At 45.0% G+C, this 272820-nt stretch overlaps 1 protein-coding gene and 2 long non-coding RNA genes across 5 annotated transcripts in view; 1 reads left to right on the forward strand and 2 right to left on the reverse strand.

The window, feature by feature from the left end:
* LOC132249366 (uncharacterized) overlaps positions 1-6557 on the forward strand; it is a 16143-nt gene extending 9586 nt beyond the window's left edge. Inside the window, exon 5 of the long non-coding RNA XR_009460835.1 lies at positions 4779-6557. This is a non-coding gene — a long non-coding RNA (uncharacterized LOC132249366). The remainder of the gene's footprint in view (positions 1-4778) is intronic.
* Positions 6558-48517: 41960 nt separating this feature from the next.
* PXDC1 (PX domain containing 1) lies at positions 48518-201718 on the reverse strand. Of its 3 annotated transcripts, none has more exons than XM_019490567.2 (5): positions 93695-94231; positions 71625-71716; positions 70050-70167; positions 63026-63137; positions 48518-49122 (listed from the first exon to the last, which is right to left on the reverse strand). In XM_019490567.2, the coding sequence occupies exons 1-5, from the start codon at positions 93948-93950 to the stop codon at positions 49095-49097; spliced, it is 606 nt and encodes a 201-aa protein (XP_019346112.1). In that variant the 5' UTR covers positions 93951-94231; the 3' UTR covers positions 48518-49094. The 3 variants fall into 3 exon arrangements, with proteins under 3 accessions (XP_019346112.1, XP_059580330.1, XP_006271936.1); XM_059724347.1 differs by lacking the exons at positions 48518-49122; positions 93695-94231 and adding exons at positions 56418-58087; positions 201565-201718; XM_006271874.4 differs by lacking the exon at positions 48518-49122 and adding an exon at positions 56418-58087 and having other exon boundaries at positions 93695-94222.
* Positions 201719-210320: 8602 nt separating this feature from the next.
* LOC109283844 (uncharacterized) lies at positions 210321-232731 on the reverse strand. Its single transcript, XR_002091112.2, has 3 exons — positions 232679-232731; positions 230244-230316; positions 210321-211169 (listed from the first exon to the last, which is right to left on the reverse strand). It is a non-coding gene; the product is annotated as an uncharacterized LOC109283844 (long non-coding RNA).
* Between the last annotated feature and the right edge of the window lie 40089 nt (positions 232732-272820).

A 272820-nucleotide genomic window follows, 5' to 3' on the forward strand; every position in this document is an offset into this window, starting at 1 on the left:
AACTCTCCTCACACTGGGTCATAGTTTTCCCACAAGCTCTAAGTCCCCCTTAGCTCTTTCCTTGCAGCTTTCTGGGGCAGCTTGGGTGTTGGTCAAGCCACCTCCTGTAGCCATCTTACTCAGGGGGCAGGTCTACACATTCATTAATGCCTTAGGTACTGTGCATTTAGTTTAGTACTTGCTTAATAAAGTACCTGTAGTGCCAGTGCATAGTTTTTTCCATGATGCTTACTGCACATTAACCTAATAACACTGAACAGTAGGCTATAAACGCATTTAACTGCCACACTACTGCAGTGTTATTAGGCTAATGTGCATTAGGCATCTCTTGTAGATGTGCCCAGGAGCTCCTCTCTCTACAGGGCCAGACTGACTACCTGGTCTCAGATACTGGTTTTATCTGCCTCCAAAGCCCCACCCCTTCCTCTCAGGTGGTTCTCCAGCCCCTGATGGGGGTTTCCATTCTGGGCCTGATGACCAGCCTGTCTTTCTCTGCTGAAGCTTAGCCCAGCTTTTTGTGGCTGTTTGCTTCCAGGCTGCCTAGATGTCTGCTTTGGTGCAGCTTACTGCTCTGCACCTAGCTCCTGGGATAGTTACTCCCCAGAGGTAGCTCCTATCTCCATGGGTTTTGGCCTTCTAGCTTCCCAGAAGTTAGCCTTTGTCCAGCTGCCAGTCTTACCCCCTAAATACAACCTGCTAAAGTAACAGAAGCTTCTGGCTCCACGTTACAGTAATGTATGGGTCCTTCTAATGTACTATCAACAGAGTGCAAACGCTTAAAATCCCTGCAGATGGCACTGGTTATAAAGGACTCTCTTCCCACCTTTGACCTTGCCCTAGCCTTCACATGTTCCCTATGCCAGTGCTTATAGGGGGTCATCTGAACACAGCTTGCAATTCTTTCCTACAGTTCTTGTACCAGGACATTTCTCCCCTACCCAGACCTGCATATAGTGTCTCCTTTAATATAGTGTGTGCAGAGGTCAGAGCGGTGATGAAAATGTCACACCTAGTCTGGACCAGTAAATTAACTAAGGATGGGCAAGCAGGGCACCAGCCCCAGGCACCAACTTAGAGGAAGCACAAGAGATTGGCAGCCATTGCCACTGCTGCCCTGATACTGTCCTGGGCACAAAAACAGCTCATTCCTCCTTTGGTCTGGACAAAGCATGAATGCCAAACTGCATTTGTTTATCTCATGGTCTAATATAGTGGTTTTTAACCTGTGGTCTGTGGACCCCTGGGGGTCTGCAGGTTGTCTGCAAAAGATGACTATGATCAATCAAAAGTTTGTGAATACTCACACTTACCATTCAAAGGGGTCCGCACCTCCATTCAAAATTTCCAAAAGGGTCCACAAAAAAAAAAAGGTTGAAAACCACTGTGCTAATAGGATGTAATTTTTCATTGCAGATGAGGCTTTATAGGACCTGATGTGCACTTCAGCCCATGAAAAATTATGCTATATATGTCTACTTTGATTAGTGTATAAGGTGCAGATCTACTCTCCTTTCTACTTGCCTTTAAGACACACTGGATTGGAAGAGCTGAGCATTTCAATATGCACCAGGATTCCTGTGGTTGACACATTTTATTGGACTGACTACACAGTTGGGATAGATTTTAATCTGCACTTTTAGCTTTCTCAGTATGAGCCATTTGTGGACACTTCAGATATGAGCATCCTGAGGGTATGTTGGCAGTGGGGGTCTCAGTCACATCAGTGAGGAAATAAGCCCTACCAGCCACCTTCCACTCTGTATGCAATGCATCAAGCCTGGAAATGACATGGTATGGGTGCCTTAAAGGTGTCCCAAGCCATCCTTTCTCCCCTATTTCTGGGGTTGACATGGGTGGAGCATAAGTGAGTGGTGCTTATTTCCTTGAAGCAAGACTGAGCATCCTGTATCTATAATGCAGACCTCCCTTAAGCATCTACACATGGCCTTTGACCAAAATAACCAAGAGTGGAAATTTAAGGAATCAGCTACTTTGGTTCCACTATGTGTTTGAACTTCATCTTTCACTACACTGCCACAGTTCGCTGATAGTTCACTCAGATGGTTGGCTCTTATGATTTGTGTCCACACACAGTGTGGTTAGGCAGCATCAAAACTACAACAGCAGAGAAGCTGCAGGGCAGATACAAAAAAAAACCAAATTCATTATATAACTGGTTAAGGTGACAGAATCTCAAAAAAGCTGCCTCTCCACTCTCCTACCACTACAGCTAGAGTGGTTGCAGTAACAGCAGGAAAGCTTGTGGAGTCTGGCTGCTGGAGACAGTTCTGATAATTCAGCAAATGGTGCATGGCAATAGCTGTTGACATGATCAATTGGAAATTTAATTTCAGCAGATTTGTTTAAAAAAACCCTCCTGGAAAAAAATCCATAGAGATTCACCTATCTTTTTTTCTATTGTTAACCTGCCAGCTATTGGAAAGCTCTGAATGCTTGCAGATAAAGAGGAGGAGACAGCTGTGAAAGAGGATTTAGAAAAAAGAAGAACTAGAATTCAGGAAGTGACTGTTTAGCTGTTTACTTGCAACATGGTTTAGCACAAAATAGAGGGATTGAAAAAAAGTTTCTGAAAAGCTAGGAAAAATGTCAAAAAGGTGTCTCTAGGGAATATACAATTTGTAAGCAGTAGCATACTAGTGTCATACTAGGGACCCTGTCTGGAATTGGCTATGCTTAAAAGAGTCTGTTACATTATTAATAATAATCAGAATCATCTTGGCTCGCATGGTGATAAAGTCACAGTCAAACCACCAGTCAAAGATGCACCTGAGCAGGGAACTAGAATGATTAAGACATCTACACAAGCAATTTATTCACCTGAATAAACTCCAGCATAGTTTGTGCTAGAGTTTAATGCTCCTGGGTGCTGTGTCTGCATGTGCCAGCCTGGAGCTGCTCCAACCCAGTTCAATGCGCTGTGGAGGGGCTGGCTGGAGCACAAGGGTGCTTCAGTGTGGGGCTCGCTGGCAGGCAGCCCCCACAGTGAAGCACCCTCATGCCTCAGCCAGACCTGTCAGTATCTACATACACAGTACAGTAAATAACACCGCTGCAGGATAGTACTTGGGTTTACAAGTACAATTCTATGGTGGCATTTATTAGTTTACTCTGGCCGAATAGGGTTGCATGTGTAGACACAGACTTTACTGAGGAGCCAGTTAGTCAGCTCTGCAGTAAATGTCTCATGTACATATGCCCAGTGGCTCCTAAGGAATGATACAGCTAACCTCACACATAGGTGCTTGTCTCCTGAGTACCTCTGTACAGCTGGGAGAAAACTTCTGGTCTGAGCCCAAAAGGAACCTTCTGTGCTGTGGACTGGTTAAATCCTTTCAGATGAGCAGCACCTATTCAGCATTAAAAGCATCAAATCAAGCTTAGAAGGCACCAGCCAGTCTATACCCATATGGACCTACGTTCATTTAGAGCCATATCAAAAGGGGAATGTAATAAGTGGGAACTACAGATTGGGAGCACGCAGCTGCTATGTTCCAACAGTTCCATATGGACAAGCCAGGAATGACACAAATGTAGTATCACTGCTCTAAATATAACCCTGATGAAGCAGTGTTAAAGCTGGAGCAATTTTGCTCCTGGCTTTTCATACCTTTAACTGTAAGCAGGTGCTCTTGCCTACATTAGATTTATGAGTATAAGAAGATTGAGAACTACTAGTATAGAGACACTAGGACAGATTGTGGCACTTAAAGGGCAAACTTAGAGGCAGTGTAGCACTTCCTGGTGCACAGGGGAAACGCACATTTGACTAGCTGACTGATGCACCTCTCCAGCTAGTAGAATCATAACAACAGCTCTTTCACCCTTTTCAGCATAGATTTTAACTCGCAGAACAAAGAAAGCATTCGTGAGCTTCTCCAGTGGCAGCTAACCCTTCCACATGGAGAAAGGGTACTTCCTCTCTTGGTACCTTCGCAGCAGTCTAGGACAACCTGGCTATGAGAGCGCCGTCTGTTTTAATCATAGAGATGATGGAAAGTTAGAGTCTTCAGTAACACAGCTGTATTTTACACCAAATCCTTAATAAAATTAAGGCCATGAATTCCAGGTACTGGAAGGTTATGGACAAATGTCAAAAACAGTGAGTTAAAGGTGTGGGGACTTACTGCACATCCACTACTCTGCCCATGTGAACACTTTAATAAATAGAAAATACAATCTAGATCAGGATTCCTTAGAGTAGCATAGGTTTCCTTTACCACAGGAAAAGAGCAGCCAACAAGCAGCACATCCCCCACCACTTTAAGCCATTTAATTTCTTGTTTTGTCCATATCCTAAGCATTCAATAGTGATGTTATGCTTTGTGGAGTTGACTTGAGAGTGGCAGGTATCTGAGGTATATTTAAAGTCATAGATAACAAACACAGGAACTTGAACTGCTGCAGGGATGAACTCTGGTTGATTAATCCTCAGAAGATATGGATCCTTTCCTAGTGAGATCATGGGCTGAACACTGAAGTGTATGAGACAGAAACAGTTGGAATAAGTCAATTGATTTCTATTAGTTCTTTCATATTAGGAATGCTATGAAATCTAAGCCAAGGTTTTTATTCCCTCCCCTTCCCTTTGCTTTCATAGTCAGATCTGTATAGCTGAGAAATGTTGTACAAAACTCATAATGAGCAAGAAATGCATTCTAGCAGGTATCAAAGGATATGGTATAATAGAAGGATGAGTCTTGAACTGGAACTGGAGATCTACCAGGATGATTCATTATCTTCGTTTTTAAATGCAACAGAGACTTTGAAGAGTAAACAGATGGAAGAGAAGGCAATCTTGCTCTTGAAGTAATGAGACTGACTCACCACTTTGTCACATCAGCATAACCAACCCATCCTGCCCCTCCCCCAGCATTTGGAAGAACAGTCATCATCGGTGCCACGTTACAGTGAACTCAGTCACTCCACTGGAAGCCAATGCAGTTAGACCAGCCTGAAACTATTGTAGTGAACTAGGCATGAATCAGACCCCGAATTTTGGTTTTGGATGATGAATTGAAATATGGGTTTCTCTGCATCCTCTGCTACCTTTGACCATTTATTGGCAAACAAAAGTAGAAGCTACAAAGTTCAAGGAAAAGTCAGTCAGTGTTTTTGGAAGGATTCACAGAAGCAAGTGGTAGTAACATATTTCAAACCAAAAACTGAGCTGAAACCATTTCTTTCATCATCAGGAAAGGCTGTCAGCCACATCGCTTTCAGCTCCGCTGTGTAACCCCACAGTGCATGCTGTCTTAGTGCAACATCATGATATCAGTAGTACATCATGGATCCGCAGGAGCAGAATGCAAGGGTGCAAATATCACCACTAGGAATGAATGTGTAGAATTCCTTAAAACCACAGGCTTGATTATCTCTTGCCTTGTACTTTGTATATCTACTTACAGTGGTACAAAGCAGGTGCAAAGAACAAGACAGACTGGCACAGTTTTGCACATGTTTTGTACCTTTATAAATGAAAACACAACACACAAAGCAGTGAGGAGGCAGAGCTACCAGACTGGATCTTCAGTGTAAAATGGCATAGCACCATTGGATTTCAGACTTGGCTCAGTATATAGAAACCACAGGGCTCCATTCCCATATTCTTCATCTAGAACATAGCTCCATACAAGAGATGGAAATACTGGGAAAGAGAAAAAACCTCTGAAGCAACTTGCCTCCCTTCTCCACCTCATCAATGCTGAAAAATTCCAGTCCTGGTATGGAAGTGTGCCCTGTATTAGTTGGCAAGAACAGCCCAGGGAAATCTTTATGATCTGATCGACTGCAGTTATTCTGATGCAATGCAATTAAAGGAGAATAGGTAATTTAATATTAATATTGACTGTAGGAGAGTGCATCTCAGACTAAACACAAGACTACAACTTTGATTTGGCCTCAGTCTACCTTCTCTGTGTGCTGCAGTATTTCTATTCCTCAAGCACAGTGATTATTGTACAACATATGAGCTAGAAAGCAATTCAGTACTGAGAAAGTCATTGATCAAAGCAGGGAAAAAAGATACATGATAGCTGGGTTGAAAAGCAGAATGCAGAGTTCAGCATGTCTTATTCTGCACTTGCATACAAGATACCACAGTTCAGTTTCCTATTGTGGCATCTCAGAAGGGTGAAGAAGCACACAGAATCAAGGTGGGAATACAGTCCCTGACCACACAGCAGCAAAATATGTTGTTCTGGACTAGCCAAGAGGGAAGAAAGAAAAATAAAATGGCAAATGTGGTGAGAAATATAAGGGTCATAAAGCAACCAAAAGGGTATGCAAGTATTGGAAGAATTCTGGCTGAGCATAACTGAAGGTTTACTTTGCTAGTAACTTTCTCCTTTCCTAAATGAAAATATCCTCTCCCAGTTTATTATTTATCTATTCACAAGGTTAATTACAGCACAAATGCTCCAAAAGGAATGTACATCTTTAAAAAAAATCTGCTAAGTGCCAATCCACTATGACTCAATTTATTTTAATTAATAAGTGATCAACCAAAAAAAAAAATAAATAAAAATCCTGAGACCTTGCTCTCCATCTGTATATTTGCAACCCCATCTTTCAAGCATGATTACTACTTTGACTACCCCCTCCATACAGTCAAAGATTAAGTGTCTGAGGAATAATTAGTGAGATTATTTTAAAGAATACAAATACCTTTTATCATGAAAGTTAAAAGGATACAACAATTCTATGCTATTAGGGTGAAGTGAGCAATGCCAGCATCCAAGTCAAGGCAGAATCCAGACTTAGGCCTATTTGTGATCAGCAAATGGTCCACCACAAACAAGTATAACCTTCCCTTTAGAAAGGGAGGCCACTGAGAACAGACTTAGGAACCAGAGGCTTTGAAGTAAGACTCAAGCTGGAAAACTTGCAGCATTGTCATTTTTTGGATACCAGGAACCAGGGGATCTAAGATACTTGGGGGAGGAACAGAAGCCAGATGCTGGCAATAGCTAGAGATGAAACAGGTTCCTAGCCTTGCTTAGAGATGAGGTGCACTGGGCAGCTATTTGGCCCATTTTCAAATGTGGGGCTGTAGCAAACCAAGGAAGCCAGCTAAACAAGCAGTCTGCTCATCCCCAGCTGGGGCTAACCAGCTCATTAGGATGCTTGGCCTTGCCCTGATTAGTCTCCACACCAGCTTGGGAAACCCTTACACTATGGCGTTTATACACATGCTCTGGGAGGTGGGGGGGGAAGGGGGTGCTTTTAATTACAGTGGGTCCAAGAGCTGCTCTAATTAAAATGCCCGGAGCATTATGTGTATTAGCGTCCCCATGCTGAAAAATGGCAGCAGGGGCGCTTTACCTAAAGCTTGAACAAGCTGTAATTACAGCACGTCATAGCAGCCTTGATACAGGTGTACAGGCACTGTACTTGTCTACTGTAGACAAGAGTCTCTCTTTGCTTTCAAATACTGGTCAGTTTAGATCATCAAGTGTTTCTGTACAAGAAGGCAGTCTACAGATTTATAGAAAGAGGGGATCCATTTTGAAGAGCTTTGTTAGAATCTAGGACACAAGGATAGCATCAAGTACATCACAGGGAAGGGAAAAGAGAGTTTAGGACCCAGGGAAATTGCATAACAGTCAGGACAAGGGGAAAGGAAATGAAGTTGGGTATGGATATATTAAAACAGGAAGCAATGGCTATAAAATAAACTCAGGTGTCCATAATAGGGTGATAAGCAGACAATTAATTTCAGTGCTCTGTTGACTTGGAGTTTTGAGACTGGGTGCATGCAGTTTATGGAATGCCGACTATCGCAACAGCATCCCAAATCTAGACTCCGATTTTTCCATCTGGGGTTCCCAAAAGGTCAGCAGTCTAACAGTTAACAAAAGCAATACTGAATTCCTTCTGTGATGTAGCCACATCAGGTAAGAAGCCCTCCACAGAAGAAATTGAGGTAATCTGAGGTCATCATTTCCATTTGCTGGATTTTAATAAAGAACGTTGTTGAAGGCGAATGAGGCCTGTACAGGTGCTGGCATGAATAGCTATATCTAACCAGGAGCTGGATTGCTTGTCAACTGGTGTTGCTTATTGTGTTCCCTCATCTAGTCTTTCTGGTTAAAGAAAAGAAAAGAAAAGAAAAGAAAAGAAAAGAAAAAGTGAGTTGCAGTAAAAAACCCCCCCAAAACAAACAAAAAAACTGAACAACGAAAACCTTAAACTTTAGCTGTGACCTACTTTCTAGGTAATATAAGTCAGTTTATAGTAATAGATCAAATCACATCAAACCCAGACATTGCATTTAAAAGGAAATGAGCTCCCTTTTCACACTAATACTTAACATAAAAGATGGGATGCTATTGTAGTGAATGGCTTAATTTAATTTAAGCATCAGTCATCCTTATTTTATTACGGAAAAAACCTGCTGGATAACGGCAATAGGGGCTCATTAACAATTTATTCTTTGGAAAAAAAGGATGAAATACCATTATAAGCAGCTCAGGTACTACTCTTACATAGCCAGGAACAGGATTAAAGGATTGATTACACTGCCTCTAACCATTGATACCTCAAGTCCCCTCTACAACTGCTGTGCCTGATGCGGATGCTTCTGCAAGTAAATACACAAACATAAACACCCCAGACTGTACCAGCTTCATTTTACAACACTGTACACATTAAGAAAAATACTCTCTTCGTTTCTTCAGTGACCAGTTCATGCTTTGACACCTGAGACCTAGCCAATTCTTCTTAAGTATTTCATCATTTGTCCTAAAAGTGTCCATCACTTAAATATCTAAACGGAGGATTTACACCATAGCGGATTGTAGCAGTCTTAGACAACATATGCAATGCATGAAGATGCATATTCTTTGTGCATCTCAAAATGACCCACTGTTAATTTAGTCAAGTAACTCACAGCAATAGATACTTTCCAGCTCTTCTTCATATGGTTTGTTCTTGATTAATTGCACCTGATTTACTCTATGCATGAACACTCTTATTCTAGAATGCTGTATTCCTGTTTAGCTCATGTGACAGAAGAAGGGCTTCCATTTTGAAAAAGTGACCCAGTAGGCTTAATTTTCCCAGTTGCCTTTTGTCCATAAATCAGGAAACCATGTTTACATTGGTAGTGCCAGTGTTCATATACTTTAGTGAGCAGGCTTAGTTTCACTGGTACCTACTGCTCCTTTTAGTGGTCCCATCATCACAGGTTCCATAGGAAATTGTGCCCTTATGAATTCCAATGTGCATGGGACTCTGACCTTTTAAATATACCAGGTTCTTCTGTTAGCATTTTGAAAATAGCTCATTTGTCTCCCTCTCCCCCTAGCCCCCAACCTTCCAAAATGTTTTAACAACCCCTGAAATGCAGGCTTTTTTTTTTTTTTTAAGGAAGGTATTCACTACATACATTGAAAGGACAGGGTATTCATGGCCAAGGACACTAGGGCTAATTCAACTATTACAAAAATTTCCACAAGATCTTTAATGTCCTTCACCAAAGACCACATCCAAAGCCCTTTTAAAAGTTAAGTGGAGCCTTCCCATTGATTTTGCTGAACTTCAGATCAACTTTAAGATCTTGGTTTTCATCCAAGAAACCCTAGCACTGCAAACTGCATTCAGTGCAATTTATCTACCCCACCCTGACATATGGCTGAACTGAACCTGCTAAGAAATACAGCACAGCTTCCATGTTAAACTTGGTGTATTGACCAAAACAGGAGTAATCATGAACTTCAGAGAGAGGATAGAAAGAAAACATCTTTGAAGCTTTACAGATTATTCCATACCAAAAGCAATGACATTCCAATTTTTTATATTACAGCCACCTGAACATTTGTGGGTTTTTTTTACTGACATTTTTGAAAACAAAAACTACCGCTTAGCCCCTCTCCCAGCCCCCAAATATTGATGCCTTTTCTGATTCTGACACCTTTCAATATCCTTTTCTTTTTTTTTTTTTAAATAGATTTTTTTAGTACAGAAAGCTTTCTAGGTAGTATCAGAACAAAAAAGCAAAACAAACAATCCCCTCTAACCCTACTAAGATTCTTTTCTTTTTTGTGAAATGAAGTCACTTTTTTATCATTCTATTTGCTAGAGATGCCAGTCCTTTAAAGCAATACACTGTCTGCTTCCCACATAAGATCTCTTCCTTTGTTCATTTCCATACAGCCATGTTAATCCTTCAAAAAGATTCAGCTTCAGTGAGTGGAGAGACAAGGATTTGAATTTGATTGGCAACTGAAAAGATCTCTCTTCCCCCCACTCCCAAATGGGACAAGTGGGCAGAAAACAACAGGATGCAGTTCAACAAGGAGAAATGCAAAGTGCTGCACCTAGGGAGGAAAAATGTCCAGCACACCTACAGCCTAGGGAATGACCTGCTGGGTGGCACGGAGGTGGAAAGGGATCTTGGAGTCCTAGTGGACTCCAAGTTGAACATGAGCCGGCAGTGTGACGAAGCCATCAGAAAAGCCAATGGCACTTTATCGTGCATCAGCAGATGCATGACAAATAGGTCCAGGGAGGTGATACTTCCCCTCTATAGGGCGTTGGTCAGACCGCAGTTGGAATACTGAGTGCAATTCTGGGCGCCACACTTCAAGAAGGATGCGGATAACCTGGAGAGGGTACAGCGAAGGGCAACTCGTATGGTCAAGGGCCTGCAGACCAAGCCCTACGAGGAGAGACTAGAGAAACTGGACCTTTTCAGCCTCCGCAAGAGAAGGTTGAGAGGCGACCTTGTGGCTGCCTATAAGTTCATCACAGGGGCACAGAAGGGAATTGGTGAGGATTTATTCACCAAGGCGCCCCCGGGGGTTACAAGAAACAATGGCCACAAGCTAGCAGAGAGCAGATTTAGACTGGACATTAGGAAGAACTTCTTCACAGTTCGAGTGGCCAAGGTCTGGAACGGGCTCCCAAGGGAGGTGGTGCTCTCCCCTACCCTGGGGGTCTTCAAGAGGAGGTTAGACGAGTATCTAGCTGGGGTCATTTAGACCCAGCACTCTTTCCTGCTTATGCAGGGGTTCGGACTTGATGATCTATTGAGGTCCCTTCCGACCCTAACATCTATGAATCTATGAAATGCTTCCCCCCAGGTTCCTTTCTATATTAGCTCATGACAGACTGACCCACTGGGAATGCTTATTGACACATGCAGCTCTCCAAGGCATCAACCGCACTGCACTTTTTTGTAGAAGGCAGGATTGTATTCACATTTGTAAATAAGAGGAAAATAAGCTCTCTGGTTTCACCGACATTCTCTTCCAACAAGACAGCAATATTATGCTTTGAAACATAGCTGTAAACACTTTAGTATAGGGGTGGGCAAAATATGGCCCACAGGCTGGATTCAGCCCACCAGGCTATTTTATCGGGCCCATGGGGCCCCTAAAAATTTAGAAAATATTTATCTGCTCCTGGCTGCCTGTCAAAGATGACAGGAGTCAGGGGCAGTAGGACCCAGGGGGAGCTGGCAGCAAGACACAGCAACTTAGCCCCACCCCACCCCAAGCTCTGTGTGTGTGTGTGTGTGTGTCCCCCACACACACTGTTTTAGATGTTCACTTTTTAGAATATAATTTGGTATTTTTCTGGTTCTGAGATGGCAAGACCCCTTGCTGAAAGAAGTACTTCCGGGGGCAAAAGTCAGGGGTTAGGGGGTGGGACTTCCAGTCACAAGATGGTGACCAGGGGGCGTGGCACCTGTCAAAGGGTGGGGCTACCCATGTGGCCCTTGACAGCTTGCTAAAACTCAGTAAGTGGCCCTCCGCCCAAAAATAATTGCCTGTCCCTGCTTTAGTACCTATTTTAAGGAGTCTTCTGCTTTCCATATTACACCCTGCAGTCACTAATTAGTTTTTTAAAAGTTGCTCTTAAAACACTAATGTTTATTGAGGTGATGTGTCCCAGAGCATTAGCATTTGGCCATAAAGAGTCACACATGTAACAAAAGAAACTACAGTGGATGATATTCTACTTGCATTTAATTCATTGATAAAATAAAACTCCGCTCTAGAAGTATATTCCAAAATAAAGAATAAAATTAGAAGCAGGGGCTGAAGGAAGCAGCAGTTTATTAAAACTGGAATTCTGGATTATTTCCTCCAAGGTAAAAAAACACTAATATCCTGGGGGTAGAAGGATGGAAGAATATTCTGCTTAGAGGGTAGAAATCCAATTTCCCATTATATTTAAGAGTTAATTATGGTTTGAATTGACAGGGAATTGCAGTGTTTTTAATTGATTGTATCATCATTTGTTTTACTATCACTTGTTTATTATCACATCTTTATTCCTTTGGTAAGAATAACTTAAATCAGCTGCATACAATTCTACTGTATACTAGGATCATATTCATCCCCTGGTACATTTTTCCTGGCTCCAATTCCGATCTCGCATACCTTAATGTTGATCAGTGGGCACATCTACACATGCCCCTCACAAAGCAGTTGTTAGTACTTGCTTTAGGAAGTACTAAATGACGGTGCAATAACAGCCATTACTGCGGATGGCTGTTACTGCACTGGACGGCCATTACTGTGCTGTCCCAGTGGTGCATGGTTATTTTTAGCAGCTGTCGCTGTAGTGACGTGCTAATCACAAGGTAGCTCATTGCTACAGTGAGTGTCAGCATCATAGTTTGTGCTGCCACATCACCATAGCATGTCACTACAACAACAGTGTCACATGAAGATGTGCCCAGTGTCTCTCAACCACGCTTCTATGAGATTCTTTTAAGGGTGCCATACAATATCAGCAATATACTAATCCTCTTACCTGGACTAGCTTTTATAACCCTGATGTCCCTCAGCGGGCTCCCCTTTTTGTTTTTTCCCCCCTTTTGATCTCTTCAACAAGTTTTCACTTCTCTTAGCAGTGCCCTCTCCCCCCATCCCTTCCTGTCCTTTGTATTTAAATTACTTTATTCCTTTCTATTAAGTAGCCTGCTCTCTACAAGGTCCATACATAGTATCTAATCAAGTAGTCTGTCACCTGCAAAAGCTTATGTCTTTCTGACTGAGGTGCCACCCTACTCCGTCTTCTGCCGATGTTAGCATTATAAGGTGTGCAAATATCTACACCTGATTCACAAGATAAACCCAGAAGTTTGAAATAGGAATCCATAATATCAAAAATATTCCAACATGTTGTGGTATTTCTGAGTTCTCTGTAACAGAAGAATTACTTTATTGTTCTTTTGTAGTAAAAAAACAAAAAACAAATAAAAGCTAAAAGTTGGCATTTCCCAAGGAGTGCCTAGAGTCTAAAGAGGTTGAGAACCACTGATGTCGGTAAATTATTACTCCAGGATGCCCATGAGAGTCAGATCAGAATTAGACACTCATGATGAATTTGGTTTGCTCAAGTTTAACAGGACTAAAGTTTGTTACAGTGCAATGAAGTTCAATTGTCTTTGTCCCCTGTGAGAGCCACAACCTGTATGGAGACCAAGAGAAAACATACTGATCTTCCACCAGTTAAAACAATCTATTTTTTTTCTTGTTGTAATAGAAGTGCCTGATTTTGCAGAACTATCAGCTGAAATCAGTGGGGGTTCCTAATCTTCAACTCTTTGGAAAGAACCCCCCCCCCCCCCCCCCCAAATCAAACCTTCTCATTTTGTCAGAGGAACAATTAAACCGTTATGAAAGCTTTGTGCATGAGGCAAAATACATATGATTCTTTTCCTTTATGCAATGTTAATGCTAAGGATATTTGTCTTTCTGCAAACTCTTTTCAATTTTTTTAGTCATCTCAAAACAAACCCAGCTGAACTAGCAACTCTCAGAAGTAAGAAACCAATTAGATGACCAACTTTGTGTTTGTTTTGGTGAACTAAAGCCTGAGTTTTTAAACATATCCTTTACCATCTGTTTTTCTGCTAAAAGTATTACGTTAGGCATAAAAAAATTGATTATCCTCTTTTTTGACTGCTTCAAATCAATGATAGTCCTCTCCGTCTGCAGGCCCAGGGCTTGCTTATAGTTTTTCTAAATAACAATCCATCATTTTTGCTGTGGTGCCTTCAAAAGCTCCCTCAGTCAATACACGAAATAGATGTTCCAGTTAGATAGTGGAGGCCATTTTTCTGGTATGTCAGAAATAAATTTAAAGTGTCTGCATAATGACATGCAGTACATATTGGCTTGAGCCTGTGAAGAGATTAAGCAGGACTAAGCTTCCCTTCAGTCTTTGTGCTCTACTTCTTTTTAGACCTGACGTATAACTACATAGTTGTTTGGGGGGGGGGAAAGGGGTTGACAGATTTTTGAGTTCTAAATTGGAAACACTTGTAAAGTTTAAAGACACATGGGTACTTTAGGAATCTCCCTTGGTCTTGTTCTGATCGGCAGAGTTTGACTTTTACATTTGAGGGCAGTAGTTAGCACTCAGTCCCACCAGAGCTAGGGACCAACATTCAAAAAGCCTGAGCCTGAATTGATTAAATCTTTGCAGGTTAATCTAATCTGGCTAGGCGGAACTGGTTTGTAACTGCAAAGACATCCCCTCTGGACTGAAGAAATGCAGGCGCATACCTGCAGTGGATCAGGCTAGAAGCCAGAGGACACTAGAGCAGCCCTCCCTTCCCTTCTATAGGGCTGAGCTGAGGGGGAGAGGGGCCATAGCCAGGCCTGGGCAGATGGCGCCGATTAGGGAGGGCTTCCCCTTCCCTCCTCACTGTTCCTGACCAGCAAGGGAGTTACACAGCAGAGAGTTACACAGGGAGTAACAGAGCATTTAGCACCCCAAACAAAAGCCTCTCTCATTAGTTCAAGCTCTTCTGAAACAACTTTTCCCAAGGGAGGAACAGAGGGACATTATCAGCTGACCTGTTGATCACCTCCACAAAGCCCTAAGTGGACACTATCCTGTCTGCCTTTTTCCTGTCTACCTTATACAGACACCCCTCAGCCTTAGCTAGCATACCACAGGCTGGCTACATTCCATGCTGTGGGAGAGGGGGAATCCCTGGTTGAGCAGGGAATGGCGGTGGGGGAGGTAGGGGGAGGCAGCCAGACCCTGCTGTGCCTGCTGGAGCTCCAGCCAGGAAGAGGGGTGGGGCCAGCTCTGCTCTGGGACAGAAAGCAGAGCCTCACCCAGAGCTGCAAAGCATCTGGGATGCTGGGGGACTCTGGTTTAAGTTAAACCAGGAAGTGATGTAGGACAGACATTGTATAAACCAGTTTGACCCAAATCAGTTAAGCCTGATACTACATTCAACTAGGTTTATCTCAAACTGGTTTCAGCCATTTTCAAACTCATTTATGTGCACTGAACATCTGTTCCATTACAGGTTTAAACCAGTTTCTAATCACTTAAACTGGCGTATGTGTAATGTCTGTCCCTAGCCCAGAGGGATAGTGTGCCAGACGTCATTAAGTCAATGGCTGCTGGGTGAACGTTGTGGAAGCAGGGAAGCTGGAGCAAAAAAACCTTCAAGCCATCCCCTGCAATCACCGCTTGCCTACCCAGGAAAATTGATTGGCACAGTTATTCAGGAATCAATAACTTCTAACAAAATTTATTCCAGGATAAAAGTGAATTTACCTCACTTTGAAGGCAGAGCAATAATTCTAGAATACAGCTCTATGAAGGGAACTGTGCCATAATAGCCAAATCATACCAGACTGGCTGTGCTGATCAGTTTACCCTTTTGCAGACAAAGTCTAAATCCAATTTTCCAAAGCCTTGAACACCTGAAAAATTTGGATTTATTAGGTCTCTGGATGTTGGACACTGTAGGAAGAGATTGACTGGGGATGGATCAGGCTGGATAGACCCTGCTAATATATTCTCTCGCTTAGCATCCACTCTCTGCAACTGTGAGGAGATAGGGTACCAGGTCAGATGGACCTGTGGGCTGACCCACTATGGCAGCAGTGGCCAACCTGAACAAGAGGCCTGTGTGTGGTACATGTCAGATGGCAGAGGAGACAGGCAGAACAGAGACAGATAGGGCAGAGAACAGAAGCAGAGCAGCAGCATGGGCAGGGGAAGGGGAGTGGTACTTGGGGATGGTACAGGGCTAATTTGTGGCATGCCTGCCAAAAATGATTGCCCTCTACTGTCATATGGCATCTCTAGTACTCTTATGTTCACCTCAGAGATCCTATTGCTTTGATTTTCAGTGAGATATGAGCTCACTGGCATCTAAGTCACTTTCGAAAGAGGACTTAAGTGCCTATGGCCCTTGAAAATCTCTCTCCTTGCATTCATCAAGGGAAAGATACACCCATTCACGTTGAAGCAAGTAGGGAGCTGGCACATTGTAAATATAAAACAATACGGCTCTAGCACAGTTCCCAACCCTTTTTTTCCCCCCTGTGTCCTGCTGCTGAGAGCTGAGTGCGGTGGCAGAGGCACACAGCATGGCTCATCTTTTCTGTGCAGCGCCGCTGACATCGCCCCCACAACCCTCATTTGGGTTGTGACCTGGGGTTGGGAATTGCTGATCTAGCAGGTCAGTCACCTTGTTTAATGCACAGGCAGAAGGTGCCTGGATCATACAGAGCCCAGCACTGTAGAAGAACCTGAATGAAGTAAAACAGAACAACACAGCAGAATAGAGAAAAGCAAAGGAGCTAAGAGGTTTGACTTGGACTGTACCACTGGCTTCTAGCCCTTACAGATGTGTTGCTGGCAACTGACACATTTGCCTTTTCATCACTATGAGTGTACATACATGAGCTGGAAGGCTGCTTTGACTTGCTGTAATTGCAACATGCTGGAGCAGAGTTGATTAATCGAGTCTAGGGGAGCGTGGTAATTACCAAGCTTTAGCCGGCCTATCAGCATCCCATGCTTCAAAATGGCAGCAGGGGCGCTTTAACTAAAGCTTGTTCCATGAGCTTTAGATAGAGCAGCCTCCCTCCGCATCATTTTGAAATGCAGGGACGCTATGGATGACACTCCCCTCCGCCTCCCCGCTATGTGTAAAATGCCATATAGTTCTACTTTTACTCTTGTGATGCAATTCAGTAGTTTTTGCTGGGGTTCCATGCTGGATGCAGAACTGCTGAAACCATGCATTTCTCTAATAAAATAGAAAAATGTCTGAGAGGATGTTTTCTGTCATTTGAAAGAAAAAAAAATCTTGGCTCAATTCTGCAAAAAGATACACATACAAGACACCCAAAGTCAGAGTGACTCTGGGCTAACTCCTGCCCCTGCAATCTCTCCTTCTGTTGAAGCACTGGCAAAAATCTGCTTTCATTGAAGGCATAGATCCTACAGTCCAATCCTTCTGGGCATCCACCTGTATGTGCACAGGGCCCCATTAATAGCCTCGCACCCTAATGCAGTTGAATTGCAAAGCAGTGCCATGTTGGAGATACAGGATGCAGACTCTTTCAGGCAATTAATAAATGTTTGTGAACTGCTCTTTTTATCAAGTGAATGCCATCTCAGAAGATGAGCCTTCATGATTGGCAGGTGTCTATTACAGCTGCAGATCAGCTGTAGCAAACCATGTTTAGTAGGTTGTGCCACTAAAAGCTATTCATTAAAGCAATTATCCTCATAGTTGCTGAATTCTCAAGCCTAGGTATCACAATATTAAATATTAATATTGCATGATTTTGGAGTGGTATAGGGTATAAGTCACATTTTATTCCTTTTGATAGTATAAAATGTGTTGAGAAGTTAGTATCTATGCCATTCTTGGCATTTTACTGCCCCAAAAGATCCACAAGTGACAGCTACAACTTACACAGGAGAATCAGCTTATTGTAATCCATTACCATACACCACAGTTGTAGAGCATTCTAACAAAGTTGTCTACAATCAAAGTGCTCAAGGAGAAGGAGGGGGAAAAAGGGGTATAAACCTAGTAAAAGAGTTTTTCTTCTTTAGCCCAAGAGGCTCATTTTTAGAGTGTGAATGAAAGAAGAATTAATAGCAGCAAGTATATAACTATGTGAAGAACATGAACTGGGTCCTTGGATAGTCCTAGTTGTGGCAAAAAGTGGGCTCTCTGACTAGCCACAGCGCTAGTTTCCCCACTTGCCTTTGGGCATACCACCCACCTGACTCACCTGCCATGCCTTGTTCTTAATTAATTATGATGTTAATTAAGGCGGGAGGCTGCCCATTCTTGCCCAGATGCCAAGGGGTGCTATCTGCAGCTCCGATCCTCCCCTATACCACAGGGTAAGCCTCACAGATGGCATCCACAGATGTTACCCTCACCAGCCCCACACTGGGCCCCAGAATCCTCCAGTCAGGACCCCTCCATGATCCCTCCATTCAGGCGGCCTACCTCACCCTCATTCAGGGTTGCCTAGCTCCTTGAAATTACTTCCCCTCTTGGTCGTGGTCCCCCCAGGGCCTTCAGCCACACAGGCCCTGGCCTCACCTCCAAGGCCAGTCGGAACCCCAGGCCCTCAGCTCTGGGTGTCCCTCGCGGTGGCCCCTGGCCCTTTTAACCATTCTGGTCCTGGCCCCAGCATTGACCAGTCGAGGGTACTCTCAGTCAGGCCTCTGAGCCTCTTGCCCCACTCTCGCTCCTGGATCTGCCTTCTGCCCTGCTAACAGGTGACCCACCTGGTTGTGGGAGCTGGGGTAACTCACACCATGACTGGTGTTCCAGGGTCTCACGGGGACTCTCACTCCCCTCCTGGAGCAGCAGGTCATTGTGCTCTAATCTAGCTCTTCTTCTCAACCCACACGTGGCTTCCCAGCGATGGAGGACTTATCGGGGTCAGGACTTGCCCCCATCTCTCGGACGGAGCCCCCTTTACTTGGCCTCTGGCCCAAATTACAGCCTCAGGCATCTGAGGACCTACCTTGGCCTGCTCCCTCCACATGGAGCCACCCCCTCACTTGGGGCTTCCCTCCACGGTGGGCTCAGGTGGCCGCAGCCATGCCTGGCCCCACTACCTCCGATGCTACCTGATCCACCCAAAGGTGAGGGCTAGGGTTAAGGCGCCCCGACCCACCTTTCACCAGGGTGATAACTGGCCTGGCATTTCCTGGGGGCTCCCGTGCCACTGAGAGCCCCACCAGGCCACCCACTCCCGGCAGAATGCAGTTTTTAGGTCATGCCCAGGACCAAGAGCCTCCTTACCATCCCCTACACCTCCTCCCTTACCTCCAGGATGATACATGAAGCCTTGCAGCCAGGCAACGATGCTGCCTGGCCTGCGAGAAGTGAACTGCCCTGTTTATAGATCTCTGGCCGCCTATAAAATGGCCGCCACAATCAAGCACCTGCTGGCTGCTTGGCTCCACTCTTAAAGTGGCAGGCACCAACAGTGCCCTGCCACACACCTTCCCCCTTAAAATAGTTCCTGGGGGAGGTTTCCCCTGCTGCTTCTCCAAAGCAGGCTCCCCTCAGAGCCTACGAGAGCCCCCAAGTGGTGAGCTACCCAAAGGTGCTCCACCACACTAGCGTATTAGCTTGTCTCCTAAGTGCATTTATAAGCACACATGAAATTCAGCTGCACTTGCACTGAGAGTTTGCCAATTCAGTTAGGATAACCACAACTGCCAGTGGCACCTAAGAATGCTAAACCTTGACAAGGTCCCAGTTAACCTTCTCAAATCTGTTGCCAAGCTCAGCTGCTAATGTAGGAGGCTTCTTCCTTGAATTGCTCTTTTCCTTTTCCCTCTTGAGCCTTCATGACAGACCTCAGTTTGTCTGGGCCCTCAGAGGATTGTTTTACCCCAGGTTAATTGACTGCCAATCAACTCCTGATAGATAACATCTTCGTAAAGGTAGATCTGCATATTCCCCAACTACTAATTCCAGGCTACCCATATTTGAGTAGCAAAGCTACCTAGTCAAATGCCAATTAACTCAGCACCTTTACCAAGATCATTTCCTGTATTTCTTTGGCATAGAGCAACTGGCTGGGGAGGAACGTTCAGACAGGGCTTTAAAGGGAACGATGAGACCCATATTTACCTCGGGGAACTTGGGGTTTACCTCAACCAGCTAACACATGTGGAAACTAATCTTGTCCACACAATGATTTTAATATTTGGTTGCCAAAACATTAAAATGGACCTTTTTGTCCAAAGATGCATGTGGCCAATAAGTGTTCTTTGTCTCAAGGTAAATGAAAAGATAAGAGACTGAGATAGCCCAGCTGTCCCAAAGAAGCTTCAAAGCAGGTGGGAGCTTCCAGTAGACCCAGTGTTTCCTTTGTAGAATACCTGCACCTTGTATTCTAGTTTCTCCTATTTTTGTTCCTTTCTTCCATTGGCTTTGGAGGAGAAGGCTGGCCTCACAATTTTGTGGCAAGATATTGATTCATTTTCCACAACTCATTCCTGCAGCATATTTTGCCTCACAGCTCTTTCCATATCTATTTACTACAAAAGGAGACCACTGGAATCAGTGCTTTCAGCAATCCTAAAAGGACCTCAGATGGAAGAGAGGGTTATATTTAAACATAAAACAGGGGGATTAAGAGCCATATCCATTTGCTATTTCATTTGCACTTTTAAGAAGCTGGATCATCCATTATTGATGCAATGCACAGTTTTTTCCCCCCATCCAAATCATACATTCCTGGATGTGCTACTTTTGTTTATTTGCTCTCTGCAGATTTTTCATTACTAGAACAGCCAGGTCCTGGTTTCTATGGTAACTGCTCAGTGGTAAATCCCGTCAAAGCACAAAAAGCAGAGAGGTTGAGGGGATCGAACATTTTAAGAAGACGGAATACAAAGAGCAAGAGAGCATTCCGTCTTCATAAAAATGTACAAGATGTCTTGGGGAGTACACTAGGAGAGGCAAAAAAAACTTCTCAGTTTTATAACGTGCAGCTCCTACTTAACTGGACAATGACATTAAGAGTTTCTCTTAAGGGTGCTCATTACCTTCTCTTTCCACACTCTTCAAGGACTCACAACTACCCCTTACAAAAGCTTTCCTGTATGTATTGCTGAATCAAGGATACTCAAGGTCAGATCTTTGTCTCAATGTGTCTACATCATTGTAAATGCACGTGTAGATGCACTGCACAGCATGAAGAGTGATCCAGGCCTCGTCTTCACCAGAAGGGAAAAAAAAAAAGAAAAAGAAAAAAAGAAGCTGTGTTCTTAGCATATGTTAGCTAACATTTGGTAAGATCCTACTGAGGTCAAGGTGGTTATATCTTTCATCAGAGAAAGTAGGTTAAGGTAAACCCAAGGTCCCCCAGAGTTTGCCTTAGCATTTGAAAATCTATTAGCTGCATATTCTTCATGAGGTTTTCCCTAATGTGCAAACTGACGTGGTAAAAAAACTACTGTAGCTGCACCCTCGTACTGGGGAAAGCTTACCCTGGTCTACAATAAGGGTATGCTGCAAGTCATTTTTTACACTAGAGCCTCATGTCTGCAATTAGGATTGACATATATTCACCTACCTCAGGACTGTCCACCTTAAAGAGTGGCTGGGGGCTGCATGCCACACAGGCCACACCAGCAGGGACCACACAATCTGGGGGCCCCCACACTGGATGCCATGCACACACATGGGTAGGCACTCTCATCACACGATCCCTCTGCAGAGCATGTGTGGGAGCAGGCATTCACACCCAACACCCTCATGCGACATAGCTCCCTGCCTCACCTGAGCTCTCTGAGATGCAAGTCATGTGGCACCATGGGCTGTGCTACCCTGCCCTGGCCCTGGGGCTGGGTCAGGCAGTGGAAGCCAGGGCAGGGAGGAAAAGCCCCAAGACTCCAACTGCTGCTGCAGCCAGAGCAAGGGACAGTGGTGCACATGTGGGAGCCCAGGGGTCACGTTACCCCTCGTGATCCATATGCAGCCTGCAGGTCACCATCTGGACATCCCTGACATGCATCAACAATTCCATCAGTACAAAAATCTCTAATCTGGGCAAGCTTAGAGATGCAACCTATTTACACCTGTCCCGGCAGTGCTATGCAAGTGGTGACCTACCACTTATGTTTTGGGGAACTGAAGTGGGGGAAAATATATCCTTTTATAACTGTAAAAAAACCCCAAACAAACAAAAAAAACCCCAAGGACCACCTAAAAGGAAAGGAAGGAATGGATAGAGAGAGAAAGGATAGTCTTTCTGTATATTCAGGTTGTGAATTGGGAGTCAGGAGAGCCACGTATTTTTAGCTCTACTAAAGATTTCCTGTGCAATTTTGAGTTAGCCTCTTAACTTTGGCACCCCAGTTTCCCCATGTATGAAATGAGGATGACACTTCCCAGTGGGAATGATGAAGTGGTACATCATGCCTTGCTGTAAACAGCAACAGTCCTCATTCACATGAAGTCACTGGAAACTTTGCCACTAACATCAGTGAGACTGGGATTAAACTCCATATTCAGACCAAAACAAGAAGAAACACCTCTGTAATAGGCCACTAGGCCTGGTTCTCTACCACTTCACATCACATATAGTGCAAAAATCTGTATGACAATGGTGTGAAATGTTACTGTGAGGAACTGAAGACCTGCATTCAGGTACCAGTAAAAAATATGCAAGGGAAACAGAAAGAATATTGTCATGGCAGCTAAAGAAGACGTATTTTTAATCTTCCAGGAAAGGGTAGGCAGCATTCTAATTTATACATAGGGATAGACAAGGTGACTTGATGTCTTAAATGAACTGAAGTAGCCTATGATCTCAATGAACAGATTTGTGTTCACTCGGAGACCTGAATATCAGGAAAACCAGACATCTTAATTTTTCAGATTAAGACAAGACAGAAAGAGAAAACAAGGTCCAGGCTCCCTGTACCAAGGCTCTGAGAACTCAAACCTTGCCTCCCTGCTCAGCCCAGGATCACTGGTGAGAAATAAGCTCCATCCCCTCATTTCTGCTCCCACCCTGGCACTTTAGTCAAAATAGATGGCTTTGAGGAGACCAGAGCTTGCACCCTCCTCCCCTCCCCCTAAATCCTTCCCTATTTTTCCATTTTCCCAATTGGAAAAAAAGGGAAAAATTGGGGAAGGAGAGAAACACAATGTGAAAAAAAAACCCCAATAACTCAAAATACTCGAAGCTGAGCACAGGATAAAAATGTTTGTGACAGAAAATGGCAAGGAATTGTCCCTTTAGAAAAATCAGAGTTTCATAATCCCCTATTCTCATAACACTCTAAAAGCATGCCATTGAATGGTTTTGCTAGCTAAGAACTGCATGACTTGCCCAGGGAGCTCTTTTATATTCTATTAAGCCTTTGGCTCAGGCTAGGAAAAAAGGTGCATTATTAATAATTAATTGTGATCACTACAGAGGAGGCATACACTCTGTGCTGCTGTAGGCTGAAGGCATACAGCAGGGGATCCTTATATCCTTTGATAAGCCCCTGCGGGTCATCCTCTCATCTCCTTCTATTGCAGGGGCTCTCTGCTACCCGAATTGCCAAACCCTCCCTCATGTTAGGGGTCTGTGCATTTCCCATCCCCATTGCCATTTGTCATCAGAAATTCCTTGATTCAAGGACGATCTCTACCACAGCTTATTGACGGGTCTTGAAGTGACTTAGGAGTCCAGTCCTTCAGCCACAGATCTAGTTGCAGAAATTATCTAGTTGGGGATGGAATGATCTAATTGGCAAGGGCCTTGCTTTGAGCAAGGGGCTGGGCTAGATGACTTTGAGGTCCCTTCCAACCCTAATTGTCTATGATTTTAAGTTGCAGGTCTTTCTGCAGGGGAGAGTAGGCTGCAGGCTGGGATTCCTCTCCTTTCCCTTCCTCTGCTCTCTCTTCTCCATTTCAAGGGCAAGACACTTTACCTCGAAATGGGCTGCTGCTTAGCTGAGGTTGTGGTGCCATTAGAGGCAGTTGGCACCACCTTCTCCCAGCTCTTGATGTCAACATCCATTTTCCTGACATACAGGTCTTCAGTGTTTCCTTGTAGCATTTCCTCTGGCCACCGTGAGATCTCAGGCTATTATTAAACTGGGAGTAGAGCACTTGTTTTGGAAATCGAGAATCAAGCATCTGCATACAATGTTCAGTCTGGCAAATTTTTGCTTGAGGATCACTGACTCAATGCTGTTAATATTAGCTTCAGCGAGGATGTTGACATTTGTGTGTCAATCTTCCCATGTGATATGGAGAATTTTCTGGAGGCGTCAGTGGTGATACCACCATTACTCTCCATGTGAAGGACTCTCCCATTTCCCCCTTCTCCATCATGCCAGTTCCCCCTTCCCCTACACCCATTTCCCTCCCTCATTATGCTTTTCTTTCTGTCTGGAAGTTAAATCATTCAGACAGTTAATCAATTAAACTCTGCTGAGAGGCTGGGCAGAGAGGAGATGGGGTATTCTTATGCTGGAAGGTGCTAATCAGAGCTATCATGCTGTTATTGCCTCTACAAACAATAGAAGAGGGGCCTGAAACTTACTGTGCTAATTAGATTGCTAGAGTTCCTTGGGTCCTGCATTTTTCTGTCTTCCTGATTTTCCCCACCCTCAATAAGTTTCTGTTAGCTGAGGTCTTGAGCATTCCTTGCAGTGTTGGAACTGATCGGATGATTCATTCAAACACCATCACTTGATATTGCAAAAAATGCAAGGAGAGAATTGGCATCAAGTAGAGGATAAAGCCTGGTTAGTTATTTGTATTTATGTAGCACAAAAGAACCCCAGTCATTGTCCATGACCCCATTGTGCTAGGGGCTGTATAAACACAGAACAAAAAAGAGGACCCCCTACCCCAAAGTCTTATAAAAGATAACCCAATGGTGCTATAGCTTCCAGGCCAGATCCAGTCCTCAAAGTGACTGAATCCAGTCAGTGGCACAAGGGATAAGTGGCAAGCAACTTGGCCTAGCACATCTCCTTCCCTGCCCTGCGTCATGCTGCTGATACCCTACATAGGCTGGAGGTAAATTCTCTTCCACCACTCCCTTTAACATTGGCAGTCACCTCCCTACCCACACACATCCTCCCCACCTCTGCCTTCAGTATTCCAAATCATTACCCACTCCAATGACCCCTTGAGCACTGAAGTCCTGCCATGCACCATTTGAACAAGAATATGCCCACACCAGACTTGATATGTAACCTTACTGGTTCACATTATTCAGTATTCATTCATTTAAATCCAAATTGTGATTCCAGGTCAAAACTGCTCCCAGGAATGGCTGGATTTTTACCAGCGAGTGAAAACAAAACACGACAGCTGACCTTTTTAAAAGGAAAATACGCTGCATCTTGGTCTCCTTTGCCTACCTTTTTCACAACATACAGGCACGGCAACTGACACAATTATCAGAACAACTGGAGTAGGAGCAGCCTTGCTTTGTGTACTAATGAACCTCAGTACTGTTCAGCAGCAGCCAGATTTTGCCTTTACTGCAAGTCCTAATGGCATCCCTATTGTACTGAGACACAGAGAGAGAGAGAGAGGGTAGCTGTGGGGTTCAATTGGGGCATGTCCAAACAGAGGTATAACTGACTGCCTGAGCACCCTGGGCACAGCCATGCACAGAGCAGTGCTACTGGCTGTGCTCCCAGCAATGTGAATGCAACAGGGCTTGCAGTACAGCTGCTTCTATTTTTTGTGGTCATCCTCTCCTCCCCCCTTGTTATGCTACTTCAAAACAGTGCTGTGAAACAAGGCAAATTAGCCCATGCAGAGCCCCATACTGCTGTAACTAGACTGCTTCCAATACCTGCCTGAGGACATTCAGTGACAGGTTGGGTAATTCTACGCTACACTGAAGGCTGCATTGTAGACATACATTCAAAGTATCTTGAGCCATTGGACAGAGCTGTGATCAAATGTAAACCCTTTTAATGTTTGGTAACAATTGCCAGCAGAGCTGTGGGGACAGCAATTTCTGCAAGCAGGCAAAATAAATTATTCTAGTGATCCAGAAATCTCACCTGCTGTGCGCTGCCTGGTTTTGTCTTAAAAAAAGACAAACAAAAAACCCAAAAACCCCTGGACTTATGCGCCTTATCTATATACATTTCTTAGCTGTTACTGAAGTAACTAGCTGCTTCTTTGTTACAGCTATTATTAGTATGAATGGTGGTATCACAAATAAATTATTGTATCAAAGCCTGCCACACACATTAAAACAATAATTGCTTCGCATCATAGAAGGAAGCTTTCCCTCATCAGACTGAGTACTGATATTTAACATATTTATTAAATGGAGATACCCGACCAGCAGTCTTCAACTGAATATAAAATTCAGATCATATCCATCCCTTTGAAGCCATTAAAGGATCACCATTTTGATGCCAAAGACAGCTGCAGTTGCATTTTTCATTGTCTCACCTTTCCCTCATTAGCCTACAGTTATATACCGGTGGAAAAGTCCATTCTGCCAGGAGATGGAATAGTTTCTGATACACATGGATCAGTTTAAAAATCCTGATTCTGGCTCTCCAATCTCAGACCTGTCAAAAGTAATAACCCCATCTCTTCTATTTATCACCACCACAGAAACTGCTTTACAATTCCCTCTAGACTTACTGAGCTATATATTTATCTGCCTGCTTGCTTGGTTCATAAAAATTCTGTCTGCCTCTACAGCTCTATGGAAAATAAAGTCTGTTTTCCAAGTTAGCATTTCAGACAGCTTAAGCCAAGGCATGGTGAGTTCGTTATGTGCTGCCATAGTACCTGTTACTCTGTCTCTCAATGGTAGTTCATGTACTTCTTTCCCCGACATCTGTTTACATTCATTAGCAGCCGGCCTTTTTCTCTCTTTAGTTGAATAACTAATGGCCCATCCTCTGCACACAGCCTTTATCCTTCATCATTTTGCAGACTGTTGAACACAAAGGAGTCCAATCTCATTATGTTTACTATTTCTAGCGTTTTCATAGCATTGGAGAGACTAGTTCAGGGTCTGTAGGTGTGGTTTGGTTAAGTATCCATATTTCCTCCTTGGCTCGATTAGTGGGAAGTTCAGCTACCTTAAACTTGCACCTGGTGTGGGTCTTACAAATATTTTTCACCTTCATTTTAATGATGATTTAAATAGTAAATTGTTCACTCTGAAAATGGAATTATTTCTGCACCAAATAAGTCTACTACAGGCAACAAAGGTGCAACATCATGTCCCAAGCATGATACATATCACCACCATGACATGTAAGAATTATGCCTCTCTCTGCCCTTTTTCATGTAATTACCCAGTTAGCCTTCACAGGTGACATTGCTAATAGAAATTCCATTTTGGACCCACTGTCTTGAGTTTGGCTACCAACTCTGGATATCTGACCTCTAGATAATGATCTGAAACTATCAGCCCAGCAACTTAGGCCTATGAAAAGTCAGCCTATGGTAATAGGTGCTTATGGACCTAAACTGGGTTCATGTTTGAGGCAGAAGCAAGACACACTGGAAATAATTGCTGGTCTCAAGATCTCTAGGCTATTTATAGCAGTATAATTGTATCCATTTCATCTTTTCATTCTGAAACTCAAAATCACATTAACTCTTTATCATGCCAAAATTCTTTCTTCTGAGAATCACTAAAGCAAACAAATAAACCACAATTAACCCCCTGCTAATTATGTTAATTATATTATACTTCTGAAATATTACCAAGTATGCTCTCTATTTAGACCTGTCTGCCTAAGGCAGCTTCCCATATTGTATTAGACTTCATATTTCCCACTGCAGGCAAATTGTCGATCAGATTAGGTAGCAGGACAAACAAAACCTGCACACAATAAGAACTGCCAGAAAAACAGGATAAAAATGACAAGAGACCAAGCCCCAGGAATGTGTCAGAAAAGCTCATTATAAGAAAAATGGGTATGGGCATCATAGACTAACATGTTTGTAAATTGTCACAGTGTTCATCTATTATGTCTATTACTGCCACACCTAGATCTGTTTATCTAGTTAGTTAGACTATCAGTCCTCTGGGTAAAGACTCTGTGAAAGTGTATAGTAGGCAGCATATAGGAAACCTTATCATGACTCAGGCCCCTCGCTTCTACTGGAATACAAACACTAAGTAATGTATCATTTTCTGTAAGCAACATTTTTTTATTCTCATATGAAGTCCCTTAATGTTGCCCAAGAAGTTGAAGAGGTAAACAAGAATCAGTGCCTCAGTGTTAAAACAAGTCATGGATATTTGAAAAAAACAGACACCAAAAAAAAGGAGTCTCACAGAATCAGGAATTATGTGATGAACACCGCCTCCCCAAATATAGCCTTCAGCATTCTTCGTCCAACAAATACTGAGAAAAGTCTAAATGAATGCTGTAGGTATGCGTCAAACAGAAGTATGAGCAATGTTATATTGAACACCCTAAACCAATGTACTTGATAGTTGTCTCGGCCGGCCGGAGCCAACTCGAGGTGATTTAGAAATTGCTCGTTCATCAGGGCGGGCTGGTGAATGGAGAGGCAGACGAGGTTTAATGGTTGTAAAAACTTTACTTACATCACGGGTGGTGGCGATGGAAACGGTCCGGTCGTCTGAACAACAGTGTAAGTTGTTCCAGCTGGCGAGGCCAAAGCCAGCAAATCTGTCCGTAACTTAAGCCGGCGGGAAAAGGGTACGTCTGGGATTGCGCTCAGTGATGGGAAGAAGGATCGATAGGTGATCAGTCTATCGACCAGCTAGCCGCAAGTCAGATCTCTTTAGAGGCACTCTGCAGCGTGCTCAAAGCTCTTCGACTTGGGCGGAAGTCGCACAAATTTTTAAACGGCCAGCAAGCCAATTACCAGCCGCCACGTGTGAATAATTTAGCACTAGCCAATAGCGGGACACAAATTTGCATTTGAATAGCGGGAGCTCTTTGCACCGTGCACTTCTGTGCTGCAAAGAGAAAATGCACCCTGCAAAGACAGCTGCAAATTGGCGGGAACTCTCTCCTGCACGTGGGTTCTTTATGCAGCAAAAACCCTCGCTGTGCAAGAGGCTCTCATGTGACAAGAAAATTTCATCGTGCCGAGGCACCAAACTCACTGGGTTATGACATGCCCCCTTGCCAACAGCACAACTGGAACTTTAGACACATGAGCACATCATACGGCATCTTTGCTAGAGGATTCACTGACTTGGCAAAGCCTTTACAACCAGTATCTATAAATACATAAGCAAATAACTTGACAGACCGGTCTTTTTGACAAATTACAACATACAATAACTTTAAACACATAACAACAACTGTTGATCATCGTCTGATTGGAGAACATTCCGCTTCGGTCCGTCTTCTCCTATAACAGACAATGTCAGTAAACACTTAACAAAATGAGAAATAGTGTTATAACAAGTCCTGAGCAAATGGGCGTTCGCAGTCTCAGTGCCTCCCTCACAACCATCACTCTTTGGCTTTGAATGGACTGTAGTCTGGTCTCATAATCAGGTGGTTGTAGATTACTGCTTTTGCTGGGGTTAAACCTGTGAAAAAACAGAATAACAAGACAAAACAAAACAGAAAAGAATCATGATTGGTTTCACTGTAAGGATACTGAGTGAACATCGGAACGGCGAGTCATCCAGTTGTGATAAACAATAATGGAAGGACGATCGGGCTTCTCTTCCAATTGGACAGAATAGGTATTGGGATATTGTCCCGACCGCTGAACGGTTCCTTTGTGAACTTGTGGATGAGACTGATGAGGGTGAGGTATTGAGATCCATACTAACTCCTCTGGCAGGAACTTGGGTTTCCAAGGCGGGGGTTTCTGGACATTAGCTTCATCCCATAACGGTTTAGCAGTGTTTAGTGAAATTAGGACATCGTGGTTAAATTTATTTCAATTTTTAAACGTCCCTCCTCCTCCAAGGCGAAGTTGCTCTTTGTACAGACCTATGTGTCTTTCCACAACACCGTTGGACTGTGGGTGGTACGGCAAATGAAGATGCCATGCTACATTGTGAAGACGAGCAAATTTATCCAGAGCATTAGAGTTAAACGGAGGTCCTCCATCAGACTGAATTTCATGAGGAGGTTGCCAGGCGGCAAATACAGCAGTCAAAGCAGAAATGACTGCAGCAGCATTACTCTTCCGTAGGGGGACAACCTGCAACTGCCTGGTCCCCAAATCAACCACAACTAGTCCTTTATTTGGTGGTTTAGACCCTGGGAGGGGTCCTAGCAGATCCACCTGCCAAACTTTTCCTGCCTGAAACTGTGAAGAATCAAAAGCTCCGATCTGATGTTTGGTTTTATGATACTTCTCTTTAGCACATATCCCACAAGCCTGAGCTACCTTTTCCCAATCACGCCGAGCTCCATATGAGGCTGGCTCTGTAATGGTTCAGCACCAACGTTGATGACAAGCCCGTGGTCCTGGGTGACCCCAATTTTCATGAAGCCACGCGAGGAACAGATTTACTTCAGGACCGGAAGCATATGTGATAGGCAAAACCACGTCAGTCCGGAGTGGATCTTCCAAAAGCTTATCAATAACCTCATGTACTGGATCAGTATCCGGACGGTGGGACTTAGTGTGCCTAACTAATGGAAGGCGTACAAATCTAGTTAACGTCCTCCAGATGTCTTGCCAATCATCCAAGTGTTCGGTGGGAAAAGCTATGCCAGTAAGAATTTTATAGATATACTGCGAATCAATGGCGATAATTGGAACGGGGAGTGTATCATCATGATGTGTCAGACAATGCTCTAGTACCTTTAGGAATCCTAATAATTCACATTTTTGGGACGAATTATCATCTGGGTCGGCTTGGAATATTTCATTATCGTGACAAGCTTTACAGTAGTATCCATAGCCTCCTTCATGTCGGGAGGTTCCATCTGAGGCCATCCACGCTGGGGCTGAAGTTCCATACAGTGTAGGAACCTTTTCCTCATCTTCTGGGCTTGGATCAGGTACCGTGTCTTCCAACCTCCAACAGTGCCAATTATAGTGGTGGGTAAGTACTAGCGTATTCCAGGTCTTAGACTCCCCTTGAAAATGTGGGTTGATTCTTCCCGCGTCCAGCAAGGGTAACAATGTGGCACCAGGACCGTGTAACGTCCCATGCCCCCTTGCTAACGGCTCCACCAATTGTTCGGCTAGGAGAATCTTTCCTATAGCTCCATATTGATGTTGTGCCGCTTGAAGCGTCTTATGGGCCATGTATACTAGCTCATCGCAGGGGTTGTGCACGACAGCCCACATGTGGTTGGTGGTGAATCCAAGGGTTACGGTTAGTGACTCACCCAGATCGATGGCATGGAGTTGTGTACCTTTAACCGTGGTTAGCAGGCGAAGTAGATTCTGCTGATCCTTTTCCGTCCAAGGCGTGGACTTTTGGGACTTGTCACGAATCTGTCGCTGTAATTTAGTGAGGAGTGCCAAATCGCTGGGTTCAACATAATGTCGATACCAATTTAAATGACCCAAAAGCTGTTGAAAATGCCTCTTAGCGACGGGGTGGAATGTTTTTAGCGGATTGATGTTAGGACCCTCATGCGAGACTCCGTGGCGGATGGAACCGGTGTATCGAGTGCCAAGGAATGCAATGTCATCTACAGGATGTAGGCTTGACTTTTCCTCATTGATTGTCCATCCCTCACTTTGAAGGTGAGCAACTAGTTGGTTTACTACACTGGCAACTACGGAACTATCGCGACCCATGATGGCAATATCATCAACATAACTCCAAATTTTTAATTCTTTTTCTGGGGGAAGAGAGTGCAAGGCTCGAAAATTCTTCAGGGTGTTATTCATGGCACCAGTGGCTAATGATGGAGCGTTGCGATATCCTTGCGGACAAACTGTCCACCTGTACATGATGCCATCAATACACATATTTAGTATTCCTTCTGGGTCAGTTATAGAGATGGAAAAGAACATATTTTTCAGATCCAATGTGACTCCGACCCACTGACTTTGCTGGAACTGTGCCATCTCAAACATACACTGTGGCAGAGTAGACAGATTAGGTTGTTGAAGCACCTGACACCTTTTGTTGACTTCTCTATAGTCCACAACCAACCGGGCTTCATTAGGCTTCCCAGGTTTCGCAACTCCCCATCCTGATGATAGGTAGGTGCTGGCTGTTATGGTCTTAATACAGCCTCGTCACTCAAGTCACTGCAGAAGGTCAGTAAGGGACTGTTTTAGAGAATCCTTAGTTGGGATTGGCCGATATCGCCAGGTGGAAGTGTTACAAAGCGTTGGTTGATGCCAGCCCTGTTCTGGGATAATAATGGGTAACGCCCATAGCACTTGTTCTTTAAGGTCAAGCGCTTTTATTCCCGGGATTCCTAAAATGTTGATGCCCCCTAGAACAGCCTCTAGGGGATATCGGTGATCCTGAACCCAAAACTTGACCTTCGTTGTGACGGCGATAGCGTTAAGCCCTTGTACCTTGATCGTCTTGGTGGTCTTTTGATGAGGTAATCACATTGGTCTGAGCTCCAGTATCGAGAAGGAAAAACACCCGTTGTTGGTCATCCGGATCGGTAGGGTTGTAAACAGCAAGTTCAGTGTATGGACGAGAATCAGTAGGATTGGGTTTGAATTGGTGAAGGCCGCCGGCAGAGCTGACGGCTGTTACTCGTTTTTTGGCGAGTCCTCGAAATTAAATCCCAATGCTTCAGCCATACTGGCCTGGGCCTTGTCTCCCAGAAGTCTCAAATGAGCCTTTGTTAGTCCGGAGTAAGTGAGAAGAAATCCGAACATAGTTCTTTCCTTCAGAGTTCTTTCCTTTGGGGTTCTTTCTTTTGGGGTCCTTGGAGGTGACCCCCATGGCTCTCGCCGAGGGGTATACCCTTGATGCCTAGGCCTCAATGTTGCAGCTAGGTACACTGAAGGTCGATCCCTTGTGTCATTAGAAGCTTCCTCACCTTGCTTCATGAGTGCCTGCAATCGTGGGAGATGGCCTAAAAGATTTCCCACTGGTTGACCTGCCATCGGGTTCAAGAAGAGTCGGAGTGTAACAGCATTCGCTCCTCCGTATACCTCCACGCAGGCATCTATAGCTTCCAAGGGTGTTGGAATTGCCCGGGGTCCGATAGGCGACGATGAGCCCATCTCTCTTTACACTGGACTGCTGTCAGTCCCATTGGATTTGTTCTTGGGCTCCATGAGAGATACGACACTCCAACTATAGCCAGGAGAAGTTGTTCTGCAGTAGCCTTCTGTGGGCAACCCTCGTGCCAGGTGTGAAATTTGTGGGTTACCTGTCCTACCACAAGCGCCGGGAGTGGGATGGGTCAGTGGGCACTGTCCGTGACCACATTCAAATCAGTAGCACGCCCTCCACTCCACGCTGCTTGTCGTGTCAGGGCACTTCGCTTCTTCCTTATCCAGAGTGTCAGATCCAAATTCCACTATCAGTCTTCCTAACCACATGGCCAAGGTTTCTCCCAGCCTTATTTTAGATTCTTTGCAAAGCTCTTGAATCTCTGGTCTGGTGCGTGTGCGAGAGATAACAGTGGTATGCGTGGTACCTTCTTCATCCTCAACATGCTTCGTCACAGCTATCGGGTGAGCTGCGGCAGAGAGAGGGTTAAATTCTGCATCTGGGAGTGTTGGGTATATCCCTCCTCCCATTGCCCCCTCCCCATGGTAAGGAGGCGTGGCCGTTGGGAACAACGTCACCTCAGGGGGTAGAGTCACTAGGGGGATCCCCGCCAGGTCTTCCGAAACTCCACCCCTCTTTTCCGGGTTCCCCGGGTGGCTCGCGCTTCTTTCGGCACCATTTTCTGCTAACAGCATCATGCGGCTGGCACTGTTAATAAACGCTGCTCCGGAGCCCTTTGCTGTCCGCTCCAGCGACTCCTTACCCACAGTATGCATCTGAGCCTCCAAATTCGCATATTCCCTTAGTAGGCCCGTTACTGCACGGAACAGCACATTTATCATCTTTCCCTTTTTCCATTTAATTAGACCCCACTTTGGCTTGTGACGGCCCTTAGTTTCCAAATCCTCCCATAACTGAACGAGGAGCTCATGGCCCCGCGACTCAGGCACCAAATCAGAACAGTTGAACCAGTCCGCGGGGGTGGGTTCCCCCCCCTCCTTTAAGTATCGGGTGCATTGGGCAAACTCCTGAGCGGGGGTCAGCTTTTCTGCTTCCCACACCTTCACCCCGCCTAGGGATATGGTTGATGTTTCCTCCGGGGGCTGATAATAAACCCAGTCGCTCCCCATTATGCATCCAAACTCCCCAAGGGATAGCTTTGTTCTCCATTCTTTCACTACAGCTTCTTCTCTTTTTACGGAGAAGTAGCCATCAATATTTCTTTCATCCCCTTCTACCGCCTGATGGTAAGCGATATGCGCCCATAGATCGTTAGCATTCTCTATGTGGCGGTTCCCGGTGCGCCAGGAGCAGCACCTAATTAGGTTCTTCTCCATCACTGTGCCCTTTGATCCCATCCTCGTCGCCATGTCTCAGCCGGCCAGCGCCGACTTGAGGTGATTTAGAAATTGCTCGTTCGTCAGGGCGGGCTGGTGAATGGAGAGGCAGATGAGGTTTAATGGTTGTAAAAACTTTACTTACGTCGCGGGTGGTGGCGACGGAAACGGTCCGGTCGTCTGAACAACAATGTAAATTGTTCCAGCTGGCGAGGCCAAAGCCAGCAAATCCGTCCTTAACTTAAGCCAGCGGGAAAAGGGTACGTCTGGGATTGCGCTTGGCGTTGGGAAGAAGGATCGATAGGTGATCAGTCTATCGACCAGCTAGCCGCAAGTCAGATCTCTTTAGAGGCACTCTGCAGCGTGCTCAAAGCTCTTCGACTTGGGTGGAAGTCGCGCGAATTTTTAAACGGCCAGCAAGCCAATTACCAGCCGCCACGTGTGAATAATTTAGCACTAGCCAATAGCGGGACACAAATTTGCATTCGAATAGCGGGAACTCTTTGCACCGTGCACTTCTGTGCTGCAAAGGGAAAATGCACCCTGCAAAGACAGCTGCAAATTGGCGGGAACTCTCTCCTGCACGCGGGTTCTTTACGCAGCAAAAACCCTCGCTGTGCAAGAGGCTCTCATGTGACAAGAAAGTTCCATCGTGCCGAGGCACCAAAATCACTGGGTTGTGACAATAGTCTGGAATAACTTATTTATCTCTCAACTCTTCATGTTTTGAGGTTTACAACCTTCATTTAAATCATCTTTACCAACCACCCAGAAACAAAAACATCTCCTACAAGAACCTGATCACACCAACCTTTCAGGGACAACGGCTTAGGAACAGTCTGACCCAACACTTGGACAGTGCCAGAGTGAAGGAATACAAACACACCTTCAAAGTGACAAAGATGAAACATTGCACACCATAGAAAACATCCTCTCAACTCTCTTATATACATACTCACAGTCTACCTCTTTTTCGCACCTAACTGTGCGGCTTTTTAACTAAACTATGCAGCATGTAAAATTAGACAGGCTCTATATTTATTAAAGTTCACTAGTATACCCAAAGAACTATATGTGATGCATGTAATGAAGCCATGATAAGATTTACATTTTAGCCAAAAAGAGTCTTGAAACAGCTGATATCTACAGCAATACCTTTTAGATGGAAGATGAATCCTCTGTCACCATATAAGCTCTATCTAAACAAGTATGGACAGATGAAACTGATATGCTGAATTAAAAAAAAAGAGGGGGAATTTATTACCCGTGAATGCATATCAGCTGATCTGTTGGGTGTAGCTGCTGTCTCCTGAAGTAAGTGGAAGCAACAACATGGTGAATTTCCCTTTGAATGAAACAGCTGCTAAATTCCACTTTATGCAGAAAAGAGCAGACACATGAAACAGGTACAATGAATCAGCTCAATACACTACTCATTTTAAACCAGTAGGATTTTTTTCATCTAAGGATAGCCAAAAGATATTAAGAGCCTGCATCTATGTTGAGATAAACCTCTATCTCACAGTACTGTCTGTCAGCAACATCCATCCGCAGGACCCATTATAAAACAGATTGCACAAAGCTAGGGCTTTTTTTTTTTTTTACTTAATTTAGTATTTGTAATGAGTGTTGAATCTGACTACTTCTGAAACTGAAGCCTTCTGTTTGTCCTCACAAATGCAGCACACCCAATATGAGCAACAGCTCACTGTCTACATCAATCCACTGCTGTTAGATATTACCCTTAGCATGAGTTAAACACAATTAAAATCTGAGCATTTGCATGTTAAAGCACAAGAAATTGTGCTTAGTGCACTCCGATCACCTTTAAGTTACACCTCTTCTGGCAAGGAATCTCTCAGGCTGCTGTTAAGCACCTTGTGTTGTGCTAATATCAGTCTTCTTGACAGGGCCAATAGAAACAAATTGCAGTCCTCCAGCATCCCAGGATACACCGTTCACAGCACCGCCATCCCAACACATGTGGAAGATCTATTCTCCTGAACTCCATTTTCTGGAAAGATGGAAAGCCAAAGAGTCAGACAGCAGCAGGAGAGCCAGTGAGCTGAGCAGCCACTGCAGAGCCACAGGAGATCCCCAACAAGCCAGCAGCCACCAGATGGCTACAGGAGAGTCAGGCAGCCACAGGAGAGCAAGAGAGCACCAGCAAGCCACTGGGCAGACTTGGCAGATCTTAGCAAAGGCCCTACTCATCTGCAAGCCGGACCTGTGCGTGCAAGAGACAGTGGGTACGTCTACATGTGCGTTTGAAATGGGACCAGTTTACTCACAGGTAAATTACTTGCAACTAAATGGTTCTGGTCAGGAGTCTACATGTGCATACATCGTTCATGGTGTCATCGTTCAGGCTGGGGGCTGACTGGCTGGGCAGCTGCTCTGCAGAAAAGGACCTGGGGGTTACAGTGCCCTTAATACCGTTTCCTCAGGCCCCTTTGATATGAGCCTGTACAGTACCATTTCTTGTGTTAAGGACTGGCTTATTTTTGTGACACTCAAATGACGCACCTGCACACAACCTTTGCATATATACAGTCCTCATATACATGTCCCACCATTTTTTATCTCTGCATATTTCCCTTGGACACTCTGCTCTTCTTGCCAAGCTCTATCTATGTCTCACCTATCTCACCAGCATGATATTTCATATGATCAGGCATCCTAGATTAGCATGCTCCCCTTTCTGTTGTGCGTCAGCCACCTCCCCCACACCTTTTTCACTTATCCATTTCTAAGGTCCTTCACTGATGCCATCCTTTCTCTTATAATTTTTGTTAGCCTCTTGTTACCTTTCAGGACCTCCAGCCCCATCACTCCTGTTTTGTACATCCTTATAAAACTTTCCATTCTTATGTAATGAGTGGAAAGCTGCCATGGCTTCTTCCACAAGCCCCCTCATATATTCCCCATTTTTTCATGATCATACCTGTCAAAAATTGACTAAAGCATGCCATTTTACCTACTCCCTCTGTAGCTGCTTTACACATTACACTTATATAGTTTGTGTAAATGAACAACCTTATGTCCAGCATTCTCTATCTCTTTCTTTATACAGTTCTGTTCTGGCTAGTTTCTCTTTTCACTTTCCAAAAGAACATGCGTATTTCCCTTTGTACTTTTGCCAACTGCTGCCATGATGATAGAAACACATTTGCAATAGCACTGACTTAACTACTGCCACTTTTACAGCAAAGGACAGCGTCCTTCCTGTCCACAAACATAATACTTGTCATTCCCTCACTGTCACCTTTTCCTGACTGCTTTATAGATCAATGTGCGTTTCTGTTCTCCATTTGTAAAATTAGGTTAAATCCTCACTGATGAAGTGCGTCTTGCATTCAAAAGCATGTCAAACTTTATTCCAACCATGCAGCTGGTCCAACAAAAGACATCATCCAGAAAAATCCTTGCCTCTCTCACAGTTCCTGACCATCAAGGCTACAACATCACTCCAAGACTGTTAAATCAAAGGATTAGTGTGAGGATAAACACATTAAAGGACTCTAAGGAGCACAGATATAATGATAACAGGGCCATGAGTTCCCTCTAGCAAATAGGTAGCTGGGAAGCCATTTTATTTCCTCAGAAAAAATTAACTCACATAATTACATTGTAAATACATCCATCTGTTTCCCAAATCCTCAGCATTGCCATAATTTTTTTTTAGATGAATGCAATTTTCATTACTGTTAAGCACTGATAGCCTGTGTAATATTATCTTGGCATTTTTTTCTCTTTGCATAAACCATAAAATGTATGCTTTAAATGAAGGTGAAATCTAACAAGAATCACTATAGAGCAAGAGATAATTATTCTACAGTACTGAAGAGCCAAATACTTAATGTGCAGTGAAACTTTGGAACAATGCACCTGGGTGTGAATATTTCCATAAGTAGACAATTAAAATGATGAAACATCCATGAGGTTGACCATTAACAATATCCAGGTAATTTATGCAAGCATGTATAAGGTTATTAAAAAAGATGCTGTAGATTTACAAATTATTTTAGTTATATGGTAACCTTACATGCAAGGCTGAAGCTGGAACCATAGGGAAATGAGAAATTTAAAACTGACTCTTCATAAAAAGGGTCATGGAAACAATGTCATGAAGCATGATGTTTTTCTTTGTCTGCATATCCTCAAGATTTGTTAATATTCAAATGCCAGCGTGTTTCAGAACTTAAAAAAAGCCAAACATACACACACACACACACACACACGCGCGCGCGCGCGTATATACATCATCACTCTATTATAATAAAAGACTTAGTTTGTCCATAACACTTTTGACCAACAGCGCATGTGCCGCTGAGGGCGGGCAGCAACTGGCTGCATGGGCCTGGGCTGCACCAGCTCAACTTTGTGCTGCTGCCATAGTGGTGAACACGCCCCAGCCACCCAAGCAGCAGGGCTCCCCCCAGCCTCCCTGCCTGAGGGTAAAGGGGTGGGTGGGGGTCTTGGTGGTGGCTGTTGTTGGGGCTGGGCAGCAGGGAAGGAAGGAAGGGAGGGAAGTGGGGTCACGGTGGCAGCAACCCCCCCCTGTGGCCCAGCCCCGACAACAGCCTGCAGGGAGGGGGAAGGGAAGGGGAGGCGGGGGGTGGGGGGGAAGCCCTGCTGGTCTGGGGGAGGAGGCAGAGGTGGGTGGGGGGGGAAGAGCTGCTGCATCGGAGGCTGGAGGAAGAGGCAGTGGCAGCAGAAGGACTGCTTACATGGCTGACCCCGAAGGGTGAGCGAGGGGCACGGGGGCATGTAAACACTCCCTGAAACACTCCATTATGCATGATGGGCAATTGGCTAGTACACACACACACACACACACACACACACACACACACACGTATATGCATGTATGTATTGCTTCACCTACCATCCCTAGAGATATTTGTCCTCTGGTCCTGCACTAGCATACATTCTGGTTTATTCTGACCATGACATTAATAGTTTAGCACAGCCTTCTCATGGAGCGTTCTGCAGTAATAGGCACAAGGGAACAGAACAGAAACCCTGCCCTTCTGTCAGATTTAGGAAATATAGGGCGCATCTACATGTGAATATTAATGCGTGGCAATGAACTATAGTGCATATCGCACTGAAGTTTATAGCTCATGGGGGCTGTGTTTACACGTGTGCCCAGAACTGCAGCACATTGAGCTGGGTCAGAGCAGCCCTGGCTAACTGGGAGCCCCAGGAGTCAGCTCAGGGCTATTCCAGTCTGCCAGCTCAGGACTCTTTCAATCAAGTTCAACATGCTGTGGAAGGGCTGGCTGATGTAGCAGAGGGAAGCCCCAGGGGCGGCTGTGAAGCTTCCTGGTGGCCATGTGACTCCTGCCTGGCTCAGTCTCTATTACAGCCCTCCCTTATTTGCTCACCCACCATGCCTTGTTCTCAGGGGTTGCATCAGGGGAGGCTGCCCATGGGCCATAGAGTGAGTCCACCTGCAATATCACAGGGTCTCTCCTGGACCCCAACCACTTTGATTTGGCCCTTAAATTCAAAGAACCCCTTTGGTTGCCCTTTGCTTCTCCAGTGCTCCTGTAGCTTGAAGGGTTACAATGCATATCTGTGCCCTTCCAGGGAACTCGCAGCCTTAAAGACTCAATGCATGGCTCTGTTTCCTCCCCTACACCAAGCCCCAGGCCTCACAGTTGTTACAGTAAATGTTGTTCCCTTGGTTGGGACCTTGGCCTCTACCCCTTTAATTTCACTAGGCCATCTAGTCCAGGCCCACTGTATCAGACCTGGCTTTTCATAGTTGTTAGGGGCTGGAATGGACTTTACAGATCATCAGGTCCTGCACTTTGCCAGGAAAGACTGCTGGGATCAGATGATGACCCCAGCAAGATGGGCGTCAAGATGTTTTTTGAAGATCACCAGGGTGGGTAACTGTACCACCTCTGGGGGGAGCCTGTTTCAAACCCTCAGTACTTAACTTGTAAAGCAGTTTTTTTCTTATGTCTAGCCTGAAGTGACCCTCAATCAGCTTGTGCCCATTATTTCTTGTTCTCCCCCAGGGGGCCCTGGTGAACAGATGCTTCCCCAGGCCCTGATCTATGCCCTTGATATAGAACCATAGAAAATTAGGGTTGGAAGGGACCTCAGGAGGTCATCTAGTCCAACCCCCTCTAGCCCCAACTAGATTAGCCCAGCCAAGGCTTTGTGTAGCCAGGTCTTAAAAACCTCCGAGGATGGATATTCCACAACCTCTCTGGGTAGCCTGTTCCAGTGTTTTACTACCCTCCTAAGTAGGTGAAACTGTTTTGCAGTGAGGAAAAACTGAATCTTGAATTCCAGGCTAAACAGTCTCTGAGGCCTTGCAGAGATCATTCATGTTATTCCAACTACTTTGTACATTTTAACAGCTGCCCATTTGCTGACGATGCTGCAGCTAAAACTGCTTCGTTTAAGCTAGATGCAAAAGTCCACTGCTGTGTAGTAAGATAGATCACAGAAGGAAAAGAGGTGAAATAGGTCTCTTACCACAAGGTGAGAGAACATACACAGCCTGAGCAGAGCAGCTGACATGGTGAATCCTGATATCCTCTTGCCTCATGGTAAATAGTTTGTCTGCCCATACCATAGGGGATTTGAGAAGAGAAGCCTCCTTGTATAGTCTAGTCTAAGGTACAACAGCTTGTTCTGTAGCGTAGACCTGGCCCCCAAATCAATGTACCTGCAGAGCCACTGTCAGCATCCTTACAAACATTTGAAGATCCCACTCACTATCTTAGGGTGATCTAAAGCAGCAACAATGGATTCAGGTTTCTTTTGGCTGAAGTAGTTTGTTGTTCTGAACGTTGCAGTTCCCCTTCACCAATGGTAGGAAAGATGCCCGTTGCAGGTACTCAAATATTTTTGGGTACTGTAAGTTGGATTGTATCCTTTGCAACAAATGAACACAGAAAAAGCAAATATTGTTTTGGCTCCTTGAGACTTCCAGCCATCTCAGGGGGGGAAATGGAAAGCTCATTTGCACATAGAATAAGCAAGCTGCTATTTGCTTTGTTTTCAGGACTCCATTCCAGTGTCTACGTCACTTCTTGGAGACCCATCGGACACCACTTCAAATTCTCTTGCTCAGCGATTAGGTATGCAGCATCATTGATGGCTTTCCATGACATCAGTGCTTTTGAACTCTTCTACTCTTGGCAGTCAGCTGTCACCTTGAAGAGTAAAGCATGCATGCTGTCACCATTACACGCATTGCATGACTCTTTAATAGGAGTATGTTTCCATCATGGGCAGACCATTCATTTGATCCTGTCTAGCTTGAGCCTGAATCTTAGCTAAAGTTTTCAAAGTGTTAAAATGGAGTATTAACATAACTGAAGAACTTTATTTGGTATGGAGTCCTCCTTCAGCAAAATATATGACCTCTTATGTAACCTGATGCACATGAGCAGACCCAGTGAAATACTTTAAGGCTGCCACCAAATCCCCTCTGAGTCTTCTTTTCTCAAGGCTGAACAGTCCCAAGTCTTTCAGCCTCTCCTCGTATGACCTGGTCTCCAATCGTGTGTGGCTCTCCTTTGGACTCTCTTGAGCTTCTCCATGTTCTTTCTGAAGTCTGGCACCCAGAACTGGATGCAGAACTCCAGCCATGGTCTCACCAAGACCAAGCAGAGAAGGAGGATGACATTCTTAGCCTTGTTCGAGATGCCTCAGTAGATGCATGCCTGTGTATGATTAACTCTGCCAGCTATGGCATTACATTGGTGGCTCATGTTCAATTTGTTGTCTGTCATGACACCCAGGTCTCATTCAGATGAGCTAGCAAGTGCAGGACTGTCAAGCCTGTAAGTGCGTTGTGGATTATTTCTCCCCAGATGGCTTTGAGGCACTACCTTCAATCTATCACCTCAGTCACCGGACCCCCAGCCCACGTGCGGCTGCGCCCCTCTGGTGCTGGGCCCCCAGCCCCTGTGTTTGTTCTGTTCCTGCACTCCGCCCCTCTCTGGGCTCAACAAAAGCTCAGGCCTTGAGCCTGCCCCTGGCACAGCTCAAGGCAGTTACGTGCCTCTTGGGCACTAATGGGACCTCCATAACCACCTTTTATACTCCGTACCCAAACTACAGGTATTAACAGTAACATAAACCATAAGCCCCTGGGCTATAAAAGAAACACAAACAGCAGCAAAAGCATCCCTCTGTGCTTTTAAGAGGGCAAACTTTCATCATCTCCCAATGGGCATACCTTTCAGCCCGGGTCTATACCCCTAACCTATACACTCAGCCTCCCTTGGGCTCCTGGACCCTCTGGTCCTGCATACTCTTCCCTGGGCATATGGGCTCTCTGCTAGGCACCTCAAACCCTCTAGGGGTTAACATAAAAAAAGGCCACTTGCCTGTAAAACTGGTCTTTATCTGCCCAGAGAACTTGCCTTTGTTCCTGGCCTGCAGAGTTGTAGGTCCAAAAACTCCTCACTTTGTAATTACTGAGAAGAGACTACCTGACCAGTTCAGGCTGTGGGCTTATATAGCTCAAGCCTGAGCCCTCTTCTGGTCAGATGAGTCCCTCATTAGTTCCCCCATCACACCTGCAAGCAGCTTCTCAGCCTGCTTATTCCCTTAAAGAAGCAGGCACAGCCCAGTGCCCTGCTAGAGCTGGGGCATGAGGGTACTTGGGTTTGGAGTTTGCCAGCAGTCAGCGCCTACACTGAAGCACACTTGTGCCCCAGCCAGCTGGGTCAGTGTCTAGCCATACATTGCTATGCATGAAAAAAATCACTAGCAGGATAGTACTTGTATTTACAAGTACTAATCTGCTGGGAAGCGTATTAGTTTCCTGTGGCTTAATAGGGCCACATGTGTAGACACTGAGATGTTTACTGAGGAGCTAATTAGGCAACTCCTCAGTAAACGTCTCGTGTAGATGTGCCCATATTGTAATTATGCACTAGGTGATAGGATGTTTTATCACAGGGCTGTTCAGCTGGTGGCCCACCAGCTTCTTGAGACCCACAAGGGTTTACATTGGAGCCCTGGTCTCCAGCCTGACGTCCACTCCCCACATTGCTCCAGCTGCAACAACAGCCAGACTCTCCAGGTTCCCCCTTCCTACTCCAATTGCTGCTACCCACCCCAGGGGGTAAGGAAATGTTGCACAGTGCATGGGGAGCTGAGGGTGAGGCTGAAGCCACATGGAGTGGGGTGAAGCAGTTTCGCTGGGGGCATTGCCTGCATAGTTATGAGGTGCAGCAGGCAGGGGAGCATCTGCGTGGCAGGGGAGAGAGAAAGACGGAGACAGTGAAAATGCCAATGTTGTCAGGGTGGAGTGTAAAAAGACACAGATATGGTAATGGAGGAAAAAAGGTAGGTATGCCAGGTTGGTACACCAGATACTAGCATTGGGAGGCCTAGGAGTAAATTCACCAAGAATGAACAAGATGTGTAGAAGGTTTCATGTACTGGAAATAGCAAGATAGGTGCATGTGGAAGTTTGTGGCTAGATCTGATCAGTTTCTGAAATTCAGAATTAGATGAGGTAGTGAGAGATTCAGGGAAAAAAGAAAGAGGCAGAAGAGATGGATTCTTTGTTAGTGCAAGCTGATTTTCTGGCACCAGGCAGCATGGGACAGCTGGCATCTCCTTCACTAACCCAGGTGTATTCTGATCAGAATCTTAGAACTGGAAATTACTGTGTGGGTGTGATCAATGAGTATTGAAATGCTGCTAGGTGTTGTGAGCAGCAGCTGCCCAGAGCCTGGGATGGCTACAAACAGCTGTGCCAGGCTCATCACCTCTGTGCCGGGAACGGAGGAGAGATGGGGGCTACGCTGCCTCAGGCCCTGCCCCCACTGCCCGCTCTGAGGCGTGGCTGCACGCGTGGGTGCGGAGCTGGTGCCGGAGCCCAGCACAGGTGTTTGGGGCCTCCCGGCTGCAGCCATCCAGGCTCTGGGGAGCTGCTGCCAGCCGGGATCCCGGGCTGCTCCCAGCAGTTAGCTGGGATGCTGCAAGCCCTGCGGGGAGCAACCCGGGCGCCGCAGCTAGCACCAGCTACACAGAGCCGGGGCTGGCTGCAGCGTGCCAAGCAAAATGGCCTCACGTACTACGCTCAGCATGCGTGCCAGGGGTTGCTGATCCCTGAGCTAGTCCCTGTTCCCAGTCAGGTAATTAGCCTGATTGGGGAGAATAGCCAGCTGCAAACTGCTTTGTTGCTGCCTACACCCCTAGGAGTAACAGAGCACACCCTGTGCTCTGTTACAAGACATATTCCATAATCTTTCCAGATATTGAGGTCAGACTGACTAGTCTGTACAGGTTTCCCTCACTTTCTGCAGTATATGCATTCCTGGAAAATGGCACATACCTCGAATTGTCATAAAGGGAACCCATTTTACAATGTAACAAATAGGGATACCTTCCAAGGCCTAGACTGTACTGGCCCCCAGATCCATGTCTACCATTTTTACAAGACAATTTTGGTACTCACCAACAGCAGACATACACACAAGCACATGGTGGTAGTGAATATTTAGTTGGTGTGAAGAGGGTGGTGAAGGGTCTCCAATGTCAGGCTCCACATCACTGGTAAGAGGTACAGGCAGGGTAACATTCATAGGAGAATCAACAACTACAGAAACCCGTATCGCAGATTATGAATGAAGAGCACAAATCCACACATGAGACTATATTTTGGTGTGCACCACTCCCACAATGCACTGCACAAAGCAGCTGACTGCGGGCTTCCACCACACCAATCGCATAAGAGTGAATTTACATCACATATAACAAATTTTTGGTATAAAAAGGGTCACCACATAAGAGCAAATTCACACGTAGAGAACCTGCATAGCGCAAGGGAAATCTGAAATTCCTCAACTCCTCTTTTGTAAAGAGGGGGACTATACTTGTCCTTTCCCAGTCATTCAGGAGTTTACCCAGCCTCCAGGAATTCTCAAAGATGATAGCCAATGGCTCTGAAATTACTTCAATTGATTTCTTCAGTACTCTAATGTGCACCTGTCTAGCCCTGCTGGCGTGAAAACATCCAGCTTCTCTAAGAAATCCCTAACCTGTTCTTCTACTACTCTAAGTTGCTTATCTCTCCTCTATCCCTGTTGCCAACTGCACTTGTCATCTGGTGGTCAACCATATTTGGAGTTATCATCAGATTCTCCAAATACAGGCATACAATGAGTGAGAAGAGTTTAACAACACGTTTTATTGTGGAGCAGCAGGCAAACCTCTGCCTCCTTTAGTCTCTCTAACCGCTACTACCTGAGAGACCATCTCCCAATTCACAGCTCTTTTAAATTAGGGAACATCTTTAAATTATAACTCTTATTACAATATTCCTGAAGGCTGAAGTGGAACAGACATTAAATACTTCAACCTTCACCACATCATTTCTTACTAAATTACCTTCTGCATTCAGTAGGGGACCTATGCTTTCCTTAGTCTTCCTCTTCTGACACACTTTCATAGCCTTTCTTATTACCATATTTACTTGAATAGAAGATAACCCTCATTAGAAGATGACTGTAACAGATATCATGGGGCTCTCTGTTCCTTTAAGACAGAAACAGCCCAGCCAGGGAGCTCTGTATAGTCAGGCAGGGAGCAACAACTGCAGGTTGCCATAGCTACAGGGTAATAAGGCCAATCAACAGGCACCTGCAGGCAGCCCAGGCAGGAAGGGGGCTGACTGGAAGGGGGCAGGGTCCTGGGAGGATATAAGCCTGGGGCTAAAGTGGGGAAGCTAGTCTAGCCCTGCCAGTTGCAGAGTTAGGAGCTCCAGTCCAGGAGAGCTACTCAGGGTTGCATGACTATCTGCTTTGCTGTCTGCAGGAACACTGAGGCTTGGGGAACCTCACAAGGAGCCCACACAAGGAGAAATGCTAGCACAAGGGGTGAGGGAAGGTTTTTTCCTCTTAAAAGACAGGTGGCTTCTTCCCCTTTACATTTATGTTATAGCCCAGGGGCTCATTGTTTGTCGCAGTTTATACCGGTGGTTTGGGTTGGAACTGTAGGGGCAGTATGTGAAGGTCCCATTAGTGTCCATGGGACGCATGGTCACCTTGAGCCTTGCCGGGGCAGGCTCAAGCAACTGTTGAACCTTGTGTGAGCAGAGTGCAAGGCCACAAGGCTAGACAGGAGCCTGGTGCTTGAGAGGGACATGAGCAGGTAGGGACCAGGAGCTTGGTGCCTGAAAGGGCCAAACCAGAGCTAGTGCCTCAAAGCCAGGTCTGATACAGTGGGCCCAGGCTAGAAGGCCTACTGAGAGTAAAGAGATGGAGGCCAAAGCCCCAACAGGAGAACATCATTACAATAACACCGATGAGTTTTGGGGCATGGTGTAGGAAAAGATGGGAGCCACACAGTTAACCCCTAAGGCTCTGGGTCCCCTGCAGGACACAGTTGGCCAGAGAGGCCCAGTGAGCAGCCTATGACCAGAAGAGACTACTGGGGTACTGGGGAACCCCAGTAGGGATCCAGTTGTGTTAGGGCCACATGAAGGCCCATGGGCAGCCTTCCTATTAACCTTGTTATTATTCCATCAAGGTGTGGTGGGTGAGAAGGGAATGAACCCCAGGGGCAGAGCAGAGCATGGTTGCAGAGCCACCAGGGGGCATCATGGCCATCCCTGGGATCCTGATGTGCTACAACAGCCTCACAATAATTAGATTCTATATATGGAAAATATGTACATTTATTATAATCTTCCAGGTATAGAATCTAATTATTGGAAATTTGGCTTGAATTTGTTCCCTTCCCACTGCTACAGCAGGGAAAATAATTCTGGGGGAGGGGGGGTCAGGTAACCCCTTTCCTCTTTGCTTCCCCCTAACATTTTTCCCTGGCAGCCCCTTCCTTCTCTCCTTACTGTCAGACCCTGCTGTCTCTGAGCACATGGAAGCAAGGACCAAATTTGAAAAGTGACCTTTAAATTAAAACATGGCTGTAGCAATTTGCATATAGTACCCATATACTTAGTTTACCCAGCATTGATGCATGTTACCTTTTTTTTTTTTGTGAAGCTGCTGCAAGTTTTTACTTTTCAATTCAAATTTTAAAATATCCCCTAAGCTTTCAGCTTGCAGTGTGATGCACAGTATTTTACTAACAATTTATGGTTTTCTTGTAGAATTAAAGGAAAGCAGAATGTAAAGCAGCTTGGCAAAGGACAGTTAGTACTTTGACACCTCCATGAGAGATGATTTTAGATTATCAGGGGGAGGTTGAACATAATCACTCCCTGGATGTTTCAGTTAAAAATGATTAGAAGTTAACTAACTGGTGGTGCTGCAAAGCACATGTTGATCATTAGGTTTCAGAATGAATATCCAACTAATAGGAATAGCAGTGGTTTACTACCCCGGATTTATTGTTCCACGCTTTCTGTAGAACTAGGCAGATAACACACCAGGTATATTTAATTCACACTGTAAATAGTTTTTACAAAAAAATTAAATGACAAATAATGTGGTTTTTTTTTTTCTTTTAAGTAAGGCATGCGTAGGGTGACCATATGTCCCAGTCTGGCTGGGATAGTCCTAGATTTCATAGGCTGTCCCAGAATCCATGCTGGTTGCTGAAAAATGAAGCAAAAGTCCTGGATTGGTGCCACCCTACCCACACATGTCCAGCCTGGCTCCTCCTGAGCAGCAGCTGGAGACTGGGGAGGTAGGATGGGCTGAGTTCTGCACCTCTTGCCTGGGGTGGGGATTGGCTGGGGCAGGGTGGGACGGGGGGAGGGGCTGGGGCTTGGGCACCTGTTTAGGGGCAAGCCAAGATGGCCATCCAGTACCAGCAGCCTTGTGTCCTGCTGCTGCAATCACTCCCAAGGTCCAAGCTGCACTGCCAGCAGTGTGGGGGGGAGGTGCCATGTGGCCATGCAGCATGGGCTGGTAGAACCCAGGGCAAAGCATAGGGGGCTGCTCCCAGCCAGGTCCAGCCTCTGGGAGCAGGGGATGGAGCCCAGCTGCGGGCCTCTGTGCTGCCCCACCCCATGCAGCCATCGGGGCTCCTGGGAGCCACAGGGTCAAGGCTGGCTGAGTTTAGGTCCCTTGTGTGTGAATGAGCTGGATGGGAGCCTGGCTGCTGCCTTCTGTGGGTGTGCACATGTGTGCATGTACTTGGGGACAGAGAGGGGTGCAGAAGCGTATGTGTGTGTGCGTGCGCGCGCGTGCATGTGCACACACCCCCACCCTCACCCTGTCCCAGATTTTCTTACCCATGTCCTGGATTTCCTTTAAAACAATAGTGCTCTAGTCATGGATTCTGTAGTACAATGATGCAATAAAGAGGAAATTTTGCAGCAGATACCAGCAGAATGGAATATGCAGGCCCTATTTATTGGTTTGCTGTTTTGGAGAAAGGTCATATGCTTTTCAAAAATGCAGGAGAAAAATGCTTGTCTCCTACTTACTCCAGGAACTTGAACTCGAAATGCAGGAATAGATGAGCAATAACAGGCTTAAATAATCAAAGGGGAAAAACTGTTACTATGACATGTTAAGCACTTAAGCAAAGTATTTCAGGGAATGTTTTTACAAATTGATTTAAAAATTGCTTTCCTGGCAACAGTTGCAAAGCCTTTTAAAACAAACTCCACGTGTTACATACGAAGGCTAACTCAAGGTACAGAACCTGGCATTAGTTCAAAATCTGTATTCCTTTTCCCACACCCCAGCTTCTCTTAATACAGAAAAAACATTCTTAGTGCAGTTGCAGTTGAATTGCATCTGTATGAAGTAGCAAGTAAGTCCCAGATGTCCTGCATTTCCACTCATTATGAAGCTTCACTGCATTGTAATAGGGTTAGAAAGTATTTCTCTCTTTCAATTGTTTTATTTAGCACTTTCGACATAGGTGTTAAGTCTTCTATTTCAAAGCCTTGTGTTTGCTAGGTAAAATACCTCTTTTTCTTCCCCCTAAAGAAGAGAAGACAAGTTGTAGTTTTGTCACATATTAGCAGGTCAAAGTAACTCCAGTGAGGTTTACTTTGTCATTTCAGACCTTGCCTATTCCTCTATCTTTCTGAATCAAGTTGCAACAATGGAGGTTTAGGTTGGATATTAGGAACAACTTTCTCACTAAGAGGGTGGCGAAGCACTGGAACAGGTTACCTAGAGAGGTAGTGTAATCTCCATCCTTGCAGGCTTTTTAAGGTCTGGCTTGACAAAGCCCTGGCTGGAATGATCTAGCTGGGGATGGTCCTGCTTTGAGCAGGGGGTTGGACTAGATGACCTCCTGAGGTCCCTTCCAGCCCTAATTTTCTATGATTCTATGATGTATATCTGAGAAATCACCAGGACCTTTGACATGCCTACTTAGGCAGGAGTATGGAGGAGTGGAAGCTGTCCAGATCTTTTCTCCCCCCTGTAGACAGAATCCTAAAGCCAGATGAAATCCAGATGTTCAGTGCCTCGGTGGCTGTAGTTATAGGCACATCTGGAAATTGAAACAGGGTCTCTTATGTAACAGGGTCTCTTATGTAACAGGCAAGGTGTCTACCACTGAAACAACAGCAGATCTAGATAATATAAAGCTAAACCAATAGCAAATACTCCAAGGGCTGATTTCTACAGACTTCTGCCAACATGGCTATGTTGGTCACCAATATGAAGACACGTGATCATTGATTGATATGTAGTACTACCAACCAAACCATACTTTTCTGTCTAGCTTGTGGGGCAAGGTTTTACTAAGGCAGTACAATTCATCCTGTTGCCAGTAGAGATGGATCTGTACAAGAAGCATATTGCCAGTGTACTATCCCAGTCTTTCTGTACAGATAAAATATTGTTAGCATAGATGTAGCTTATTTTGATACAAGAGAGACCTTTTCAGCTTAGTTGAACAAACTCCAGAACAAACTGGAAGGGATTGAAACAACTGAGGTTTATACTTGGATAAGAGGGCATATCTACATGGGGATGTGAGAGTGAGCTAAAATAGATTAAGTTAAGGTGTTAATTTAAACTGTATTAGTGAAAGCCCATTAAACCCCTTTGGGGATACTCTCAGTCAAAAATAAAAAGTGGCCTTAGTTCACTTCAGCTTAATCCCTTTTGAAGAGAACAAAGGCCCCCTTCTCAATGACAGCATCCACACAGAAGTTTAACATGCTCTAACTAATACACTTTATAAATTCACACCTTCTGTAATCTGCTTTAACTTTCTTAAGTGGCCTCCTCTGTTGACAAGCTCTGGGTTTCTACAGAGGGGATATTCCTATATAATTATAGCTATATAATAAGCAAAACATTCCTGTGTAGACAAGCCCAACATGTTACCTGACCACAGCCATGTCTATATACCAGGATTTCAATATCAGCTAACAGCATATCATTTTTCCTTCTTGGAGACATAGCTCAAGTGAATTATGACTTCACCACTAGCTCCAGCAGAGGAGATGGAAAATTAGGGTAAGGAAGCTTCCCTCTATTCCATGGACTAAATCCAGACCAGTGAGCAGTCAACAGTGCAATGCCTAGTGTGGATGAGGACAGTCACAGTTTACACTGATGAAACTTACTCTGATTTCAAGAAGTAGTAAACTCAGTCATACAGGCTCTGCATCTGGGTTGCCTCACTGAATCTCCACTGTTAGTTTGGATCTAACCATGACAAACTTCCCAAAGCTGAAAATGTTTGAGGAAGGATCATATTGCCACATTATTGCAGTTGCTTTGGGGTGGGAATGAAGGAAAACAGAGAAGCTTCTGGAAGACTAACAATTGGAGGGGGTGAAAGGAGACCCTGGGCACATCTAAACATACAATTAGTGCTCAGAGTGCTTACTGCACAGTTAAATACTGTGGAGTAAGCTTTCCTCAGCAGGGCGTCTACACATGCTCCAGAGGGGAGCAGTTCAGTGCAGAGCTGTTCCAGCCCTGCTATGCCCACCTACAGCAGTCCAGGCTTCCCCAGCCGTGAGCTCTGGGCTGGCAGGGGGCACCAGTCAGGCCCTGGTGTCCGGGGAGGTGGAAGCTGTCTCACCTCTGGGGCAGCTTTCTCCCAGCCCTGTGCCTGATCTGCAAAGTGGGGCATGGGAATGGGGAAAAGTCCCCTCCTTGGCAGCTTTTTCCCAGCCCTGATCAGATTCCCCACCTAGCCAGGGGCTTGCTGCAAGCTGCCCCTCTGGTGGGACAGCTTCTGGCTGCCCTTGGCTGCATGGGGATACCCTGCCCAGCTGGGGGCTCACTGCTAGCTGGCCCACCTGTGGGACAGGTCCTGACTGCACTTGGCTGAGCAGGGAAGGAAGAGCTGCCAAGTGCAGCTCAATTCCCCACTCCTGTGGGAAGCCAGGAGCCCTGCAGCACCAAGATAGGAAGTGGCAGAGAGGGACACTGTCCCCACACCAGTCAGTTCCCAGTTCCTCGGGGGAGCCAGGAGCTGAGCAGCGCAAGGACTGGCCCCCTGCTGGTATGGCCAACTGGGAGCAAATATGCTTCTGGTCAGCATCTACAGGAGCCCTACTGCACAGTATCTACCACACAGTTTAGTACCTGTATTTACAGATACTTGCCAACTGTGCAGTGAACTTATTTACTGTGTAGTAGCTTATGAGCATGATTACTTGGTGGTTTTACTGTACAGTAATTAGTCTACTGTGCAGTAAAGCATCTTGTGTAGACTTCATAGAATCATAGAAATAGGGTCAGAAGGGACCTTGTAGATCTTCAAGTCTGACCCCCTGCCTGGGCAGGAGGAAAACTGGGCTCAAATGACCCCAGCCAGGTAGGCACCAAGCCTCTTCTTAAAGACCCCAGGGTAGGAGCCAGCACCACTTCCCTTGGAAGTTGGCTCCAGATCCTAGCCACTCTGACTGTGAAGTAGTTCTTACGGATGTCTAATCTAAACCTACTCTCCAACAACTTGTGGCTGTTATTCTTTGTTATCCTGGGGGGCGCTAGGGGAAACAAGGTCTCCCCCAAACCCTTCTGGTCCCCCCTAGTGAGTTTATAGATGGTCACCAGGTCCCCCCTCAGACTTCTCTTCTGAAGGCTGAACAGGTTCAGGTCCTGTAGCCTCTCATTGTAGGGCCTGCCCTGCTGTCCCCGGATCATGTGGGTGGCCCTCCTCTGGACCCTCTCAATGTTGTCCACATCCCTCTTGACGTGGGGTGCCCAGAACTGGACACAGTACTCCAGCCGTGGCCTGACCAGTGTCGCGTAGAGGGGGGGATCACCTTGGCCCTACTCGAGATGCACTTGTGGATGCACAATAAGGTCCGGTTAGCCTTGCCGACCGTGACCTCGCATTGTCAGCCCATGTTCATCTTGGAGTCAATGATGACTCCAAGATTCCTTTCTGCCTCCGTGCTCTCAAGAAGGGAGTTTCCCATCTTACAAGTGTGCTGCTGGTTACTACTCCCCAAATGCAGCACCCTGCACTTGTCAGTATTGAAACGCATCCTGTTTTTGTTAGCCCACCCCTGCAACCTATCCAGGTCTTGCTGCAGTCTTTCCCTCCCTACTAGCGTGCCCACCTCACCCCAAACTTTGATATCATCAGCAAATTTGAACAGATTGCTTTTCACCCCATTGTCCAAATCGCTGATAAAGAAATTTAACAGTGTGGGCCTCAGGACCGAGCCCTGGGGGAGTCCGCTGCCCACTTCCCACTAGGTCGAGTATGACCCGTCTGCCACCACCCTCTGAGTACGACCCTTCAGCCAATTTGCTATCCATCTGACCGTGTAGGCATCAATGCCACAGTCGCCTAGTTTTTTAATGAGGATGGGGTGGTCGAAACCCATTAGCTTTTGTAAGCCCAGATGGATAGGGATTATTTCTTCAGGTATGGCTTTCTCCTGCTTAATGAAACAGTTTGACTTTATAACCAGGGATCCTCATGAGATTTAAAAGCCACAAACTTGAAATAGTCCTTTCACATATGTCCTGGGCCATCACAGCTACTACGTCACTCCACCCAGGCTTAAAATAAGTAATTTGCTGAGGTTCAGGAACATGCCTGGCACATCATGTGCTTGTATTTCCTAAAGGTAAGAGTCTAGAACAATGAAGAGGCTCAGACACTAATGGTCAAAATTACTGAAGCCAAGGCATCCCTCTGCTCTTTCTTTGCATGTTCTTCAAGGGAAATGACTAGCTCCAAAGGAAGAAATGAATCTAGCCCTGTCCAAGCACTGAGAAAACATACCTATCAAACCTACATTGATTGATCAAATTTGGTCCTAAGTATTTATTATTTCATGAGTAAAGTTCTCCTTACATTTATAGTGGTGTCACTCCTTTGATGACTCCTTGGTTCTTCCAGTATAGCTGGCACAAACCCTTAGCTGCAGCCCACCAACCCTTTCCACAATGCCTTTCTGAGCTCAAATGGGAAGCACATCTTCATTTGTCTGAGCCACGCCTGGAAAGGAGGCGGTGAGGCTGCCCTGAGGGCATGCCCAAGACAGATTTCTTAGCAGCTAGGGAAGCTCTACTGCCTTATTTTCTGAGTGTGACCCAAGGAAGTGGGAATGGATGAGGGTAAGTGGGCCCCTCAGCAGGGATTTCAGGAGAACTAGATATGCATAGAGTGGAATTTATGTGTATGCACAAAGATGGCTTTTGTGCTATCCCTGGTCCTGGGCCACCTTTATGCCAGTCTCATTCCCAGTATAAGTTAGAGTAGCATTAAGGTGACTCAAAAGTCAAGTCTATACTACAAGTTCTGCTAACATGGCTACATAAAAAAAATACATCACACCCTATAACCTATGCAGCATTGCCAGCAAAACTGCTGGCATGGACATGGCTCTGCCAATTGAAGTGGGCAACTGTGCCCATTCTGCCAGCACATGCTACAACTTGACTAAAGTGTAGAATGAACAGTGGAGCCTCCATACGTACTGCTGGCTGCCAATAGTCCAGTGATTCTCAATCAGGATGCCAAAGAATCCCAGGGTACACTGAGATCCTTTCAAGGGTGCTGTTAAGTGCCACATAATGTTATTGCTGTTAGGTTAGGTGCACAAACATGAATCACAAGAGAAGCCCAGAAATTTCAAAGAAGCATCCATAGTGTCCAAAACATTCTGAGCTGTTTTGGTTTTTCTGAGTTCTTTGCAACAAAAGAATTGCAATTAAGAATTATTGGCCAGCTTTAAGATATTGTCAGTTCTGGGAGGTGTTAATGAAAGAAAAAACAAAAGCTATACATTTTTTTTTTTACCCAAGCAATATTGTTGTGAACAAATATAGATAGCATCCACCCACAATTCATGCTCAATGATATGAGTCAGGGCAACTGTACAACTACTTAAATGAGTACATTTTGTTCACTTGAGGTCCCAAGTATTAGCTTTAAAAAAAGTCTTATATATAAATGGGTAATGAAGAGCAGAGTGACCCTCCAACATCTAATTATAGGCAAAGCCTATTAAGTTTGGCCAGCCCTTCCCTATTATAAGAACCTGTTTCCATCTGCTTACCACTTTGCCCAGTGTTTTTTTTTTTCTGAGGGGTGCAGGGTGGGGGGAAAAGTGTTGATGTCTTCCTGCTGAATGTCTGCCTCAGATTAAATTTTTTAAAATTCAACCGAATGATTCTGCTGTTTGAGAAGCCAGAACAGTAATCAATTTTGCTTGTCTTAAAAAGTTCTTATGGATTTCTGAAAACATTAGCAAGGGCTACAGTTTGGCAAGAATAAGTCTTTCTGACAGAAGTGAGCCTTTTGTTCTCCCCATGAAAATCAGCCCAAACTTCATCAAGTCATTGAAGAGTCCCATGTAATTTATGGTTGGGGACATCCTAGATTATAGCAGCTATATGCACAAAGTATACTTCAGGGATGAGCATGACTTTCTTTGTGATAACCTCTCCCTCTGGGATACACATCAATTGAGGTGAAACAACTACTCACCTGAGCAGACTCTCCCTTGCTCTCACAATGATAGTCCCTGCTGATTCCAGGTACCCTGGAAGAGGAAGCTGTCTGATTTGAAGAGTGGGGCCTGCGAGGGCAGGAGGAGCTCATTGCGACAAAGAGCTTCAGGTGAGACTGTGACTATACAGGGGCAGTGAAAAAGGAGGAAACTGATCAGAACGTGAGATGAGGAAAGCCAGTAGATGCAGAAGAGACTAATTCAGACTTCCACCAGCAGACTCAGCAAAGAGACAGGGAATAAGAAAGCAAAGGACTGCTGCTGCAGAATAGCTAAGTGAGATCTGGACTGAAAGATGCAACCATGCAAGAGGAAGGGGCAGGACTAGAACAGGGAAAGACTGGAGGGGGTGGAAAGGTGTAGTTCTGGTTTGAGGAAGAACCTATGCCCCCTACATCCCGCTTTCACATACCACCTGGAATGAAAATTTAGGGTTCAGGGTTAATCCCTACAACAGGTCCATTCTTTACATTGAATGCAACAGGGCTTCTATAGGGGGAAAGATAGTATATAATTTAAGGCCAGGTTTTGCTACATGGTTTTGTTGGCAAAGGCATATGGACAAGGAGCACGGGGGAGAAAACTCCTTCTGTTGGCATAAGCTACTTCTAACATTGTGATGATGTCATAGCTACAGAGGCTATTCTAGTAGGAACAAATACAAGGACTACCTGTTATGTATCACACAAGAAGATTGTGCAGGCAACCATGATTCTGCCATTTCCTAACTTGCAAGTGCTTGACCTTGACAATGCCTTCATAGTGCCCTTTTAATATGGTTGGTGTATGTGCATGTAGCAAAAAGAGAGACTTGACCCCCTTTTTTGAATCTGGTTAACTAAACTGGTTTTAAAAAACTGACTGAAGTGAACCTAGTGCCATTTCTGTTTGTAAGGTAGGTCTTCATTATAGATTTAACCAGTTCACAAAAACTACCCTCATTCACGTATGTAGCTGACTGCTTTCCCACGATGAAGAAAATTGCTCACATTTAAACTTGGTCACAAATTTGCACTTTAGCACAACTCTTTTTATCTATAAATAGCACAACTCTTTTTATCTATAAATCTTAAGGTGCCTTACCAAGAGCAGGTCTGTCTGACTGAGTAACATTTACAAGAGTGCTCCAACAACTCAGATATTAACATTGCAGCAACATAGGGACATCTGAAACTTTAACCCCTTGTTTCTATTTTATAAATGCATAAAACTGAGAGACCAAGAGAGCTGCTGAAGGTCATGCGGCAGGTTAATAGCAGTGGCAGACAGAAAACATGTCTCCTGATTCCTGTTTCCTTTCCAAAAAAAATAAATGGAGGCCATCAGTTTAAATTGCAAATAGCATACTTCAGGTGAGTAACATTTTATTTTTTAAAATATATTTTAAAAACATATTGTGTAAAAGAATTAGGATTCTCAATAATTTATTATTTACAATAGCAAATTCTGTTTTACTGTTATTATACATTTAGTCCTAGAGAGTCTGCAAAAGGAGAGGGGCTGTACCAAGTTCTTCAGGATCAAGTTGATGTCACTGTAGAGATAACTAGCTCAAAATGCATTCTTCGCAGTTCATATCCCTTTAAATTCATGCTGGTAATTATGTGCCCAAATGTCTGATGAGAGGTCAATGCCCCTTCATGCAGGTTGTGGAGTCCTCTTGGCTCAGTTTGAGATTTCTGAGTATGCAACAAGATGAAACCCTAAGAGAAGTTCACACTGCACTACTTGGCAGTTAAGGGGCTATAGAGTCTGATTCTGCTAACTCTTACACTGGTGTAAATCCATTGGTTTCAATGGGATAGCACCAGTATGAAGCCAGCTTAAAGCAAGATTAGAATCTTACTTAGTAGGTGAGTGTCAGTGGGCTATATAAACTCTTTGAGCTTATAGGTGGTTTGTTTTTCCTGTCTTCATTTTTCCTATCTTCTTTGCTTATCTTTAATTCTCAGGTCAAACAGACCTTCAAATATCAACATATCATTTGTCTCCTCCCATCCTATGAAAAGTAATACCCGAAGGTCATGATCTCTCTGGCATACACAACTGTAAGCACTGTTCACATTTCCTGGTTCAAGAGAAAAATCATATCCAAAAGTCTAGCATGCATATCAACCATTTGTAGGATGATAGCTTAGCTTTCCAAAACTCTGAAGTCATTCAGGGTACCAAATTACTGTGTACTTTCCATTCCAATGCCACCAACCCATCTGCTACATTATTTCCAGAATGAAAAGTCAGCTCTCCGGTGATAAGACAAAACCCAAGGATTAAAGTAATCAGACTGTGTGTATTTCCTGTAGGCACTCAATGGTATATGTAACATTATACTAAAGGCACCAGTTATCCTATAATTGAACAAATAGCAACCTATGAGACCTGGTTTAAGTGACCACCCCTAGAATCTGGCTGGTTTGGGAGTTGGTCTGTCTTCTCATAAATACTGGGTAGAGGTGCACTGAGAACATGTGCAAACAACTTCTGGTGGTGCCTTATAATAGAAAGCAGCTAATAAAGATAGATGTTACCACAAGTTGCATGGTATCAGTGATCCCTGGTGTCAAACTAGAGCAAGATGTCTAATGGTTCTGTCTGAGGTTGCCCTGGGCACTGACACAAAGATTTTCTTGAATCCAGGTAGTTCTATGAACTATTCCTTTCACAGAAAAGGAGTTTATCATTAGCAGTGAAGCAGTTAGCTCCTTATGAGATACCTTCTTGAGTCACTGCGGAAGAGCATGAGTCTCATAGGATATTCACAGCCATTCCTCTACTGGTAATTTGAATCACAAGGCTCTGTTCATGGAAGTGCAATGGGGACATCAGAGCCTAGGACAGAAGTTGGCTGCATGTTAGCTGACTGGGTGTCTGGACTGCCTCAGTCCAAAATATCTGTCTCAAATGGAACCAGATGATAGTATGTCAAATTGGTGACATAGGCTGCTGGGTCATCACTGTCTTCCAGCTCTGAAGTAAACTCGCTGACGTTTTCAAACCTAAAATAAAGGGGGGGGGGGGTAAAAAGAGAAAAAGCATGAAATCATTTGAGTACAGTTATATAACATTGGTCAGGAATAAAAAGTGAGGGGATAAACAATCACAGACAGTGGAAAAAGAGGCAAGAATAGCTGAAGACTGATTCTAGGGAACACTGAGGGAATCATTAGGGAGGAAAAATATCTACAGACAAGAATGTCTTCTCCATTTGCACCTCAGGCTAATGCTCCTTGCCCACCCTTCAGGCTATGTTCTGAATAAACATGACAAAGTAGACTTATTTCACATCAGGGCCGGGTAACAGCAGAAATATTTCTAATGGTTGCGGGAGCTTCCTCCTTGTGCTAGTCACCTGGAAGGAGAGAGATCTTTCTACGGAGCCAACTCTTCTTCCAAAACCTCAGTGAGTCATTCTGTTGGATCACTGCTTGTACCTCTAGACCACCTAAGAGGCCCACAATCACAAAGGCAGTTTGTGAAGCCCGGATACATTGCAATTAGGTTTACTTAATACATCAGCCAGAAGAGTCCAGTGCCATTTTCAAAACTGTGGAATGTTACGGGAGGTAGCACATCAGAGAGAGGAAAATTAAAAGAAGCAGTTATGTTCCCCATCCCACAATAACAGTAAGTCTGTGTCTTGCTAAACCACAGAAATGAACAGGAGGAGGATGAGTTACTTTTTTTTTTAATTTTCCATATACCAAGTCAAATTAGCCAAATGAAATTCCAAATCCAAGATTCAGTCCAGCACCATAAGTGACCCCACTACTGGCAAACATCCTCCACCCTCATCTGGGGTTTCAGATGTTTCCAAAACCCTTGGTGGGCATCCTGATTGCAGGCCCAAGGAGGCTTGGGGTTCAGATGCCCCAGAGTTTCACTTGCCCTTATCCATAAGGCCCCAGGAGCAAGCTAAGGAGGAGTCTCCTATTTCCATAAAGTGGGCATAAAGCCAAGGTTAACTGCATTACTTATGTGGGTACTATGTCATGCCAGCAGAGAGGTCTTCCCCAGGTGCGACTAGGAAGTCACCGTGGTGATCATGGTATTTCCCCTGCCAGGCAAGCATAGGACTATGCTTGATCTGAGCCGACAAGAGGCTGAGAGGAGGATGGGTTGCTTGCATGCTTGCTCTGAATAAAACTAGTAAGATCTAACCCTCATGGTACAGTGTGGTGCTCAGATGGAAGCAGTACATTTTCCACTGCCTGTTAGCTCAAATATTTACCTAAAAGCATTTCTATGAAGCTTTTTCATCACTGAATGCTGCTTATCACCTATGACTCTTTCTAACAGCACCATTTCTCATGAAGCTCAGGTAAAGTGCATCACATTGAAGCTGGCCCAGATCAAAAGCATTCAAGCCATTTTCTCAAACATTCTTTTTCTCTTCCCTCCAGAAAGGCTGTGTCCCCAGGAAATCTTTCCCATCAGGCAATTTCAGAGACCACTGAGAAGATCTAGTGAATGTTCACTTGCCAAGAGTGGCTCAAACCATTGTACGTCAACAACTGTACACGAAGCACTTAAGAAGAATCTCTAGTCTCAATGTCTCAACAATTCACCAGTCGCTTTCACACAGGAGTAAAGTGACTCACCCTCACTTTCTTTAGCAGCTGCTGGTACTGAGGGAAGGAAGCTAGCAAGTGAGCCCTGGAAAAATGAGTCATGTAATCAAGGCCCAGATCCTCTCATTTCATTCTCACAGCATTTGGCAGCTACTCCGAATGCCTCTGTTCCTAACACACAGAGGACAGAGCCTGCATGGGATTTGTTTTTCTTTTGGTTTTGAACACGGAGCTATAATCCTTTCAGTGCAGAGATAATCCTCTCCATTTGGCTTTTGCAGTACACCACAATGTTTAATTAATACTAGGGAAACTGAAAAACTACCGTTTCCACCTGGGTCTTTCTATCCCTTCTCCACTTCCTATATAGTTTTATTGCCATCCTCTATGCACATATTTTAGATTTTAGAAATCAAGAAGTGTCCTCCTTCTCAGTGGGTATGTCCACACCAGATGTTTACTGTGGAGCTGCCTAATTAGCTCTGCAGTAAACCTTTCCATGTCTACACAAGCGCCTCTATTATGGTACATGAAACTAATAAACTCCGCAGCAGGCTAGTACTTGCAAATACAAGTACCAGCCTGCTGCAGAGTTTTTTTATGCACAGCAGCGCACATGTAGATGCTGCCCAGCTGGCATGACAATGTTTCAATGCGGAGGCTGTCTGCTGGCTGGCCCTGCCCTGAAGCACCCTCAAGTCCCAGGTAGCCCCTCCACAGCATATCAAGCTGCTCCAACCGAGCTCAATGTGCTGTGCATGAATAAACTCCAGAGCAATATACTCCAGAGTTTTTTGCTCCAGGGTACCCATTCAAACAGCATGCCCAGAAGCAAAAAACTCTGGAGCAATAAGCTCCAGAGTTTATTTATGCACATTAATTGCACATGTAGATGTGCCCAGTTTCTCCTTGTTTGGTGCCTTCTGCACTCTCTACATACCCTGGCATTAGACAACAGGAATTCTCTGAGATCAGAATTTTTGGGGGATCAGAAAATGTTAATTTGTTAAAACCAAAGTTTTCTATGCAATATACATTCCAGCTCTGACCAGGATAGAACTTTTGGGAAAGAGAGACTGCATGTACCAGTGAGCGTTACCTTACTGCCCTATGATTAGGAAACTCATTTGGGCTACAAGATAACACTCTTGCAGTCCATTCTATCCCAATCAGGCCAGGGACTTAAATGTCAGGCTCCACTTTAACCAGTGATATACTGACTTTTCTGTGGTAGGCAAGGCTCTTACTCTCCATGTCCTGATTTCTGATAAAAAACAGGAAATGTTTTTGAATTGCAAACACTCTTGCAGGCTGGGAAAACAATTTCCTGCCCAGATCTAATTACAGGACCTGCCTTCCAAGGGATGTTTTTTAACAGCTCATATTTTATAACATCTCTTTAGACAGATATCATTTAATTCACTGAAGAGAGATTAAATAGGTGGAACCTGAAATGCTTCAGTATAAAGTGGATCATCACATCCTTCTGGTTTAATTACACTTCTATAACTGAATAGCACAACTGCAGTCATCCCAACAACCTCATCACAGATGACCTAAGTGAAGTGATTTCAGAGGTGACACCAAAGACCCAGGGCAAAGAAGCAGCAGTGGCAAGTTTTCACATTCAATTTCTTTTCCTTCTAGAAATATCACAAGTCACTTGCAGGAAAGCTCTAGACCTTCCACTGCACTCTGAAACACGGTTTCTCTTGTCTAATATACGATATGAAACACCAAAGTGTGTGTGTTTGGGGGGGGGCAATTATTTTAATATTCTACTTAAAAATAAGTATAAGACTTTTATTTAAAGTGAAAGACAGTAGATTTTCACAGTTCTTCAAAAAGTGTTCCTATGGAACTGAACCCAGCTTAAAGAGACTGTAGCAGACAGCACAGCAATAGAAGTGAGATATTTCATGTGCCTCTGTGCCATTGTGAACAGGTATTTTCTGAAACAAAGCTTTTTGAGACAATAGTTCTTCAAACTGTTAGTTACATGCAGAAAACTTAATTATCATATTCCTATTCTATCCTCACTAATTATTCCTAAATCCCTCAACAGATATATTACCTTACAAAGGACATACTTTTCTTCCCACTCTAGGCACGTGTACACATTTATTAATGTGCTGTAGATACACGTACTACCTTACTGCTAGTGAAAAAAGTATAAACAAGTTCTCGTGAACACAAATATAAATCCAAAATGATGCCATTTAAGACCCTGGAGTTACACTGGTGTAAGGTCATGGTGAGAAGAGTTAGGTCCTATCTATTACATCTAAGTAGAGCCTCTGCTCTCTATGGGTAGATGTTAATGGGAGAAGTTTACATTTCAGGCAACATTCCAGTAGTCTTGACATTATCTCAGCATCTCTCCCTAACGTATTTCCATATGCAAAAATTTCTGACACAGGGCTTGGGAGGCAAGAGACATTTAGAAAGCAGCACAACCAACTCCACAAATGTCATTTCCGATTGTTGGACCAGAGAAGTCTAAATAATCACAGAGGAGGATCAGGTCTACACCAAAACCAAATCACAATACATAATTTACATTTATTTAGCACCTTTCTACTCCACTGGGCAAGTTTCTGTCCATTTTACCCACAACATTTTTACTGACTTCTTTTCTTTCATTTTCACTGTCTTGACTAATGTGCAGTTCAATGTTTTTCGTTACAAATATTTAAAATTCTTAAATATACAGTTTCCTGTAGCTAATTGATACTGTTAAAGTGAAACGTCAATCAGTTGGTATGACAGAACTTTGCAGGAGCAAATTTCCATTAAAAAAAGTCTGTTGATATTCTCATCTACCCAAACTCTATTTGAAAGCTTTATTGTTTGCAGTGTCTAACCCCCAAATTCCTACAACAAGCAGAAAATGGAGTCAAAATTACAAAAAAGATTTTCTTTACCAAGAAATACATTATTTGCCACCTTGGAGCATTATGCATCTGTATATAAGAACATTTCATTTTGCCACAATTTAGCTCACTTTAGCTCTAATGAGTTAAGGAGATTTGCCCCTTAGCACCTATCACCCTACAACAGGTTGTGGTACCCTTCGGTGCTGTGGCACCCCAGTTAAGATCCCCTACCCTAGAGGACCAGCTCTAGTCTTTCTATCAAAAGATGACTGGTCCCCTCTACAAACAATGATTTCCGTGGGGAATATTTTAATATTGGATCCTTGGAGCCCAGAAAAACCTCAACTGGATTGACAGCTCTACCAACCCAGGTCTTATATACGACGGCTGGTGCATTTACCTGGATATTAAAATTGTGTCAAGAAGAGAATATGAGAAAGTTAACAATGGACACTATTCAGGAATAATATACAACATACTATACACTTACAAGTGTTCTGCTGCATCGGTATCCAGGTGCTTGTCTTTCCCATTCGGTATACTGTGGTCAATAACAATTGTTTCAGTATTAGCTAAACAAAAGCCGTTAGATCGCATTATTTCTGTTGGGGGAAAGAAAGAAAGAAAGAGATAAAATGTTGGAGGTGAGAGATGGTTCCTGAAATAAGGTGGCAGAGTGCACATGCATCTGACACAACTGATGTTACGGGACATTTGGACACATGGAAGTGGCACTAAATACCCATGCAAGCCAATTAATTGAAAGTATTTATTTTAATTTAACAAAGACCTGGGCCCTCATACTGGCTTCATAGCCATTTACCACCTATTCCCACCAATGCTTAAGCAGTTTTACTCATGTGAAGTCCTATCAAAGTAACATGCAATACTTTAGATAAGACCCTGAGTGCTAGGGTATTTAGGAAATCTTGGCTGCTTACAGACATTATCCCCCCACCCCACAAAAAAACCCAGTGCTTTACTTTAAACTCGGTGCACTCCCGTGCCAATTCCAGCACATGCCCAGAAGAGGCAGCACATTATTTGGACCTGGCTCACCCAACATCTTTATAGATTGGGTGCTTTTTTTTTTGGCACTTTTATCAAATAGTTGACTGAATCAGCTTTAGATAAAAGGTCCAAAAAGCTCTGCTGAAGTGCCTGATCTATACAGATGCTGCAGGGCTGGGTAAAACTAATATGCTGTTTTTTCCAATAAAGCACGTTTCTTTTTCTTTTTTTTTAACATATGTAAGGAGCTCTTGCAATCCGGGTTAGGGCCCAATTCTTCTCTCATCAAAGCCAGTGGCAAAATTCCCTTTGACTTCAATGAAGCAGCATCCCTAGAGGTGGTAAATGTTGTGTTTTGTATAAGTTTGCTTTGTCCCTAATAGGTAGAATAGAATCTGATCCCTACTGATTTTGCTGGGCAATAAAGTCCAGCTCCTTAGGAACACAACTGCATTGTAAGAAGGATTGGAATGACCCTTCAAAGTCAAGGCACCAAATGTAAAAACTTGTGCTTAACTTTACTCATACAAGTGGTTCCAGTGATTCTATCGGGGTTTGCAGAATCATAGACAAATTACCATTATGTAGTAGAACTATTCTTCAGGACACAGAGTGACCCATTAAAACTTCAACATAACACAAATAGAAGGCTTATTTTATTGTCTGTACTAACTCTGACCTGAATTTGTTTTCCTTGCAAAGTGGTGAACTTTGTAAACATGTTGCAAGCACAACACAGGGAGCTTATGAGGGAGTCTCAATTTCATTAAAGTCAGTGAGAGCAATCATCATGGGCCCATCATTTATAACTCAAATAGGTGGCTCTAAATTAACAGTCCAAAATTTAATCTTAACTTAAATTAGTTTCAAAGTTAAAGCTCTTAGGCTGGGAGAAAAGAAATAAACCTGTAGTTAACTCTTCAGAAATTCTGCAGGAAATTACTGTCCAGCTGTTGAATGCGGGTTTCACACCATCAAATTGCCTGTAGTATTGTTCATTTATGTCACTGGAGAATTTATCCCTATGGTCATTGGAACACATTATTGGCCTTGAGAGCTCATCTGCTGGCTACCTGATCATTTCTCTGTTTTTATTTACAGATGGTTTTACACATGCCCTTGTTCCATCTGTTGCTTAGCTCTTCTGTGTCTGCTTCTTTCCTAGAGACTTGAGGAAGGTTCCTGTGGTATCTGAAAGCTTTTCTGTGTCCCTCCCAACTATACCATTGGTACAATATAAGACATCACCACAAAAACCTTCAATGCAGAAGAAATTGTTTTACAACATATACGTTGGTTCAATTGGGAATTAATTCAAGCCTGTGTAAAGTGGGAAGTCAGACTAGTAACTTCTTCTTGTTTTATGATCAATGAATTACCCTAGGGCTGAGAAAACCTGGATTCTTCTCTCACTTGCACTCACTTTTAACCTGAACAGACTGTGATTTACCCGAAGTCAGGGGAGAATCAAACCCTTAACGAAATTTAAATGACATTTAAACTGCAAGTGTTCAGATATACAAGCCAATTTAGAACAGTGTAAACCTCCTAGAACATTTCAAAAGTATACCTTGAAAAATGGTATTATTTTGAACCAGTTCTTCATGAACCAGATTAGTGTTAAATGTGGACACCAAGCTTTCTGTGACTAGTGTCTGGTTAGTCCTCCAGGCATCCTATGCTACACCACTCCTCAGTCCCCACAACCTCCAGCCCTCATATGGCAACTGGCTGATCTGGTGATGCTCACTACTGAGATGGGTGGGGAAGGTGCCCCTGTTTCTGGGGAGGGAACAATCAGCAATTCATGGGCTAATGGAACTGAAAGCTATTTTGTGGTATTAAGTGCCCATTGTGCATTGGCTCATTTTTCCCACATCCAGCAATTGATGGGTGTTTACCACTGAAAGCACACCCACCCACCAATCTGACAGTGAAAGGCAGAGAGGACTGAAATGAAATTAAGTGGCTCTCTAGGAAAAGTCTTTTTAAAGTTGCAGCCTGAGTCAGAGACCTTGGGCAGCCCCTGAAATACCAACTCCAACTCCCTAGGAACACCAAAGCAGGGGTTCCAGGTAGCCCCCTGCCCCATCCAGACAATCAGGGTCTTTCTCTCCTGCTGGAAAACCTCAGTCATGCCTCTCATGTGGGATTGCGCATTAGATCCAATCACACCATACTGTCAGTATAGGGGAAGCCCAATCCTGGACTTCCCCTGCATCAGCAAGAAGCAGGCAGCCACAGCTGGGATCCCCCTTTGCTCAAGGGGCTCCCAGCTACAGGGCCTAGGTACAGCCAGAATGGAGAGACCCAGCAACTGATGGGGCTCTGGATCCCAGCTGCACCTTGCCTGTAGCCAGGAACCAGACTCCTGTGTGGGCCCTGGGGGGTTTCATACACCCCTGGGCCTTTGGGGATCACAGCTGCCATGATCTCCTCCATGGTGCACCCTTGAGACTAGGAGCCCTGTCAGCTGATGGGGCTTCCAGCTGCAGGGAAGACCCTGTTACACATACAAATTAAAGCTGGATAGCAACCAGCTATAAAGTTAGTACACATTTTTAAGGTCTAACTTTATAGCCGGTTGGAGCTTTTTAATGTGTGATACTTTGTATGTATAGCTAGTCTCAAGGTAATCATACAATTAACCAGTTAATTGAATGATACCTATAATGTGTAGAGGGGGCTTTAATTACACAGGAAGGCCTAAGGAATGGTACTGTGACCCTTGTCACACATTACACTTAAGACATGTTTTATTTAGATTGTGGTAAGCATTGCTACAAGTTTGAAGGCTTTCTGAGCAGTCACACAGTAATGCTTACTGCAATCTAAAAAAACCCACATTCTAAGCACTGGAGTCTTCGAAGAGTCTGGTATGCCATGGTGTGCTGCAGGAGGTGACATCAACAAACAGCTGTTTGTTGGTCCCAACCCCGCCAATGTATAGAAAGTTCCTAACAGTATTACTTCTGTGGAGCAGTCAGAGGCTAATTCAACACGTGGTAGGTAATCCAATCTGCAGATACTCCTCCCTGGAAAACTCCTAAATTTACTATGCTACAATGGCACTTAGCATATATTTTACTGCTCAAACAATTGAATGCAAATGTTTTAAGTGCAGTTAGCATGTCCTAAGTGTAATGTGCAACACAATGCTGTGATATTTGAAAGCTTGCCTATGTCTATCCCAGCCCTACAGTCAGTTGAATAAAAGATATCAGCCACAAGAATTCTTACCTCTTGCATATTTCCTGGACCATCACAGCTACAACGTCACCTCAGCATTAATTTAATTAATGCATTAAAAATATATTTAGATAAAGATGCATTTTGGCATTCAGGTTAACGCTTATGAGCTTCCAGATTGTTGTTAAAGAAATGAATCTCTGAGTCTATTTTTGATTGCATCCAAGTTCTATAGAATCTATGTGTGGGTGGTTTTATACTGCATCCCTCCAGAATCACACTTCAGCCATGACTCATCTTCTAGCAAACACTGTATGATAGATTGAGATGTGAACTCAAAACTCAAATTCAGATATCATCTGATGAATTCCACCCCAACCCCATTTGATTTGAACTGCATTTGGGTATAGCTTGTTTTCTTTTTTAGTGAATAGAAAATATTTTTGCAGCTTATTCTGATACTACAAGCTGCCTAGAAAGTGTATCAAATCCAATGTGAAGTAAGCCTGGAATGCCACAGCATTCTTTTCTTCCTCATGTCCTTGATGTGACCTAAGAATATTACAGCATTTGTCTGCAGCACAAACCATTTCCAATGTTAACATGTAGTGCCATCTAGTGGCACCCTGGACTAAAAAGGGAAATAATTTCATTGTGCAAAATTTAGAATAGCCTATTGTCAATTAAAAGCTTGTTTTTAAATTCTATCTAACCTGCCAACAAATAAAGGTGATTGACAGAGAATTTTGTTGGCTAATCAGACATATAGGACTTCCACTTATTAGTAACAACGACTTTAGTCCTTATTGTCTTGCATTGTTTTATGCTAGTTAGTGTAACTACTGACAACTGGGGTTTCACCTGACTTACCCAATACAAGAGAGAGGAGTAGTGAGCTTGGAGAATACTGCCTGGTCAACACAGATTCCTGCTGGGGCTTCACATAAGCAGTGATCTCTGAGCTCACCAGCTGACTGGGGTAGGGTCTGATCATAGTCCCTGCTTTCATGTGGCAATGGAGCTAAGGGTGTGAAGGCTGCTACCATTTGCTCTTCCTCTCCCTTCCCTTCTTGCTCAATTTAGCAGCAGGGAAAAGGATGGAACTAGATAGTGGCAGTGGCAGTGGCACCAGCAGTGCTTACCCCCTGGGTTCCAGAGCTGCATAAAAGCAGGAGCTCTGGGCAGATTCGACCCCATTCTGGAACACACATGCAACAGCCAAATGGGCATGCAACTGCACCATCACACCCCCTCTGGATCCACACCTGCACACAGGGCAGGTCTATACTGCAATCACCACTGTGGCTATAGCTTGCGTAGAGATACCTAAAATCTTCGCTAACTTTAAACTTGCTACAACTGATATTAGTAGCTGCCTGGCTGCAGTCACACTGAGTGAGCTTCATGCTGGCTGCAAACCCCATCTGAGATGCTGGGTAAATGCTCAGAAATTAAGCCCATGCAGATCTAGACTGCTACAGTACTGGAGACAACTAGTCTAAAGCTAGTTAGGGTACATCTATGCTATGCTGAGGTCCCAGCAGTGACAACAGTATAGGCATGCCCTTATTGCTGCAAACTACTGCTGCTCCACCTACCACATAATGGGCATATTCCATCTGTTTTCTGTTCCCACCATGCCATGTGCTTACAGGCACACACTGAGCAAGAGATTGTTAAGTTAAACTATTATTTCCTTCTCACAGCAAAATAAACCCCAAGTTCTACAAAAACAATGATTCATCAGCTGTCAGCCAACACAGTTTCAAGGAAGTCATACTTGGCTTAGACCCACGTAAGCATCGGATGCAGTACATTAATTTCAAGCAGACTTCCCTTTACAGTACAGTGTTTGAGAACTTACTCCACAAGAGGCCTGACTGAATATGCACTTTCAGAGATCAAACAGAATTTAGAAGTAAAGAAAGATGACAGACAGTGTAGCATGTCAGGCACTGAAATGGGTGACCAATGTAAAACTATGCACAGAACATTATGTATAGTTCCTAATTAACTTGCAGAGAAATTATGTATAAACGTATATCCTTGCCATTAGATCAGGCTTAGATATACTTATGAGTATGAATTTTCCAAGTGGAAAAAATTCCTTTAAAAAATCCTACCAGTTCTACTTAATTGCAGTTTAGTCTGTATGTCCATAAAGTAGGTAAATATCTTTTGACTGTACAAGCTGTATCATATAAAGAACTAATGACTAATTCCCTGCATTTGCATTCATACTTCCTGGCTACATCCATCTACAACTCTTATCGAAATAGGTACATAGAGGTTCTCATCATAAGGACTTTCTGTAGTTATATTAATTAAGGTACCCATCACTTCTTGACACATACCCTGGGTAAGGTGGATTAGGACTATTAGTCATACTCTCCTCACATGATACTTTATGAGATAAGTGGAGATGCAGCACACATGCTGATGAAAAAATTGGTGCACCTGCACTGCAGTCCATGCTGTGGCAGCAGCTCACTCTGGCATACACAAGGTAGTTTTAAACTAGCTATTTTGGGTACTGCAGGTAATGTTATTCCAGGAATAAGGAGCTCTGTGCAGGGTAACAACTTGAATATTTAACCAGCTTCTGTGGCAGATTTTTCTCAGCTGCCACAGCCACATTCCCAGTCCCAATATTACAGGAGCTAGGTAGTTAAAAGCTATCTCCAACATACTACCTGAACTGCAGAGACAGAAGTGTAGACCTTCCCCCTGCTGTGTATATACTTAGCATTATTTAAGCAGGTGGCTTTGCTGTTAAATGCATCAATCCTGCTTTTCTTGAATGGTATCTTGATAAATAGTTTTATAAAGGATTCATATACTGTATGATAACTGATCAATTAACAAGTGACTTCACCATTTATAATCATTTTCACAAATCTACCAATGACATTAAAATTAACTGTAAGACATACTGCTCAGGTGTTTATCATAGTTACTATTAATTTATTAATCTTTTCTCAAATATTTATAAATATGCCCTTAGTATAAAATGTAACCAATTTATTTTTAATAACTTTGTACATCTTACAGAAGTAATATATTATTATGTTTCTCATACCAAAGATCTTCTAGGATGATGCAACTGTATGTGCACCACAAGGGTAAAGACTTCTCAAGGAATGGCTAAAGAATGCCAAGCAGCTAATGAAGTAAAATTCCCAAAAGGCCTAAAAGAGATATTTTGCCCGTGTCCACACGTCTACCATATGTACTATGTTCTGCCCTCCACCAAGATATTCTATACACTGCAAAGCAAGGATACAAAACTATTTTATTCAACCGTTCTTTCTTACCTGATATTCTAACTGGACTTTGAAAGCCTGTCTGAATTTTATGGACACTGTCATTTTTCAACACTTGATCTAAAGGAGATCTTTCGAAGAAGGTAAGGACGACTTCTGATCTAGAATACTGAAAAAGAGGAAAAAAAGAATCTATCAAAGGGTAAAAATTATGTTTAAAAAGTGAATTCCCAGGCTACTCATTTCTTTTATTTATCTTGTTCCTGCTGCCATCAGTTACTGAACCATGTCTTGAGAAAAGCTGAGTAGATGGAACTCGCAGGGACTACAGTGGGAATGCCACTTACTCTCAGGTTTAGTTTAATAAGTTATTACTTATTGCTTATTGTTTTGGTACTTGCCCATCAGCAACTTTCTATGTGTTTTATATAAAATTCAATAAAACAATCAGAAAACCTGGGTTTTCTTTCTGGACCTGCCACTGGTCTGCTGGATAACCCTAGATAAGTCACTTCATCTTGCCAAATGTTGGTGCAATTTGAAACGCCTTTTACATTGCTCAAAAATTAGTACAACTCCACTGAGTTCAAAAGAGCTCATCTTGATATATACAAGCAGCAAGGCAAGCCCATGATCTATGGATGTGAAATCCATTCGAAGTGGCTGATCGTCTCAATAGTCACCAATTGGTCACGTGCTTTTTCTTTCAAGTGGGAGTTTGTTTATTTTCATGCAACCAGCCTTCATATAAGTGAGCTTTCTTGGTAAGTACTCTGTCATGACATAAGGAAGTGACTACACACTTTATTTCAGCATCCCAGACCTTTATATAGCAATACAATTGACAAGCAGAATTACTGTAACTGGCATATAGTCAGACTTTGTCTAGCCCTTGATGAATTGCCTGGCCCTTGATTCATTGCGCTAAAAGTATTACGTCAATAAAAGATACTTTGGCATTTCTATGGGGTGGGGGAAGGGAGAGCTGAAAACACACATGGGGACATTTGTGCCCACACTAAGCTCCACTAAAGTAATTTAGGATCTTCTCATGTGAACGTAAAGGCAAAGTCAGACCCTCAATTCAACAAACTGCACAGGTCAGACCAAATTCTAGAGCTCAGAGAGGCCTTGTGGATCATCTAGTTCAACCCCCTTCATGAATGCAAGATGTGTTATTCGTATACCATCTCAGACACATGCTTATTCAGCCTGCTTATTCATATGTATACCATCCCAGACATATTAAACATATGTGTAAGTGTACAGAAAGACAGGGAGAAAAAGAACATTCCTTAAGTGAATTAGTTGTGTCAGGCTTCAAAGAAGAAATTGTGAGGAGTCGTCTAATCAAATGGATTGAGGGTGGCAGTTTGGTACCCAAGGCAAAGGATGGAGATGTGCGAAGAGATGAATAAGAGAGGGACACTAAAGGGCTGTGTGATAGTAGAGGCAGAAATAATGCAGTAGGAAAAGCAAGAGACAGTGAAGGAGGTAGAGATGACACTGTGCAGGGCCTTGACCAGCTCCTGCTTCTGCTACTGCTCCAAAAGCCACCCAGCTTTCAATCTATGTGAAGAAATCAGGATCTAAAGCTCATGAGAGTACGGCACTTGGCATACTTACTTTCCATGGCATATTTATAATAGTCTTCAGAAGCTTCTCCACTTCATTAAGCCTGGCTTCTATCTCATGGGACTCTTTTATTGTGATGAGTCCTAGAAAAAAGATCAACAAGTTACAACTAAGGATGAAAATATAAATCACAGATCTGAACATCTACCTAGAGCTGACAAGTTTAGTTCACTCAAAAGTGCATGTTAGGACATCAGTTATAATGTGCAGTTGATACATGGCTTTTAACCCAACTTGATTGTGAACCATAATCTGAAAGTAGCTGCTCTAACTTCAATACAGGAAATTCCTATCTTGGGACAAAGGGAAGGATGTTGATCAAGTGCTTGTTTTTCTTCTGAGAAGGATAAATCAGCTCCATCCTCCTTTGATTTTTAATTAAAAGAGTATGGGAGGGAAAACCTACAGAAGAGAAAAGAATCAAGCAGAAGCTACACAAACTGCTTCAAAAGTAGTCTCTCATTGCTCTGAACATAAAGTCCATGGTAGAAGATGGCCCTCTCAAAGGAAGATGTTTCAATATCACATTCTTAAAAAAGTCAGGCTGCAAGACAGGGCTCTTGCCACATGAATCATCATAATCATCCATCATTACTGTTATCATACTGCCATGAAGGTTATTGTTGCAGAAAAAAGGCTTTCCCCACATCCAGTAGAGCACATTGCAGTGCTTTGTCTCTAGCTGAGTTGCTCAAAATACAGGGTCCACCATAGTACTTGAGACATTATCCAAGAGTCTAATAGACTTGGAAGGAGTCCTAAAGCAGAGGTAGACAAAATATGGCTTGTGGGCTAGATCCAGCCTATGAACTAATTGGATCTGGCCCATGTGCAGCACCCAACAATGACTGTATGTGCATGGGGCCAAGCTCTTCCTGCTCCTGCACAGCACAGCCCACACTGAGCTCCTGACCAGGCTGTGCTCCTGCCTGTGCCCACCAAAAACCCTGGCCAGTGCTTACAAGTTCCCAGCAGGGCTGCTCTTGTTGAGGCTGAAGCCACCCAGGTAGTGCTTGACTCCCCCTGCCTCCAATGGCTCCTCCTCCTCCTGCTGCACTACCCTGGGCAGCAGATAGCTTGGGGATGTGAAGGCAGCCATGGGGACACGTGTTGGGCAGCAGATGCCTGGCCAGGATGGGGAGAAGCTGCAGTTGGGAAGCTCCTGCCCCAGCATGCGGGACTCCGGCTCCTAGTTGCCTTCCACCCACTCGGGCACCCACACGTGGCTGCTCATCACACAGTGGGGCCAAGTGGGTAGAAGGCAACTGGGAGCTGAAGCTGGAGCCCTGCACACTGGGGCAGGAGCCACCCAGCTGTAGCTTCCCCCCTGCCTGGTTGGTCAACTGGTGTCTGGCACGTGTCCTCGCGGCTTCTCCATGTAATTTGCTGCCTGGAGTGGCACAGCAGGGGCAGGGAGCAGAGGAGGAGGAGCTGCTGGAGGCAGGGGGAGCCGAGCAAGCATTAACCAGGTTGCTGTGGTAGCAGCCCCACTGGGAGCTGTGTGCACTAGCCAGGGCTAGGGCAGTGCTGTCTGGGAGGCCCAGAGTGGGTGTGAGCAGAAGCATGATATGGGCTACCCCGGGTGGGAGCAGGCAGGGCTTGGCTCCAGGTGGAGCACTGCGGGGATAGCCACGGAGCCATGGCAGAGGAGGGGGAGCTGACCACAGCTGCACCACACTGCCCAGGTGAGCTCTGCTGCACACACCCCCTGCCTCCCCCTCCCTTCCTCCTCCTCCCCACCCCCAGCTGGCTCCTGGGGCCTAGCACATGGGAAGCCCCCACACCCACCCTCCACACACTCCCATATCCATCCCACCCCCCTTCACACACACAGTATATAAAAGTAAGAGTTCATTTTGAGCTGTTGTGCAATAACCTTTCCATATACTACTCAAAAAAACAAATCAGGAATATTAAAAAAATAAATAAATATTATAATAGATGTTTTATTTTTAGTATACAATTTTTTTATCTATAATTTGTTAAAATGACATCTTCTTAAATATTTTATGTGTGCAGCCCTTGACAGCTCACCAAAACTTATTAAGTGGCCCGCCAGCTGAAATAATTGCCCACCCTGGCCTAAAGGCTGCTTCAGAGAAAGCATCCAGCAGGCTGACACTCTTTGAATGTTTAAAATAAAACACTTTTTTCTAGTGTAAAAATAGTTGAGGTAAAACCCTGCTCTTGAGCACTCCAACAAGGTTGGTGACTGTGTAATCAAATTTTCCTTGATCTCCTTATGGCTACGTGAAGAACCACACACAAGACTATATATAAACCCAAAAAGGGCTTTGGATTGTGCCATACCAACAAACTGAAAAGGCAGTTTAAAGAAATATTTTTCCTCATTCTCTGTCACTCATTCTTATTTATCTGAAGGTGTAATTTGTAACTCTTGTACACACAAAGTTCCCAGGCAAGGGTGTGACTTTTTAAAGCTGTCAACATTCCTTCAAGTATAGCTTTAGTAAAACTAAATATAGATTGTCTCAACAGCAGTTAGATTAACATGATAAACAGCCAGACAGACAGATATGGCCTCATTGGCTAGGTCTTTATATTTGCCTAGTGGCCCACTATTTTGCCTTATTTTTCATCCCCTATCTGCCCCACCCCCCCTGTCTCCTAAGGACAGCTCCACCCACAGGGTCTGAAAAGAGACTAGTGGTTCTAGCTGTCTGCCTGCACACATTCTTTATTTGGTTGTCACTAGAATAAAATAGGGTTATAGAGAAACTGTATACACGTTCTTGGACTCCAGTGGAACCACTTGCATGAATGTGGATTTTTCTGTAAAAGGTCTGCAAGATTGAGCCTACATGCTGAAGATTCAAGACACTGAAAATCCTTCACAATCTTCTTAAATGGAAGGCTGGCAGGGAGAACTGGCTGGGGAATGGTTTTTCCCACCACAACTTCCCCATTCCACATTGGGATGACAGCAAGACACTGCTGGAGTAAAGAAACAACAGACAATACACACATGAGCATGCCAGTAACTGAGTGGTTAAGGGACTCAGTTGGGAGGTAAAACAGAATCATCTGCTCTCCTGTATCCCCATCCAAAGCCAGTGCCCTAACCACCAGGCTACTAGCTATTTGGGGGTGAGACTCCCTCAGTCTCTCTTTTTGAACCTGTTCCACTTTGTATAAATACTCAAATCCTCTTTGGAGCAAAGACTTGAACCTAAGTGTCTCTCTCTGCCCAGAAATTCCATTCAAGATCCAAAAAATGTTTCCCAAAGAAAGGTTGCATGTCTGTATATACACATACACGTATACATACACACATATAGCACAAGCTCTCATGAGTTGTAGCTCCCTTCATCAGATACCATGAAAGGACCTGCCGAAAGCAGAGTAGAAGGAGAGAGAAATCAGAATACAAAAGACAAAGGAGGGAGGGGAAAGAGCAAGAGAGATCAGGGGGAGAAGAGGGAGGGGGGAAGTTTGGTTAGTCTATAAAGTGCAAATCTACCTTGTCCTCTGCTTTTCTGGTTAGTTACGCTGAATTCAATTCAATTCAAAGTGATAAAGACCAAGGCAGACTGCGAGTAACTATAGAAGGATGTTGCACAGCTATGTGAATGGGCAACTAAATGGCAGATGAAATTCAATGTAGATAAGAGTCAAGTGATGCATATAGGTAAAAATAACCCAAGCTATACATATACTATGATGGGCTCAACATTAGTTGGCACTGTACAAGAAAGAGATCTGGGAGTCCTACTGAACAGCTTGCTAAAAACATCAGCTCAGTGCTCAGCAGCCATCAAAAAGGCAAACAAAATGTTAGGGATTAATAATTTGAGACTGTTGCTCCTTGTTCTGTCATCTGTCACCACTACTGAGAACAGCCTAGCCCCACCCTCTTTCAAACCCCCTTCAGATAGTTAAAGGCTGCTATTAAATCCCCTCTCAGTCTTCTCTTCTGTAGACTAAATAAGCCCAGTTCCCTCAGCCTCTCCTCATAAGTCATGTGCCCCAGCCCCCTCACTGTTTTCATTGCTCTCCGCTGGACAATTTATCTGCATCCTTTCTGTAGTGGACTCGCTGAAGGTGTACTCTATGCCATCTTCCAGGTTGTTGATTAATATATTGAACAAAACCAGCCCCAGGACCTACCCCTGGGACACTCTACCTGATACCAGCTGCCAATTAGACATCGAGCCATTGATTACTACCCTCTGTGCCTGATGAGCCAGCCAGTTTTCTATCTACTTTACAGCCCATTCATCCAGCCTGTACTTCCTTAGCTTGCCTGTGAAAATGTTGTGAGAGATCGTATCAAAAGCCTTGCTAAAATCAAGGTACGTCACATCCACTGCTCTCCTCATATCCACAGAGCCAGTCATCTCATAGAAGGCAATCAGGTTGGTCAGGCATGACTTGCCCTTAGTGAATCTATATTGACTGTTCCTAATCACCTTCTCCTGCATGTGCTTAGAAATTAATTCCTTGAGGAATTCCATGATTTTTCCATGGACTGAGGTGAAGCTGACTGGTCTGTAGTTCCCTGGATCCTTCTTTTTCCCTTTCTTAAATATGGGCACTGTGTTTGCCCTTCTGCAATCATCCAGGCCATCTCCTGATAGCCATGAATTTTCGAAGATAATGGCCAGTGGCTCTGCAATTACATCAGCCAACTCCCTCAGCACCCATCTGGCCCTGTGGACTTGGATGTGTCCAGTTTTTCTAAATACTTCCTAGCCTGTCTTTCACCACTGTTAGCTACTCACCTCCTCCACAAACTGTGCTGCCAGGTGCAGCAGTCTGGGAGCTGACTTTGCCTGTGAACAGAGGTGGAAAAGGCATTGAGCTGAGTACTTCAGCTTTTTCTGCATCTTCTGGCACTAGGCTGCCTCCCCCATTCAGTAAGGGACCCACACTTTCCCTGATCTTCCCCATGTTACTGACATACTTGTAGAAACCCTTCTTGTTACCCTTCAAGTCCCTTGCTAGATACAACTCCAATTGTGCTTTTGGCCTTCCTGGATTCATCCCTGCATGCCCAAGCAATACTCATACTCATCCCTAGTTGTTTATCCAAGTTTCCACTTATAAGCTTCCTTTTTAGGATTCAGTTTACTGAAGAGTTCCCTGCTAAGCCAAGCTGGTCTTCTGCCATACTTGTTAGCTTTCCTGCACATCAGGATGATTTGTTCCTGCACTCTCAGTAAGGCTTCTTTAAAGTATAGCCACCTCTCCTGGACTCATTTCCCTACCAGACTGGCTTCCCAGGGGATTCTGCCCATGAGCTCCCTAAGTGAGCTTGAAGCCTGCTTTTCTGAAGTCCAGAGTCCTTACTCTGCTGCTCTCCATCCTTCCTTTCTTCAGCATCCTGAACCGAATCATCTCATGGTCACTGCTGCCCAAAGTTGCCATCTACAAGTACATTCCCCACTAATCCTTCCCTGTTTGTGAGCAGCAGATCAGGAAGAGCATGGCCCCTATTTGGCTGCTCCAGCACTTGCACCAGGAAGTTGTCCCCAACACTCTCCCAAAACTTCTTGGATTGCCTGCACACTGCTATATTGCCCTCCCAGCAGATGTCAGGGTGATTGAAGTTCCCCATGAGAACCAGGACCTGTGATCAGGAAACTTCATCTACCTGTTTGAAGAAAGCCTCATCCACCACTTCCTCCTGGTCTGGTGGTCTATAGCAGACCCCCACCACAACATCACCCTTGTTGCTCTCCCCTCTGACCCTAACCTAGAGACTCTCAACAGGCCTTTCTCCAGTTTCATACAGGAGCTCTGAGCAATCTTATGGCTCTTTTCCATAAAGTGTAACTTCTCCTCCTCTTCTCCCCTGCCTGTACTTCATGAACAGTTTGTACCAATCCATGACAGTGCTCCAGTCATGCGAGATATCCCACCAAGTCTCTGTTATTCCAATCACGCCATAGTTCCATGACTGTGAAGAACTTCCAATTCTTCCTGCTTGTTTCCCAGGCTCTGTACAGGCACCTAAGATAACTAGAGGATTGCCCTGATTTCTCAGGAAGAATGAAAACACCTTCCCTGTTGCCCCTCATGCTTGCTCTTCCTCCAGGTCACCCACTTCCTCACTTACCTCTGGGCTTTGGTCTCCATTCCTTGGCGAACCTAGTTGAAAGCCCTCCTCACTAGGTTAGTGAGCCTGTCTGTGGAGATGCTCTTCCCTCTCTTTGTCAGGTGGGTGCCATCTCTTCCCAGCAATCCTTTTTCTTGGAACATCATCCTATGGTCAAAGAAGCCAAACACCTGCTGGCAACACCACCTGTGCAGTCAGGCATTGATCTTCAGGATGCACTCGCTCCTGCCCAGGCCCGTCCATTGACCAGAAGGCTTAAAGAGAACACCACCTAAGCCCCTGTCCCCTTCACCCTTGCACCCAGAGCCCTGTAGTCACTTTTGATCTGCTCAGGGACTCCCCTGGCAGTATCACTGGTGCCCACATGGATAAGCAGTATGGGGTAGTAGTCAGAGGGCCAGATGAGTCTCGTTAATCCCTCCACAACATCTTGTAGCTAGGCTCCGGGCAAGCAGCAGGCTTCCTGAGACAACAGGTCAGGTTGGCAGATGGATCCCTCCGTCCCCTGCAGAAGGGTATCTCCAACCACCACTACCTGTCGCTTCTTCTTGGTGGTGGTTGTCTCGATCCTTCCCACCTTGGGGAGGTCTGGCCTGTCCTCCTCCACCAGTGGAACGTGCTCCTCATCCTCTGTTGCTAGGGCTCCATATCTAGTCTCCAGATGAACTGTTGCAGGTGGAGATGAAGATTTCTGCCTGATGCCAGAGGTCACAAGCTTCTAGCTTCCACCTTCCTGGGAGTCCATGTCCTCTCCTTTCTCTAGTGCTGCCTCTGGCAGTTCTTACTCCACAGTCCCAGAGGTCTCCTCCAGTATCAAATTGATGAACTCCTCATGGTGGAGGATGCTTTGGAGAAGGTACAGAAAAGGGCAACAAGGATGATTAACAGTATGGAAGGGCTTCCATATGAGGAGAGACTAAAGAGGCAAGGCCTACTCAGTTCAGAAAGGAGACACTTGAGGGGGGACATGATAAAGGTTTACAATATACTAAATGCCAAAGAGAAAGTAAATAGGGATTCATTATTTACTCTCTCACAATGCAAGAACTAGGGCTCACAAAATGAAACTAGTATGTAGTAAGTTTCAAACTAACAAAAGGAAGTTTTTTTCACACAGTGTGTCATTAAAGTGTGGAACTTATGGCCACCAGATGTTTTGGAAGCTGACAGTTTAGCCTGATTCAGAAAAAGGGTAACATGCCAGTTTTGACAGAAAAGTTTAAGTTTCAATGAATTGGCATTGTCAGACAAAAAAAATTGATTCAATCTTCATGGGTTAATCTAAGCTGCGTAGATTGAACAGATAAGCAAGTGAACAGACATTCATTTTTAAATCCAGAAATACAGCCACATGCCTGCAGTGGCTCAGGCCAGAAGCTGGAGTGTGCTACAGCACACTTCCCTGCTCGGCTGGAGCAGTTTGGGTCAAGGTTAGACCACCCACCCTGCAAAGCATCCTGGGATACTGGGGGACTATGAGTTTACTTGAATCTGGAGGGGATCTGAGACAGAAGTTCAATAAATCGATTTAACCTAAATAAGCTAAGTGTGATACTACATTCATCCAGGTTTATCTTAAACTGTTTTTGACCTTTCTGAAAATGGTTTATGTGCACTAAACTTCTGTTGTGTTTCTGATCACTGATACCGGTTTATGCATAATTTCTGTCCCTAGCCTATATCTACCAGTACTCAACTTTCTTCAGTAAAAAGGAAGTCAGGCAACATAACCACACTGACACCCACACCCATACACTCTGGTTAGTCTATAATGTTCTTATATTCTATAAGGTGCAAATCGACCCTGCCTTATACTTTCCTCATTAGTCACACCGAATTCAGTTAGAATAGGTACAGGTCTCTCCCCTTTACATTTCCACACTCTAAATACATGGTAAATAATATAAATACCTTATATACAAACTGAAAACAATGCATTTTCTTTTTAAATATTTGCATTCTGAAGCTTCTTATGAGGTTTATATTTTTAGGAATTAACAGATATACTTTCATGCATAGTTTCAATTAACTGTAGGTGTAATCCTGAAGCTCCTCTGTACATTTGATCCTAGAAGAGTTTGCAGGTTCTGTGCTCCCAGTAAAGTTATATTTCAGCACCTGGCAGGACTGATCTCTTTGACACTTACTAGCAGGGGATAATCACAGTCCTTAACTGATCACTCACCTAAGAATTCAAAAGACAAGCCTTGGGAGATACAAGGACCATTCTGCAATTCTTATGGTTTGGTCTACAGTGAAAAAATGGTGAAAAGATCACATCCTCTTGCCAATGCATGTATGGTAGCATAGCCTCTGGTGTGGATGCAGTCCAATGGAAAAATGTTTGGTTGGGTTAGTGCAGGGGTGGGCAAAATACAGCCCACAGGCCACATTCGGCCCTCAAGGCCATTCTATTCAGCCCATGGGGCCCCTAAAAAAATGTAGAAAATCAATATTTCTCTGCTTTTGGTTCCTGTCAAAAATGTCAGGAACCAAGGGCAGTAGGACCTAGGGGAAGCCCTGGTGGGCTCCAACAACAGCGGGGCCTGGCCGGCCCTGCCCCCCAGCCGGAAGCCCCAGCTCCAGCTGCCCCGCGCAGGAAGCTCAGGTAAGTGGTGGGGGGGGGGGGGGGCCCGGGCAAAGAAGGAGCGCGGGGGGAGGGAAGCGGCCCCTCCCCATCCACGCCCAGTGCCCCACGCTGCAGCTGCTTGCAGCCTGTGTGGGGCTGTCTGTGTCCGCTCCGGACAGCCCCATGCGGGCTGCGAGCACTTGCAGTGTGGGGCACCGGGCGTGGGGTGGGGGAGGGGCCGCTTCCCCTCCGCACACAGCTTTTCCCTGGGCTCCTTTCCTGCACAGAGAAAAGTGGCCCCTCGCCCTCCCCATGCCCGGCGCCCTGCACTGCAGGTGCTCACAGCCCACGTGGGGCTGCCCCAGGGAGGCTGTGAGCGGCTGCAGTGTGGGGCACCAGGTATGGGGCGAGGAAGGGCTGCTTTCTCCGCCCCCACCACACTCAGCACCACCTTGTAACCCAGCCCCACTGCCAGGCTGGCTGTGGGGTGGCTTACAAGCTGGTGCTGAGAGTGGGGAAAAGTGGTCCCTCGCCCGCCCCATGGCCAGCGCTCTGCACTGCAGCTGCTCACAGCCTGCCTGGGGCTGCCTGTGCCTGCTCCGGACAGCCCCGCGCGGGCTGCGAGTGCCTGCAGTGCCATGGGGCAGGCGAGGGGCCACTTTTCCCCATGCTCAGCACCAGCTTCTTCCCTGCTGGCGAGCAAGTGATTGGGGCTGTGCGCTGCCCCCCACCTGTGCTGCGGGGTTGGGGGGCACTGGGTGTGAGTGGGCGGGGAGCCAATGGGAGCACAGGGCCCGCACCGGTGCCCTGGGACCAGTGCTGGTGGGGCCCAGAGCAGGGTGACAGGAGCACAGGGTCCCAGCCGGCAGGGGCTCTGTGGAGCCGGGCCAGCTCCCCCCTCCCTGCTGGTGCAGCCCAGCCTAGCTCCACAGACCCCTGCCAGCCTGTGCCCTGCTCTGGGCCCCACCGGTGCTGGCTCTGGGACATTGGTCCCAAGACATCAGGACGTTGGTCCCAAGATGGTGACCAGGGGGCGGGGCACCTATCAAGGGGTGGGCACCTGTCAAGGGGTGGGCACCTACCCATGCGGCCCTCGACAGCCTGCCAAAACTTGGTAAGCGGCCCTCCGCCCAAAATAATTGCCCACCCCTGGGTTAGTGTATGACTTTAGAGAGGTGGTAAAGTTGAAATGGCAGCAAAAAACCCTTCTGCCCTCTTATTCTGAGTCTTCATAAAGGGATCTGCTGACATAGGCATACTAGCACAAGGGCAAGCATCCAGTTCTACCAACTTCACTGGGAGTTAACCGTGTGAGAAAGGATTGCAAAACTACAGCCAAAACCTCCATTTGCATGCCTAGCACACACTTTGTACACTTGTTCATACAGAAGTCCCAAAATAAAAATACATTAAAAAGACGTCTTGTGGTTTGGAAGTCAGTGCTGCTGTTTTTCACTTGTTCAGTCATGCATGCATAGTTTAGCTCAGAGCTGGGAACGATCCTACTGATGTCATGGCAAAATACTGCTCACCCTCCATTTCTTCTGTGCTTACTACTGTCTGAATGCTAATTGAAAGCATGTGCTAACTCTTCCTAGGAAAACTTTGCTATGCTATCTTATTGTATTACATTACTTGGGCATTACCTATCATTTCAAGTAATTTACGTGCTATAAACTCTCATCAGCATGGTTTGAATGCTAACCTGGAACTCCAGTGCCTTCTTATTCCTACACAAACCCTTAATTTTATATCAGTGTGAACAATCATAACTGTTCGTGTCTATGAACCTATTGAGCCTAAATATAACATATATAAAACTTAAAAGATGTCATTTACTTGTTTTTAGCCTGTAAGCGGCTTGGCAGAGGAGTGTCATTTACCGCTGCACAGCTCATTATGGTATAATACATGGTATTAATGGGGAGTAACCCTGGTATATCAATTGTTTTAAAAAAATCTAATGACTTATAAGGAAAAATGACTGCATGCATTAGACTGATAAATCTCCTCCCTGGATGATGAATAAGACCTTCCTTTTCCAATAATGTTTAAGGTGCCAAGATTTTAAGCAGTGGGCCAAATTCTGCTCATTTTGTGAATAAGACCAGCCCACTGGACTCCAAAGCAAGTATCACCTGAATAAGGAAAGGAGGAACTGACATAGAGACCCCTCCTTACTGCCCTTGGATTTAACTCATGAACCACAGAACCCTGCTGCTGCATGGAAGTCAAAGCAAGTCTGCACTTTGTGTAAAAGTGTGCAAGATGTTATGCCACTAGTGATGACACTCCACACAATTAGATATCTAATTACATGTCTCACAGATTTACCTTCCTTTATCTAGACCCAGACTGCTACCACCACCCACTGGAAAACCCACTGGAGAGGCTAAGGTGAAAAGAGAGGTGGACAATTCCATGAAGCACACCCCTCAGGAGTCTCCTAAATCCATGTGGCAAGGAGGACAACAAAAAGAGAGGGTGAGCTGCTTCCCAATTGCATAGAAGGCCATCAGGGTTTACAAATCTCTGGAGGTCTTTCACACACACACAGGAGCAGTTTATTCTCTAGCCACAAAGGCATATTCAATAGGGCTGTGCGAAACACCATTGTTTTGTTTCAACATCCTTTTCACTGCTTTGAAGGGACAGTGTTTCATTTCGTTGTTTCATTTCGAAGCACTATCCCATTTTGTTTAGTCAAAAATGTTTCGCTGTTTCAACTCGTTTCAACGTTTCACCCATAGGCTATAATGGGGAATTATGAAAATACCTAAAATTGTCATTTTTTGCCTGATTTGGATGCAGGGATGGTAGCCCCTTCTGAGGGCATGAATCCTGTCAAGTTTCAAGGAGATAGGTGCTGAGGTTTCTTGGAAACTGAACCTCAAAGTTTTGAAAGCAAAATTTGCTGGCAGCGGCAGCCTCCTGTCATCCAGCATGTAGATCCGGGGGCTCGTATTGCCAGGAGGGCTGCAGGGCTGTGCCAGACTCTTCCCGGGGGTGTGGGCCCCTGAATCCGTGCCAGATGACAGGAGGCTGTTGCTGCCACCTGGGACCAGCAGTGGTGCAGTCCGGACTCATTGCCAGGGAAGACTGCCACAGGCAGCAGTGGCAGTCTCCTGTTGTCTGGGTTCAGATCCAGGGGCCCGCATCCCCAGGGGCTGCAGGGCTGTGCCGGACTCCTCTCAGGGGTACAGGCCCCCAGATCTGTGCCCTGGATGAGAGGAGGCTTCCCTGTAACCTGGGACTGGTGTTGGGCATAGGCTGCACCAGACAAAATTGCTGCTGCCACCTGTCCCAGGCAGCAGCAGAAGCCTTCCCTCCTCCGGCGCACAGATCTGGGGGCTTGCACCCCTGGGAGGAGTCTGGCACAGCCCGACAGCCCTCCTGGGGGTGCAAGCTCCTGGATCTGTGCACCAATTGGCTCTGCCAGCCCTATGGAGCTCAGCCCAGTGGCAGGAGGCGGAGTGCAGCGCTGGCTCTGTCTGCCTCCCATTGCCGGGCTGCGCTCCATGGGGCTGGCAGAGCCAATTGGAGTGCAGTGCCAGCTCTGCCCGCCTCCCTCCGCCAGCCCCACAGAGTGCAGCCCAGCGGTGTGAGGTGGGCAGAGCTGGCACTTCCCTCTGATCGGCTCCGTCAGCCCCGTGGAGTGCAGCCCAGTGGCAGGAGGCGGGGAGCCAGGGCTGTGCTCTCTGCCGGGCTGAGCTACATGGGGCTCCGGAGCTGCTCGGAGTGCAGCCCTTGCTCCCCCCTGCCTCCCACCATCAGGCTGCTTTGAAACTCAAAACGTTTTGAAACTTTCACAACATTTCAAGTGCCCTCATTTCGTTTTGAAGCTGTTTTGATGCTTTTTGTTTCATTTTGATTTCGCTGTTTCGAGCTTGAGACATGTTGAAACAGCTTCAAAATGAAACACTTGGTAAAATTTCGCACAGCCCTAATATTCAATGACTGTAAAATTGGGAAATTCAAACTGAATAGTAATACTTTTTTTCACACAGTCTATTAGCTCTACAAATCATTGTCCCTGGAAGGCTCTGAGGCCAAAAACTCAGCAGGATTCATAAAGGGATTGGAGACTTATATGGATATCAAGTATATTAAGAACAACAAATAGGAATTTGGGAAGGGATATTAAACCTTATGCATCAGCATTTCAGCCAGTGTCAAGCAAGGAGCATTCTGCAACTATTTTTTCCATTTTTTTATGCAGCACCCTATCACAATGGATCCTTGGCTGATGTTCCTTCATTACTGTCAAAAATATTGGAGCAACTGTGTTTAATAAGCATGTGAAAGGCCATAGTGGGAATATCCACCATCTGTCTCTAAAGTTGAGAATACCAGTCTAGAAGGGCTGTCCATTTGATCTTAGAAGGCAATATCCATATTCCTGTATTCCAAGAAGGGTAACGCCTTCCCTGTGACACCTTCCTAATTCAATGCCACTCTTCTCTCCTTCTATGGGAATGGAGAAATTCATGCATGAAGGGTCTAATTCACACAGAAGTTCTGGAGAGAATATTTTAAGCCTCAGTGGGTACATCTACATAAGACGTTTACTGTGGAGCTGCCCAATTAGTTCCACAGTAAAGTCTCTACATCTACATGTATGGCCCTATTAGGCCAGGGCTTCTCTGACCTGGCTCAGTGTGTTGCAGTCCCCGGTGCACGTGCAAACACAGTGCTTGGGAGCAATGAACTCTGGTGCAATATGTACTGGAGTTTACTGCTCCATGTTAATAGCACATGTAGATGCACCCAATGATCACCTTCATGCTCTAACAGTTTAATTTTCACAAACACTGCCCACTGGGTGGTGTTTCAGAGGCATCTGGCACATTTTACACAAGATGAGATTAACTAGCTATTATCACATCTTGAGTAGTTACCATGTTAATGCTGTTAATGCTATGATAAAACAAGGAATAAGCCACAAAGTTATTACACAAAATATGTATAAAAAATGTGTATACTAACTCTGTGTCTGGTTCCACACCATTAACTTGAAGTGTGGCCAGGCTGGAGCTCCCTGCCCCGGGTCATGTATTCCCAAGGCTGGGAGGTACATTAACTGACCCATGCTTCTAATTGTGGGGGCACCCCCAAGGCCACGAGCCCCTGAGATTGAGCCCACGACTAAGCCTAGGTCAGCTGATGGCTCCCAGCCACAGGGGTACATAGTGATTCCCTACGGCCGGGAGCTTGGATCAGCTGATGGCTCCTGGGATCAGGATTCTGGGCTCACCCTCTACTGACAATATGATGTAATGAAATCTGGTGCTCAGTCCCACAATCATACCTCCTACTATTCACTTGTGGCATGGTAGGAAGCACAACTGTGGGGATCACACATCAGATCCCATTGTGTCTTGAACTGCACATCTGCCAGGGGCCTGTTAGAAGCTGAAATTAAAAAAGCATGTTTGAAATCTGTTACATGCTGAATCTGTTCAGGTTGGTTACTCAGGACTAGAATTTCAGAAGGTACTTACACCCACACAATAGGAATTAGATGTCTACACACTTTGAAAATCCAGCTAGCTACATGCCTGTGCCTTTGGTCACTGTAATACTTGAAATACTTTTAGACCCTGAAATATGCCTTTAGCACACAAACATATCCTCAAGAAAACAGGTAGAGTTTACTCAGCAGAGGTAAATGATGGCACCTAACAGTGTCCTTTAAAACAACAGTGTAATTTCAATCTCAATATAAAATAAAAGCTTATTGTTTCATTAGGTGTTTAAAGTAACTCTTTGTGCTTATGTATCTTTTCACTTGCATAGATTTGCAAAGCACAGCAGCAAGTTAAAGACAGAGAAGTCCAGTTTCAAAGCTGCCTGGTTTTTCATACATTTATTAAACAAAGTTACACCAATATTACTATTAGGGACCATTGCAAAAACACTGCAAGGATAAGTAGAAAGAATACCCTTGGTCCCAGAAATCTCACAATTTTAGTATCAGAAAGTTCACAAGAGAAAACAAAAATGTAAGGAAGAGGGAAGAGAAGAAGGAAAGAAAACAGTAGTTTAATGCAAAACAGAAATCTTTACTATTACCTCTAGCACTATATTTATATGACCTTAAAGAAATATATATCCTCTTACCCCTACTCTCCCCCACAAAAAACTCTCTGACATGCTTCACTAATCTTTTATGAAGCCAAGGCATGTGGATGGCTTTATAATGAAACCAGCAGTTTTTATTCATCCTATAACATTATAGCTGGACTATGAAACTTGGCAAATAAAAAACTTAATTTTGGTTAGACTGCATTGCTAGAAGGTTGATAATGAAGAGCTGTGCCCTTTGTCTACCAGACAGAAGCTGTGAGTAAGCTCTCTTAATGAACTGTTGACAATGTCAACAAAGAAATGGGGCACAATAGATGTAGTGTATTTATTTGTGTTATCACAGCTGCTGTCTTTAGAAAGTGCTACATTGCCTCTGTAGAGCTCCCTATACTCATAAATTAAACTCCCAGATGGTTTTGTAAAAACAAAAAAGAAATGTATGTAACACAGCATGTATAAATCTGTAAGTGGTGGATATGGGCATACAGTAAGCATAGCACAATGTTTAGGCAAATAAACATTGCCAGACTTGTTATGGGCATAATCCAGACCACTGCAGCTTTTGGAAGGGATGCAAAGTATGCATCTTTCCCAGTGCACCACAACTCTGACACAGCACCAGCTGATCCAGTCCCAGCATGAAACAGAATTTGCTGGGTGTTTTGCATCAGAAGACAGTGTGGAAGATGAAGGAAAAGTTCTGATGAACTGTGAAGTCATCACTGACACTAATGCTCCAGTAAGAAAAGAGCTTCTAACAGCCTAGGAAAGCATGACAAAGAAAGCGAGATATCAGACATGGAAGAGGAGCAGCATGGATAGAGAACTACAGCAGAATTGCCCTGCAAGACAAAAAAAATCTCATAATGGTGGGACACCAGACAGTATGTGTATAAACAGTGTGTGTGCGCAGAGAAGCCAGAAGCCAGAATTTCAAGGAGCACAATTTGGCCCTACAACAATAGCACTGAAGTGCTTCATTCCATCAGGATTGCTAGAAAAAGATAAAATGTATCACTGACTTCAATAGCTAATGCTAGTGGTTAAGTTTGGGCTTTATTAAATTAGGGTTAAGGAGTCAAAGGTGGATGAACACAAAGCCACGTTGCTTCCTTGGGAGCCATCAGCTGTACAAACTGACATGCTTTAACCATGACAGCCCAGGTAGGCCTTTTCCTTTGACTAAAGCCCTGATTCTGTATCCACTGAACTCATTGGAAGGGGCTCTGACTTACCAACTGTCAGCCCATGTTCTAAGAAAAGTCTTGATACAGAACTTCTCAAAAGGCAGTGTTTTGGAGGCAGTTGCTACTGCTTGTTAGTTCACATCTCATGTTCTATATTTGACTTCATTCATATGGTCTATCAAAATTACTTCTAGTTTTCTCTACAGCTCATCACAGGTCAACTCTGCCACCCTTTAAGGATGCCTTCTCCACCAGCTGTTACTTGTGTACAGAGGCAGTAATTAATTCTGCACAGGTACAGACAACACACAAATTGATGATGACTGAAATGAATTCCAGACCTGTGACTTAATTACTGAACCTTTTAATATCATTTCCGCATATGCCTACGGCAAGGGATAGGCACATTTCAGAAAGAAAGAAAATGCTGTGAAGTGTCTCGTGACATCATGAGTCATGAGAATCAAGATGATAATCTTCATAAAAGAAGGAATCTGATTTAGATCAATGTAATGATAATGGCCCTGCAGGTTCTGACATAACAACACAGAACCAAACTTGTGAGACAGCGTATTAAGATGCAAGAAAACTACTTTATAAAAGTGTCACTATAGCAAAGACTCTGATTATTCTATATAAAATTAATCACTCTTCCTGTGGTTGAATGTACTTGGCCTTTAGCCTCCTAGGGCATTTCAGACATCCAAGTATCAGGTACGCTTTGCCATATGCTGTTATTGCATACACTGGTTGTAGCACTTGGCAAAAGGGCCAGATTGTATGCTGCTGATATCCTCTGCACATGGACTATCCCATTCCCTACACAGAAAGGGGAAGATGGTTAGCCATCTCCAGGGCTACATCTCAACAACTACCCCTTCCCCTAGAGCTGTGGAGTCCTGCACACTTCCAAGAGAATGAATTGGGGCCAAGGTGAGGGAAAGACAACCTGAGAGCAAAGCAGCTCTTCTACCAGGCCATGGTCAGCTGTCAAGAAATATAATAAAGCTAGCAACCTTCCTCCCCATGTGAGCTCTTTCCTGAGCCAGGGAGACACTGGCAAAACAATTCCACTGAAACATGTTGAAATGCCTATGTCCTCCTGGGTCTTGGGATAACTAAAAGTCCCTCCCCAGAAACAGATCCTGGAGATCTTTTGTAGCTGGAAGGAGACCTTCCCTTCTCTACTTCTTTGCCTTCAAAAAGAAGAACACAGAGGAAACGGCATAAATTCTCTGCCCCAAGGGGAGGAGATCTATCATGAGAAAACAGTAATTTCAGACGTGTAATCACAACACTCTCTAGAGAAATCTTGCAACAAAAGCAAGCCTTGTTGCTGTGCAGTATAAAAACATATGTCTATATCAGATGAGGTCATTTGCAGACATTCAACGATCCATCTAAATCCATTTCAGTCAGAAGAAGTAAACTTTACAAAGCAACACATTATAGAACTGTCTTTCTAAAAAAGCATAATCAACTTTCAGTCCCTTCTTAGAAATGTAATATATATTTCTCCTATATACATATTTTTTGGTATTCCTACTGCCATTATGGCTCCATTTTTTCCCTATTACTTTATTTTTGTATTAGCATCACTGGTACTGTACAATTCTGGAAATAGAACATTTTTCCCTAGGTTGCTGATGCTCTGGAAGGAAGAACATTTTAGTATGTAACATTAGTTTTGTGCTGAACCCACAGATAAACATATCCCACAAAAGGAGACCACTATCTGACAGAGAAATTGGATTTTTTAAAGGTCCATACAAGGTTAATAACCACCTTTAAGATCAAGGTATTTTAGACCTATTTTTGGTGTTCATTACTTTAAAATATCCCTTGAATGTCATGCACTGTAGTTTGACAAAGTGAGTGCCTAAGTAGCAGGATAACCTGGTTCTTCTAAAGTTACTTAAGCAAATCTTCAGTAGCCTGAAATATTTCTGACTCCTGTGATGCAATGCAGTTTGGCTTACATTGTTCTCATTGCTGCCGTGAATATTAAAGACAGAAATTATGCTCTGACATTTTGGAGAACAGCTAAAATGTATAAGATCTCTCACTCCATACAACTGTCACACTTTTACAATTTAGGTTAAATATACTGAAATTTATGGGAGGGAAACATACCCATTTCTTAGAACACTCCATGCAAAAACCGTACCTATCCAAAAAGTTTAACTAAAGTTAGGTCACGCTCACCATGGAAGTCAAATGCACTAATCTCTTGCTTACAAAAAACTTCATTTAGATTAATTCAAATTCATGTCTTTCATTGGGTTAAACAAGGAATTGTTCTATACACAGCATGACATGATGCAAGTGTATGCCAGGCACACACAGACTTGGTGTGTCTGAGCAAAGCCTTTATAGCAAAGTACAGGCTGTGCAGAGAAATATGGTGTTACCTCTGCATTGCAGTCTTCTTCTCCCTCACAGAAAAACTTCTAAACAAAAGATGATTATAATTAAAATTACTAGTTGCATGCTCTAAGTAGTTGGAAAAAATTCAGTACTTTTATTCAATCTTATTAATATGTTGCACTGAAAATAGGTTCAATGATTAGCCAAGGAAGATGCAGGTGAGATTTAAATTGTTAGACCCAAGAAATCACTGAACTGTGGGCACCAAAAAGGTATGCAATTCTCTCTTCGTTACTGCCAATATCATGGTTCAGCTTTTCAAACCTTACTTGTGTGTACCATTCATTCACTCCAGTAGCCTCCCAAAGGGAGTGTTATTCTATTAAGAAGATACGGGAGGGTTGAATGATCAGGACTTTAAACAGAAATTAAATAGATTTTACTAAAGATGTCTAGTCCTCCCTGATTACTCATTTACTTACAATCTAAGAGGTACCTCTGACCCTCCAGTTAGAGCACCAGCATTCCAGTGTGAACAGAGAAGTACCCACATAACACCATCTACACAAATAAGGTCTCTGAAACTTGTAATTAAGGCCTAATATTTTTTAAAATGCATAATCTGTAATGGGGGTGGGGGGGGGGCGGAGAAGGAATAGGCTCTTACTTCAGACACTTAAGACCTGATTTCTAAAACTGCTGAACAGCCACAGCTGGAATTGCAATCAATAGGGCCATAGGGCCAACATGTGCCCAGCAGGGCTAAAAATCAGACCCAAGGTGTCTGATGTAAGACACTCAAAATTGTGAAATTTTTGCCCCTCAGCCTCCAATGAATCAGCAGGGAAGCATTTTCAGTTTCTATGCAGCAATGTTCTTTAGCTGTCTGAAGAGGGCACTCAGTGCCTAGGAGTCTAGTGTCCTTCCTCCAGATACCAGGAAATCTGCAAATTCTGCTAAATACTGTCTGTGTCACAAGGACCCAAAAAAGGAAGGAAGCGTCAAAAAAGATGCGTGAGAAAAGATGCCACCTCCAAAGGGAAACAAAATGAACCAAGAAGAGCTGCTATGTATTTCCATAAACAGAGAGGGAAATGACCCCGCAGACTTAATATACGCAGTTGAGGGGAGGGAGAGAGGAATTGGAGAGGAGCAAGAAGAAATCGAATGTATTCCAGATACTTTTTTAACAAGACAAAAATGACACTACAACCAAATGGAGACCTGACAGGAGACGAGAGAGGCAATTTAGTTTCAGTGACTGACACAACCTACAAGCCACATTTCAGTTTAATCTAGACAAATGCTTATGAGCAAGCTACCTGGGTAATAGCCAGTCTCCAGTCCCAAGGGATTGAGTTTGTTCTTCACAGGTGAGAACCTGGAGCAACTGCACTGAGTTTGGCGGGGCTATACTGAAGTCAGGGGGCTGGGAATTAGGATGTCAACTCCCATGCACCTCCCATTGTAGCTCACAAGGCATGTGAAGAGACATCACCTAAGCAGAAAACTTCTCTACTGCTATGAGAAACTAACATACATTCTTGGCTTTTTTCTCCCTGATATATTAATCACGTGATTTATGTATGTTCTGACCAAAGCAACAGGGTAATAAGCACTGGCAAAGTGTCCCTTATGTTAAAGCAAGGGACGCTGCTTCCTTCTACTCCAAGTTTCTGAAACAAGTTTCTTATTTTGGCCAAAGATGTCCTGCGCTCTATGTAGCCCATCTTAAAAAACCCAAAACGATTAATTGGTTTCTCTCCACAACTCATATATAGCATAAATTTTGGGTAACCTTTTCTCAAACATCTCTGATCCACAGCTCTTTTAAAATGTGAAGAAATTAAAGCTATAGTTTTAAACAATATGCACTGAATCCATGCCTGATGCAATGTCAAGGGCTTTCAGAGAAGCTACATGAGGAATTATTTCAACCCTATGATCTTACTTCCACCACTGGGAAGAGCCACAGCCTTTACCACTCTATTGCAAAGGAGATAGAATGACCATATATATCTCACCCCCGAAAAAGCCCCCAGGCCCCCACACCTGATGGAGACCAATACAAAGCTCACTGAGTTCAGGTCATTTTGATCTAAGCAGAAAGGGGAAGTATTTCGGCTCCGTCTGCAATGCTATCCACAGGGCACAGCAGAAATGCAGAGTTCATGCATGCAGAGCATGACAAAGTTGAGTCTCAGGAATCCAGGTCATGGGCCAAATCCCTGGGACTTATTCTCTACCACCTTCTGCCTTGGTACTGACTGGGCACCACGTTGGCCCTGGTGTCAGTTACTCCAAGGGAGCAAGGCTTTGAGTAAGGAAGCCCAGGAGATGGGCTTTAAACTCCTTTATGCCCCACTTGCTTTCCAGCCTCTCCCCCTTCCAGCCAAGAAGAGGTCTGACTCTCCCCCTAACATGCATGATAACAGATAAAAAACATGCTGATGCCCTACTCATGCATGCACTCACACACATTGACACACGCATCCACATGCACTGACACATACATACTAAAACCGACACATTAAACCAGGTACATATTCACACAGGCCAACACACATACATGCTTACAGTCACAGACTAACACACACTACACATGCCTGCATGCACCAGCAGTGACACACACTCGTGCATAAACATACCCTAAACATATCTACAGGTACTAACACCGACACACTCACGCACAACCACACACTGAACATGCCCACACGTGCTAACACGGACACACGCCCCCACATTCACACCCAGACATGCATGCACACAATAATATACATTCACAGACTAACATGCACTAGTCATGCCCGCAGGCACTAACACCGACACACACACACACACACACATTCACATGCAGAATAACAAATGCTAATCATGCCCACCAGCACTAACACTGACACGCATTCACAAACACACATGGTGACACTCATGCACACACTCGCACTCACACTGGGAGATATACTCACAAAAACACACATGGTGACACACCCACACTCACTCACATGCACGCACCATGACACACTCACCCACACTGACACACACACACACACACACACTGATGCACACTCACACAGTGACACACACACACAGAGACGCACACAGCAACACTGGCACTCACAGACATGGACATGCACTCACAAACACAGTGAAATATCCACACTTGGAAACACGTACACTGACAAGCAGTTACAAACACACACATGGTGACATACCCTCTCTCACACTCATGTACACACACTGACACACACAAACACCCTGACACACTCACCCACACCAACACATGCACACATTTGCAGCAACATGCACTTAGAAGCACAGTGACACACTCACCCACACTCTGACACACATAGACGCTGACACAGGCTCACAGTGACACATTCACGCACACTCAGACACACACTCACAAGCACACACACGGTGACACACTCACCCCCCCACAGTGACAAGCTGGCATTCACAGACACTGACACGCACCCTCAAACACGGTTACACAGTCACACCCACTCAGACGGACACACGCTGCTACGCACCCACCCACACGGTAACACACCCACACTCTCACGCACACACATCGGACACGCAGTCACAAACACCGTGACACACTCGCCCACACCCTGACACACACAGACACCGACACGCACTCACAAACACACAGCCCGTGACACACTCCCGCACGCGCACGCCGGAACCCGTCCGGGGCGGCGGGCACACACACACACGCACGCACGCACACACGCGCGGGCCGGGCCGGGCCGGGCCGGGCCGGGCGGACCTTGCAGCAGCGGCGCCCGCTGGAGCTCGGGCCGGTCCTCGGGGAAGGAGTCGAGCAGGCGGCGGAGCAGGCGGCGCAGGTCGGCCAGGCTGCGGTGCAGGTAGAGCACGCTGCGGTCCGACCACTCCGTGCGGATCTCGTAGAAGTCCTCCTCGGCGCCGCGCCGGTCGATGATGAGGCGCCGCACGCCGTTCACCCAGCAGCCCCGCACGTACATGTTCACCAGCGACGTGCCCTCAAACACGGCCGACGCCATCCCGGCCGCCGCATGCCCCGGGCCCGCCCGCGCTCACGGGGCCCCGCGCTTCGGCCGCCTCCCCATGCGGCGCCTCCGCTCCGCTCCGGCCGGCCCAGATGTTGGCAGCGCTCCGCGCCTTCCCTGCGCCAGCGACACGGCGCGTCTCGTCCCGGCCCGGCCCGGCCCGCCACCCGCCTCCTGGGCCGGCCGACACCCGGCTCTTCCTCTTCCTCCTGCTCGGGATGATGTCGCAGCGGGCGAGGAATGTTTTCCCTCCCAGTGACCCCTGAAGTTTCCCTTCCAGCCCGCCCAGCTGAGAAGAAAAGCTCCCCGCCTCCCTCCCTCCCTTCCCAGGCTATTTCGTGCCTGCGGAGGCAGAGCCCCGGGCTGCTGCGGGTGGGTGTAGCTTGGGGGAAAGGAGTGCCTTGGTCTCCCCCGACCCTCCACAACACACCGACTGCAGCCGGGGCTGCGGAGGAAATGGTGAAGGGAGAGAAGGGAGACCCAAGAGGACAGATGGGGTTCAGGGCTGGGAAGGGAAGGAAAGGCAGCAAGTTTTTCGTGCTATCCACTGGGGAGGTGCAGGACCAGGAAGGAGACCCTGGCAGGGGGAACCACCCTGGGACGGTGGGGCCGTTTTCCTGTCCTTTGTCCGTTCACATCTCGGGGCTGTTTCACTCGCTGGGTAGTGTCCGCTGGCTCCTTCAAGGGTCAGGGGGCACTGGCTGGAACCTCCTGTGGAATCTGCGACCTTGGCTCCTGCCCCTGTTTTGTCTTTCAGTTGTCCCAAGCCATCTGTGACATGCCCTTCATGCAGTGGTTCTTAACCCTTTTTGGACCCAATTGTAAACATGGATGAGCAGTCCCAACCCAGTGCCCCTCACACCTAACCCGCTGCCCTCCAGCGTGTGGGACATGGGGGGTCCAAACAGCCCTGGCAGGCTGGAACTCTGCCAGCCTGCAAGGGAAAACCCACGGTTTTCCACATTTTCCTCCTTTAAAGGAGAATGCATTTTTAAAGTTTGCTTGCAACACTTTCATACATTCTTGTGACCCACTTTTGGGTCATAGCCCACAGATTAAGAAACACTGATCTAGTCCAGCCCCTGCTCAAGGCAGGATCATCCCTGACTAAAGCACCTCAGCCAAGTGTCTGTCCAACCTGTCCTTGAAAATTTCCAAGGATGGCGATTCCACAACCTCTCTAGGTAGCCTGTTCTAATGCTTGATCACACTCATAGTCAGAAAGTTCCTCCTCATCTCTAACCTACATGTCCTCTGCTGCACTTTGAGGCCACTGCTCCTAGTCCTGTCCCTTAACAGTCACAGAAAAAGGCCCATATATTCTTGCGACATACTTTTGGGTCACGACCCCTGGGTTGAGAAACACTGCCTTAGTGCTCTTCTTCATCAAGGGGCATTTATAAGCTCTATTTGATGGGCTTGGGCCCATGCTACCAAATGGCATATCAAAAGGCCTGGTGCTTTTCATGAATCTGCTCTCTCCTTTTTGTCCCTGAGAGACAAAAAACATCCCTGAATGAAGCAGCAGCATGGGTTCTTGAGGCATGTTCACCAATACTCAGCTTGCTTCATCTTTCCAGGGCTGGATTAACCCATAGGCAAACGAGGCACATGCCTGGGGCCCTAAGTGAAGAAGGGGCCCAGTTATGCTTATTTTTCATGTAATTATTGAATGAAAAAAGCAACTATACAGTATTAAGTAGGGCCCCACACTTTTGTTTGCCTACGGCCCACTAGAGGGTTAATGTAGCTCTGCATCCACCCTCCACTCCCCTTCCCTGCAGACTCCCTATTCTACACAAAGACTCCCTGCTTTCAAAACCCTTCCACCCCAGGGATGGATGTGCCTCAAGTCAACATGGGCATCTGTCAAAACTGGAGAGGTTTGTTTAAGAACAAGCTTTCCAGGGCAGGGTGCAGGGATCTGAAAATTCTGCTAAATACCCTGTCACAAGGACACAGAAAAGGAAAGGGAAAGAAAACGTTGTCTAGATGCTGAGAAATGTGGGAATCTCCATAGAATCAGAATAATAGAAAATGCAGGTTGGAAGGGACCTCAAGAGGTCATCTTGTCCAGCCCCATGCTCAAAACAGGACCACCCCCAACTAGATCATCCCAGCCATTTGTCTAGTCAGGGCTTAAAAACTTCCAAGGGTGGAGATTCCACAAATCTCTCTGGGTAACTGTTCCAGTATTTTACTACCCTCTTAGTGAGAAAGTTTTTCCTAATATCTAACCTAAACTTCTCTTGCTGCAACTTGAGACTATTGCTCTTTGTTCTGTCATCTGTCACCACTGAGAACAGTCTATTTGCAACCACTCTTCAGGTAGCTGAAGGATGCTATTAAATCCCCTCTCAGTCCTCTCTAGACCAGTATTTCTTAATCAATGCTCTAGACTAAATAAGACCAGTTCCCTCAGCCTCTCCTCAGAAGTCATAGGGGGCCCCAGCCCTCTGCTGGACTCTTTCCAATTTGTCCATATCCTTTCTGTAGCAGCGGCCCAAAACTGAACACAGTACTCCAGATGTGGCCTCACCAGTGATGAATAGAGGGGAATAATCATTTCCCTTGATCTGCTGGCAACACTCCTATTAATGCAGCCCTGTATGCTGTTAGCCTTCTTGGCAACAAGGGCACACTGTTGGCTCATATTCAACTTATTGTCCGCTGTAACCCCATAGTCCTTTTCTGCAGAGCTGCTGCCCAGCCAGTTAGTCCCTAGCCTGTACCGGTCAATGATACTTACTGTCCCCAAAGTAAATAAAAGTTGCATGCACAGAAATGTCCTTTATTGCCCAGTACAGCCCACAGACATTTCTGATTGTGGAATAAGTCAGCCCCCTCCCAATCCCTCCCTTCCTGCTGCCCATTTAATTAAAAAACATCCAGGAGCCCAAACTACTGTTTCAAGCAAGAGCACTATAACTGCTATCAGGGCAGTAACATTAAGAAAACAATTAACATAAAAATAAAGCCCCTTTTGTGACTTCTTACAAATTTGGCCAGTCTGCCCTGCCCAACCCCTGAATACCCAGCCCTGCAGAAACAAAATATCCTTTTTGCCTTCCCTCCTGCGAGCAGCCCAAGGTGGGCTTTGTAAAGGTCTTTGGCAAAAGGAATTCGGCTCCACTGAAACCCAGCAGCTTTTGACAGAACACAACCAGGACCGGGGTGGACACTCCCTAGTCAGGAGTCCTAGACAGTAGTCAGGAGTAAGGGGGTTGTGGCAACAGGGGGTGGAGGTGGGAAGGGTCCTTTCTTCAACAATCTTGAGGTCTCTGCCTTTACCTGTGCATTTCCCAAACTGTACGGTGCACCCCCCCCATGTGTGAAAGCTTCCTGCAGGGGTGCCTGCGAGTCACAGATGCAACCCCTGATTTAGCCACCGCTTCCCTCACTACCCGTTCTGCCAGGGAGGAGGGGAGTGGTAGTGGCAGCTGCACTAGGAAGGCAAGAGAGTACCTGACTTCACCACAGTGAGGTGTAAACCCACAGAGTTTGAGAAATGCTGTGCTATGTAACTCAACAGCACCCTAAAGCAGGGTTTTTGATGTGACACCTGTGACTCATGATGACCAGGAGATTCAGCCAACAATCTCACTGTAACTCAGTGGCTGAGGTTGCAAGTATTGGGCAGAGACAAGAATTATGCAGAGCCTAGTGGGAGAGGTGCTCTGAGGCCATTGTAGGTTAAGCAGTTTAGGATAGTGTTAGTATTTTTCCACTTTTTCAATCCACCATACTGTGTATTGCATTGCTATTTACCTTTGAGGTAAATCCTGCTGCCTTTAAAAGCACTTTAAAATAATGAAAGCCTGAAAGATGATTGACAGCACTTGTTAAACCACCTGAAGCTTCTGCTACCTAAAACACTCAGTTGTCAACCAGGAAGAAAATTGTTTGTTGATCATTCACTAAACCATTATGATGCTTCAAGTCATGTCATGGTGAACCAGGTGAGCCAGAAAACAAATTGTCATTCTTTCTGTCTCTCCCTGCCACCTACTCCCTACATCCTTTTGATTCAATTTCTGTCTCAATGCAGCTCAATCTATATTAAAGCATAATAGAATATCAGAAAGGACAGCAAACCAAAATTGAACCATATTTCTCTAAGCATAAATGATTAAAGCCATTTATGCATTGTACTCGTATATTCTTCATTACAGATAATGATCTAATTTTTAAAAATTCTAGACTGGTGATACCCCCAATATTGAACTTTACCAGTTACTGAAGTCCATTGCCACAGCATTCAACAGAAACAGGACAGAAGCTCTCTCGGATAGATAGAAGTAACCTGAATAAACAACCCTGAAATCTATATAAAATTCCAAATACAGTTGCCCCAATATCCAGTGAAATGCAAAACAGAGGCCCACCCACTTTACCTCATCTCACTACAAAAGGTTTTTCACATTGCTGACAGGCCAAACTTCTCTTCAGTACTGGTTATTAGCTATTTGGAATATTCAGTTGTTTTGAAGGAAAAGGAATTGATATGAACCTTTGTACTGTAGGAAGAACTTAACACAGTTCTTTTTGTTCGGTGGAGGCTTTTGTAATTTCTTTCCTTGTTCTAGTCGATGGTGGCCTCCCAAGTTCTTCAATGGAAAAGCAGGGAGAGAAGGCATTTTTTTCCCTGTAACAGTTGCTGTGGTAACCCCAAAACCCACACAACATAAGGAAGTGAAACTTCTATGAAGCCAACTGTTAAACCTCATTCATTTGGAAGATGTCAGCCTTGTGTTGTTTCTAAATAGCATAGCAAAATAGAGACGCTTTTTGAACCCTGCTTTTATATATAGTCCAATCTGCATTCTATCTATCTATCTATCTATCTATCTATCTATCTATCTATCTATCTATCTATCTATCTATCTATCTATCTATCTATCTATCTATCTCATTATAATATAAATTGGACAGACTTTTGCAACAGGTTGTGGACCCACCAGTCCTACTTCAGTCAACAGGATGTAAAGTAGTTTAGTGTTTTTATAAAGTCAGGGTCTCTCATATTTCAGGTCAGATTCTGCAAGGTGTTGAATGTCCTTGAATTCTGTTGTACCCCATGAGGAATTCAATATCCCAAAGGTTTACACCCATTGTATTTATTTTTTTTATTTCTAAAGCTTTTTCCCCTTGCTACACCATCATCAAATGTGCCCCTTAGCAATATTCAAAGCAAATGAGAGCAAGAACTAACTCCCTCACCCCCACATGTACCAGTCACACTCCTTACTTCTGAAAAAGAATCCAATGCCAAAAATTTCAAAAACTTAAATGCATGAAATTATTTTCCTGAATCTGCATTTAGGCATGTCCTGTTTTGTTGAAGTCCTGAAAATTCATGGCATTACTGAGATACTAAACATTTGTAGAATCAGCCCCTTGTTTCTGCAGAGAATGACTGTACAATGTTGTTCTAGCAAAAATGACCTCATTGGTCCAGTACCATAAAAGACATAACTAAAAACATGCTGATAATGTATATTCATGTGAAGTTTATAATTATAAAGCTTAAGCACAAACTGTGGCATCACTATAAAAGCTGTACTGTGTATTTCTTAAGAAGAAAATTAACTAGTAATGATTTGTTTTTGCTTGTAGCTGTAAAGATTTGGTTGGAAAATACTTCAGGCACAACATACTTTTCTGACTAACAGCATGCTGAGGAAGAAGTTAAGACAGACACGATTATCAATACTTTGGCCCATAAAAAGAGATGTGTAACTATTAATGATGGATAAACACACAAGATAGCATCTTGCAGATGAAAATGATTGTTTCAATCCCCTGTCCTTTTATTGCTGGTATCCAATTTGCATCTATAGTGCACTTTTTAAAGTAGACAGAAAGTGGTCATTTATATTCAACTAGTTCATCTGTATGAAATATAGACAAAGTCAGTGAGAAGCTTCTGCTTCTCGGTGGAGAACTGGACATTTAACTCTGCTTATTTAAAGAAAGGCTATATTAAAACACATTTTTATCCCTTTCCTAATAGATATTACATATAGGATGGTTCTTATACGTACTTAAATCTGATGACAGTTATTTGGCAGCCGCTACACCTTAGGGAATGTACATGCCATTAGAATATATATTTTATCCTGTATGCAGTTATTGTCTTGTATATTTCTTAAATGCAGGCATACTCTTAGCCATTTATTCTTCTGATTTGTTCCTAAATATTTTTCAGCTTAGCAGGTCATATTGTTTTACTATCACAATATCAAAGTAAAGATATCAATTAAAAATACATGCACAGTGCCTATAGTGTAATGTTTCCCTCCTTGCTGAAATGACCCAAAACCTGCAAAGACTGCCTTTGTGGTGGGAAGTTTGTTGTCAGTTGTTTATGCAAATACAAAATATGTGTTTATAACATGTCAATTGCTGAGCTATGTTTTTTTTGTATTACAGTGATCTGTGCCCTAATCAGATCAAACTAAGTGCAATGAAAGCAGAGAACATAGTAATTGAAAGATAATATGAAAGGGGCTGGGGTTTTTTTGTAATCTATTTATTTAAGCTGGTCATCTTCCTTTCAGTTTCTTGGTGGTGCAGCCAAGCTTTACAACTTGGGAAGGCAGGGAAAGAAGTCAGATTGTGCTGTTTTGAGAATGCTGAAAACAGGTTGCCATTGGCCCTTATATTTGTAGTGTGAATTAGCAGGCAGAGGTGTGCCCTGGGACATAGGAATCCTGGATTCTAATCCCAGTTCCGCTGCTGGATGGCTGGGTGCCATTTGGCAACACTGTGCCTGAGGTTCCTCAGGTGGAAGAGGAAAGTGATTTTTTTTTCCTTTGAAATCAAAGAGAAAACCTCCAAAAGCTTCATAGCTCTGTCACTCTGTCACCTCCCACTGAGTATTGAAAGGCTAGATTCCACTGCCAGTCTGCCCACCACCATCCACTGGAAAGATTTTCTTTTTCCACCTGACAGTTAGAGTTGCTTCCTACAAACCTTCTTACAAAATGCTACTTCATTGTGTCTCCTTCAAATGCCTCTGTAGAATTCTCTTTGACACGATTCCCACAAAAAGATCTGAGAACAGATCTGATTAAGTAAGCTTTAGCCCATAAAAGCTTGTAGGCGTGCTCTCTCTTTCTCTCTCTCTCTGTACATATATATTTTACTTAGTTTAGATATCTGCACGTCTATCCTGCCTTCTAATAGATATGTTACCAATGGGCTATGAGTGCTTCTTTTCTTTGTCTCATTTTACCTAGAGCTTCTCAGCCTGCCTAGATCCATCTGTTCTCTCTTGACTTCTGCTTAGGTTGCAAGATCTTTAAGGTAAGGAATGTCTTTTCATTCTATGTACAGTACCTAGCAAAGCAAGGTCTGAGACCATGAGCAGGACTCTTGGGCTTTATGGTAAAGCAAATAATAATGATAAATATCTATTCTTAGTGCCACAAAATATATGATTGGAAAATTAAAAGGGACTAAACAAGGAAGAAGGAAGTCAACTTGTTGATGTATCAACAATGCATCTGTTGACATTAAGCTCCTTTATGAAAACAGGTAGTTGAAATATTAGCAGCCTCCAAACCTGTGGCACATGTCTCCACCCCAAAGGGAGAAAGGGGGTGGTGCTATGTATTGTGCAGGCGTAGCTAGTTGTGTACCCAGGAGAGAGTTTAGGTGGAGAAACAAACAGACCTCAGAAGCAGACTGAGAAAAAAAAGTCTGAACAGCACTGGTGTATGACCCTAGGAGAAGTCTAGAGAAAGGGAGAAAGATTTGGAGTTATGATCAAGAAGATGGATTCTAGCTGTTTGACACCTTCTTTGCTCAAGGAAGCAGGACTTTGTACATTCTCATAAACAAACAGAATTGGATCAGACATCCCCATTTTCCTCAATATTTTCTCATTCTAGCTAGAATGTCCTGAGACCCCCAATTGTGACTAGATGCTAGACCCATAGAATGCAGTGCAATTACTAAGTATTTTCTTGCCTTACAGGCTATGTACAGACAGTCAGAAAGCCCAAGGTTGAATCTATTCAATCTTTGCTGGTTAAAGCTGCATAGATTGAACTGATAAATAAGTGATCAGACATTCACTTTTGATTCAGAAATCCACCCACATGCCTGCAGTGACCCAGGCCAGAAGCCAAGGGGCACTAGAGCACGCCTCCCTAGGGCTGGACCAGATAGCTTGGGCCAAGGCAAGCTTGCCCACACTGCAAAGGGAGGTTTGTGCAAAGGGAGGTGCAAAGCATCCTGGGATGCTGAGGGATTGTGACTTAACTTGAATCTGGAGGGGATCAGAGACGGAAGTTCAATAGACCGATTTAACCTAAATCAATTAAGTCTGATACTATATCCATACAGGTTTATCTTAAACTGGTTTTGGCCATTGTGAAAGCAGCCTGTGTGCACTGAACTTCTGTTGTGTTACAGACTTGAACTGATATCCGATCACTTATACTGGTTTGTGTGTAATTTCTGTCCCTAACCACAAGGTCATTCTTTAAGTGACAACCTGGCCTATCAAGAGGCCACAGGTAAGAACCAAGTAGAACTTTTAGGTCTTCGTTGGGCAGGCTTTTAAACTAAGAGACCCTGAGAAGAGAGTTAACTATGTATTGCAGTGTTGTTCTGTTGCCAGCTGCACTGGAATAAATGATTTATTTGCCTACTTCCCCAGATTAGCAATACCAATTGAGAAAGGCAGTGAGGAATGGTGAGGAAGAGCTTTACTCCCTTACACAAATAGTAAAGAGAAGACAATACATTTTAAAAAGTAACCCAACCCTAGTAACAATGCAAACAATACGAAGAGGGGGCACTCCTTACAATCTTCATTGTCAGCTCCCCCGTTACAAGTTTTTCTGCATATGTAATTTATGGGAGAAGCAACTCATGTTTTAGTCTTCAGTGAATTGTTTGCATGACAAGATCTTTCCCCCTAAAACCTTTTAGTGAAAGGGAGCCCTGGATTAAATGGGCTAAGGACTGAAACATTCTTTCAAGCTACTGAAGGGTGGTCTGTCTGAATGAGGGCTGAATGCACAGCTGGAGCGCTGTTGGAATTCTGTATTCTCACTGGGTTCCTTCATTCCTGCAGGCTGATTCAGTGAGTTGCTGAATGCCTTTCACTCCCACTGAGTTTGGTAAGAATTGAGGGTGCTCAGTACCATTACAGGACTGGGTCCTTTACTATATGCACAAATTATATTTAGAACCCATCACAGTTTTTACCCAGACAATAGTCTAAATGTCCCCTCCTCTGCCTCTGAAGTCACTGGGACTTCAGGATGCAGTTATTCTTACAGAAGTGGACCCCCTCTTAAGATAGCATAAGCAGCAATGATTTTTCAAATCCATCATATTGTCTGGGTAAAAAACTGTTCAAAAACCTCTCTCCTCTGTCTCAGTGTTGACACTGAATTTGATTCAATAGAAAAGCTGAAATTCTTTCCATTAAAAACATATAAATGCTCAAGAAGCTGTAACTGCATTTGAAAGCAAGGTATATCCATGCTAAAGGGTAAACTAGCTTCATCTAAGGAAGAGCATTTCTAGTTGAAACTATTTTACCCTTTATTAACTTTTAGAAAAAAAGGCAGTATACCAAGTTTGTTAAGAGATTTTAACCATAGTCACTTTGTTACAAAATCTACCTTCGGTGAACTACGATCATGCATGTAAAAACATGAAAGATAGATTTTATTTGCATTACACAGGATCTAAGTTTAGATGATCTTTTAATTTGACTACAAAGATACATCATGTGGGACTAAACAGTTTGAAATTATTCTTCCTGTGGCCTGCTAGGAACAGTTTAGTTCCTCCATGTGATTTTTATCTATAATTTTCAAAGTGTATTACAAAGGGAGGGGAATATCCTTATTACAGATTTACAAATGGGGCAGACCAAGTCATTGACAAGTGAAGTGACTTAACTTAAGATTATACAGCAAAGGATATTTCTGATGACATTCAAACCTCATATCTATTTGGTTTGTGGAATTTTTAAAAATAAAATAAAATAAAATAAGAAACTTATTGTTTCAGAAGGGAAACTGTGTGGTTAATACTTGCATTTCTAAGTTACCTAATCTAAGTTTACATATTAAACCAGAGAAAGGCAATACTTACTCCTGTAAGTACCCATGTCAATAATTGCAATAAAAGCACTCTTCTTTCTCACTCCAATACCACACACCAAGGGTTTGCCTCTCCCTCCTTCTCTTTAGGTATTGCCCCACAAGGTGCTTGAACACTGACCCTTTCCCAGTTAAGTGCTTCTTAAGCATGTGAACAGTCTTATTGAATTCCATAACATTACTCATGTGCTAAAATTTAAGCACATGCTTAAGTGCTTTGCAAGATGCCCAGCACCTTGGAGGACAGAGCCCTAAAATATCTGTAACGCCCAAGACAACAGTTCACCAAATGCAGCCCCCATGCACCCAAACTCGCATTTAAATCAGTAAGAGCATTGGCTTACGAAAGAAATGCAGGAACAGGCCGTTAGCCTGAAAAAGTCATAGCTGCTGACTTTTCCCTATTCACATAACTGCATACAAAATGTATATCTCATCACTATTTGCTCCTTCAAATATTTCATGTCAAAACAAGTGTAAATGATTTGATAGGCTTGCATATATAATTAGAGATGTAAACAAACAATGGTTGGCATTACAGAAACTACAGCAATAAGCTAAGTAATTACCTGAGTTATTTTGGTCTAGATGTAATATACATCATTACTATAATTACAGGAATTAAACCTGAGCCCAGCATCCCTTTCCTTGGTCATGCAGTTTGTGCTGAATAACTAGCTCACCAGGCTTTATGAAACTCCCTTTAATTGCCAGGGTGGTCCAGGCTCTCCCCCCATGTTTAGTTATCAGAGGAAAAAGCTTTATCAAAGTACCAGTTTCAAGATAGGCTTTTGTTGGATAAAGGTTCCTGGGAGCACAATTTCAGAAAGGGAGGGTGGGGGTGAGAATTTCATTTTCTTACTCCTTTCCCTATATGCAAGAAAGCAAACACTGGGTATGCTTTTATTTAAGTTATATAGTCTCTTTCATGCCCTAGAACCTTTTCTGGTGCAACTATGCGAGTCCTTGAGATATGAATGAAGCGTGCATAATATACATAACTACTTTTCCTTTTCTTGTATATTGCTAAGTGTTCTATTTTTCTAACTCTTCCCAGGAGCAAGGAGGAAACCATTTCCCTGCTTCCCCTACTCTTTATGTTTCTTCTTGTTAGAAAAGGGGCTTGCAGTGAATTTCTTAGAACCTATTGCCTTGTATTCTTCTGCACTAAGAAAAAAGATTTCTGTTTTTGCTGTTTTAAGTCCATTGCTATGTTTCTTTTCTGTATTTCTCTCCCACCTCCAGACCCAGGCTTATAGTTTAGAAATTATAATATTTTATTGTCCCTTGCCCCGTTTGTCTAGTATAGGTCTATATATATATATGGAGCTCTATTCAGCTCCTCACAGGATCTTGACCAATGTGTTTAAACAAAAAGATGCCACGTGATTATTTTTTCCCGGGGCTTTGTCATATACATATATGTGTATATATATATGGCAGTTTGTTCCTGCAGAACCAAACATCCATGCACGTCTGGATGCGCCCACTGAGGCCAGAGGCAGTTGCCAACACTTAGCGACCATCTTAAAAGCACACCTCTACCCTCTGATCCCTGCCCAGACCCTTCCCTGCCTGGGAGCTGCATGCTCAGTGCAGGGGCAACACGTGAGAGCTCTCTCCCTGCCCACCCTGCCTCCCTGCACCATGACTGCCCCAGCCCCTGCCAGCGGTGCCAAGTGCCCCACTGCTCCACCCCGGCTCCTGCCACCAATGACTGCTGCTGGCCATGGTGCTGGTCCTGCTAGCCCCACCAGGCACCTCCGTTCAGGCCTCAGGACAGCCATGCACCTGCCAGCCAGGCTTAGGACATAGTTACTGCACTTTAAATTTAATACCTAGTTTAGTACTAAGTTTAGTACTTGCAAGTACTAAATCAATGTGCAGTAACTGGTAGTACTGCATAGTAGTGCTGGTGTATGGGTTTTTACAGGCACTAACTGCACAGTAGCCTAATACTACTGCACAGTAGTGTAATAGCATAGGTTTTGCCTGGTACACTACTTTGCCGTGTTATTAGGCTACTGCGCAGTTAGAGTCTCATGTAGATGCACCCAGTGGCTTTTATATTGCTGAAGAAGGCATGTTAATATGGTTCATGCTATAAATTTGAATACTGTGGACTTGATTTTCCACTTATACAAATGTAATTTCACTTCTGTTCCAGGGGAGTTAAACTCTTGATTTATACTGTCTACAGAGGAAGAATCTGGTTCTGTTTGATTAGCTACCTACACAAGGCATAGCTATTTTACCGTTATTTAAAAAACATGCTTTCTACCTTTTTCCAGATACTATTCCACTTATTAGAAACCTAAATGTGATCCTCCTCTGCTCTGTTCAACACCCTGAAAAAATAGTTAACACAGAAGGCGGATGGGTTCCCCTCTTGCTTGCTGGTTTTTTAAAAATGTTTTTACTTAGTCTTTAAGCTAAGGTATATTGCAAAAGCAGGCATATTAATGTCTTTACATGGTCCAGAGCAGAATGGAATAGGCTCACACACAGGCACCTAATAGGTGAAATAAGATCTGGCTTTGGGACTTTAAGCTACAAAATGATTATGGCTGGGCTGCACTAGGCAAATGGTATTAGCATTACCTGAGTGTAACAGAACTTTAAAGTGCTTTTTCAAACCATACATTTCAAGAGGTATAAAGTTCTTTGCATTCCCTCTCCACTTTCACAGTGCACCAGTTTAAGAGCTAGGCATGGGCTGACCCCAAATTAGACCATTTAAAGAGCCTGTAATAACTATAGCTGGTACATGGTTAGGGTGAGTATACATCTCAGTTTGGCTGGCACAATCCTAGATTCTGTAGGCTGGTCCTGGCTGGTTGGTGAAAATTGAACAAAAATCCTGGAAAGTCCCAGAATCTCAGGGGCACAGGGCTCAGCTAGGCAGGGAGGCAGAGCTGCTGACTTGGGGGAAGAGGCAGTGTCCTGGATTTCCTTAAAAATAATATGGTCACTCTATACATGGTGCAACAGATGTTACACAGTTTGGTCTATACAGACTGTCACAACCAAATTAAGTAGTGCCCATGTCACAAACAAGTAATAACTATTTAAAACAGTTTTTTCTGCACTAGGTTAACTAAGGGTTAACAATAATGATAATAACCGCTTTTTTCTGCGCATGTCAAAAAGAAATTTATTGCTGCGCCACTAACAGAGATACAACTTAGCCTTCTGTGCTGTACATAAATCATTATAACTGGTCAGAAGAAACAGAAAATAACCCTATGATAACACCCTAGCAAAGACCGCTAGATAATTGGCAATTCTAATTAAATTTATGACGTGGCAAAAAGCAATTGGCTATTACACAAATAAAACCCGTCTTAACTTCCGTGAAGAACGGGAGACCTCCGCGCACACACCTGAAAAACCTCTGAACGTATGCGTGAGAATAACTGACAAATTGATCGCTTGTCAGTCTCCCCCGTCTCGACCTTATCAGACATAAATCAACGACCTGCCGGCCTGACTTTTTTCTCCGTTTATCTACCCGATCAATAAACTCTTATACAGACCGACATACGACCTTCAAACCTTAAGCTGTAACTAACCAAATATCTCTGACCTCCGCTATTCACCACCTTGACGGCGTGAGTAAATAATCTTGCTTTACAACCGATAAGCGTCTGCCTAATTAATTCTACTCCACGCGTCACAAATACCCGCCTGACGGCCTTCTAAGGCCCCGGACCCTTATCTGCCCGGGTGGGAGTCAGAGAGAGCTGCTGGCCAGCTGCCCTGGGTCCCGACACAGACAAGGGCAAAATAAATTATAAGACAGCGGCCTTTTTGCCACAGAAGAGGCCCTTTACAGTCCCCTACATTACATCATAGATAGAGGTCCCTGATTTCTGCTTCATGGAGTGGGCTAGCCAATGCTCCCATTCCAGGTGTATATTTTCTAAGTGTCATAAATGTTTTATTTATGCCTCCTAACTCTCTCTCATCTATATCATCTCTATACAAGCCTAATTCAGGAAGCAGCCAGTGACAATTGTATCTTTCACTTGTGTGAATTTCAGGGCAGGCAAATACTACCGGTTTCCAGCAGCTTACACTTTCTACATGAATGACTGATGGTCCTGTGTAACATATTTCAAAAGCACATGCAAGTCTTTACTTTCATTTCCTGATTGGAACATTGTTGTGTAGTTTGGGTCCCCACTTTATGATTTTTCATGAAGAAATGCTTTCTTCTTAAGCAAAAACCTGGTAGGAATGTTTTAATGAAAAGCTCTCTTTTGTGAGTTTGGTTTCCTTGCAGTGTTTGCAACCCAAACACTGCAACAGGATGCTTATGCAGGAGACCCCCAAAACTAAAGTGACCTGAAACTATAAACACAGTTAAGATTATCTAATTCCATAATGTCCTAAATCTGCAGCAAGATTTTTGAGTTTCTGCAAAACAGTTTTCTTTGGGAGCTGAACCCCCAGCAGCATGCAAATCATTGCTACTCAGCCTGCAGAACAGTGCATGAACAAAAGGAGACTATGTGCAACAAAAGCTCCTGCCTGAGAACAGTCTTCCCTGAGGCTGGGAGCCTATCATAGAATCATGGAAAATTAGGGTTGAAAGAGAACTCAGGAGTTCATCTAGTCCAACCCCCTGCTCAAAGCAGGACCATCCCCACCCAACTAGATCATCTCAGCCAAGGTTTTGTCTAGCTTGGTCTTGAAAACCTCCAAGGATGGAGATTCTACAACCTCTCTGGGTGACCTGTTCCAGTGCTTTACTACCCTCCTAATAAGAAAGCTTTTCCTCATATCAAACCTAAACTTCTTTTGCTGCCACTTGAGACCATTGCTCCTTTTTGTGTCATCTGCCACCACTGAAAACAGTCTAGATCCATCCTCTTTGTAATCACCTTCAGATAATTGAAGACTGATGTTAAATCCCCTCTTCAGTCTTCCTTTCTCCAGGCTACGTTAACCCAGTTCCCTTAGCTTCTCCTTACCATTGTCATTGCCTGCCACTGGACTGTCCAATTTGTCCACATCCTTTCTATAGTGGGGGGCCCAAAACTGGACAGACTACTCTAGACGTAGCCTCATGAGTGCCAAATAGAGGGGAAGAATCACTTCCCTTGATCTGCTGACAGTGCTCCTACTAGTGCAGCCCAGTATGCCATTATACTTCTTGGCAACAAGGGCACACAGTTGGCTCATATTCAGGTTATTGTCTATGATAGCACCCAGGTCCTTTTGTGCAGAGCTGCTGCTTAGCCATTTGGTCCCCAGCCTGTACGGGTGCATGGGACTGTTCAGTCCTGAGTGCAGGACTTTGCACTTGTCCTTATTGAACCTCATAAATTTTATTTTGGTTCAATTCTCCAATTTGTCTAGGTTTCTCACAATCCTAGCCCTACCTTTCAGTGTACTTACTACTCTCCCCAACTTGGTATCATGTGTAAACTTGTTGAGGGTGCAGTCCATCACATATTCCAAGTCCTTGGTGAAGATATTGAGTAAAACCAGCCCCAGGACCAACCCCTGGGGTGTTCCACTTGATACTAGCTGCAAAGTAGACACTGTCCATTTCAACTAGCCTGTCCACATCAAACATTTTGGAACTAGCACCGCTGTATCACCATGGTTTTACCACAGTAAATCCCTATTGAGAGATGCTTGCACCAGCATACGGCCAAGTTTCAAGAGGTTTAATCAATGGGTGCAGGCAAAGCATGTGTATAAGGCTTTGCCAGATTAGAGCCTTGTGGTGATATGTTTCAATGGCACAAGGATTTCAACCATCATGATTTCATTTCTAAAGATGGGAGAGAAAAAAGAGCAGAAATGGGCACATAAAGAACTGAAAGAATGATGATTTGAAGCTCCAGAACAATACTGTAATTCAGGGTGTCCAGGCAGGATGCCAGCCCCAGACACTGATGCAGAAGTGGTGTCAGAATTGTTGACCCTAAGGAATCCATGCAGCAGTGGCAGCAGCAGCAGCTGCGAGACCCTCTGGAGAGGGCATCTAGTTACATTTCTGCTTAAAAGCATAGCAGGTTTTGTTTGTTTGTTAATGCAGGAAGTCAAGTCTAGGGCACTTCATCCTTCTGTTCTGAAAAGGAACATGAAAAGCAGAGACAGTGGCATACACATCCCTGCCTGCTCAGGGAGATCAGTGTCAGGTCATGATGTGTTCTAAAAGCAAACATATAGAATGGAACAAGTCCTGCCTATCCCAGTGGCAGGCAGGGTGTTCAGTTTTTGTTCTTTTAGCAATCCTCTTCACCAGGGCAATATGCTTTGGAGCCAAGCCCCAGCCAGAACTGCTGTTTTGTGCTGCAAAAATTGCTTTACAAGTAGTCAAACAAGTAAGCATTTTATAGTCAGCTTCCTTGTAAAGCAGCAATCTGGGTAAAATAACAGATACTTTAACTTCCTTTGTTCTGCAATTTCCATTAAAAAAACCCAAAAACCACCCTAATGATTCCACAGTTTCCTGTCAAAAAGAACCAAGTATAAATCCCCATGCATCTTTTTTCCTCCTTGTTTGGAACAAAACCCAATGCAAAAAGAGTTAGCCAGAGTTAATACATCTGCATATGTATTAAATATATTAACTATTAAATTGTACATGTTTGAGTTACATCATGCTGCTGAGAACTTTTGGTATATAATAATAGCACATAGATGATAGCACAGTAACATATTAGTAATTCAAAGTGTTAGAAAAAGCCATCAACCAAATTACCTTCCAGCTTCTTTAAATAATTGTCTTTCATATAAAAAAGATGAACAAAATGGGCTGGAGATGTTAAATGATTTACCAAACACCACACAGCAAATAAACATCTCAGCCATAATCTGAACTTGAGAGCCAGTGGTCCCCAGTCACTGTTTTTCATTCTAAATGCCAGTTACAAAAAGTGAAGTGGGGGTAAAGCTACTTGGGATGGGACTCAGGGAGATTTGTCCTAGTTCTCTAGTTAATTGGGGATATTAAGTCATAACAATCTAATAAAATGCTCATTTCCTTTTGGGTCCATGGCCAAAATTTGTTTGAGATGCATGTCTAAAGTTAGGTTCTCAGATCCCTTTTTAGGCAGTGAATTAATTAAATTAATTAATGGAGTATTTCTTTTTAGCAATACTGACCATTAAGAATTAATGGGAGCAGCAGGTGCTCAGGATCTTTTTAATATACAAGTAAAAAATAATGTTATAATTTTATATATTTATATAAAAAGTATATATTAGGCCACTTATTTGAGGTGGTAAGTCAGTGGGCAAAATACGTCCCATGGGCTGGATCCAGTGTGCCAACTGATGGGCTTCAACCCATGGCACTTGGCATGGAGCAGAGGCCAAAACTGCACTCCCGCCCGCTGGCCCAGGCCCCAATCAGTGTGTGGAGCTCCAGAGGAGCTTTTCCTGGTGCTGCTCTGCTCCACTCATCTCCACCACGAACTACCTGGCTGAATCTCCCCCCACAACTTCCCCGCCTGGAGCAGCGCAGCAGGGGCAGGAGCAGGAGGAGGAGCTGCTGCTGGAGGCATGGGGAGCAGAACAGCCCCATCAGCCCAGGCCTGGGCCAGTACACACAGCTTCCAGTGTGGCTGTTCCTGGTGTAGCTGCAATCAGCTGGGTGCTACTCTGTAACCCTGGCCTCCAGCAGTGGCTCCTCCTCCTGCTCCTGCCCCTGTTGCATCCCTCTGGGTGGGTGGGTGGGGAGAAGCTTCTGATGGGTGGCTCCCGCTGGAGGCGAGGGGAGCATAGCAGCACCTGACTGTTTGCAGCTGCACCAGGAATGGGCCCACCAGAAGCTGCGCGCTGGCCAAGGCCAGGCTGGTGAGCACAGGTGGGAGCATGGCATAGGCTGCCCTGGATGGGGCTTGGCCCCATGTGGAGCCCCACAGGGGCAGTCACAGACAACACCGCCCAGGTGAACTCTGCTGCATGCACTCCCCCTGCCTCCTCTTCTTTGTCCTCCTTCCTTTCACCCCCAGCTGACTCCAAGGACTTAACACCCAGGCAGCCCCTCACCGCCAACGCACACTCATGTCCCCTCACACGCCCTCCCCTTCCAACAGGGCAGGCATGCAAGAAGCCAAATACTGCTCTGTGCCTGCCCAAAGCCCCATAGGGAGTTTTGGTAAGTTGTTGCATATTGGGAGGGGGCGGCGGGTAGGTGCTGACCTGACCTGTGACCGCTCATCAAAACTTCCTATGTGGCCCTCAGGCTCAAATAATTGCCCAACCCTGTGCTAAGTCTCCCTCCCCCATCCCCCCCCCGCAGGAACCCAACATTAGGAACCCAAACTGGAAAAGTCATGAATGATACAAGTCAGTAATTCAATTGGTTTTATTATCAGAGCTGGCTTTATTCAGTTCCTTCATCATCAACAATGACAACAAAATCAGGCCCTTTTAAATGATCTCGAGTACCCAAAAGCTGAGGCATGCAAAAGAAAAGGCTTGCTAGTCATTTTTGAAAGTTAAACCCTTTGCTTTAAAGAGCTTATAGGAGAAATCCAAACAACCCAAAAATCAAGATTAGCATGCTGAAAAAACAATTTCAACCCCACTCTTGCAAGGTCTTAGGGATTTAAGAGGTTCTGCTGAAAGCAAAGGAAAATTCACACTATACACAGCTTGTTTGAGTAGGGGATACTCACATGTGCAAGACTTTGCAGGCAGTTTTTTAAGCCTAACTGCTAGCATTGTCAGCTCATGACTATTTAAGGAAACAATCTATTCTAGCTCACTGTTTACTTTGGTCAAAAAAACAAAATAGCTCAAACATACCTAAGGGTCTCTCTTTCTAACACTGCTTTGATTTCTTTTCAGGAAAGAATATGTGGATTTAAGATTAAGTTCTTTGAGGGGAAGCTGGAATAATAGTCTCTTGATTTTTGTAACATTCGATCTAGTTTTCTTCTCTGCATTTGCAGCATCTGAGACATCCGATTTACGTCCATCTGTTTACGCATTTGAGATTGCTTCACTGAAAACAGCGAGTACTGGCTCCTGTTTAGTTTCCTCACATTGACTATCATGGGTGCTCCAAGTGCTCAACCTGAAAATCAGCATGCTTTTTTTAAGCATTTTTAATATAGATTTTAAATGTCTAACTTTGAGCAATTTAGCTTGAAAGTTTTAGATTTGTGGTTTCCAACCCATCTCACAGGCAACTCTGCCTAGGCAACCTTATGGTTAGAACTGAAGTGACAGGCAGGGCAAAGCCTGAAGTTCCCTGGAACACATTAGTTGCCCAGTTTTGTTGACTGTAGGCCTGCAAAAGTTGAGAAACTGCCATTTTGCATTCTAAAAACATGACCAAAATCACTCAGTAAGGCTGTGAAAAAAAAATGGAAGAGAACCCACACAGTACTTTATTTATGAGACAGCGGAATACAGTATTTACTTTTGTAATAGCTCCCCTCCCCAAAGTTTTCTTGCCAAAAACTACAATGCAATCTTTACGCTTACACTAAAGTAAGACTCAGGAAGTACCGGCATGAAATAATAGTTGTAAATGATGTTCATATGTTCATCTATACAAACTTTTACAATCTAGCAAACAGGACCAAATGCTTAGTGGAACCTATATACACCGCATGGCACAGGCTGTCTGGGTAGGTATATACCCATCTTCAATAGTTCACATCTTTTAAGAGAAAGACATTTTGTCTCTCTTCCTTTAGAAATTTGGGTGCAGCCATTATACCTAAAAAAATTAGTTCTCTAAAGGCTGAGGCAATTTTCAAGAATGTAGCTTTCATGCAAGTAAATACAGCAATTCTTTTTGTCTGGAGTTAATGGGCTAAATTCTGAGTCTCTTCCCAAGAGCCAGATTCTGATTCCAGTTGCCGTGACATACAATTATTTTAACTGAAGTCAGAATCTAGGCTTTAGCTTTGTGCTAGGTCTTACCCTGAAAACCTTAAGATAAGAGTAAGATGTGAAAGCTGAATAGGGAATTCAGGATGTGCTCTATGTGATTAATTCAGTCTTTGTGCAGTTGTTTATGCTTTATTAACACCACCACAATATGCCAGACCACACTGATTGTTACTATATTTTGCTAATGGATAAGCAAAATGAAGTGCTATATCAATCTATCTATCTATCTATCTAGACATTGGAATGCTCAGCAGAAGCCATCAGTATATATCAGTCTCTTGTGCAGATAGTTATTAGAGTGCACATTTTAAACAGAAACATTTTTACCATCAGTGAACATTTTTACCACCATTTTTACTAGATCAATGAATGAGAATGATTACTGTAAAGAATCAATAGCAAGTACTACAGCATGGGTTTCACCTGTTCAGTAAGTATCCCTGAATTCTTTATACAGCAGAGATCACCAAAAAGAGATGGGTTATATTGATATTGTGACTTAATTTATACCAGTGACAAGAAAATATGAAATAATTGACAATTAATTCAGAATAGGCTACCTTCCTCAAGGCAGTCCTCTTTCTTGACTGTACGGCATGGGACCCAAACACACAGTTTAAATGAAACAAGTGAGAAAACAAAGCAAAAATATACTACACGCATCTTGTTACAGTACAGCTGTATCAATCACATTTAGTAATCTGGCATTTAATATTCATCCTGACTACTCATTTCATAGATATCAATGGATTTGATATCTAGCACACAGAATGCCTTTCCTTTGCTCTCACAGGTGTTTGCAGCAGATCAAGGAAGGGAGCATGCTGCTAGAGCTAAGCTGCTTACTCTGCAGCTTTTAAAAGAGGTTGTTTACCCAAATATCCCAAAGGCACTTCCTGCTCCCAGTTACATAAATATAACTCAAGACTAAATCCTCTAGTGTCAGCAGGCCAGATCGGATCTTATTCCAGATTCATATCAATGAATTACTCCCTTGAAGATACTGTAATTAGTACTCTATCAGAAATGTCAAAATCACTGGCCCCTGGGGTTGGATCCAGACCACATCTCCTCAAGGGTCAGGTTGGGACCTGAAAGTGGTGGCAATGTGAGTGGTTGCAGCAATGGGACAAGCAACATCAGGAAGCCATGGGGGTTAATGCAGCCATTGCTTGCCATTCCCCTCCCCCCAACATGTGTCACTATGGGGTTCCCTATCCCAGATTTTGGTGGCAGCCCCCCAACCCCAAATTCCCAGCCCCTCTAGGAGCATGGTGAGCAGGATAACATAGCTTTGTGGGTTGGGTGCAGCCCATGGGCTGCATGTTTAACACCCTTGCTCTAGATTAAACAGACTAGATTAAACAGAGAAGAGAACCTTTTTATCCAGGACCTCATTATATTCAAATGTACAGAAGACATTTTCTAGGAGCTGTTCTGGTGTCTTTTTAGCTGTGCCCATCAATTACATGAGGCTGGATCATTCCTGCTAGGCATGAAGCAGAGCGTGGGGTGGTAGGAAGCTGTAGTGCCCTTTGAGAGAGCCCCAGGAGGAATTCTGCATCCACTGGACAAATGCCTCTTAGAGCTCTCTGACACATGCCTAAATACAGCCTGCCATCTCCTCTGCATCTATCCTGCCTCTTCTCTATAGTCCTCTCACCTCCAGGGAAATAAGGATAGAGAAGTCCCTATGCTCCCACAAGCCCTGAGATTGCCATTTTTGCTGGGATAGAGTGAAGGGAAGCGCTTGATTCTCCATCTCATTGCACCTCCAGCTGAGGACCATACAAAAGTGTAAGAAACAAGATACTCACAGCAGGTTTTAACTCTTTCACAGTCTGAAACACAAGATTATTTTTTCAATACATATTGAGAGATCAAAGACAACAGCATGAGAGAAATTTGCAGGGTTGGGTCCCCTGTAAAGAACACCTAACCTCCATTTAACATTTATTGCCTATTTCTGATTTAGACAGGCAGTCTGAGAGACTGAAGAGCACATACTGTGCTGAAGATATACAAGAGTCATTTAATGCTCTGGATTAACAGAAGCTATAGTGAGTTTCCAAATTGAATTCCCATTTTGCTTGGGGTGATACACATTTACATCTTTATTCCATTTATCTTCCCCATTTGAAGGGCATCTTTGAATGATTCAAAAATAATGAGCATGCATATGGGAATTTGTTTTATGAGTGAAATAAGATAAACATTTTCTTCTGTCTGTGAAAAGTTATTGAATTGCGTAATATCTTTACAAAAGAAATACGCCTTTCAGCTTTGCCGAAATATTCCCTCAAATTACATCATCATCTGTTCAGCTTGCTTGAAATTCTGTGGTGGGAAAGCCCTGCCAAAAAATTTTCCCTGCTTTAAAGTCACAGCATCAGTGGAGCAAGAAAATTATATTTGGAACATAGAGACTGTAATTATATTCTAGCACTGGAAATACAAGGGTGGTAGAAAGCACGTGGTTCCTGGTATCTTAATGATATAATAGTCATAACCATGAAGGAGGTGATAGAGATCTAGGGTGAAATTCTGTCTCTAATGAAGTCAATGGAGAGCTGGAATATGATCTCTCTGATGTAACACCATTGGCTTCACTGGCATTAGTCACTGGACCCTAACTACTGAAATCAACAGGAAGAGGATTGGCCCCAAAACACTCAGCAAAAAGATAATTTGATTTACAAGCTTTCCTCTTCCACCTCCTTCAACTGTAGCCAGCACTTGTGTTTTTAAGCTTGCTTAACTATATGGAAAACCTGAAGTAGGAACAATCAGTTTTTTAGCTCAAGAAACCTACTGAAACAATAAAATTATTCAAGTTAATATGTAGTGACTTGTAAATATAACATTCTTCAGCGTTCCTATAAAAAAAAACATTTTTCTTCAGAGTAAATCTGGCAATTTAAGCCAAACAAAAGTCATAAGGTATCTACTATAGGGATTATAGATATAAATTCCAGCTTTTATTAGGAAAAGGCTTTCAATCCCCAAACTGAATCAAACTAAAACCTCAAAGGAAAATTTTAGTTTTCTCAGTGGACTATGTGGAAAGCTACCACATTCTGGTCAGGAAGCAGTTGATGCTTTATTTACAGTTCATGCTAGTAACATCACATTTCCTTGGGTGAAGGGGGACACTCTGGATCTGCCCTGGTAGAAAGATTAACCACAGGGAACAATGAGCATTGCAGACGGTAGTTATCTCAAGGTGTCTGAGTTTTAAGGGATTCTTTATCCCATTGTATAGCATACTAAAACAATATAAGGAAGATACACATTAGTCAGAGGGTTTGAGTCTCCAGTCACACAGTTTTTTTCATCAGCATGCATTCTTCTTTAGATCTGAAGTTATTACTGATTTACACCAGCATAAGGGGAAAGAATCAAGTCTCACATGCATAAGTGAGGAATGGATTTTTTTTACACTATGTACAAGATTATTTTACTGTGCTATGTGGAAAAGCAAGTGAAAGAAACTTTAGCATGCATATTCCTGACAGGGATGAATGAGAGTTGATTGAGGGTCTTCAAGAAAACCTGTGCACCAGTAATTAATCTCTTAATATGAAACTGATGTGCTTGCCCTGACTGGGGCTTTCTACTGTGTATAGATTTTACCTTCGATACACCGAATACAGGGTACAAGAGTGTGCCTTTAACAAGTGTAGCATCATAAAATTATACCATCATGTCCAAGGAGCATCTTCACTCTCAAGTCATAGCAATCCAAGTCAGATTTTTATTGCTTTATTCACACCTGTTATACCTAACAACTAAAGGGAAGCACATTGTAACATGCCTGCTATGTTGTGCTGTCACATTCCTTCCTATTCAGAGCTTGCTCGGAAGTAGTGCTTTGTATCCTATTAATATCCCTGTAAATCTGGTTAGGTCAACTCATTTCCTTTGTCCTTTAAGACCAGCCCAGGAAGCAGTACAGCTTGAAACAAAAATATCAAGAAATATTTCAAGTTGTTCATTATTTTTTTCTTCAGTTTAATAACAATATCCATAAACTGTGGTCCTGCAACATATCTTGGTATCTGGTTGTGAAACTGCACAGAAGCAGTAGGAAATATTATTTCTCTGTGCTTTTGGTTTCAGTCAAATATTATGAAAGCATTTGTCTATTATTTTCTTAGATGTTTCACTAATTTTCTCTGTTCCCATGCTTCTTCCAGTTCCTACCCACCCTCAAGGTATTCTTTGTCTACCTCCCAATTCTATAAAACATGTATATTCTATGCAGAAATTAAGAAATGTCAGATACCCTAATACAACACAATCTTATCTTTCTCAGAAGTTTTGACCATAGCCTGACCTTTGATACACAAACATAACACCCCTATTACAGCTAAGCTGGCAGCCTTGAGAAGGATGTTGTTAAATCATTGTTGTGGCTTACATGATGTGTAATACCTATGACCAACTTTTGTGACTAATCAAGCTGTTAACTAAAAACACAATGTAAACTCCATGGAAATCAAAGGAGAAGGAGTCTGGATCATCGAAGAAAACAAGATCTAATTTTACCATTAGCTCCAATAGGGAGAGCTCTACCCCACTGTACAAGACATCTTTAGTTACTTTAGGTCAGTATTATTGACCTACCGAGTGGTTTGGGATAACTGGACATTCGCACTAAGATTTCAGGGCAACACCTATTACAGTATCTATGCTGGCTATAGGACACAGAAGCTGCAGTATGAGACCACATCCTGTTTCTTTATGTCCCACAGGCACAAAAAGAATTCCACAAACAAAGTCCATCTCATGGCTTTCATCAGGGTTGGAAGGCTTTTATTACTTTAGTTATTGTTAACTAGCCTGAATCAGGGACCTGTTGTGTTAGGTGCTGTACAGATACATAACAAAAGACAGTTTTTGCTCTTAAGAGTTTAGAATTCAAGTTCCTTATTCAAGAAGGCACCCAAACACAAGTTCTGTGACAGTGGGGGTTAAGCCTGTCTTTTTACATCTTGTCTGACTAGAAATGTTTTTTTTCAACCACAAAGCATGATCCTCATTTTGCAAGTTACAAGTGAAAACAAAGATATCAGAAGGGAAAACACAAAACAGCATCTGTATGTCTGTTTTTTGTTATTTATAATTATATTATAGTTATTATTTATATCCACTATATAAAAAGAATAAGATGGCCCCTGCCCTAAGAGGTGCATCTACAGGAGATGCTTTACTCGAGATTAGGGCAAATTACTGTGCCGTAAGTGTCATTGTCTACTCAGGCAGACACTTACTGTAGAGCAATTTACTCTAATCATGAGTAAATTTGCTACCTGTAAATACAAGTAGCAAGCTTACTCCTGATTACTTACTGCACAGTAGTGCACATGAAGATGGCTGACCAGGAGCAAATGTGCAGGGGTGGGAGATTGTTCCCTGCCGAAGCTGCCTGCTGTTGTGGCAGGCTCTACCACCAGAGCCTAGGCAAGGACAACGTCACCCTGCCTTGGCAGCAGGGAGCTCCCAGCCCCCACTTTGCGATCGCAGTTGTGGGGGCTAGGAATTGTTTGGGTTTTTTTTAATCTCCCAGCCCTTAGGGAGAAAGAGCAGGGGTGTTTACAGAGCAGGGCCTGGGAACTCCCTGCTGCCAGGGCAGGGGGATATTGTCCCTGCCTGGGCTCCAGTGGCAGAGCCTGCCCTGGCAGTAGGCAGCTCCTGGAATCAGGGAGTAATGTCTCAGCCCCCACCAGCAGACAGCTGTCTCTTGGCCCCGTGCTCCCTGCCAGCCCCTGGACTAGCACCCACGGGCAGTTTAGAGCTCCCCTCGGCAGCTACAGGGGGCCAGTGCAGAGCAGATGGGGGCAGGAACAGACTGCTGCCATGATCAGTAAATTTGCTCCTGCTTCCCTGCACATGTAGATGCCTGCCCAGTTACTCTAGAGCAGAGGCGGGCAATTATTTTGGGCGAAGGGATGCTTACTGAGTCTTGGCAAGCCACTGGGGGCCGCATGACAGGCAGCCAGGGGCAGATAAATATTAATTTTCTAAATTTTTAGGGGCCCCACAGGCCAGATAGAATGGCCTGGCGGGCCACATCCGGCCCGCAGGCTGCATTTTGCCCACCCCTGCTCTAGAGTAAACCCACTCTGGAGCAAATACACATGTGATACACCCAAGAAGTCTACAAACCAAGTCTTGTATTGAGTAATATTTCTATGTTTGAGGTACTCAAACCTTTTTAGACTACAAGCTCTCTAGTGTAAGGATATCACTCTTTGATTTGGCATGTCACATTGCAGGGTTCACACAGTAGACAAAGTTATAAATAGCAGTACATTTATTTTTCTCTACAGGTTTCTTAAAAAAGTTTCTCCACCAATTCCACACGTTCTGGTTATCTCCAGCACAAGAATGAGATCAACACTGTTCTTTAGAGCACAGGAGCTTTTCAGGAAAAAAGTTGTTCCACTGCTCTTAGTCATTAAAAAAAAAAGAGTCTAAGTAGCCCACTTCCCCTCCCTACCCCCAGTTAATTCATTTATGAACATTAGAGTAGAACATGACCTCTGACTTACTACCATGGGAATTAACTGTGATTTCAAAAGCAAAATCACATTGTTAATTTTGACAGAAGAAAGTAGAAATGCAAAGTAAATAACAATTAAGCTATAACCAATTATACAGTTCTATTACACGCTGGTAACATCCTTCATCCAAGGAAATCAATTACACACACACACACACACACCCTGGGATTAACAACAATAGAAGGGAATACATTGCCAGATTGTAAATTATAATATAATGTATTAGAGCTTGGGCAAGTTTTCATTTTTATTATAGTTTGAGTATAGTAATGTAAGCAACACTCCTAATAAGATACTGACTAAGGTTTCAGGAGATCAAAGAACTGTTCCATTCTCGGTGCTCAGGGAACTCATTTGGGATTGGAGGCCTGGGGGAGACCAGGCTTGAAAGTTCTGCTGTACCACATTCAGGTCTTTGGCCTGAAGTAGGGTTTCCCACTTTCTAAGCAAGTGCCCCAGCACCAGACTACTGGAAATTCTGAAGTAAGCAGACTGTCTTTGGTTTTGATCAACAATTCCATTCTGAACCAAATAAATCTCCTCTCACCCAAAATACTGGTCACCCATATTCATAAAAAATAAACAGGAACAAATGCAGTGTAGGGCTACTATAATAATCAGGAGAACAGAGTGATCCTCTTATCATAGGGGACTGAAACCTACTACTATATACTACATCATTTTGACAAGAGAATTCACATTTCACTGAAAATGGGACATTCCTTTTTAAAAATTCATATACAAATAAGTGAATATTCCAAAAAACATTTTTGTCATAAATTCCTGAGAGTTCTATTGCTAGGGCACATCTACACATGTGAGGGATTGAGCAGTTGTTACTGCACAGTTATTTAGTACCTGCTTAACCAAGTACTAACTTACTCCCATGCCGCGTGGTTATTTTTAGACGCTATGGCAAAGTAGCAATGAGCTTTTGCGCAGTAGCTTGTTACTACTGCACAGTAGGGCTGTGTGAGGCTTCAGACTGTGCTTTGGATCCGGAGAAGCTTTGGATGCTTCGGGATCCGAAGCAGCATGTCCAGATCGAAGTGCTGGCTTTGTTAGGCTTTCTGAAGCAGCCTGGAGCTTTGGAGCCACTTCAGAAAAGCTTCTGAGCCGCTTCTGAGATCTGGCCATAGGGTATAATGGGGAGTCAATGAAATATCTATAACTTTGTTGTTTTGTGTCTGATTTGGATTAAACTTGCAGTGGTGGTAGCATCTGCTGAGAGCATGAAGCCTGCTAAATTTCAAGAAGATCAGTGCAGGAGTTCAGGGGAAACTGCACCCCAAATTCTTGAAAGCATAACTCATGTCATGTCTATGTGTTACACCACAGGGGGTGAAAACTGCAAGGATGGTGGCCCCTGGTGAGGCCACAAAGCCTGCCAAGTTTCAAGAAGATCAGTGCAGGGGTTGGGGGGAAGTGCCCCTCAAGCTGCTGACAGGCAAAACTCATGACATAGATGACCCTGTGTGTGTTAAGGTGCAGCAGGCTGAGAACTGCAGGGGTGGTGGCCCCTATTGAAGCCACAAAGCCTTCCAGCTGTCAAGGAGACAGGTGCAGGGGTTCTGGGGCCCTGCACCCCTAGCTGCTGACAGACAAAACTTGTGACATGGGTGCTTGTGCAACTGACTGTCTGTCTTGGGGCAGTTGATTGTATTGATTATTTCCTCTCCTTAGTCTGTGTTTTTGTAGGTGTCAATTGTTGCTAATTAACTAGCTACATTAGCTAGCTACTGTGTATTGAGCTGGCCCCTGAGTGAATCATGACTGATTGGTAACTGGGAACACAGTAGCTTAGCAGCCAGGCCTGCAGTCGTCCCCACTCCTCCCATGCCCCAAGACAGACACAGTTGCACAAGCACCCATGTCACGAGTTTTGCCTGTCAGCAGGCTAGAGGTGCAGGGCCGCAGAACCCAGAAGCACCACATGTATCTCTTTGACAGTTGGCAGGCTTCATGGCCGCAGCAGGGGCTACCATCCCTGCAGTTTTCACCCTGCTGCACCTTAACACACACAGTGTCACCCATATCACGAGTTTTGCCTTTCAGCAGCTTGAGGTGTAGTTTCCCCCAAACCCCTGCACCAGACTTCTTGAAACTTGGCAGGCTTTATGACCTCACCAGGGGCTACCATCCCTGCAGTTTTCACCCCCCTGTGGTGAAACATATACATGTGACATGAGTTTTGCTGTCAGGAATTTCAGGTGCAGTTCCCCACAAACCCCTCCACCGATCTTCTTGAAACATGGCAGGCTTCCTCCTCTCAGCAGAGGCTACCATCCCTGCAAGTTTCATTCAAACCAGACAAAAATTAACAAAGTTATAGATATTTCATTGATTTCCCATTATATCCTATGGCCAGATCTCCAAGGCGGCTCCAAAGCTTCAGAGCCACTTTGGCTGGATTGAAGCAGGAACCTGGTCTGGAGCTCTGGATTGGATCACTGCCATCCAAAGCAGCCGGATCGAATAGCTGCCTACTCTCACAGGCCTACTGCACAGTAGCATCGCCATCATGGTTCATGCTCGGCAACACTATGCGCCATAGCAACAAGCTATGGCACAGCAGCTCATTGCTACTGCACTGACCTCCTTGCTGTGGTGCCATAGTGTTTCATGTAATGTGCCCCTAATCATTCTCCATTTGAGGTTCCCTATCTGGAATGGCCCTGTGAGGATAACTATTTGTGAGGGGCTCACACTAAGCTAATGAGAGCCATAAATACCATAAAACAATGGTTTACTACTTTGTTAGATTCAAGTCACCCCTCAGAAAATATTGTGTCTTAGTTTGCTCTCATTTTTTTTTTTGACTACATAAGATAATAGAGCAATTCTGGTGCAAATACCTCAGGAAGACCATGACAAGTCAGAGTGCTTTTGACAAAATGGATTCCTATTTGAAATCTCTGGATTTATCTTGTAAATCATGTTTTCACACCTAATACTAACATTGTGTGGCACCCTGAAGCACCCTTGAAAAGATCTCAGGGCACTCCAGAATCACTGACCTAAACAAAACTATTTCATGTTTAAACCATCAGAAATGACAGCAGCAAGCAGTGTACATGTAGCTTTTGTAAAGTATGTTACTCAGGCTAAATGCTTTAGACCTCAATGTGATTAATAGCTGGCTGAGAAGAATGATAATCTGATTAGTTTACTTCCAGGCTGAAAGATGGTATTATATTCTGGTCTTGTTTTAGTCAGTGGCAAAACTTATGCCAGTTCTTGAGCCTATATTTGTGTTTAATTTGGTGTTTAAAAGCACAGTTTTTCATAATTAGTTCTTGCTTGGAATCTCCCCTGAAGCATTTTAAATTCTATTTAACTAGATACTGTATTTGTAGATCATATCAAAAACAGATCTCTCATTTGATCTTAACTCTGGGCAATAATTCACAACAGAATGATAAAAGCACATCAGTTTCTTTGCTTTCAAAATCTGAAGTTTAGAGCACCCTTGGAAAGATCTGAAGAGTTTGGAGGATGTAGAGGGTCCTTCCACTACATGCAAGGATAATGTGTCAGAGTTGCCAATAATGGGACTTTATAGAAGATCTTTCATGGAAAAGCTTCACTGTCATTTGATGAAATTTGGGATTTAAGCCAAAGTTATTTTAAACCCATGGGGAAATCCTCCCTTTTCTGCTTTATTTATACACACACTTTTTCTAGGACAAGAATAGGAAGTCTTAAAAAAAAAAGTCAAGTTGAGAGACAGGGGGTGTGTCTTCATGTGTACTTTAATGCACAGTAGCCTATTCTACTATGCATTAAATTGGTGCAAAAAATCTGTACCAATATGCTAATGCATAGTAGAATAGGCTACTGCACATTAAGCATCATCTAAAAAGAGTGCACTTGCACTACTGCACATTAGCACAGCCGAATGTGCATTTATTTAGTACCTCATATCGGAGGTAGTACATTTAATGTGTATTAGGAAAAGCACATTAATGCACATATAGATGTACCCTTTCATACCAAGACCCGTTGGGCCCCTCTGCAACACATTTTGAAAGATGAAGAAAAGAGTGTTTTTTCTAAACAGTCTCAGTTCTATAATTCCTACCTCCCATCTTTTTGCTGGAAGGGGAATGTTTTTAAAAGTTTTTAACTCATGGAAACAATTTTCTTCCTCTTCATTTATTGTGCAGAAAATAGAGATAAAAATGATTGGTCCTGTTGCCTTTGAAGTCAGTGACAAAACAGCCATTGACTTTACAGTTGCAAGATTTGCGTCAGTGTAGCATAAACGGGAACAGCTACCTGTGTTCTTCCAGAGCCAGCAATCCCCTGACTGCTCCCAACACTCATCAGAAGTCCTTCCCTTTGCATTTACTTTCTCCATTCCATTTACATATATTTAAACATAATTTGTTTATAAATACAAGACCAGGCTTAGGATTCACTCCCATTCGACCCCTCACACTACTGGACTGAATTCTGCTGTAAGCTACACTGTAGTAACTGTACTGACAGCACAACATATGTTCAAGACATTACAAAAAGAGAGTGAGGAATGACTCTGTTGACATAAGCAGCCAAATTCTGTCCTCACTTCACTGGTGCAAATAGAATAATCCTATTTACTAGTTACACCACAGTACAGTATCAGAGGGGTAGACTTTGCCCATTTGTTTCAGTGGAACTACACCCATTTTAAGTGTGTGAGAGGAAAATAAGTGTACCTGAGTACACTAAGTACAAGTAAGGTACAGAATTAACTTATTTATGGTGTAAGGAAGTTGTCTGCCTTGAAGAGGAAAAAAGAAGAAAAATAATTTAAAAGAGTTCCTTGCACAGATTAAAAATTATTTTTGTCATATTAAAAGGTTCTTTTAAGGACACACTGCGCAGGGAAGGCCTTCCAATAGCTCCTATGTCACTTCTTTCTTGTCTTGAAAAAGACAGCTTGATACCTTGTGACAGAATTGCACTGATGATTTGGATAATTCCAAACACAGCCATCATGCTGTTCAGTATAACAGCAAAACCATTTAAAATAAAAAAAACCTTAATCTTTCATATTTTAGAATCAAACTTGCTGTCACTGATGTCAGTGGAGCTTGGGGTCCTGCAAGTGCAATGCATTGCCTTTCAATTTTTCACGTGACCATCCTGGCTGATGCACAAGCCGATAGTAGTAGTCTACCCCCAGCTACTGCTTACTGTAAGGAATGCTTCCACTCATCATCTTAGAACGTTTTCTTCAGGATACACTGGGCATTTGTCTGTGCAGGTGAATACATTTGAAAAATGCATGAGGAAAGATAAGTCAGACCACTTGAATTGCATATCACTGCTTTACCTGACAACTTCTACTCCCTCCTTGTCATCTGCAATCCTAGGTGTTAGCCAGAATTAAAAATGCAAGAGTAGAACAAGGCTTGAGATGGAAAAAGGAGGCCTGGTAAGAGAGACATGAAAACATTAGCAACTTCCCATTAAAGTGCCTCCCCCCAAAAAAGGGCGGGGGGGAAAGGAAAAGGAAATGTTTTTCAGTGTTTAACTGATGTCAGTTGGATGGTTCATAGATTTCTAGGGTTAGAAGGGACCCATTAGATCATCAAGTCCAACCCCCTGCTTTGGGTAGGAAAGAGCGCTGGGGTCAAGTAACCCCAGCCAGGTGTTTGTCTAATCTCCTTTTGAACGTCTCCAAGGTAGGGGAAAGCACCACCTCCCTTGGAAGCCTATTCCATATTTTGGCAACTCTCGCCATAAAGAATTTCTTCCTGATGTCTGGTTGAAACGTATGAACTAAAATGTACAGTCTGTAAATTTCAAGTCGGTCTTCTTATAATGCACCTTTTATACTCTTTAGGTAAGGAAAGGAAATCATCCATATGAAGCTTATTTCCAAGCTATTAGCCATATGCTATATGTTTTTTATGCCAACTCTTAGAAGCTGTTCTAGAGATTTCACAACAACTGTTCTAGCAAGAGAACCACAGGCCTTCCACCAAGCTGGGCCACATTTGAAATGTTGATAGAAGATAGGCCCTTTCCAGTTCCAGAACTGACCTTGAATGAAGGCTGTATGGGTAAATATGTGGAAAATCTGAAATGCAGTCACACTTTAGAGGGCCTGGAATGCAAGGGGCCAGCCTCCTCCTAGGATCATTTTAAGGAGACAAGAGTAGAACGAGGCAAGACAAACGAAAGATTCTGTATGAGTCGGGGAGTGGAAAACTGCAAAAATTTACTGGTCATAGTACAGCATTTCTTTCTTGCCACCACCACCAGCCCTCAGTGACCATCGTATAGCATCTCTCAGTTTAGAGCTAATTAAGATACTATATCATTGCAGTTATAAGTAAGGTTTGGGGAAATTAAGAGAGAAAGAGATAAGTTCACAGTGAAGAGGAAAAAAGACACCAGGACCAACTGAACTCAATGCAAACTTGACACCAAGATTATATGCAAGGAGGGTAGGTAGTTTCTTAGAGTTTTAATTAATGTATATTGTAAAAGCCCTCTAAGGGAAGTAGTGGTAATTCTGTTTCCTGGGACATTTAGAAGTACACAAGATAAAGTATTAGATCCTTTCTTCCTTCATGTCCTTGTGATAAGATATTTAACAGAATTCATAGATTCATTGGAATCTGACTGGCCTTGAGTGCTTCTGCTGTGGCCGTGAACTTGCAACCTCTGGGCTGTCAATCATGCACCTTAGTGCGCACACCAGGCCAGTCCTAAAGCACTAGATAGTATATGGTAATGACCACTCACAGATATGGGGCTTCTTCTATGCAACTTTTATCGACTCCAATGGCACTTAAGTTTAGCCTCATGTCTCTAAAGTTACTTGGCTTCATGTCTCTAAACAGGACATCTCTCTAATTGTAGCCACCTCACAATATGGTTCTTTTCCTACTGCAGTTGAAGTGAGTGTCTAGAAAACTGAGCCCTCAGGTGTATGACTGAAATAAGATAACTTTGGCTTCAAACTCAATATGCTGCAGTGTCATCTAGGATAAATGCACAAAATGATGTATTTCAGCAGAATGATTGAAAATACAGAATTGGTTGTAATACACATCTAGGAACGATTTTATTTTTTCATGAATTTACCCTTGGTTGATCTGGAGGCTGCCAAAGTAGTTTCCTCAACAATACTACGAAACTAAATAAAAGATAATGATAATCTAAGAAAATAGAGTTCTCCTCTGTAATCTATAGACAAAACTTTCCAGCAGGGAAAGGCATGCTATTATGTTTCCCAATATTTGGCCCTCCAAACAAGAGTAAGCACTTTCACCTTGGAGCACAACCAAAAGAGAATCCAAAACAAACCAAGACACTTCCTGGTCCCTCAGTTCATGGTCTTTTGATCCTCCTAAGGCTAACAATCATATCCTAACATAAATTGCTCATTCATTCACAGACACAGCAAACTAATCCTTTGCTGATGCAGACTTAAGCCAAAACAGTCCACCAAAGTGCAATAGTTTTTGGTAGCTCCCTCCCCTAACAGGAGAGTGACAGGAAAATTCTACTTACATTAGATACAGTATCTACACAGGAACACATGCCTCTCTTTCCCTTTCTCTCCATCTTACCTCTCTCCAATGTTGTCGTCTCTTTCTATACCTTCTCCATTTCTTGACTTTGTCACAGGAAGTTTTCACTACAACTTCTCCCTGGCGGCATCAGTAGCATAACTAGGGGTAAATGACAAAGGCACTGGTCACAGGTCCCACTTAGAGGGGGCACAAAAGCAGCAGCTGTCCTCCAGGGTGCAGAATCTGGTCGTTACACCTCTGAGCAGTATGTATGCTCCTTATGCAGCCTTTCCCTCACACATGTTCTCTTGCAAACTGGCCAAATAATTTGTACTATATCAGGGGTGTCAATCCTATGGGTCACAAAGCCACTTTCTTCAGCCTGCCAGGCTACTGATGGACCCCCAGAAGTTGGGGGTCATGGCCAGGGGGACTGGCCTACTGCAGAAGCCATGGTCCTCAGACCCTGATGGGCATAGTGATCAAATCAGCAGCAGGAAGATAAGTGAGGACTGACTGCTCTGGTTGCCCTCCAACCACTTTGCCCATCAAGTGATCCTACCTCCTCAACCAATGGCCCTGTGGCAGCCATGCACTGCATGCCCCATGCAAGAGCTGGAGCCAGAGCTGTCACTTCCATGAACCCAGGGCAAAGCGTCTGCAGCACCAGGCATGGGGTGACAGCAGCATAGAATCACAGAAAATTAGGGATGGAAGGACCTTAGAAGCATTGGCAATGCATAGGGGGTGCATACAGGTACACGTGCACCCCCTGAGATCAGTGGTGCACCCTCTGTGAAAAGCACCACTGAGACTGCCGGTGGTACCTGCAGGTGGTTGCCACTCACCACTCACCACCCCCGCCACCAACACTGCTGGCAGCGTCTGCAGCCGGTCCCCAATCACCACTGGCCACTGCTGATGCTGCCAACGGCATCTGTGGCTGGTCACCAACTGCTGGTCGGAGCTCACCAACTCCCTCCTTCCCCCCCCACCCCCAAACACTGCTGCAGCCACCTGCAGGAGCTCCCCGCTGCCACACCCCCACCACCAACACTACCGCCACCTGTGGGTGGTCGCCGTGCCCCCTTAGTCTCCGGGGGCATGTGGCATTCATGCTTAGAAGGGCATCTAGTCCAACCCCCTAATCAAAGCAGGACCATCCCCAACTATAGAATTCCAGCCAAGGCTTTGTCAAGCTGGGCCTTAAATACCTCCAAGGCAGCTCCAGCATGGGATATGTAGCACACAGCAGGAGTCAGAGCTGTCACCACTGTGTGCATCAGGCAGGAACCACAGTTGTTACTGTCACTGGTATATGCACTGGGTAGGACCTGGATCTGCTGTTGTCACTGGAGATACCCCGTGACCCAGGCTGGATGCAGCCTGCAAGGATCCCCACAGTCCAGATCCAGTTTGGGGCAGGAGGTGAGTTTGACACCTCTGTATTTTATGACACCCCACAAGCCTTCAGTCACTTCTCCCACAAGTTCTAATTCCCACCACTCCATCCACACAACAGCACCCAGAATGTTTTTGTTCTGGGCAGGTCAGTGGTTTTGTCTGACCTATTGTAGCAGGGGTGTGGCCACAGGGCAGCCATGATGCTTGGCCATGTGGCCCCTGCCTGGCTCCAGCTCAGTTGCAGTCCTCCCCCTTGATATGTTGCCCTCCATGCCTTGCTCATATAAGGGAGGTTGCCTGTGGGCTCTGAGTGATCCTGAGCTTGTGCTGATCACCAGTAGGCCCCTCCAGGACCCCTCAATCACCACCCTGCGCTGTCAAGCTAGCAGGCCCTCTTGGCCTGTCCACACCTCTGCCGGGCACCTGTCACCTTAAGGGCTCATTGCATAGCTCTATACCTCCCTTACACCACGCCCCAAGCCTCGTGGGTGTTCCCTCTCTGTGATGTAGCCTAGTTATGGACTCAGTCCCTTGGGCCTTCAGACTACCCTGGTCCCTTACACAGTCCCTTCCTGAACTCCAGAACCCCAGGCCTGGGGTCCTTGTTTCTGCACGCCACCCCTCCTCTGGGGCCCCTGGTCCTGCGCGCCGCCCCTCCTCCGGGCTCTGGGGCCCTTGGTCCTGTGCGCCGCCCCTCCTCCAAGCTCTGGGGCCCTTGGTCCTGCGCACTGCCCCTCCTCCAAGCTCTGGGGCCCTTGGTCCTGCGCACTGCCCCTCCTCCAAGCTCTGGGGCCCTTGGTCCTGCGCACTGCCCCTCCTCCAAGCTCTGGGGCCCTTGGTCCTGCGTGTCGCCCCTCCTCTGAGCTCTGGGGCCCCTGGTCCTGCGCGCCGCCCCTCCTCTGAGCTCCAGGGCCCTTGGTCCTGCGTGCCGCCCCTCCACCGAGCTCCGGGCGCCTTGTCCTGCGTGCCCCCTCCTGCAGGCTCCGGGGCTCTCTGTGGGTTCAAAATAAAAACAAGTCCACTTGCTGAAAAACCCTGACTTCCTCTGCCTGGGGACTCGCCTCTGCTCCCAGGCCTGCAGGGTTGTTTATATCAATGCCAGTCCCTTCAGGAGCCCCGCTGTCAAGAGCTCTTCACTTTGTGGCTGTCAAGGAGAGACTGCCTGACCAGTTCAGGCTCTGGGCTTAATGTAGCTCCAGCCTGAGCCCTGTTCTGGTCAAGTAAGTCTCCCATTAGGCTCCTGCAAGCAGGCTTGTAGGCTGCTAACTCCTTAAAGGAGCAGGCACACCCCAGGGCACTATATACTGCATCGGAAGCCAATGAACACCCAATATCACTGTTGTCACTTTATACTTATAAAGAACAATTCGAGTTTAACATGAATAAAAGTTGCGAGACAGGATGGATTGATAAAAAGAAATCAACAAAAAAAAACACACCCAAGAAGATTCTAGCTTATTCACAAGTTTCTCCTTTTACTTACTGAGTCAGTCACACATTCCACTCCTTGTCTTCTGTCCCCATTTTTCATGATTTGATTTTTTTTTCAATCACCATTTTCTCACTTCAAGAAACTATTCTTTTTTCTCCTTCCTGCCACTCCCAGCCTAATGGTCCTTTGTACTTTGCCGAGTCACTATAGGCCTCTTGGAGACAGGTGTTTCCTGTCTGTGGTTGGCTGGAGGTTTTGTTCCCAGTAGTGATACAGCATAAAGGAGAGCAGGTGGGTTATGAGTAGCAGTCATGGCAAGTTCAAACTATTTATAACAGCGGCCATAAAATAATGTTAATGCTACTTTACTTAATGAACAAAGTGCTGGAGAAAAGGGTCAGGCATTTATACAAGCTGATGACTGCTTCTTCAGTTCAATCACTTTTAACTTCCAGGAAGACTCTCTGCATCTCTAGATTTTAAGAGGAAATACTTCAGTTTCTTCCTGGGGAGTATAACAACAATTCAGCTCTTCCGTGTTTTCTGAATATATATTTCATAGCATCTGATGAAGTTAACTTGGGTTCATGAAAGCTCATGTTCTCTCTCTCTCTAATCTTACTTAGTTAGTCTATAAAGCTGCATAACTACCCTGGTGTCTATGTTTTTTTACAGGTTAAAAAAAGAATCTGGATTAAGGCACCCATGCATGCCTATACAAAAACACTCGCAGGCAACAATCTGAACCTAAAGGAAGCCTCTTCATTTGGCAATGAGAGAAATATACTAACCACACAAAAAAGGCCTGTAAAGCAGTCTCTTGCCTACTTTCTTGGGATAGTTTTAGGAGGCTTACATCTCTCTCTCAAATTTGCCTCCTTTATAAGACACATAGGTAATTTCAAACCCCAGAGTAGTCACCTATGAAGCTAATTATTTTTGAGACAAAGTATAAGGTATTTGGTGAGCAAGAGGTTAACTTTAGTGTAGTTTCCTTCCCATATAACAGATTTTTGGGGGAAAGGCTACAGACTGATGTTTGAGCTTCACCTGGAAAGAAGTCCTACATTTATTTAGGTTGCAAACAGAAGTGCAGCTCCCAACTATAACTTAGAACACTTTCCAGAAATCTTTCTGAGTTACAATGGTCCCCAAACCAAACAGAAGTTCACTGTTGGTTCCAGGAGGGAGGGGAATCTAGCTGCCAGCTGGTAGCCTGCAGCCAGGTTCCCAAAGCAATGGCCAATGCTCACTGTTTTCAGAATGGGAGTGGGGAAAGGTAGTGGAGGGATCTTGTTTTTGGGGTTCCCAGCTGGTGCTAAAAGGTGGAGGCGCTGAAAAACCCACCCACTGGGGGTGCTGGAAAAACCCTCAGACTGAATTCCTTCTGTTCCCGTTTTCCCCTCCCATTCTGAAAATAGTGACAGGCTGGGAGCTCTGCAAACACAAGTTACAAAAGACACTACATTTTGAAAGGTCTTTATATGTTACGTAATGCAAGGGGGGGAGGGGCAGATTTTCACCCAATCAGTCATTTTTTAAGCTGGCTGTAGCCATGCACTTGTGTTTGCTCACAGCTATACACAAGTGAGCAATTGGTGGCCAGATTGGGCAAAAATTGCACCAGTCTTTTCTAGACTGAATCCCTGAATGGGCTGATTTCTATGTCTTTACTGAATTTGCTTCCTCATTATATAAATATTATCCCTTAAAGAAAAAAATCTTGCTAGCCTCCCTCTATTCTTTTCTGCAAAGCCCTTCTAAAATCTCACAACCTCCACCCGTATTGAAATGGAGGCCATAAAAGAGGGATACAACAACAACAAAAGCAGCAGCAGAATTTTTAAAAGGTGTGGCGTAGAAATTTTCAACCTGGAAAAAGGTTTTAAAAAACATGGGATTTTCAAAGGTGCTCAGCATTGACCTAACTCTGCTCCAAGGGAAATCAGTGAGGGTTTTACCCTTGGGCAATTAAACCTCTGCTTTTTAAAATCCCAACTTCCATACACTGAAGAAACTACTCCTCCCATCCCCCCCCCACCAACCTTTTATGTTAATTTGGGGATCTTATCACATATTTTAAAAGGTGATGCAGCTTGCTTGAGTTTTTGCAGGTAGAGTGCTTTAGCCCAGATTAAGTGATTCACTTTAGAGGCAATGATGTGTTGCTGCTGAAGAAAATTGTCTGTTCTTGAATGGTTTTTTTGCCCTGCTGTTTTCAATCAGCAGCAGGGACACCGTGTTAAATGATTAGTCTGAGAAACTCACCAGGACACAGTCCTCATGCTGTGGGTGACAAAGAAAACAAAGAAAACAACCAAAATCAGAATGGGCCATCTGTACTAGCACTGATATTCAATACGGGTATGCAAAATGGGCCATATCTGATTCGGATTTGGATTTAGCCCGAATCGGGGACAGTGATTTGATTTGTTGATTCAGATCACTGTCCCCGGTTTGGTTCAGCTGAATCTGAAGATTCGATGCTGATTTGGCCATAGACACAGCTTTAAGTGTTTTTTCTACATACCTTGAGGTACCAGTGCAGCTTGTGAACGCTGAGATGCTGGGGTGGATGGAGCATCCCACAGGAGCACAGGGCGCCCCTCCACACACTCAGTGGAGAATCCATAAATGGACTGGAAGTACTTCTGGTCCACTTCTGGGTCCGCTGGTGAGTGCATGGGGGGCCCCCCACTCCTTTTTGGCTCAGTGATCAGCCACAGGGGGACCCTGGGTGTTCCCCCAGACCCAGGAGGCACCAGTCGCCAAACCGAGGTAGTACAAGGGGCCCCCCAGCGTGTTCCCCAGTGGACCTGGAAGTGGACTGGTGGTACTTCTGGTCCACTTCCGGGTCTGCTGCTGAGTGCGCTGCCCCCTCCCGCACTCCTGTGGGACACTCCCTGCGCCCCAGCATCTCACATTCATGAGCCACCTGGTACCTTGAGGTATGTAGAAAAAACATTTAAAGCTGTCTCCATGTCCGAATTGCCAAATCTTTCCAAAATGATTTGGAGGGTTCAGATTCGATTCAGAGAGATTAAAGGGTCTCCTGGTTCAATTTGGATTTGGCGATTTGGCCACTGAATCAGGCCAAATCTCCGCCAAATCGAATCAGCGACCAAAGTTCGCACAGCCCTAATATTCAAGATCAGGGGGACACAAACTGAACACTTTCTCCCAGGAAACTGGTCTTATTAACATCATGTGATCTTCCAGGCCACACCAGGCCAAGGGAACAGTAATCTCAGGGTTCCTCTTTCAAATATTACTGAAAAATAAAGTGGGCAAGCCCTCCCCCCCTTTATTTTTTAACTCCATACAGATCCCAATTACACTGTCAAAAGTCTGTTGTGAAGCTGAGTTGCTCCGCAACATTCATGTATCCCTCCTCAGCTGTATAATTATATCATTTGGCTCCCTGGTTAAGTTGCAGCAGCATCACATCAGTGTGGGAAGCTTTCTTTCTGGGAAATCTTTCATCTTACTAGCATTTCCTCCTCGGATGTAGGTTCTTCAGCCAATACATTCTTCCATGCATTTCATAATGTTGCAGTTATCAGCGTCTCTCAGCATAAAAGCAAGCATTCAAGCCAGAAGTCTGTACAGATAAAGTTGTAAAAGCAAAGCCTGGCAGGCAGATAGAATTGTCCTGACTGACCTTACCTACTAGTTCCTAGAATGTATCAGCTGTCTTACCCAATTGGCAGTAATTAGATCTTCCAGAAATCCTAGCAGAAAGAGAGAGAAGCTAGTAAAGATGAAGCACTGGTATTGTGTGTGCCTGCAATAACAATTCAGAAACTTCACAACCCTTACTCATGCAGAAGCAGGGAAGGATGGCACCTTATAGATTAACTCATAGCCTAATTGATCTCCAATTGGGCTACTTATATGATCAAGGATTGCAGGCTCAGGCATTTAAAAAAAGACACCAAGCCCCAGATTTGAAAAAGAGTTGGTATTGCTCTGCTTAGTGTTATAAGTAAGTTACAGTAAGTCCCATTTCAAAAGAGACTTTAATTCCATTGGATTTCTAAATCACCAATATGCCTTGCAATGCTTATAGAAGCCTAAATAGCATTTTTTTATTTCCAATAATATTACTTTAAACATTATAGCTTCCATTTCTATTATACATTTCACATTTCTTTCCTGTTTTCTAGCATTTGAAGCAAACTAAAGGTAAAAATCATAAGCCTACTATAAGGCTTTGATACTAAAGACATCAATACGACTTATCTTATGATCTAATCTATATGGAATGTTTTTAAATGGAGAGGCAAAGTGTTCTTTTAAAATCATGAGCCAGCTACTAATACAAAATATTTATCTTTCACATTTAGGTTTCACATTTTTGGAAACAAGGATTATCTATGGCTCTTAAACATTTCTAATATCACCAAAGAACCCATGGAAATGACTGTGTGGAGGAAATAATTCTGAAAAATGATTGGCTTGCTTGTTTATGCAAATGGACCATTCTATATGACATGAAATATTCCAGAATGTTAGAAGGCCCAGTTCTGAGACATAAAACATGAAGTAGTGATAAACATGTATGTAAGTAAAATAATGTGCCTTTGAATCTTCAAATATGGACTTTTCTTCCTGCAAGACATTCTTAATACGTGTATGAAAAGGTCTCTCATGAAAGGATTCCATTTAACTATGCAGTAGGCTTGTAGCTCTGCAGTGCTTTATGGTTCTCACCTTCCAAAAAAGTACCTACATCAGAGCTTCTATTGACTTGACCTGGTACATATTTCTGGAAGTCAGACCTTGTATTTGTAATAATGTAAGAGGAATGAGAAGTAAATGAAAGGTTACTCCCTAATTTTCCTAAGAGTTGTAGAGAAGGTTTTACACTACAAATCCTAAGTGAATTCTTTGTTGTACTTCAGTTTAAGATTAGATTTCCTGATGATTTTAGGATGAACGGGATCCTGAAACATGCTGCGTGGCTCCTGACAGTAGAGAACATTCAATGCCCTCCAGGATGAAGTGATGGCCCTACTGTGGGGCCATGTAACAATGGATTGCAGTGTAGTATGAGAACTGAAGAGTATGGTACAGCTGCTGTTCCTCTCAAAAGCCTAAGGCCCTTCCTATTCTGGAAGGGTTTTTTTTTTCCCAAGCATGTGCCTGAGGTCTTAGCATGTGCTTGAGTGGTTTCCTGAATCAAAGCCACATACAGAACAATAAAACAGAGCCTCCTAATGGAAGTAACAAGAAGAAAAAGGCTCCAAATGCTTTAGAAATTATTCATTTTATTAGGAAACTGTTAACAAAGGCAGCGCGCGCCTAATGCCAAAGCAAAATGAAGCCATAAGAATAACTATCGATTTTCCTGATAAAGTTGTTTCCAATGAACACTTCAACATGGTCACTGCCCACCTCCATCCCCTGCATACTCCCAACCCTCAGATCCACCTTGCCCGCAGCCCACAAGCCCACTTCCCTCATGGTCTGACACCTCTGCCAACCATTCCTTCTAGTGTTGCTTGATGCATACTAATGCAGACAGGGCAAGCAACAGAGCTATGTTCACTCAGTGCTGCACATAGGCTGAGTTCCACCAGTCAGCAGAGCCACCCTTATCCGCGGTGCATAAGTGCAGCACTGAGACAGCTTACCAGCTTTCTGGGCCCTAGCTAGTGTGCATGGAGCAGCCTGGAGCTGGGAGTCACCCCTCTCTGATACCTACCCTTTCAGCCATGGGTGACTGGTGCCTCCTGAGCCTGGGGGGGCACCCGCAGACACCACTGGCAGGGGCAGAGCTGGCGAGCACCTGCAGGCGCCATCGACAGCGGCCCTGTCTGGGGGGACACATGCCCTCCCTGTGCCTCCCCTATGCATTGCCTATGCTTGCTGCCCCCTGAAGCACCTCCACAGCCCACCAGCTAGGAACCACTAATGACGACCAATACCAAAAAAAGCCTAGTGCAGATGTTATGATAACCATCTTGAAACCAAAAATGTACCCCAGCTTTGTCCCTGTGCCCAGGTAGGTGGGGAGGGAGCAAGAAGCTCAAGGACATTGGCAACAGCATAAAACAGCACATCTAAGGGAATGCCGGTAAAGAGCTGGAACTGTTCTGGTCACTGCTCTTCAGACAAAAAAGGGCTGAGGCTAACAAGAGCCCCTGCAGCCATCATTTAAATTATTACTGTTAGGGGTGAAAAGGAATCACAAGAATAACAAATTCCCTCCATGTCAATGTATCTAGGTTCAGTTTGGTGACATCATCAAAATATCTTTAGAAGTTAAAACCGCTTCAAAGCATCCAAGAAAATGTAATAGCAATTATCACAGCATTCGGGACACAGGAAATGGTTTAGAAGGCCCACAGCACATCACCCATTTGGAGCGCTGAACCCATTTAGGTAAGGATGGAAAAGGGAAGTGGGGTAGTGTTCCCAGGAAAGGAGTGTCCCCACAGAAAGGACAGAGTGGGGAAGAAAGAGGGAGGGGTTGCGTTCTATGTCAATGAGCAATATACATCGACCCTTATCAAGACGGAATCGAAGGAGGAGAAAGTAGAAGGATTGTGGGTAAAGTTACATGGGGGGCAAGGAGAAAGGGATTTGGTGGTGGGGGTCTGCTACAGACCCCCACACCAAGGGGAAGAGCTAGATTTGGGGCTCCTGAGGCAGCTCTCGGAGACCGTAAAAACTAAGTAGGCGGTAGTCATGGGGGACCTAAACTACCCAGACATCTGCTGGGAGACGCAGACAGCAAAGTCCCACCGCTCACGCAGGTTCCTATCCTGTGTACAGGACCTCCACCTGACGCAGGAGGTACACGGTCCCACTAGGGGCAATGCCTTACTGGGCCTGGTATTGGCAACGGGGGATGACATGGTAGGAGACCTACAGATCTGTGGTCACCTGGGGGACAGTGATCACCAAATAATAGAATTCATCATAAGACGTCGAGTAGATAAGGTAACTAGTAGGGTGAAAGTGCTAGACTTTAGAAAAGCTGATTTCAATGAACTCAGGCGTTTAGTCAAGGACGCACTGCAGGGTAAGAGTTTTGAAGAGATGAGAGCCCAGGAAGAGTGGCTGTGCCTTAAGAAGTGATCCTTCGGGCACAGAGGGAGACGATCCTGATGCGGGGAAAAAGGGGGACAGGGGCCAAGAGGCTTCCTTGGCTGACCAGAGAAATCAAGAGCAGCCTACAGGCAAAAAGGGGGGCATATAAAAAGTGGAAATGGGGAGAGATTACTAAAGAGGAGTATACCTCCTCTGCTCACGCTTGTAGGGAGGCAGTTAGACAGGCCAAAGCTACCATGGAGCTGAGGATGGCATCCCAAGTAAAGGATAACAAAAAATTGTTTTTTAGATATATAGGGAGTAAAAGGAAGGCCCAGGGAGGAATAGGACCCCTACTAAATGGGCAGAAACAATTGGTGACAGACAGGGAGGACAAGGCTGAACTCCTTAACGAGTTCTTTGCCTCAGTGTTCCTAAGCGAGGGGCACGACAAGTCTCTCACTGGGGTTGTAGAGAGGCAGCAGCAAGGCACCAGACTACCATGCATAGACCCTGAGATGGTGCAGAGGCACTTGGAGGAACTGGATGTGTTTAAGTCGGCAGGCCCGGATGAACTCCATCCGAGGGTACTGAAGGCACTGTCTGACATCATTGTACAGCCACTGGCGGAAATATTTGAATACTCGTGGCGCACGGGCCAGGTCCCGGAGGACTGGAAAAGGGCCAATGTGGTCCCCATTTTCAAGAAGGGGAGGAAGAAGGACCCAGGCAACTATAGGCCAGTCAGTCTCACCTCCATCCTCGGCAAAGTCTTTGAAAAAATTTTCAAGGCTCACGTTTGCAAGAGCCCGGCAGGAAAAATTATGCTGAGGGGAAATCAGCATGGGTTCATAGCAGGTAGATCATGCCTGACTAATCTAGTCTTTTCTTATGACCAGGTTACAAAACGCCTGGACGCAGGAGTAGGGGTTGACGTCGTTTACTTAGACTTCAGGAAGGCCTTCAATACGGTATCCCACCCCATACTGGTGAACAAGTTAAGAGGCTGTGACTTGGATGACTACACAGTCTGGTGGGTGGTGAATTGGCTAGAGGGTCGCACCCAGAGAGTCATAGTGGATGGGTCGGTATTGACCTGGAAGGGTGTGGGCAGTGGGGTCCCGCAGGGCTCGGTCCTTGGACCGATACTCTTCAATGTCTTCATCAGCGACTTGGACGAGGGAGTGAAGTGTACTCTGTCCAAGTTTGCAGATGACACAAAACTGTGGGGAGAAGTGGACACGCCGGAGGGCAGGGAACAATTACAAGCAGACCTGGACAGGTTGGACATATGGGCGGAAAACAACAGAATGCAGTTCAACAAGGAGAAATGCAAAGTGCTGCACCTCGGGTGGAAAAATGTCCAGCATACCTACTGCCTAGGGAATGACTTGCTTGGAGGCACGGAAGCGGAAAGGGATCTTGGAGTCCTCGTGGACTCCAAGATGAACATGAATCGTCAGTGTGACGAAGCCATCAGAAAAGCTAATGGCACTTTATCGTGCATCAGCAGATGCATGACAAACAGATCCAAGGAGGTGATACTCCCTCTCTATCGGGCACTGGTCAGACCGCAGTTGGAATACTGCGTTCAATTTTGGGCACCACACTCCAAGAGGGATGTGGATAACCTGGAGAGGGTCCAGAGAAGGGCCACTCGTATGGTTAAGGGCTTGCAGACCAAGCCCTATGAGGAGAGACTGGGGCACCTGGACCTCTTCAGCCTCCGCAAGAGAAGGTTGAGAGGCGACCTTGTGGCTGTCTCTAAGTTCATCACGGGGGCACAGAAGGGAATTGGTGAGGTTTTATTCACCAAGGCGCCCCCGGGGTTACAAGAAATAATGGCCACAAGCTAGCAGAGAGCAGATTTAGATTGGACGTTAGGAAGAACTTCTTCACAGTTTGAGTGGCCAAGGTCTGGAACGGGCTCCCAAGGGAGGTGGTGCTCTCCCCTACCCTGGGGGTCTTCAAGAGGAGGTGAGATAGGCATCTAGCTGGGGTCATCTAGACCCAGCACTCTTTCCTGCCTATGCAGGGGGTCGGACTCGATGATCTATTGAGGTCCCTTCCAACCCTAGAATCTATGAATCTATGAGTGTGAGGCAGAAGTTCATGGGTAGCCTTGAAACAGCCTCCCAACCACTGACTTTCCAATTTTCCTTTTCCTTTCTTCAAATGAAGCTTCCCTACTTCACAGGAGTGTTGTGAGACTTAGTAACTGTTTGTCTAGTACTCTGAAGATAGAAAGATCTACAGGTAAGTACTATTATTTGGCATGTGTCTACATGGCGCCTGATATCCCATATCACTATCCCATAACAAGGCTCCAAACTTCTTTCATTTAACAGATCTCTCATAATACTTGCCCAGTAACTCTGAATGGATTAATGTCCAACTGGTGGTAAAGTAGTACTGACACTGTGTGGTCTTAATAGGAATCATAGGGCATTTATATACATGCTCCGGGAATGCCTTGCTGCTCGTATATAGACACCCATAGTGTTAAAAAAAACACAGGATTACATGAATGAAAAGAACTAAGCAACAGGTTTTATTGTGGCGCAGTAGACAAATCTCTGCAGTCCTTTAGTCTTTCAAACTAACTAACAGACTACTTAACTGAGGAACTGTGTGCCAATTACAAACTTCCTCAGTGTCCTTGGTTAGGAAGCATATCAAAATTATAGTTTCTGTTATTACAGTCCTAGCTGCAAAGGGTCTAAAAAGATCTTAGCTCTTTAAATTGCCTTTGTGCCAGGGTCTGTCAGGGGTTCTCATTTGTATTCAGCAGACAAGCAGGTCGTATAAGTAATGCTGCTTCCAATGCTGATATTCAAGCAAGGGAACTTAAAATTTACTGGCAGGTTTACAAGGGGAAAAAAAACTAACACTAAAACTAATGCAAAAGTAGTATGAACTACAGCAAAACAAATTAATTTATAAATTTGCTCAAATGCCTCCAGAGAGGTCATACCATATAGTCCCATTTCTGTAGTAAACACATCCTTTATGGAGAAGAGTTCATAGTTTAGGATGCTGGACTTAATCACTGAGCCTCCAGCTTGATGCTATGTGCTATCTGCAGGAAGCAAAAGCAGCGTCTCTAAGGGAGTCGTGGATGTCTCAAGGAGCTGCTGGAATGAAATGAGGCTTTTAATAGCCAACAAAAAAAAGCAGTAAATATGGCAGTGTTTAAAAAGATGCTGTTTAAACAACACGTTGCCTTCATGTACATACGTAAGAGAGGTAATGTTCACCCACCAGACATAAGATCATAGGTCCAACTGCTTCTGGGATGTTTTGCTTCCACCTAACATGTCAAACTACAAGAATTTTTTTGTCTCTCCCACATTGTTATTTAAAAATAGTGGTGGTGGTGTGGGGGCATCTGTAATTGGCTTTTGTAGCAGCTTTGTATTCCAGTTGCAATTAAAACTGATCTCTTGTTGTAACCATTTTCAGCTGCACTAAATCAGCCATTTATTTTCTCAGCTGTCAGGGTCATGGTTGGAAACACAGGGTCTATTCACTATTCGTCCCACACTTTCACACTCTGGTATAGTGGGAACTACCTACATGTGCTCCAGTCTTATCACATGTTTTATTCCACTACACCAATGAGATTTCCAGCAATAACGTGTAAATTCAATACAGAGCTGTAATGAATGCAGCCCTTTTGGACTTCAGGCCTTCATACAGATCTGAGTTTGCTTTACATCGTTTTTACTCCCTCTTTTGTTGTTTGAACCAGTCTTGAAATGCCAAGAGAAACACAGTTGAAAATGCCCAGTTTTAACCAGTTTCAGTTTCATCACAAAAGCATCAAGCTGACAAACCTTAGCAAAGTTGGGCTGAATTTCAAGTCAGTAACAGAAATGTTGTTTCACAATGGCAAATTTGAAGACTTCCACTCTAAAGGAATTTATTTTAAAACACGTTCTGTGGACAGAGGTTCAATTCAACCTCAGTACAATCCCATGAACATCACAGAAGATTTACCTACTCATAACTTGTTTGATTTTCCCCGTAAGGAGATAAGAAAATATCACATACACTTTGGACATTCAGTCCCTCTTGGAATGACCAGCTTCCCAAAATGAAGGATGAGGAAACTTGTCCCGGGGGTCTTCAAAGGGAATGGTTTTTAGGGTGGTGAGGGAAGGAAGTATACATGGGAAGGTCTGGTAACTGGGGATGGGGAGAAAAGGAAAGATTGCTCACTCCTACCATGAGTTAGGCATGTTTGTGGGGGGCAAATGATTTATTCACTGGAAAATGCAGGCAATTTTTGGAAGGTGGGGGAAAACTTTTCAGATTCAAGTAAAATCTGAAAGTTCCAGTAACCAAATGAAAACAATTAAGGGCTTTGAAAACATTTTATTTTGACATTTTGTGTTACATGAAATGTTTCAGTTTTTCATTTGGGAAGAATGTCTTTTACTCTGGAAACTGCCAACATTTAATTTTAAAAAAGGATAAACCGGAGACCAAATACAGTTTTGAGTCAAACAAAAATGTTTCACTCAACTAGAGTTAACTTTAAAAAAATTAGCCAAAAAATAAAATAAAATAAAATAAAATCCTAGAAAGTTTTATTTTTGGTCAACCCAAAGTGAAATTTTCTTTCAATTTCTTGGTTTGATCATTATACCAAAAAAATCAGTTATTCACACAGCTCTGTTTCTACCTCATGTTTTATTTGTTCTTTTCTTCACCTCCACCTTGGTTTTTCCTTCCTTCCTTCCTTCCGCTTTGGACGCTTCGGACCAGGCTCGCTTGGAGCTGCGTGGGGTGATCCCGAGCGTAAGACTCCCCGGCTTCCTATCTCTTTTCTTTCTTCACTCCCACCTGTCTAAAGGTCTCTAGCCTCTGTTTATTTCGCTTTCTGACTCTTTTCTTGCTTTTTTGCAGCTTTTCCCCCCACTTTTCTCTCCTCTCTCTTCCCTCCCCCTCTGCTTCCGGTTTCTTTGTCTGAGAGACGCTTCTTGCAGCCTTCTCTTTTACTGTCTCTTTCCCTTTCTTTCTCTTTTTTCTGTCTGCTTGTTACGGGGAGTTACCTTTTCCATTAGCCTGCCTTCCAGAGGTGCTCTTAATTAACCCTCCATCCCCCCCTCACCCCTTAGTTTTCCTTTTCTTTTTTCTTTTTGCTGTTTTAACCTCCCCCCTTCCCCTGCCGCTTTTTTTCCACCCCACCCTCCTCCCCCTTTGGGGGAGGTCTCTATTATCATTTGCCGCTTGAGGGGTGGTTTTTTTCTTTCCCCCCCCTCTTATTTTGTTCTATCCACGCTTTTTTTTTCACCCCCCAAATCCCTCCCTCCCTTTCAGTGGCTTATCTTCACTTTCTGTTTTGGCCACATTCCCGGGAGCTTGGCCTTGAGCTCCTGTGTTTAAGTTTTCTTTTCGTTCCCTTAGTTGTTTTTTTTGCTATGCAGTTTAACCCTGTCCTAGTGAGGATGGCTGCTCCTACACCTGGCAGTTGGCATGAGGATGTCTCTCGGGACCTCCCGCTGACGCATGGCCTGAGGGTTCATACCCCTCTCCATGTGGGGCTCGAGGTTTGCATGGAGGCTCTGGCTGCGCTCCTGGGATGGCGTACCATCCACTATGCGGGTCGTGTGAACACGGTCCTGATGATTTATTTGAGCAAGCCCGCCTTGGTTGACAGGGTGTGTGCGGAGGGCCTAGACATTGCGGGCATCCACTACCCTGTCACACCCCTAGAGACTCAGGCAGTGAGGGTGGTGATCTCTAACATCCCACCACATGTTTCTGATCGGGAGCTGGCCAGGGGACTCGAGGCCTATGGAGTTCCTATGAGTCCTTTTCGCTGGCTGCCGATGGGAAGCAAGGACCCTCAGCGGAAGCACGTCCTGTCTTTTCGGAGACAGGTCTTTATGCTCCTCAAGGAGGGCCCCCAGTCTCTACCTCGCTCCCTGAGCCTCACGCTCGAGGGTCGGAGGTATATTATCTATTTGTCTGTGGAAGAGACTACGTGTTTTAAGTGCGGCGGCTCCTCCCACCTGGCTGCTCAGTGCCCTCAGGGCAAGGCGGCCGGACCATCGCCACCTGCAGCAGCGCCGAGAGACGGCGTGTCGACTTCTGGGGCAGGCGGCAGGCCCAGGGAGGCAGGGAGCTCTTCCTCCCAGCCTCCTTCCACCCCTACTCCATCTCAGGGGACGGGGGGCTCTGGTGTGAAACCATCGTCCAGTGGAGAGGCTGGTGCTACTACCCAGGCCCCGCCGCCGCCTCCCCCGTCTGTGGCGCCCCCTGCCCTCAGTGCGGGGGCCCCGCTGGCTGGGGGGGCGGGGCAGTCTGGCCCATCCCCAGCACAGGGGCAGCTGCCCACTACCACCAGGAAGAAGAAGAAGGAGGACAAAGAGAGGAAGATGAAGGGGGCCTCTCAGGATGCCCTATCTCTGTCAGGACCCTCCTCGGCCAGTGCCGAGGGACCCCCCACTAGAGAGCCTGGCCCTGCTCTAGCTGCCATACCAGCCACCCCGTTGGATGTAGCCATCGGCGGGGCAGACTTGGCGGAGGGGGAGGGGGCTTCAGGGGTCCCTCTCCCCTCGCCTGTCCCCCAGCCTCTGGAGTTGGGCGGCGGTGGGGATGGTGGCGAATGCCTCTCTTCTGGTGGCCTGGCCTCGGGGGTGGCGGGAGAGTCTGCTACCCCCTTGGTCATGCCCCAGCCTGGCGGATCAGATGGAGAAGTTGACGAGATGGAGGTCCAGCTCACTGAGTCTCGCAAGAGGCGTCATGAGCGGGATGGCCTCTCCCCCCCCAGGAAGACAGGGAATGCCCTCGTGGAGCCGGTCCTTGACTCGGACGATGAGAGGAGGCTGATGTGTCTAGACATCGAGGGTGTCGATGCTGCGGTTGCGGACGAGCTCCCGCCGGGGGTGCGGACTCGCCGCTCTTCCTTAGGCAACATCCACCCCAAGCTGGCGGAGCCCCCCTGGGTCCCTCCAGACTATGGGGGACTCCTGTCCTTCTTGAAGTTAACTAAGGGGCAGAGGAACGTAGTGGGATGCATCACTCAGTGGTGCGCAGACCCCAAAGTGTTTGTTAAGGGTGCCAGGGCAGCTGCCAAGCTCATGCAGCAGGATCTGGGCACACGCCAGATGGCTTACCGTTTGGAGAAACTTGCCCAGAGGGTGAGAGTTGAGTGGGACTTGGGTGGGTCCCTCGACTACAGTAGGGCACAGTAGGCCTTCCTTGACCTGTCTGTACTGCCTTGCTCTGCTCTTGGGTGCTCGTTCTTCCACCCGTACCTTGCTTTGCTCTTCCTCTCCCACACCCACATCCATGGCAGCCACAATCATTGGCACCTTCAACATCAACGGCTGTCGAGACTCGGTGAAGCGCGAAGCCGTCCTGGAGCTCCTGCGACAGAAGAGGCTGGCCGTCGCCTTCCTTCAAGAGACGCACTCTGACAAATTCAACCAGGCGGCCTGGCGGGCTGCCTGGTGAGGACAGGTGTTCCTGAGCCATGGCACCAACCTTAGCGCTGGGGTCGCGACTCTCTTATCACCACAGCTGCAGCTTGACGCGGCGGTGCCACGGGAGGTCATCCCCGGCCGCCTGCTGACCGTCCGCATCACCCTCGCACAACACCGCCTGCTGCTCATCAACGTCTACGCGCCTTCCGATGGTCAGGAGAGGGTCGTTTTCTTCGAGACCTTGGCTGCCCTCCTGCGCGACGCTAGCGAGGATGATGACCTGCTCCTCCTCGGTGGGGATTTCAACTGCACCACTGCCCCGCGCCTCGACCGCACAGGGCCTGAGCCCCACCTGTCCTCCGCTCGCAAGCTGCAATCTGCCTTGGAGGGGGCAGACCTCGTGGACATCTGGCGAGCCCTGCATCCTGATGCGCGCCAGTACACCTGGGCCAGGATGGGTGCCGGTGGTGTCACCATGGCTCGCCTCGACCGCCTTTATGTCACCAGGCACCACCTGCCACTCCTGCACAGCAGCTGCATTGCTCCCTCGGGTCTGTCAGATCATGACCTAGCCTTCAGTGAACTGAGCCTGCCGGGGAGAGCCTGTGCGCGGGCACCTTATTGGTGTTTCAACGTCAGCCTGCTTCAGGACTCCTATTTCCGGGACTGCTTTGCCCACTTCTGGAGGAGGTGGGAGGCTGCGAGATCGAGCCACTCCTCCTGGAAGCTGTGGTGGGACGTGGGCAAGGTACAGATCCGAGCCTTTTGCCAGCAGTACACCCAGCTGGCCGCGAACGAGACGCGCCGACGTATCCGGGAGTTGGAGGAGGACGTGGCGGAGCTCGAGGCTGCTCTGCTGGCCGCTGGCAGCGACGCGGCACTGAGCGAGAGCCTCCGGTTCCGCAGGAGATGTCTGCGCGACCTGGCGGAGAGCGCGGCCCGCGGCGCGAGGATCCGCGCCCGTTTCCAGGAACTGGCGGAAACTGACGCCCCGACCCGCTTCTTTTTCAACCTGGAGCGGCGGAGGGCAGCGAGCTAAGTCTTGGACCATCTCAAGACTCCTGAGGGCCGGGTCATTACAGAGCCCGGCGAAATACGCGAACATGCCGTCGCCTTCTATCGTGACCTGTTTGCGGCCGAGCCGTCGTGCCCCGAGGCCACGCGGGAACTCCACGAGGGCCTACCACGTCTCGATGCCCTGGAGGCCGGAGAGCTTGAGCGGGACTTGTCCCTGGAAGAGCTGGCGGCCGCCACGGCCAGCCTCGCCTCCGGCAAAGCCCCGGGCCTCGATGGGTTGCCTGCTGAGTTTTACAAGACCTTCTGGCCTCTCCTCGGCCCCAGCCTCCTGCGCGTTTTCCAGGAGAGCCTCGCCGACAAGGTCTTGCCGATCAGCTGCCGCCGAGCGGTGCTGACCCTGCTGCCCAAGAAGGGAGACCTGGGCTACATGAAGAACTGGCGGCCGGTCTCCCTGCTGTGCGCGGACTATAAGATCCTGGCCAAAGCGGTGGCCACCCGCCTCCGCGCGGTCATGGCCTCTCTCACCGGGCCCGAGCAGAGCTACTGCGTGCCGGGCAGGACCATTCAAGACAACCTGTTCCTGCTGCGGGACCTACTCACGGCTAGCGAGCTCTTTGGCCTCGACATCGGCCTCATCTCTCTAGACCAGGAGAAGGCCTTTGACCGGGTGGGCCACGCCTATCTCTTCCAGACTCTGGAGGCCTTTGGTTTTGGGCCCCTCTTCACCGGGGCCCTCCGGGTCTTGTACCGAGACATTTCCAGCCTGCTCAAGGTGAACGGTGTGCTGTGTGCTCCGTTCCCCGCACGCAGGGGCATTCGTCAGGGGTGTCCGCTGTCGGGCATGCTCTACTCCCTGGCCATCGAGCCGCTGCTGCACACGCTGCGACGCCGCCTGAGTGGTGTGGCCCTGCCAGTGGCCACCGGCCCGTCAGCTAGGCCTCGTCTCCGGCTGTCGGCATATGCGGATGATGTCACCGTCTTCCTCAACACTCAGGAAGACGTGCGGGCCCTGGCGGATTGCCAGCGTGCCTATGAGCGCGCCTCCTCCGCCCGCATCAACTGGGCCAAGAGCGATACTTTGTTGCTTGGCGCATGGACTGGCACGCTCCCCCCGGACTTGCCGGGGGGGCTCACATGGCGCCGCGAGGGCCTCAAGATCTTGGGCGTGTTCCTGGGGCCACCGGCCTTCATGGCGCGTAACTGGGACGACCTCGAGGAGGGGGTGGAGGCCCGCCTGCAGCGGTGGCGCTGGCGCCTGCCCAGCCTTTCCTACCGGGGGCGCGTCCTTGTCATCAACAACCTGGCGGCAGCGACCTTGTGGCACCGGTGCGCCGTGCTCGACCCCCCACCGGATCTCCTGGAGAGACTCCAGCGCAACCTGGTGGACTTCTTCTGGGATGGGCGCCACTGGCTCCCACGAGCCGTCCTTCACCTGCCTGTTGCCGAGGGGGGCCAGGGTCTGGTTGACCTGGCCAGCAGGGTGGCGGCCTTCCGCCTGCAGGCCCTTCAGCGACTGCTTTACAGCGAGGAGCAGCTGCCATGGCAACAACTGGCGTGCCGGTTCCTACAGAGGGTCGGCGCCCTTGGCTTTGACCGGGAGCTCTTTTTGTTGACACCCACGCTCCTGAACTGGGCGGTGCTTCCGGCCTTTTATCGCAGCGTGGTACGAGCCTGGCAGGTCGCCTTCCGCCTCCAGCCTCGAGCCCGGACACTGTGTTTCCCGCAGCTGCTGAGGGAGCCTCTGGTGCACAACTCAGCCCTGTGGGGCTCCGTGCCGAGCCTGGCCTCTGCCAGCCTCACGGCCACCCTCATCCAGGCGCGTGTCCTCCGCCTGCACCATCTCCTGGACCCCGCTCGGTCAGCCTGGCTCTCGCCCGAGGCGCTGGCCACACGGCTGGGCGTGCGCTCCATCCGCACCATGGGTCATCTCCTGCGTGACATCCGCGCCGCCCTCCCGCCGGTGGCGGCGGCCGCCTTGGACGAACATCTCCGTGCGCGCCAGATCCCGCGGGCCGCGGATGCCGCGAGCGAGGCTTTCCCTTCGCTGCCGGTCACCCCGGCTGTGGCCGCGGAGTTGGCCGGTGGGCCGGGCACTCTGTTGCGGCTCCCCATGCCTCCCGATAGTGACACGGGTTGTCCCTTTGCTTCTCTATCGCGTAGAAGCTTGTATGCCTGGGTGGTCTGTGTCCGCCATGCTCAGGTGCTGGCGGGACGCCCCGATACACCGTGGCGACGGCGCCTGGGGCCACCGGCTTCCCCACCGGCCCACCCGGCGTGGCGCACATTGTATAAGCCGCCGACCGCCAAGAAGACTGGCGACCTGCAGTGGCGGTTGCTGCACGGCATCCTAGCCACTGGCACGTTTGCGTCCCACTTTGACCCAGCCGCTTCGACGGCCTGCCCCTTCTGCCCTGGGGGCGTGGAGGAGGATCTCTTTCACGCCTTCCTGGACTGTCCCCGCCTGCGGCCGCTCTTTGCTACCCTCGAGCTGCCGCTGCGGGTGCTGGGCAGGAGCCTCTCAGAGACCACCTACATATGCTCCTACCCGTACCGGGCGGCCGAGCGGGGCGCCATCTGCCTGGCCAACTTTTTGCTGGGCCAGGCCAAGATGGCCGTCCTCAAGAGCCGCCGTAACCGGCTTGCCGGCACCGGCTCAGACGATGCCCCGCGGCTCTTTGGCCTCCTAGTGCGGGCGCGCCTCTCGCTGGAGTTTGAGCACGCTGTGCTCCGGCGGGGGGTGCCCGCCTTCGAGGCACTCTGGGCCCTTGAGGGAGCGCTGTGCCACGTGGAGGACGGCCGTCTCAAATACGCGCTCTGATGTTGTGACCGGTCTGGGCGACCGGGCGGGCGCGGTGGCGGACTGTGGCTTCCGGCTTGTGCCGTGCCCTGGGCCCTCACCAGGCTGCTTTTGTTCATTTTCTCGGGGTGAGAAGTCGAAGGGTTTTGTACGTGTACTATGGGACAGGGAAGGGTGGAATTGTTCGTTTCTCGAGGGCGATATACATAAATAGCATGTTAGACACGATGTGTATTACTGCGAAGGTGTTTGTCACGGTGTGATGTTCTGAACGTCCGGGAATGGTTTCTCTTTGGTGTGGTTTGATGGTTTTTTTGCTTTCTGTACCTGATCTTTTGTGAAATAAAGTTGTCAAAAGTCAAAAGTCCTTCCTTCCTTCCTTCACTTTTCTCTTTCCTTCATGCTCTTTTTTGTCCTTCTCCAGGGCTTACTACAATCCAGTCCTCAATTCTTGTGCATAAAGAAGTTGAATCATAGGGCTCCTACATACACACATTGAGGCTGCTCTGAAGTACTGAAATTACAACGTATCAGAGCAGACTCGATTAATCAAGTCTGCTGGAGCATGGTAATACGACTTACCTCACTCCAGCATCACATGTATCAATCAGCATCCCCGAACTAAAGCTCATTCACCCTAGGATGGATTGGTTGTTGCCAACAATATGGTGGCCACACATCTAAGTTGCCAGGATTTTCACCATTTTCAAAAGGCAGAAAACAAACAAAAATGTTCTAATTAGTATTTAGCTTTGGCTGCATCTGCTTCTTACCCAGAACTGAAGAACATTTTATACCTGAAACTTCATTTACCATCTCTCCCTGCTATAGTTGGTCCAGTAACAGATATCACTTCACAAACCGTGTGTTTTGCATATATCCTGGATTGTCACAACTACTACAAAACTGTAACACTAAGGCTAAGTACAGACAGTCAAAAGCCTGAGGCTGAATCGATTCAGTTTTTGCAGGTTAGTCTTAGCTGCAAAAATTAAACTGAGAAACAACTTGACACACATTTACCTTTGATTCAGGAAATGCAGCCATGAGCCTGTGGTGGCTCAGGATAGAAGCTGGAGGGTGCTAAAGCATGGCTCTCTGGCACATAGCCAGCATGCGTTTTGTGTTCACTTCCTCTTCCTGCTGCCCTTGAGGTCTCTGGGGTTTGCAGTCCATAATCATAGAAGCAGGACTCTGCAGGGTTGCTTATCACTTCCTCTTCCTGCTTCCTGGTGCCTCTTGGATTTGTAGTCCACAGTCATAGCCAGCAGTAAGTTTCAGTAGGTTGGCAGCTCTGTACTCGGGGGAAGGGGGGTTTAACCCCCCATCCCTGGCCCCAGGCCCCAGCTGGGTTTTGCCTGGCAGGGGGCAGTCCCTGCCCCCCCTCCCCTTCAAAAACCCTCTCTGCTGGAGCAGACAGCCCAGCCCTGAGGGCTGGAAGGCATGCTGGGGGACTCTGATTTAACTTAAACCAGAAAGGGGTCTGGGACAGAAGTTTCATAAAGTGGTTTGACCCAAATCAGTTAAGGCTTATACTGCATTCAACCAGGTTTATCTTAAATCAGTTTCAGCCATTTTGAAACTGATTTATGTACACTGACCTTCTGTTCTGTTACAGGTTTAAACCAGTTTCTGATCACTTAAACTGGTTTATGGGTAACTTCTGTCCCTAGCCCAATACAACAGGCTTGGTAAGCATCTGTTTATTTCAAGACCAGTTCTCATCAGGTCTGGCCTAAAGTAACACTTTTTCCTCATGAAACAAGTGAGATGACATTTATGTCAGGTGACCAAGCCTTCAGGAGTTTACAAATACAGGGAAAAAAATGCAATTTTTTTTTTTGTAAAACTGACAGAAGCAGGGCCAATTCCTGATTCTCCCACTACAAGCTTCCCCCAGCTCTTCCTTGTACATCAAAGCAAAACCTTCTACTTTCATATGTGCTTGATATAGTTAAAAATAACCTCTTTGCAACATTCTATTGGTATCAGTGGTTAAAGTCATACCTTGTGACAACATGGGTAAACTGCAGTGGTCTGCGACTGGCAATTACTGCTATGGGAGTATTTACCATTGCCAGGCTTCTCAATGCAACATATTTTACACATCAAGGAAAAACTCCCCTCTGACAGCAGAAGCTGCCCACTGCTGCAGTATTTCACTGCTTAGCCTTATACATGCACTAACAGGATTGCCCTAATCTGAATATGTGCCTGCAACAACAAGAAACAAGGCTTTAATTAAGCTGGTTTTAAACACTCATCATTCCTGAGATTTCCTCTATGTGAATCATTAGTTTATTTTAGTACCATAGCTCCAAGCAATGCTTGCAGCAGTATCACTGGAGCCAGAGTTACAAGCTCTGAATTAGCCTGTATGAACAGTCACCTGTCCCATAAAAAATTACAGAGAAAATGTGTTGTATGCTAAATGCTTTCCTCACTGTATTACTATTTAGCAGAACATATATTACTATTTAGCAGAACATATGTTCCAGGGACCAGTTCTGAACTGAGAAGGAAGGGACTTGTATCAATAATATTGAAAAGTACAGAAGGGCACACAATGCAGAGAGAGAAAGAGCTCTTTATGCAGTCTAATTATAGAACTGCTACTAATGCAAAGCTTCTGGGGCTCTGTTCACCCTCTGGGAGCTACTTGTAGTTAACTGGGGTACAATAGTGGTCCTTAAGCCAAAGTCTTATTTAACCTCTGGTTGCGGCCAGATTCCTTACTCACCATAATCCCCCTCAGGAGCAGCATTAAAAAAAAAAGGACATAATAAAAGCAAGCGAGTTAAACTGCCCAAGGGTGGATGAGGCATATGAACAGTGAGGCACAGAGTGCATTAATGTGATAAACAAAGGAGAGCACATAGGAAGGACCCGGTTCAGGGGCTGCCAGAATAGGACGTAAAGGGTTGCAAATGCAACATCTGATGTGAGGGAAGAGCTGGGCACCTTTGGTGAGGACAATCCTGATTTACAGAGTGTGTGTAAACACACATATTGAAATCCTCTCTTACAACAATAGCCAGCGAAAGGAGTTGTATTGTGCATCACCTAGTTACATTCAGGATGCTGGCAGCCATTGGCGTGGCCACATATCCTGCCACCCATCGGCTGAAGCATGTGGCACGTTAGTCATCATGACATCATGAGAATGAGTGCTGTGTCTGGCTCATTTTTTTTTTTCCACTCTTGCCTTGGCAGAGTTATTTTTTCCCTTCTCCATGACTATGACTGTTGTTTCTTCTTCCTGTGGACTGTGACCCCCATGGATCTGCCCCAACATTATGTGGTCTCTCTATTGCTGTACTTCCTTTAAGTGATATTGGGATATAGATTCATATAGATGTTAGGGTTAGAAGGGACCTCAATAGATCATCGAGTCCGACCCCCTGCATAAGTAGAAATATGTATATGTAGAAATTAAAACACTTTTACTTTGTTCATTGTTTGGGTCAGTGGTAACAGTGCACATTTAGAGAGGGATCACAGGCTGTGGAGATTTTTCAACTAGCCATACCTCTTTTTCTAAAGGCTACACCTTCCCCTGCTGTGCTACACAGCCTCAGAATGCAGAAAGGTTGTGACATAGCCCTGTTCCTTAAGGCCATGATAATCACAGTATAGGGCTTTTGTGTAACATAGATGCCTGGACATATGACACATTTACACATATCTTTAAATAGGTGCCAAATAGCAGTGGACTGACTCTGCAAACCCCTACACCAGGGTAATTTTGCCCAATAGGGTTAGAATTACCCCTAAAGAATCAGGGGTAAAATTGTGTTGGTGTAAGATATACTGGTGTGTATGTGGTCTGCACGCAGCTTATCCCAAGACAGCTGCTTCTTCAAGGCAAAGCTACTATTGCTTACTCCTCTGCTATGGTAGGCTACTTTAATAGCCATTTATTATTATTATTATTATTATTATTATTTCCAGCTGAACTGGGATACTTGCACATTTGTCCACTCTGGATTCTGGTAGAATGAACTTGACCATTATATTAATAATGAATTATTTACAACTAGAAGTTAGCTTGAACCAGTTTTCAAATGCAAATGCTCCTGAACTGTTGGGGGGTTCAGATCTTAAGGAATCGTGCAAAATCTACAGCTCAGGCTGACTGTCATTTTAGAAACTATGCATTTTACATATTTAAGTAGGTCCTCATGAAGGGGAAAATTGTGCTTACATACAGCATACCTATTTTATCACCATTTGATTTTCCATCCCCATGCAACAATAGGGATATAATACATAGAGGCTGTGTCCAGATGAGAGTTGCCATACAGTATGTGGCGCCACAGACACATCTGCAGCACTATTTATCACATGGTCAGCTGTTCTCTGTGCTACAGGAGAGCAGCGCGGGGGTGGGGGGTTTGACCCCTGGATATCTAGAGATCAAAAAAACCTGAGAAAAAAAAAAAAAAAAAAAGCAGAGCAGTGTATGTGGGCTCATCTTGCACTGCTCAAAACAAGAGCCTGGCTGGCCAGAGCCACACTGCACCTGCCAGCCAGGCTCCAAGCATAGGCAACAGAAGGTCGGGGCTAACAGGGTTTAGCCCCCACAAACAGCTCCACTGCTCCAGTGCCACCACCATGACCCATTGCTGCAGCACCATACCTAGTGCCCCTGCCACACGCTGGCCCTGCAACAACCTTGCAGGAGAGAGGGGCAGCCCTGCACCACCTGCCACACTCCAAGCCCCCTTAAATAATATTTTCTCCCACCACCGCTGGCTCCAAGTGTCAGGATCACTGCTGCTGCAGCCCTAGGAGGGCCCCAGACCCCAGATAAGGCTGCTTGGGCCAGCCCAGTGCTGGCCTCAGCCTCCCCTACCCCACCTGGGGCAACCTGGCATGCACCAGAGTATGCATGGCATAGGCATTCCCCAGGGACAACTAGTGGTGGCCCAAGGTGCGCCGCTGCTAGTTGTCCCTGGAGAACCAAATGTTCACGCTCATCTGGACGTGGCCAATACGTCAAAACAGTTTAAACTTTCCAACCATGCAGTTAGTCCAGTAAGAGACATTGCCCACAAGAATCCTTACCCTTCTTATATTTCCTGAACCATCATGGCTACCACATCACTCCAGCAATACTTAAGCTTTCATTGTTTATGCACCACAGCTTATTATTTCAGGACACTTCTGGTCACCATGCTATCTGAAGCTGAGTATTTCAGATACCCATTCTATCAGTCTTCCCAAAGACATTTTTTCTCAGCTTGAAATGTGTACATATTTTTCTAAAAAAATAGACACCGCAACAGTGAATAAAGATACAATAACAGTGCAGATGCCAGATTTATTTCCACTAATTAAAAATTTAAAACACATGCCACACCAACTTACCTCCATCAACTTCAAATTCTGAGTCAAATACAACTGGGTTATTATGATAACACAGTAGCAGGCAGATTCCCCCATCAGAGCTGCACTGCTCTATGCACTGTACATACCCACATCAATCGATATCAAGGTAATGAACTCAGTTCCACAAACTCAATTTGTCTGTGGCATGCAGCTATCCCTTAAGCTATAGCATTCACTACATCCCCTGATTCTTTCCTCATCTTAAAATATTTCTTCTAATGTTTTTATACCCTCCATGACGTTCTACTGTCAAAAACATCTCTGGTGGAGCTGAGCAACTGGAGATTCTCCATTCTTCATCTTGGATACATTCCTTGCCAGCATTACTCCTTCAGAGTTTACAAGGATTATAAACTGGATGCTATCCTGATTTTTTTTAAAGGAAAAAAAGAAGAGGAAAAACTACTCTGCTGCAAACAAATGGACATTTAGAGGAGACAGGCTCTTATTGTGTCTGAGCTCGCACATGCATTATGTTCTCTCTTTGGGACTTTTCTTCAAAATGTTCATCTGGTCTTGGCTGCTATTTACATACTTATATCTCCCCCTTGACTCATCATTACAGATAAACCTTACATGACTAAGTCTAGAGCTGTTCTACCACCCTGCCAAGGAATCAAACTGTGTCTGTCTGCTAGCTGCTCTCCAGTACTTACAACAAAAAAAGCCTGCATACTTCTAGGCCTGGAACAGGATGCTGAAGTGATGATGTCATTACCACGAATAGGCAGCCCCTTTTTGCTTGTTTCCCTTCTTCAGACAAACTCATGAATCACTCCAGCTCAGCCATGTGACTCAGAGCTTGTTCCATAAATATTTGGAAGTAGGTGGGTACTGAGTGCAATAAAAACACAAAACACTGGAATTAAATCTGTGACCTGGGTGTAGAGGGATTCCCTCTCCCCCTCATCCCCCAGCTTTTCCATATGGAAATCTGCTCTTTAAAAAAGGAAAAATAAAAGTCTTATGCAACGATGCAACCTTGTTCCCTGGGACAGGCCATAATGATGATGTCACCAGCAGCAGCTGGCTGCTAAATATTTTTCAGCCTAGATTAATAAATCCCTCTGTTCCTTACATGTATATCTTTACTGAGGCTGAAATGACTGATTTGGCTGGATCCTGATATAAAGAGAAAAATGCCTTTGCAGTTTTGTTTGTATTGCTGCAAAAAGGATGGGCCATGACTACCTGATAATAAGGATGGCACTTTGCACTTTGGTACTGCTTTCCAGCCAACTCTTTGCAAATATTAATTACATCACCAGCTGGGAGTTCCTGTGAAATTAGTCAGTAACCTTTGGCAGGCAAGGTTCTTTGAGTAGATGTGATCTCTTTTATTAGACCAAGTGAGTAGTTGGAAAAAAGTTATTAGCAAGCTTTCGGGCGCAGTCAGCCTTCTTCAGGAACAGGAAGTCTCACCTATGCCTGAAGGGTGACTGCACCTGAAAGTTTGCTAAGAACTTTCCCCAACTACTCAGCTGGTCTAAAAAAAAGATATCAAATCTACTCAAAGAACTTTTCTTGCCTATGTTTGTAGACCAACACAGCTACAATCAAAAACTCAGTAACTTTTAACACCTTTTCCCCCATTTTACAGAGAACTGAGGCAAGGATAGGCAAATGTATCCAGTGACTGAGGCAATGATTTACTTAAAATCACACAGAAAACCCATAGTAAAGGCATGAATGGAACCAAAGGACCGGATTAGTTAATCAGGTGTGTGATACACAGTAGGAAAGAGAGGTTACTTGCTTTTGATGGAATTGGCATAAATTACACAGACAGTCGAGCTAGGTAAGCAGGTGGAGCAAGAAGGAGCACAGCACAGGTGGAGTGACCTAAAAAAAGGAGAGAACCAGGGATGTCTTTAAAAAAAAAAAAAAAAAAGAAAAGAAAAGAGGTGTAATCAGCGAGAGTTAAATTCTTCATCAGCTATTCAGTGGGGGGCACTCCAAAAGCAGCATAAATATAGAAGAAATGTAAAGCTATAATGGGCATGTCTACATGAAACATTTACTGCGCAGTTAACTTATTAGCTGCACAGTATATGTCTCACATCTACACATGCACCCCTATTAGCTAAGAGTAAACTAATTTACTCTGCAGCAGGATACTACTTGTAAATAGAATTATTATCCTGTTGTGGAGTAAAAAAAAAAACTGCCGCAGTTTAGGAGCAGATGCTGCATCGGCTGGCAGGGGCACGAGGGTGCTTCAGCACAGGGGCTGCCTGCTGGCTAGCCCCACACTGAAGCACTCTTGTGCCCCAGCCAGCCCCTCCAGGGTACATTGAGCAGCCTGGGGATGGCAAACTGACCCCCAGAGTCCCTTGCCAGCTGGGGCTGCTCCACCCTCTCTCAACAAGCTGTCATCCTGGGCTCGTGGGCGGACGTGAGTCCTGCTTGAATAAACTCTGGAGAGAAGATTATTCAGTTATTTAATAGGCACATATAGACATACCTATAAAGATTTAACTTGTCTCTTCTCCACCCCTTCATGAAGGATTACAGCAAATGCCAGCACTGGTGTGGAACCACAGCATATTGTGAGCCTTATGGTACTTGGGGCCTTATGGCATATTGCCATGGGTGATTGTCTGCGATTGCCATGGGTGATTCACTGTATCTGAATCAGGTGCATGTTTCTTTTTGTATGCGTCCAGTTCACCTCAGTTGTCATTACAGCATGAAGAAGACATGGTAGATTTGCACTTATAGACTAACCATGGAGATAGACATATAGCACAAGTGTTCATGGGCTGAAGCTATACATATAGCTACTCTGGTTAGTCTATAAAGTGCAAATCTACCCTGTCTTTTACTTGACTTTAGATTAACATGGCTAATTATGTCTCATTTCTTCCATGATTGAAGGTCACATTCCCATTATCCTGAGTCCCTGGACATGTTCCAATCTTGCCATCAAATTGGGACTCTGTTACTGGATAAAGATAGCCAAGGGAGAAAGCAAAAAGTACTATAATTGAAAACTCAAATCTTTAATACTGAATTTATAGCTCTTTGGTTATTCTTACACTGAAAGTCAGCAAACTTTCTTTTTCCTTTGTTTCTTGAAATGTTTATAGAGACAACCTGAAGATGCAAAATTTGAAGCTGTACTTACATGCTAAATATTGATCAAAATTCAGGTTGTTCATGTAGGCCTACTGTATCCCTTGTTAGTGTATTGGTTGGTTATGACCTGGGCCTTATTCTTGAGTTAAACAAAGAAAGCAGCTTTTCTGCTGAGCTGCTCCACTAAAAGTTTCTGGTCTTGATCCAAAGTTAAGAAACTTGTTCTATTCTTTTCCATGAGCTTTGGACCAGGCTGTCTAACCCTTACTCAGGACTGTAAGAACTTCCTCTCATAACTCTTTGGAACTTCAGCTGAATTGGGGTGGAAGCTACTGGAGCCTACTGATCTGCCTTGCATGGCTACTGGTGTACTGAAGCACTAGTGCTGGTGTGTTGTAACCCAAAAGCTTTTCTGAGATCTTTCCCAACCATACAGTTGGTTCAATAAAAGAAAACACTACTCCTTCCCACCCCCCGCCTCTCCCCCAAAATCCTTGTCTGTCATCTATTGTACTGAATCCCCATTTTTTTCATTTCTCTGAGCCTGAGTACCTCACTCACCATTGCACCACTGGCATTCCTCAACAACGAGCAAATGGGACTAGCTCATACCACAAGCCTACCTGTACCACAAAGTCAACAAAACAGCTTGAATCTGCAGGAAATTGTAAGCCTAGATTTCCCATGTATGTAGCAAAGGGATTTAATTTAAATTGCCACCTCATAGGCTTGGTGGCATTTCTGTCACAGAGCAATGTAGATGGGAAGATTTAATGACTCAGACCACCTGTATGCTAGATCTCATGACTGGCTAGGCTGCAGTACTGCAGAAAAGGACCTGGGGGTTACAGAGCACCATAAGCTGAATGTGAATGAACAGTATGCTCTTTTTGTAAAACAGAATAGTATACTGGGCTGTATTAATAGCAGTGTTATTTGCAAATCAAGGGAAGTGATCCTACTGCTCTGTTCAGCGCTGGTGAGGCCTCACTTGGAGTACGGTGTCTGTTTAGAGCTCCTCGCTTTAAGAAAAATATGGACAAATTGAAAAGAGTCCAGCAGAGAGGAACAAAAACGATTAGAGGCCTGGGATAACATGACTTATTATGAAGAGAGACTAAAAAAATAGGATTATTTAGTTTAGAAAAGAGAAGACTGAGGGGAGATTTGATAACAGTCTTCAAATACCTGAAGGGTGGTTATAAAGATTATGGAGATAGACTCTGTAACCACAGGGGACCAGAAGCGATGGTCTCAAATTGCAGCAGGGAAAATTTAGGCTGGGGATTACAAAGACCTTTCTCCCCATTAGGGTGTTTAAGCATTGGAACTAGCCACCCAGAGAGGAATCTTAGAAACCTCTGTGGAAGTTTTTAAGAGAAAGTTAGAGAGACGTTTGACTGTTATGGGTTAGTCAGCAGTGATCCTGTCTTAGAGAGGGGGTTGGACAAGATACCCTCCTGAGGCCCCTTCCAGCCCTACTATTCAATGATTCAATGAATCTATGACTCGGTGCTGTTTTCCTGAAGGGTCTGGCTTACATACATACATCTCCTCAAAGACAGTGTAAGAGGAGGCTGAGTACAACACAGCACATTTGAGAGTTTGTATGAGCCTAGAGCACTGCTGGTGGGAAACAAATATTTTATATATGTGTTGAGAGGTGCTGGGCAGCTTGATCTATCCCAACCCTAATTAAGTCAGATTTCAATCCCTTTCCAAAACTGTCGAGTCAAATTCCCACCAGAAAGCCAGTACCCAGGTGGTTTGAACAGTATGCTGTTTACTTTGCAAATGTCTGCCATTATATGGACCTGATTCACAGTTAGGGTAATATGGTTTTGCATGACCATGACTGATATGAGTGGATATAACACTGGGAGCAGTGCAGTCATGCTGGTGTGAAATAGATCAGGCCCTTTATAACAGGAATGAAGTACCTCAGAATGTACCATGTGAAGTCAGGTTGGCCATGACCCCAGTTACTATCAGTTCAATTTTTTTCCATGTGACAATCTCATGATAATTCACCGCTGTGTCATTGTAATATCCCACAGCTCAGTCCTGTACTATGACCAGACATGTAGCACAATTGCATCAGAGCAGAGTTGGTAGTAAGGACATGATCCATGGAACGTTGCCAAGATTTAGCCCATTTCCTGAGCCCAATCACATGTTTTGGGCTAGGGCAACAAGATTCAATGTCCCTGTAAAAATCGGTAGAATAAAGAAAACAGGATTTTTAAATACAGAGGCATAAAAATCAAGCCTTTGTTTTCCATTACCTTTAAATAGAGAGCAGGTCCCTCCTCTATATTAAATGAAGTGGGAGTCCTACAGAAAAAGTAGTACCGATATGTGATCATTTAACTAAAGGCTGTATAGGTAACATACATATGAGGAGGCTGAGATAAGATTGCACATGCAACCTTAATCCTAGTATTTCCTCAGTTTTGAGTGACTGTCTTTGCAGTCTTCATAATGTTCTTCTAACAGTTGTGTGTGTCTGTGTAATTCATGTTGAAATTCAGAATAAAACACACAAAAAATCCTAATGTGCAGGCAATAAAGTTGTAAAATTGCTCCCTTCTAGCCACCTAATTTTTCCTGTCTAGCTAGATCTACATATTTTATTCTTACTGTTCAGTAAACTGAAATATAAGCATCCATGGGCACATCTATATGTGCATTAAGATGCTTTTTCTAATTCTAAATTTAGTACCTCTGGGAGCCTATACATGAGCAGGGAGGCTGCTCTGATGCACTGTAATTCCAGTGCATCGGAGCATGGCAATTATTGCACTCCAGCAGCCTCCCGTGTCTCGTGTATCAGTGTCCCCACACTTCAAAATGGCAGCAGGGGTGCTTTATCTAAAGCACCCCTGTCACCATATTAAGCATGGGGACATTGATACATGAGATGCTCCAGGCACTTTAATTAGAAGAGCCACTTAGGGCCGTCTTAGAGCCACTCTAATGATAGCACTCCCTCACCCCCCCAACTCTGGGAGCATGTGTATAAATGCCCTCCAATGTGAGTTACTAAAGAAATGTGCATTAGGCTGCCTTAATGCTCAGTAATGAATGTGCATGGTTTTTAAGTGACGCATAATGTGTATTTACTGTGTATTAGCATAATCGAATGTTGTTTTTGTGTGACACTTTAATGCACAGTAAAATAGGCAACTGTGCATTTAAGCACATGTGTAGACATGCCCAATCTGTGTTTGGGTCCTTTTTCAGGAAAGCTTTGAACACAACTTGTTCTGTTTTTGATCAATAAGGCATATACACCAATCAACTGCATATTAATCCATTATTCCTCATTATAATTAGAATAGCACCCATAAGCACTACAGCTAGATTGCAGGCAGTCAAAGGAAAGACAGCTTCCTTTCCTGAAATACTTATATTGGAAGGCAACAATCCAGCAAATCATTTAAACACATGCTTTTGGAGATCAAGCAATTGCTGTAATACTTCAGTGAATCACAGCAGAAGACAGTGGGCACATCTACATATGATATCTATGCAACCCAACAAACTCTAGCACAGTTCATACCAGAGTATATTGTTCCAGGGTGCAGGATTTATACATGTGCCTGGGACCACAGCATGTTGAGCTGGAGTGGCTCAGCTCCAGCTGCCAGGAGGTCCAGGGAGGTCAGCCTGCCAGCCTGGAGCTGCTCCCCCTGGATCAACATGCTGCGGAGGGGCTGGCTAAGACATGAGAGCACTCCAGTGCCTGGCTAGCTGGCAGGCAGCCCTTGTGCTGTAACACCCTTGCACCATCTCCAGCCCCGGTCACTATCTACATGTGCATTGTAGAAAAGTAAATAACTGCCATAGGATAGTACTTGTGTTGGGCAGTACTACAGTGGAGTCAATTAGTTTATTCTGGCCTAATATGAGTGCACATGTAGATGGTGATGCTTTACTGTGGAGCTAAGTAGTCAACTCTGAAGTAAACATTGTGTGTAGATGCGCCCAGTAGAACCCTTCAGTGAGCATTCAGGTCCACGGATGCTAATCCCATTGCATAGCTGGAGCCTAAAGGTCAGTATACAGATTAAAGGATGCATATTAAAGGATATGTAGGCGTTAGAGGAGGCTTTCTGTTTTGGTTTGTTTTTTTTAATGTATAAAGTTCTAGTGACTGGTAATATTGTTTTTACCAGACCCTGACTAGCCAGGGTCTAGGGTGCTTCAGTGTGGGGCCTTGCCAGCAGGCAGCCACTGCACTGAAGCACCCTCATGCCCCAGCCAGCCAGGGCAGCATCTACACATGTGCTGCTGCAGAGTTTTTTTACTCCACAGCAGGAAAGTACTTGTATTTACTAGTACTATCCTGCTGCAGAGTAAATTATTTTCCTGCAGCCTAACAGGACCACAAGTGTAGATGCCAAGATGTTTACTGTACAGTTAATTAGTCAACTGTGCAGTAAATGTCTCATATAGATGCAACCAGTGTTTAGCAAGTCCAGGTAGCACAGGTTAGATTTAGCTAATACAGGGAGAATTACTGGGTTCCATTTGTGCTGAATGATTTCTTTTCACTCACTATAACAGGTTCAGAGCTAGATGCTGATCCAGAGTTTTGGGATGCCAGGTTGTAAGGCTTCTGTTTAGCCCACAGTAGAGACAGTAGAGACAGCAGATAGCAGCACACTGGATGCATCTACATGAGACATTTTACTGTGCACTAGATTAAGATAAGGTGCAGTAAAGCATCGCCATCTATATGTGCACAGCAATTACTGCACAGTAGATTAGTCTAATGCACTGTTTTCTAGTATCTGTAGATAAACTGAAGTGCTGGGAACCACAGGGGGCAGGGAGAGCTGTCCTGATGTGGTAGGATGCTGCATCCCTGCCCCATGGAGATTGGGACTCATCCCGATCTCCACATGGCTGGGAGAGCTGTCCCAGCTGCTGGGCAGATGCCTCTCAGCCACGTGGAGGTTGGGACCAGCCCCCATACCCCCTGCCAGCCCAAGGCTGGCACCCAGGGGAGCCTGCAACTCCCCCTGGCTTCTGCAGAGGGGCAGAGCAGGGCAGGAGCAGCCGTTGACTCAACTTCTCTCAACAGATACTCATTCAGATGCATGCAGGCGTGCAGTTAATGTGCTTGAATTTTCTGCATAGGTGGGACACGGGGGGGGGGGTGGGAGGGGGAGGGCCACAAGCCCCCCCCCCCCCCCCTCGCCGCCGCCGAGATTGGCCCTTTCTGGCTGGGAAGCAGGGGGTGATGGCTTATGCCCCCCTGAGATTGTGGGGCTGCCAAGAGAAACACTGGCAGCATGTCCGGTTTTGCTGCTGGCACTTCACTGACCCCTCCCCACTACCCCTGTCACCAATTGGATGCTGGGGGACGTCTCTCCCCTCCCCCCAGTCGGTGATCAGCTGCTGCTGCTGCTGCCCCCCAGTATCAGGAGGCACCAGTCTCCCATGAATTCAGGTGCATTCGTTGCACATGTAGATGAGCCTAGGCTGTATCTAAATCTGGACCTAAGCATTCTCAGAGTTCAGGGATGTTTGGATCTAGCATTCCTGTTCAGTCCTCTCTCTTAAGACCCACTTAAGAAAACCTAGTATTTCCGGTATAAATTTGTGTCTGAAGATGATTATAAAACTTGGATGTAAACATTAGCTATGTCTGAAACTTGTATGAAAGGAGACAACTACATTTGGCAAGAGATTAATTTTTTGAAGTGGTAACTAATACTTACCTGAGATTTTAATTTTGAAAATACAACAGACAATAAAAAATGTTGAAGACTGAAACATGTATAGAGAGGGGTTAAACTGTACATAGTTGGTTTATAAAGGCTCCATGGAAGAACTGCCTTTAAAATAGTAGATCTAGATCAGTAATATATTTGTAACATTGTGTGTGTGTGTGTGTGTGTGTGTGTGTGTGTGTGTGTGTGTGTGTGTGTGTGTGTGTTTGCCTTTTTCTTTTGTTAGCCAAAGTGATGGCAAAAGTCATGGGTTTAAAGCATGACAAGAAGTGGGGCTTAAAGCGTGACTCAGCCTTTGACTTTTTTGAAGTAAATATAGATGTTTATAAATGTAAAAAAATGTAAATGTAAACATAATCTACATGTTAGCATGTCATTGGATAAAACTTTTCCCACAGGGCCAATTGTTGCACTAATATGTTCTATCAGCTGCTTTCCTTGCAAGGGATCTCTGTGTTACGGTGGTGCTGCACATGCCTATAATTTGGACCATATTCAAAGATCCTTCGGAAAAGATCCAAATAGTAGAGCTGACTCTTCTTCCCTGTGCACAAGTCTATGGTACAAAGTCTGAGTCTAGTCCTATTATCATTACATAGCTAGTGGAAGCCCAAAGGCATCTATGTGACATAGTACATCCAGGACCTGTGTGGTTTCACTCTCTGTTGTGTCTGCATCCCGCAGCCCAGCTGTCTTCCTGTCTGAGATTTATTGTCACCTGTATACAGAGCAGCTTGGTATCTATAAAGAATCTGACTTGAGCCCAAATGACAATTAAGATGGCACTCTTCCTCCTTATTAGCCAACAGGGGGAATGGTCCTCTGATAAACAGTTAACATAATGTGGAGGGATGGCCTGATGTCCACAGGGTTCCCCAATATCAGGAATGTAGAAATATTGGACGGGAGGGTCCTCCTGGGTCACCAGTCCCCCTTGGTACAGAGGCAGCCCTTTAGCCTAGGATACAAGTATTATCCTGCTGTAGAGTTTTTTCATGAACAGCAAAACACACACAGATGCTGACCTGGGTGGCAGGGGCACAAGAGTGTTTCAGTGCAATGCAGTGCACGCGCACTGGAGCACCCTTGTGCCCCAGCCAGCCCCTCCTCAGTACAACCCCTGGTGGGCTGACCCCACAGGCCTCCTGGCAGCTGGGGCTGCTCCAACCTTCCTCAACGAGCTGCAGTTTCAGGCACACATTTGATCACAGTACCCAGGAGCAATAAATTCCAGCATGATATGCACCAGAGTTTATTGCTGTGTATTAATATGCCCATGTAAATGCGCCCCCTGAGTGGAAGAGCAAGATCCTGTAGCTAGGACCATCTGAGTACTTTTAAGTGTCAAAAAGATGCTCAGGACACCCAATAAAAGGAAAAAAAATCTTAAGATGAGGTCAACATCTCAGTATTTCAAAAGCAGGAAGAAAAACAATCTCAGAAGTATTCACAAAGGTGAAATTATTGTGAAAGGTGAAGAAAAATCCTCTTTGGCCTCCATAGGCAAACAGAAAAGGCCCTGTAGCCTAGGATAACTAGACAGTCACAACTTTTTAAGACAGTTACCTCTATAACTCAATATGGGGATTGCAAGTACATGAATCCACATACCGTACAAGCAGCTTGTCAAACCAAGAACTCCCTATCTCATCATACCTCCACTTCCATAACCTTCTCCAAGTGCTCTATATGCCTTTCTTTGTTTGGAGAGAGGTAGTTAGCCATGTTAGCCTGAAGTCAGTCAGAAAGGAAGGTAGATTTTCATTGTTATAGATCAACTAAATATGATATATATAAGGCGTGTCTATATGTTGTCCTATGGCAATGTTGTTACTGCAGTACTTCTGTTTGAAAGTACTAAACCATGTTACAATAACTGCCCATACATGTGGTGCAGTTATTTTTAGCAGCTACTTTGCTGTAGTGGTGTGCTATAATGGGGGTGTGCACTGCTACAGCAATGTAGCATCATGTGTAGACACATCCATAGAGAGAGAGCACAAGGCTTTTGTGAATCTAGGTTCACTTCATTAAATGCTTTCTTTGCTTGCACATTTTTTCCTGCTTCTGAGCACTAAATAGAAGGGGGAGAAGGAGAGAGCGAGAGAGGCACTATATGTAAAGGCTAGGGACAGATATTACACATAAACTGCTTTAAGCGATCAGAAACTGGTTTAAACCTATAACAGAACAGACATTCAGTACACATAAACCAAGTTTGAAAATAAAACCAATTTTAGATAAACCTGGCTGAATGTAATATCAGACTTAACTGATTTGGGTCAAACTGGTTTATACAATGTCTGTCCTAGACCCCTTCTCAGTTTAACTTAGATTCCTCAAGCATCCTAGCATGCTCTTTGGGCTGGGCGGGGCTCTCTGCTCCACAGCAGAACTGGCCCCTCCCCTCTGCTCCCTGGCTGAAGCTCAGCAGAGACTTGCAGGCACAGAAGGGTCTGCCAGCTTCCCCCTGCCTGCATTCCACCCCACCCCCACTCGCTGCTTAAGCAGAGATCCCTTCCTCCTCTCCCACAGCATGGATCATAGCCAGCATGTGTTATGCTAGCTAATGCTGTGTAAGGCAGATAGGACAGTGTCTGCTTAGGGCTTTTTAGAGCTAATCAACAACTCAGCTAGTAATGTCCCTGCATTCCTTCCTTTGGAAAAGGCTGTTTAAGAAGAGCTTGAACTAATGAGCAAAGCTTTGTTTTCTGATGGGGTGCTAAATGCTGATAACAGAGCTGATAAATGCTCTGTTATCAAGGGGGAGGCCCTCCTTAATCACAGCATCATGCTGGGGCCTGTCTATACCCCCCCTCAGTTCATCCCTGTGCAAGGGAAGGGAGGGCTGCTCTAGCACTCTCCTGCTTCTAGCCTGAGCCACTGCAGGCATATGCCAACATTTTTTCGGTCCAGAGGGGATGTCTGTGCAGTTACAAAGTGATTTAGCTTAGCCAGGTTAAACTAACCTGCAAAGGTTGAATCAGTTCAGGCTCAGGCCTTTTGAATGTCTATCCCTAGCCACAGAGGATAGCAGATCAACCACCTACAGTAAAAGATAGGCCCAAAGGGATAGTTTGGAAAAGCCACCAAGCAGCATAAAACAAATTGTTGTAAACAGCAGTCCTTTATTCATATTTTAAAAACTAGCTTATGAATATTGCCCTTATCTGGAGTCCTTCAGAATTTGAGATCAATCTGAAAACCAAAGAATTTATACTCTTTGCTGGAAATTTGAAACCCAATCAAGGGGGAGCCTTTATTTTCACAATAAGTTGATTCAAAGCTCTGTATCTGCACAATCCTGAGCTTTGCTGTGCTCAACATCTTGATCCAAATCCGATTGTTTTAGCTTAGGGCCATCTCTATTAGCATTACAGCCGTATAAACTGGATTCAGCAGATACTGAGTTCCTTGGAAGATCTAGCGGAATTCTGTGTACCAGGTCCTAAAATATTAACTCATTTTTACTAGGTCAGAACTCACATTATCTGAATAAAATCAGTTAAAACATCAGTTAGAAGATACAGTCAGAAAACCACCTTGTTAAACAGCTGAGAAAGGCCAAAGGTCAAATGCTTCAGCTACTCTGACTGCTAACGCACCAGTAGGGGAGAGAAATAAATGCAACCAGTTTTCAAAAGTTGATTCTAATTCAGTTATTAATTAGGATTTTTTTTTTGTGCAAATCATTCTCCTCCTAGGACACTCCAGTCTTTATATGGGATTAATGCAATTTGATTCTAGTGATACTCATAAGATGACAAACTCTTCAAATGCTCTCCTTTGCAAAATAAAGAGGACTTCTACTCTAGGACATAAAATGACTCAGGTGGCAGATGTGTTTCTGTATATCAGTAAATAATTCATAATTAAAAATTAACAGTCTGAAGAGAGGGGGAGAGAACCATGATAAAATGGACTATAGTATGGGAATGTCACTTATAAACATCTTGGAGCAGAGTTTCTGTGCTCTTGCAGCTACCTCTCATTTTGTTCATGCTACTGGTGAGTTTAATAAAGCTTTGGCTTAGTTTTTGTTGTGTAAAAAGGGGTCATAAAGCAAGCAGCAGATGCACTACTAAAGACTGTACATGGGTTGCAAGCTATCCCTTTCCACACCTTCTTGTTAGAGAGAAGAATGCAAATCTTACACCTTCTGTAATCTAGACCCATTGCCAGCACAGCTTTGGGCAGCTGCAGCCCTCCTGCTTGTTTTATGGAGTGGCAGCTTGAGATTCTGCACTTTGTGAAACCATGCCAATAACTCCTAGGTCTGAGGACAGATGTTCTTTGTTTCATAACAGATGCGTCCTTGCTTTGTCCACTTTCTTATGGCCCTGTGGCTGAATTGCAGTGGCATCCTGTTCCCAGACACACCATGTCTGACATCTGCTGTAGCTGTAAAGGAAACATTCTTCCCTCAGATTTATAGGCACTGAATAAGTTACAGGTCCCCAAACTACTGAACCATTGCCAGCTTTCATGCCCTGGTGTGTGTGTTTGTGTTGTGTTCTGATGACAGCAAGGGGTGCCAAATAAGTGAAAGTCAATAATTCAAACCAGAGGTACGAGATGCAAGGATGTAACAACAATGAGACTTAGGGAAACTTCATAATGACTGGGCTGAATCAGGAAGCCTTATTATCCATGCTTATTCTGGCAAGCCTTTTTCCACTGTGCATGTCACATACCATGCTTTGTTATACAGAGGACCCTTGCCATTCACGGGGGATATGTTTAGAGATCCCCACGAATGGGGAAATCCACGAATACCATACTGTACCAATAATAGGCTAGGATAAACAGGCTGGAGACAGTAATTCCAATAAAATACTAACTAGCATTTTATTCTCTGCTCTAATAAAACTCTTAGCTGATACTACAATGTACTAAATGTAAAAGTATCACCAGAGCACAGTAACAAAGTGTCATCATGCTGCACGGGGAGAGAGCATAGGTTGGTGTGGCGCGCTGCGAATATTTGAAACTGTGAATCGCAAATCCGCAAATAGTGAGGATTTCCTGTACTACCCTTTCCTGGCAAATCAGAAGGGATCATTCAGATTATCTTGCCTGTTGAACTAGAGTTAAATAGTCCAGTCTAGATGTATCTACACAAGATGCTTACTGCTGAATTGCCTAACTAGCTCCTCAGTGAAGTGTTACCGGTCTACACGAGTGGTGGTATTAGGCTGAAGTAAGCTAATTAACTCTTAGTACTGCCCAACACAAGTACTGTTCTACAGCAGAGTTATTTACTCCTCCACAACACATGCGTAGATGGTGCCTGGGGCTGCCTGGGACACAAGGGTGCTACAGTGCAGGTCTACCTGCAAGTTAGCCCTGCCCTGGAGCATCCTTATGCCCCAGCCATCCCCTTTGCAGCATGCTGAGCTGGGCAGGACTAGTCCCGGGCTGGCAGGCTGACCCCCCTGGATCCTCTGCCAGCCACCCTAACTCAATGTGCTCCAGTCTTGGGCACACGTGTACATGCTGTGCCTGGGAGCAATAAACTCCAGTGCGAACTGCACCAGTTTATTGTGTCACATTAATATTCACACGTATACGTGTCTTTTAGGTCCCAAATCCCTTTTGCCCCTTCCTAGTCACAATCAGATAGAACTTCCTCTGATTACAACTGCATTTCACTCTTTAGTGGTTGTTCCAGTCATTTTAAAGAACTCACCAAGAGAAACAAAGATTATGTTTTCCAACTCTACTTTCAAATGAAGCTCAATTCATTTTTTATCTTGAGCTTTGAAAGGTATTTTTTTAAATATGCGAAGTAGCAAACATCTCTACAGAATTACTGCACTGAGTTGGAGTCACGTTCCTTTAGCAGACCATTATTCTTAAAATAGGATATTAACATAGAAGTTGAACCTTCCCACTAAGAGTGTAACAGCGCTTGTACATGTGATGCCATGTACATATGTGATGCCATGTGATGCGCTTGTACACATGATGCCATGTGTACACATGACAAAAATGTCACATTGTGTGGCTTAATGGTGTCACACTGTACATATGCAAGAGTTTTTGGGGGGTTTAAATGAGTTTGCATTGTTGCAAACTAAACTACATCTGGATGTCATTTATTTTGCAACAGTGCATTGCAGCTATTAGTCAGCTTGGCTCCAGCTGTGTGAGAGGCAGATAGGCTCTGCAGAAAAAAAAGGATCAGGCCGCTCACTGCTTCTGCCTTCAGCAGGCAGCTGCTGAAGGAAAGTGGCAAGGGGCCTAATCCTTTATTTTTTTGGCAGAGCATTCCTGCCTCTCCTGTGGTTGTGGGGTTTGCTGCTGGCAGGCCAAGTGGCCCCTGAGCTGCAGGGTGTCCCAGTCCTTCCCTCCATGTCAGCAGCACCCCCCAGGTCCACCCACCTGGCTGCTCATGCCAGGTGCTGCCCCAGAGTTGGATCAGGCTGAGTGCTGCCTCCAAGCTGGGGCAGCACCTGGCCCACTAGCAGCTTGCCCAAGCAGCCCCAGGGGCCACCAGTGCTGTAGATGAAAGGACCAGGGCCTCCTGCAGCTCAGAGGCCACTTGGCCGTGGGCAGGCTTCACCTAAAAAACCCCAAAACCCCCCGAAAAAAAACCCATCAGTCCCCTCGCCAGAAAAAAGAAAGGATCAAACCTCTCACCATAACAGTGATGGAAAAATAAAACCCTACCATTTCAATTAAAAATGCGTTTCAATTTAGGGGGCATAGAATGCAACCCTAAGGACTAAACCCTAGTCACATGTACAAGTGCTCTAAATGACTAATTGCTCATATTGGCATACTTACCATTAGTGGAATGAATAGACCCTGCCAAGATTAAATCTTTAATTTTAGGAAAAAGAGAATGAGTTATAGCAGTTACATTTCGGAGGAAAGAAGCATGAGATTTAGTAAAATTATGTGGTTTCTGAGATCTGGTGTATATTTGGTTTGGTGGTGCCAGTTTATACCATCATATACAAAAACTACTGATCACAATCAACCCTGGTTCCAGTACAACTCCAGTTAATTCAGCTCTATGTATTTGTCTATGTTTATACACATGAAAGTAATTCCAATGATAGAAGTTAAAAACAGCTTTGTCCATTGGGGTTCAACCACAAGAACACAGAGGCAGGTGAGCTTTATTACGTTTGTTAAATTTTTGTTACATTAAGGAACAGTTGGATGATAATGCATCTTTAGATAACTCTGGGGTTGATTATAATTTATGTCAAGGTTCTACCCCTCTGATTGTGTGAAAGGATCTTAGTTAGCATGGCTGAAAATGCTAGTTACTGCCACAGCAGTATAAATGGGCTTTAGTGCACATGAAAACCAAGCCTACTGCATTCTTAATGAACTTGGGTACAAAACTGCATTCTCATTTAAACCAGCATCTAGACTCTAAAACATATACAGGATCTTTTAGAATAATGTAACCATGAATACATAATCATGGGTCCAAAGCATGACTTCTTTGGTTATTCAGCTGTCATGCTTTGGAACAATAAGGCCACATGTACAAGAGATGCTGACTGCACAGTTGTTACTGCACAGTCATTTAGTACTTGTTTATAAGTGTATAAAGTTTACAAGTTTATAAGTGTACAAGTGTATAAACAAGTACTAAATGACTGCGCAGTAACCCAAGTTACTACACAGTAGCACCAATGAACAAATGAACAGCTTTTTCGTGATACTACTGTGCAGTAACCCAAGACAACTGTGCAGTAGCGTCACATAGCAGGAACCATGACACGATATTACTGCACAGTAGTCTTGGCCTACTGCATAGTCAGTGTCTCATGTAGACGCGACCTAAGAGGAGAAAATATTCAACAAATTGAGATCCTAAGAGAATTTCTCCTTGTTCTACGCCCCCCACCCCTGCCCTAATAAATTCATATCTGACCAGAATGCAGCATGTTTCCTGAGTTTTAGAAGATCCTTCATGGGTTTAGGATCTAGCTCTAGATTCTGACTGGCAATATACTTCGTTCTAGAGTGCAGGCACGCACACATACATACACACACACACACACACACACACACACTATGATGTAATAATATTATTAATCCCCATTGAACCAAGCAGTTAGCCAGTGTTTAATATCTTGCAGGCTATATTCAGTAGGAAGAAATATTGGTGATGCAAGTCAGGCATTTCATTGAAGGAATCTTTATTTACAAGTTCTGTTTCTGTGAACACAGCAGCACTTGAACAGTGGGAAGCAGTTTCTTTTCTCAAAGGTCAAAGCCTTTTTCCAACTAGTACTGTGTCCAGAAAGCTTCCTCTCTATTTTCTCTCAGAGATGCATTTCTAACACTTCTCTGGCTCTGCTGGGTTTTTTCACTGCTTCTCTTTACCTGATCTTTTTCAGCTTCTGGCTGGTTCAGCTTCTAAATTGTTTCAGCCTCACCAAACTAAACTGAGAAAAAAACCCTTTCATTTATGTAACTCAGTAGCTAAGCAGATTTATATGTAGTCTGGGTTTTGTCAGATTGCTCCTTTTTCGTTTCAGTGACCTTACACTAAAAAGAGAATGTAAATACTTCTTACATTTATTATGAATACACAGAAGTTCGCACACCCACCAGCTTCAACAAGCCTTCATCGTCTCTCCCTCATAAAAATATAGTAAACAATGTGGCATCCCCTAAACTATTAACACCCAAAGATATAAATAATGGCTGCTTGCTTATTCTTTTTGGGTGTGTCAAGACGAGCATGAGCGTACAGTTTGTGGCACCACAAAGCCATCTGTGGTGCTGCAAACTGCAAGCACCATTTGCAATACGGGGGGGGGGGGGGTTGTTTGTTTGTTTTTTACACCAGGATTTCCCAATGTCAAAAACAAAACAAAACAAAACAAAAAACACACAACATGCCAGAAAAAAAGCAGGATGGTGCACATGGCTGCAGCACGGGCTGCCAAAAAACTGGAGCCTGGCCAGCCAAAGCCACACTCCAGTTGCCGGCCAGGCTCCGTGCGCCCAGATTGCCACCACTGCAGCACCAGAAGACCCCCAGGACCCCAGGTGAGGCTGTTGGGGCCAGCCCAGGTGCTTGCCCCAGCCTCCCCTATCCCACCCAAGGCAACCTGCCACGTGCCAGAGTGCACGTGCAGAGGTGCTTCTCAGGTACAAATAGCAGCACCACAAATATGTGCCGTTGCTATTTGTCCCTGGGGAAATGCATGCTCCCAGCCATGGGGATGCGCCCTTTAGTGGTAGATGCAAAGCAACCACGCAAGTCTAACTTTTACCCTTGGAATTAATTTAAAAACCCAATACAAAGTATAACAGGGAATCCTTGGTCCCCAGTGCTTGAGAAAAACTGAAGAGAGAAACTTTCCCTGCCGACAGCGAGGCAACACGAAATGCTGACGTCATCAGCTGGCACTGGGAGCATTCATCACATCTGGGAGATAGAGAAACGTTGTTAATTGAGAACCAGAAATGAAATGGATAAAAAGAAATGACAAATGGATAGCAAACTCCTGGAAGGGGAACTGAGAGCCGCAGCGAGAGAACGATGGAGCTGATTTTTGTGCGGAGGTGCGAGAGCGATGGAGGGCAGTGGCCCTCAGGAAGCAGGCATTGTGGATATTGACGTGTCATATAGCAACCGAGGACTGGCTGATGAACCCCAGATCAGGTAACAAGAATTAATTAGAGACTTGGCGATAAAGTTACTGATCGGGGTCTGGACTGTAGAGACTGGACTCCGAGGGTTTTCAAACCGAGTGAGGAGAAGAATTCTGTCTAGCAAAGAAGTTGTTCTTTAGTTGTTTTTTCCCCTTTTTTTTGTGTCCTTTTGTGGGTCTCCAGTAGGGGCCCAGAGTTATAAAAAGGTTGTGTTCCCTAATGCCCAGGATCATGTTCCTTTCTGTGCAGTGAGCAGACCTCTGGATACAGAGGCATTAAGAGAATTAAAGCAAGAATACCTTTTTCGACTGTAACTAGAACATAGAGTTGAGTTGTCAGCTTGTTTGTTTTTTAATTAACTCCCATCAAGTCACGGCAGGAGAGAAAAAAAACACGGGTGGGAAACTCAGAGTCAAAATGTTTCTCTTTCTAACTGGTTTAGGAACACCCAGTCACACAAAGTTACTTACTGGTCCAATGGAATTAAGCCTGAAAGGACCTTTACCTATGAATATGCAAATATCCCACTGTCATGAAAGCAGGGCTAGGAAAAGTCTGAAAGAGGCACAGGTGTGACTACAAGTACTGTCTCAAGGCTGGGCTTTTAAGTTAGAGTGGTCTAATTTAATCCAAGTTGACACCAACTGTCAACTTGTCTCTAGTTGTAGCCTTTCTGCATTTACTCACAAATGCTAAATTTGTACTCACTGTGTAAGCCAAAGCATGTAGCTTCTGTCTTCCTCTAGTTTCTAGTCAACACAGGGTGTGCCTACATAAGATTCTTTATGGCAGGGGTGGGCAAAATACTATTCTATCTGGCCCATGGGGCCCTGAAAAAATTAGAAAATTAATATTTATCTGCCCTTGGTTCCTATAAAAAAATGACACGAAACAAGCACAGTAAGACCCAGGGGAATCCTGGAAGGCTCCCACAACAGCAGGGCCCGCCCGGCCCCACAGCCAGATGCCCCGGTGTGGATTCTGGCCTGAGACCATGTGGCTGCCCTGCACTGGAACCGCAAGTAAGGGGGAAGGAGGGGGGGGAAGGGCAGGGGAGGACCCCTGGCAGGGAAGGAGCCCAAGGAAAAGTGGCCTGGGGAAAAGCTGAGTGGGGGAAGGGGGGGGTGCGCAGCAGGAAAGCAGCCCCTCCCCCACCCTGTGCCCAGCGCCCCATGCTGAAGCCATTCACAGCCCACCTGGGGCTGCCTGTGCATGCTCCGGACAGCCCCATGTGGGCTGTGAGCAGCTGCAGCAGGGAGCGCTGGACATGGGGCGTGGGAGCGGCCACTTCTGCCCCCCAGCTTTTCCCTGGGCTCCTTCCCGGCGCGGAAGAAAGCGGCTCCTCCCCCACCCCATGGTCAGCGCTCCCTCCTGCAGCTGCTCACAGCCCATGTGGAGCTGTCTGGAGCAGGCACAGGCAGCCCCACGCAGGCTGTGAGCGGCTGCAGCACTGGGCACCAGGCATGAGGCAGGCGAGGGGCCGTTTTTCCCCACCCCTGCTCAGCACCACCTTGTAACCCGGCCCCACTCCCAGCCTGGGTCCCACGCAGCTCCAGCCTCGCCCGCCAGGGCTGTGTGTGGCGACAGCAGCTGCGGCCCCACCACTTGCCACGCTGGCCGCGTTTGCCACTGTCACCTGTGGGCTGCCCAGTGCACAAGCTCCAAGCAGGCAGCAGCAGCCAACACTGCCCGGTGCAGCAAGCAGGGGGGCTGGACCACAGCTGCTGTTACCACATGCAGCCCTGATGGGCGAGGCTGGAGTCAGCATGGAGCCCAGGCTGGCAGCAGGGGCGGGTTACAAGCTGGTGCTGAGCACGGGGAAAAGCAGCCCCTCGCTCACACCATGGCCAGCACCCTGCACTGCAGCCACTCGCAGCCTGTGTGGGGCTACCTGTGCCTGCTCCAGACAGCGCTGCATGGGCTGTGAGCAGCTGCAGCAGGGAGCGCCAGCCATGGGGCAGGCGTGGGGCCGCTTTTCCCTGCGCTCAGCACCAGCTTTTTCCCTGCCGGTGAGCAGGGAGTTGGGGCTGTGCGCTGCCCCCGCCTGTACTGTGGGGCTTGGGGACACTGGGAGTGAGTGGGCAGGGAGCCAGCGGTAGCACAGGGCCTGCATCGGTGTCCCCGGGCCAGTGCTGGTGGGGGCCAGAGCAGGGTGGCAGGAGTGCGGGGTCCCAGCCAGCAGGGGCTCTATGGAGCTGCGCCAGCTGCCCCCTCTCCCTGATGGTGCAGCCCAGCCTGGTTCCACAGACCCCTGCCAGCCTATGCCCCACTTCGGGCCCCACTGGTGCTGGCCCTGGGACATTGGTCCCAAGATGGTGACCAGGGGGCAGCACACCTATCAAGGGGTGGGGCACCTGTCAAGGGGTAGGACTACCCATGCAGCCTTCAACAGCCTGCCAAAACTGGGTAAGTGGCCCTCCGCCCAAAAAGTTGCCCACCCCTGCATTATGGAGTAGTTGACTGATTGACTGAGCAGTAAAACAACACTCTCTACACATGCAGACACTTACTGTACAGTCAATTAGTCAACTGCAGGGTTAATTAACCATGCTGTAGTGACTGAGCAGTAGCCGTTGTGTAGACGGCTGACTAGGAAGCAGGGGGCTAGAGAACAATCCCCTCCCCCAAGAGCTGCCTGCTTCCATGGCAGACTCCGTGCTGATTGGGAGCAAATGTGCTCCTAGTCAGCCTGGGCAGCAGGAGATGGGAGAACAATCCCCTCCCCCATTAGCTGCCTGCTGCTAGGGCAGGCTCTGAGCTTGGAGCCTAGGCCAGGACAATGTTCCCCTGCCCCAGCAGCAGGCAGCTCCTGGCCCCAGCTCCACTTTCATCAGGGAGTTGGGGCCAGGAGCTCCCTGCACCAGAACTATTTCTTGCCCAGCCTGGGTCTGGCTGGGACCTACCCCAGAACAGGGCAAATCATGGCCAGCCCCGGGTTATGTGGGGAACCCCACTGGGCACTGGGTTTCTCCCCATGTGCACAGGGTGAAAGAGCTCTAAAGCAGCAGCCCTCCCACCCCATGCACATCAGGACCCTCTTAAGTGTGCCTCATGATCCCTGCTAGCCCCTGGGATAGCACCAATGGGGAGCCCAGAGCTCCCCCTGGATGCTGCAGGGGGGGCAGAGCAGGGTGGGACCAAATCTCCCAAGAGGGAGCATGTGTAGATGTGCTCCCCCCCATAGGCTTACTGTGCAGTATTTTTACTGTGCAGTAAGCCTACTTCAAATTAATAGCATATGTAGATGCACACACAGTCCCCTCACCTGTCTCTTTGGAGAAAAGTACACCTTTCCTTAAGGTAGTGAGCCTCAAGTTACCTGTACCAAATCAGCTCTCAAGGGCCATGTCTACATGAGACTGACTGTGCAGTTGTTACTTCTATAAACAAGTACTAAATAACTGCTCAGTAACCAGAGTTACTGAACAGTAGTGTTGCCAAACGGCTTTTCATGATACTGACTCTGCAGTAGCCTGAGACTAATGCACAGTAGCATTGTGTCCGCATCTCATGTAGATGCAGCCTGGAGGCATGTCTATACATGCAATTGATGCTCATGAATAAACTCTACAGCTTACTGCTCTGTAGTTTTTTTTGCTGGTGAGTGCGTCATTTGAACTTGTGCCCTGGAACAAATAACTCAGGAACAATTAGCTCTCAAATTTATTCATGCGCAGCACATTGAGCTTGGTCAGAGTATCCCTGGCTGGCAACAGCCGAGGCCTGCTCTAGCTGGGCTCAATGTGCTGCAGAGGGGCTGGCTGGAGCACAAGGGTACATCAGTGCAGGGCTTGCCAGTAGGCAACTGGTAAACTGAAGCACCCTCATGACTCAGTCAACCAGGAAGCATTTACACATTGTGTTACTATGCATGCAAAAACTCCAAAGCAGGCTAGTATTTACAAGTACTAGCCTGCTCCAGAGTTTATTAGCTTCATGTGCCCTAATAGAAGCGCCTGTGTAGATGTGGATATATTTACTGCAAAGCTAATTAGGCAGTATGTCATGTACATGCATCCAAGTAAAAATAACTCCTTGAGTTGCCTCTGAATCCTGACTAGCCACATCTACATGAGACACTGACTGAATAATTGTTACTGTGAAATCATTTAGAACTTGTTTATACAAGTACTAAATGACTGAACAGTAACTGGGACTATGCATCCCTGCTGGTGCCCCTCACTTCTGACCCACAGCCCCCTGTTCCCTCCAGCCCTGCTGGAGGGGGCCCCCAAACTGCCGCCATTCTGACCAGGCCAGAGTGTGGTGGCTCCAATTCATGTGGGGGTAGTGGAGCAAGTCCAGCCCCAGCGCGAGTGGAAGGGAAGAGGAGGGGTGCCTGTGGCATCCATTACCCTGGGCTGTGGCTCCAACACTGCACCAGGCAGCCTGGCCACAGCCCTGTCCCCCCTCCAGGCAGCGTCTTTTGGGGTTGCCCAGCCCCTGCTAGCACAGGCACTTGCCCTGGTGCCACTGGCCCAGCCACACAGCTCCCCACTGCCACCAAAAGGTTCCCCCCCGCTGCAGGCGCCTCCCCCTTGCCCTGCTGCAGCCCCGTCACCCAGATAGTTTCCCCCAGCACTGTACCACCCCCTCTCCGCCCACACACACACACCCATCCCCTCCATATGCACACACGCAACCAACCAACCCCCAGATTCCCCAAGCCCTGGACCTCCAACCCCACTCCCCATAGACTTACCTGCACCTAGCTGCTGAGGCTGCTCCCACCAACCCGCCTGACTGCATGCTGGTCACATGTGTGTGCATGCATATAAGCACGTAGTGCTCCCAGCCTTCAATCATCCTCTCCCTGCTCCCACCAGTGGAGCAGACAAAAATCCTGGACATGTGGTTATATTTCAAAAAACTGCCCAGATGGAGATCAGAGGATTATAAAAAAGGATGTGTCCAGGAAAGCCCAGATGTATGGTAACCCTAGGCAAGACCAGACAAGGACCAAGGGCCTGGCGCCCAAGAGGGGTGCAACCAGACAGGGGCCATAGTGCCCAAAAAGGCCAAATCAGACCTAATGCCTCAAAGCCAGGTCTGACACAGTAGGCCCGGGATAAAAGACCTAGCCAGAGTACAGGGGCGGAGGATGATGAGGCTGTAGTCCCAGCAGCATAACATTACATGAACACCCGTGAGGCTTGGGGCATGGTGTAGGGAAGGATTGGAGCCAAGCTTTTAGCCCCTAAGTCTTTAGAAGCCCAGTGAGGAGCCTGGGGCTGGGGCATAGCATAGCATAGACAAGTAGCATCCTGAGGGACCCCAGTAGAGGTCCAGTTGGACTGGGGCCATGAAAAAGCCCATGGGCAGCCTCCCTATTATTAACATAGTTTCATCAAGGTGTGGCAGGTGAGAAGGGAAGGCACCTTAGGGGTAGAGTAGGGCATGGTTGCAGAGCCACCAGAAGGCATCACAGCTGCCCCTGGGACCCAGATGTGCTACAGTACTCAAAACGATCCTCATGAAGCACAAATGAAGACATATCTTAAGACACCTTGAGAAGAAAAATGCTTGTAATGGACATATGCTCATTGAACTGAATAGAACGGATCTGAATTTTGCCTGAAAGAATGGGGTGGGGTGGGGGGGAAATTAGCATTTTTCAAAGAGAAAGCATCTCATATCACTGAAGAAACAGAGTTGGAATTAAAGATTACACAGTCTATAGAGATTTAAGAAGAGGTGAAAAAACCCCATCTAATAATAGTTGTTGCCCTGGAAAAAAATATCAACACATTGAAACATCTGTTTGATACAGGTCTCACATGCCAAGGCACATTCACAGGGTTCCAGTAGCAGGAGGAAAAAATGATTTGTATCACATCCTTCTCTATGAAGATTTCATTTTTTTGCTTGAACTTAAGATACCCGCATGTCTCCCAGTGTAGTCACCGTACACAATTGCCTTTTTCTTTTCCAGCAGTGGAATAAGAGAGGGACATGTGTCATCCCTTATATCCAGGGATTTGTGCTAGCAGATTAAATGTCAAGAGTTCAACCCTCAGTCAAAAGTTGGGCTGGTCTCTTATCTTCAGTCAAGGACCAATTGTAAATCCTTGGCATTCACACCCACCTCTTCAGTGCAGTCTCAGAGGCATGGCATCTTCCAAGCAGGCTTTCACCCTTATCACTCACTAGACTGTGCAATAGAACAATTAAACAAGCTGTGAAAAAAGGGAACAAATATGTTCCTTTACCTTGGCTACATAGAGCATGTCCACACATGCAGGCAAATGGGCTTACCACAGCTCAAATAAAAGCGGTGCAAATTTGAGCTGGGGTTTTTTACCTCAGCGCACATGCCCAGACATGCACTTTGGTGTGGGGCAAGTTGTGCCACTTGGGGCAAAATAACCCTGCCTGGCTCCTCCCGGATCTGCAGCCAGGGAGAGCTAGAGCCTGGGGCCAGCACCTGTGCTGTCCCCAGCAGTGTAAAAATCTGCCCTGTCCTGGCCCCATCAGTACAAAAAGCTGCCCTGGGAAGCAGCTCAGGGCTACTCACTCTCAGGAGCTTCTGGGGCCCAGCCAATTGGTACCTGAGGATACTATCCCTTGGGATAGCAGTGGAGGCTGCTGCCTGGCTGTGACCTTCTGCGCACCTGCCAGACTTGGATGGGGACTGCACAGCCAGTAGAGGTATCTGCCCCTCTAGGACAGCTGCCAGTGGGCTGTAGCTGCAGTGTTGGCCTCTCTAGGCACTACTGCCATGTGTGCCCCTGCCTGGCCATCTGGGCAGCTATTGACCGGAGGATGTTCCCAGTGTGGTGGCCTGCTTTGAACTGTCAAAGTATGTCCTCCTGGGCCCAACTGGCCAGGAGGTCAGCCACCTCCAGCTGGGTCCAAGGTGCCAGCTCTGACCAGGCAGGGTCCTGCTATTCACCTCCCTAGCAGGAATTCTGGTGTTCCCTATTTGAAAACTGAAAAATCTCTGATAAAAGAAATCCCAAAGTCACTCTGTAAAATACCCTGAAATCCATGTTGCTCCACAATTAAAACAAAAGCCTATATATATATATATATATATATATATATATATATATACACACACACACATATACACACACACACACACACACACACAGACAGATCAGCTGGGCAATATTTTATTGATATATCTACAGTGTTAAAGCAATTTGGAAGCCTTCCAGTGTCTCTAGCATCATAATAAAATGAATTCTAAATGCCTATATGTTTTGCTGTTTACCTTTTGTTTTCTTACCATAGAGCAGTTAGAGATCCCCCCTGACCCCTTCACTAGCTAGGATGTGGGGACAGTTGCCCCTGCAGCCACAGCTCCCGCCAGCAGGTCTCATCCTGTCTGGCAGCTGGGCATGTAGGGTGTGTGCTGGGGGGATGTGGGGATTGAAGAAGGAGGGTGACAAAGGGGCTGGGGGCCCATGGGGTGTGGGGGTTGGTGTGGGTGGATCGTGGGGGGGAGCTACTCAGGAGGAGTGGGTCCCCTGCCCCCCATAGAATGCAGCCCCCCCCAGACAGCCCCCCCAACACGGGCTACAAGCACCCCATGAGGGCCCTCATGCCCCACCTCCACTTGCTCCCCCAGGCCCCTGGATTGCTGCCCCACCCAGCCCCATCCCTTGCTTGCATCTCCAGATCCCCCCCAATGGCTGCCCCACCTAGCCCCACCCACAATGGCTGCCTGCCCAGCCCCACACTCCCACTTGCACCCACAGATCCCTAATGGCTGCCCTGCTTGGCCCCAGCCTCCCAGCACTTGGAAAAAAAAAAAGCCCCACACTCACTGGCAGTAGCAGTGGCCATAGGGATCACTGAGGCCTCCTGGCAGAGCCCCCCTGCACAGCACGGGGCACTGGGGACTGGCCCTGACTGCCTGGCACCCACACTGCCACTGCCCCATCGCCTGGGTGCAGCTCCACACACTATCAGGCAGCTGGGGCCATTGCAGCTGCCACCCGGGACCTAGCACCGCTTAGCCTGAGTGGCCCCAGCTGCCTAAAAGTACACCTAAAAGAGCTACATGGTACCCTGTTGACCCAGGCCCCACCCATGTGATGCGACAGTGGCAGTGCAGGTGCCAGGCAGCTGGGGCTGGTCCCTGCTGCCCCCCACTTCCCCATGCTATGGGGGGCTCTGCCAGGAGGCCCCAGATGCTACTGCTGGTGAGTGCAGGGCTCTTTTTTTTTTCTTTTTTTAATTGCCAGGATGCTGGGGCCAGGTGGAGCAGTTATTGGGGGTGGGGTGGGTTGCAGGAGCCATGGGGGATGGGGCCAGGCAGGGCAGCAACCCAGGGGGCTCAGGGAGCAGCCAGGGGCTGGGGCTGGTGGGGGTCCCCCCCGTGGTCCCCTCCCCCCTACTTACTGGCACGAAGCCCAGGTCCAGCTCCCTGCGGCTGGCACACTGCCTGCCCTACATGGGCAGGCAGCGTGCTTCAGCACCAGGGTTAGGGCCAGCCATAGAGACACTGTGGCTGGCTACCAGAGCATCTTGGTGGAGGACCCGAGCCTATGGTTGCCTTAGGGCATGGTCCTGGACCAAGCCCCACCTTGCTTTTTTTGCCTGGGGTATTTTTTGACCTCTGGCTATCCAGGGATCTAATTTTGCTTCCGCACTGCACAATTGCAGTGGGGGGAACGTTTTGTTGTCCCCGCACATGCCTCTTGCAGAGTCTCAAAAGGGCTTTGAGACACTGAAAGAGGCATGTGTGTGTTCATCTGGATGCGCCCATAAGTAGCAAAGAGTGCAATGGGCAACGCAGACTGAATTGACAGTAGACCTTGGTTCTTGCTGAATGTACACGTGTATGTATATTCAGGAAGACAATGACAGCAAGGCTGCACAAAATTTCACTGGCCATTTAGTTTTGACTCATTTTGAGGTCGAAACAGCAAAATTAAATCGAAACAAAGGGCGTCAAAACAGCCTTGAAACAAAATGAGGCTAATCAAAATGTTTTGAAAATCAAAACATTTTGACCATAGTACTGGGGCTGGGGAGTCAACCCAACTGGGCTGCTTTCCCGCCCCCAGCATAATCTAGCACGGGAGATGGGAAGTCAGCCCAGCTGGCCTGATTCCCCATCCCCAGCACTATGGGCTGACTCCCCGGCCCCGGCCCAATCTAGCACCAGGAATGGGAAGTCAGCCATGCCGATATAGCGAAACAGTGAACAGCAAAACAGAACAGCTGTTTCAAATCAAAATGAAATTCGATACAAAACGCTGTTCTGTCCAAACCTCAAAACTCAAGGCAAAATGGAACGGTACTGTTTCGCACAGCCCTAAATGACAGTACTTTTGGAACTGCAATACACATGTGAACGGAGCGGATGCCATATTTCCTCAGAACCTCCCTTGGTAATTCACCACAAAATATTATCCTCTTCACACAAAGGGTTTTCTACCCTCTTTCAGTTACCTGTTCCAAAAAACTTCTTCCCTTGCCAGATGGATTACAGCTTCACAAATTGCTGAATGGACTTTACCTTCAGGCCAAGGTAAATCTGTGCTGCCAACAATGACCTGCTCTGGGACAACCTTCAGTACCCAGGAAGAGGAGGTGATGTTTATAACATGCAACAATCAGGTGGCTGTTTGCCAGCCAAAGCATGTTCAGAGGTTCAATGTGGTCATTATTTTGCCATTTATTTCAAGAGAATACCAAGAATCCTTCAAGGAAAGGAGACGTTCAACTCTTGTGACGCCAGTTCTGTTCCATTATTTCAGGGAATTGTTTCTGGAGTTGAGAGTCAAAATCTTTGGTTATTTTAACTATAATTGGGGGGTTTTGTTTGTAGGCGTTCATCCAAACAGAAATAGGGTGGTTACATAGAAATATGTTACTATGTAAATAGGATGGTTACATACATACATGATCTGAGTCCACAAGAGGCCGAGAATTACACAAATTAGTTGATCAATATACTAACCAAGGAATATTATATATTGTCCCAAAAGATTCACAAATGGAGTAAGTAATTGAATTGGCACATGGTTGGATTTTTGAAGGGCTGGATAATTTTCTGGCCATTTATAACATTTGTAACTGCACACTGAAATAATGATAAGAGTAATTAAATTCCAAGCTTCAGCATGTGAGCATTGGCTTGTTCCTCTTCAGGTGGTAAGCAAAGTACTTTTGTCTGAAGCAGTAGGTAGGAAACACTGCCAGATGTCCTGTTAGGTGATCCAGTATGGCAATAATAATATTGTTCTTACAATATTTTATGTTGCTTATGTTAGTTTTTCTCCTTGTAAAATGACAAAGCATTTTACAGTGATGGAGAATGTTATTCTCCCCACAGGTTGAGGTACGTCATTTAAGATGCGGTAATAAGCGACTTCTCTATGGTAATAGAGGCAGAGTCATGGGGTTGAAAAGGACTTCAAAGGCCATCAAGTCCAATGCCCTGCTTAAGTTGGGCAGAGTTAGTGCCAGAAAAGCAAGATGTTCAAAGCTGTGTATGGACTAATGAATATCAGCTGATAGAGCAGCCCTGGTTAGTTCACTAATCATTATCTCTCCGAAGCATGCCAAACCCAAATGGGTTTGTTCCAAAGCCTGCCTGAACAGTGCCAAAGCTCTAGGATTAAAATACAAATGGCTTGCTATGGTATCCCAAAACCCTTTGAGGTTTCAGCATGCCACACCAAGTCCCAGATTGTGGCCCGTCCTTCAATCAAAGTTCTGGGCATGTCTCTGACAATGGGAGATGCAGTTCAGGCAAAATCCAAGAAGGCTTGCAGAGGGTGGAACATCAGGTTGGCAGGTTAAGGCAGAGAATTTGTGGCCTCTTCCTTGGCAAATAGCCTTTTTGGAGGGTACTTCATTTTTCTTTTTCTTTTGGCAGCATTAGCATCTGGGGTGCAGTTTCTTGCTGGCTTCCTAATGTGTGGCAATAATTTTTCCAGTTAAGCTGTATGACCAAGTGGTTCCATAACTGTCCTGTGGCTCAGTGGTCAGAACATATAACCAGCTGACTGCAAGTTCAAAATTGTATGAATGGGCACTTTTAGATCAGGTTGAGAATGTACCCATGGTGCATTCACCGATCTCCCCCACCCAATGGCATTCAGGAAACCCTTTCATGTTTGACCATGACACAACAAGCCCTAGATTCTGGCCCATTCTTCAATTGGAGCCCTGGGTGCCTCTCTGAGGATGGGTGACTTGGTATGGCCTGGGGTTTGTTTTTTTTTCCTTTTTGGGGAAGTCAAGACCATTGAGGTCCTCCCACAGAAAAAGGCAGCTATGCTGCAGGCTTGCATAGGGTGCCTCTGGGTAAGCATCATGTTGGCAGGTTAAAAGGGGGTGGGGATTTGTGGCTGCTTGTGGCCTCTTCTTTCTGGGGACAGAGACTTTTCAGAGGGCACTTAAAGTTGTTTTTTTTTGTTTTGTTTGTTTTTTTTGGCAGCAGCATCTGGGTGCGGTTTCCTGCTAGCTTCCTTCTGCGTGGTAGTAGTTTGTCCAGTCAGGCTGTATGGCAGAAAGCCCTTAAGGGTGTTCCATGGTACAGGGGGCTTTAACCAGTGCTACCAACCACAATGTTGTGAGCTGAAAGCTGCAAGTGGGCACTTAAGTCAAGTAGGGACTGCAGCTGTGGCAGGCTGGTGACTTATTTTTCCCCCTGATACATGCTAAGTCCGATGGGCCTGAGAGCCCAGCTGAGCAGTGCCACAGCTGTGGGTTGAACAATGCATGGTTTGAGATGGCATGCCAAAACCCCAAAGTCTGGGCTTGCCATGCCAAGCCCTAGGTTCTGGCCCATTCCCGAGTCAGAGCCCTGGGTGTTTGTGAGGATGGGTGACTTGATGTGGCCAAAATTTCATTTTTTCCTCTTTTTTTGAATTTTGGGATAGCCAAAACCATTGAGGTCTTCCCACAGGAAAAGGCAGCCATGCTGCAGGCTTGCATAGGATGCCTGGGGCCAAGCATCCAGTTGGCAGGTACAAGGTTTGTGGCTGCTTGTGGCCTCTCCTTGCTAGGCATAGAGTCTTTTCAGAAGACACTTAAGTTTTTTCTTTCTCTTTTTTTTTTGGTGGTAGCTGCAGCATCTGGTGTGCAGTTACCCTATAGGTACATTAACACACAGGCCAGCAGAACTTGGTGCGAGGGGCCCCTGCCAGCCAGACACCCCACTTGCAGCTTGCTCCTCATTGGCAGGGAAGTGAAAGCCATAGTTTTAAATCTGACACCATTTTTGTCTCCCCACTTGTGGGCAGCAAGCAGCTGGGCTGCCAGGGCCCCTCAGCCAATCAGTGACGGAGAGACAAAAGCAGCTCCAAGTTTAAAACTGTGACTGTTGCTTGCGAGGAGGGAACTGCAAGCACGGCCCCTCTGCCAATCAGCTGTGGGGATGGGGAGGGTAAGCGGGACCTGCAAAATTAAAGCTGCTGCCACACACTTGGCCAGGAGCACAGCTGGACAGCCAGTGCCCTGCAGGTAAGTTTGTGAGGAGGAAGGAGCATGGCAAGGTCAGATCAGGGCCCCCACAGTGAGGGAGGAATTGGGGCAGGGGCTAGGATAAGGGCTGCCCAGCCAGGGTGGTAAATGTGACCCCAGGGCCAGGAGTGGGATGGAGCTATGGGTGGCTCGTCTGGGAGGTGGCTCCCTGCCACTATGCACACCCCCAAGGGGATGTGGGGGGGAATGTGCCCCCCCCCAGATTTGTGCACATAGCAAGGGCGGGCTGCCTGCTGCAGGCTTGGGTCCAGGGGCTGCACCAGCAGTTGTGTTTGGGGTTGATTCAGCTACACAGGGTGGGCAGTGGTGGTGGCAGCAGCACTGAAAGGGGCAGTTACGGGAAATTTTGGGGTGGCTGTAGCCCCCTCAAGACCCACTAATGCTCTCTCTACTCAGGGCACTCTGTGCAGGGCCCTCAAGATAAAAGCAGCAGAGCAGAGTGCCCTGAGCAGCAGCAGCACTAGGGTGGGCTTCCAGAGCTATAGCCACCCAAAAATTCCCTGTAGCCCTCCCATAACCACACTTTCTAGTGCTTCTGCCACACACCCAGCCCACTGAGCCCACCTTGCTCCCCACCCCAGTTTTATCAGTGTTTAATCAATGCTGGTAATCAAGGAAGTAACTCACGGTGGGGGGAGGGGGGCGATGTGGGGCTAGATTCACTGGTGGGAAGGGTTGTTTGCCAGGGGGCTAAAAATAATCCCTGGTGCCAGGGGGTGAGGGAAGAGAGCCCCCAATCCCAAGTCCCTCCATGGACCCCACAAGCCCCCAGATCCTCTTCATGGACCTCACTTGCCCCACAAACTCCCCAATCCTCCCTGTGAATCCCACTAGCCCTGCAATCCCTCCTGCAGATCCTACCTGCTCGATTCCCCTGAAGACCCCCCAGATCACCACCTTGGGGGCCTGCTTCCCCACTCCCCATCCCATCCAACCCTCTCACTAGTCCCTTCCCTTCCCAATTTATCTTAGAGTAGTTATTTTTAAACTTGATCTAACCACCTCCTAACCTCACTGAACATCTGTACATTGCCTTACTGTAAAAGATGGGCACAAAGGTGTGTCACAACCCAGTGATTTTGGTGCCTTGGCACGGTGGAATTTTCCCGCCACATGAGAGCCTCTTGCAAAGTAAAGGTTTTCTGTTGCAGCAGAAAACCCCTGGTGCAAGAGAGTTCCCGCCGTTCAAATGCAAATTTGTGTCCCGCTATTGGCCAGTTCTAAATTATTCCTATGTGGCGGCTAGTAATTGGCTTGCTAGCCGTTTAAAATTTCATACGACTTCCGCCCAAGTCAGAGAACTTTGAGCACGCTGCAGAGTGCTTCTAAAAGAGATCTGACTTGCGGCTGAGCTGATCAATAGACTGATCACCTATCGATTCCTCTCCCCGTCACTGAGCGCAATCCCAGATGTACCCTATTCCCGCCGGCTTGATTTGTGGACAGATGAGCTAGCTTGAACCTTATCAGCTGGAACAACTAACATAGTTGTTCAGACGACCGGACCGTTTTCATTGCAACCACAAGCAACGCAAGTAAAGTTTTACAACCATTAAGCTTTGTCAGCCTCTCTATTCACCAGCCTGCCCAACAAATGAGTAATTATAAGATCACCTCGAGTCGGCTCTGGCCGTCCGAGACAAGGAGTAATTTTAAAAAGCCAGCAAGCAACATAAAACAAACTGTTGTAAACAGCAGTCCTCTATTCATTTTATATATATTAAATAGCTCCCTTATGAATATTGCCTCAATCTGGAGTTACTCAAAATCATTGGTTTTTGGACTGATCTCAAATTTTATACTCTTCACCACTGGAAATTTGAAACTGCATAAAGGGGGCCCTTATTTTCACACACTGTTTCCAAGCTCCAAACCTGCACAATCCTGACTAAGCTTTGCTGCGCTCAACATCTCAAACCAGATCTGATTTTTTTAGCTGAGGGCTATCTCTGTTACCATTACAGCCAGATAAACTGGAATCAGCAGATGCTAAGCTCTTTGGAAGATCTAATAGAATTCTGTGTACCTGATCCTAAAATACTAACTCATATTTACTAGGTCAAAACTCACATTTTCTGACTGCATCTTCTAACTGATGTTTTAACTGATTTTATTCAGATAACCACCTTGTTAAACAGCTGGGAAAGGCCAGAGGTCAAATGCTTCAGCTACTTTGATTGCTAATGCATCAGTAAGGCAAAGGAAAAGAAATTCAATTAGCTTTTTGAATGTTGATTCTAACTCAGTTATTAGTTAGGATGTTTTGAAAATCATTCTCCTCCTAGGACATTTCAGTCTTTATATGAGATTAATACAATTTGATTCAGGTGATGCATAAGATGACAAACCCTTCAAATGCTCTCCTTTGCAAAATAAAGAGGATTTCTACTCTAGGACATAAAATCACTTAGGCAACAAATGTGTTTTTGCATATCAGTAAATAAGTGTTACCACCTTCATAATTAAAAAAGTTCACAATGGGAGGGTAGGGGTATATTCAAATAGACTTTAGTGAACATTTTAGAGCAGAGTTTCTGTGCTCTTCCAGTCATTTCTCATTTTGTTCATTTTACTGATGAGTTTAATAAGGCCATGGTTTAGTTTGCCATGCACATAAAAGTTATAAAGCAAGCAGCAGATGCACTGCTAAAGGCTGTACACAGGACGCAACCCATCCCCTTCCACATCTTCTCGTTTGAGAAAAGAATGCAAGTCTTGGACTCCTTCTGTAATCCAGACCCATTGACAGCACAGCTTTGGACAACTGAAGCCCTCCTGTTTGTTTTCTGGAGTGGCAGTTTGAGAGACTGTACTTTGTGAAATCATGCCAGAAACTTCCAGGTCTGAGGACAGATGTTCTTTGTCCCACAACAGATATTTCCTTCCTTTGTCCACTTTCTTTTATGGCCCTGTAGCTGAACTGCAGTGGCATCCTGTCCCCAGACAGACCAGGTCTGATATCTGCCATAGCTGTAAAGGAGACATTCTTCCCTCAGGTTTATAGGCACTGAATACGTTCCAGGTTCCCAGACTACTGAACCACTGCCAATCTCCCCTGGATTGTCTACAAATTGGAGCTTGGCCCCCACTTTCTGGACCCAACAGCTAGCCTCTGTTGGGTCAGGAGGATCAGTCCAACTCATGGCACTTTGCAAAGCATCCAGGAGTTAGGCCAGGGAGCTACACTTCTGTCTGCGCCCTGCATTTTTTTGATATCACTCCTATTTTTTGTTTCAGTGACCTTTATATAAAGCAGGAATGCACATACTTCTTACATTTATTATTCTGAACCCACAGCAGTTCTCACACCCATCAGCTTCAAACCTTCATCTACTCTCCCTCAAAAAAATATAGTAAACAGTGTGGTATCCCACATTGTCTAAAACCCAGAGAGATAAATAATACAAAGCAATTATGCAAGTCTAACTTTCACCCCTGGAGTTGATTAAAAAGCCTAATACAAAGATTCTTACTGGTCCAATAGAATTAAGCCTGAGAGGACTTTTACCTATGAATATACAAATATCTTATTGTTATGGAAATAGAGCCAGAAGTCTGAAAGAGGCTCAGGTGTGATTACGAGTACTCTCTCAAGGCTGGGCTTTTGTTAGAGTGATCTAATTTAATCCAAGTCGACACCAACTGTCAGCTTGTCTCTAGTTGTAGCCTTTCTGTACACACTCACAAGTGCTAAATTTGGAGTCACAACATGGGACAAAGCATGTAGCTCCTGTGTTCCTTCAGTTTCTAGTCATAGTCCCCTCACCCGCATCTCTTTAGAGAAAACTATGCCTTTCCCCAAGGCACTGGGCCTCAGATTACCTGCAGCAAATTAGCTGTCTGGGGCATGCCTACAGGTGCAATTAATATGCATGAATAAACTCTGGAGGTTATTGCTCTGGAGTTTTTTTGCTCCTGGGCACGTTGTTTGAATAAATAACTCCAAAGCAAATTTGCTCCCAAGTTCATTTATACGCAGCACATTGAGCTTGGTTGGAATAGCCCCAGATGGCTGCAGAGGGGCTGGCTGGGCAATTCAGCATGGGGCTAGCTGGCAGGTAGCCCCCAGACTGAGGCACCCTCATGCCCCAGCCATCCAGGCAGCATCTACAGAAGCACAAATGAAGAGATACCTTGAAGACACCTCAAGAAGAAAAGTACTTGTAATGGATATGTGCTCACTGGCCACATCTACGTGAGTGGTGGACTGAGCATTATTACTGCACAATCATATAGTACTTGCTTAACCAAGTACTAAATGACTGTGTAGTAGCCAGTGTTACTGTGAAGTACAGTCCCTGCCCCCCCCCCCCCCGACTGTGCAGTAGCATCACTGTCATGGTTAGAGCCTGTCAACACTACAGCACAGTAGCAATGAACTACTGCACCATAGTATCTCATATAGAGGCTCCTACTGAACTTAATAGAACAGATCTGAAATTTTGCCTGAAGGAAGAGAGTGGGAGGGGGAGTCAGTGTTTTTGAGGAGAAAATACATCTCAAAAACAAAATCACTGAACAAACAGGGTTAGAGTTAAGGATTATGCAATCTATAAAGATTTAAAAAGAGGTGTGTATGTGAAGGGGGGGGGTGGAAACAAAAAACAAAACTAATAATAGTTATTGCCCTGGAAAAATAAATAGCAATACATCAAAAATCTTTTTGACATTGGTTTGATGTGCCATGGTGGATTCACAGGGTTCTAGAAAAAGAAAAGAGACTTATATTACATCCTTCCTTATGGAGACTTCATTTCTTGCTTGAACCAAAGATACCCACCTGCCTCCCAGTGTAGCCATTGTACACAATTGCCTTTTTCTTTTCCAGCAGTGAAATAGAGGGGCATATGTCATCCCTTATATGCAGGGATTTGTGCCAGCAGATTAAATGTCAAGAGTTCAACCCAGTCAAAGTTTGGCTAGTCTATTCTTCAGTCAAGGACCAGTTGTAAATCTTTGGCATTCACACCTACCTCTTCAGTGCAGTCTCAGAGGTATGGAATCTTCCAAACAGGCCTTCACCCCTACTGCTCTCCAGATTGCACGATAGAACCATTAAAAAAACCTGTAAAAAAAGGGAGCAAATATGCTCCTCTACCTTGGCTACATAAATAGCAAAGAGTGCAATGAGCAATGCAGACTGACTAGACAGTAGACCTTGGTTCTTGCTGGAATGTACATGTGTGTATATTCAGGAAGACAATGACAGTAGGGCTGCGCGAAATTTCACTGTCTGTTTAGTTTTGGCACTATTGACTCATTCTGAGGTCGAAACAGCAAAATCAAAATGAAACAAAGGGCATCAAAACAGCCTCAAAACAAAACGAGGCTAGTCAAAATGTTTCAGAAGTCTAAACGTTTTGACCATAGCACTGGGGACAGGAAGTCAACACAGCTCAGCTGCTTTCCCACCCCTGGCATGGTCTAGCACGGGGGATGGGGGGGGGGGGGGGGGGGGGGGGGGGGGGGGGGAAAATCAGCCCGGCTGGGCTGATACCCCATCCCCAGCCCGATCTAGCGCCAGGGATGGGAAGTCAGCCATGCCGATATAGCAAAACAGTGAACAGCAAAACGGAACAGCTGTTTCAAATCAAAATGAAATTTGATATGAAACGCTGTTCTGTCCAAACCTCAAAACTCAAGGCAAAATGGAATGGTACTGTTTCGCACAGCCCTAAATGACAGTACTTTTGAAACTGCAATACACACGTGAACGGAGCGAATGCCATATTTCCTCAGAACCTCCCTTGGCAATTCACCACAAAATAATATCCTCTTCACACAAAGGATTTTCTACCCTCTTTCAGTTACCTGTTCCAAAAAACTTCTTCCCTTGCCAGATGGATTACAGCTTCACAAATTGCTGAATGGACTTTACCTTCAGGCAAAGGCAAATCTGTGCTGCCAACAATGACCTACTCTGGGACAACCTGTCAGTAGCCAGGAAAAGGAGGCGATGTTTATAACATGCAACAATCAGGTGGCTGTTTGCCAGCCAAAGCAAGTTTAGAGGGTCAGTGATGTCATTATTTTGCCATTTATTTCAAGAGAATACCAAGAATCCTTCAAGGAAAGGAGACGTTCAACTGTTGTGATGCCAGTTCTGTTCCATTATTTTAGGGAATTGTTTCTGGAGTTGAGAGTCAAAGTCTTTGGTCATTTTAATTAGAGTTGGGGGGTTTTGTTTGTAGGCATTCATCCAAACATTTTTCTGGTTTCAGTTTGACTTGGCTTGCAAAAGACAAACATAACTAAGTACTAAAATTTTACTTGGAGAGTGTCAGATACTCTTTAAACTTTGTAAGTTTCACATAGATTTCTTCCCCCCCACTCCTACAAATACATCCAGGGTCACTTGGACTTTGGAAGAGATATGCTCAAAAATTGCCCTAGATTCTGCTATGGTTGTCTGTTTGAGTAACACCTAGCTCATGCATGACTTGGTTGATTTCAGCAGGGCTTCTCCCAGTGTGAAGTGCTTGTGGTGACCCTGAAGAAAATGATTAGCCATTAGCCTTTTATGTCAGCCAAGTATATTCCAAACTCAAGTTAGGTTTGCTGTTAAGTCAGTAAACCTGAGTAGCTCTCCAACTCAGAAGACAGAGCACATATACTATGTGTACCTTCACGGCTTACCCTTTTGCCAGTAGTTCCTAATCTAAAGCCCAAAGGGTTATTTGCAAGACTTGCATTGTTTTCATTCAGCTTTGGATCAGGGCCTTAAAATTTTTTTATATATCTCCACAAGACACAAAATATGTAGGGGAAAAATAAACTAGAGAAAAAAAACCCCAGTTGCACACTACACAAAAAGGGTGACTACACAGAAATATGTTACTACATAAATAGGATGGTTACATACATACATATTACACTAATTATTTGATCAACACACTAATCAAGGGAATATCGCATACTCTCTCAAAAGATGCACAGATGGAATAAGTAATTGAATTGGCATGTGGCTGGATTTTTGAAAGGAATGGCCATAACATTATCCAGCCAACTATGCATGTGGAAATAATGATAAGAGCAATCAAATTTGAAACTTCAAAGTATAAGCATAGCCTAATTGGCTAGTTGCTCTTCAGGTGGTAAGAAGAAAGTAGTGTCCTTGTCTGAAGCAGTAGGTAGGAGAGACTGCCAGATGTCCTGTTTAGTGATCCAGTATGGCAATAATACTGCAGTTACAATATTTTATGTTGCTTATGTTAATTCTTTTCATCATAAAGTGACAAAGCATTTAAGCAATGGAGAATCTTATTTGAGTTATTTAGATGGGTCATCTGAGTTGCAGTAATAAGCGACTTCTCAGCAGTAATGGAATAAAGAATCATGGGGTTGAAAGCAACTTCAAGGGCTGTCTAGTCCAATGGTCTGCCCAAATTCAGGATGCGTTGCTCCTATATTACCTCAGACAAATGTTTATCCAGCATCATCTTGAAAAGCTCCAGTTAAAGGAGACGCCACATCTTCTGCGGGCAGCTTGTTCCTCTGTTCTAATGTTATGACAGTAAGGAAATTGTCTCTGGGATTTAATCTAAATCCACTTTGCTGGAGTTTAAACACATTGCTTCATGTTCTGCTCTCTGCAGAAAGGGAGAAGAACTGTCCTCCCACTTTTCTTACAGCCTTTCCCATATTTCAAAACTGCTATGTGGTCCCTTAATTTGCTTTTCTACAAACTAAACACATCAAGTTCTCCAAATATTTTTGTGCTCCTTGCCTTCCAACCCCTTTATCATCTTTTTTTTGCCTCTGAATCCTCTGCAGTTTCTCCACATCCTTCTTAAAATGCAGGGCCCAGAACTGAGTACAATATGCCATCTGAGGCCTGACCAGTGCAGAATTGAGTGGTACTATCACCTTTTGTTTCTCATCTAATATTCATGTTAGTGCAGCCCCAAACCACATTTGCCTCTTGTACAACTACATCATGTTGCAGACTCATGCTGAGCCCAAGATCTACTATGATCCACCATGGCTCCTAAGTCTTTTTCAGCAGTACTACCACCTAGCCAATTATCTACCACTCTGTGTTTCTGCATTTATTTTTCCCCCTTAAGTCCAGCACTTAATATTTGTCTTTATTAGAATGCATTTTGTTGTCTATAGCCTAGTTCTCCAGTTTACCAAGATCCTTCTGAATTCTATCCCCATCTTCCTAAGGGTCTGCAACCCCTCACACTTTTAAAGTTGTCTGTAAAATTAATCAGGAAGTTCCCTATTCTGGCATCCAAATCATTCATAAAAATGTGAAGCATCACTGGACTCTGGGATGCCTCTGTTGAAGCCTCCTGACATGGATCCATTTATAGTTATTCTTTGTAGTTATATAGCCAATTATGTATCCACCTAGCAGTAGTTCCATCTAGCTCATTTCTCCAGTTTGCTTATAAGAACGACATGCAGGATCATAAAAGCCTTACTAACTAGAGTGTTAAGGTGATGTAGTAGACATGATGGTCAAGAAATCCTTGACTCTCACGTAATTTCTGAGGTTAATATCTTTTCTTGGGGCAACTATGTATTTGAAATAAAATTAGAGAAGCTAATGCAAGACATTCTTCCTCAGGTCTCTGATTACAGACAGCAGGCACAGCAAGTCTAGCTTCCTATACACCAGACAAGAGAAAATGTCTTATACTCCACAGCTTGTCTAACTTAACCCAAACTACAGAGTTGGTCCAAAAAGTCACCTTAAGAAATGCTTGCTTCTTTAATTCCAGCCGACTTGCTGAATGATTTTAGTTAGTAAAATGTGGACTTCCTGATTCACATATAATTGACCATAGAGAACACTGCTTCCTTATGAAAGTATAAGAATCCCTACTACAATAGAACCCAGTTCATTTGCACCCAGGTGCTTCACAACTTTAGTTCATAATGGTGTCCTGAATTAAAGATGAGTCACACGGTTGTTTGAATCATTTAACTAAAAGAGGTGCAACTTCTCCACTCAGCTGAAGCTCAGTGTCTCAGAGGCTAAGTAGAGACATTTGGGGAGGTTAAATTAGTTTCAAAGGGGCCACCCAGTTGAAACAAACGCACACTTAGCTCATCCCAGTGCTGACCTTACACTTACAAACTGGGTCTCAGGAACTGGCAGTCCATCTAAACCTGCAACTGCACAGAAGTTCCGTGAACATAAGCCTGTCTAAAAATTGCAGAACTCAGTTCAAGATAAACCTGCATCAAGGCAGTATCAAAAACTTATTTGATTTAGGTCAAACTAGTACAGGGAAAGCATACAGAAGTTCCATGCATGGTCCCAGGAATGGGAAAGCCAGCCACTGGTCCCAGCCCCAGGCTGGATCTTTTCACCCCCTCTCCACCCAGACTAAGCCTGCCCCCAATCCTCTTCAGCCTGTTGGACCCCAAACTAGCCCCCCTTACCTTAACTTACCTGATATCAGGCAGCCATTTTAAAATGATTTAACTTCCCCTACACCCCAAATATCTGTACTTAACCAAGAAGTAGATCTGAGAAACTGCAGCCTTTGACATACTACAAACACCTGTGGGCCCTCAGCAATCCTGCACAGCTGCTTGCTGCAGCTCTGTTTACAAGGCAGCCTATAAATATGTACAGTAGAAGCCAGATTCTTTGCAGGGTTAGGGTGCTTAGGCCTCTGCAAAGATAAGGGTTTGTGAAGTAACTGGGGGTAAAAGGCCATCTCCAAATTCCCTGGCTTATTGGAAAGTCATCGGAGTTTCTAATCAGAAACGGGGACATTTGGAGAGAGATCATTACCCCTTTCCTGCTTGTCTTTATTCACAAGAATGGAGTACTGAAACAATTCACAGCAACAGGAATAGAAACTGCTACAGATGAAAAAAACAAACAAACCAAAAAAAACCTTTGAGAAGTGTTTTTGTGCATCTCTAGCTCTCATGAAATAAAGTGTATGCAACATTCTACACTTCTTCTCCGCCATGTGAAGGATATTAACCTCTGGACAAGATTAACAAAGATATGTAGGTGAAGATATCCAAACTTTGATGTATAAAAGGTTATCAATACTAGGGAAAGAAATGCCACTAGTGGGAACACTAAACACCCACTGTTCTCATTAGAGTCATTAAGATCCACCCTTGATATTTAGGATACTTCATTAATCGTCAAACTCTGGATGTTAATACCTAACCTTATGTACATAAAAAGAAATTGAGTGTTGTGACACTGATGACAATTATAGCGTAGGAGTTGCATCAGTTTTGTTTTAAGACTTTAGAAGCAAGTCAGCAAGGACTGTCATTTAGTTTATTTGCATATGGAAAACACAGTAAAACCCAAACTGGGTACTATACATGTTAAATACTTAATAAATATAGATAGGAAGATGCTCTGACACCACTATTAACCCAATATTTTAGAGACAGCTATCAATAGAGTTATAAATTAGTGAGACTCTTTACCCATCTCATTTGTCCATATTTAACAAAACAGATTCCTGAAGGTAAATTCTTAAATCCACATTTACCTGGCTAAGCATTAAGAGCTGATGGGTGCTCTACATATGGATTCTGGCATTTAGCTATAGCTCCCTGTTTGTTTGTTTTTTTTTTTAATATAGCCATTTCAGATTGGAGAAAATCCTATAATAACATTGATACCAAACAACTGGGGGTTTTTTTGTTGTTTTTTTTAGCATTGAGGCCACAGTACCAGAAGCCAATGAGAGTTAATGCAGCGTGAAGCTACACCATACCATAAACAAGGTTCTAAGATTTTACTTTAAAAGGAAGAATGGCATTGGAAACTAGTCCAGAATGTTAATTCCTGGACTGCTCCTATTTAAATATCTGTCTCACAAGAGAGCACTTTTTGGGAAGGAGGTTCCTGTAAGGTACCTCAACTCCCCAACTGTTCTTTACCACTTAGTTTTTCCATGTTCCTCCTGCCACGCTATACTCCATAGGGTTTTTACAAGGGAGGGCTAGTTTCAATTTCCTATTCTATTAATATTTTCCTATTGCACTTATTTTATATTTATCAATAAACCCAAAAATACGTAAGGACCCTTATTAGTTGCTTTTTCTTTCCTCAAAAAAAAAGTTTCACCTCTGTGCCGAGAGAAGACAGTTTCAATTTGTTTTTTCACAACCCCTGAGAGAACTGCTGGGGGGGTAAGTGAAAATAAGAGGTATAGTGCCATCTTCAGCAGAAAGTTTTAGATTGTAGTTTGTGGAACACCAGATAGCTATATTGTCTTTCCTGGAGAGATCACACAGTTGTCCTCAAAATGAAAGAGATGCAGAAATAATGATCTTGCTACTGTGACAGTCAGGGCTGTTAATTCCTCTCTCTGGGATGACAGGGTGCTGGATAGTCTTAAGTCTGAGATTGTTCAGCCCCTACTCAAGAAACCATTGCTTAAAAGTGAACTCCTAAGCCAACTGTCATCCTGTCTCCAACCTGTCCTATACCTAAATGACCAAAACCTTGGTCATTAGGTATAGTGTAGAGTGAGTTTATACAGTCTTTGCTTAAAGATCAACAGGGGAAACTGCCCTGCTGATCTTGCTAGCTCTTTCAGTGGCCTTTGATACAGTTAAGCATGAAGTGCTGACAGCTTTTACATGATCTGGTACAGCGGTTCCCAAACTGACAGATTGCGTACCACCAATTTAAAACGATACAGCTTTAAATACCACGAGAAAATTTCTCAGCACATACAGGCTATATATTAGAGCAAAGCCTTTAGTAATCTTAAAAACGTTTTTAAACCAGGTTAGCCATATAAAACAGTTAAATTTTAAGAAGTTTGATCGCGGTTAGTTGCACAATTAAAAAAAAAAAAAAATGAGTTGCAACTAATTGCGATTTTAATCACATAGCTAAAAACTCAAAATTATGCAGGTACTTTGTGGGGGGGGGGGGGGCACGTGTCCCTGCATGCCCTGGCAGGATTCGGGGTACTGTGGGTCAGCAGCGGGGGGCAGCAGCAGGGCTGGGGGGGCTGTAGTTTGGGAATAGTAGACAAACACATGCGGCACCCAGCAGGTAAGTCTGTGGAGGGGGAGGGGCAGAATGAGGCCCCCATGGCGAGGGAGGGAGTGGGACAGGGGGAGGGCTGGGGCAGGTCATGGGACAGAGCCACGGGAGGCTCATGCCCTTCCCCCCCAGCACCACTGGACAGCTCCACACCATTGCATGCACCCCCGGGGGACACGGGGGGGGTGTGCCCCCCAGATCTGTGCATGTGGCAGAGGCAGACTGCCCACTGGGCTCTGCACCCTGCTGCTGGTGCCTCCAGACCCATATGGGATGTCATGTGCCTTCTGCTGCCAGGCAGGCAGGGGATGTAGAAGCCAGTGCACAGAAGGCAAATGGTGTCCCGCGTGGGTCCAGAGCCAGTGGTAGTGCGGTGCAGAACCCAGCGTGTAGCCTACCTCCATCCCACGCACAAATCCAGGGGGCACGTGCCCCCCCATGCCTGCCCTGGGGTGCACACAGTGGCAGGAGCCCCTCCTATGCCCTTGAAAAGGCCAAGGCCACCCTGGGAGGGGCCACGTCCTTTTGTGCCAGCCCTGCTCCGGGGACAGGGCAGGCTGGCCTGAGGGGAGAAAACCCCCAGGGAGCAGCAGGCTACCCACTGCACTCTGTTGCCATTGCCCCCAGATCTGCTTGGAAGGCACGTGGCATCCCGCATACTGGCTGCACTGCATCCCCTGCCCACCCGGTGGCAGAAGGCAGCTGGGCGCAGTGGGGCTCCCACCACTGTGCACATCCTGGGGCAGGCATGGGAGGCATGTGCCCCCCTGGATTTGTGCGTGGGGCAGAGGTGGGCTGCCTGCTGTGTGCCAGGCTCTGCACCCCACTGCCACTACCTCTGGATCTGCATGGGATGCCATATGCCTTCTACCGCCAGGCAGGCAAGGGACAATGCAGCCAACGTTCAGAAGGCACATGGCATCCCATGAGGCTCCCAAGGCAGCAGGGCACAGAGCCCAATGTGCAGCAGGCATTTTACCCCTGCCCTGCACACAGATCCAGAGGGGCATGTGCCCCCCATGTCTCCCTGGGGGTGTACGCAGTGGCAAGAAGCCCCCCCCCCCCCTTCCCATGCCCCTGAATGAGCTGCCTAGGCTCATCCAGGCAGTGACTTGCCTTCAAACAGCAGTGAGAGGCCAGGAGTACATAACTCCAGTGCTCCAGAGTCTGCACTGGCTCCCAATAGGTTTCTAAGGGCAATTCAAGGTACTGGCTTTGACCTATACAGCCCTAAACAGTCTAGGGACCCTGCCCAAGGGACCAGCTTTTCCCTTACGCCCCATGCTCTTAGCAGACAGTCTCTCGGGATGTCTCACTTCCTGGACACACTGTTTCCAGGAGGACTTTCTCCATCACAGCTGGCCATGACTCTGAGAAAATCTTTTCTATATTCTGCCTTCCAGAAACAAGGCCTGTGTTATACGTGAGAAAATACTATATATACAAAAATATAATAAGAAGTCCCTTACTTGTCCCTGAACAATTATAAGCAGCTTTTGCAAGCAACGGAGAGTTATTGCCAAGTAATCTAAACTTCAGATGGCCTGGGTGGAGAGAAGAAATAGCAGATGTTGGTAGCTGCTCATGGAAGTTGCTTCACAACCCCATAAAGATGCAAGCAGAGACAAGCCATCCATTCACATCAGATCATAGGGTTGGTTTGGCATGGGTTCCACAAGCAGCATGTCTTAGACCAGCCCCATGTGCCACATGCCACACCATCCTCAAGCTAGCATGCATTTGGGGCCCCATCTGAAATGTGCAGTGCATGCAGCACCTGTGCTGAACTAGCTGTGCACACTGGATCTGGGGCTTGTCCAGATTGGGACCACAGACTGGCCTTGTGTGCTAGACCCAGCATGCAAAGTCTGTCCAGTGTGGGTGCCCCATGCAGAGAGTGCCCCAAACTAACCCTGTACACTGAATGTAATATGCACACACCCTAGACTGGCCCCACACATTGTGTTGTACATGGGGCTGGGGCCAGCGTTTTTGTATGTGCCGTGTAAGACTAAAGCTGCAAACAGCACAGGTGGCCAGTCCAGGGTGCATGCTGCATGTGGCACCTATACTGGACCAGCCCTGAGGGTGCCATCCAGCACGTGGGGCTAGTCTGGCTCACAGACCCTCCCTGTGCCTTTCATCCAACTCTCAGGCCCAGATGAGTTTGACACCACTCCTTTAAAAACTGTACTGTTCTAAATGTTTGACTAGAGAAGAAGGAGGGGAGACATTCTTTAATGTTATGCAACCATTTCAATATATCATATCAAATACATGAGGTACTTTTTCCCATCCTGCCCCCTGTATTTGCAATATTGGTGCCTCAGGTCAAAACTGCTCCATTTCCTATGAGACAGCTGCAGCTGTGTCTATGTCAAGCACTGTAATTTAGGTTACAGAATGATAAACATGCTACATATTATGCAATAATAAATATTATATATCACAAACAGTTAAAACTTTATCCATCATATGTACACTTGCCATGTTATTTATTTTACAGTTTAAAGTACTAAACACTTGAAATCCAACATAAATATCCTTGTTATTATGTAATCTGACTGCAAGGGTGGTATGGTCACTTCCTTCCTGGAAGGAAGTGACATGTGGGATCTCTGGTATGTTGGATTAGTAAAGTCTAGTGTGACCTTTTCTGGCATCTCTCTGCACAAGTATGCATGAGGTAAGCCTCACAGAATAAACAAGCATGCATGTGTGGCCCCTAGCAGACATGCAATTTAAAGATGTAATGCATGAGCCCAACAATCACACCTCCTACCATGCTGCATTTGTATGGCAGGAGGTGCGACTGTGGGACTAGGGATCAGATCCAAATTGCCCCATATTGCCCAGGCAGGGGGACGCCAGGATCATGATCTTTCTAAAGGATCATGATCCCAGGCTCCCCCTCCACTAGCAAGTAGCCAGCCACTCAGCACTCCCAGACTCAGGAGCACATTGGAGACAAGGGCTCCCATGCATCCGAGTCTGACAGTCTGGATCAACTGATGCTTGATTACATGTTAAAGTTGAAGTGTGATGGGAACCAGTCAAAATTATTGCACATATTTTGTGTAATAACTTTGTGACTTACAATTAATGGTGTGATAAAATGAGGCGTATTAATGTGTAGTTGGGTTACTGCTTAAGACAGTGGTGGGCAAAATATGGCCCAAAGGCCAAATCCAGTCCACAATGGGACCCTTACCCCCACCCAGCCCAAGCCTCGGAGGAAGCCTAAGGCCATGGCACGTGCAGCCAGTCCCACTGCCCCTGGGCACGCAGCGGGGTGGGGGTGGTACAGTGGCTGGACTTGGCTTCCCGGCCAGCCATGGTGGCCTGCCTAGCTGTTGCTACCAACGTCTCTGCCACCACACCTGGCCCTGCTGTCCACACACCCCCAGTCCATCCACCCTGCACCCAGTGCCACAGGCACTGGACAGAATGGGTAGGCAGGGTCTCCTTGGAGACTGGCCTGGGATCCCCATGGGCAGAGCACATGCTGCCCATCAGATGGGATGAGGCCGTGGGCAGGCAGGTAGAAGCACCAGGTGTGGCACAGATGATCTGTTCTGGGGTCAGTGCCAGAATTACAGGGCAGTGAAAGCAAGAGGCCAGGGCCCAAGGCACAGCCATGATCTGCTCCCCACATGTCCCTGCAACAGGCACCAGTTTTATGGGCAGGGACATGCAGGGCACGGATCGCGGCTCTGCCCCAGGCCCCAGCCCCATACCATCACCACCTGGTGATACCAGCCTCAGCACCACCTGCCCTGGTCCCAGACATTACTTCTTGCCTGCCTGTGGCTCCATTCCATTTGCCTGGCTGAGCATGTACTACTTGCAGGGGTCCTGGGTCCAGACAGGATCAACTGCCCCACCCCTACTGCACAGGGCCAGGTCAGTACCCCCTCCCCCTCAGCCTTGAACAACTCACCCACATTCCTTAAGTGGCCCTCCAGCCCAAGCAATTGGCCACTCCTGGCTTAAGACACGATTAACTGGTTAATTTAACATTCGCCAAGGACCCATGTCTGTGTGTGCACTCCCTTCATTTAAGATAAACGTACGAAGCCAGAAAGCTCCTTTATAGAAGCAGATACATACGGCCTCCTGGCAAGATGCAGGCGTCAGTGTTAGGTTCGTCCAAGGCATTCACAAAATGACTCCAGCCACAAGTGCAGGGAAGAGTGCTGCCAGACTGCCAAGCACAGAATATATCGTAAACAAAAGTAAAACTATGCATGCATTAGCAGATTCTACACGAAGTATCTTAAGATTCACACATGCAGGTTCAATAGATTCACATAGCTCACAGTCAACACCTGCAACAGGGGGCCTTCTTGGGGCCAATTTTCCTGTGCCCTGCCCACCTGTTTCTGGGCTAACCTCCCGCCATGCCTTGTTGTTAATTAATTAATTGATGTTAAGTAAGCAGGAGGCTGCCCATTTCTTGCTCCGATGCCAGGAGGCATTATCTGCAGCTCTGTTCCTCCCCTACACCGCAGCCCAAGCCTTGCAGATGGCATCCAGATGTTATCAATATCACCGGCCCCACACTGGGCTTTGAATCCTACTAGTTGAACCCCACTTAGACCCCTCCATTCAGGCAGCCTATTCTTCTTTCATTCCTGGCTGCATAGCTCCCTGAGCTGCTTCCCCGTTATGGGTGTGGTCCCCCCCGGGACCTTCAGCTCACTAGCCCTAGCCCACCTCCAGGCCAGTCGGAACCCCAGGCATTCAGCTCTTGGGCATTCCTCGTGGTGGGCCCCTGGCCCTTTGACCCTTCCGGTCACGGCCCCAGCATGGACCAGTCGGGGGATGTCAAGACAGGTTAAGAATGTATGGCCCGACTCTCTCTTTGGGGTCCACCTTCTAGACCCTACAAAGGGGGTGACCCACATGGTTGTGGGGGCTAGGGGTTAAGGCAACCCAAACCACCTTTCACCAGGGTGGTAACTGGCCTGGCATTTTCTGGGGGCTCCCGCGCTACTAGGAGCCCCACCAGGCCACCCACTCCCAGCAGGGTGCAGTTTTAGGTCATGCCGAGGACCAGGAGACTCCAGACCATCCCCTACAGATGATACCAGCAGCCCTGCACCCAGAAAATGTTGTTGCCTGGCCTCCCCCCAGCAAAATACCCTGTTTATATGGGCAGCCCTGAATCCAAAATGGCTGCCCTCATCAGGCACCTGCCAGCTGCTGTCTTCAGGCCCTTGAAGTGGCAGGCACAAACAGTTCCCTGCCACACCACCCAAAACAAGAGTCACCTGTGAGGCTGCTCAGGAATTTAAACTATGTGGGTAGAGTAACCGGTTCCATGCAAGTGTCCTTACTTTTAAATATTACGAACTAAAAACCTTTGTCATCTTTAAAATGAATCCTTAGCAGATTCAAATAGTTGCTAAAATATATCATGCAGAGATGGACCCAAAAAGCAGAAGTTTGCAGCTGGATACATATTCTGTACAGAGCAGCCCAGCACAGATTTTGATTTGTGTGCATATTTCCACTCTAGTCTTATATGAGATTTTAATTTCGATTCTTCTCCGTTTTAACAGAAGCAGACAAAAGAGTTTTGGAGGCACAGCTAATATATCTGCATCCAAGTGATGGATGTATCCAAGGGATCAGTTATTGCTTGCAAGTGGGGACTGTTGGTATTGCTCTTTTCCCCAGCCTTCACTATTATCCTACACAGACATTCGTTGTCTACTCACAGGACACAGTAGCTCACATTCCATCTCATTGGCACGTTTCGTTTCAGCTGTTGTTGTGGCAAATTGTGAAATTCACCCACACAGCACTCACTGGCTGAGGATGTATTTGTGCCAGTGCCCATGGTATTTTTACAGTGACTTTTCAAAAACACCCCATGAGAACACTGCAGTTGTGCTGAAAGGTGAAGGAACAAGGATAGCAAAGGACACCAGGGAACATTCCAGTTCCTGTTACATATTTTTCCTCCCTCCCATCTTACCGCTATATAGCTTCTTTATCACAAACAGCAACACACCACAGGGCCAAATTTGTTCCGTTATACAAGTGTTGCTCCTGTTGACTTCAGGCTTATGGAACCCTGGTTACAGAGATCAGGTTCTTTGTCTAGCACATCTGACCAGCTGTAAAGCACTATGCACACCTAACAGACTGCTCTGAATTATTAATAAGGACAATAAATAACAATGCTCAGGAGCAACTCTTTCTTGACCAGCTCTATTTGTGAGCTAATTATGTTTTACACAGAAGCAAACAGGAACATGCACTTTGATCATCTTGTTTGTTACTCTGCCACATACATTTGTAGGTAACAAGAAAGCAGAGACCCACATTGGGTTCTTGCTTATACTTGGCATGTACATGCATAAAGAAATTTAGCCTTTTTTTTTTTCTTCACTAGAACAACCTGCAACATTGTGCGATGCACACATTGTCCAGAAGGGTCAAGAAGAGTGAATTATTTTCTGAATCTTAGAGATGGTCCAACCAGATTAGGATTAACTCGCATATTAAGATACCATCATATGCATGCGTATGCATGTACTATATACCCCTCCACACACAAAGCATTTTTTGGCAGTAGATAGGTGCAATTGCTCTATTTTAGACAGAAGATACTATCAATGTTACATCACGCTTATGGTAGAAAGGCCTTTCCAAAAGTTGTACATACAGTTTAAGCCTCAAACAGAGGAGTTACTTGGCAAATCAGAAACCTACTTGATATGAGGAATGGATACTTAATCCTTCCAGTCCCAATCAACCCCTGTCAGTTTGAGGACTGTGCTATTAGTAGTCTTCACAGCAACTAGGTTCTTTCAGTTTCAGGGCTGCTATTTAAGGCCAAGACATTTGGGTAACAATATAAGGAGCCAATAAAAAGATACTACCAAACCAATTTTGCTTCTTGCGTTTTCTCCAAGCCATCATATCTACAGCTCTTAATGTGCCATGAATTGTGGAGAAGAGGTTCTGAACAACAAAATACTGTAATAAGCATAAATTAAAGTGCAAAAAAGATGAGAACAGGCTGTTCTGACAAAAATTAGCAGGGAAACTTAAATTAGCATAAAACTGTGTCTTGAATGTTGAAACCAGTGGGATTTGCAAATGGTTAATGCCTTTATCTTAAATTTAGTAGGGGCCCACCTTACCTGCAAGCTTCTTAAATTGGTTTCTACTGGATCAAATGCTGAATCTTGCCATCGTAGTTTGCTTAGGATCTCTACTTCTAAAACCTTAGGGGTTTCCAGCCCCCAAATATCATGCAAAGAAACAGTAACATCATTGAAGAAATACAAGTAAATAGTGGAATATGTTGTGAAAGCAATCAAAAACACCAAGACCTGCTTTAGGCTGGTTGATACACTTGAGGGCAATTTAGCTTTCCTTTTGCTCCTCCTCATCCGTTCCCAGGCTAGCATGAGTTAAACATTTTGGCAAGACTAGAGCATACAGATTGTTTCACAGTTTTTTCACTCCTGCAGTGTGGCTGGAAAGAAAGATAATTTTACAGCATTAGAGAAAATTTCATCTGGATCGTTTTATATAGCATACTGTAGCCACTCTCTGATTACTATCTAGTGATAGATCGACAACAACTTGTATTTGGATCAGCTTAGATGTTCCAAAGCACAGAAAGCATTTCCCTCTTCTCATGAAAGTGAGGCTATATATTTTTCCACAGTGATCACTTTTAATAAAAATAAGATAAGATGCATTTTGGCGTTCTCTGACAAGTCTTTCACAAATTTCAGCTGTAAGCTTGTCACATTCTCCTATGCACATGCAAGTCATAAATATGTAAATCTAAGCTGCAGGCTCTTAAAGGATTCGTTAATTTATCTTTATATTACATCCCTTGAAGTCTTTCAGCAGAAAATGTATTTGTCTACAAAATCGGTAGCTGATCTGGACCTGATCTAAAAATCTCAAATTTAAAACATATATACAAACATACATATTCAGATGCTCAGATATAAATATTTCCCCGTTCTTTCAATCATGGCTTTGATCTGAAGATAAAAACAGTCTGTTTTCTAGCTCCGATCTTGACTGAGGAAATAGACAGGAATTCCTCCAACTCATTTCATGAGCCTTCCTTCATTTTGGACCAAAAAAAATGCTCATGGTAGTTCAGCACCATCAACTCCAAACTCAAATCTTCTTCTTGTTCTAGCTCTGAACTTTGATTTCTAGCCTAAAGCTGATCCTTTAGCATGGCTTATTTGGCTCATTTAGTAATAAAATTTCCAGAATTGCATGGTCATTTAAGGTAAAACAGAATTTTACTTTATAACATTCTGCAAGCAAATACCTTCCCTTTCAGGAGCACCAAAAGGTGAGCTACGTCCTCTGTAGCCATTCTAAAGGGTAGGTATTACAGCATATATAGAAATGGAGACAGATTAGAAAGGAAGGAATACTAGGTTTCTCTATGAAGGGAAATGTGACTTGCTCCCTGCAGTTTTCTGAATTTGTGTCTTTCATATACAGTAGTATCACTAGGGGTAGGTGACCAGGGCACCAGTCTGAAGTGCTGATTTTGAGAGTACACAAGAATAGTACTATGACAGGGGGCACCCTCAGGGCTAGGTCTCGCATCAGCCCACAGTCTACCCAGTCTCGCCTACCATTACTTGCTAGTAGTACAGGAAGCTGCCCATTTCAATGCTCTGATGTCAGGAGCATGGTACACATGACTCCAACCTTCCCTTATGTCCCATGCCTCACAGATGGCAGCCTTGAGTTGCTCTTTGCTCCAGCACATGACTGGGACAGCCATTTGCTAGATGTTGTACATTTGTCCTTCCACCCCACCCCACCGGGCCTCATTCATACCACCCCCCTCTCACCAGGGCCCCTCACACTACATCCTCCCTCACTGGGCCTCTTACATGCTGCCCCTTATTGGGCCACACCCAACCTGCCCTGCTCCCTTGAGCAAATATGTAGGACATCAGGCTTGCCTACTCATACTCTTTGGCTGGCCGGCATGCAGCCTCTCAGGCCCTCTCATGACCCTCATCTGAACAGTGACCAGCCAATTCACCCTCACCCTGGGCAGAGCTCTGACCCAAGCACCTCTCCCAGTAACTCACCACTATCGCCCCCCTCATTAGGGCCAACTACTCATGCCTTCCACCCGTGACTCCCACTGAGCCGCATCACTCCGCCTTAGGCCCAACTACAGCCTCAGGCATCTGAAGATTAACCTAGGCCTCCCTGTCCCCTCCTGGGGCTTCCACTTGTGCCCTCACTGTAGGGCCTACCACTCACTGCCCCTTCTCTAGGGCCCCACTATTACAGCCCCTTTTGACTAGGGCCACCAGGACCTTAGGCCCTCACATGGGGCTCAGGTGCTTCTTGCCAAATGTACCTGGCCCCCACTACTCACCCTGGTTTCAGGTGCCTCATCATAGGTGTACCTGGTCCACACTACCACTTCCTTTTCCTGGGGCCACCAGAGTCTTGCACCCCCTTGCGATCAGGTGCCTCATTGCAGGCATGCCTGGCCCCCTACTCTTAAGTTACCCAGTGAATGGTGGGAGCTGGGGTTTTCAGGTACACCTACCTGCCTTTCACTAGGGAGGTAACGAGCCTGGCATTTCTGGGGGACTGTCCCACCATAGACAGCCCCACCAAACCACCCTTCCCTGTCTGGGTGCACTTTCTGGTCAGGCCCAGGACCAAGCAAGCCTACCTGCCCTGATCCTATCCCTATTGGAGTATGTGTTGTTCCTGGGCTCCTCTCCTTCTGCTGGCTGCCACATTCATAGCAGCATGCACATTAGCTAACCTCTAGCCTTTTTTGGCTGTGATGTCCTACCCCTCAAGAGGACCTTTGGGGTGTTTGAGGCCCTGGCCCCACCTCCAGACTAGTCAGGGTGCCAGATGGCTCTCTGCAGCCCTGGTCTGCCCCTCATGGTGGGCTCAACTGCCTTTCAGCCTTGCAGCTCTGGCCCTTACCTTGACCAGTTGAGGGATCAGAAAGTTAGCCTAGCAGCTACTGCCCTCCATGGACAATGGGAGTTCCCTTCTAGGCCCCACTAAATGGCCATCTCCCCTTGGGTTTTCTTATAGCCCTAAAGACCCTAATGGAGCAGCTCTTCTCTCAACTGGGCTCACCTGAGCCCTAGGCCTCACCCCTGCCAGCTCTAATCAGGGGATTGCCTAGCCCCTGTGTAGGCCCACAACTCTGCGCCCCCTTTTTAGTCTGGGACTTGCTCTATCTAGGCCCACTGCCTTTTCCCTGGGGCTTGGGACTCCCCTGGGCCCCTAGGAACCTCCTGCTGTCCCCATAGTTTCTCCCTGACCTCCAAGGTGTTGTGAGCAGCAGCTTAGCTGGGTGTTGTTACTTTGGCTGCAGTAGCAGACTGCTGCCCCAGCAGTGAGAGCCTGGATCTAAAATGGCCACCTCATCAGGGCTAGCCTACACCTCCTGGCTGCCTGCTCTCTGCCTTAACGTGGCAGACACCAAAGGTGCTCTGCCACAGGTACCACCACTACTGCTGGCCTGACCACTAGAACCACTCAGAGGACAGAAACTGCTTGTTATGTCACTATTTTTATGGTCGTATGTTTGCCGATGACCCACTCCTATGGTTTTAGGATCTGACATTACTGAAAAGCAGCTGCTTGATTCATACACAATAGAAGCAAAAACATGATAGAGATTTGTGCAACACAAACCTTAGAACCCTAAAAACAAGCTGTTTAAATCCTAAGCAGTTGTATTAAACCAGGTTGTACAATATTAGTTGGCAGCTGCTGAGGTGCCTAGGATTTGGGTGAATCCTTTGTTTCTGGGATTATTTCCCTTTGGCATCACTGAGTCAATGGGATCCTAGCTTTCAGTATTAGTCAAGTTCTCAAATCATAGCAATGGGTATTAATAGCCATGTGTAGATGTGCCCAACAACACATTAAATCTACAGCAACTTTTAAGACCAGACCAGCTTTTACAGATAGCTTATTCCACTATACAAAAGTAAGTCTTTTACTATATTAGTACTGTAGGCAAATTGGGTTTTATTTCTGAGGTTTTAAAGGTGGGGTGAATATTGAGAGAGTTGCCCTAAGAATTTTCAGGGAAAATCTTGGCAGTATCTGCCTCAAGGCAGCCATACACAAATGAAAAGCTGCCCCAGGGAGACACCACTGCCCCAGGTATAAGTGACCCCAAAACAGAACTAAGTTTAAATTTCTCAGGCTTAGGTAAATAGTATGCAGTGGCAACCTTTTTTCTCAAAGCAGCTGAGGCTTTCCCATTCTCAAGGGCCCCCATCCTCCATGAAAAGGAGACCCCCCCCCAAAAAAACAAGATAGGGCTTCCATGTCAGAATAACTACATGTGAAATCCTAATACACTCTAGTTCTTGCCACATAAAGGTGGCAAAAGCCTTAATGTCCCACCAGTGTTTTACATGGAGCTCATAATCTCAGTGTAACCCAGAATTTTGAACTGAAGACAAAATCTGTCTGCATCTGTCTCACCCCCCACTCTTGTCCTAAGAATTGTTCTTCTGGCCTCTTTCCACAGGCTACATTCAGAGCACTTGGAAGATCCTGTGTACCCTAAGCCAAAGGCTCCCTACCCTCACATCACAGCCCTTTCTTTGAACTCTCTAAGCTTACAAAATAATGATCATTTCATATGCACACAGCAGCCACCCCAGACTTATTATAAAAAGACTGTTATGGAGCAGCTTTTTATTTCAGCTCCACTCTGCAACAGTTTCTTCCTATAAATATCACAGCTATACTAGCTAGCCCCACTCTACAATATAGCAGTTTGCATCTGGGAATGACCCAGAAGACAGTGCTGCCAGCAAACATGCTAGACATTACAGAATAGGTCCTCTGGGAGTCCTAAAAATAGACTTTATGAGATTTTGCAGAATAAATTGTCCTACTTTAAGTACCTGTGAAGTATATGAGATTACACCTTTCCTGAGGACAATCAGGACTAATTTAAGGTAATTGCCATTCAAACTACATGTGTAAATTATTGTCCCTTATCTGTTTCATGGAGTCAAAGCCCAGGACAATCAAACCCTAGATAAGACCAAAGTTAATATTAACCGGAACATCTGCTTTTACCCCTAGAATTCACAGGGGCAGTAACAGGTCAGAATTCCTAGATGCATCAATGCATGGAATTTTACAGTTTATCTATCTCCCTCTGTAGTCAGGTTTGTAAGGGTATCTTATACTTTTTTCATATTGAACCAGCAGTGGTTAAATACCCCCTCCACACCCCACAAAACACTCCTCAGACCACTGTGCCAAAAGCATCTGGGAATTCTGTTTGGCTTCACTTATGTCTGTATGAATGTTGTATATACTGTATTTTCCTGCATTAAAAAGGTTTCTATAGAATTTATCATTAGCTGTAATGGTTTCCAGACCAATTGCTGGCTCAGCTTTAGTAGTATATAGCTCCATCCTCAAGTTAGCATTTCTACCCGGCTAGGATCCAATCCAGATCCCCTTCCAATTTTTCTTGTACTGTATCATCTACTCTTAATGTTGGGCTATGACAAGCTAGATTAAGAGAAGGAACTATTTCTGTTCTAAGCCCCAAACCCATATATAAACACTGTAATTTACTATATGATGGTAACTCTTTGAAGGCGAAAGGGTAAGTAGTAATAACAACAATTGCTCTGCTTCTGAAGAGTTCTTGTTTCCCCAAGGCAAAAACCACACAAATGAGGCATTTTGGATGACCTTCACAATATACTGGAAATACTGCTGAACAGAAAAAACTAACATAATCCTCCCACCCCTCCCCACCCAACACAGCACACACTTTTTAACAAGGTGAATGAGGTTACTTAGAATGGCAACAGTTTCTCACCTGATCCACTCCACAAATGAAGTTAGAATGTGGGTCTGTTTCTCTGAAATACTAGACAGACTCCTCAACTAACTTAACTCTGATATAAGTCCATGGAAATTTGCCCTCAGTACAGCTAAACTGACACCCAAAACTACTAATTGGGATTACAGTGTATGCAGAGTTTAAGTATAGAAATCATATTGTGGGGGAAGATTTAATTCAAAGATTTCTTTCATAGGAATACAACAGCATACCTAGAAGTCTATTACTTGAACTGGTCAAAACACATTTGTGCACTTTTTCTTATGTATATACATGTGTGTGTGTGTGTGTGTGTGTGTGTAAAAGTAATGAATAAGTACTTTTCAGTCAAACTGAAAAACATTTGTTTGGTCATTGAAAAACAAAAAACATTTTATTAAGGGGGGGACTGGAAGTGATCAGAGATTTATATAACTCTGTTATTGCTCCACAGTTTATTGCTGTCAGGCACACGTTCAAACAGCATGCCTACAGAGCTTATTGCTCCCAGTTTATTTATACACATTAACTACATCCCCTGACGACCTGCTCCTGCTTGAGTGCCTCAAAGCAGGACACACTGAAGGCAACCCCGTTGCTCTTGTGCATATTATACAATGAGGTTTCAGGAGAAGTCATGAGGGGACAGCCCCAAAGCAGATTGATGTTATGTTTCCAGGTTCAACCTGTAGAACCAGAAGCAGATGCACAGGGCACACTCAGGAGTGTCCCTCCGCAAGAGCACTGCACACAGAGCAGAGATACTGGTTGCCTTCACCCAACAAATTCCTGTGCAGAGTTCTGCTCAAAGCTTGTTTGAACTCTTTGCTGGGAGGGTGAATTTCACCTGGGATTGAAGAAAAAAAAAGAGTGAGGGAAGCCATATTCCACTGTTTAAAAGATTTATGAAAAAAAAAAAAAAAAAACAAACTTAGAAAGTTAGAAAGGCAGCAACTGTTATAATCATTCTTTTGGTCTATGAGGTTGCAACCTAGGAACATTTAAATAAAGATGTTTTATGCAATGCTAATAAACCCCAGAATCAGGAGGAAACTGAGTTAAACACATGCTTAGGAATAGACTTTCTTTCTTGAAGTAAATGGTATGAAGAAGTCAATCCCTTTAAGTATCACTTGATATCCCACCCACAGCTATGTTTTGCTTTTATGTACTTGAGTACAAGGGCCTTATTCTGCACCCTTGCAGAGAGGTGGAAGTACGTAGCATTTCCCCAAGGGCTCACCTCACCCTCACAACAAGTTGAGATGCATCTCTAAAGTAGATACATATAGATTTCAGTAGCAGTATTCCAGATTTGCCAGGATATTCCTGAGAGAACTTGGTCCTCATGCTCTACTATACTTAAAAACCCATAGTTCAGAGTTTATAAAGGGGAAGCTGGTGATATCTGGAAATTGATAGGTTGAATTAACCTGCAAAGATGGGTGTAAGACCCTTTTTACTGCAACATAAAACTGTGATAATGAATCCAGTTAACAACAGGCTCAGGTAAACTCCTATCCAAAGGAAATATACTGCTGCTGAAAGAACAGAACAGATTTCTCTGATGCAGCCAAGGCTTATTCAACACATCATCATTGCTTGGTTGTTAATTAAACATTGTTTCACATTAAAAAAAAAAAAAAAAAGGCCTCAAATAGAGTAGTAAAAAGGAAGAGGTTTCAATATTTGCACAGAATTAAGTCAACAGTGGTAAGTGTCAGCAATTCTGTTCCCTGAATAATACCCAAAACAAATAAAACAGCATTCAAACACACAAGTCCTAACAGTTTATTTTTTTCAAGGCAGATAGAGTAACTATTTTTAAACACTTCTTCCTTCACTGATTTTTGTATTTGTGTTTTGGAGCGCGCACACAAGGATTTGGTTGATAATGAGATGTAGGTGCTTCCACTTTTAGGTTGTCAGTTCAATTCTAACCCAGACTGATGACTGACTGTTATTGTTGGCCTGTTTATACACAGCTGAAATTAAGAGTTTGTATTACATCTGATAGAGAAAGCCAAGATTCATCAGGCCTGGGAAAAAAAAAAAAAAAAAAAAAAAAAAAAAAAGAACTATGTTCTTCCCTCCAGAAATACTGCCTTTAGAAGACAGCAGATCCAGATTGGGGTAGGTTGAATAACTCTTTCCTGGAAGTAGAGAGAACTCCAAGTTCTACTACCTTTATTTTGAAACCAGTCATTAGAAAAAAGTAATATACCAAGTGGTAATAGGGTAGGGGAACTAAAAAAAAAAAAAAAGTTTCCAAGCAGGTAATGTTTTTGCAATAGGGATAGCTATATACTACAACTTAGCCCCATGAATGAAGACAAGATCTATCAACAGGCAAGGTTCTTTGGAGTAGCTGTGATATCTTATTAGACCAACTGAATAGTTGGAAAAGTTCTTAGCAAGCTTTTGGGTGCAGTCACCCTTCTTCAGGAATAGGGAGTGTCTTGCTGTTCTGTCACAGTATGTACAAAAGCAATGGGGTTGCCCCCAGTATCAGAACAGCAGAGACTCTCCATGCCTGAAGAAGGGTGACTGCACCCAAAAACTTGCTAAGAACTCCCCCCCCCCCTCCAATTACTCAGTTGGTCTAATAAGACATATCATCACATCTACTCAAAGAACCTTGCCTGCCTATGTCCTTAGACCAACACAGCTACAACCAGAAACCCAGCCAGATGTATAGAAAGTACTTAGAAATTGTCAAGAGAAGTTAACCCCCTTAAAGGAAATGCTGCAACTCAGTAGGATTATTAACGTACTGGCATGAAAGAATGTAAGCAGTTCACTTACCCTGCTGCCTTAATAGTTATATCAACTTTGTTTCAGTTTCTCATACCATTTTATACTTCACCAGCACCATTTTAAATTCACAACCAAATCAAATTTTTCTGTCCTTTCTAGACAACAAAAAGAAGTATGATTTAACTCTGGCTTCTCCATAGAGCTCCCTCCTGAACTTCTTAACCCTCTTTGTGGCTCCAGCCTCCTTAGATGGTCACCATTTCCAGCTGGTCCCCAGCCTCCAAGCCAGGCAGGTTATTACCTGCTGCCCACCTGCAGCTGGGTTCTGCTTCTGCAGTTCCAAAGACCCAGGACCAGAACAGAAGGACAGTGCATTTTAATCAATGGCTGAGGTTTCCCTTTTTGCAGAAATCTGTAAAGCACTTATTCAGTATCACTTCCTCCATCATATATTTGCTCCACTATGCCTTTCAAATTACTGTTCAGGCTGTGAATAGGTGTACAAAGCTGTGTGGCTTTTGCTTGGAGATTCAGTTGCAATGAGTTCTGAATTTCTCTCAATTCCTTGTTAATAGATGCTTTATAAAAATCTGTACTAAGAACACTGAGAGCCTGAGCTCATTGGCAGGATCCCATTATGCATTTTGGTGCCATCTTTAGTTACAGGATGGTATACTATTTATTCCAAAGGACCCCTGGCTCATTTGTTGGCAAAGACCTGGCACAGTCACCACATGTGAGAGCCCTTTAACTGATTCTGGAGCTACTAACAGACCTATAGCAGGGGAGGAGCTCCAGATTGTTTAAATAGGCTGTTGTAACATAAGAAAGTAGGGAGCTACATTTATATTTTAAAGTAAGCAGCAGACACTTGTTATTAATATCTGTGAAAGCTGTGAACACTATAAGGAAGGATCATAAGTAGTGATTGATATAGCCAAGCCTACAGAACGTTACTTTGCTATAATAAATTACTTTTGTTAGAATGCTGAGATAAGGCAGTTTTGTTCTTATAATTTATCAGATCATAAGCTAAAGTACAAGAGTGAATGAACTAGTATAAATGAAAAGAAAATGGAAATAAGGAAGTCTCCCTTTTGGTCCTTTATGCTTTCTCAAGGATATTAATTTTAACTAATTGACATGTTTCTGGTCCACAAGCGATCTGATTTAACCCAGTTTTGAAAGTTTCAGTGAAACAAAGACATTTAAATAATATTCTAATAAATGATCCCTGATTTGTTTTAAGAATATGTTTACCAGCCATCTATAAATAGTAAGTGTAGGCTGGGGGGAAATTTGGGGACTTCTATGTGATACCTGCTGGATTGTTTGCCTGAGGGACTGTTTGGAGGATCTCCTGCTGTGGAAAGCATAAGCCTGGCCAGCTTCGCTTTGTGGCAGTCAAAACCCATCCCATAAAATTATGATTTTCCTCAGCTATTAATCTTATTTTGTCAATTAATCAATACATTTCTCACACTGGTTGGAACGACCTGTCTATCTGAATTTTTTCACCCATCTACCCCTATTAAGAACTGGTTAACAATTCAGCGTACAGGATAGATGGTGGTCTGTAAGAAAGGCAGCCTAATACACTACATCAGTAATGCTCAGTCAGGGTGCTACAGGACCCTGGAGTGCCTTGAAATCCTTTCAAGAGTGTCCTGGGGTGTTATATAATGTTAGCATCCTTACTTGTTCAAACATGATTGGTAAGATAAAACCAAAGGGCACATCCACATGAGCACACATGTGCCTCTTGCAGTGTCTCAAACCCCTATGAGATGCTGCAAGCGGCACATGCGGGAACACAGAAATGTTCCCCAAGCTGCAAATTTGTAGCGCAGGGGCAAAATTAGGCCCCTGGATATCCAGGGGTCAAAAAAGTGCCGCAAAACAGCGGGGCAAGGCACAGTCCTAGACCATGCCCTGAGGCAACTGGATGCTGCGGTCCTCCACAGAGATGCTCTGGTAACCAGCTAGGTGGGGACCATAGGGGGGGATCATAGGGGACCCCCACCTGGCCCCAGCCTCCCCATCGCTGCTCCACCCACCCCAGCATCCTGGTGCTCAAAAACAAAACAAAAACCCCCCTGCACTCAGCAGCTGTAGCCAGTCCCTGCTTGCTCCCCCAGAACCCCTATCATTTCCCTGCCCAGTCCCAGCCCCAGATCGCTGCCCTACCCCAGTGTTGCCCCCCTCATCAGCTGCTGTCGGGGCTGCTGGGGCCTTGTGGCACAGCCCCCCTGCGTGGCATGTGTGCAGCCTGGCTCAGTAGGCTGCTGCAGGCTGTGGCACAGCTCGGGGCCCTGGAGCCGAGTGGTGTCAGCTCCGGGTGACAGCCAGAGCTGCCCTGAGCTGCCAGATAGTGTGCAGCACCCTGCCAAGCCCAGCTGCACTCGTGCAATGCAGCAGCAGCAGCAGCAGTGCAGTGCCAGATGGCCAGGGCTGATCCCTGCTGGCACCCACTGCTCTGCACCACCCAGGGGGCCTGTGCCACAAGGCTCCGAGTGACCCAATCCCTACTGCCATTGCTGGTAAGCTCGGGCTGGGTAGGGAAGCGATCGAGGACCAGGGGAAACAAGGGGAGAGCTGGGGACATGATCGGGGAGTTGAGGAAATGAGGGGGGAGCTGGAAAAATGAGTGGGTGGCTAGGGCTGGGAGGGGGCCCCCACATGATCCCTTCCTCCAGCCCCCACCAACCCCCTACTTACCTGGCACAAAGCTCGGTCCAGGTCCCTTCAGCCTGCAATGTTACTTGCCCCGCACGGGCAGGCAGTGTGCTTCAGCTCTGGGGCAAGGGCCAGAGATGCTCTGGCTGGCAACCAAGGCATCTCTGTGGAGGACCGAGTCTCTGGTTGCCTCAGGTTGCCCTGTCTTGCTTTTTCACCCAGGGTTTGTTTGTTTTTTTTATTCCTGGGTATCCAGGTATTTAATTTTGCCCCCACACTGCAAATTTGCAGTGTGGGGAATGCTTTTTTGTTCCTGCACATGCCTCTTGCAGCATCTCAAAGGGGTTTGAGGTGCTGCAAGAGGCATGTAAGCACTCATCTGGATGCTCCCCATGGTATTAAATACATCTGAGCCTGAAGTGGTCTTTCTAAGTTCTGCACTTATTTTTTTCATATTCAAAAATAGAGTGAAAACTAACACCTGACTTTTTCTGAGGTGTCTCAACTCTAAAAAGGTTGAAAACCACTGTACCACACCCTTAGAAACATCTGTCTCATATACTGCACAGCCCCGCTTCATTCTGTTCAAGCTGCACAATGAATGAGGCACCAATCTACAGAAAGAATTAAATACATGGTGACATCATTAAAGATGGAATGATAAAGTATCCACACAAGCAGAACAGAGGTAAGTTTGTGCAGGTAACAACTTTTGGTGTTTCCAGCCTTTTGATAACTTTGCAATGCTAAAGTTCTTTCAATATAATATTTTGCACAGAATTTCCACAGTTTGGCAGGGAGTTATATTTATGTATTTATTTTTAAGCAAAGGAATTTTATCATCATGTGAAATGCGTGCATTACTGTTTCCTAGGCAGAACTCTCTTCTGTACAGCTTGCAGGCACCATGAGGCAAGGTTTCCTGTAGGATGGGCCAGGACTCTTGGAAGCCTTGTGTCAGTTATATATTAAAGAGCCATTATATATTAAAACTCAATATGCTTCTGCATGCATGTGCAAAAACAATGGAACAGTGAAATTTTCTATTCAGCGGAAATTGCTGCTCCATTTATATGCATGCATGAGTAGTGCTAATGAAACAGAGAGAGAACTGTATTTTACTGTATAACAAAACAGAGTATACAGATCTGAATTACATTTTTTAAACCCTTTTAATTCAGCCAAACTAGAACTCATTTTCACCCCAACACCAAAAGGTTGGATATATAAAGACTACGATGCTGCTTCAGGAAAGTATTCAAACATGTGCTTAAGTCCCATTAAAGTCAAATGTCTCAAGTTCAGGCTGTGCTAGAGTATCTTACTGAGTAAAGATGTTTTCTTGAATCAGGGCCTTTGTCCCTGTTAAATATCCCATTCTCATCATCTGCTACTGTGATGCATTAGCTGCAAGTCTTTTTTTTTTTTTTTTCCTGGTACAAAATAAAGATAAACCAGTTTCATTCTGCTTGAAAATGCTGAACTGTTTCTTTCAAAATAATAATCTTTCAGGGGAAGTAGAAAAAATTCTAAGAAACCAGCATAGACTATACGGAGATCATGAAACACTGCTCAGCAACCATCTCGAGACTTGTACCATCACAGCTGCCAAAACAAACTAGCATGGAAAAGAACAGCCATTTTTCCCCTCACGTTTTCTTTCAAATGCCACATTGGCCCTTTTGCCTCTTTGCACAATAGCAGCAGCATAGATTTCAGTGAAACATAATGAAAGAAAGTCTGCTTTTAAAAAAAAAGGAGGGAAATTATTTTAACATATACCTTCTCCTATGAAATACTGATGTGAAATATTAGGATGCCTCCTACCGGAGGCACAGCAATGGTCTCAGGCTAGATCCGGACATTCAAAAAGCCTGCGGTGGAATCAATCTAAGTTATGTGGTTTTCTGTAAGTGACGTAATTTAGATCAGTAGTGAACAGAACACGCATTTGCCCTTTGGTGGGGGTGCAAATCTTATGTCCTGGTTTAAAATGGCAGAACCCAATGTGTCTACATGTGACATTATGTTGCTGTAGCAATGTTCTGTGGTGACATAGCATCTGTGGGCAAGAACTGTGATGCTGTAGCTACACTGCCAAAGCAACATGCTAGTGTGTTATAGCACATTACTGCAGTGACGTAATGCCTAAAAATAATCATGCATGGTGCAGTACATGCTGTTATTTCACTGCCTTTTAATACTTCCAAACAGAAATACTAAGTGATGTTGCAGTAACAACACCGCCATAGTGACACATGTAGATGTGCCCAATGTGTACTAAACTTCTGTTCTGTTACCAGTATAGACCAGTTTTGTGCACCAAACTTCTGTGCTGTTATGGGTATGGATCCACAGGTATCCAATCACTTATACTGGTAAAAGTGTAATGTCTGTACCTGGCCAAAGAGTGTGGATTCAGGTAATGGGTTCATTTCTTAGTTCTGCCACTAACCTCAGGCAGCCTTAGACTTAGAGTATAGACAAATGAACTACAACATTAGCCCTCAGTAAAACAGACCAAGCTACTCTGGTTTAACATTCATTTGCCACAGGTAAGTGTTGGTACATGGATAGTTACAGCACAGCAGTTCATGGGTGGGAAGTCCCTGCTCCCCTCTTAAGTCACTTGTGTGTTTGTCCATGCCTAACTCTGCTATGCAATTAAAAATTGTGCAGGACACTCCTTTTCCTTCCAACATGCTCACCACTTCCAAAAAATGAAGCTTTTGCTTTTCATGCCTCAGTTTCCCCTGACATAATGAAAATAAATATTCCTACAAGCCAGCACATTTACTGGAATATTCAGAGAACAAACAAGGACATAAAACACATTCCTCTTGGCTGTGTTCAAGAGGCTGACCAAAACATTCATAGAAAATATTTTGCTCCTGTGGCTCAACATTTGGTAGGAGCTAGTTGTTCGTTTTGGAACTGCTGTTCTTCCAGGCATGCTGGTAAAAGTTTAGGGAAAATTGCCTAGAAGCACTGAGCAGGACTTGAGCTGTGACAGTTAGGTTGTTCTTGCTGCATTCAAGGTATTATTGCATGCATGCCTAGGGTACCATTAGCCTAGAAAAGTGGTTCTCTACCTCTTGGCTCCTCAGGCCAGATTGGTGGCATGGCTAGATCTGGTGTACAGGGTCCAGCTAGCACACAGCTGGATCCAGTCCACATGGTAGCCCAACTCTGTATTCAGGCCTGACCCCGCACATCAGATCCAGCCGCAGACTGGTGACCTAGAGTACAGACCTATGTCATCCTTGCCATGGGTCCAGAAAATTAGTGGCAGGGGAGCAGCAATTAATGCTGCTGCTGCCGCCAAGTTTCCAGAGCTGTTCCATGGGCCAGATGACATGGCTCTGCAGGCCTGAGATTGAGCACCACTGATCTAGCCATATCAGGAAAACCAGAGCAGTAAAACCCCAGGAGCATAGGTTTCAGCACAGTCTAGCAGTCTCAGTAAGTATTCAGGATCTTGGGTAGGCTTGTACAACCCACAATAATCTTTCATTATCAGTTTCATTAGCTCTGACATGCCTGTCTGTGCTGCAGTCATATTCTTAGTAGCAGCATAGACTGTGCTAGCAATCAAAGCACAAACTCTTCCAATCTCCTGTATATGTGCTGTGGTTCCTAATATCTGTGACACCTCATCATCTGTGACACCTTATTATACCATAATGCTGGAGTTCTGTCCTTCCCCCAGCAGCAGAGGTGGAGCGCACAGGCAAAAATAAACACAACTGAAGTAGAAGCAGAAAGTATTTGGATTATATTTTTTGGCCTACAGAGAAAAGCAATCAATCAGAGCAGCTGCAAGCACCAAAAAATAAAAAAAAAAAAGAAAAAAAGAAGTGGCTTTACCTCACCCCACATCCCTGACCTAAAGCTGGCTGGGAGCTGGATCTGCTGTAACTGTTGTCCAAGGGCTCCCTGATAGTGCCCTCTTACCCCAGGATAAGGGAGTAGGTTGAGGTAAGGAGAGGGGAAGCTAGTCTAGAGACAGTGCAGATATCCTCTTGAAATGGGAAAATCCCTGCATAGTCATTAAAGCTGGCTAGAAAGCTACTTTGCACAACAGGAGCAGGATAAATCTATTTTAACCAGGCTAAGCATCTCTCCTTATGGCTAGAAACTAAAGTTGGCCTTTTTAATTACTAATCTGCAAAAAGCCATGAAGGAACAAGAAATTGCTTTGGAGTGAGGAAGATAGGTATTTTGAAGGATAATACTGTTAAGCTTCCCAGGGACCTGAGAAGTGCAGGTTGTTTATGCAGGCTTTGAATCAGCAGAATTGTCAAATTGAACAGGCCCCAACCCCCACCTGCTCTCTCAGCCATGTCAATGGCTGCCCCGCCTGGCCCAGCTCCTAAAAAAAAAAAAAAAAGCCCTGCATTCACCAGCTGCTGCCAGGTGGGGTGAAGGGTGATCCCTGCTGCTCCCCACTGCATGGGGGGGCTCTGCCACAAGCCCCCAGAAGCCCCAAGACTGCTGCAGCAGACATTGAGTGTGGGGCTTTTTATTTATTTATTTTTTTTAAAAAGCACCAGGACACTGGGACCAGGTGGAGCAGCCATGGTGGGGCTGGGAGAGCAGTCAAGGGATGGGGCCTGGATCCCCAGTCTGGATCCACATGGTAGCCCAACTCTGTATTCAGGCCTGACCCCACACATCAGATCTAGCCGCAGACTGGTGACCTAGAGTACAGACCTATGTCATCCTTGCCATGGGTCCAGAAAGTTAGCAGCAGGGGAACAGCAATTAATGTTGCTGCTGCCAAATTTCCAGAGTCGATCGTGTCCCCCCTGCCCCCCCCCCCCCTTACTGGCACAGAGCCTGGGTCCAGCTCCCTGTGGTGGTGAGCAGGGACTGCCCAAATCACCGAACCTCCAAATCTTTTCTGAATCAATTCAGACCTTTTTATTGCTCTCCTGATTCGGCCACCGAATCAGGCTGACTCTCCTCTGAATCGAATCAGCACCTGAAGCTTTGCACGGCCTTACTGCTTGGGACCCCCCATGCTCCCCACACCCCCCCCCCAGAAGTTGGGGCTGGAAGTTGGGCACTGACAGGGCCCCGGGACCATTTTCTACTAAAACTATTTACTGGGTCGGGACTGGCCATCAATGTTTACAAATGGGTCCTGGTGCAAAAAGGTTGAGAACCAGAGGTGTAGTCCTTCTCTGCATCAGTGCAAAGCTACCATTTGGCTATGGTACAATTTTATATCCATTTTCCCCTTGGATGAGTGACTACACAGGGTGCAGGGTAGTGTCAGGGCATATCTATACTGTAACCACTTATCTTGCTGCACCAATATGTCTGTACCAGTGCAAATGCAGATATGGTACAATGAGGCTTGCTCTGGTTTCTTCTGTAGATAGAAACCCCACTGTGGTCAACACATGGATCTTTAGTAGCTTTGGGGATAATGATTTAAAGTACTTCTCCTCTTTGCAAACCTGGGTGAATTTAAGCCAAATGTTAATCCAGGACTCTGGTTTTCAACCTTTCTAAACTCACAGTACCTCCTCAATAGACTCTAGGCCCCCTCGGTAATGCCAGTTAGTAACTTGCATTCATTTCTTAACTATGGAAAAATAACACAATTCTTCTGGTGCAAGGAACTCAGAAACATCACAATAGGTCACAATGTTTTTGACACTATGAATTCCTATTTGAAATCTCTGGGTTTATTTTATGAATTGTGTGCAGATGTTCACATATTAACAGGGATAATCTTGTTCTGTACCCTTAAAAGAATCCCAAAGAACCCTGTTGGAGAGTCAGTGATCTAGAGTGAAACTCCAGTGGCAAAACTCCCATTGACTCCAATCAACCATATTTCTTTGATAATCTCCACCAGATGTTAGCTGCAGTGGATACACGCAAACCACAACACAGTTTGACACAATGATACAAATGGCATGTCTGTCTGCCATGGAGAAACCCAGGAGAGGACTTATAACAAGGAACCTGCATGGCAGCCATTCCTGATACCTCAGTGCACCCTGCTAGCCCCTGACATACGATGTTCATCCCCCAAAATGAAATTTTTAAAGGACCATAGGGTGACTGAAATAAAATACATACTTCCATATGCTGCAGAACTGATTTAAATCCAGACCTCTTCCCTGCACTTTACAAGCCCTCAGAAATTAAAAAAAAAAAAGGTTTCTGCCTTGTCACAGACCAGGGAGGGCATGTGGCTTTCTTTCTTTCCTCTCTAGGAATCTTTATGGCAGCTTTCAAATTCTAATTGTGTGGGTTAGGTTACCTTTGACTGTAATTATTTAAGGAAAAAAAATTCTTAGTCTGGCACAGCTATTTTTTTTTTTTTAAACTTTTTTTTTTTTTACACACCAGAATTGTACCTTTATCCTTTCCTTGACCCAATAAAACATTTCTCCCTTTATTAATCACCTCACCCCTCATTTTGTGCCAGTTAGATCACTTCTGTCTTTCACTGAATTTTCTAGGAGTGAACACATTTGTAAACTCTGTTATAAACAATGGGAGGAAGGAGAAGGAGAGGAGAAGACCCTTCCAAGCAAGCTGTTTTCTAGACTGGGATGTCAAAAAATTCTATATTAAAATCAAGAGATTCTAATTGAAATACTGTGCAAGTCCCAGAAAACTCCTATGGTGACAGCACTCTCTAAACATCACTCCAGTTCTTTTCCCCACTAGGATGAAACAATGTTTCCATTGATTTGAATAAGAACAAAACTGAGCTCTGAACATTTAGACAATTTGAGCTGTGTATGGATCTCTTTCACTGGGAGCACATTGGGAAGTATAGTGTTGTATGATTAGGGTTCTTCTTGAGACTGAAAGTACAACACCACATCACACCACACTGCATCTGCTGATAATTTCCTTCAAGTACTGTATAATACTTAGCTGAAAGTGTGGGGACTCTGGATAATAAACTCCTTCTCAGAAAGACAGTGCAGTTGGGAAACATTCCACTGATGCAGTCACACACTTGTAGACATCTGTAATATAAAAAACCATAAGGGCCTTCCTCATCAGCCAGAAGTTTGCATGCTTGTTTCATATGTCAAGACTGCAAACAGTTGTCAGCAGTGTTCATTTAATCAGTTCCACACAGGAAACTGAACTGTATCTGATAGCCTGGACTAGGCTCATTTGAAAGCCTGTATTGGAGTACTATGGAATAATATACTATTTCAGTCAACATGGAGGTTGTGCCAGCAATCTGGCAGAGATAAGGAAAAAATTCAATTTAACTCTTATAAAGCCAGCTCTTTAAGAGGCACATAAGAGGAAGAGGGAAACTTTGGATAAGGCGAGTAAGAGAGTGCTGCTTAATAATCTTAAACTATATCTGGGTGATCATCTAATCCAGTGAGAGAAGTGGGGCACTAGAGTTCCCCATTCAGTTGTACCTGGTAATCAAGTATGATCTGTGAGTGTCCTTCCAAAAGCAGGTCTGATTTTCTTCTTTCTGTGGCTTCCATGGGATGTAAAAGCATTTAGCACCTTGAAGCCCAGGCTCTAGGATAAGTACTAAAGTAAATAATAAGCCCAATTCTTCATTGTTCTTCAACTTTTGGAGCCATCTTCACCAGAATTAAGTGAATGTATTGGATCTATATGGGCAATGAAAAACACAAACCCCCTCCCCCCAAAAAATCATACCTACTGCATTCATTTAGCAGTGCAAAAGGCCTTCTCCCATGCAGCTCTTTCCTACCAACTATAAGCAGCAGTTCTTCTACTACTCAGTTTCGGTTCATGAAAACATTTTTCTAATTATGCTTTGGAGCTCTGAATTTCTCTCTCCTTTTGCTGGTGTTTTTATCTGCAAACATTAGTTCATCCAGTATTATGTTTGAGGAATGACTTAGTATCAGAGGTATTACAAGTCCCGTTGGACACTTGAATAAGGGTTTTTAAAAATTCACGTAACTCTGTTTAATGTATGTTTCAGTAGAGGTCTCAGTGTCAAACCTCAAGAGTGAAGAATTGATACAGTCATCAATAAATGCCCATGTAGAATACTAATTATGTAGCATCTAATAAGGATTTATAGTGCTCTGAATGGAATGCAACACAACACATCTCAGAGACAAGCAAATGAGGTTGTGGGGAGGTAGGGAAGGTATATGAATCTCAGTGGATTTTTTTTTTTTTTTTTAAAAACCACACATGAGCTTTACTGCACATTAGAGATTAATGTGAAGTAATGTGTCACCCTCTACACATGTGTTGTAATTAGGGCGCAGTAGATTAAATTCACTCTGGCGTAGGGTAGTCCTGCGAGACAGGTATACACCACAGTACTTAAACACACAGTGACATCGGGATTAGCTTACTCCGACTCAGATTGAACCAGAGTATATTAAATTGCATTAATTGCACATGTAGATGCACCTGGTGTGTATGCAGTGGAGATTAATGTAAAGGCTAATCCCATTTTACCATTCTGCCTTTGGTATCTGCACTGATACCCAAAATGACATGATCTTTCAGGGTGGAATATTTATAGATACTCTATAAGCATCTTTTATAATGGAGTCTGCCAAAGGCATTAGCTGCTAAATATTTTGCTTAAATCATGTAAGGTTTCATGGGCTCTCTCTCAAGCTGTATTATTATTATTATTACTACTACTACTACTTTCTTAAAATTGAAAGCAGAAATACATACTGCAAATTTTACTAGGAGAGCTGAGAAATAAGCAAGGGTTTCTGGAATTCTGACATTTATTTCCAATTAAACAATAAACATCACAAAAAATTCTCCCCCCCCAAGGAAAGTGATCCAAAAATAAAATGGAAAAACAAGAACAATGGGAAATGCCGAGCACCTGTCACTTCCACTGAGATAACGGGTCTGGGATCAGGGCTATTGAGTGACTTGGAAGATATGAGGAATTAGACTACAGGATATGACAGTTCAGCCGTACTCTGGCACAATACAGAATTTCTTTCCTTTCCGTTTTAAGACATGGCTCAAACAATTATCAAACCCAAACACCACATGATGTGTCCTTTTAAATTCCTGCTACAAAACATTTCCACTTACCCTGTTATTATATGGCATGTATTTTGGTAACTACTGACAACTTGGATGTGAATTTCCAAATAGAACTATTGGCTTATGAACAAGAAAAAAAACAAACAAACAAACAAAAAACCAAACCTGTTTGTCTTCCATGCTGAGCTTGCCAGAAGGGATTGTATTGCTGCTTCACAAATGCCACGCAGCACAGACAGCAGCATTTTTTGGCAGCCTTGACCCATCTTCTACTATTTACTGAGAGATTCAGAGCCTTTCTTTGCTGGAAGCTAGGTAATTATTAACTGCTGGGATAGAGTAGGCATCTCTTAAGTACACAGACCAAATTTATATTAGTTCTTTGTGTAAGTGCAGACTTTGGATGACTGACAAAATGGGTGTTTGAAAATCATGACATCTGATCCAAAAACCAAGCTCATGGTTTAATCAAGCAGTTGTGATCCCCACCTTGCTGTATGGAGCTGAGACATGGACAACTTACAGGAGACATCTGAAGTTGTTGGAGAAGGACCATCCATGCTGCCTGTAGCTGATCATCCAAATCCAGTGGGAGGCAGATGCACTAATATTATCATCCTCCTTCAAGCAAACACCATGAGTATTGAGGTAATGATCATCCAACATCAGCTTTGTTGGGCTGGCCCTGTCATCTGGATGTCCAACTCCAGAAGCAAATTTTATCCTACCAGCTCAGCCAAGGCGTATGCTCAAGAGGAAGGAAGAGAAAATGCTTAAGGGATGTCTTTAAGGCCAACCTTTAAAAAAAAAAAAAAAAAAAGCGCGCAACATCCATGTCAACTCATGGGAGACTATTGCTTAGCACCACCCCAAAAGGAGGAAGAGTCTGCTGCAGGGATCTCAGTACTTTGAAACCTCATGACAACAATAGGAGATGGAAAAAAAACGGGAGTGGCAGAAAAAGCGTGTTGTGGCCAAAACTGGGAATCCAGTGCCACCCACCCCACATGTAAATACATGCCCAAGTGGCAGTAGAGTCTGTCAGTCCTAGATAGTCCTCATCACCCATCTTCAGATGCACATAAAAGACAATCATCCTCAACTGCAAGGGATTGCTGAACAAGTGTGATATACCATACCAACAAAGTACTTTGAGTGGGGTTCCATCTTACACCAAGAAGACTGTACAGTCAGTAGTATAGTTTATTCCTCTGCAGGGGGGGGGGGGGAATCCGTTACAGGCGTCTGATGGCACAGCTAAGAAGTCAGGGATCACACCTCTTCACACACCTGATTTTTGCACTGTAGATAAAACTCACTTCAGACTCTCCTGCTGCATACCACAAGTTTTCCAATGTTGTTCATGTCAGGCAGAACAGCTTCCAATATGATGTGAAAGAATTTTAAACCATCATGGACACACAGTGCCTTCCATTATCAGAAAAGGAACATGGGATTCAAGAACAAAAGACCAAGCATCCCAGCATCATTTGAATCAAATTGTAGTTTTCAACATTTTTAGATTCAAGGCATTCTTTCATAACGTGTATGAATTGACCAGCACTCTATTAAATGTGTTATTAAGTATTCAAAATATTATTTGAATACTTGAATATAAATTTAGAAAGATTCAAATGTTTATAATAAATTATTTTGTATCTATTACAGTGCTTACCTCCTTGCACAGGTGCTGAACAGTGGGTGAAGTAGTAGTCAGGGACAAACCTGTTTTTAATTTACCACACCTTGAAGCACCCTTCATAGGATCTTATGGCACCAGAGAGTGTTGCTGGACCTCAGGCAAGAATCACTGGTCTAGGGCAGGGTTGTCCAACTGGTGGCCCATGCAATATAGCATGGTGTTGGGGGGGGGGGGGGGGGGTGAGTGGTTACACTGGAGTGACACTGGCTTGTACCATCTGAGAAACTGGCCTCCAGGCCAGTGTTGATTATGATGTGTGGTGCTCACCCTGTGAAGGTCCCTGTGGGATTGAATATTGGGGATTTTAATGGTCAATGTTCTGTTACTGTGATTTTTAAGGAGGCAAGGAGGCCTGATTCTACCCTCATTTTGACCACTAAACCACTTCCATGTACAGTCAGAGTGCTTGATTTGATTTACGGGCTGAAGGCTGATTTTTCTGTCAGTTATACTGGAGAATTGGGACTGGGACTGATGGGAGGTGGAGGTCTCAGAGGTGCCCGAGGAGCACATGAAGACTACAAGCCCTGCCATGGCTGGATTCAAAACCTCAGTCAAAAAACACAGCTGAGGAAGGTTGCAGCCTAAGGATGAGGGCACAGCCAGATGCCCTGAGGGGTGCAGCTGAGGCCCTACAGGGGCATTATCAGGGCCCTAAGGGTCAGACTAGGGGAGAAGATGGAGCCCAGGAAGGACGAGACAAGAGCCTTGAAAGGCAAGAATTGTGCCCTTAAGAGGGGAAACTGCACCAGGAGGGGGCAGACCCAAACCCTAGGAGGTGAGACCAAAAGCTAGATGAGATACTGACCTGGGGTTGAGGGATCCTTCATATGGTGAACTGTTAACACCTGCAAGGCATGGGCATGGCTAGAGGGTAGCCATAAGGTACCAAGTTACCAGAGCCACTATGAGGATAAGAAGGCCAGACCAGTGATCCCCTGGTATATGGGGCAGCCTTCCAACTCTTTTTTTCCTTGAAGTAACATAGAAGATATGGCAGGTGAAGAAAAAGGAGAGACTCCAGACTTGGCAAAGCTGAGCCTGAGAGGCCACCAGGTCAAGATCCAGTCAGCCCTTGACTCAAGTCTCACTACATCCCCCCCTCCCCCCAATTTCAGTTAAATGAATCTTGATTTACATCTGTGCAAGTGAAAAGGCAAAACCAGGCCCATACATTGTGTTAAGCTTTTCTGTATGTGAAAGGCTTAATAATCTTCTATCACCACAATTTTTTTCTTGGTTTTACTTGGCCTTCATTTCTAGACTGCTCTCCAACTTTGTCCTGATAAGGTCTTTCTTAACTTTGTCCTTAATCCTTTCCTCAGACCCCACCTTCCTCCCTTGCTGCCCAGAACCTCCCTGGTACCTTAATGAGAAGGCTTAGACAATCTAGCACAAGGTACCAGCTTTTCTGTTCATCTCCTACATTTGTGCTTCCTTCTCACCAGCTGACAATTCAGAAATGCCCCTCTACTCTTCAGCCACAGAGAACTCAGCCTACTCTCAATTTTCTGACTTTGTTCTCCATGCACCACTTCCTGCATCCCTTTTTCTCTGTGTGTAGTTTCCTCAGTCTCCCAAACTTATTTTCCCTGCCTCTTCCTCTGGCTATCTCACTTTATTCCTTCTCCTTGCTTCTACCCTTCTTTGACCCCACTGCCTATTCTCATTTCCTTAACTTCATTAAGTCCCCTTTATTCTGCTACAATGTGGTTTTTGTTTGTTCTGCTGCTGAAATGATCTTTACCAAGTGTGCCAAAGCACTATTTCAAATAAAACTATTAGTTCACTTCCATTTTTTCCGCTTGACATATGCACTATAATTGATAATCCCTTTGTTCTGAGATTTTCTTTTATATGCTTTGGTGGCCCTCCTACACTGTTTGGGTTAATATCAGAGGCATTACAAATCCAATTGGTCTTCAGTTGTGACTGTCATGGCTGCCTCTTGGTGACAGTGGATGCATCTACACGTGCAATTAGTGTGAAACTGTAGAGTTTATTGCTGTTTGCACATACACCTGGGAACACAGCACACTGAGCTGGGTTGGAGAAGCCCCAGCTGGCAGGGGTCCCTGGAGGCCTGCCTGCCAGCCTGGGGCTGCTCCCCCTGGCTCAATATGCTGCAGAGGGGCTGGCTGGGGCATGAGAGTGCTTCAGCATGGGGCTGCCTGCTGGCTAGCTCCTGCACTGAACCATCCTCATGCCCCTGTCACAGCTTCTACATGCTGCAGAGTAAGTTAGTTTATCCAACCTAGTAGGGGCACATGTGTAGATGCCAAGATGTTTACTGCACATTTAATTAATCTACTATGCAGTAAACATCTCATGCAGACATGCTGACTGAGTCCTCACTCAAAACCTGCTCTGAAAACACCTAGATCCTTGGACCTTCAGTGCAGCCACACGAGCAAAAAGTTTCTTCAATTAACTGGTAGCAGAGGTAGGATTTTGTTTTCTTTGTGCACTTGCCACCAGTTGACTGTCAAGTCCTGAATGAACAGGCTGAACTTTTCATGAAAAGTTTTAGAGGAATTATGAAAAACAAAGTAGTGTTTAAAAACTGTTGTCCCTGGTGACCCAGGCATTTAGCTAAAGTTTGCTCTCCTGCAGTTGTTTCCATTAGGAGGAAACAATGATAGCATGTTGGATATTTGACATAATCTTGTTCATGTTCATGGTGTATACCAAATCCCACTTCCATTAATATGCAAGATTAAAATAGTGCAAGGCAGTTCCTTTGCTCACGATCCAAGCCTCTTTGTGGACAGCACTTTACCCCAAAAAAGTCTGATAGTACATGTGCCCTGAAAAAGGGAGTCCTGTGTAAGGATATGAGGTAGCTCTCCACCAGCTACTTTGGGTACTGGAGACAATACAGCCATGCTGGTGCAGCTCTCAGGCAAAGTTAGCTCAGCTGAAAAGCATGCTAGCTCAAATGAATTGATACGCTAATGCAGCTATACTGCTTCTGGTACCAGAGTCACCTCTGGTATGTCTTCATGTCTCTGCTTTGTGCCAAATAGATATAACTTTAGACTTAAGGTCACACTATACTGGCTGTTTCTAGTTGTTGTCCTGTTCTTTAACTTTCTCAAGCTACCTCCTCCACCACTGGGGACCATTGTACAGGTTTGCATGCATCCATTTTCTCTCTCTCAGCATCATGACCCCCTTCCCCAGGCTTGGTTGGCTAACATTATATTTTCTATAACCTAATTGGGTTCCCCTCCTCACCCCCATACCTCTTATAGAGAGCCCAAGTGAGGGACTCCCATATTTCCCTTACGGCTTTATTGCTTTTTTGGACCATGATTCTTAACATTTACTAGTAACATTCAATCCGTTATCTTGCCTCCCCTCCCACATACATACCATATCCACCAAATAAATCTCTTGTACCAAGTGTTTCTCAAGGAACTGATTTTAAAATAGAGGGACATGTGACTGAGCTGCTCCCTCCACCTAAATACAATCTAATCAAGGCACTGGCTGCCACAGAAGGGAAGGGTCTTTATTTCTTGTCTGAATAGAAGGAAGTACTCACACACAAGAGTTCCAGTGGGGCAATAGGATTTCCTGATCCCCAATGTAACAACGCAAAAAAGCTTTTAAATTTACCAAAAAAACAAAACAACCCCCCCCCCCACAACAGACTACACAAAGTGACTTGACTATAGCTGTACCTGTTCTGCTTCATGATACATAGCAACATAACCCAATCTAGCCAAGCCAAAATAATTGGCGAGATAAATAGCCGATTTGAAGTGTACATACACTTAATTCGCAGTTTGGTCATTCCATTTTTGTAATTCATGTAGTTCAGCACCACTGTTAATTACTCTGGGTCCTGAGAAAAGCAGAAAGATTCTGGATGGGTAGGAAGGTTTGAAATTGCACACACAAAAAAAAAACAAAAAAAAAAAAACACAAACACAACACAGAGTACACTACTTCAGTTGTGGTTGTCATGGCCACCTCACCAGCATCCAGAGTGATTTCAGAGATTGCTTTTTTTTTTTAATTTTTTTTTGGGGGGAGAAAGAGAGATCTACAACTCTGCCTGTCTTGGCCCTTTGTAAGTCTTATTAATTTCTATCATTCTTCATACTTAATTTGATGAAGCCTACATCATAGAGCTTATGAACAAGTGTGTAATGAAATCTGCAATCATAGAAAGTGGTATGCCCATTTGCGAGTGTACAGGTTCATTCATTAATGGCACAGAAGCTGTAGAAGAGAAGGTGCTTGAGGACAACTTGGCCTTGAGACTTAAAAAAGCAAGCCAAGAAAACAAAACCATCTACCTCAGCAGGGTCTCGCTCTGTATCATGAAACAACAGCAGACAGCCTTAAACTGCCAACATTGCAGCTCCCAAGTTACTTAAAATACTAGTTGAGAGTCTTCTGGAGTCATATTAAAAATAAAATATTTCCCTTCTCACTCACATTCCTCCTACAATTCTGAATTCCTCCCATAATCACAGAATATTTTGGAATTTCTGTAAGTCTCAACTTTATTAGCCTTATCTCAAAATGAGCTGCACAATAATTCAGCCCTGGTTTTAGGTTCCTAAAAGTCCTATCTGCAAGTGACCTAGACTTTGTTTAGATTAGAAAGAGATGTTTAAGTAACTTTAGGTAGTAGGCTGAAAGTCTTTATTAAATTAGATACGGGTTAATATATTTTACTATGAGTAGATGGCCATGGTCATGGTCAAGCTCTGTGGGGTCTGTGAGCCTGAGATCAGGGACTCAGTGAGGAATTTATATTGTATGCAACCTAAATTCCACCAACAGAAATAAACGTAGTTTTGAGAATGCACTACAATGCAGGCCTTATACTCTCTTCATCACTTTAAAGATGACAGGGGCCAGTTCCTACATTTTACAAGTTACAGATAACTCCCAACTGATAGGTTATGAGCTATCAGTCTGCAGGCACAGTGAAACAGTGTTGCAGTTGCAAACCAAAATTAAACACTTGAGGTGGAAGACTTTTTTTTTTTAAATTTATATGGAATCTAACCAACATTTAACTCTATAGTTATAGAAATACTGCTAACAGTGCGTCTTAATCCAATCACCACAAACATTCCAATGAAGAGAAGTGACATATGTCCTGGCCAATCTTGAATTCCGTATACAAACCAAACTCCTAGGTTAGGGACAGAAATTACACAAACTGCTATACGTGATCAGAAACTGGTTCAAATTTGTAACACAAACAGAAGTTCAGTGCACAAACTGCTTTCAAAATGGCCAAAATAGGTTTAAGATAAGCCTGGATAGATGTAGTATCAAACTCAACTGACCTAGGTTAAAACAGTTTATTGAACTTCTGTCCCAGATCCCCTCCAGATGCAAGTTAACTCACAGTCCCTCAGCATCCCAGGATGCTTTGCACCTCCCCTGCAAACTCCACTCCCCCTCACAGGGTGGGTGGGCTAGCCTTGGCCCAAACTATCTGCTTAGCCAAGCAGGGATCTGCTCTAGCACTCCTGGCCTGGGCCACCGCAGGCACGTGGCTGCATTTCAGGAACCAAAAGTAAATGTCTGTTCACTTGCTTATTGGTTCAATCTATGCAGTTTAGACTAACCCACGTGTCATGGTGGGGTCCTGCCGGAGGGCCATGATCTCCTCCAGGCCCCCTTCCCGTGCCAAGTTGGCCCAAGGGCACCCTCAGTTTCTCGCCCACCATGTCTTTAATGTTCAAATGTTAGAGAGGCTGCCTTTTTATGCCCTCTTGGTCACTTCTCATTGGATCTTATGACCCCGTGGTTTCCCAGACCCCTCGGGGGTCCCATTCTGTAAATGGTGCTATAAGGGGCACCCTAGCCTTAGGGGCTATGCATGGCTCCTACCACCCCAATACCATGCCCCAAGCCTCACAGATGTAATGGACATTATTCTGTCCCTCTCTCTGGTGTTCACACTTTCTCTGGTGCTCAGGCTCACCACAATGCTGCCCCCCTTCTCCGGGGCTCACCACACCCACACTGGGGTGTCACAGCAACACCCCCCCCTCTGGGGCTGGGGTCTGTCCACCCCAAATGCTGCACCCTCACTAGCAGTGGAGTCCCCTATGAGGCCTCCTCCACCCCCCAATAGCCTCACCCAAACCACCAGTGAAAAATAGCAACACAAAACACAAGCCCATTGGCTATAACTTAAACAGAAGCCACCCAGCCATAATAACACTCAAGCCTACCAGGAAATACTCTATCCCTTCCATGAGAGCACTCCTTCCTCCATGGTTGCTGGCAAAGAACTGCCTCTGGTTTCAGCTCCTAGAGTTTATAAGGGCCAGGCCCTGCCCCTTACAGTCAGCTGACCGCTGGCAGGTGTGGGTCGCTTGCTGATTCCAGTTGTCCTAGCAACCAACAGCTGGGCTCCTTATTCACTGCTAGGGCTTTTTCTCTAACAGTTTCTCCTTTTTAGGAGCAGGGCACCTAAGTGCTCTGCGACACCATGAATACTGAATTGATTCAGCTTGGGGCTTTTTGACTGTCTATACTTAGCTCTAATGAAATCAAGAGGATTCTGGCAGAGTAAGTACTTCAGCACTGAGCCTGTTCTGGTTTTTCTTTCAGTATCACTGTGCAAATCAGAAAAATGGAAATGTGACATAGCTCATTTTCTCCAGCACCAGTTATGGTTAATAAGGGAAAAAAAAAGTGAGAAGAGGAAGGATAGTCTTGTGGTTAAGATATGTGTGGATACCAGGAACTTGAATTTTATTCCTAGTTCACCTCTGCCATGAGTTTATCTGACCTTGGTCGAGTTTCTTAAGGCCAGATCCTACTCCACTGATTAGGTACCTAAGTGGATGCGGACATCTAAGTGTGATCCTACTCCAACCTGCTCAAGTCCCTGAATAAGAGTTAATCCATCCTTCCATGAATGGATCTTCCTCTTGCTTGCTGCTTTTTTGTGATTAGTCTTTAAGGTAAGGTGATGGCATGTTACAAAAATAGGCCTATTGACACATTTTAGGGACTTGAGCAGGATGGAATAGGATCACATCCAAGTTCACTTATGCACCTAATGGGTAGAATATGATATGACGCTGAACCTAATTTTCAAAGGGGAAGTTGCGAAGAACTGTGCACTGTTGCAAGTCTGATTTCTCCATATGACCAAAAATAAAACTGAAGTATCTGCATGTACAATAGCTGATGAGAAAACAATGAAGTGTCTGTCTGCAAATGTCTATTTTTATATACAGCTGATGTAATTACATGTATATTATGCATTTGGCCACAGCAGGGTTTGAATTACACTTTGACTCTGGGGGGGGGGGGGGGGGGGGGGGGGGGTCTGCAAAAAAATTGGGCTGCCCTAATAAAATTGGAGGCCCCCCTAATTTCAAATCTTATAGAGGGTCTCTCATAAATTATGGGGGGGATCAGCCCCCCCCTGCCCCCCAAAAAATCAACTCCCTCATAATTCAAACCTTGGGCCACAGGCAACCATCCTTTTATTTTACTGGATATTTCTAGCTGTTAGAAATCTTGATCAGGACTACATTGCAATGGAAGAAGATATCCTTGGAGATCCATAATTTCTCAGTTACATTTTCTCATCTGACAAATAGAAATCAGAATCCTTATCTTCCTCTGGAGGGTGATGATGTTGAGGATTCGCTAGCTATTGTTTTTGGAGTACTTTAAGAGGAGGTACAGCATGGAACTATTTCTGTAAACTACTTTAAGGATTTATATAGTCTAGTCAAATACTTACAGTTCAGCTGCTCCTACTCATGTGCTTCAAACTAAGAATATGTTGAAATTCTTTGTGGGATCAAGTTCATTCTATACAATGTCGTTCATTAAGGGGAGCCTTGCACAAAATGTAGCATTCCTGGGCATACAACAGTGTTCTTATTGACTTGTTTGTTAAAAGTTCTGTAGGAGAAATGTGTCCTCCCTACATGTATTTGGGGTAAGCACAAGAGAAGGAGAAGAGCTCATTGAGCTAAAGGATAGTATCCATACAAGAACAAGTAAGTGTGAAGCTGGCTATGAATAAATATAGACATCAAATCAGAATAAAGCCTCTAACCACAAGATCAGTGATGTTGTGAGAACCTCCCAACTGGGGTTGTGGGAGCACAAAATCTAACTACCAGGATAAAGCTTGATCTGTTTATAAAATGGATGGTATGAAGTAGCTGCCTGCAATATCATGTGATTGGACCAAGAGATCCCTTCTATTCTCATGTCCCAGAAATCAGTTCTTTGTTTCTTGTGGTTTTAACTCTACAGGAGACGTGGGGCACTTTCAATTTAGTTGCATACATATGTTTACATTTGTAAGTGATATTTTCCTCTTTATAGTGGATGTTTTCCTAGTGCATAATACCATTATGACTTCAGACTTTTTTCTAAATAATTACCAAAAAAGAGAGAGGTAGAGATAGAAAAAAAGTAGACATCTTTCATATAGGACTCTCACCAGCAGTTCTGGAAACCCAAGCTATTGTATTTCTGCTTAATGATACAGATGTGCCTCATCACCTCATTTCATTGTAAAGAGAATATGGCCTTTAAGTATGGATTTGAATCACTGCCATTTCATTTTAGCTTTACTTGTAATGCAAAACAGAATCTGATTTTCCACCCATACGCTTTGCCAATAGTGTCTTTTTAAACCCATATCACTTAATCCTAGGACCAGTTGTAGCTGGATGAGAGGTTCAGTTTTTTCTCTAGCAATCCAGAAAATGTGACTTGCTAGCACTTAATCACCTAATGTATATGAGTAAAATGTTTCTACAAGGTGTGGGGGGGAGGATTAGTACACTTTGCATAATTAATGTTTAGCCATAAAATAAATGGTTAAGGTGAATCTATTGACCATTTTTACAAATTGAGGAATAAGTATATTTTTGTGTCTGTGTGGAATAGCCAGTTCTGAGTGTGCATAGGGGTTCAAAAGTAAACAATAAAACTCTTTCACAAGGCAGATAAGAACATGCAATCAAGACAGCAGTGAAATTATTTGAAAACCATGTTAGAAACTACCATCTGGCCAATCCACATAAAATCTGTAAACTGACCTAGATTTATAGTTGTTATAATAAAAACCCGGACCACTTTGGGGGGCATTATTATTAAAAGATAAAAAATTGGTCCCATAACTGCAGGGCAAATGCATCTAAATCTTTTGAGACCCAGTCAGCCAGGCTAATTAGCATAAATGAGCTCTTCTCTCTTTCTTTGTGCAGGACAATGGGTCAAATCAATCAGTATAGTTAATCATATGAGAAAAATTATACTGCATAAAGAAACAGCTGGCAGTAACAAATTTAAATTGATTTTCATAAAGATAACACACAAAAATGAGTTGTGAATGGCTGTCATCTTAATGAATGCATAGATCACTTGGATTAAGGGTGCAGATTTGAAGAACTCAAATGAATGACATGATTTGACAAACGCTGGCTAATGAATATAAGAATTGTAAATGGAGCAGTAGAGAGAACTATAAAAACACAACACCAGAAATCAGCCATTCTACAGCTTGTACTTTGCTACCATCTCAACAGCTGTGTTCAGTTAATGCTGCTATTTGTTTGCCGTGGTAAGTTTGCATTGTGCAGGAAGATGATTTCTCTTTATTCGTGGAAGAGCCATTCTAGTAAAAAATGTACTGTAGACTGATCCATAAACTTATTTTATAAACCAGTGTCTGATCCTTCTAATGGTAGTTATGGAGTAGGGAGAGCAGCCACAAAGTGATTTGAGAGCTGGAGAAAATGTGTGACTGAGAAACTGACAGGGCACATCCACATATGCAAGCATGTGTGCTTGCAGCAGCTCAAATAGAAGCGGTGCAAATTTGAGCCAGGGCTTTTAGCTTCAGCTCTCATGCTTGGACATGCATTTTGTTGTGGAGCAAATTGTGTCACTTAACGGCAAAATAACCCTGCCTGACACCTCCTGGATCTGTAGCCAGGGGGAGCTAGAGTCCAGGGCCAGCACCTGTGCTGTCCCCAGCAGTATAAAAAGCCGCCCTGGCAAGTAGCTCAGGGCTGCTAGGTCTCAGGAGCTTCTGGGCCCGTTTTTCCACCATCCATCGCCGTCACCTCTACACACTTGTGTGCTGCACTGTCCATCCTGCCGCCCTCGTGTCCTGCCCAGACACCAAGTGGCAGGACCTGCTCGGCGAGGGCCTGACTGGGGTACCCTTCTCTGGACTCTCTCAAGCTTTACCACATCCTTGTTAAAGTGCAGAGTCCAGAACGGGACGCAGTACTCCAACTGCGATCTCACCAATGCTGAGAAGAGCTGAGTAGAGCAGGAGAATCACTTTGCGATGGTTTTGCTGGATGTGCATCAATTGATGCATGCCAGGGTATTGTTGGCCCTGCTGGCTACAGCATCGCACTGACGGCTCGTGTTCATACTGTGGTCAATTATTACCCCCAGGTCTGTGGTGGCAAGTGATGGGGAATCTTCAGTCCTGCTGCCTGATGAGAGGCAGCAGTTGCACAAGCACCCATGTCATGAGTTTTGCCGGTCAGCAGCTAGAGGTGCAGGGCCCCAAAACCCCCCTGCACCTATCTCCTCGACTGCTGGCAGGCTTAGTGGCTGCAGCAGGGCCTAGCAGCCAGGCCTGCAGTAGTTTTCCCTCCCCCATGCCCTAAGACAGACACAGTTGCACAAGCACCCATGACATGAGTTTTGCCTGTCAGCAGCCAGAGGTGCAGGGCCCCAAAACCATGAACCCCTGAACCTATCTCCTTGATAGCTGGCAAGCTTCATGGCTTCAGCAGGAGCTAGCAGGCCTGCACCTTTCACCCTGCTGCACTTTAACACACACAGTGTCACCCATGTCATGAGTTTTGCTTGCCCGCAGCTTGAGGTACAGTTTCCCCCAAACCCCTGCACCTATCTCCTTGAAACTTAGCAGGCTTTGTGGCCTCCACAGGGGCTAGCATGCCTGCAGTTTTGACCCCACTGTGGCTTAACACATACACGTGACATGAGTTTTGCTTTCAGGATTTTGGGGTGCAGTTTCTCTGAACCCCCTGCACCTATCTCCTTGAAACATGGCAGGCTTCATGGCCTGAGCAGGGGCTACCATCCCTGCAGTTTTGACCCTGCTGTGGTTTAACACATACACATGACACAAGATTGGCTCTCAAAACTTTGTGGTAGAATTTCTCTGAACCCCCTCTACCTAACTTCTTGAAACTTGGCATGCTTTATGCCCTCAGAAGCAGCTACCATTTCAGCAAGTTTTATCCAAATCTGGCCAGAAATTACAAAGTTATAAGCTGTTTCAACCTTCCCCATTATAGCCTATGGGCGAAGAGTCAAAACAGTGTCAAAACAGCAAAACATTTTGACTTGCCTCATTTTGTTTTGAGGCTGTTTCATTTCGATTTTGTGTTTCAACCTCGAAACAGGTCAAAATAGTGTCGAAACAAACCTGGTGGTGAAATTTCTCACAGCCCTAGGCCACGCTCATCTGGATGCAGTCCGGGTCTCCAGAGATTTGTATGCCCGCACACACACCCTTCAGCCCCTGCTCCTCCCTGTCTGAGAAACACCAAGGTAAACTGTTTTTGTTATTCCTGTCACATAACAATTATGACATGGACCCTGCTTCTGGAAAGGGACCTGCATAGAGTCTCTCTGCTATCAGCATAGCTAGCAGATTTTTAACAGTCAATTTGACTGCTGATAGCATTTGATGTCAGAGGTACTCCAAGTTGAAGCAAAATTCCTTGGCAAAATCAGGACAATGGTTTGCAACGTGCGTATACATGGTCACAACTTTTACTAGTGTCAAGCTGCAGCTGGGCTTGAAAGTGGTTTCAAATCATAGTTATGAGCCTCAATGTGGCCAGAGTTTGAAACAGATACAAGCAGTAGCCAATTATAGCAGGAGTGCAGAGTAAAATCACCATCGTGTTGCACAGAATGGGTAAAATCCTGGCCTCATTTAATTAGTATCAAAAACCTTGTTTATAGTAATTAGACCAGCATTCCACTGTGCCAGTCAACCACAAGAAAACCAGTAAAATAGGAGATATCTATACCATTTCTATAGCAATCTCAAGGCCATAGCCAAGAAGGAAGCCCCACCCAGCGCACAGGCTGAAAAAAATGTTGTGTAGTCACCCAGTACCATTCTGGGAAGCATACCCATGATTTAAGTCCTGAGGTAATCCCTGTGAACATAACAAAAATTATCCACACATGAAGGCCATACAACACCCAACCGTAGTGGGTAATGTTGTGTCTCAAGAGACTGCCCAAAAGTATCCTCAGAACTAACTACACTGCTCCTTCTCCCCTTTAAAACCATCTCTGTTAAGCAACCTATCTTTGCCTGTCTCTTAAGTGGTAACCAAGGCAGATTTAATTATATATTGAAAAATACAATGTTTATCTAGTTTTTGGATGTGCACTGCTTTCTAGTCAAGTAAAGCAGAGATGAAATCTGCTTTGTGAAAGCAGAGCTGCAGCACCTTCACTTAGGCTAGAAACAGAAACTACACATAAACCGGTATAAGTGATCAGACTGTTCAAATCTGTCACACAATAGAAGTTCAGTGCACATAAACTGCTTTCAAAATGGCCAAAAAAACAGTTTTAGATACATCTGGATGAATGTAGTACTGTACTGGGCAAACTGAGTTATGCTAAGGCTTTTAGCCATAGTCCAGGCCTTCCCAGAACTAAGCAATAAAATTGAACAGAGTATTTTATAAGGCACTGGAAGAAGTAAGTGCTGTAATTGGTGAGCAATGTATAGCACTTTCCCTATAAGGAAAGATAACCAGAAGCAGGATAGGATTGGTATACCACATAAGGAATACTTGGCACAATGCCAAGGGATTGGACAATTTGGAATGAGACAGTTACAAACATAACGAACAAACAAAAGAAAGGTGTGTGTCAGCATTCAATGATTCTGGTAGGACAGACACAGCTGCTGTGTCCCTGCTTGAATAGTAGGGAAGCCACTTGCCAGGTTGTATTACGGGGAGGAAACCTATAATATCGCATAAGGATTACTATTAAAGTTCACTTGATACCACATCAAATGAGTTGCCATGTCAATCCCTGGGGGGCTCTGGCAAAAAGAAATCCTATTGGTAACAGTATCAGACCTAGCTGATTTAGGTTAAATCGGTTTATTGAACTGCTGCCCCAGATCCCCTCCAGATTCAAGTTAACTCACAGTCCCCCAGCATCCCAGGATGCTTTTTACCTCTCCCACAAACCCCTTCTTGCAGGGTGGGTGGGCTAGCCTTGGCTCAAGCTGTTAGCTCCAGCTGAGCAGGGGCACATGCTCTAGCATTCCCCAGCTCCCGACCTGGGCCACTGCAGGCATGTGGCTACATTTCTGGAATCAAAAGTGAATGTCTGTTCACTTGCTTATCAGTTCAACCTATACAACTTAGACTAACCTGCAAAGATTGAATCAATTCAGCCTGGGGCTTTTTGACTGTCTGTACTTAGCCTTAGTGGTTGGCATATGAAGAAAATACATTCCAGTTACCACAACATATTTCCCAAAATTCAGGCAACAGTCAAACCGCCTGAGACATTAGTTAGTACTAAGGATGTTATTTTCCTTGTTTGTAAAAATAATTATGTTAGGGCGCAGTTTTCTTTCTGTTCTTTGCTCCTTTACAAATATAGAGATAATGTCCAGTTGTTATACAGACATCCAACATTACATAGCATTTTTTCTAACCCAAATCCTCTAGTACAATAAAACACTAACAACTGACACTCCCACTCCTTAACACAGAAGCCAGAGACACTACCTCATAGTCAGTAAGTCAATAGCAAAAGTCTGGGAACAAACCACTAAACAACTCCACCATGGGCAACAGTTCCTGGTAACCATAGTGGTAGGGTCACTGGGGTGGGAGGAAGGCAGACCGGGCCAGCAATTACAGTCTCTTGCCAATCGATACTGGCACAAAACTGCAAAATTGTGACCAAACTGTCCATCATGACAGAAAAGAGCAATGCTGGAGATGCCTTCCCACACCCACAAGGCAAGGAATAATTCAGAATGATGGGACCCGAGCCTGCTGTCCATCTGGGCTTGATCCAGCAAGGTCTGAGTTCTGCCTGCATTCCTTTTTCTACCACTGATGTTGGGTAAGTAGCACCTTTATAAATCAAACCAGAAATTGATAATGCTGGCAATCACACCTTTCAAGTCAGAATATGTGCATCCCTTCAAGTGTGCTTAGTGAGGTGAATGTGCAAAGAGCCTCCTCCTTACCTTACTGGAATGGCCTGTCATAGGTGCCCACTGCTTTAAAACTGGTATGTAGGAATTAGGGCTGCGGCCCTGACCTTCCTTTTGCAGTGGCCAAGTTTGGGGTGAGAAGGTAAGCATACTGTACATCATTTCCAAGGGTGATGAATTTTGCCTTCAGGTTCAATTCCACATGTTAGCTCTCATCACCTAGTCTTCCATGCTGTACCATTCTGCTTGCACCTACTTATTAAAAAAATATGTGAACTGAGGAACACTTTGCTAGTGTTTTCCATACAGTTGTAGAATTTTGGGCACATTGGGCACATCTACACATGCAAATGCTGTGTCCTCTGAGTAATTTACTCTAGAGTAAACCCACCCCAGGCAGGTGTCTACGTATGCAGGGATTCAGGAGCACATCTGCTGCTCCTGGCAGCAGTCTGCTCCCACCCTCACTGACCCTGCACTGGCCCCTGCAGTGGCCTGGGTGCTAGCCCAGGGGCTGGCAGGAAACACAGGGTCAGCAGACAGCTGTCTTCTGGCAGGGGCTGAGAGATTGCTCCCTGCCCCCAGGAGCTGCCTGCTGCCAGGGCAGGCTCCGGTGGTGGAGCCCAGGCAGGGAAAATGTCCCCCTGCCCAAGCAGCAGGGAGCTCCTGGCCCCGGCTCCCCAGTCACAGGAAGGGGGCGTGGAAAAAGCTGCAGGGGAGGGGCAGGTCCCAGCCCCCTTCCCCAATCTGCCAGTGGGGCAGCTAGCAGTGAGCCTCTGGCCGGGCATGGATTTCAGTGTGGGACTCCCCTTCCAGCTGGGGCTAGCTGCCCTACGGGTAGATTGGGACAGGGGGCTGAGGCCTGCCCCTCCCCTGCAGCTCTTTTAAAGCCCCACACCTTAATCACCTCATTGGGACATGGGGCTGGGACCTGCCCCTAACTGGGACAGCTCCTGGCTAGCCCTGGGCTGCTCAGAGAAGTTTGCACACGCAGCCTGGAACTGACTGCAAAGCTGGGGCTGGGAATCATGGAGTGGGGGCTGGGAACAGGCTGGAAACTTGATCCTAGCCCCCACTCTGTGATCATGGATTGGGGAATGGGAGCTTCTTGCTGTCCAGGCTGGGGGACATTCTCCTCACCCAGGCTCTGGTGGCAGAGCCTGCCCCAGCAACAGGCAGCTTCCAGGGACAAGGAGCAATCTCCTGCCCCATGCTGCACGGTTGACCGGGAGCAAATTTGCTCCTGGCCAGTGGTCTATACATATCATACTGCACAGTAATTATTCAGTAGTTAATTTGCTATCTGTATTTGCAGGTAGCAAATTAATTGTCAAATAGAGGAAATAACTGTGCAGTAAGGGTCAGCATGTGTAGACAGTGAAGTTTACTATACAGTAATTAGCTATACTGCACAGTAAAATGTCTCGTGTAGGTGCACCCATTGAAGCCAGAACTGCAAATGGAAGTCAGTCAGTGCAGAATTTGGTTACTGTACAAATCCTTTTTGAAAACACTCTATTATTTACACAGCTAGGACCTTGGAAAAAAGGCAGAAAGATACAGTCCTTGCCCAGACAGGCTGTTTTAGCCACCAGCTTTAGCTGAAACTAATATATTGAGCTGTTTTTGAATACAGAGTCTTTCCTGACAGTGAAGGAAAGGGAGAAGGAATGGAAACATAAAAGAGGGCTTGTGTGTATGTAGCTGTATTATGCTTTCACTTAACAGCTTAATTATATTCACACAGTGAAACTAATTTTCCAATTTTTGTTGCCAGCAGGTCCAGCTTCCTAAGTGCTGCAAGTTAAACACATACACACAGATATATCTATAAATTAGAGATTCCACAGATTTCTCAGGAATTGGATCTTGAAGCAGCTACAGAATTGTCAGATATGTGGCTTAGGCACAGCTAATTCACGCAACTAATTGCTTTTTTCATCTAATTGTCTTCCATCTAATGTTTTAAATCAGTGGTGGTAGTTTTATGCGACAGATGCATTGCTTTTCTTCTAATGAGCATTTCTAAATTATTATATTGTATGGTATTTGATAAATGCCAAAGGTTCTGAGATGATTAAAAATTATGTCAAGACTACTACAGTCAATTTTTATATATATTGTAATCCTTTTTGTAATTTGTGAAAGGGACAGAAACCGAAGGAAGAAAACCAGAAGAATTAGTATCTGTGTAATATCCTTCTAGAAATTTAACATAAAAAGGAGAGGCAAGGATTTTTTGTGATATCTTTTATGGGACCAACTGTATATAACTCTGTACAATTGGTCTAATAAAAGATATCATAAAACATCAATTTATTTCATTAGCATGCATTTAATTAGAATGTGTACCTATGGTTCATATGGTTTAAAGAAATAAGGAATGCATTTAAAACAGTTGACTAGCTTCTTTTTTTTTTTTAGATTAAAAAAATCTCACTAAGTTTCACATTTTTAAACTTGATTTTCTCATTTTTGGAAAATATTTCTGTGCACATAACAGGAAATTTGAAAAGCCAGCAAAATAACTTGGCTACAAACCCATTAACCAAAATTCTAAGATGATATTAAAAACATATTTATGGATTTTGTTGCTGTGTACACATTATATTTTTCTTTAATAAATAGGTGCAAGCAGAATGGCACAGCATAGAAGACTAGAGGCTAAGAGCTAACATGTGGAAATGAACCTTCAGGAAAAATTCATCAACCTTTAAAAAAGTATACAGCATGATCCCCTTCCCACCCCAACCCGGCCACAGCAAAAAGAAGAAAAGGCCACAGATCTTATTCCTACAACTTTATACAGTTGGTCCAATAAAAGATATCACAAAAAAACCTTGTCTCTCAGACATTTCCTATACCATCACAACTATAACAGCACTCCAACCGTACTTAAAAATATACTTGAGCACTAACAGCACGGAAAAATAACTGTTCTCCTTAAGGCTGGCAAACAGAAGGATAATTAATAAAAATTAACAAATCGTTGAAAACCAAACAAAAAAGGCTGTGCTTTATATGAAAGACCCAATTCTGAAATTACCAGCAAGCTTGTTATACTTGCTTTTGTGTGCTTTGTGTGCTGCTTCGTGAATCACTTTGTGAATCACTTTGTGTGCTACTTTGTGAATCACATGTAGGTGTCTGCACTCCTAATAGTGCTATATTGAGTGGCACCCCATGGCACCCTTAAAAGGATCTTGTGGCACTGTGGTTGAGAGCCAATGAAATAGATCATTGATAGTGACCCTGAGGGCTCCCTAAATAGCTGTGTAGGCATTAGGCTTGTGCAAAGTGGCTAGTATTTGCTTCGGATTTGGCCGATTCAGGGGACAGTGATTTGATTCAGTGATTCAAATCACTGTCCCAAATCAATTTGGCCAAATCTGACTGGGAGATTCATCCACCACTGAATCGGCTGAATTACTGAACAGGCCCCATTCCCCACCCACTCTCCTAGCCGTCAATGGCTGCCCTGCGCATCCCCAGCCTCCCAGCTCTTTGAAAAAAAAACAAACCCTGGCACTCACTGGCTGCTGCCCGGCAGGGGTGGGGGGCAATCCCCGCTGCCCCCGGCTGCCCCGCGCTGTGTGGGGGGCTCTGCCACAAGACTCCAGAAGCCCTAGTGGCTGCTACAGCAGCCGGTGAGTGCGGGGATTTTTTTTTTAAGAGCCTGGAGCTGCAGCAGTCATGTCAGGGGGAGGGGGGCTGGGGCAGATATTGGGTGGCTCATGGCAGAGCCCCCCCACGCAGCATGGGGCAGTGGGAGGCAGCAGAGGTTGCCCCTCGCCTGGCAAGAGCTGGTGAGTAGGGGGTTTTTCTAGAAGAGCCAGGAGCTGGGGCTGGGTGGGGCAGCCATGTGGGGGGGCTGGGACAGAGGATGGGGGTCCGGGGCGCTCAGGGACGCTGGGGGACCAGGCAGGGAATGAGGTGTAGCAGGAGTCCCCCCATGGTCTCCTCCCCACTCCTCCAGCTCCCCCTCCCCAATGCCTACTTACTGGCATGGAGTCTGAGTCCAGCTCCCTGTGGCAGCAAGCAGGGACTGCCCAAATCTCTGAAGCTCTCTGAATTGATTCTGAGAGCTTCGAATTGATTCAGACCTTTTAATTGGTCTCCTGATCTGATTTGGATTTGGAGATTCGGCTGCCAAATCAGGCCAAATGTCCTCCGAATTGAATCAGCACCTGAAGCTTCTCACAGCCCTAGTAGGCCTACCTTAAGAATTATTATGAGCAAGCAAGTCTCCCTTGAGAAAGTAGTCCTAGAACAGAACAGGAGTGGCCAGCGTGTAGCATATATGCCACAAGTTCTTGCTTGACCAATCTCATTCCCTTTTACGACCAGTTGACCTATCACCTGGACAAGGGAGAAAAGATTGATGTCATATATCCTGACTTCAAAAAAGCCTTCGATCTGGTATCCCATGATCACCTCTTGGCAAAACTGGCCAATTGTGGCCTTGGGTCCACCACGATCTGCTGGCTGGGAAATTGGCTCCATGGTCGGACCCAGAGGGTGGTAATTGACGGAAGTCAATTGTCATGGTGCCCTGTGACCAGCGGGGTCCCCCAAGGCTCTGTCCTTGGACCTATATTGTTCAACATCTTCATTAATGATGTGGACATTGAAGTCAGAAACGGACTGGCCAAGTTTGCCGATGACACCAAACTTTGGGGCAAAGCATCCACACCAGAAGACAGGCGGGTGATCCAGGCTGACCTGGACAGGCTCAGCAAATGGGAGGACGAGAACCTGATGGTGTTTAACACTGAAAAATGCAAGGTTCTCCACCTTGGGAGGAAAACCCCGCAGCATCCTTATAGGCTCGGCAATGCTACACTGGCTAGCACAACGGAAGAAAGAGACTTGGGTGTCATCATTGACCACAAGATGAACATGAGCCTGCAATGCAATGCTACGGCTAGTAAAGCGAGCAAAATGCTGGCTTGCATGCATAGATGCTTCTCAAGCAAATCCCGGGACATCATTCTCCCCTTGTACTCGGCCTTGGTGAGGCCACAGCTGGAGTACTGCATCCAGTTTTGGGCCCCACAATTCAAAAAGGATCTGGAGAAGCTTGAGAGAGTGCAGAGAAGAGCCATACGCATGATCCGAGGTCAGGAAAGCAGACCATACGATGACAGGCTGAGAGCTATGGGGCTCTTTAGCCTGGAAAAGCGCAGGCTCAGGGGTGATCTGATGGCCACCTATAAGTTTATCAGGGGTGACCACCAGTATCTGGGGGAATGTTTGTTCACCAGAGCGCCCCAAGGGATGACGAGTTCAAACGATTATAGACTACTGCAAGATCGTTTCAGGCTGGACATAAGGAAGAATTTCTTTACTGTCCGAGCCCCCAAGGTCTGGAATAGCCTGCCATCAGAGGTGGTTCAAGCACCTACATTGAACACCTTCAAGAGAAAATTGGATGCTTATCTTGCTGGGATCCTATGACCCCAGCTGACTTCCTGCCCTTTGGGCGGGAGTCTGGACTCGATGATCTTACAAGGTCCCTTCCAGCCCTAATGTCTATGAAATCTATGAAATCTAAGTGGCATGGGCAGCCCCTGTGTGTGGCACACAGCAGACCAGGGAGTGAACAGCACAGCAGCCTGTCCAGGCAGAAAGCAGAGCATCAGATCTGACAAGGAGCACGGGGCAGGGAACAATAAGTAGAGTGGCACATGGGACATAGAGCAGAACACAAAGCAGTGGATTGACTAGGGAAAGGGATCAGAGTGGCACCTTGCAGGGTTAATACGTCATGCCTGCCAAAAAATTAACCCTCACTTTCTTAGGATATGTCTTTACTGTAGTTAAAGATATAGCTTGATTAGACATACTCAAGGGGTGCATCCACATGGGACACTTTACTGAACATTAGGCTAACCTAATGCACAGTAAATCATCACTGTCTACACATGCACAACAATTACTGGGCAGTAGATTAGTCTGATGCACCATTTTCTAGTACCTGTAGATACAGGTACTAGAAATCAGCACATTTAACTAATGTGCTGAAGTGCACGTGTAGATGCTGACTGGGAACAAATTGCTCCTGGTCAGCCTAGGCAGCAGGGGGATACAGGGGGCAGAGAGAGCTGTCCTGGCTCAGTAGGATGCTGCCTTCCAGCCACATGGAGATCGGGACCCATCCGGATCTTCACGTGGCTGGGAGGAAGCTGCCTCACAGCCAGACAGCTCTCAGTCTCCAGGTGGCTGGGAGGCAGCTGCCTGGTGGTCAGGACAGCTCTCCCCTTCCCTGTGGAGATCAGGACCAGTCCCCATGACCCTTGCCAGCCTGGTGATAGCACCTGGGGCAGCCTGGAGCTCCTCCTGGCTGCTGCAGGGGGGCAGGGCCGGGCAGAAGCAGCCCTACACAGAACTGGTCCCATTAGCCACATCCCCAAAAGGAGGGGTATGCAGTTGCTGCAGGAAAAAAAAGCAGCAGCATAAATTTGTGCTGCTGCTTTTTGCCTCAGGGCAGATCCCTGCAAGTGGGGTTAGTACAGGGAAAAATTCCTCAGGTGGGGTAGGGGAGGTTAGGGCCAGCCCAGGCACTGGCCCCAGCAGCCTTACCAAGGGTCCTGGGTGCCTCCTGGGGCTTCAGCAGTGGCGATCTGGAGCAGTGTGGAGCCTGGCTGGCAGCTGGAGCATGGCTCTGGCAGGCCAGGCTCTGGTTTTAGGTGGCGTACGCTGCTGCCATGTGTACCATCTTATTTTTTTCTGGTGCAGTTTTTTTTTTTACACCGGAATCTCCCTATGTAAACCCGCCACACCCCTCTCCGCCCCCCAAAACTGACTGCAAATTTGCAGTGCAGAAAATGCTTGTATGTACAACACGTGTAGTTTGCGGCATAGCAGACAGTGCCACAAACCGCACGTGCATGCTCATCTGGATGCATCTGTCAGGATCAAATTCACTCCTGTGGGTACATGTACAGATGCAAGCAGGGGAGCAGTTTAATGTTCCTGAATCTTCTGCACAGAAAATTCAGGCACACTAATTGCACATTTAGACATGTCCAAGCAACTTAAACTAATTAGCTCAGGTACTCGTAACAGCCTATCTGTGACAGCACAGAGCAAACTCTGAGCCTAGCTCAGGGACCTGAACAAATACCACAGTGACTTCTGTGCTCCTGCTGCTGTGCTGCTATTAGCATCCAAACAAGTTAGTCTAAAGCTACTGTAGGTATTGTCTATGATGAATATCTGTTTCATATGGTTAGCGTTCTCTCACCTTTTCCCTAGGGGGAAAATGTATGCGAGGTATAACTTTTTAATTTTGATTTGACTTAGAGAAGGTGAGGCTGAAAAAAATACACCTTTCATCCAGAGTGGAAGGTGGTGATGGTTATGGCCCACAGTTACTGTTACAATGGTGCGTTCCTATATTTTCAAAGCCTGGAGTTTCTCTCTAGCTTAACTCTCAATGTTCTGTTTTCAGATGACTGTAATGAGAACAGTTTTACCCGTAAATTACCCATATGTACTCTAAACCTAGATCCAAATGAATACCATTTTTGTCAGATTTCAGATTCTAAACACTTTCTTCCTGAAAGGACTGGGAGTCTTTACACTGCTAAAATACCAAGTTATAAAGAGAAAGAAATTCTTCATGCTAGTTGCTACATGACTATTTCACAAGTGGAACATATAACAACCTTTTTATTTTCCTTAAACACAGTATTATAGAATAAATGTTTGTATCCTGGCATGATAAACCTAATTTTCTACTGAAGCAAAAAATATCTCATAAAAAAAAATTACTACTTTTTGTGGTAAAAATTCCTGTGTAACATTCAGTGCTAGTAACAAATACCTCAAAAATCACTGTTGGCAAAGAATCAGTATGGGGCCTCAGTGGCAAAAGTTCCTGCTTATGGGATGTTAAAGGTCTGATTTCAACTGATCTTTTTACGAACTTAGCAATTTTTAACTCTGAAACAAATATAGATAACATTCAACTGAATTTTTGTGTCATATTTATCAGATATTGCACTTGAACAGTGCCTGTATTTTTATTTTACTATTTGATTAACTTAGGATGACAGATGCATTTAGCACATAACAATGTGTTAAAAAATAACCAGGAAGCAGGAAGCTAATGTTTTTTTAAACTATTTTAAGCCATTAAGATCAGCAAGTTTTTTTTGCTGATCCTTTTACTTTTCTAAAAAATATATTTAAAATAAGAGAAATTAAGTCCAGGAACCACTTTGCAGAATTCAATACAACCAAACTGGTATTTCAAGAATTACTTCCTTTAGCTGCTAAACTTCTTCACTTGTAATTAAGCAGATGTAAATATGAGGTAACCAGAGAACAGAATCAAAACTTTCAGGCCTTGTCACACACCTCATGGTTTATAACATGCTACGCTCCTAGCAAAACATAATACATGTAGCCTTCTGCAAGAACCATTCTAAGCATCAGATTTAGCCCCATTTACTAGTCCCTTTTTTGTCAAAAATCATTGCAATTTTTACTCTTTTGGATGATCCTCTGATACTTATGAATCAGTTTTGTGCATCATGAGCAGCATCTTTTTTATGGGCTGCTCCATAAAACTTGAAAAATGAAGAACCTAATATTCCACTAGAATTGGTTTGAAACTAGCAGTGAGCTGGCTGTTGACTAATGATATTTCAGAACTGAAGTGGTATGTCTTTATGTGCTTCCTTAGGAATTATTTGTCAAAAGAGGAATAACAGCAACAGCTCCAGTCAAATGCCTCACCAGTATGATGTTGACACAAATGGAGGTCCAGGTTCTTCTGAATGCTGTAATAAAATGAGTTTATCAGAATGTTCTGAGGAGGAAAAAAAAGTTATTACCTGCACTTCATGTACTAGTACTTTGATGACGGCCCTGTCATGCTAAGCACTGTGTATACACAGCCAGACAATCCCTAGGAAAGGACTTCAGACCTAAAATAGACATGATAGAAGCTTAGAAGGCAAGTCATTCCATCATGATTCCATCAGCTGAGGGTCATTGGCTGCAGCTACACATGCAATTAAGACTTACTGGACATGTCTACACATGCATTACTGTGCCATTGCTACTGTGCATTGTTTAGTACTTCTAATATGAGGTACTAACTAAGTGTACAATAGCTGGTGCTACTGCGCAGCAGCAAAGGTGAACAGATTTTTTTGATGTTTAATGCACAGTGGACTAATTCTACTGTGCATTGAGTGCATTAGCATGGCTTTTGTTGTAATGCGCTAATGCGCTGTAGAATTAGTCTACTGCACATTAAGCTTCTCCTGTAGATATGCCCATTGTGCAGTAATTTACAAGTAATAGATTTACTGCACATTAGCCTATTTTACTGTGCAGTAGCTCAGTGCACAGTTACAGTGATGCTATACTGCTCAGTAGATTAGTCTATTGTGCAATACAGCATCTTGTGTAGATGCACCCAGTGGCAAAACTAGGAATTGTACACGACTCTCCTGGCCCTATCTAATCCCTGCCTCCTGTACACGTAAGAAACAAAGCTTTCTAGAACTACAGACCCTTGAGATGGAGGTTTAACATAGAAAGATCCTTCCTCTGCACAAGTTTTTTTTTTCCCACTACACTAACAGTGAACAAATATACTTCAAGTCCAAATTTTCAGCCACATTTCTACCTTACTTTCACTTGCTTACATGCACAGGTCAGCATTTACTCTTTGAAGATGCAAACACCTGCACATGCATTTAAAAATGTAAACTTCTGCAATCACAAGCAGTAGAATTTTTATTACTATAACCCGAGCACATCTACACGTACATCAAATTGCTTTTCCTATGCACATTAAATTTAGTACCTTCAATGTTCATGGTTAAATTCTAACACTTATAGATTCAGGGGTTAGAATTGCTCCAGCCTGCATGCAAATGTTTGCATTTATAGACTGTGTGTACATACATCCAGTCACAATTCATTCCATACAGAAGGGATGGCTGAAAACCAGAGTTACAACTACTTCAAAATGTTTGAAAGTACAAAAAAAAATGTCATTCTTACCTGTTATGGATTTTGACAAAGGAGCAGGCCGCCAAAACTAATTCATCTGTGAGCCAAATATGGGCAGTATTCTACATAAGAATGTGATATTTACAGCAGATGTACTGACTTTCCTTAGAACATCACTAGCCTTGAATCAAAGCTTCAACACACACTGATTCTGGGGAAAGCCATCTCCCAGATATTCATTACTGTAACTTCACTTTACAGTGGGTTAAGCTAAATATTTCAGAATTCAAATGCATTCCCCAGATTTGGAAACATTTGAATCCTAACTTTATGGCCCACATGAAGTTTTTATTACACATTATTGATGCAGTCTAATTCAAAATCCATTAAGGTGTTGTGTTACTTTAGCTTCTTACTTATAAAGGTTGTTGTTTTTAATGCTTACTAAATTACATGGAAAGTGCATTTATTTTGGTAACATGTATTAGCAGTCCACATGATCTGGGGATTAATAATAATTACATAAGTGATATCCCACACTAAACCAGTTTTAAAATTCACACTTGCTCCACAATCAGCTTCTCTGCATGTAGAGTGGCACAGGTTAAACCACAATTCATTTTGTGCAAGAGATTCAGTGGGCACTCTTAAACCAGGCTTGATAAGGAAACTTATTCAGCTGGCATGTGTGAATGGTGTATGGGAAAATATAATTGCTGAAAAAATAGAAAACTTGGGCTTGTATGTTATTACATCCTCTTTTGTATAATTATTTTCCTCATACACTATCAAATATATCATTTTTCACTTAGTGGCATAAAGGCCTTTAAATCCCCATTTATCACAAAGAACATTTGACTCTTAAGGAAATTCTGTTGAAATCTGATAGCAATGCCTATTGAAAATGAAAGCCTAAGTGATTATTGATTCTAAAAAGACCAAAAAGAACTCTTCACAGTTACTAAATGACACAGAGATTTTCAGTACGCTAACATCTCCTATTTTGGATAGCTTTGAGTTCTTGGTATAACTAAACAATTAAATTACAAGACTTCAGAATATACAATATAAGTCCAATTCAGAAACATTTTAGGTTTTGCATTCCATATATAGGAGTTGGAGAGACAACAGTTCATGATAGCAGAGAGCAAAGGTTTGCATGACACATTTTGAAATCAACTAATTTATAAGATCTTCTAATTTGAGAGACAGATGCTAATGCAGCATCCCATCATTGCCCATTAATTTGACTAAAGCAGTATCCAGAGTCTCTGCTGAATAAAGAGTGTTAACATATGGCAGCCTGAGTATGGAACCTGTTTTGCAATTAGCTATAAATAACTGAAACTCAAACTTTACTTTTAGTCTCAAATTAAATTAAAATAAATTAAGGTATTGCATAAAATTAGGAAGTGAATTGAAACTGGTGTAACTTTCACTTTTGTCTAGCTCATTCATTATTTCAGCAATGCCCTCTTAGTCTTACTTTCATACCTGTTTACTCGAATTACTTTAGACCACACCTCTGAATGTAGTCCATACAGATAAACTGCCTAATTGACTCCAGGACCTTGTTCACTCGAGCAAGCATGTGACTGTTGCAGTGTCTCAAAGCAGTTTGAGATGCTGTAGGAGGCACACCCTGGACTAAAAAAATGCTCCCTGCACTGCAAATATGCAATTCCAGTATCAAAAGATACTTAGATCCTTAGACCAACACGGCTACAACCTAAACCCCTGCAACATGGAAGATATTGAATTCAGCCGTCTGAAATGGAAACTGTACAACACAAAAAAGAAAGAAGCCAAACTCAACAGCAACATATATTTTCTAAGCCTTTGCAAGAAACACAACTTCATTCCCTGAGGACTAAACATCTACAATCCCCTGACTACTACACACAACTCCAAATATGCTTCACAGTTATGCAGAAGAACTTCAGAGAAAATTAGAAATCATCTACTTCACCTAATCTACTCCAAAAGAGACCAACTCAGGAAGGAAATCACCATATACTACAACAACTTAAAAAACAGAAATCCATGCATGTTCCCTGACAATATACAGTGGATACAAAGAGACTACAAAAAACTTTCTACAGCATTCATCCTACATAAAAAGAAGAAATGGAACAAATTACTTCAAGAACAAGCTCCCCAGCCACAAAACAACCATCAGAGGAACAACACCAACACCTTACAACATTCCAACCTCAGACCTGATGAAACTGAAAGCAGCAACCAACCCACAAATATTATCAATCTCTCCACACACACGCTTACCAAAACTGAAAAATCTGTCCTTTCTAAAGGCCTAAATTTCTGTCCAGAAAAATACCCTAATAAAATACTTCAATGTGGAGAACTAGAAGAATTCTTCCGACGCCTGCGCCTCAAAGAATATTTCCACGACCACACTGAACCCACTCCCAACAATAACCCATCCTCTGACAACATTCAGGAAAGGATCAATGCCAAAAAGCCCCAAAAAACATCAGATTGGACACCTCGCAGTGGACGAAACCCTAACCTTGACCGCTACATTGACTGTTTCAGGGAAAGAATGAACAATGAAAAAATCAGCAACAGACGCCACCACAACAACCTGTCTCTACCAGAGAAAAAGGCCATAAAATCTCTAAGATCTAACCACCAAATAGTAATAAAACCAGCAGATAAAGGAGGAGCCATAGTCATTCTAAACTGTGAGGATCACATAAAGGAAGCCAAGAGACAGCTCTCTGACACCACCTACTACAAAGAACTACAAGAAGATCCTACTCCCCTTTTCACCAAAAAACTCAACAATACCATCAAATCATTTCCATCAAGACTACAAGAAAAACTACAGACCTTGATCCCCCCACTACCTAACCCAGGAACTTTTTACATGCTCCCTAAAATCCACAAACAAGGGAACCCTGGCAGACCTATCATATCCAACCATGGGACACTAACTGAGGAAATATCAGGTTTCGTTGAATCAATCCTAAAACCATTTGTCACCCACAGAGCAAGTTTTGTACAAGACACTACAGACTTGCTACGGAAACTTAAAAACATAGACCACCTTCGCAGCAACACACTCCTAGCCACCATGGACGTTACCAGCTTATATACCGACATCCCACACCAGGATGGCATCCAAGCCTGCCTTACATATCTACAGGAACAAGACTACAACTCAGAATACAGGCCCAAAGATATTACTGACCTTATACACTTCATCCTCACACACAACAATTTCACTTTTAATAATCAACACTTCCTCCAGATGATGGGAACAGCTATGGGCACTAAAATGGCCCCACAGTATGTCAACCTTTTTATGAGCCACCTGGAAGAAGACTTTCTCAAGAACTGCACCATCAAACCCTTGCTATACTTTGTGTGGGCCGGGAGCGATCCAGGCCCTTTTTCGTGCCGCGCGGGCTGTGGCCAGCAGCCCGGGCATGCTGGGTCGGAGAAAACAGGCAACACGCTAGAATTAGTTACGGACGCGTAGTGGTTGATTCAAGATTGTTTACTTACACCGAAGATGGTCACGGTGTAGGCTGGACAGTTTCCCAGGCACGGCTCCGATTAAATCCTCGTTTGAGGACTACGACGACAAGCTCGGGTCTCTCCCATGGAATTATTAAGGCTCCGTGGATCCTTTTGCGCGCAGGGAGAGGGATACGTCGAGGATTGCGAACGGTGACGGGGAGAGGCTACAGGCTGATCAGACCTCTGTTGCCTGCTTGAAATGCGCTGGGTCCGAAAGGCTCCGCAGCGCTTAGAGATCTTCACACAGCGTGAAGATCCCTCCTCCTGGTGTTCGTGGAGTCCTCCAACTTGGGCGGAAACCACTCAAGCTTTTTATACGGCTAGCAAGCCAATCACTAGCTGCCACGTGTGAATAATTTCACGCAAGCCAATAATGGGGCTCGAATTATAATACAAATGTCGGGAACTCTTTGCAACGCGCATTTCTTAACTGCAAAGAAGAAATGCACACTGCAAAGAAAGCTACAAATTGGTGGGAAAATAATTCAGTGGAGCCAAAGCACACACAAAACAAAAATCACACCCTTGGGTTGTGATATACTTAAGATACATCGATGACATCATCATCATTTGGACTGAAAACCTACAATCTCTGATTGAGTTCCATCAGAAATTCAACAATCACCATCCCTCCATCCGACTTTCTTTAGAATACTCCAGCACCAACATCTCCTTTTTAGACACAATGATCAGTATCCAGAAGGGTAAAATACAGACCACGTTATACAAGAAACCCACAGACCAACATACATATCTGCACAGAACCAGCAATCATCCTAAACACACCAGAAAAGCTGTGATATACAGCCAATCCCTCAGATACCACCGTATTTGTACTGAAGAGAACACCCGGGATTGCCACCTCACCAATCTTAAAAAGGCTTTCACCCAGGAAGGACACTCCTCCAGAGAGGTAGATCGCACGTTTGAAAGAGCCACCTGGATACCACGTGAAGAACTGCTGCAATACAGAAGAAAACCCCCCACAAATCGCACACCGCTGGTTATGACATATCACCCATCCCTTGAACCTGTACGGAAAATCCTCAAAAAATTGCAACCCATACTAGACAGAGACCCTATTCTTAAAAAGATCTTCCCAGAGCCACCCATCCTAGCCTTCAAACAAGCATCGAACCTCGCCAACCTCATCACCAGAAGCAAACTTCCTCAAGCCCAGAACACACCAAAAGGATCCAGACCATTCCAGGACAAGAAATGCAAAACCTGCCAACACATCTCCACCACCCCCACTATTACTACACCCCACAACAGAGCCATCAGCATCCCAGGGTCTTACAGCTGCACCTCCAGGAATGTAATATACCTCATCCAATGCACCAAATGCCCTGATGGAAAATATGTAGGAGAGACCAAACAACAACTGCACACCAGAATGAACGCACACTGGAAATCTATCAAAGACAGAAATACCCAATTACTGGTGGGGGCACATTTCTCACAGGAGGGCCACTCTCTCTCCAATCTCTCAGTCCTGATCCTCAAGGGAAACTTACACAACACTTCCCAGGGACGAGCCTATGAACTCCATTTCATCAACCTCCTGGACACTAGAGATCAGGGACTAAACACAAACATTGGATTTTTGATACATTACAATCTGCCTGGCAACTGACTCCCCAGCCCACCCCAGGCCCTGGCTTCTTTACTTTTCATTCCATCCAGGAAGAGCACACACCAACTGCTGAAACTTCCTTAGCCTAACGAAGGGTTTTTGAACCTGAAAGCTTGCTTAATAACTATTCTCCAACCATTTGGGTTGGTCTAATAAAAGATATCAAATTCACCCAAGGAACCTTGTCTGCCTAGTATCAAAAGAAAACACACCAGAAAAAAATAGTGCAGAGCACTCTCCAGGAGCATATCCCAAAGCAACTAGAGGCTGGGTCCTCCAAAGAGATACTTTAGCACCCAGCCAGAGCAACTCTATGCCTGCTGCATACCCCTGCTGCTCTAGAAGCGGGGCAAGGCTGGTAGCAGTCTCTCAGGGCTGGCTGGGACTCAGGCTTTGTTCCTAGTAAGCAGGGACTGTGTGGGTGGGGGGATGGTATGGGGGTGGAGGGGACTGTGTGGGAGGGGTAGGTCCCCCGCTTGCCCCCACCCATTGTGCACAACCTCCCCCCCCCGCCCCCCGCAGCAGCAGCAGCCAGTAGCAGGCCCTCTGAGCGCTCATGGCCCGCTGCAGGTAGAACCCCCCAGCAGCATGCAACAACACCTGAGACCCGGGGACTACACGTGATGTACAGAGCTGGCCCATCCACTAGCACATACCTTCAGGCAGGACTGGGCCAGCTCCTCCTGCCACCTGGGGCTCCCAGCACTGCAGGCAGGAGCTGCACACCATTGTGCTGAGCCAGCTCTGCCTCCACATGACAGGCATGTGGAGGCAGGAGCTGGCTCACCCCCACAAACCCTACACCCACCCTTACATCCCCCACAACCCCCTCACACACCCTCGCAAAGCCTCCACCCACCCCCCACAGCCCTTCCCCACCCCCCCCAACCCCACATCCCCCCAACAAACCTCATGCCTTGTGTGCCCAGCCACCAAATGGGATGGGACCTGCTGGCAGGAGCTGTGGCTTGCAGGGGTAACTGCTGTACTGCAGCCCTGCACTATGCTCACACCAGTGCTGGGACATATGGCCCTGGCCTGGGGGGCTCCTGGTCCAAGGAACCACTTGGGGGGCTGTGATGGGCTAGAGGGAGGGCTGGAGGTGGTAGCAGGGGTAGGTGATGGGCGGGAGGGGGTAGGGAACTGAGGTACAAGTGGGGTCTATGGGTGTATGTGATGGGCCAAGTGTGAGAGCAGGAACGTGTGAGATAGAGAGTGGGAGAGACAGAGAGAGACAGAGAGAGATGGGAGTAGGGGATGGGGGAGTGCTCCAAGTAGGAGAGGCCACCAGAGCTGAGCTTGGGGCCCTCCTGCCACCCTAGAGCAGCCTGTGCAGGGGGAGGCTGGCCTGGAAGGGAAGGAGCTTTCCCAGCCCAGTCCCTAAGCCACAGTTGAGGACTTCCCAGGAACAGCATGGGGGTCACTGTGGTCTGGGCACAGGTGCAGGGAGCAGAAGAGTAAGGGCTGGCACTGCTCAGAGCCACAAAGAAGTGGATGGGACAGCTGCAGCTGGACTCCTATCCTGGTGCTAGGACTGAGCTGCTGCCGGGAGGGAGCAAGTGGGAGGCAGGCAGGGGCTGCGGATCAGGAGTGACGGGCACTAATAAGGATGTGGGTTGGGAATGAGGGGCAAGGGCATGGGCAGGGGCAGGGCATGGGCATATCAGTACTTCTCAGCACCACAAAGCAGCTGTGGGTCCAGCTACAGCTCTCCCCACATCCTGGTGAGTGAAGGGGCTAGGGGAAGCTCTGATTTTTCTATGATAAAAAAACCAAAAGCAAACACCAAAGTGTATATATAGAATGTATTTTATTATGATGATAGAGTCACTGCTAGGCTTCCAAATTGTTTTAAGATTGTAAATACAGCAATAAAACATTGCCCCACTGATCTCTCTCTCTCTCTCTCTATAGTGGTGTTTCATTTTAATCATGGATGAATGTGGATTTGGGGTAATTTAATGAGACAATTTGGATGTTTTTATCAGAGAATTTGCAATTTTTAAACAGGGAACACCAGGATCCCTGCTGGTGAGGCAAGTGGCAGGACCCAGGTAGAGGAGCCTGCCCAGGGCCAGCACTATGGACCCAGCTGGAGGGCAGAGGAGGTGGCTGACCTCCTGGCCATTTAGGGCCAGGAGGACATGCTTCAACAGTTCAAAGTGGGCCACCGCAACAAGCGTATATTCCGGGTGATAGCTGCCCAGATGGCAAAGCAGGGACATGAAAAGACATGACAGCAGTACCACAAGAAGGCCAGCTGTGCAGCCACAGCCAATTGGCAGCTGACTGAGAGGTGCAGGCAACTCCTGCAGTGCCCATACCACAGCCCATGTGGCATACAGTTCCTGTCTCGGTTTAGCAGGTACACAGCCATGGGGCCGCAGATCCAAGGGGATGGATGCTGTTGCAGGTGGCAGCAGGTCACAGCCAGGCAACAGCCAGACTGCTGCAGTGGATAGAGGGTGCAGGGGCCACTCTAGGTTAGGGATGCTTCAGCAGTCCAGCTGGCACAAGGGGCTAGTGTCCCCAGATACCAACTGGCCAGACCTTGGAAGCTCCTGTCTATTTGTAACACTCATACCATGGTGTCTAAGGACCACCTGGCTAACTAGTAACCCCATGTGGGCTAATGAGTGAGTGGTACAACTAAATTCTTGGGAAAACTAATGAAAAAAAAAAACAGGATAGGAGTGTTGTGTGGGTCAAAGGGTCAAAATGTGAAAATAAGAGCGCCTGAGGGGGACACAGAGCAGAGCCCCCCAGACTCCACCTACCAGTCCTCAAAGACATCCAAGGAGCTTGTGCATGGACAAGTGAGAGGAAAGCATCCCCGCAGTCTCCAGGCCACTCACTCGCCAAGCAGTGAATGCTACAACAAAATGCTTGGGACAACAAAGGCAAAAAACAGGACAGGAGTGATGTGAGGGTCAAAGAGTCAAAATGTGAAAATGAGTGCATCTGAGGAGGACACCGAGCAGAGCCCCCCAGGCCGCACCCACTGGTCCTTAAAGGCATCCAAGGAACCAGTGGACGCCACCCACTGGTGCTTTGCCCAGAAACATGCATAGACAAGTGAGAGGAAAGAAGCCCCGCAGTCTCTGGGCACCTTCCTGGCCCGAGCCTCCTTCCTGGACAAGTACAGGGCCCACATGGCCAGGGTCAGAAGGAGGTTGACCAGGAGGTCCCAGGACTTGGTGGGGCCATGGATGGGGTGACCAAAAACAAAAAGGTGGGGGGTGAAATTCAACCAGCCTCAGGAGGAGGTTCTGGAGGTGGAGCTGGAGGGGCTGCAGCCTGGCACGCTCGAGGGTCGTGTGTGCCAGGGTCTCCCTCTGCCTGCAGAAGGGGCAGGAGACTGGGGTATCCATGAAGCTCACCATGTACACACTGGTGGACACGTCTCTGTGGAGGAGCTGCCAGCTGAAGTCCCCAGTGGCTCGTGGGATGAGGGTGGAGTGTAGACTCAGCCACTGGGGTGCCCCAGCCATGGCACCTGCTCACTGAGCAGGTCCCACCACTTGGTGTCTGGACGGGATTCCTCGGAAGCTCCTGAGGGCAAGTAGTCCTGAGCTGCTTGCCAGGGCAGCTTTTTATATTGGTGGTGCCAGCACCTGTTTTGGCCCCTGCCTCTAGCTCCCCCTGGCTGAATATCCAGGAGCTGGTCAGGGTCATTTTCCCCCAAGTGGCACAATTTGCCTCACACCAGAGTGTATGTTCAGACACATGTGCTGAGGCACAAATCTCTGGCACAAATTTGTGCCACTGCTACTTGAGCTGCTGCAAGCACACATGCCTGCATGTGTGGACATGCCCTATGTGGATATAAATTACAGAGACTGGGGCTAAGTACATACAGTCAAAAAGCCCAAAGCTGAATAAATTCAATCTTTGCATGTTGGTCTAAACTGCATAGATTCAATCAACTAGCAAGTAAACAGACATTCACTTTTGATTCCAGAAATGCAGTTATGTGCCTGCAATGGCCCAGGCTACAGCATGCCTCCCTGCTCAGCTGGAGCAGACAGCTTAGGTTAACACTATCCTACCCACGACAAGGGGTTTGCGGGGTTTACAGCATCCTGGGATTCTGGGGGACTGGAGTTATCTTGAATCTGGAGGGGATCTGGGACAGAATTTCAATAAACCAATTTAACCTAAATCAGTTAGGTCTGATACTATGTTCATCCAGGTTTATCTTAAACTGGTTTCAGCTATTTTGAAAGTGGTCTATGTGCATTGAACTTATGGGTCAGGGACAGAAATTACACATAAACCAGTATAAGTGATCAGAAAGCAGTTCAAATTTGTAATACAACAGAAGTTCAGTGTACATAAACTACATTCAAAATGGCCAAAACCAGTTTAAGGTAACGCTGGATAGATGTAGTATCAGACTTAGCTGATTTAGGTTAAATCATTTTATTGAACAGTAAGTGTGCAGCAAAAGCAATTAACAGGATGGGATAGGCTAAAATAGAGGGTGTTGTATTATAAAGCCTGTAAACATATTAGCATATTAAAGTTTTAAAATAGATTTTTAAACAGTTTGGTAAATTTGCATGCAGATTCACAGGTGGCTACTTGGACTAGCCAAACTGCACAGAACATCATTCAGGTATATACACCAAGTTATAGTACATCTGAGTTATATACAATGCTTCACTGACACATATTTGGTATACAACTAATCAGGCTGTTCAGCCCATAAGGCAACACACTTATTGAATTTATTTATGCATGCAGCATATTTAAGTTCTAAGCCTGCAAACACTCACACGTGTACTTGACTTTAACAGTCAATAGTCCCATTGATTTCATGTAACTATTCCCATGATGAAAGTTAAGTATGCCAGTGTTTACAGTATTAGTGCTTATAAAAATCTCACCTGGCAATTTGTGCTAGATGAAGGGGAACCTACTGGGAACTGGTAAATTTTGCCAACCCGTAAGTCCCAAAACCCCCAAATTATAATAACCAAGGACAGCATAAAAATGTATTTGGTTTATTTTGGCAACTGTTTATTAACAACACAGCATTATATCACAATGTGCTAGTAAAAGTATGGCAGTATATTTTGTTTAAAAAAATCATGAGATTTTGGTTCTATGATAAATCATTACAGTGTCCTGTTATACTTAACAGTGCCCTACTGTTAAATCTGACATTATGGGAGGAGCCAACATTTCTTGCGCATGTCATAGGGCACGTAGTTTAGTGAAGAGCAGATGCAGTATTCTGCCCTGTAGCCCTGCGGTGTCCATTATGTAATAGGAAGATTCATTTTCTGAATCCTTTCTTTTCTCTTCCCTAGCTCATATAGTAGGACATACACTATACTTAGAACTTCCTAGAATGTAAACATCTGCTAAAGAATGTGTCCTGCTTTTGTCTCATTTTGGCAGTAAATCACTTGTTTCAACACTTGAATTTCCTTCAATTTTTGTTACCAAAGCAAGACAGTGTTTACATTTCTGCATAGCTGCCAAGAAGAGCAGGAAAAGACTTTCCCCACACTATAATTCCTGTATTCATCTGCTGAAAGACTCAACATCTAGGTTAGGCAGTTAGAGGAATTTTTGTGAAATTTAGTGAGTTTTTTTTTTTATTTTGCTGTTGTCATTATTTCAAATCTTATTTGATGGAAGCAATTCTGTATTTGAATTTTGGTGGCAAGAGGTGCCCTGAAATAACATCACTTTTGTAAACATAACCGCAATCAATGCTAAATTAGTTACTATGAAGGATTATGAAATAGTCTCTCCAACCCCCCCAAAATAAAAATCTTCCAGTGAATGAATACTTCAAAACAGAAGCTTATTTCATCTTAGACCTTTGGAATTTAACCACCCTGAGGCAAACGAGATGTCATTTAGCATACAAAGTTCAAACACAGAAGAATGTAAAATATTTAAATAACTTTTTAAAGTTACATCTTATTAACCCCCTTCCCCAGCTTATTATCAACATGTACTTCAGCATTTTTTACAACTAACAAAGACTACTATTCTTTCCATGATGTGCCAAACCCAGAAGCATAACGAAGCAGCTGGACACCCAGGACAGTGGGATGCATGAGGCCAGTGGTAACATCTGACTGTTGCCTTGCTGTTGATGCGATTGTGCAGCCACAGTGACAGCTGATATTTTTCTGCTCCTCCACCAAGCTGGCACCTAGGGCGCTTGCCCTAGTCACCCAGTGTGAGGGTTTGGCTGGGATGTAAGTAGTCAGGCCTGTAGATAGGCCCTGAAGGGCAACCAGGATGTCAGCTAGGTGAGAATACAGGTTGGGGGTCTGGACCTGGGCATCAGATTGGGGTTTGGATCAGTCAAATGGGGAATGTGGGATGAAGTTCTAGAACAGCCAAGAGGGAGATCCAAGAGACACAGTCCAGGGTGCCATCCAAGGTCAGAAGCCAAAAGAATCAGAGAGCCGAGTGCCTAGTTCCAGGCAAGGTCCAAGATCAGGGTCAGGAACAGCCAAAGCCAAGTCAGGAGCCAAGAGGACCAGAGAGACCAGTGAATGTGAGGTTGGCCGGAGTAGACTAAGGCTGTTGTCAAGGCATGCCTGCAGCTTGACACTACAGGTGTGCTTAAAAGGGCTGAGTGGCACTCTCAGCAGCTAAACCAGTTACAGAGAACTGGAGCAGTTGCATTAACCTGGGAACAGGGTCAGGTGTGGAAGCTCAAGAGCCTAGCTCAGCTGGCCTGACTATCCAGAGGCCCTGACACCCTGTCCTAATTATACTACTAGCTGTACCTGAACCATGAAATAAACTAAAGAGCTGGGTATGGATTCTCAGTGAGGAATACCTCACAAAAGAAAGGTAAGTGATTTTTCCCCAGACTTGGAAAACATACGAAGTAAACTTGAATGAAAAATATATGTGAAAAAAGGCCTACTGCAACTGACTTCATGAGAAGAGACTCCTGTTTGGTGAACAAACTTATAAAATCAGGTTTTACTGTCAAAACCCTAATGATATCACACAGTTATCTTCTCAATCTTCCATCAAGGATTTTTTCTCTTTATCATGCAATTTCAAATATGTTCCCCCACAGTCTGTACTGTGTCTATAGCAGATAAAGGGAAGCAGATGTCTACAGAACATAAAGGGAGCTAGAGAGAGTGGATAGAAATATCCACTTAGAAAAAACAGCATATTCATTAGATCTTTGCATGAAATGACTCAGCTGTCTACTGGAGTCAATTTAAATACATGGTTTTCCTTTACTGATGGGCGGGAGCATATATACATAAGCAGAGGTATGAACTGTAAGATTTGTTCAAGACAGGGAGCTATTTGCACTTACCAACTATAGGGACAGAGCTGGCATTTGTAAGGTTTCTCACTTGTGTAAGGCCTGAAGTGTCTGTGCAAAGAATTTGGATCAATTGAGGCATTTGAGCAGTTTTCACATTTGAAAGGTTTCTCACCTGCCAAGAGATGGAAAGCAAATGATATGCTCACACTGCAAGGGGAAAAATCAAAAGGAAATCCCTGAATCAATTTAATATATTACAGTCACAAGCTTGTTTTTTACATGTTCTCATATAGAATTGTATTCTTCCATAAAAGGACAATTCTGGTTCTAGATATGCCCCTACTGACAATGGAAATGTCACACTTAAGCAGGGAACTAAGTTTAGGGGGGGATAGTTACAGTTTGACCGATAAAAAATAGGCAGCTCTATTTCCAAATAAAAGGAAGTTTTCATTTCTGCTTGAAAATGTAACTTTCCCCTTCTTTCCTACATCAGGTTGCTTGCGTACAAACTGCCAACTCTTAGCCCATTTCAGCTAACCAGGTTAAAACAAACAAATAAACTGGTTTTAACTGGTATGAAATTGGAAGAGGAGGTACAAAAGGAAGTTTTTAAAAAAAAGGGGGGGAATAGCATTAGAGGTAAAGCCATATTCATGTAATGAAGACATAAGTGTATCCTTTTTTGTAGAGAAAGCAGGGACATCTTTATGACATAAGTACAAAAAGGGAACAGTGTTAAGTGCTGGAGGCATTTAAGGGCAGCATTTTCAAAGGGACTCCATTTGGGGCACAAGACAAGTCATGACATTCCCCATCTGCTCAAATGCACTCATTTAAATGGCTATCTGCATATTTTATGACCGAACTATTGCAGTATTTATCTATGAGCACAGAGCTCATTAGCTGTGTTACCTTTTATCTAGTAAAAGAAACCCTGAAAAAGAAAAGGACTGGAAAGACACTGCAGGCAAAATGGAAGTGGAGCATTCAAATAAATAAGGTGCAAAAGAGCAAATAATGGAATCAATGGTGAAAAGTGAGCAGAGCTTCAAAAAATGAGTTAATTTTTAACCACTAAAGTGTTATCAACAATATTGCTATGTAATATTCCTATTAGAAGTACTTTTTTAATCAGTGTTGCTTTAATTCATAATTGGAACCACAATAAAGGTGAACATTCACACTGGAACTTAGATTTCCAGCATCTCTTTTGTTATTAATACATTATAAAGTAGGATTTGTTTTGTAAGTCTTTTAAGAATTAAACTCATAATAACAGTTTGAACTCCCTGAATAGTGCTTAAACTGCAGCTCTTAAAACACTTATTAAAGGTTAAGTATTGCAGACATGGATGCAATCTTAAAGAAATGAAGGTTAACATTTTCAAAGGCAGATGCCTATAGTTAGGCATCTATTTTCAGGTAGCTAAATGATTGGTTTAATTTCCCCAAGTGCTGAACACCTACAACTTCCTATAGTTTATTTGTAAGAGGTATGTTCAAGGTCACACAACAACCTAGTGGCAGGATCAAGAATAAAAGACAAGTGTGATTTCTGGTTCCTATTCTGTCTAATTATTCATAATGGCTATAGTTAGTAAAACTTCAGGATTTATTTAGAATGTTTTATGTGGCATAGCTACTCCTGAATCTGAATATTATTCACAGTGCTTGTCCATGCTATCCAGTTAGGTTCTTTGGATAGTTTCCTTTCCTTATATACCACTATCTTGTTCCTCTCCCTCTTAAACACTGTGCTAGTTATTCATCTTTTGCATGGTTTCTCCCAGAACACTGTTAGGGTGAATGGTTTTCTTTATGATAGACAAATGCGTGCATCATGAACTGGCAGGCAAATCATGCTTCAAGAATAGAAATCCTAGAAATCCTAAAGAAATAAGGCTGAAAGGGACCTCCACAGGTCATCTAGTCCAACCACCTGCTTGAGGCAGGATCATTTGTAGCCAAACTGATGTCAGTGCTCTACAACCAGAGAAATGGCAACCAAATTTTGCACTGAAGATTTCAGCCAAGTGTCAATGCTGTACCCCTAACCTAGCCACTAAAAAAAAATTATTTTTAAAAATCCAGTGATCAGTTATTTTTGTCAAGGTGAACAGAAGTAGGTATTGCCTCTGAGCTACACTACCAGGTCCTAGCCAATAAATTCTGCACACACTGTTTTATGTAAATATTGTCAAAAGCAGCTAATCAGCTATCTGGCAATGCTACCCACCCATCCACCATATACAAATGGGACAGACTTAGGAAGGCCATTAAAGTAACGTACATTCTTCATTCTTCTTGTACAATTCAGCTTCCTATTTTCTAAACTCATGCTCAGTTTTCTAAAAAAAAATATTGTAGTCACAGAATTAAATGGCTGCTTTATGGAACATATCCAAGAGTCCCAAACCAGGGTAGACACAAAGAACATTTGTGTGATAATTCAGGATTTCTAATAAAGTGTCTTTTCTGGCAGAACAAGGAACTTACTATAACCATGGTAACATAAATTCCAAGTAAACATTTTTTAATGAATTAAAACAAGCAGAACCCATGACCGTCAGTGAAAAATGTATGCTGAACCATCCAGTGTGGACCTCAGCATTAAAAAGAGCTTTTCAGATACTGAAAAAATAGGACTTTGCACAGACAGATCACCAGAATTCAACAGTGTTTGCTTTCCATGTGCAAACACATGTAAATTAGCTTAAAGGAACTTTAAGTACAAAAGTCAGTTACAGAAGAGATTTCAGTACCTTCCCTGGGAATAAAGTAGGCTCCAATGCAAAATATATGGCCTGGGTAGCCATCTAGAGCAGGGGCATCAAACTCATCAGGGCCTACAGGCTGGATGAAGGGCACAAGGCTGGTTCCTAAACCAGATTGGACCTACGGACCAGCCCCATATGCTGGTCTCAGTGCACAGGGTTGGTACAGCATGGGCACCGCATGCAGTATGAGCCTCAGACCTGCCTGCTACAACCAGTTTGTCTCCTTTATCAGAAATGCCCTGTGGAAGACCAGGAACCTCCTGACATACTAGTACACAAAGCTCTCAGTCAAGGACTGTGTGAAAATGGGACTCAGTGAGCTGCAGTCCTACTACTAGAAAATGATGGGAGAGGTGGGAGAGGATGGAGAAGAAGCAGCAAACATCATCTGGCAGAGGTGCCACTGGCACAGACTGTTCAAGAACCCTCCCCCTCACACCTCCCCCACAGGGAAGACAGGTGCACTGATGAGGAAGAAAGTGAGTCGAGCAAGTCAAGCAACATGGAGAAGAAGGCCAGCAACAGCAACAACGATGGAGACAACAATGATGACACTGACAACACCAATGACAGTGACATGAGTTAAAAGACCAAAGACTAGTGACTAAGGGAAGAAACATGGGGACAGTGTAACTGAAATGGTGAAGGGAATGAGGACGGGTGCATGAGTGCATGGGTGCAAGTTTTGTAATGGGTGCATGGGAGCGCAGGTGAGTGGGTGTGTGGGAGCAAGTACTGTAACACGTGTATGATTCTGAAACTGTATTTTGGGTTTTGAAGACCAGTAAATGTGTATGTGTGTGTGTTTGTGTGTTTGTCCAAGAAAAAAAAAAAGCACCCCAGACCTGCACTGCAGGCCTCATGCAGTGAGCCCCACAACACGTGCAGGAAGTGCCCTGGACCAGCCAGCATGTGTCTGACCAGCAGCATGCAGCAGACAAGCTCCGTGTAGTATGGGCAGCACACAAGTCTGGTCAGAAACCATCAGGCAGCACCCCTGGCCAAATGAAAGGCCCTGCCGGATGGATCACGAGTTAGTCCCAAATAAGTCCACAGACACAGCATTAATGCACGTTAATGTGTCTATATGTGAATTAATTCACTTTAATCGCACCTAAATTCACCATTTTAATGCACATTAGGGGTGTGCACCTTTAGATACACACCCGTAATGTGCATTAAATTAGGCCAATGCACATTAAAGTGTCTCATGTAGATACACTCACAGTTCTGGCAATGAAATGTTTTATGTCAGCATGTATTCCCATGTGCCTCCATAGAGCCAGTTCTGAGGAACACTTCCTGTCAGAGAGGAAATGAGCCTTGTCACAGCTGAAAAATAATGATCTATTCTTCCTGGATAAACAATGCAGAAGGGTGACACTTCTCTGATATAGCATCCAAACTGTGTTATTTTAGCCATTTAATTACTTGTATTTCTGGAATTTAAAGCTGTCAGATTAATGGTAAAGATTTATATCAATGGGGAAAGGATGAGAGAGCAAAGATTTTATCAGTTCTCACTGTAGTCAAATATTTCTGTTAGTATTTTATTATCTTTAGAATATGAAAACATATAATGACTCTGATTTCCATTATCTCCTGGGCTGAGGTAATTTATTGTCAGCTAACGCACATAACATGACATTATTCAAATGGACCACAGAAGCAGCAAAATGAAGAGAACTACTGTAGTCTGGTCCTCTAGTAACTGTTGGTCTGAATGACAGGCATAGGTTTCACCTTCCCTCCTGCCTGACCTATTATTTCTTCAGTCTTCTATGTTACAATTATTTAAATGGAAAAAAAGAACATTAAAGTCATGTATCTTTTAATCTATAAAGAAGAAGATTTAATTTTACTATGAAATATAAAAGTTTAAACATTTGCTCAGCATGACAGAAGAAATATCATTGCTCCTTATCTAAATTTATGAGCTAGGTATTTCTTCCAGACCCATCAGTGTTCCATGTTCACACTATCCCAGAACTGAGTGATTTTGTATTTCTTGAGCATCTAGAACTTCTTCATCCTGTCACAGTATGGCCCCCAGGGACGGCCGTGATGTCCCTTGGACACTGTGACCATACTGGCTCCACCTTTTGGGCGCCTACTAATTTTGCCTGCCACATCTTGCTGGTATAAATGATGAATCGGGAGGCTGCCCTCGAGTTGCTGCTCAGTCACAGTCCTGACAGACTCCTCCAAACCTTGTGGATTGTTGGACCCCTTACTGGGTCCCATACTCAGGAGGTGCCTTACAGTACCCCCCAAGCCTTATTGGCTAGATGCATGGCTCCAACACCGCCCCTTTACAATGCCCCATGCCTCACAGATGGTATTCAAACGTTGTCCCTCTGAGGCCTTAATAACTCAGCCTCCTGTCATCACCGGGCCCTGGGCTGTGCACCCTCACTGGCACTGGGCTCTGCAGCCCTGTCTGTGCGCCCTCACTGGTGCTGGGGCTCTACACAGTAGTGTGCCCCCTATGAGGCCTCCTCCTCCCCAACAGCCTCAGCCCAGTCTCAACGAGCAACATAAATACAATCCCCTGGGCTATAACACAACAACAGCAACAACATTGCAGGTCACACTCTGCCCCTGTAAGGAGGCAAGCTTCTCCCTCAACAATGTGTGCCTCCAGCTCCAGATACTTTAGGAGCTGCTAGAGCCCATCAGTCTTACCAGTAGCAGACTACACAAACAAACATCTCTGGGTAGAGCTTCTGCAAGAGCACTAACTGTCTCCAGTCCCAGCCCTGGGGCTTATATGTGCCCAGGGTCCTGTCTTCTTCCAGTCAGCTGACTGGGTGCAGGTGCAGGCTTATTCCTTCATTAGCCTACTACCATAGCAACCTGCACCTGTGGGGGTTCTGCCTGGCTCCTAGGGCCCTCTCTCTAGGCACTTTCTACCCTTAAAGGAGCAGGCACACCTTAGTGCCCTGAGACACCTTCCCCCTCCAAGAACATTAATGGAAGCTTTGGGTGTGCAAAGATGGCGGGATCAAGCTTCCACTGTATATAACACATGCACCTATACATTTTTAGAAAAATATAAGCAATGAAAAGTTTGGTTCAAATTCCAGGCGTACAGAAAGCAATGGGAATTTTGCAATAAACTAGAATGGGTTCAAAATCTGGCCCCAATAGTTCAGTTTCATAAGGACTGAAATATTTCCATGGTGATATATGACTGTATATTATTAACTTCTAAGAAAATGTAAATACTAAACCAAATATGTGCACAAAATATATACATACCTGTATTGTACACACTGAATGTGTTTACACATGCCAATTTAAGGCACATTAGCCATTTTTAAGACACATTAAGGGTGGGTCTACACATGCGCACCCTTAATGCACCTTAAAAATGGTGATTTTAGGTTGTGCTGTGACAGGGGGCCGTCTCAAGGCCGGTCCAACTGTTGGACCCCCAACCTAATCTAGGGCAGTCCACCCACCTGACTTTCCTGCCATGCCTTTGTTGCAATTAAACAAGTTGTTTCTAGGCAGGAGGTTGCCCATTTAATGCCTGATGCCAAGGGTATAATACATGGCTCCATACTGTCCCTACACCATGTCCCATACCTCGCAGATGGCATCACTGTATGACTCCAGCCCCACTATATTCCCGTCTGACGTTTGGAACCCAACCTGGATCCCTCCTACTCAGGCAGCCTAACCTCCACCATCATCCCAGGCTGCAAAACTCCCTAGACTCCTTTCCCTCTTGGCAGTGGCCCCCTCTGGGACCGCTGGCCTCTCAGGCCCTGGCCTTGCCTCTAGGCTAGTCAGGACTCCAGGCCTTTAGCTTTTGGCTGTCCTTTGCAGTGGGAATCCTTGCCTTTTGACCATCATGGTCCTGGCCCCAACATGGGCCAGTCAAGGATCTCTGGCTAGGTTTTCAAGCAGCTATTCTTCTCTCCCACTTGGGTCTGCCTTCTTGGGCCTCTCCAAACACTGTCCCCATTCTCTGAGCTTGTGGGCCACATAGTTATTCTCTGGAACCCTGCTCACACTGGGCTTACTCGCTCTGCCCCTTACTGGGCCTGTACTCCAGTCGGCCTATGTGCAGTCCTTCAGGCCCCATGTGGACCCTACTCTATGCAGCCTCTGGCTCTTACTCCATGCCCTCACTGGGGCTATTATTCTGTCCCCTCACTGAGGATCCTGGGGCATACACCCCTTGGGCCTCAGGTATCTGATGAGATGCCTGGACCCCTAGCCTGCCCCCACTATGGGGTAACCCACCAGGTCATGGGGGCTGAGGCTATACAGAGCACCGTCCTCGCCTTTCACTGGGGAAGCACATGTGTGGCATTTCCTGGAGACTGCCCCACCACAGGCAGCCCCACCACACCACCCAACCCCAGTAGGGTGTAGTTTCAGGTCATGCCCAAGGACCAGGAACCTCCTCCATTCCCATAGTTCCTACCCTTGACTTCCAGGTGTTCTAGGAGCAGCAGTACTCCAGCTGGGAGATGTTCACCCTTTAGTTCCCCAGTTGCAATTGCTGGCCCTGCTCCCTGGACCTGGTCTTATACACAAGCAGCCAAGCCCTCCCCTAATCAGGTGGCCTCCTGGTTGTCATGTGATCCCCTGATTGGCTCTGCTGTCACCTGCAAGTTGTTCTGCTGCCTGCTTGAGCCCTTAAAGTGGCAGGCACCAAACGTGCCCTGCCACACATGCCTAAATTTGATACCTGCATAAATCAGTTATCAAATTTAGGCACAATTAGTTAAGACACCATGTGTAGGCACCTTATGGCACTTTAGTGTTTTCTATGTCAACTGAGCAGGCTGGAGCTAAGTCTGTGGGGCCCCATGCTGCCTCCATGTGCCACCAAGAAGATGCGGTGGGTGTTGCTCTGCAAGGTGCAGATGCTGGACCTGGAGTGGTGACTCTGGCAGCAGCTGTACCTGTCGGTGTGCCGATGGACTTGGGACTAAGTCATCAGTGGGGGCAGGAGGTGCAAGGACTCCTGTCAAAGCATGAGGGAAAAGCCACCCTGCAACTCCCTGCAGGGAAAGGGGGCAGTGCAGCATGGATAAGGCCTTTGTTAGCAGCTCCCCTGTACCTCTCCCTCAAGGTGAGTTTGCTGGCTAAGCAATGCAGCCCTGCTATGGCAGAATGCCTCACTGCCCACATGGGATTCAGGCACCCTTAGAAGCCCATACTAGGGCTTCCATCCAGGACAGCAAGCAGGTTGGGACTGCATCTGCCTCCAGTGCTCAGCACAGCTTTCCCTGCTCCAACCACCTCCATCCTGGGCAAGCACTTGGTCTCCCTGCCAGACACTACCCATGGGAAAGGCAGCATGAGCTCCTGGGGGGTCTGCTCGGCTCAGCCCAGGAAGGCTGGATGCAACACAAGTGGGGGCCTGCCTGATCCAAGGCCGAGCCCCCACCTGCATTGTACCCAAGATGCCTGGGTTGAGCCAAGCAGAGCCCCCAGGAGGTCATGCTGCCTTTCCCATGGGCAGTGTCTGGCAGGGAGGCCAGGTACTTGTCTAGGATGGAGGTGAGTGGAGCAGAGAAAGCCATGCTAGGTGCTGGGAGCAGATGCAGTCCCAGCCAGAAGCCCCAGTGCAAGCCTCTAAGGGCATCTGAATCCTAGGTGGGCAGCAAGGTATCCTGCCCCTACAGGGCTGCATTGCCCAGCCAGCAAACCATCCTGAGGGAGAGGAAGGGGGAGGCACTAGCAAAGGCCCTGCCCATGCTGTGCTGCTCCCTTCCCCTTCAGGAGGTCATGGGGGGCCTTTCCCTTGGGCTTTGACAGGAGCCCTTGCACCTCTTGCCTGCGCTGATGACTCAGTCCTAAATCCATTGCCACACTAACAGGTACCGCTGCTGCTGGAACCGGTGCTCCAGATCCAGTGTCTGCGCATTGCAGAATAGCACCTGCCTAGTTTTCTTTTTGGTGGTGCCCAGTGGCAGCGTGGGGCCTTGTGGGCTTGGCTCTAGCCCGCTGTCATCTTACGCTGGGGAGGCAGGAACGTGGGGAAGGAGTTAGAGCCAGGGCCAGGGCAGAGGCCAGGGCCAGGGTCAGGGCTGGGCTAATCACATCCAGAGGGAATGGAGGCTCCCACCTCCTCGGCCACTGCTGGGCTGCACCATCTGAGTATGCTGCCATGGGCTTCCGGGGACCGCCTGTCCAGGGCAGGCTGCAAATGCATTCACCCAGCAAGGTGCGTTAAGATGCCTTAAGGTGTGCACATGTATATGCATACCTAAATTACCTTAATGTGCCATAGGCTAAAGTGCATTAAGTATAGGCATACATAAATTCACATGTAGACATGCTCACAGAGTGCATCTACACATACAATTAACACGTAGCAATAAACTCTGGCACAGTTTGCACCACAGTTTATTATTCTTGGGTGCCACATCTTCATGTGTGCCTGGGACTGCAGCATGTTGAACTGGGGTGGAGTAGCCCCAGCTGGCAAGGAGCACAGTGGGTCAGCCTGCCAGCCTTGGGTTGCTCCATCCCAGCTCAGCATGTTGCGGAGGAGCTGGCAGGCATACAAGAGTGCTTCAGTGCAGGGCTAGCATGTTTTGCTGCACATAACTACTCTGCTGTAGGACAGTACTTGTCCCAGACAGTACTATCCTGCAGTGGAGTTAATTAGTTTACTCCACTCTAATCTGGGTACAGATGTAGAGGGTGACACTTTATTGCGGAGCTAATTAGCTCCACAGAAAAGCGCATGTGTAGATGCATCCACTGATTATTTTTCCCTAACCTCTCTGTGTGGAAAATATAAGAATAAAAAAAATTTTAGCACAAATTTGCCTTTAAGCACTTCCTTTTTTATCTTTAAAAAATCTGCAATAGTAACCTCTCTAAATTCTGAAAATCACTATAAAAAACAACGGGCTTCATTTATGCTTGAGCCTTCAGTTAATAAAAGA

Source organism: Alligator mississippiensis, chromosome 3 (genome assembly GCF_030867095.1).
Source record: "Alligator mississippiensis isolate rAllMis1 chromosome 3, rAllMis1, whole genome shotgun sequence".
NCBI lineage: Eukaryota > Metazoa > Chordata > Crocodylia > Alligatoridae > Alligator > Alligator mississippiensis.

What these genes read in the sequence shown, in the direction of transcription:
- PXDC1 (XM_006271874.4), bottom strand. Translation starts at nt 93,950, where the DNA reads ATGGCGTCGGCCGTGTTTGAGGGCACGTCGCTGGTGAACATGTACGTG. An exon ending in TTATAAATATGCCATGGAAA is followed by an intron (nt 70,168 to 71,624) that starts GTAAGTATGCCA and finishes CCTCTTTTTCAG; the next exon opens with TATTCTAGATCAGAAGTCGT. An exon ending in AAGTCCAGTTAGAATATCAG is followed by an intron (nt 63,138 to 70,049) that starts GTAAGAAAGAAC and finishes TTCCCCCAACAG; the next exon opens with AAATAATGCGATCTAACGGC.